At 50.2% G+C, this 242,133-nt stretch overlaps 18 protein-coding genes and 2 long non-coding RNA genes across 74 annotated transcripts; 15 read left to right on the top strand and 5 right to left on the bottom strand.

Annotated features, from left to right (window-relative positions):
• Positions 1–767: 767 nt before the first annotated feature.
• LOC121061197 (keratin, type II cytoskeletal 3-like) lies at positions 768–6,016 on the top strand. Its single transcript, XM_040539718.1, has 9 exons — positions 768–1,509; positions 2,187–2,401; positions 2,641–2,701; positions 2,949–3,044; positions 3,209–3,373; positions 3,835–3,960; positions 4,146–4,366; positions 4,690–4,724; positions 4,825–6,016. The coding sequence occupies exons 1-9, from the start codon at positions 874–876 to the stop codon at positions 5,202–5,204; spliced, it is 1,935 nt and encodes a 644-aa protein (XP_040395652.1). The 5' UTR covers positions 768–873; the 3' UTR covers positions 5,205–6,016.
• Positions 6,017–9,793: 3,777 nt separating this feature from the next.
• On the top strand, positions 9,794–14,715 carry LOC121061198 (keratin, type II cytoskeletal 3-like). Its single transcript, XM_040539720.1, has 9 exons — positions 9,794–10,525; positions 11,328–11,542; positions 11,731–11,791; positions 11,949–12,044; positions 12,209–12,373; positions 12,492–12,617; positions 12,844–13,064; positions 13,389–13,423; positions 13,524–14,715. Exons 1-9 carry the CDS (start codon positions 9,905–9,907, stop codon positions 13,901–13,903), a joined length of 1,920 nt encoding a protein of 639 aa, XP_040395654.1. The 5' UTR covers positions 9,794–9,904; the 3' UTR covers positions 13,904–14,715.
• A 4,373-nt stretch (positions 14,716–19,088) lies between these two features.
• Positions 19,089–23,726, top strand: LOC121061201 (keratin, type II cytoskeletal 6C-like). The gene is made up of 9 exons (XM_040539727.1): positions 19,089–19,703; positions 20,585–20,799; positions 20,988–21,048; positions 21,206–21,301; positions 21,466–21,630; positions 21,749–21,874; positions 22,101–22,321; positions 22,619–22,653; positions 22,762–23,726. Exons 1-9 carry the CDS (start codon positions 19,194–19,196, stop codon positions 23,031–23,033), a joined length of 1,701 nt encoding a protein of 566 aa, XP_040395661.1. The 5' UTR covers positions 19,089–19,193; the 3' UTR covers positions 23,034–23,726.
• A 9,341-nt stretch (positions 23,727–33,067) lies between these two features.
• On the top strand, positions 33,068–37,344 carry LOC121061217 (keratin, type II cytoskeletal 1-like). The gene is made up of 7 exons (XM_040539773.1): positions 33,068–33,699; positions 34,740–34,957; positions 35,620–35,680; positions 35,986–36,081; positions 36,428–36,592; positions 36,693–36,818; positions 37,120–37,344. The coding sequence occupies exons 1-7, from the start codon at positions 33,148–33,150 to the stop codon at positions 37,342–37,344; spliced, it is 1,443 nt and encodes a 480-aa protein (XP_040395707.1). The 5' UTR covers positions 33,068–33,147.
• A 1,123-nt stretch (positions 37,345–38,467) lies between these two features.
• Positions 38,468–46,056, top strand: LOC121061185. Of its 50 annotated transcripts, XM_040539661.1 has the most exons (15): positions 38,963–39,223; positions 39,344–39,508; positions 39,629–39,697; positions 40,070–40,726; positions 40,958–41,185; positions 41,303–41,548; positions 41,780–41,845; positions 41,963–42,134; positions 42,363–43,012; positions 43,475–43,645; positions 43,979–44,149; positions 44,276–44,458; positions 44,936–44,974; positions 45,089–45,175; positions 45,299–46,056. In XM_040539661.1, the coding sequence occupies exons 1-15, from the start codon at positions 39,107–39,109 to the stop codon at positions 45,947–45,949; spliced, it is 3,672 nt and encodes a 1,223-aa protein (XP_040395595.1). In that variant the 5' UTR covers positions 38,963–39,106; the 3' UTR covers positions 45,950–46,056. The 50 variants fall into 50 exon arrangements, 34 of the variants coding, with proteins under 34 accessions (XP_040395582.1, XP_040395595.1, XP_040395593.1 ...); XM_040539648.1 differs by lacking the exons at positions 38,963–39,223; positions 39,629–39,697 and adding an exon at positions 38,468–38,494 and having other exon boundaries at positions 39,224–39,448; positions 39,935–40,726; XR_005814984.1 differs by lacking the exon at positions 39,629–39,697 and adding an exon at positions 44,570–44,800 and having other exon boundaries at positions 38,963–39,448; positions 39,935–40,726; positions 44,933–45,004; positions 45,119–45,157; positions 45,290–45,332.
• A 3,096-nt stretch (positions 46,057–49,152) lies between these two features.
• Positions 49,153–65,627, top strand: LOC121061034. The gene is made up of 18 exons (XM_040539323.1): positions 49,153–49,599; positions 50,242–50,453; positions 50,633–50,693; positions 50,974–51,069; positions 51,356–51,520; positions 51,797–51,922; positions 52,603–52,823; positions 52,953–52,981; positions 53,119–53,540; positions 59,215–59,763; positions 60,582–60,796; positions 61,101–61,161; positions 61,820–61,915; positions 62,510–62,674; positions 62,760–62,885; positions 63,274–63,494; positions 63,820–63,848; positions 64,367–65,627. The coding sequence occupies exons 1-18, from the start codon at positions 49,168–49,170 to the stop codon at positions 64,843–64,845; spliced, it is 3,705 nt and encodes a 1,234-aa protein (XP_040395257.1). The 5' UTR covers positions 49,153–49,167; the 3' UTR covers positions 64,846–65,627.
• Positions 65,628–78,769: 13,142 nt separating this feature from the next.
• Positions 78,770–86,149, top strand: LOC121061195 (keratin, type II cytoskeletal 4-like). Its single transcript, XM_040539714.1, has 9 exons — positions 78,770–79,408; positions 80,569–80,783; positions 81,916–81,976; positions 82,301–82,396; positions 83,109–83,273; positions 83,715–83,840; positions 84,254–84,474; positions 84,918–84,946; positions 85,055–86,149. The coding sequence occupies exons 1-9, from the start codon at positions 78,857–78,859 to the stop codon at positions 85,447–85,449; spliced, it is 1,860 nt and encodes a 619-aa protein (XP_040395648.1). The 5' UTR covers positions 78,770–78,856; the 3' UTR covers positions 85,450–86,149.
• A 1,968-nt stretch (positions 86,150–88,117) lies between these two features.
• Positions 88,118–91,351, top strand: LOC121061239 (keratin, type II cytoskeletal 2 epidermal-like). The gene has a single exon (XM_040539808.1). It carries the CDS (start codon positions 89,910–89,912, stop codon positions 90,618–90,620), a length of 711 nt encoding a protein of 236 aa, XP_040395742.1. The 5' UTR covers positions 88,118–89,909; the 3' UTR covers positions 90,621–91,351.
• Positions 91,352–93,558: 2,207 nt separating this feature from the next.
• Positions 93,559–103,227, bottom strand: LOC121061250. The gene is made up of 4 exons (XR_005815005.1): positions 102,793–103,227; positions 100,694–100,811; positions 96,000–96,023; positions 93,559–94,432 (listed from the first exon to the last, which is right to left on the bottom strand). It is a non-coding gene; the product is annotated as an uncharacterized LOC121061250 (long non-coding RNA).
• On the top strand, positions 99,047–106,134 carry LOC121061203 (keratin, type II cytoskeletal 6C-like). Its single transcript, XM_040539737.1, has 9 exons — positions 99,047–99,753; positions 100,338–100,552; positions 102,282–102,342; positions 102,873–102,968; positions 103,263–103,427; positions 103,868–103,993; positions 104,428–104,648; positions 105,006–105,040; positions 105,166–106,134. Exons 1-9 carry the CDS (start codon positions 99,169–99,171, stop codon positions 105,459–105,461), a joined length of 1,800 nt encoding a protein of 599 aa, XP_040395671.1. The 5' UTR covers positions 99,047–99,168; the 3' UTR covers positions 105,462–106,134.
• LOC121061249 lies at positions 105,677–124,164 on the bottom strand. Its single transcript, XR_005815004.1, has 4 exons — positions 124,052–124,164; positions 115,783–116,173; positions 110,493–110,537; positions 105,677–110,083 (listed from the first exon to the last, which is right to left on the bottom strand). It is a non-coding gene; the product is annotated as an uncharacterized LOC121061249 (long non-coding RNA).
• On the top strand, positions 112,791–117,737 carry LOC121061208 (keratin, type II cytoskeletal 5-like). The gene is made up of 9 exons (XM_040539750.1): positions 112,791–113,419; positions 114,430–114,644; positions 115,207–115,267; positions 115,462–115,557; positions 115,805–115,969; positions 116,204–116,329; positions 116,568–116,788; positions 117,071–117,102; positions 117,211–117,737. Exons 1-9 carry the CDS (start codon positions 112,910–112,912, stop codon positions 117,405–117,407), a joined length of 1,623 nt encoding a protein of 540 aa, XP_040395684.1. The 5' UTR covers positions 112,791–112,909; the 3' UTR covers positions 117,408–117,737.
• Positions 121,540–125,638, top strand: LOC121061207 (keratin, type II cytoskeletal 5-like). The gene is made up of 9 exons (XM_040539749.1): positions 121,540–122,183; positions 122,645–122,859; positions 123,163–123,223; positions 123,347–123,442; positions 123,715–123,879; positions 124,082–124,207; positions 124,585–124,805; positions 125,078–125,112; positions 125,218–125,638. Exons 1-9 carry the CDS (start codon positions 121,689–121,691, stop codon positions 125,433–125,435), a joined length of 1,632 nt encoding a protein of 543 aa, XP_040395683.1. The 5' UTR covers positions 121,540–121,688; the 3' UTR covers positions 125,436–125,638.
• A 606-nt stretch (positions 125,639–126,244) lies between these two features.
• Positions 126,245–135,250, top strand: LOC121061035 (keratin, type II cytoskeletal cochleal-like). The gene is made up of 10 exons (XM_040539324.1): positions 126,245–126,262; positions 127,308–127,874; positions 128,288–128,496; positions 131,034–131,094; positions 131,696–131,791; positions 131,983–132,147; positions 132,497–132,622; positions 132,748–132,968; positions 133,561–133,595; positions 134,023–135,250. Exons 1-10 carry the CDS (start codon positions 126,245–126,247, stop codon positions 134,220–134,222), a joined length of 1,698 nt encoding a protein of 565 aa, XP_040395258.1. The 3' UTR covers positions 134,223–135,250.
• Positions 135,251–138,390: 3,140 nt separating this feature from the next.
• LOC121061036 (keratin, type II cytoskeletal cochleal-like) lies at positions 138,391–139,661 on the top strand. The gene is made up of 3 exons (XM_040539325.1): positions 138,391–138,504; positions 138,844–138,969; positions 139,356–139,661. The coding sequence occupies exons 1-3, from the start codon at positions 138,391–138,393 to the stop codon at positions 139,623–139,625; spliced, it is 510 nt and encodes a 169-aa protein (XP_040395259.1). The 3' UTR covers positions 139,626–139,661.
• Positions 139,662–141,433: 1,772 nt separating this feature from the next.
• On the top strand, positions 141,434–146,554 carry LOC121061210 (keratin, type II cytoskeletal cochleal-like). The gene is made up of 9 exons (XM_040539757.1): positions 141,434–142,027; positions 142,544–142,752; positions 143,244–143,304; positions 143,569–143,664; positions 143,933–144,097; positions 144,243–144,368; positions 144,770–144,990; positions 145,297–145,331; positions 145,411–146,554. Exons 1-9 carry the CDS (start codon positions 141,575–141,577, stop codon positions 145,632–145,634), a joined length of 1,590 nt encoding a protein of 529 aa, XP_040395691.1. The 5' UTR covers positions 141,434–141,574; the 3' UTR covers positions 145,635–146,554.
• A 4,472-nt stretch (positions 146,555–151,026) lies between these two features.
• On the bottom strand, positions 151,027–160,640 carry LOC121061218 (keratin, type II cytoskeletal cochleal-like). Its single transcript, XM_040539774.1, is given in 10 exon segments — positions 151,027–152,306; positions 152,814–152,848; positions 153,369–153,589; positions 154,842–154,967; positions 155,110–155,274; positions 156,054–156,149; positions 156,558–156,618; positions 159,197–159,405; positions 160,175–160,320; positions 160,323–160,640. Coding segments are annotated over 10 exon segments (1,413 nt in total). The 5' UTR covers positions 160,492–160,640; the 3' UTR covers positions 151,027–152,121.
• A 481-nt stretch (positions 160,641–161,121) lies between these two features.
• LOC121061215 (keratin, type II cytoskeletal 80-like) lies at positions 161,122–207,895 on the top strand. Of its 3 annotated transcripts, none has more exons than XM_040539769.1 (9): positions 161,122–174,600; positions 178,150–178,364; positions 183,616–183,676; positions 184,660–184,755; positions 186,994–187,158; positions 187,675–187,800; positions 187,898–188,118; positions 188,467–188,522; positions 188,611–190,029. In XM_040539769.1, exons 1-9 carry the CDS (start codon positions 174,280–174,282, stop codon positions 188,814–188,816), a joined length of 1,467 nt encoding a protein of 488 aa, XP_040395703.1. In that variant the 5' UTR covers positions 161,122–174,279; the 3' UTR covers positions 188,817–190,029. The 3 variants fall into 3 exon arrangements, with proteins under 3 accessions (XP_040395703.1, XP_040395704.1, XP_040395705.1); XM_040539770.1 differs by having other exon boundaries at positions 188,614–190,029; XM_040539771.1 differs by lacking the exons at positions 188,467–188,522; positions 188,611–190,029 and adding an exon at positions 207,785–207,895 and having other exon boundaries at positions 187,898–188,167.
• On the bottom strand, positions 174,600–213,561 carry BCDIN3D (BCDIN3 domain containing RNA methyltransferase). Of its 3 annotated transcripts, XR_005815002.1 has the most exons (8): positions 213,341–213,475; positions 207,787–207,894; positions 188,024–188,169; positions 184,677–184,800; positions 182,970–183,149; positions 181,647–182,006; positions 178,035–178,158; positions 174,600–175,263 (listed from the first exon to the last, which is right to left on the bottom strand). XR_005815002.1 is itself a non-coding variant. In XM_040539803.1 (2 exons), the coding sequence occupies exons 1-2, from the start codon at positions 213,530–213,532 to the stop codon at positions 210,525–210,527; spliced, it is 798 nt and encodes a 265-aa protein (XP_040395737.1). In that variant the 5' UTR covers positions 213,533–213,561; the 3' UTR covers positions 209,885–210,524. The 3 variants fall into 3 exon arrangements, 2 of the variants coding, with proteins under 2 accessions (XP_040395737.1, XP_040395738.1); XM_040539803.1 differs by lacking the exons at positions 174,600–175,263; positions 178,035–178,158; positions 181,647–182,006; ... (2 more) ...; positions 188,024–188,169; positions 207,787–207,894 and adding an exon at positions 209,885–211,130 and having other exon boundaries at positions 213,341–213,561; XM_040539804.1 differs by lacking the exons at positions 174,600–175,263; positions 178,035–178,158; positions 181,647–182,006; ... (2 more) ...; positions 188,024–188,169; positions 207,787–207,894 and adding an exon at positions 209,885–211,380 and having other exon boundaries at positions 213,341–213,464.
• Positions 213,562–216,618: 3,057 nt separating this feature from the next.
• Positions 216,619–233,268, bottom strand: FAIM2 (Fas apoptotic inhibitory molecule 2). Of its 2 annotated transcripts, none has more exons than XM_040539787.1 (12): positions 232,890–233,268; positions 231,115–231,295; positions 228,822–228,925; positions 228,575–228,639; positions 227,797–227,871; positions 225,377–225,427; positions 224,800–224,839; positions 224,047–224,084; positions 222,769–222,856; positions 222,143–222,238; positions 220,232–220,285; positions 216,619–218,395 (listed from the first exon to the last, which is right to left on the bottom strand). In XM_040539787.1, the coding sequence occupies exons 1-12, from the start codon at positions 232,902–232,904 to the stop codon at positions 218,246–218,248; spliced, it is 957 nt and encodes a 318-aa protein (XP_040395721.1). In that variant the 5' UTR covers positions 232,905–233,268; the 3' UTR covers positions 216,619–218,245. The 2 variants fall into 2 exon arrangements, with proteins under 2 accessions (XP_040395721.1, XP_040395723.1); XM_040539789.1 differs by having other exon boundaries at positions 227,797–227,850; positions 232,890–233,243.
• Between the last annotated feature and the right edge of the window lie 8,865 nt (positions 233,269–242,133).

Genomic DNA, 242,133 nt, shown 5'->3' on the forward strand with positions numbered 1-242,133 from the left:
CCTGATGTGTTCCCTGGCTCTTCTCATGGCCAGTCCCTTCTTGAAACCCTCAGGAAATCCCCAAGGGATTTCCCATCTGTGATGGTCGTGGCACTTCTCCACTGTTGCAGAGACCCTCTTGGCATGAAGACACCGGGGCTCATGTTCAATGAGTTTGGTCCAAAAATGAAAGAATTTCCAGCACCAGCCATTGCCACGGCATCTCTTCTCCGGTAAGGTTTAATTTATCGAAAAGATACAAAGCCTCATCAAAATGCAATTTGCTGAGCCGTGGCTCTGGGTTGAGAAACTACTTCTCTAAGCCAAATGCAATTTTCCATGTAAAAAGAAGGCTAAGGGCGTAACATAGGTGTGTTTTGGGAATTGTGTAAGCCATGCTACAATTTGGCATGAGCCACAGTGCTTGCCTGCCATAGGGCTTTGGAGTGGAAGATCAAAATAGAGATAAACATAAGCAGGGAAACAACCACAATGGATGAAAGGTGAAAAAAAGACTAGTCTAACATAGGGAGACTGTTACCGTGCCACAGAAGTACAAGACTTCTTAGTCATTGAGTGCTACCCTTTGGTAGACACGGTTGCATCTTTGTTAATTTTCTTCTGCATTATAGGGCGTGTTTCTGGGTAGGGTCAATGTTTGGCAAATTGAAGATGAAAATCTGTAAACCACGCCAAGCTGATGAAGACAGTAACTGTCTCCTCCTTCACGCCCATGCAAACCCAGCCCACCTCCAGAAACAGATAAAAGAGAGCATCTGCTGCCCTCGAGTCAGAGGGACTTACTTCCCTTCTCTTTGCACTCACCTCCTCGCAGCCCAACCCCATTGATCTTTCTTCTCTTCTTGACTTTGACACCACTTGGAAGAAGCAGCCATGTCTCGGCAGTCTGTCTGCAGAAGCTTTGGAGGAGGGAGTAGAAGGGGCTACAGCTCTTGCTCTGCCATCGGTGGTGGCTTTGGAGGAGGTGGTGGCAGAAGCAGGAGCAGCTACAGCTCATTCTCTATGTCCAGGGGATACGGAGGTGGTGGACGTTGTGGAGGGTTTGGCAGCAGGAGCCTCCACAACATGGGTGGCAGCGGAAGGATTGCCATGGGAGGATGCTACGGTGGCGGAGGCTATGGAGGCAGAATGGGCGGCTTTGGTGGAGGCTATGGAGGAGGACTAGGCAGCTATGGAGGAGGAATGGGTGGCTTCGGAGGAATGGGTGGTGGAGGAATGGGTGGTGGTGGAATGGGCGGTGGAGGAATGGGCGGCTTTGGTGGAGGCATGGGTGGTTATGGTGGAGGAATGGGTGGCGGAGGAATGGGTGGCTTTGGTGGCCCAGGCTTCGGCATGCACGGCTTCGGTGGCCCTGGCAGAGGCGGGCCTGGCATCCAGCCGGTGCAGGTCGACTCAAGTCTCCTGCAGCCAGTCCATGTTGAGATTGACCCCCAGATCCAGCAAGTCAAAAACCAGGAGAAGGAGCAGATCAAGACTCTTAATAATCAGTTTGCCTCCTTCATTGACAAGGTGAGAGGGTGGGATTGTGACTAATAAGGGTCAACTTTTGGAGGAGCTGTCAAGTTCTGCAGAGATTTTCTCCTTTTTGAGCTAAGCATCAGTAGGCTGAGAAGTTTGAGAAGAGCCTTGCTCTTAAGTACTGCTAGGGAAAAGATGAGAATCTCTCTTCCACATAAGATCAAAGCTATATCTTCAGGGCTTTACTCCAGCCTGTTGCACCAGGTTCAGCTAATAGGTTATTCCTGCAAACAAGATAAACGCCTCCAAACATTTTCTGGTTTCATGCACAAATTTTCACTTCTGCACCTTTCCCTTTCCAAATACCTTCCAGTTCATATATTCACCAATGTAGTTTTTTTTTTCTTTCTTTTTTCTTTTTTTTTTCCAAGTATCCAGGGTTTTAGTTTAGACTAGAAATCTAAACTTTGTAGGCTACCTGCCATGGGAGAGTATTGCAGCTAGTGCTACATTTAAAAGCTCCTTTGATTTGAATATGACTTAGAACTTTCCTCCCTTTCTTGACCTCACAATGTAGTCAAAAATGGAGCTTTTAAACAAAATGTTAGCTAGCTCTCGTGTCATCATGCCAAGAAGAACTGGTGCCCTTTTCACAAAGTGGATGGGGTGCCCTGTCTGCTGCTGCTTCTCCACGTCTGACGGTGGATGCTCCATGTGTTGGCTTTCAGGTGCGCTTCCTGGAGCAACAGAACAAGGTGCTCTCCACCAAGTGGGAGCTCCTGCAGCAGCAAGGGCCCTCAGGGCCGAGGAAGAACCTGGATGTCCTCTTTGAGAATTACATCCAGAACCTGAAAAGGCAGCTGGACTCGATCCTGGCACAGAGGGGGCAGCTGGAATCAGAGCTGCAGAACATGCAGCAGTACGTTGAGGATTACAAAACCAAGTAAGTGTAGTGCTGGAGTAACACAGAAAGCAGCTCAAGCAGCTGACAGTGATGGTAATCTTTATTTCACAGGTCATCTTTCTTTACATGTGTACTTTTTATAGCAATTATGGACAAAGTTAGGTCAATTTAAATATTTATTCTGTTTGTATGTGTGTGTGTGTATGTGTTTGTTTTGTTTAGCGTTGCCTTAGGCAGGAAAATTCAGGAAACTCAGCTTATATTTTTACTCTCCATAGGTATGAGGAAGAGATCAACAGGCGCACAGCAGCCGAGAATGAGTTTGTGGTGCTCAAGAAGGTGAGTCACAGGCACTACAAAATGATTGCTCAAATATCAGGCTTTGTCTGTGCTTTGAGGGGATTCCCTCTTGGATCAGAAAACCAACGGAGATTGTAGGATCTGAGGGCGGCTCCTGGAAGCCTCTTACTTTTTCCTGCATGGCTGAACAGCACTGTCACAGCTGTTGCCTTCAGCACTGACCAACTTCTGTGGTCCTGAAGGATTTCCAAGAGAAAATGAAACCACTCTGTGATCTCTCCTGCAGGATGTGGACACTGCCTACATGACCAAAGTGGAGCTGGAAGCCAAGGTGGGAGCTCTGACCGACGAGATCAACTTCCTGAGGTGCATCTACGAGGAGGTAAGAGCCTGCCTGAGCTGCAGCGAGGTGCGGGGTGAGTCCAGGCACCGAGGGCAGGCGGGGTGCCCGTGGGGCCCGGGAGAATCTCTGGGGCTGCCGGAACGGCTGCTCTGCGCTGCACTCCTCTCCTGCCACGCCAAGGCTGACTCCTGTGCTGGTTGCAGGAGCTGGCTCAGATGCAGACGATCAGCCGGGACTTGTCTGTGGTGGTGTCGATGGACAACAACCGCCACTTGGACCTGGACAGCATCATCGAGGAGGTCAGGCGCCAGTACGAGCAGATTGCTCAGAGCAGCAGAGCGGAAGCTGAGGCTTGGTACCAGAGCCAGGTGAGCTGGGAAGCACTTGAAGGAGCTGGGGTGGTGGTTTGAGTTTGCAGATGAATTGTGACAAAGTGACAGATGTCTTTAAGCTAACAGTACTGGAAGAAGTCTCAAAAGGAAGGGTGTTGCAGCCGAGGGGTCTGGCTCCCTCTTTCCAACAAGTCCAGAATCTCACTCTAGCATGTTGTCTGAATAAACAACATCCATTAGCTAGAAACTACCAGGACAAAGTAGCTTTACAGAAACCAAAGGACACTTGTTTGTCTAAGATCTTTCTCCAAATTCAGCAATGTAGGAAACAATGATAATTGTGTCTTAGAACCATCTTTCACATGGAGCTGGGCATCTGCCTTCTAGGTACCACTGTGATGGGTGCTCTTAGCAGCACGTGAGCTAGGGAAGTTGAAAATCTAGTCTAGGCATCAGGAATGTTTCACTGAAGGGCTGCTTTGTCTCCCTGCCATCAGTACGAACAGCTGCAGAGCACTGCTGGAATGCACGGGGACAGCCTGCGCAACACCAAGATCGAGATCCAGGAGCTGACCAGGAACATTCAGAGGCTGCGGGCTGAAATTGAGAACGTGAAGAAGCAGGTAGGGGTTGTTTGGTGTCTCGCTGGATACCGTCTGGGTCACAAATGGTATTGTGTGGGGCAAAAACATTTTCTTCCACTACTGCTGTTGCCTTCATGGTGTTGCCTTTTTTCCTCCGCTTGGAGCTTGGGGGCAGATGTAGGTGACAAAATATGACCTGAGAATTTGCTCTTCTTCTTGATCAGAACCAGCAGCTGCAGGCAGCTATTGCTGAGGCCGAGGAGCGGGGTGAGATGGCTCTGAAGGATGCCAGGTTGAAACTGGAGGAGCTGGAAAGTGCCCTGAGCAAAGACAAGGAGGAGCTGGCTCGCCTGTTGAAGGAGTACCAGGAGCTGCTGAACATCAAGATTGCCCTGGATGTGGAGATTGCCATGTACAGGAAGCTGCTGGAGGGAGAGGAGAACAGGTACCATTCTTTCTTTTTGTCTATTTGACTGAACCATTCTTGATAGACTATTCTATGTGTGGGTCGGGTCTTCTCATAACCCACTGGAGATTAAAGTCATATTTTAAACATGCTTTAATTCTTAGCCCTAATCAGAAATGTTTTGCATATTTCTTATAAGAAGTTTTACTTAGTGTTGCTTATTTATGTTAAGAAACAATTGGAAAAATCAAAAAGAATTTGGAAAATACATACAGTAAATAAAAAAGGAAATTCTCAGCTGAAGAAGCTTGCGCTTCCAAGTGCAAGCTAGTAAGACTAACTGGTACTGTTTCCTTTTTCAGGCTTTGCAATGATGGCATGTCCAACGTGAATGTCTGTAAGTATCCTCAGGTGTTTCCTTGTGGAGTAGCAGTGGGCTGTGTATTTTGGAGAGGCAACCTGCCACGGCCCATGCATAACCTGTGCTTGTCTTCCAGCTGTGGTAGGCAGGACCACCATCTCTGGAGGCCGAGGAGGCATGGGAGGAGGCTTCGGCGGCAGCGGCATGGGAGGAGGCTTTGGCGGCAGCAGCATGGGAGGAGGCTTTGGCGGCAGCGGCATGGGAGGAGGCTTCGGCGGCAGCGGCATGGGAGGAGGAATGGGAGGAGGTGTATGTGGAGTAGGAGGAGGCTTTGGAGGTGGAAGCTCTGGAGGCAGCTGTGGCATGGGAGGAGGAATGTACAGTGGAGGCTTCTCTTCTGGAAGTGGAAGGATGTGCGTGTCTGGAGGTGGCAACTTCAGCTCCGGTGGGGGATCCTCCTCCGTCCGGAGATGTGTCACAACCACCTCCGTCAAGTCTTCAGGAGTAAGGTTCTGAGCCACGAAGCCAGATCGAGAAACAAAAGAAGCTTCTCCTCCCCTCTCCTGGCAGCAGCCCAGCCTCCTTAAATCCGACTCCGGTATCCCGCAAGGAAACGAACTGTGTCCCTCTCGGCCCACCACGTACCCGCTGCTCCTCCGGGCTCCTTCGCAGGAAGGGAGCCTCGTGGCCGTGCCACGCTGCTCGCTAGCCCCATGCCCAGCGATGAATAACTGAGCAAAGAAAAGTCTCTCGTGTGGATACCCAGTGCGGAGAGCTGATTTAAAGGAGGGAAATGCTCTGCCTTTCTTGCTGCCTTGTACATTTCTGGCTGCCTTGTGGCAAACGTGTATAAAAGCACTCTCTGTGCCTATTCCGTCAGGTTGCTTCCTAGATGGCCGTATCCCCGGGGTGCTTCTGCATGCAGTACATCCTGCTGCTTCCATTCACTTGTGCTGCGGGGCATGGCAGGCAGGGGCAAGTGGACTCCTCCCTTGGCAGAGCCGGGGAGCGAGCAGCCTCTCTGCAGGCGACCAGAGGGACAAATCGTCCCGGGGCGAAGCACCTGGGCAGCTTTAGGTGCCCGTTGTCCCCTGCTAGACGCAGGAGCACTCTCTCGAGCTGTGGCTTCGGGCTCCACTTGCCCTTGCTCCATGGTACCTGCTGACACCTCCTGCCCGCGTGGACTCTTTGCAAAGAGAACCAAGCTTGCTTTTCTGTGCTAGGCCCGCTGTGACATGGAACCAGATGTACTGTGCCCCCCTCCTTTCCTTTCTGTGTGTGATATGTCCTTGGGATGTTGCCATTCTCAATAAATTGCAGAGAACATTCACGGTGTCTGCTCGTTACTGCTTTAGAAGTCTCTTCTCCGTAGGATTGCTGCTGGGGAAGCGACATGGTGGGAACCTGGGTTGTGCTCAGCACGTCATGGCCGTGCCGTGAGGGCCTGGCACGTGTCCAGGCATGGGGGACTCTGCCCTGCGCTGCTGTGGCCTCACCTTGAGCACTGGGCGCAGGTGCCACAGTATGAGAGGGCCCTAAAACTATCAGGAAGCCTCCAAAGGAGGGCGATAAAGAAGGTGAAGGGTCTGGAGGGGAGGGTGTGTGAGGAATGGCTCAGGTCCCTGTGTTTGTTTGGCCCAGAGCAGAGCAGGCTGAGGGAAGGCCTCCTCTTCTCTAGGCTAAACAACCCCAGCAGCTCCCCATAAAGCTTGAGGTCCAGATGATCCTTATGGGTCTCTTCCAACTCAGAATATGCAATCTCTCTTGATATCTTGATAAAGTCTCATGACTCTTCTTTGAAAACATGAGCCCACACATAGGATGCTCTGATCAAATGTTATGCAGGCAGACAGCTCAGACAAAAGCATTTTTCTAGTATTCATGGCTCAGCCATGTTAAGAACCAAGGGATTTGAAGGACCGTCTCACAGCATCCCCTTTGGATCGCCCCACAGACCAGTAGGCCACTGTGTTAGGTGAGGAGGGTGGCAGTGGTCTTGAGGGGGGAGGCCACCTCTCCAGCTGCCTGGGATCATGATATGGACGCTGGCCAAGCAGCTGGCCTGAGGCCTACAAGGCGGCGGTGGCCAGGCGGGCTGCACAACTCGGCGGCCTGCGGGCACCAAGGGATAATCCTGCCGACTCATGGCCATCACGTTCACACTGGCTGTCTGAAAAGTCAGCCGAGTCTTTTGGTGCCTCGTCTCTGCATTGAGAGTGAGTGGGAGAGATTTGGTGTGGTGTGAGGGGGAGGCCGGGGAGCAGGAGGTGGGCAGAATGCTGATGTGTTTGACCTGCGCTGTGCTTCAGTGCCTCCACCGCAAGAAGAGATCAAAGAGCCAGAAACCACTCTCAGTAGTGGTTTGGGAGTCCCACAACAATCTGCTGTGAGCGGCCAGTGTCCCTGCAGCAGGTCAGGAGGGGCCGACCTCGGGAGAGGGCCACTCGAGGCAATGGGGAATGGTTAGAGGGGTCTCGGAAGAGGGCCTTGTGCTCCCTCTGGGGAGCGGCAGAGCAGCGGTAGAGCTGGCAAAGGTGGCCTTGTTTGGCACCCAAGTGAGAGGATGGAACGGCAACGCCTCTGAGGAGCTGAGCCTCTGCCAAGAGCATTTTGGGTTTGGCCTGGGGCAGAGTCAACTGCTTTGGTGCTTAATTGGAGCGCTCGGTTTCCTTTCAGCCTTAGTACGGGAACGCAGCATTGTGGGCATTGCTGTGAGGAGTGATGGTGGCATTCTTGTCTATGCCACCACTTGAGTTTCATGCCAGAATGTCTTTGCTGTGCATGGGCTGAAGGTGCAGCTTGGCTTGGTCCACAGCCTGGCACTGCATCTACTTTTTCTGCAGAGTTTATGTTTTGCCTAGTGTTGATGATTTTGCTGCATATAACTTCTTGTGTAAGAGATCAGAAGGGATTGCTGGAGCCCAGGCTGCCTATCGAGTTTCACCTGGAGGAGGCTGATGCGACTCCAGGTCTGGAATAATCTACACATCTTGTCTGGAGACGTCAGAGTGACTCAATCTGGGCGTCTTATCTGTATGTGCCGAATGTGGTCAGCATCCAGGCATTCAGCTGACTTGACAGATTTTGCCCCTGGTTGTGGAACCGCCATGTGGGATGTTACAAGCACCTTGTGCTGCCTACTGAGAAAAGTGTCTCCCGTGTGTGTGGTAATCTGGAGGAAGGCCATGAGAAGATATGACCTGTTTTTTCCTGATGAAAAACTGAGCTACCTTACGTTTCTCTGGAACTGCACCCAATGGACAGGAGTAATGGATTGCAGCATGAGGTGGAGTGTTTATTTATCTGTCCTGGAGTAATGACCAAGGAATTAGATCCTTCTTTTGAAAGAAGTGTCCCTTCTCTGCTGCGTGGATGGCTTCCAATCCTACAGCGGCAGCTTGTGGCTGAGCCAAGCTGCAGCCATCCGGATAGCCCTTGGCCAAGTGTTCTTTGAGTCCCTCAAGGGTAACGTTCTCCACGCTGCTATGCCCTGCTGCATTAAGAGGCTGTGGAGCCAAGCATCCTCCATCTCGGTGGCATTCAGTGGCATTTATGGTTTGGATTCCTCTAGCTATTCTGTGAGCCAGTTTTCCTAGGGCTTTCAAGTGTCTGTGGCTGAAGGCTGATACCCTGTGATATTTTCAAACAACGCTTCATTGCGCAAGTCTTATGGGACATCATGAATGTAAATTTAATTCTTAGATCTTTTGAATAGCCTTAAATTCATATTCCTTATTGTTTTAAATCTTTTGAAGGTCTGTAATGTTTATTTTCACTTCTTATTTTTAGATTACTTGTGCTGGCTACATACCAGAGGAAATGTAAAAATTTAGTGCTTTATTTCACACATTAACTGAAATGCATTTTTGATTTCTTATTTCCAGGCTGATAATGCCTACGGAATGCTTTTTAAATGCTATTTACACAACTCCGCCGCCTTGTAACCTGCACCTGTAATCTAGGTTCTTCAGGATACTGTGCATCTGTATCATTTTATATTTTATGCCTTAACCTGGATCTTTATGCATAATTACTTCAAATTTCTTTCACATGCAATTCAGTAATTGGCATCTTTATTTCAAAGACACCCTGCAGAATAAATTTCTTACCTTTCCCAATGGAAAAATTGAAAATAAGAGTATATACTATGCCTTAGAAGTTGAAGTAGTTCCATTTCTTAACATTTTTCCACTTGAGTTGTCTCATCTTTGTACATAACCAGGTAAAGAAGAGGTCAGCAGCATTCCTCTAAGCAGCAGGAACCCCTCACTGTCTCAAATTATTCGTCTGTCTTTCCATTTCTGTGGTGCTTTTCTCTCTCCCCAGTCATCATCGCTGTAGCAGCTGCTGAAGTGTCCCTCCCTCTGTTCTTTCCCAGGCAGTCATTCCCCATCGCCGCCCGAAGAGCGCAGGGAAGCAGCGTGGCGATTCACTCTGTGTTCTTCTCTCTGCTCCAGCCTTGTCCCAGTTGGTTTTAGCAGATCTGAGGAGATACGGTTGGAGGGAATTTAATCCGCAGGGAGAAGACACTCCCATCCAAAGTGACACCACGCACACTCCAAAGAGATGTAATTCCTTCCTAGCAGGAGAATATGCTGAGTCTCTTCAAACTTTGGTGCCACGAATTCCCATTGAAGATTGGGAAACTTCTAAAATGCCAAAGGCAATTTCACATATAAAAAGGAGATTTAGGGTGTGTTTAAGGAATTGTGAAAGCTGTATTATAGGTTGTATTTCATCAAAAGTTCTCCTTTCAGTGAAGCTTTGATTGGAAAGATCTATATCTGGAATTGTTCGGAGCCATTAAAGAAGGTTGGGAATCCAATGAGGGGCTGCAGAAAAGTGCATTATCGTGCAAGGTGTTTTCCAACATGTCATAAAATTATGAGAGGCCACTTAGTCACTGAGACCTGTTTCGATGTTCTTGTGCTTTTATTCACTTCTATATTGCAGGGTGTGTTTCTAGGCAGGCCAAATATGGTAAAGCTACACTGAGAAGCTGTCAACAACACCATGCTGATGAAAATAATAAATTGGTTTCCACCTTCACACCCAAGCCGCTCCAGCCCACCTCCAGAAGCGGATAAAAGGGAGTGCCTGGAGTCGTGGAGCCAGAGAAGACTGCGCGCACTTCTCTCTGCATTCATTCCTCAGCAGCACAGCTCTGTTGTTCTATCTGCCCATCTTGACTTTGACACTACTTGGAAGAAGCAGCCATGTCTCGGCAGTCTGTCTGCAGAAGCTTTGGAGGAGGGAGTAGAAGGGGCTACAGCTCTTGCTCTGCCATCGGTGGTGGCTTTGGAGGAGGCAGCAGCAGGAACAGAATCAGCTACAGCTCATATTCCTCAGCCAGGGGATTTGGAGGTGGTGGACAGTGTGGAGGGTTTGGCAGCAGGAGCCTCCATAACATGGGTGGCAGCAGAAGAATTGCCATAGGTGGATGCTACGGTGGCGGAGGCTATGGAGGCAGAATGGGCGGCTTCGGTGGAGGCTATGGAGGAGGAATGGGTGGCTTTGGTGGAGGAATGAGTTGTGGAGGAATGGGTGGCTTTGGTGGAGGAATGGGTGGTGGTGGAATGGGCGGTGGAGGAATGGGTGGCTTTGGTGGAGGAATGGGTGGTGGAGGAATGGGTGGCTTTGGTGGAGGAATGGGTGGCCCAGGAATGGGCGGCTTTGGTGGTCCCGGCTTCCCTGGAGGCATCCAGCCAGTGCAGGTTGACTCAAGTCTCCTGCGGCCAGTCCATGTTGAGATTGACCCCCAGATCCAGCAGGTCAAAAACCAGGAGAAGGAGCAGATCAAGACTCTTAACAATCAGTTTGCCTCCTTCATCGACAAGGTGAGAACTTAGGACCATCCTTGTGTGGACGTGGGCTTTTTGAACAACTTTCCCATGATATGGAAAGGGAATTTTTTTCTTACCATCGAGTTTGATGGTACGTTTGATAGTACTTGATAACGTTGCAAGAATGATGCCATTGCAGTAAGTTGTAATTAAGGTCTTATTAAGTAATACCGAACAATAGACAAGATTTTCATGCTAATGGAAGATTAAAGACGGTATCATCAGGACATTCTGTAGATTCTCTTGTCCAGTAATTTCTTCAGCTTAATTTATAGTGATTCAGGGTAAACTCGTCATCATGTACTTAGCTGTTCTAAGAGTTCTCATTACTGTAATTCAATACGATGAAGCTTTTTTTTCAAGGAACTCATCCTTTTAACATATGAGTGTTAAATACCATTCAAGTGAACTTGGATTAATATAATTACAAATAGAAACCAAAGACAGAATCACTTGTAGAAGAATATATCAGCAGTTAGATGAATCAGTAATTGCTTTCTTGACTTCACAATTGCTGAGATGACAGTAATGTCCAAACCGGATGTCTTAGAGAGAGTGCAACTTATTTTCCAATTGGCAACAACTATTTATCCCAAAGTGAAAACTTCAGAAAGGCTCACAATTTAAAAATGCCTGTGAAACATCAGGCACTTTAGAAGCTCGGAGCTTTGAGTTGGCCACAGTTCATTTGAGAAATGATTCTGTTGGCCTCCCAAAGAAGCGGGAGGTTTGAGGAGTGTGCTGCCTCCCAGGATCGCAGGGTGCATAACTTACACAAGCCTCCGTGGGCTTTCAGGTGCGCTTCCTGGAGCAACAGAACAAGGTGCTCTCCACCAAGTGGGAGCTCCTGCAGCAGCAAGGGCCCTCAGGGCCGAGGAAGAACCTGGATGTCCTCTTTGAGAATTACATCCAGAACCTGAGGAGGAGGCTCGAGTCTCTAGTGGGACAGAGGGGAGAGCTGGAGTCGGAACTGCAGAACATGCGGCAATACGTCGAGGAGTACAAAACCAAGTAAGTGCCGAGACAGAGCGAGGAGGAAGCAGCAAGGCAGGAGAGCAGGGCCAGCCTGCGGGTGCCTGCAGTGTCTTCCCTCTGCTTGGGAGCTCTCCAGAAGGGGATCGGAGGGTTCTGCGCAAGGAAGGGGGGTTCTGCTGGTTGAGCATTGCAGGAGCCACAGCTTGCCTGGTCTCCTTCCACAGGTATGAAGAAGAAATCAACAGGCGCACGGCTGCTGAGAACGAGTTTGTGGTGCTGAAGAAGGTGAGTGCCAGAGGCAGGAGAAGGGCGGTGAGCTGGAGGCAGGAGGCTGTCAGGAGGCAGCACTGGGATGGGCAGCTGCCAGTAGCAGGCCCTGGCTGCCGGTGGCCCCTGGGTGATGGGGAGAGGCCGGTGCCCATCTGCGTGATCTCTCCTGCAGGATGTGGACTGTGCCTACATGACCAAAGTGGAGCTGGAAGCCAAGGTGGGAGCTCTGACCGACGAGATCAACTTCCTGAGGTGCATCTATGAGGAGGTAAGAACCTGCCTGAGCTGCAGCGAGGTGCGGGGTGAGTCCAGGCACCGAGGGCAGGCGGGGTGCCCGTGGGGCCCGGGAGAATCTCTGGGGCTGCCGGAACGGCTGCTCTGCGCTGCACTCCTCTCCTGCCACGCCAAGGCTGACTCCTGTGCTGGTTGCAGGAGCTGGCTCAGATGCAGACGATCAGCCGGGACTTGTCTGTGGTGGTGTCGATGGACAACAACCGCCACTTGGACCTGGACAGCATCATCGAGGAGGTCAGGCGCCAGTACGAGCAGATCGCTCAGAACAGCCGGGCTGAAGCTGAGGCTTGGTACCAGAGCCGGGTGAGTTGGCAAGAGCCAAGGCAGCTGGGGCAGTCTCTGCCCCTCCATGGAGCACGGGGGATGGCTCAGTGCTTGTGAGGTTGTCTCATTGATGGGTTGTTTGTCTCGGTGCTGTCAGTATGAAGAGCTGCAGAGCACAGCTGGCAGGCATGGGGACAGCCTGCGCAACACCAAGATCGAGATCCAGGAGCTGACCAGGAATGTCCAGAGGCTGCGGGCTGAAATTGAGAGCGTGAAGAAGCAGGTGGGTGTTGCTGAGCATCTCCTTGGGTTCTGCCATCAGTCTGGGTTGTGGGTGAGCTGGCTGGTGTGCTCAGGGCTGCAGGAGGGAAGTGCAGCCACTGAAATGCAGCATCTGTGGAGGAGACTGCTTGCTCCTCCACAGTTTGTGCCCTCCAGCTTGCCTTTCGGGCTACTAGGGTGGAGGGTGTGCAGAAGGGGACTGAGGAAGTGCTCTTGTCCTTGCTCAGAACCAGCAGCTGCAGGCAGCTATTGCTGAGGCCGAGGAGCGGGGTGAGATGGCTCTGAAGGATGCCAGGTTGAAACTGGAGGAGCTGGAATGTGCCCTGAGCAAAGACAAGGAGGAGCTGGCTCGCCTGTTGAAGGAGTACCAGGAGCTGCTGAACATCAAGATTGCCCTGGATGTGGAGATTGCCATGTACAGGAAGCTGCTGGAGGGAGAGGAGAACAGGTACCATTCTTTCTTTTTGTCTATTTGACTGAACCATTCTTGATAGACTATTCTATGTGTGGGTCGGGTCTTCTCATAACCCACTGGAGATTAAAGTCATATTTTAAACATGCTTTAATTCTTAGCCCTAATCAGAAATGTTTTGCATATTTCTTATAAGAAGTTTTACTTTAGTGTTGCTTATTTATGTTAAGAAACAATTGGAAAAATCAAAAAGAATTTGGAAAATACATACAGTAAATAAAAAAGGAAATTCTCAGCTGAAGAAGCATGCGCTTCCAAGTGCAAGCTAGTAAGACTAACTGGTACTGTTTCCTTTTTCAGGCTTTGCAATGATGGCATGTCCAACGTGAATGTCTGTAAGTATCCTCAGGTGTTTCCTTGTGGAGTAGCAGTGGGCTGTGTATTTTGGAGAGGCAACCTGCCACGGCCCATGCATAACCTGTGCTTGTCTTCCAGCTGTGGTAGGCAGGACCACCATCTCTGGAGGCCGAGGAGGCATGGGAGGAGGCTTCGGCGGCAGCGGCATGGGAGGAGGCTTTGGCGGCAGCAGCATGGGAGGAGGCTTTGGCGGCAGCGGCATGGGAGGAGGCTTCGGCGGCAGCGGCATGGGAGGAGGAATGGGAGGAGGTGTATGTGGAGTAGGAGGAGGCTTTGGAGGTGGAAGCTCTGGAGGCAGCTGTGGCATGGGAGGAGGAATGTACAGTGGAGGCTTCTCTTCTGGAAGTGGAAGGATGTGCGTGTCTGGAGGTGGCAACTTCAGCTCCGGTGGGGGATCCTCCTCCGTCCGGAGATGTGTCACAACCACCTCCGTCAAGTCTTCAGGAGTAAGGTTCTGAGCCACGAAGCCAGATCGAGAAACAAAAGAAGCTTCTCCTCCCCTCTCCTGGCAGCAGCCCAGCCTCCTTAAATCCGACTCCGGTATCCCGCAAGGAAACGAACTGTGTCCCTCTCGGCCCACCACGTACCCGCTGCTCCTCCGGGCTCCTTCGCAGGAAGGGAGCCTCGTGGCCGTGCCACGCTGCTCGCTAGCCCCATGCCCAGCGATGAATAACTGAGCAAAGAAAAGTCTCTCGTGTGGATACCCAGTGCGGAGAGCTGATTTAAAGGAGGGAAATGCTCTGCCTTTCTTGCTGCCTTGTACATTTCTGGCTGCCTTGTGGCAAACGTGTATAAAAGCACTCTCTGTGCCTATTCCGTCAGGTTGCTTCCTAGATGGCCGTATCCCCGGGGTGCTTCTGCATGCAGTACATCCTGCTGCTTCCATTCACTTGTGCTGCGGGGCATGGCAGGCAGGGGCAAGTGGACTCCTCCCTTGGCAGAGCCGGGGAGCGAGCAGCCTCTCTGCAGGCGACCAGAGGGACAAATCGTCCCGGGGCGAAGCACCTGGGCAGCTTTAGGTGCCCGTTGTCCCCTGCTAGACGCAGGAGCACTCTCTCGAGCTGTGGCTTCGGGCTCCACTTGCCCTTGCTCCATGGTACCTGCTGACACCTCCTGCCCGCGTGGACTCTTTGCAAAGAGAACCAAGCTTGCTTTTCTGTGCTAGGCCCGCTGTGACATGGAACCAGATGTACTGTGCCCCCCTCCTTTCCTTTCTGTGTGTGATATGTCCTTGGGATGTTGCCATTCTCAATAAATTGCAGAGAACATTCACGGTGTCTGCTCGTTACTGCTTTAGAAGTCTCTTCTCCGTAGGATTGCTGCTGGGGAAGCGACATGGTGGGAACCTGGGTTGTGCTCAGCACGTCATGGCCGTGCCGTGAGGGCCTGGCACGTGTCCAGGCATGGGGGACTCTGCCCTGCGCTGCTGTGGCCTCACCTTGAGCACTGGGCGCAGGTGCCACAGTATGAGAGGGCCCTAAAACTATCAGGAAGCCTCCAAAGGAGGGCGATAAAGAAGGTGAAGGGTCTGGAGGGGAGGGTGTGTGAGGAATGGCTCAGGTCCCTGTGTTTGTTTGGCCCAGAGCAGAGCAGGCTGAGGGGAGGCCTCATGGCGGCCTGCAGCTCCCTCATGAGGGGAACTGAGGGGCAGGCGCTGAGCTCTGCTCTCTGGGGACGGTGACAGGACCTGAGGGAACGGCATGGAGCTGGGACAGGGGAGGGTCAGGCTGGGTGTTAGGGAAAGGTTCTGCACCCAGAGGTGGTCGGGCACTGGGATGGGCTCCCCAGGGATGGCACCGAGCTGCAGGAGTTCAGGAAGTGTTTGGAGAATGCTCTCAGACGTAGGATCTGATGTTTGGGTGCTCTTGTGTGGAACCAGGAATTAGACTAAATTATCCTTGTGGTTCTATTGCAGCTTGGGATATTCTATGCTATCTCTGGATATATATTGATAAAAGCTTATTGACTTTTATCAGTCGTAGCATTGCCTGAAAATGCAAGTCCACAGCTACCGTGGAGGGGGGTTTGGAAGCTCAATTCAGAAACCATGCAGTAAATGGGAACAGGCAGGAGCGCTGTTCCTTGTAGCCCGATAATGGAGGAGTGCAGGAGGCTGGAAAGGTTTGGTTAGATCCTGATGTAGCCTCATCCTGTGAATCATGTACTGTCAACTCCACAGTGCAGATGCGCACCTTCCAAAACAGTGCAGATGTGCGCCTTCCAAAACAGTGCAGAAACAACAGGCTAGCCCTTGCCTGTTGGGTTCAGCAAACTAAGGCACTCGGTACCCTGCTAGCCACGTCACAGGTCACCCGTGTTCTGCTGATATACAAACTGAGACTGACCTACAAAGGGAGTTTGTCTCTTAGATGTCAGATTCTCAGAGGATGTACAAAAGAAGCCATACTCAGGGTATGCCGAAATCAGGAACAGAAAATTATGGGCTTTGTGCAGCAACACTGGCTGAGCATAATGGCTAAACCAGTGGAGATTCAAACACATTGACACATGATGGAAACAGGCAGTGGCAGGGAGGAGCAGACATCAGATCAGTCTGTTGTTGAGACTTCATTTGAGTTTCCTGCCTTGGAGTGGACTTTGCTATGTGGTAGAGGAACGTGTCAATGATAGAAGACTTGTGGTCAGAGGGGGGAGGCCACCTCTCCAGCTGCCTGGGATCATGGATATGGACGCTGGCCAAGCAGCTGGCCTGAGGCCTAGAAGGTGGCAGTGGCCAGGTGGGCTGCACAGCTCGGTGGCCTGTGGGCACCAAGGGATAATCCTGCCAACTCGTGGCCATCACGTTCACACTGGCTGTCTGAAAAGTCAGCCGAGTCTTTTGGTGCCTCGTCTCTGCATTGAGAGTGAGTGGGAGAGATTTGGTGTGGTGTGAGGGGGAGGCCGGGGAGCAGGAGGTGGGCAGAATGCTGATGTGTTTGACCTGCGCTGTGCTTCAGTGCCTCCACCGCAAGAAGAGATCAAAGAGCCAGAAACCACTCTCAGTAGTGGTTTGGGAGTCCCACAACAATCTGCTGTGAGCGGCCAGTGTCCCTGCAGCAGGTCAGGAGGGGCCGACCTCGGGAGAGGGCCACTCGAGGCAATGGGGAATGGTTAGAGGGGTCTCGGAAGAGGGCCTTGTGCTCCCTCTGGGGAGCGGCAGAGCAGCGGTAGAGCTGGCAAAGGTGGCCTTGTTTGGCACCCAAGTGAGAGGATGGAACGGCAACGCCTCTGAGGAGCTGAGCCTCTGCCAAGAGCATTTTGGGTTTGGCCTGGGGCAGAGTCAACTGCTTTGGTGCTTAATTGGAGCGCTCGGTTTCCTTTCAGCCTTAGTACGGGAACGCAGCATTGTGGGCATTGCTGTGAGGAGTGATGGTGGCATTCTTGTCTATGCCACCGCTTGAGTTTCATGCCAGAATGTCTTTGCTGTGCATGGGCTGAAGGTGCAGCTTGGCTTGGTCCACAGCCTGGCACTGCATCTACTTTTTCTGCAGAGTTTATGTTTTGCCTAGTGTTGACGACTTTTGCTGTGCACAGCTCCTTGCGTAAGAGATCAGAAGGGATTGCTGGAGCCCAGGCTGCCTATCGAGTTTCACCTGGAGGAGGCTGATGCGACTCCAGGTCTGGAATAATCTACACATCTTGTCTGAAGACGTCAGAGTGACTCAATCTGGGCGTCTTATCTGTATGTGCCGAATGTGGTCAGCATCCAGGCATTCGGCTGACTTGACAGATTTTGCCCCTGGTTGTGGAACCGCCATGTGGGATGTTACAAGCACCTTGTGCTGCCTACTGAGAAAAGCGTCTCCCGTGTGTGTGGTAATCTGGAGGAAGGCCATGAGAAGATATGACCTGTTTTTTCCTGATGAAAAACTGAGCTACCTTACGTTTCTCTGGAACTGCACCCAATGGACAGGAGTGATGAGGTGGAGGGCTTAATTATCTGTCCTGGAGTAACGACCAAGGAATGCATTCATTTCATTCAAGCTGCTTTTGAAAGAGGAGGTGTCTCCTCTCTGATGGCTGCCCTTGGCCAAGTGTTCCTTGTGTCCCTCAAGGGTAACGTTCTCCACGCTGCTATGCCCTGCTGCATTAAGAGGCTGTGGAGCCAAGCATCCTCCATCTCGGTGGCATTCAGTGGCATTTATGGTTTGGATTCCTCTAGCTATTCTGTGAGCCAGTTTTCCTAGGGCTTTCAAGTGTCTGTGGCTGAAGGCTGATACCCTGTGATATTTTCAAACAACATTTTGTTGTTGCACAAGTCCTATAGAAGATTCTGAAAACTCAAACACACAAGGTGTATATTCCACCTTGGGAGGTTAAACATAGTATAATGTTGGACTGCTGAAATGTTTAGGGGGCTATAAAGTATATTTCCTTTGACATTTTTGATGATTTTTGGAGTTAAGCACTAGGAAGAGATACATGTATATATTTTTCTTAAGGTTTATACACATAACTAAAAAGTGTATTTGATTAATAAGACTCAGAAAGTATCTCCAAAATGTCTTTCAGGTGAATTTCCTACCTCATAGCTGGATAATTTGTAGCAGCAGCTGGTTTCTTAAAAATACAGTTTTCTAAAATGAATTTATTCAGCGCCTCCTCTCCCCCAGAAAAGTTCCTCTGGTCTCATGTGTCCTTGCCATAGGTCTTAGAATACACTTCATATTTTCAGCAAAGAAAATATTGCACCTCTGGCATCAAAGCTTCTTCAAACTTTTACGTGCCCCTTATTTAGAAATGATCAAATATGATGAACTCAACCTGATCCTTTATCTACCAACTTAAGTAAAAAATATTATTTTCACAAGTCATTGTTATCCCTGCCTGCGTTTCTCTGCTATATTTCTGTCTTCATTCATCATTACCACTTCTAGCGTTGAGTGTCCTTCCTCTCCTCTGCAGGTTCAGCAGACCCTGTGCCCGTCAGAAAAGCACAAGGAAGGAGCGTGGCCATCCATGTTCTCTACTTCATTGTGCTCTGGTGCTTGGAGTCTGGTTCTCGGTTATCGCAGGCTCCGGGAGACACATTCTGCGGGAGTTTGCCCTTGAAGCAGGCACTCCCATCCCAACCGATGGTGAGCGTGCTCTTAGGAGAGGAACTAAGCCCCTCCTTTCTGGATAAAAAAGAAATGCTGACTGTTGTTAAATGTTAATGTGTGGTATTCTTGCTTTACACTGGGAAACTGCTTTTTGGAAAGCCATCAGCAATTTTCCATATAAGAAGGAGATTCAGGGTATGCTTGGGGGGATTGTGAAAGTCTCATTCTAGCTGATTTTCACCAGAATGCTTGTTTGACACTGAGCTTCCATGCAGCAGATCCAGATCCAGATAATCTGAAAAAATTGCTAAGAATGGATAGAAAGGTAGGAGGAGGGAAGAACATGACTACATCACTATAAAACATATTTTTCCAGATGCCGCAAAGATATGAGAGTCCACTTACTCATTGAGACCTGTTTCAATGCTCTTGCTCTTTTATTCTCTTCTGCATTGCAAAGCGTATTTCTGGGTGGAGTCAACAATTTGGCAAAAATCTGTTAACCGCACCAAGCTGATGAAGACAGTAAATTTGTTTCCTCTTCACGCCCATGTAGACCCAGCCCACCTCCAGAAACAGATAAAAGGGAATGCCTGAAGCTGTGGAGCCAGAGAAGACTGCACACACTTCTCTCCACATCCATCCCTCAGCAGCACAGCTCCGTTGGTCTCTCTCCTCTCCTCGACTCCACTTGGAAGAAGCAGCCATGTCTCGGCAGTCAATCTGCAGAAGCTTTGGAGGCGGAAGCAGAAGGGGATACAGCTCTTGCTCTGCCATCGGTGGTGGCTTTGGAGGAAGTGGGGGCAGAAGCAGGATCAGCTATAGCTCGTTCTCCACATCCAGGGGAACTGGAGGCGCCGGACGTTGTGGAGGTTTTAGCAGCAGGAGCCTCCACAACATGGGTGGCAGCGGAAGGATTTCCATGGGTGGCTCTTATGGCAGTGGATACGGATGTAGAATTGTTGGCTTTGGTGGAGGCTATGGAGGAGGATTTGGCAGCATTGGAGGAGGTGTCATTGGTGGAGGAATAGGCAGCTTTGGTGGCCCTGTGAGAGGTGGTCCTGGGTTCCCCGGAGGCATCCAGCCGGTGCAGGTTGACACAACCCTCCTGCGGCCAGTCCATGTTGATATTGATCCTCAGATCCAGCAAGTGAAGTGCCAGGAGAAGGAGCAGATCAAGACTCTTAACAATCAGTTTGCTTCCTTCATTGACAAGGTGAGAGGCTGGAACTACGTCTGCTTGGGATTGGGGTCTCTGAGGAACTTTTCTGTGCTGCAGAGGAGGGACCTGCTCAGTGTTGGCAGGTCTGAAAGGCTGGCAGTGTTCTCACTGAGTCCTGCTAAGGAAATGTGAAAATTTTACATCTGCAGTGAGGCCAAAGGACTTTCTCTAGGGTTGCTTGACCCAAATTCTTTCTTACCTTTTGTCTCTAGCCTTCTCTGGGGAGTCAGGCCAAAGGGATCATGGCATACCTGGTTATCCTAAGTGGTATTTAAGCCCGTCCTTTTTCAAAGGTAGTTTCTTCTCAAGAAACTTAGAGAGTAGGAATGAAATTTCAGTTAATTCCTTGCAGTTCCTTAATTTGGTTCACACACTGATCAATGTCCTTTAGATTGTCTGTACTGGGAGAATATTGCTTGTCACTGTGCTTCATAGTCTGTTTTAATATAGGTCATATGTATTGAATGCTTTTTGTGCCTTCTATGATGAATGTTCTCCGATACAGAGATACATGGGATTTCATTCATTATAATGCAGACAAGAAAGGATCTAATGCTTCTGCAAATTAATGTGTCAAAATTTGCAATTGGAGCTGTTAATATGGAATCTAAACATTTTTATAGACATTCAAAAAACAATAAATATAGGAGCTGAAAAGAGAATAAATTCAAGAATAATAGAAAGAGAAGTGGAGGAAAAAGGGAGGAAATTTCCTCCTGGAAAAATGGTTTTCAACCAGCCATTTTTTCAGCCAGCCATTTCGTCATTTGAGAAATGATTCTGTTGGCCTCCCAAAGAAGCGGGAGGTTTGAGGAGTGTGCTGCCTCCCAGGATCGCAGGGTGCATAACTTACACAAGCCTCCGTGGGCTTTCAGGTGCGCTTCCTGGAGCAACAGAACAAGGTGCTCTCCACCAAGTGGGAGCTCCTGCAGCAGCAAGGGCCCTCAGGGCCGAGGAAGAACCTGGATGTCCTCTTTGAGAATTACATCCAGAACCTGAGGAGGAGGCTCGAGTCTCTAGTGGGACAGAGGGGAGAGCTGGAGTCGGAACTGCAGAACATGCGGCAATACGTCGAGGAGTACAAAACCAAGTAAGTGCCGAGACAGAGCGAGGAGGAAGCAGCAAGGCAGGAGAGCAGGGCCAGCCTGCGGGTGCCTGCAGTGTCTTCCGTCTGCTTGGGAGCTCTCCAGAAGGGGATCGGAGGGTTCTGCGCAAGGAAGGGGGGTTCTGCTGGTTGAGCATTGCAGGAGCCTCAGCTTGCCTGGTCTCCTTCCACAGGTATGAAGAAGAAATCAACAGGCGCACGGCTGCTGAGAACGAGTTTGTGGTGCTGAAGAAGGTGAGTGCCAGAGGCAGGAGAAGGGCGGTGAGCTGGAGGCAGGAGGCTGTCAGGAGGCAGCACTGGGATGGGCAGCTGCCAGTAGCAGGCCCTGGCTGCCGGTGGCCCCTGGGTGATGGGGAGAGGCCGGTGCCCATCTGCGTGATCTCTCCTGCAGGATGTGGACTGTGCCTACATGACCAAAGTGGAGCTGGAAGCCAAGGTGGGAGCTCTGACCGACGAGATCAACTTCCTGAGGTGCATCTATGAGGAGGTAAGAACCTGCCTGAGCTGCAGCGAGGTGCGGGGTGAGTCCAGGCACCGAGGGCAGGCGGGGTGCCCGTGGGGCCCGGGAGAATCTCTGGGGCTGCCGGAACGGCTGCTCTGCGCTGCCCTCCTCTCCTGCCACGCCAAGGCTGACTCCTGTGCTGGTTGCAGGAGCTGGCTCAGATGCAGACGATCAGCCGGGACTTGTCTGTGGTGGTGTCGATGGACAACAACCGCCACTTGGACCTGGACAGCATCATCGAGGAGGTCAGGCGCCAGTACGAGCAGATCGCTCAGAACAGCCGGGCTGAAGCTGAGGCTTGGTACCAGAGCCGGGTGAGTTGGCAAGAGCCAAGGCAGCTGGGGCAGTCTCTGCCCCTCCATGGAGCACGGGGGATGGCTCAGTGCTTGTGAGGTTGTCTCATTGATGGGTTGTTTGTCTCGGTGCTGTCAGTATGAAGAGCTGCAGAGCACAGCTGGCAGGCATGGGGACAGCCTGCGCAACACCAAGATCGAGATCCAGGAGCTGACCAGGAATGTCCAGAGGCTGCGGGCTGAAATTGAGAGCGTGAAGAAGCAGGTGGGTGTTGCTGAGCATCTCCTTGGGTTCTGCCATCAGTCTGGGTTGTGGGTGAGCTGGCTGGTGTGCTCAGGGCTGCAGGAGGGAAGTGCAGCCACTGAAATGCAGCATCTGTGGAGGAGACTGCTTGCTCCTCCACAGTTTGTGCCCTCCAGCTTGCCTTTCGGGCTACTAGGGTGGAGGGTGTGCAGAAGGGGACTGAGGAAGTGCTCTTGTCCTTGCTCAGAACCAGCAGCTGCAGGCAGCTATTGCTGAGGCCGAGGAGCGGGGTGAGATGGCTCTGAAGGATGCCAGGAGGAAACTGGAGGAGCTGGAATGTGCCCTGAGCAAAGACAAGGAGGAGCTGGCTCGCCTGTTGAAGGAGTACCAGGAGCTGCTGAACATCAAGATTGCCCTGGATGTGGAGATTGCCATGTACAGGAAGCTGCTGGAGGGAGAGGAGAACAGGTGAGACATGCTGTTATCTCAGCCTGACCAAGGTACTGCCTCTCCTTGGGGCAGACTGAGGCTTCATCATCTCTCTCAACCCATATAAACTTGGTTTCTGAATTACTCTGTTTTTCCCAAAGTTTTTTTTTGGCAAAAAAAAAAAAAAGAAAGAAAAACACCACAGGGACAATATCCTACTCTTATTGACTGTCTTTAGAAGAAGCAGGAAATAAATGAGGTACCTGGGAAACTGCACTGAGCTAAAGTGCTCTGTGTCGTGTCAGATTGACATCTTGCATTCCTTTCCCTACACAGGCTGTGTGGAGACAATCCAGCCAACGTGAACGTCTGTAAGTACCAGCGCATCCTCTTCTTTGCAGAATGGCTTTTATCCTGGGTCTTGTGAGGATTCCCAGGCTGTCACTTCGTGCACAGTGACACCTGTCCTTCTCTTGCAGCTGTGGTAGGCAGAACCACCATTGCTGGAGGCAGAGTTGGTGGCTTTGGTGCCGGCAGTGGCATGGGAGGAGGAGTATGTGCGGTTGGAGGAGGAAGCATCGTCGGAGGCAGCTGTGGAGTGGGAGGAGGGATGTACAGCGGTGGCTTCTCCTCTGGCAGTGGAAGAATGTGCAGCTCTGGAGGTGGCAGCTTCATTACTGGAGGTGGATCCTCCTCAGTACGGAGATGTGTCACAACCACAACGGTCAAATCTTCAGGTGTAAAATACTGAGTCCCGACCTCAGTCCCTCAAAGGAAAGAAGCATCTCCCATCCTCAGCCAGTGGCACAGCCCCTTGCATCCAGAACCGGTATCCAGCAAAGAAATGAACTGTTTCCCTCATAACTTCCTTAAACCATTCTGCCTCCTCCCCAGAGGGAGATTTGCAGCAAAACACCACCCTGTTGGCACTGCCTGCCTCCTCTCTGTGCTCCACCACTCTGCAGGGATGAAACATTTACAGCCCCATTAGGAAATATTTTCCTTGCGGATACCCGTCACCGGAGAGTTCATCCAAGGGCCCTACCTCCCTTGCTGTGCTCTGCTGGCTGAGCAGGAGTGTGTATGAATCTGCTCTTTCCTTTCACTTCTCAAGGTCTCTTTTTCAATGGCCTTGTTCTCCTTGTGCCTTCTGTGTCCTGCATGTTGCCCACATGCTTGTTTCAGCTGTATCGGGAATTCATGTAAGCAGAAGAAATGTGATAATGTCTCGTAGTCAGATTTAGGAGTGAGAAGCAGCTCCCTGGAGCATTTGGCAGCTTTAATATTTTATAGATTCTTTTCCCTCTTCTCCTTCACAGCTGACGTATGCAAGGCCTTATTGCAAATCTTCTGTTACGTGAATTTGAATGCGTTGTTGCTTTCTACCAATACCCCCTTTCCCTGAGTTCTTTCATTACCAATAAACTGCAGACAGGTGAAAAGATGTCTTTGTGTTGTGTTATCATTAAGCATTCCCGAGGGGAGGGTCCTGAGGAGCAAGAGATGTTGTTCTTTGCTATAGGAATGGCAATGCAACAGTGCAGTGTGGGGTCTGTCCTACGGAGCAAATGCGGAGCACACTGTCCTGCACAACATCAGGGGGGCTTGCAGGAGGTGGCCTGTCCCCAGGAGCTGGGGCACCCCATGGCCCATGTCTCGCAGAACCCCTGGGCCCCCAGGCCGTGAAGTTCCCTGCCAAAGGCAGAGGGAGGAAGCTGGACCTTCTCCTCACAGAGAGCCATGCGGCAGCATCCTGCTCTTCCCCAGCAGACTGTGTCTCTGCAGGGCAGGAGAGCCATGGGTGTAACACGAGGAGGGGACACGTGGATTGAGCACGGCCTTTGGGATGTTGTGGTTGGGATGTGGCGGTTTGAACGTGGCAGTTGGATTGGGGTGGTTTGCACATGGCCGTTGCGATGTAGGCATTGGAGAGGGGACATTTGAACAGGGCCACTGGGATGCGGCAGTTGGACTTTGATAGTTTGAACACGGTCTTTGGGATGTGCCAGTTTGAACATGGCCATTGGGACAAAAGAGGGCCAACTAAAAGAGGGTAGATTTAGATGAGATATAAGGAAGAAATTCATCACTCAGAGGGTGCTGAGGCACTGGAACAGGTTGCCCAGAGGAGCTGTGGATGCCCCATCCCTGGAGGTGTTCAAGCCCAAGTTGGGTGGGGCTTGGGGCAACCTGGTCTGGTGGGAGGTGTCCCTGCCCATGTCAGGGGGTTGGGATTAGATGATCTTTAAGGTCCCTTCCAACTCAAACCATTCCATGATGCCATGATCCTTTGGTGGTGCCTGGAACTCCCACCGCATACACTGGAGGCCTCGATGGGGGAGGACACAAGAAGGAGACCAGTGGCGGGTTGCCAACGCCCCAGTGAAGGCTGGCTGTCCTCCACCCCCAGGACAGGTCGGATCCCCTGGGGAAGCAGCACCATCTGCCTGACGAGTGGGGCTCTGACACGGCCACCGACACCTCCTACGTGAGTGGTGGGAATGCCCAAAGGTGGTGTGCAGACACGAATTACTCATGAAGAAAAGCAATGTGAAAGGATGAGACACAGCCCCAAACCTGCTATTATAGCTCCAGATTGCCCAGCCGGGTTAGTCATTAGCCCTCCGTAAATTGCATCCCATTGCACCCGAATTAATTTGATTAATGCTTCGCTGTATTCTTCTCCGGCATTGGGAGGAGCAAGCGCTGGACCAGTCGGTGAATCAGCCTTGACTGTGCTGCTGTGTGTGCGTTGTCCTGCTGCAGGATGGTGTCTGGCAGACAAAAGTACAGAAGTGGAGCGGAGCTTTAATCTGGAGTCCTTGCCATCCAAATAAGAAAAGGAAATGAGGAAGAAAGAATAGCTCTCATCTGAACTCTTGTTTGTATAACCAGTGACATTTCTGATTCTGAAAATTTGTAGGTTGGGGTGGGAAAGATCAAGAAGACATCTCCTGCTTCCCCGCCCTGGTGAAAAGCCCAAGGACAGGTACGGGCCAAGACGGCACAAAGCCCTTCAGTGTTCTTGGGGACTTCTTTCAGAGAGAGCGAAGGTCTCCAACATGCTGAAACAGGGGAGCCCATGGCTTGGCTGTGCCCCAGACCTGCCGGCTCCACGCGCTGTGGCTCCAGCTGCAGGCTCGGTCCCGCGGGAAGCCGCAGGCTCCTGCGAGTTCCCTGAGTTCTTCCTGGAGAGGGGCCAGGCTCAAATGTGGAGGTGCCGGAGTTTATCGTTCCCATCTGCTGGGCTTGTAAAAAAGGGAGTCGAGCTAATTGCTCAAGTACATCCTGCTTGAAAGAAGGATGGTGACAGCCTGGTGACTGGGCTTCCCTGCGTTTGCTCCGTGGGGCACTGTGATTGCCGCGGGCTCCAGTTTAAGAACAGATCCGTATTTGCAGTGAAGGGGGTTGTTTGGTTTGAGAGAAGTGAACCCACTTGCGAAACAGCCTCAACCTCACCAAGCAATGGTTTTGCTTCAATTATTATCATATTTTTATTTTTTTTTTCTGCAGACAAGGTGTTGCCATTTTGGGAAAAGAGGACAAAAGTATCCAGAATTGTTTGGGGGAGGGTTATTTGTAAGGTTTTCTGCAAGAAGGACATGTGCTTCTGTGCCCCCAGGAACATCCTGTGGTCTCTGCCTAGGTGCTCACAAGAACCCGCCTGCATTTTCGGGTCATTTTGCACTTGCAAAGACTGGTGTTTAATGCGAGATGGCAAATGCCCCACTCCTAGGGTTTCCTACTGAGTCTCCATCACCCAGTCTGGGTAACCTGGGGCTGGCAGACACAAGTTGCTGGCCCTCCCAGTATCCATCTGGCCACTGGTGGTGGGCGCCTTGTGGCTCAGGGGACAACTGGATGTGGGTTGTGGGACCCTGAGCCCTCCTCCAATGCAGGGGTATCAGGGGTATCAGGGGTGTCGGGACCTGCTGAGTGTGAAGACAGCCCCGGATGTTGGGACGGCCGCATGCAGGGGAAGGGAACCAGCATGGGTCAGTGTCTGTTGTGTTACCCAGCCCAGGGTGTGAGTTCCTTGCATTGGGATTTGGAAAGAAATACAATAGATGCCATGTTTTATGAGTTAATTGAGGAATGAATTCGAGTGGCATTATATTGGCTGTAATTAGAGCTGTAATGAGATTTTAATTGTTGCTAATCGTGTTTATGATGGGAGGGCCTCAGGAGCTACCAGGGCTGCTTCCCTTGGGTTGGTCACTGAACAAATACGGGGAAGACTCACGCACTTTGCATTGGATGGGACAGCGAACAGCTGGTGAGCAGGCAGCATTTGCTTTTATGAGGGACTCTGTGAGAAGGATGGGATCATTGTCTCCCGGGGTAATCTGCCTCCTCATCCTTGATGCTGTATTTACGTGGCTCATGTCTCCTGAGCAGCAGGAGTCTCTCAGAGTCCTGGAGGATGAGATGTTCAGGGCAGAGCTGAAGCGCAGGGAGGTTATATGTGGCTGAAGCAGAAGCCAGCATCCTTTGGTCCCTTATCTCCTCTTGGAACAGGAATGGCAGCACCCCCAGCTCACTTGCCTTCAACTCTACTTGTCCAAGTTTGAAAGTCGCTCAAATACTTAGCAGAAAACCTCAGCTGACCTCTGTACGTGCTCCATCATCCATCAAGTATCTGGCCTTGGGAGAAGACAGGAGGGAATTTTGATTTACTGAACTTCTGGCAACCGCATCACCTGTGCCCGGTGCTGCCAGCAACCCTTCCTCCTCTTCTTCCTTATACCCACTGCCTTGGATTCTGGTGCTTCTGTGCCCTTTGCCTTGCTCCCATGCTCACCCGCTCCACCCTGGGGGCTGGCTGATGTTCCTTTAGGTTTACGCTCATGACCCCACAACCCACATTTTCTGACCATCTCTATTGCTACTTGAGCACCCAGGCATGCCGCGGCACAATGATGCCCGCTGTTAACCACGGGCTGAAGCCAACCCATGCCTCCCGTGGCACGGCGTGCTGATGAAGACAGCGGGGACATGGTCACCAGGTGCCAGCAGAGGGCTCGCAGCCTGCTCAGGGACACGGCCCTGTGCTTGCACACCCGAGCTCGCTCTTGTCCTCCGGGTTGATGACAAATTGACTGCCCTGCAAATTATGGGCCAGGCTGAGATGCAAACTTCAGGTCGTTTAGAAAAACACTACCTAAAGGGAGCACTGGCTTCATGGTGCTTTGCTCCCGGCTGACAGATGGATGAAAGGACAAGTGAGGCATTGCATCGCCAATAAATAACCACGTTTGTGACAGGTCTGTCTGAGCTGCTGGTCCTCGGGCTTGCCTCATCTTTAGAGGGCTTGACATGTGTCCAGATTCAGCTGAAGCTGGAGCTGGTCTTCGTTCCAGGCACAGACCTTGTGCTGGTCCTGGGGGTCCCCAGAACAGTCCGCCTCCCTCCTCCCTCAAAAAGCACTCTCTGAAGTCCCTCCAGTAAGGCATTTGTGTTGTCTGTGCCTCCGCAGGTGCTGGAAACCTGCTGGAGCAGAGGCTGGGCTGGCAGCCAAGGAGCCAAGCCCGTCAGCTGGCCTGGGTTGCTCCTTTCTTGCCTCTCCAGTCAAGCCCAGTTCCTTGCAGACACAGAAAAGGGAATGAAGGGGCCCCCCGTGGCAGGTATTTCTCCCGTGATGGGGGGACGGCAGTGTTAGAGGTTCTCAGCTGGGAGGGTGCTTTGGTTGTATGGCAAATTTCTGGTGAAAATGTTGTTTGTTGGGAAAAGAGAGGCCAGATCCCCTCCGCCACCTCTGCTGCCGTGCACAAAGTCACCATGGTCCAAGGTTTCCTGGCATCCCGCAGCCTCGGTGTCAAACCCAGGGCTCAGAAGGTGCCGATGCTGGAGAAGGAGCAAATCGAGACCTCAGCAAAACCCTTGCCTCTTGTTGGCAAGGTGGGAGCCGTGACTTTTCCCTTGTGAAGACTCGTGGTGGGCTGTGGCAGCCTGCGGCAGGTCGCCAGGTCCTTTTTCTGGGCAGGGGGGGTATTTTGTGGTGGGGCTGTGATGGGTGGTAGCACCAGGCTAGCAGAGCATCGGCAGTAAGTGCAGTGGGGTGCTTCAGGTCTGGGGCATCCTGTGGCCATGCTGAGGACTCGGTGAATTGCACTGAGCTGTGCGATTCATGGCTCTGAGAGGATTTCAAAGCAGAGACTGTGGCAGGTGCCACTAGAGGGCTCAGAAAAGACATTAAGTACATTGTAGAAAACATATATACACACACATCTCAGTTACTCCTTACTGCCCAGAGTTAGCTGCCCATCTCCCTGCAACGTGCAGCAGGAGAGAGCCAAAATGGCTGGGGCTCGGGAGGTGAGCCGTTCAGTGACAACGTGTGAATTGAGAAGAAAGCAGGATAGGATGCTTCCTGGGAAGCTCCTCTTGATAAAGGACAGCTCTGAGCAGCAGCTCAGCATGGCAAGATTAGACAAAATAGGGACAAAGCAGACAAAATGCCTTTAGAGTTGGGCATCACAAGGTGCTTACACTACGTGACCTTTTGATGGAGCTTTCCCTTGCTGGGCTTAGGTCTAGTCTAAGAAGAACCAAAATTCTGGTGCTTGGTGTTGGTTCACCTGTTCTCCACCTGTGTTGTTGTCCTGTGGGTGCTGTTATTGCTCCTGCAGAGCTAATGACAGCAATTGAGGTTCCAATAACTCAAAAGAGTGATTTACTCAATTGATCAAAGTCTGACCTTGATTAGACTAATTATCAGCTCTAACCACTCGGGAGGCCAGCCCAGGTGGGACGTAGGCATGATGGTGTGGGTGTGGTGACCTTCCCAGCTGTAATGACACTCCGCACAACGACGGCAACACTGGGACCCACTTCTTTTACCGGCTGCTAATCACATTGTTTACTGGATTCTGAACATCTGCCAGAATTATTTCCAGCTGTTTCAACTTCCTACTGGGGTGGGAAGTATGTTATTAAAATTGCTCCCATCACAAGCAGCCCTTTTGGGTGCTCGCTGTGAGTCTTTCAGCATGTTCTCTTCCTCTGCTCTCTGACCAGGAGAACTGGTGATCCCCCACCCAGCTGGGCAGGACAGGTCCACTGAGCAGGTTTCCAGCATTTCCTGGGTTTCCGTGGATTTTGTGAGAGTCCTGCCAGGCACGGCATGGGGTCATGGCTCAGACTGGGCTCGCTTTGGCTGCTCACCCTGGGGAGCTGCTGGAAGCCAGCCCCAAGACTGGGGGGCTCTGGGGGACTGTGACTTCTGGGGGGCTGCTCCTGTGTGTGCTGAGCACTGGTGTTAGCTCCAGCAGCTCCCTGTCCTTATTCCTATTGTGGATTCAGACTATGAAGCCGCCCTTATTTTTTTCCTTTATTTGTGTCATGGATGCCTTTTACATTGATATTTTCCTACTGAGGAGCAGCTGCACACAGAAAGAAGTCATGTTTTCTCATGGCACCTGGCATGTTTAACCTAGAGTTCAACCCAAGTTTCCTTCTCATGCTCATTTTTCCTTTTATTTTTTTATTCTGCAGCTCATCTATATTTCTCCTGAAACCCTTTGGAGATTTCATCTCTGCATGACTCCAGCACAGCACGCCCCAGCTCCAGGGCATCAGAGTGGCCCTGTGCTACCTCCTCATGAGTGCAGCTGCATAAAATAAAGTAAGGAAAGCAACAAACCTCTGCCTCATCCACTCACTGCAGTTAGTAACAGCAATAGAAAAACTGCTTCATTATTTTCACACATTGTGTTAAATTAGTACTTTCACATTCCTTGTAGGGGAAGTAAGAGATTAAGAGATATTATAATTATGATTAGTATTTTCTGAATAGATCATTTAATATTATAGGTGGTTAAAATTAAGTTATAGACTTGTTTACCTTCCTGTTACCCTGGAATAATTAGTCATTAGTCACTTGTTAACGGGTCTGCAAGGCAAAGTGATGCTGCACGTGTACCAGAAGAATACCTGCTGGTCCAGACCTGAGGCTAAAAGGGAGCCCTAGCGCTGCCCACCCCATGCAAAGTGGCTCCTGCAGGTGAGAGGAGGCAGGGAAGTGACACAGAGAGGCTCCATCCCGCAGAGCTTTGGCTTTTTTGGAGCCGAGCACCCATTCTGAAGCCATGGGGAGGGATGATGCTCCTGGAGCCCTTGGCCTGGCTGGCGCTGTCCTTGTGAGCCGAACGTTGGTTCCAGCCTCCTACAGGCTGGTCCCCTGGTGTCTTGGTCTCCACCCAATCCCATTTTCTGGCCTTCTTCAGCCCAAAAGGCGACCGCCCACGTGCCAGTGGAGATGCAGGGCTGTCCCTGAGCTGTCGTGGTCCTCAGGTTGCTTCTGTGCATTCGCACCACAGAGCAGCTCCCGGTGGGGAGGCTGACGGCAGGCACGGTGCCTGGTTCCTGCCCATCTGCCCACTGAGCTCGCACTGTTGGGCTCCATCGTCTCCCACCCTGGTTCTGCACAATGGAACCGGTGTGTTTCCACAAAGCGCTTCTGTTTACTGAGGCAAATGAGCGTTTTCCCCCCAGAAAAACATTCCTGGCCTGCAGGACCGGGTGCCAGCCTCCGTCAGTCTCAAAGCCCTTCCACCTTAGGGGGCACCCAGACCTCTCCAACTTTCCTCTCCAGGAAGCTTCGCAACCTTGGTGTGCTGGGCTGGCAATTTGCCTGGCTCTGCGCATGCCCTGATGTGGGGCCCTCTTGCTTCTCCTCCTCCTCTTCCTCCCTTCCAGTCTCTTTGTGGCTGTCATTGGTGCTGACAATGGAAGGTGGGGGAAAACGAAAGTCTGTGGGATGAGAGGCATTTTTATAGGTGTGCCTATGCGACCCCAGTCCCATTTCCTGGGTGTCTGAGGGCCCTACTTACACAGGTATTTAGGCAATCAGTGATCAAGATCTGCAATTTCAGTCCTGTGTATGCATGTCTATCTCTTCCATCTGCACCGCTATTAAATTTAAGTACTGTATTTATTAATGGACTACTGTACCACGCTGCTGTGTGTCCAGTGGCTGCCAATTTCCTTGCAGTGCTCATTGGACATGGCTTGTAAAGGGCATTGGTTTGTGTCCCCAGGTGACCAGAAGAAGATTTTGCACGTTTTTCTTCCCTGCCCTATTTTAGCCATTTAAGCTTTCTATTTTGGGTGGATTAGACGGTCCTGTGCAAGTGTAGATCCATTTCCTTGAGCGCAAGAAGCAGCCTAGGCAGTAAATTGGATGCCTTTTGGATACCATTTTAATTTGCTTCAACCCCCCACCCAAAGAACCAGGGAGACTTGCGTGGCCCCTGAAGGACCCCACTCCCCGACAGACTTAATGATGGCCACCACCATGGGACGGACGTGTTGGGCCTGTGGTCCTTGTGGTGCACGTGTGGTGGGACATCTCCTGCTGTTTCTTTCTGGTCTATGCATGTTGGGACCTCTCTTGTTGTTTCTTTTTGGTCCACGTGTGTGTGTCTTGCTGTTCCCTGTGAAGTGTCGGAGCTACTCGGAGGCGTCTGAGAGCGATGCCAACTGGCTGCGCGGCAGCAGGAGGCATCTCCTTCCTCCGCAGGATGCACGAGCATCTCTGAGCCCGGATGCGTCGCTGCTTCTGCAGCCAGCTCAGCAGGTCCAGGTGTGGCTGGGGCCACTATGCCAAGGTTGATTCGTGCCAAGGCTGATTTGTGTTGAGGCTGAGCCATGCCGAGGCTGAGCTGTTTTGAGGCCGTGCAGTGCTGGGGCTGGGCCATACCAGCGCTGGTCCCAGCAGCAGCCCAGTTTACGTGGCATACGGGGCAGGATGGCTGCTACTTCAGTGGGGTTTGCAGGATGCTGGTGCCTCGTAGAGCAGTGCAGAGCTTCTGCATGCTCCAGCAGCCATGTGGTTTGCTTTGTGCGGGGAACTGGTGCATGAGTTTAGGGCACTGGTTTTGTGTGGGCACTGGTTTTTGTGCAGCACTTCCTTGTGAGGTGCCTGCGGTGGCTTGGTGCAGCTGGCAGCAAATCTGGCGTTGTGCTAATCCCCTCCTGAGCCTAACGATGCCCTGAGATCTCAGCCCACCCACTCATAGGTACATCAGCTCTCCCTACAAGCCTCCCATTCAGGGGATTCTGAGTCTCTTCCAAAGGGACCTAGGGTGAGGGCTGCGAAGCCCTGGCCATGTAACCCACGCACCTGGGGGGATCGGCCCAGCACCCTTGGGAAGAAGCGCATCCTCTCAAGGCGCAGCCCAGTGCATCTGAAAGCTGTGCGAGGGACCAGGGAGAGGACCTTGCCCCATGGAAATTGTTCCACCAGTGGTTCTGGGGATGCTGGATTGGATTTTGGTTGCTTTTCTGAGATATTAGTCAAAGCTGGAGGCTTTCAGTGGTGTCAGCAGCAGGACGCAGCCTGCTTTGTGTAGCACATGCTTTGGGTGATGGCACGAATCAAGGTGGGTCGCCCCCAGCCCAAGTCACTATGAGGACAATACCAAGACATCACATCTCATAAAATGAAGTGCCCAAAGCGGTGGGGAAATTCAAGAGAGGACAAACCATGGTAATGCATATGGATAACTGTGCGAGTTGTAATTAATGATGGAGGGCAGGCTAATGAGATAAGGAAATCTCACCTGAGCAAAGCTCATGAGTCAAGCAGGATTTGGAGAGTTTCACAATTCCTCCACTGGTGTGTGGTGTTTACTCTGTCCCCTGTTCAAGCACCCATTAATTGCTGCCTGATGAACCAATCCAATAACAATATTAACAGACCTGCTAATTACCACGGAATGGAGGCTAACTCCTCCAGATCATATAAAGGAGAACTTCTGTCACCCCCAGCAGAGGAGCTGAGGATCCTTCACTCGTTTCTCCTCCCGTTTTGCACTGTCCCCACCTGCTCTCTCGTCTTGTCCTAACACTCCGAAAGCAACGACATGAGCCACCAGTTCTCCAGATTTGGGGACGGGTACTTCAGCTCTTCTTCTGCTCACTGCGGCACATTGGGGAGCGGGAGGAGTGCGGCTGCCATGAGCCATTGGGAAGGCGACAGAGAAGAGAGATGGGGTGGTTATGGGTATGGCAGCAGGAGCCTCGGAGGGTTTAGGAACGTTTCTCCCAGTGGAGGCTATGGAGAAGAAGGAGGATATGGCAGGTGCCTGGGGTTCGGTGGTGGGGGATATCTTGATAGGGGCTTTGGAAGAAGAGGGTATTTTGTGGGAGATTTTCACGGTGGTGGTAGCGTGTACAGAGGAGGACCAGGCGGAGGGGCACGTGGTGGATATCTTGGCCTTGCCTTTAGCGAGCAAGGGGCTGGACGGAGCTTTGGGCACGCTGGTGTCAGCAGAGGCATCGAGGAGGTCCGCATCAACACCAGCCTGCTGAGGCCGATACAAATACAAGTTGACCCCCAGTTCCAGAGGATGCGGTCAGATGAGAAAGAGCAGATTAAGACTCTCAACAACAAATTTGCATCATTCATCGATAAGGTAAGTCCCTGTTCTTTTTGGACTTCTTATCCAGGATAGAGGGAATGGCAGGGGTGCTTCAGTGCCCACGAGACATGGGGACACGCCTGATTCGGGCATCTGATCCCCCTTTACATTGCATCCTCTGCCCCAAAAATCTCAGCATTGGCTGGATTCCCTTACGCTGGTGTGAAGTTGTTAATAGCTTGCTATAAATGCTGCTGCATGAATCACATTTAGCCCTGGGATAAGTATCTCTGAGTCGTCTTTTGTGGCAAGACAATAACAAACTGCTGGTATGTCACTGACATCATAACTCTTCCTTTTAGAGGAAAAGGGTATGTGCATGGCTAGTCATGTCCTGGGGCTTGAGAATTGTTTGTGCTAGCAAGAGAAATGGGTGGTGGACTTGGACATCCTTGGTATGTTCTGTTTCTTTTCCCTAAGCAAAGCAAAAGTCCCATTTCTACCAACCACGAAGCAGAAAGTGACTCCTTTGCTTGGAGACCTGAGACTCTTCCCAGTGGCCAGTGGCTCCCACGTTGTTCTTTACCTTTTTTTGTGTTATGCCCAATGCTTCTGCCTCTATGTGCAGTCTTATCTTCCCAGCCATTCCTACTCACAGGCACGGGAGAAAAACATCCAGAAAAACACTTCCACCCACACAGACCTGGCATGTGCCTCTGTTTGGGTGTTCACATGTGTCTCTGCACGGGGTGGAAGCTGGTGTTATTTGTCCCACGTGAAGACATAAGGGCTTCTTGTATCACCTTACAGAAACTCGTTGGTTACGCCCAGCTATTTTAAGCATGCTTAGTGCTGAAAAAATGGGAGCACCTTTGACTCTTTTTTTTGGAACCTTCTGGATGTCAGCTCCCAGCTCACAACCTTTTTTGCTGTCCCTTTAGTTTTCCAAAAATGCCAGCTCTGCACGGTGTAGGTCTTTCTGACCTCCTTCTCTAAGGCGAGAGAGATTTATGGAGAGGTCCTGTGTGGTCTGGGAAGGGGCTGGCTCTTCTCACCCATATGTTGCTGCCAAGCTCCTCTGCTTTGCCTTCCAGGTTCAATGTCTTGAGCGGCAGAACCAGGCCCTGATGACCAAGTGGGAACTTCTGCAGCAGCAGAGCTCCAACCCAGAGGAGAGCAGGAACATCGCCACGTTCTTCCAGTCGTACATCAGCAACCTGCAGAGGCAGCTGGAGATGCTCCAGAGCCAGAAGGAGCAGCTGGATCCAGAAGCCTATAATATGCTTCAGCTTGTTGAAGACTACAAAAAGAGGTGAATAGTCTCAAGACTGGGAAAAGGCAGATTGTAGAGCTGGGATTTTCCAAAGTGGTGATAATTGTGCTCTGGGAATGCACAGCTTAGCTTCTTGCCTTCAAGCGGTTTGTAGCCATTGTAGCACTACTCTGCGGCAGGTTCACTGTGGGACGCTGAAGCTGGAAGAGCAAACCAGATCCAGTGGGGGTAGAACCCAGCGCAGTGACAGGAAAAATCTGTGGATTTATCGTTTTGGTACTCCTTCATGCCCTGCCTCCCCCAGGCAGCGAGCAGCCCTGGATTCCTCACCCCTGCTTCCCTGGCAGGGGTTTGGTAAACCTGGAGGCAGGAGGAGGAGGGACAGAGCTGAGACGGGGCCAGTCGAGAAGAGTCACTTCTTCTGGCTCAGCGGCATCCAAGAGACGTAACACTTTTCTACATGAAACGAGTTCAGAGTCACAAGGGCATTGTAGCTGATCTATAGCATGTTCTGTCTGCTGATGTAGCTTATGCCTTTGCAGAGGGTTTGCCATTGGTTTTGCAGCTGCTAGAAATTAAATGAAGTTAAATGAAAGCTTCACACATTCACTGTTTGGGCGATTCCCTTTGCTTTCTGAGCCACTTGACTGAAAAATTAAGACAAGCGATGAGCTACACATTTCTTTTCTCTGCTGCGACAGATTCGAGGATGAAATCAACAAGCGCACGTCCAAGGAAGAGGAGTTTGTGGAGCTTAAAAAGGTGAAGTAATGCGTGATGTTGAGTTAACTTAAAGCTTCAGAAATAAAACAGCAACTGGATGGTTGCTGAGGTTTGCAAAAGTGGGGGTTTTGCCTAACTGAACTCCTCTAACTGGAGTAATCTAAAACCTGATCTTTTCACTGCAAGCAGGGAGAGAAATTTTCAAATGAAAGCTGAGATTCTTAGGCCATTATCTGACTCCGGGAATGAGGGCTTAATTAAATATTATCAAGTCTTGTAAGAATTGCATTTCGGTGGAGAGTTTGCCATCAAAGACACATAAGGGTCTGTGGATTTCCTTGCAGGAGCTGGACAGTGCCTACATGGGGAAGATGGAGTTTGAAGTTCGGGTGGAAATACTGAAGCAGGAGCTTGAGTTCCTCAGATGCTTGCATGATGCTGTGAGTATGCCTCTGGTTAAAAACTTCCCCTCAGGTCAGGAAGCACACACATCTTTGGAGGCTCCAGGAAAATTCCCATTTGTGTGTAGGGAGGTGTTGCAGAGTGGGTCATCCTTGGCCTTGCATCTAATAAAATTGGTTTTTATCTGTGAGTGAGGAAGGGGGCTGGTGTGTCATGAAGGCTGGAAGAGACACTTGACAATTACAGCTGGTGGTGGAGCGATAGGACCTGGGGTGTGCAGGGGAACTCTGGTGGTAGCTGTCCTGAGGTCCCGTTTCATTCCTCCTAACAGGGCCTGAACTGCTCAGTTGGCTGTTGAAATCCTAAATCTTGTTTTCCTCGCAGGAGCTGTCCCAGCTGCAAACAGTAGCTGGCAACACCAACGTTGTTCTGTCCATGGACAACAACAGGGAGCTGAACATGGATGGCGTCGTTGAGGAAGTCAGGCAGGAGTACGAGGCAATTGCTCAGAAAAGCAAAGCTGAAGTAGATGCCATGTACCGAGGCAGGGTGAGTAGGTATCACCGAGGCAGAGAGATAAGTCTGTGCCTGGCTTGGGGTTCATTGGCCCAGAAACCAAAAATTCTGTTCTCTTCTTGCTGCACATCAGTACCAGGACCTTCAGAACATGTGGGTAAATCAACGGGAGCAACTGAGGAACAGTTACCAGGAAATCCAGGAACTTACCAGGCAGATCCAAAGACTCCAACCAGAAATTGAAATCGTAAGGAAAAAGGTAAAGCTGATACTTTCCAACAAGACTAAACCATTCAGGTCGTTCTTACACGGGGGACTAAGCGCAGCCTGCCCTGCACTCAGCCCAGTGCAGCCTGTCCTTTGGAGGCAAACCTAGAGATGATATTTGCTCTTCAAACTGAAGCAGATTTAGATTTTGGGTGTCTACACTGGGTTGTAATTTGAGTTGATTAACCCAGTCAGGTGTTGTATTGTTTGAGTTCTGTCATTGAGGCGGGAGAGCTGGAAAATCCCTGTTCTGTTGGAGGGCTACAGATGCATTCTGTCTGTGCCCTCCACAGAATGCTGGACACGAAGAAGCCATTAAGGATGCTGAGCAGCATGGGAGCTCTGCTGTCAGAGACGGCCAGAAAAAGCTTCAGGATCTGGAGAACGCCCTGCAGCAGGCCAAAGATGACCTGGCTCGAATTCTTCATGATTATCAGGAGCTCCTGAATGTGAAATTGGCCCTAGATATTGAAATTGCTATGTACAGGTCACTGCTTGAGGAGGAGGAGACCAGGTAGGTACAGGCTATTCCCCCTGGGTGGGAGCAGCCGTGCTGTGCACTGTCCCATCCTCTCACCCATCACTTAGAAGAATTGTTGCCTTGAAGGGGTGAGATTTTTCAGCCTAGTGATAGAGGCTAGGCTTACTTTTATATTTATTGGCTGCATCGTCTCAATGCTGCTTTTCATCCACAGGATACAAGAAGGCGCACCAGCCACGATCTGTAAGTATCTTGAGGTTTTGCTTTTTCTTAAGGGCACTGTTATCATTCTGCTGTCAGCAGCACCTAACACCTAGCACCAGAACAACCGCATGTGCTTCTAGATTAGTTTCCTAGGGAAACAAAGTAAATGGTACTCCCTTCTGAGAGGGTATGTGTATACGCATTTATATGCTAATGTATGTGTCAATCTTGATCTACTAAATTTTGAACTTAACAGTTAAATTGAACCAAATCTCTAGGAAGCAGGAAATATATCACTTAGTCAGAATGTCCATATGGTGCCTGTCAGAACTAAATGGAAAAAAAAAAGTCCTCAAACCTATGGAAATAGGAGCTAAGGGAGAGACTGACGAGTGCTTTCCTTCCTAAAAGAAAAGGCTGCACTGTATGTTCACCTGCAGTGTAAGGCACAGATCACGTAAAACATAAGCTGGTCAAGCCATAAGACCCAGAACCAGATGAGGCAAAATTTCATTACTATATTGATAAATGAAGAACCTTGCTGACAATACGAACTGATACCATTATGAGTACTAGAGAAGCTCTGGTGACAGCCATAAAAAAAAATGTATATATATATGCACATTATATATACATATATGTATATTAATTTTGCTTATAATAGTTACCACTAAAAAATAAGGTGGATATGCTTTCATTCCTTGCAGGTATTGTTAAACACACCGCGAGTTCTGCTGGTGGCTTTGGAAGAGACTCTGGGGATGTGAAAACAGGGAAGGGAGGGATGAACACTGGTGGTAGAACAAACTCTGGAAGGAAAGGGTCAATGTCAGAAAAGAGAGGAGCGGGTGCAAGCTCAGGACCTGGGGGTGTAAACTATGGCAGTGGAGGGTCCATCTGTGGAGGAGGAGGGGGAGGAGGCTCTGCCTCTGGAGGGAGCTCTGGAGGTGGTGGGTCGAAGTATGGAGGCTCTGGAAGCTCAGGTCATGGTGGGTCAAGCTATGGCAGTGGAGGGCCCATCTGTAAAGGAGGAGGGTCTGGGTCTGGAGTAGGGGGAAGCTCCGGAGGTGGTGGATCCAAGTACGGGAGCTCGGGAAGCTCAGGACATGGTGGATCGAGCTATGGCAGTGGAGGGCCCACCTGTAAAGGAGGAGGGTCTGGGTCTGGAGTAGGGGGAAGCTCCGGAGGTGGTGGATCCAAGTACGGGAGCTCGGGAAGCTCAGGACATGGTGGATCGAGCTATGGCAGTGGAGGGCCCACCTGTAAAGGAGGAGGGTCTGGGTCTGGAGTAGGGGGAAGCTCCGGAGGTGGTGGATCCAAGTACGGGAGCTCGGGAAGCTCAGGACATGGTGGATCGAGCTATGGCAGTGGAGGGTCCATCTGTGGAGGAGGAGGAGGCTCTGGCTCTGGAGGCAGCAGTGGCAGGAGAGGGTCTGTTTCTGGAGGCTCTGGAAGCTCAGGGCATGGTGGGTCGAGCTATGGCAGTGGAGGGTCCATCTGTGGAGGAGGAGGAGGAGGCTCTGGCTCTGGGTCTGGCATAGGAGGAAGTTACGGAGGTGGTGGGTCTATGTCTGGAGGCTCTGGAAGCTCAGGTCATGGTGGATCGAGCTATGGCAGTGGAGGGTCCATCTGTGGAGGAGGAGGAGGCAGCTCTGGCTCTGGAGGCAGCAGTGGCAGGAGAGGGTCCATGTCGGGCGAAGGTGGAAGCTCAGGTCATGGTGGATCGAGCTATGGCAGTGGAGGGTCCATCTGTGGAGGAGGAGGAGGAGGCTCTGGCTCTGGAGGCAGCAGTGGCAGGAGAGGTTCGATTTCTGGAGGTTCTGGAAGCTCAGGTCATGGTGGATCAAGCTATGGCAGTGGAGGGTCCATCTGTGGAGGAGGAGGAGGAGGCTCTGGCTCTGGAGGCAGCAGTGGCAGGAGAGGCTCCATTTCTGGAGGCTCTGGAAGCTCAGGGCATGGTGGATCGAGCTATGGCAGTGGAGGGTCCATCTGTGGAGGAGGAGGAGGCTCTGGCTCTGGAGACAGCAGTTGTACGAGTGGGTCTGTTTCTGGAGGCTCTGGAAGCTCAGGTCATGGTGGATCGAGCTATGGCAGTGGAGGGTCCATCTGTGGGGGAGGAGGAGGCTCTGGCTCTGGAGGCAGCACTGGCAGGAGAGGCTCCATTTCTGGAGGCTCTGGAAGCACAGGTCATGGTGGATCGAGCTATGGCAGTGGAGGGTCCATCTGTGGAGGAGGAGGAGGCGGCTCTGGCTCTGGAGGCAGCAGTGGCAGGAGAGGGTCTGTTTCTGGAGGCTCTGGAAGCTCAGGGCATGGTGGGTCGAGCTATGGCAGTGGAGGGTCCATCTGTGGAGGAGGAGGAGGAGGCTCTGGCTCTGGGTCTGGCATAGGAGGAAGTTACGGAGGTGGTGGGTCTATGTCTGGAGGCTCTGGAAGCTCAGGTCATGGTGGATCGAGCTATGGCAGTGGAGGGTCCATCTGTGGAGGAGGAGGAGGCAGCTCTGGCTCTGGAGGCAGCAGTGGCAGGAGAGGGTCCATGTCGGGCGAAGGTGGAAGCTCAGGTCATGGTGGATCGAGCTATGGCAGTGGAGGGTCCATCTGTGGAGGAGGAGGAGGAGGAGGCTCTGGCTCTGGAGGCAGCAGTGGCAGGAGAGGTTCGATTTCTGGAGGTTCTGGAAGCTCAGGTCATGGTGGATCGAGCTATGGCAGTGGAGGGTCCATCTGTGGAGGAGGAGGAGGAGGAGGCTCTGGCTCTGGAGGCAGCAGTGGCAGGAGAGGTTCCATTTCTGGAGGCTCTGGAAGCTCAGGTCATGGTGGATCGAGCTATGGCAGTGGAGGGTCCATCTGTGGAGGAGGAGGAGGCTCTGGCTCTGGAGGGAGCAGTGGCAGGAGAGGTTCCATTTCTGGAGGCTCTGGAAGCTCAGGTCATGGTGGATCGAGCTATGGCAGTGGAGGGTCCATCTGTGGAGAAGGAGGAGGCTCTGGCTCTGGAGGCAGCAGTGGCAGGAGAGGCTCCATTTCTGGAGGCTCTGGAAGCTCAGGGCATGGTGGATCGAGCTATGGCAGTGGAGGGTCCATCTGTGGAGGAGGAGGAGGAGGCTCTGGCTCTGGAGGCAGCAGTGGCAGGAGAGGTTCGATTTCTGGAGGTTCTGGAAGCTCAGGTCATGGTGGATCAAGCTATGGCAGTGGAGGGTCCATCTGTGGAGGAGGAGGAGGAGGCTCTGGAGGCAGCAGTAACAGGAGAGGTTCCATTTCTGGAGGCTCTGGAAGCTCAGGGCATGGTGGATCAAGCTATGGCAGTGGAGGGTCCATCTGTGGAGGAGGAGGAGGCTCTGGCTCTGGAGACAGCAGTTGTACGAGTGGGTCTGTTTCTGGAGGCTCTGGAAGCACAGGTCATGGTGGATCGAGCTATGGCAGTGGAGGGTCCATCTGTGGAGGAGGAGGAGGAGGCTCTGGCTCTGGAGGCAGCAGTGGCAGGAGAGGTTCGATTTCTGGAGGTTCTGGAAGCTCAGGTCATGGTGGATCAAGCTATGGCAGTGGAGGGTCCATCTGTGGAGGAGGAGGAGGAGGAGGCTCTGGCTCTGGAGGCAGCAGTGGCAGGAGAGGCTCCATTTCTGGAGGCTCTGGAAGCTCAGGGCATGGTGGATCGAGCTGTGGCAGTGGAGGGTCCATCTGTGGAGGAGGAGGAGGAGGCTCTGGAGGCAGCAGTAACAGGAGAGGTTCCATTTCTGGAGGCTCTGGAAGCTCAGGGCATGGTGGATCAAGCTATGGCAGTGGAGGGTCCATCTGCGGAGGAGGAGGAGGCTCTGGCTCTGGAGGCAGCAGTGGCAGGAGAGGGTCCATTTCTGGAGGCTCTGGAAGCACAGGTCATGGTGGATCAAGCTATGGCAGTGGAGGGTCCATCTGTGGAGGAGGAGGAGGCGGCTCTGGCTCTGGAGGCAGCAGTGGCAGGAGAGGTTCCATTTCTGGAGGCTCTGGAAGCTCAGGTCATGGTGGATCGAGCTATGGCAGTGGAGGGTCCATCTGTGGAGGAGGAGGAGGCTCTGGCTCTGGAGGGAGCAGTGGCAGGAGAGGTTCCATTTCTGGAGGCTCTGGAAGCACAGGTCATGGTGGATCGAGCTATGGCAGTGGAGGGTCCATCTGTGGAGAAGGAGGAGGCTCTGGCTCTGGAGGCAGCAGTGGCAGGAGAGGCTCCATTTCTGGAGGCTCTGGAAGCTCAGGGCATGGTGGATCGAGCTATGGCAGTGGAGGGCCCATCTGTGGGGGAGGAGGAGGCTCTGGCTCTGGAGGCAGCAGTGGCAGGAGAGGGTCCATGTCGGGCGAAGGTGGAAGCTCAGGTCATGGTGGATCGAGCTATGGCAGTGGAGGGTCCATCTGTGGAGGAGGAGGCGGCGGCGGCTCTGGAGGCAGCAGTTGTAGGAGTGGTTCCATTTCTGGAGGCTCTGGAAGCACAGGTCATGGTGGATCGAGCTATGGCAGTGGAGGGTCCATCTGTGGAGGAGGAGGAGGAGGCTCTGGCTCTGGAGGGAGCAGTGGCAGGAGGGGGTCCATTTCTGCAGGCTCTGGAAGCTCAGGTCATGGTGGATCGAGCTATGGCAGTGGAGGGTCCATCTGTGGAGGAGGAGGGTTTGGCTCTGGAGGCAGCAGTGGCAGGAGAGGTTCCATTTCTGGAGGCACTGGAAGCTCAGGGCACGGTGGATCGAGCTATGGCAGTGGAGGGTCCATCTGTGGAGGAGGAGGAGGCTCTGGGTCTGGAGGCAGCAGTTGTACGAGTGGGTCTGTTTCTGGAGGCTCTGGAAGCTCAGGTCATGGTGGATCGAGCTATGGCAGTGGAGGGTCCATCTGCGGAGGAAGAGGAGGCTCTGGCTCTGGAGGCAGCACTGTCAGGAGAGGCTCCATTTCTGGAGGCTCTGGAAGCACAGGTCATGGTGGATCGAGCTATGGCAGTGGAGGGTCCATCTGTGGAGGAGGAGGAGGCTCTGGCTCTGGAGGCAGCAGTGGCAGGAGAGGTTCCATTTCTGGAGGCTCTGGAAGCTCAGGGCATGGTGGATCGAGCTATGGCAGTGGAGGGTCCATCTGTGGGGGAGGAGGCTCTGGCTCTGGAGGCAGCAGTGGCAGGAGAGGGTCTATGTCTGGAGGCTCTGGAAGCTCAGGTCATGATGGATCGAGCTATGGCAGTGGAGGGTCCATCTGTGGAGGAGGAGGCTCTGGGTCTGGCACAGGAGGAAGTTATGGAGGTGGTGGGTCTATGTCTGGAGGCTCTGGAAGCACAGGTCATGGTGGATCGAGCTATGGCAGTGGAGGGTCCATCTGCGGAGGAGGAGGAGGCTCTGGCTCTGGAGGCAGCAGTGGCAGGAGAGGGTCCATGTCGGGCGAAGGTGGAAGCTCAGGTCATGGTGGATCGAGCTATGGCAGTGGAGGGTCCATCTGTGGAGGAGGAGGAGGAGGCTCTGGAGGGAGCAGTGGCAGGAGAGGTTCCATTTCTGGAGGCTCTGGAAGCTCATGTCATGGTGGACTGAGCTATGGCAGTGGAGGGTCCATCTGTGGAGGAGGAGGAGGAGGCTCTGGCTCTGGAGGCAGCAGTGGCAGGAGAGGGTCTATGTCTGGAGGCTCTGGAAGCTCAGGGCATGGTGGATCGAGCTATGGCAGTGGAGGGTCCATCTGTGGAGGAGGAGGAGGAGGCTCTGGGTCTGGCATAGGAGGAAGTTATGGAGGTGGTGGGTCTATGTCTGGAAGCTCTGGAAGCTCAGGTCATGGTGGATCGAGCTGTGGTGGTGGAGGAGGAGGCTCTGGCTCTGGAGACAGCTGTGGCAGGAGAGGGTCCATTTCTGGAGGCACTGGAAGCTCAGGGCATGGTGGATCAAGCTATGGCAGTGGAGGGTCCATATGTGGAGGAGGAGGAGGCTCTGGCATAGGAGGAAGTTATGGAGGTGGTGGGTCTATGTCTGGAGACTCTGGAAGCTCAGGTCATGGTGGATCAAGCTATGGCAGTGGAGGGTCCATCTGTGGAGGAGGCGGCTCTGGCTCTGGAGACAGCTGTGGCAGGAGGGGGTCCACTTCTGGAGGCTCTGGAAGCACAGGTCATGGTGGATCAAGCTATGGCAGTGGAGGGTCCATCTGTGGAGGAGGAGGAGGAGGCTCTGGGTCTGGCATAGGAGGAAGCTATGGAGGTGGTGGGTCTATGTCTGGAGGCTCTGGAAGCTCAGGTCATGGTGGATCGAGCTATGGCGGTGGAGGAGGAGGCTCTGGGTCTGGAGGGAGCAGTGGCAGGAGAGGCTCCATTTCTGGAGGCTCTGGAAGCTCAGGTCATGGTGGATTGAGCTATGGCAGCGGTGGGTCCATCTGTGGAGGAGGAGGCTCTGGCTCCGGAGAAAGCTGTGGCAGGAGAGGTTCCATTTCTGGAGGCACTGGAAGCTCAGGGCATGGTGGATCGAGCTATGGCAGTGGAGGGTCCATCTGCGGAGGAGGAGGAGGAGGCTCTGGAGGCAGCAGTGGCAGGAGAGGGTCCATGTCGGGCGAAGGTGGAAGCTCAGGTCATGGTGGATCGAGCTATGGCAGTGGAGGGTCCATCTGTGGAGGAGGAGGAGGCGGCGGCTCTGGCTCTGGAGGCAGCAGTGGCAGGAGAGGGTCTATGTCTGGAGGTTCTGGAAGCTCAGTTCATGGTGGATCGAGCTATGGCAGTGGAGGGTCCATCTGTGGAGGAGGAGGAGGAGGCTCTGGGTCTGGCATAGGAGGAAGTTATGGAGGTGGTGGGTCTATGTCTGGAGGCTCTGGTAGCTCAGGTCATGGTGGATCAAGCTATGGCAGTGGAGGGTCCATCTGTGGAGGAGGAGGAGGCTCTGGCTCTGGAGGGAGCAGTGGCAGGAGAGGCTCCATTTCTGGAGGCTCTGGAAGCTCAGGTCATGGTGGATCGAGCTATGGCAGTGGAGGGTCCATCTGTGGAGGAGGAGGCTCTGGCTCCGGAGAAAGCTGTGGCAGGAGAGGTTCCATTTCTGGAGGCTCTGGAAGCTCAGGTCATGGTGGATCAAGCTATGGCAGTGGAGGGTCCATCTGTGGAGGAGGAGGAGGAGGCTCTGGGTCTGGCATAGGAGGAAGTTATGGAGGTGGTGGGTCTATGTCTGGAGGCTCTGGAAGCTCAGGTCATGGTGGATCAAGCTATGGCAGTGGAGGGTCCATCTGTGGAGGAGGCGGCTCTGGCTCTGGAGACAGCTGTGGCAGGAGGGGGTCCATTTCTGGAGGCTCTGGAAGCACAGGTCATGGTGGATCAAGCTATGGCAGTGGAGGGTCCATCTGTGGAGGAGGAGGAGGAGGCTCTGGGTCTGGCATAGGAGGAAGTTATGGAGGTGGTGGGTCTATGTCTGGAGGCTCTGGAAGCTCAGGGCATGGTGGATCGAGCTATGGCAGTGGAGGGTCCATCTGTGGAGGAGGAGGAGGCTCTGGCTCTGGAGGCAGCAGTGGCAGGAGAGGCTCCATTTCTGGAGGCTCTGGAAGCTCAGGTCATGGTGGATCAAGCTATGGCGGAGGAGGGTCCATCTGTGGAGGAGGAGGCTCTGGCTCTGGAGAAAGCTGTGGCAGGAGAGGCTCCATTTCTGGAGGCTCTGGAAGCTCAGGTCATGGTGGATCGAGCTATGGCAGTGGAGGGTCCATCTGTGGAGGAGGAGGAGGAGGCTCTGGGTCTGGCATAGGAGGAAGTTATGGAGGTGGTGGGTCTATGTCTGGAGGCTCTGGAAGCTCAGGTCATGGTGGATCAAGCTATGGCAGTGGAGGGTCCATCTGTGGAGGAGGAGGAGGCTCTGGCTCTGGAGGCAGCAGTGGCAGGAGAGGCTCCATTTCTGGAGGCTCTGGAAGCTCAGGTCATGGTGGATCGAGCTATGGCAGTGGAGGGTCCATCTGCGGAGGAGGAGGAGGCAGCTCTGGAGGCAGCAGTGGCAGGAGAGGGTCCATGTTGGGCGAAGGTGGAAGCTCAGGTCATGGTGGATCGAGCTATGGCAGTGGAGGGTCCATCTGTGGACGAGGAGAAGTCTCTGGCTGTGGTTCTGGAGGAAGTATTGGTAGGAGAGGTTCCATGTCTGAAGGTTGTGGAAGCTCAGCCCCTGGTTCCTGTACGTTTGATGTTGGGGAAGGGTCTCCTTGTGAGGGATCCGGCTCTGGGGGTTCCTTCAGTTCTGTCTTTGAAGGGCACAGCTCTGTTGCTTTGGGGTCAAGGTCCGCGGGCATCTCTGATTCTGGCCGAGTTGGGGATGGCTTTGGATGTGGGAGCAGCTCTGGGGAGGAGGAATACCAGTGAGGCATTTTGGGTTGTGGCGGACTTGAACCGTTTGGTCTTGAGGATGGGGCTGGGAATGGGACTGATGGAGGGTGTGCTCGCAGGGGGGAATGCTTGTCTGCCTGGGGATGTGGTCAGGGACCCACCCTTCTTCCAGAGATCCCTACCACAATAACATCTGCATGCAAAAATCTGCAATGGCATTGCCTCTGTTTTGGAGGCAATGGTGCCTTTCCTGCCTGGCACCCCATCACCGCTGGTCTAGTCACGTCACCCGCAGCCCTGGGCACTCTTCTCCCTGCACCCCCATGTGCTGAGTGCTCCAAGCTGCCCGCCATGCATGGGCTCACCTCTGTTTTACGACTGCATTGTGATGGTTGCTATTGTTTCTGTAGACTTTCTTTGTATTGCTCTGAGCCCTTCCACTGAGGCCGTTTGGGACCTTTTTCTTTGGCAACTAAAAGCTTGAAACCCTCCCTGGTGTGTGTGTGTTGGTCTATTCAGGGCATACCCTGACGTGCGTGAGAGGTGCAAACCTGGGGGTACAAACCCGTAGGAAATCTCACCTTCTGGCATGGCTCAGGACCTTGTTGTCGCCATGCCTTCTAAATATTGCCCTCTACAGGTGCGAGCCAGCTCCTGCTAGCTGGGAGCATTGGACTGGGTGCGAACGGGCTCACGCCACCAGGAGCATCACCACGGCCGGGTGGAGATGCTCAGGGTGCGCTCGATGCCACCACCTGGTGGGAGAAAGGAGCTGGCCCTCGGGCGCCATCCTGGGTGAGGGAGCTTCGGGCTCCAGCCCTCTGCCGTGCAGAGGTGGCAGGAACAAAAAGTTCCCTCCCTTGCTTTACTTTGGCAAAAAGCTGTGAAGTTAGGCATGGCACCATTGTAGCACTACAAGAATTATGGGCCTCCTGTTCTCACTGCTGGGCCTCTTTCCAAAATTCCTGGCGGTTAGAGGATTGATGAGCTGTGATTGCCCTGGTAGCTGTTCCCCTTGCTACTTCCTCAGTGCTCACAAACACGTACGGCCCCCTCTGCTCGGAGGCACACGAAGTGCCACCAGCCAGATGGAAGTGGGCAGATCTGGTGGGTCTTAAACCCAGAGTGCCCCCACAAGCAGATGGTGTGCACAAGTACTGCCTCTGGTGGCATCTTCTGCTGTCTGGGGACCCAGGGCCATCGGGGACACCAGGACTGGGGGTCAAAGATGAGGCTGGTCCAGACAGAAGAACCTTTTCCTACATCTGGGAGTACACAAAAACCCAAGTTTGTGAGTTTTGCTCATCAAAGCATATGCAGGGAAAGAAAACTTTCCAAAGCAGGAGCCATAACTGCGTAGGCTCCAAACACAGCGAGGGAGCAGGACCCAGCACCCACCCTGCCTGCCTGGAAGGCTCAGCCTTTCTTTGCTGGGTGCAGCGGGCGAGCTTGCTACCCGGGAGGTGTGGGAGGACACGGGTGTCCCAATGCCCACCCGTGGGTGCAGCAATGGGGTTCGGTGGGAAACTGGGGAGGGCCAGGCTGGAAGCACAAAATGGGAGCAGAGCACTCGGTGCAGCTCCGGGCCAAGTGTCCTCCTTGTGGGCTACGATCCTGCTCTTCCAGCTGGGGTTGCCACAGACTCTGTCTGCATTTAAGTGGGCGGTGAGGCACCCCGGGCTTCAATCACTGCTGCTCCTTGGTGTGTGGGTGTAATTGATAGTGCTGTCAAGAACCTGCAGTTAAGCTGGTTGTCTTTCCAGCTACTGCATACCATCGATTGTCTCTCTTGCTGGGCTAAGGGCAAACTGTTCCAGCGCAGAGCATTTGCAAATAATGAGGTACGAGAAAACCTTGGGCACCAGCTGCTCCTGGAGCCAGAATACCAGCAAGGTTTCTGGTAACCCGTTTTGCTTTTCATCAGCCTTCTTGCGAAAGATGGTGAAAAAGCCCTCCAATGAAACCAGGAAGTGAGAAAATAATTAAAAAAAAAAAAAAATCCCTGCAAAGCCCAGGGAAGAAATGAGCAATTGAAATGCTTTTTTTTTTTTTTTTTTTTCAATTGAAACATAAACATTTAATTGCCAAAAAAAGGCCAACTAAAAGTTACGGATTAAGATGGCATAATAGCAGGGGAAAACCTTTTCTTTCAAGCCCTCTGAAATGAAACCATTTGCCTTTCTGTTTTGAAAGAGGCTTTGGAAAGGAGCCACCAGGACAGAGATGTAATCCTGGCCCCACCTCTGAGGCATTGTGAGGCTCTCAGCAAATATATTAAACGTATCAGCCTTTTCTTCCCCAGCTGTCAAGCAACTCTAATAAATCATTTTTATTTGCCTTGAGGTATCCCGAGAGTTTTAATTACAAGCTCAAGTATAAAGGATAGTAACAGAGAGCAGCCATACAGCAGCCCTATTAATAAGGTGCATGTTTTTGCCTGGTACTGGTTGCTGGTGCATTCATAGTCTTCCCATCAGGGCTAAGCCTACCGCTGTTCCCAATTAAATGGTTAACGAGCATCCAGTTAACAGCTTTGTGGCTAAGCCTCCTATCTAGGGTCTTTGTCATCTTCAAGGAAGTCTCGTTTTTTGGTGTCTTTCATAAAATCCAGGCTGAAAACTTAATGAGAAGATAGAGCTGCTCTAATTTATGCTTCCAAAAGCTGGGCGTCTAAGCCTGAGCTTGTCAGCTTAGACTTTTGTTGGAGTCGATGAAGAAGAGAGAGGCTGCTGGTGAGCAGCCTCAGCACAGGGATGGTGTCCGGAGGGCTGTTTGTAAAAAGAAATATTTCACCCTTCTGTACCAATTGGTGCGTCCCATCCACACTGTGTTTCCCAGCTTCCAGGTGCGGGGCTGCCTGTGGCTGTGGCTGGTGGACACGTGCTGTCTTTGCTCTTGGGTGAGAAGCCTCGGAGACTCCCGAGGGAGTGACTGGGGAAAGAATAGATAATGCAAGAATCAGTTTTAATTTGCTGTTCAACAGAACATTCCTCTACAGAGTTTCTTTGACAGAGTGGGAGATACTCGTAAGGGTACGTCCCTCTTGCTAAGCTGTAATTAATGGAAGGAAGGAGGACAAGCTGAAAAAAGAATCCTTACAAAACCCAACACACAGTGTCCTCCAAGCTTGGAATGCAAGCAAAGCAATTCAAAAACAGCAAAATTCCATAGGATTTCACAAACGTTCAGTGTTATGCATTGTTTTGCATATTTAAACCTACGAATTGCTGCCAGGCAAGGCAAACCCCATGAAAACCCCAAATTATTCATCTGCATCAACCAAGCCCCGCTTCTGGGATGTGTATAAAGGAGGCTCTCAGGGGTGTCAGAGCAGAGGGGCCCCTTTTTGAGCTGCTCTCTTCCAGCAGCCCCACATCCCTGATCCTGTCCCTGGTCACATCTGCCAGCATGAGCCAGCAGCTGTCAGCTGGGAGGTGTCGTCATGGGAGGAATTTCTCAGCATCTTCTGCTGTGAGCGGTGTGAGCCGCTGCCAGAGCAGCACCTTCCCCTCTGCTGCACCACTGGGCAGAGGGCACGGAGCCTGGAGCAGCCAAAGCCTCTCTGACATGGGGGGCTGGAAGTGGATTTCTGCTGGCCACAGCCTGGCACGGGCAGGCTGTGGAGGGTGGGGACGCAGGGGTGTACGCGCCTGCAGTGAAAGGGGGGGTCAGGGGAGAGCCTTCATCTGCAGAAATGAAGGTATTCATGTGGTGCACGTCAACGAGAGTCTGCTGCAGCCTCTTGATGTGAAGATCGACCCTGAAATGCAGCACATCCGAAGGCAGGAGCGAGAGCAGCTGAAGAGCCTCAACAACCAGTTTGCCTGCTTGATTGACAAGGTGAGAGCTGAGGCAAGATTAAAGGAATGATGGGCTTTAAGTATAAAGGAACCCTTTTTTGTGCTCAGGTCTTTGATTCCTCTCCTTTTTCTGTCCCATTACATGGCCCTGATGCTGGTTTAACATGCATGGCTCCAGCACCGTGAGATGCAAGTGCAGATCTAGCTGATAATGTTATTTTAACCTGATTGTTTATGCGCTGACAAGCTGCAGCTGTATGCATTATTAATAGCTGAAGGGAGCTGTTGTTCCAAGGTACCTTGCTGCGCTTCTGCGCTCTTGCCCTCTCTGTGCAGGTAGACCTTGTAAAGTTGCGTTGTTGACAGCCAAAGGATGGTTTCTGCTACCAGCCAGTTGGCCTGCAGAGGTGTTTAAATAGCCCATGGTTTCTGTAGCAGCCACAAAGGCTGCGGGGCTTCCTTGGAGACTGGGAGAGCAGCACGCCCCGTTTGCTCTCGGATTCTTGGGTTATGAAGGTTGCAATGCTCCCCTTTTGTCCTCTTGTCCCCTTTGAACCATAATGAGCCCCTGGAGCATTAACTTGAAAGAGAAGCTGCCTTGTTCCCCCCCACCTTCATCAGGTCCCTGTATGATGCACCAAAGTAGGTGCCCAGCGAGGGTGGCTTTGCCTTCTGAATGCAGGTGCAGCGTCTGGAGCAGCGGAACAGGCTGCTGGCCACCAAATGGGACCTCCTCCAAAAGCAGGTCCTGCCATCCCAGAAGAACTTCAGGCAGGTCTTCGACAACTTCATCTGCAGCCTGCAGAGGCGGCTGGACTCGCTGCTGCATGAGAGGGAGAGGATGGAGCCTGAGCTGAACAACACGGAGAAGCTTGTTGAAGAGTTCAAATGCAAGTAAGTTCACAGGGCAGGGAGCTAGACGGATTTTCTAATGGACTTTTACTTTTGTACATATCGACAGACTTCTCTCTAACAAAAGGCTGAGGTCCAAAGGCACCCTGAGCCCTAAATACCCAGGAAAGATCTCCAGCATCTGCATGACCCAGCAACCAGTCCCTTCTCTTCCCCAACAGATACGAGCAGGAAGCAAGCAGACGCACAGCTGCTGAGAATGAGTTCGTGTTACTGAAGAAGGTAAGGAATTGGGATGAATGGAAGCATTGGATTCAGACATCTGAGAAGTTTCCTCTGCTCTGGCATAATATTTTGAGGATAAGTCATTGGACAGTTATGGCTGCAGAGTATTGCCAGGGAGCATAAGAACTCAGCAATATTCTATAAGCCTCTGGCACCCCTCAGAGGTGAACAATTACATCTCCTAAACAAAATTCCCTATGCTAAAAACTCAGTGAAGTTACCTTAGGTCTCCACGTAGCCACCATTTTTACTTCTAAATGGCTGGGAACTCTTTTAGGATGCGGACTGTGTCTATCTGACCAAGGCAAAGCTGGAAGCAAAGCTGGAAACCCTAAAGCAGGAGAGAGAGTTCCTGAAGTGTGTGTCGGCTCAGGTATGGATGCTCCTCTCCCATTCTTGTTGATGGCAGCTATTCTTACCAGCCTCTCCTTGTCTACACTGATTTAGTCCCGATTAAATCAATCCATCATGGTCACTCTGAGAGGCAGTGGGAATAGGGAAGATCTCCAAAAGCCCCAAATCCTCAAGCTGCATGCATGACCAACTCTAGCCACAACTCACGGGCTGTGGCTCAAGACAAACTCTCAGGGGTGGTGGTATGGCCACTGGGCTGCGAGATAGGAAACCCAGTGCTGACAGCCACTTCATATGGCTTCTAGGAAATTGCTGAGCTGGAGACAAGCCTCTGTGATAACTCCATTGTTGTGAAAATGGACTACAGCCGAGGTCTGGACATGGAAGGCATCCTCAGGAGCATTGATTGCTGGTATGAGGATGCAGCTCAGAAAAGCAAGACAGAGTTGGATGCATTGTACAGAACAAGGGTAAGTTGCAGCAAACAGTAACATATCCTTCATGTAGCTGCCAGAAGGCAGCAGTTCAGATGCAAGGACTTCTTTCATTCTGTCTTGACTATGTAACTTATGGACCTACTTTTCTGTTCTGCTAAACTTGGTGGAGTCTCCAAGTCGGGAGAACATCCCCAAAGAAATAGCATGAGGACTTCTCTAAAGTTAGTTTACTTTGGAAACAGAGGCAAGGCTCCTATGTTGCCTACGCTACCAGTATTGATTGCCAGCTCTGTCTTTTCTTCCTGTCAGTACCAAGAGCTTGAGGAGGCAAAGAGGAGTCATTGCAATCAACTCAAGTCCCACCAGCAACAGATTGAAGAGCTGAGTTTTGTGATCCAGAGATGGCAGTGTGACCTTGAAAACGTGAAGAAGCAGGTATCATGGGCCATATTTACTCACTGAATCTCCTAGATGGGAGATCCCAAGTCTGGTATTCTACATCTCTTGCATTTATTTTGTCTTTACCAAAGAGCAGTGCCTCACACTGGTGCCACTGCTCTAGAGAAGATCTTACCCCTGTGGAGCAGGGAAAAAGGGTTATCTGCTGTGCTGCCCTGTTTTCTGCTGGATCATTTTGATTATTGAAAAAAAAATTGTGCCATATTAGATCATTGGATTTACTACGGCACACAGACAATTGCTCCAGCAAGAATTCTGGCAGGAGACAATGCTTCTGACACAGGTTCAAAGCATCCAGTAAGTAGGGTAGAATTATGAGTCACCAGTAATTCACCACCCATAGGAACTGGTATAATTTTCAGACCATCTGATTCATTATATATTTTATAACGGGGAGTAATGGAAAACCTTAATTATCAGTTCCAATTAGAACTATTAGAAGTAGTAGTATCCTCAAAACAAGGCTTAACACAGCCTCACAGTACAGAGATATACTCTGTAGTGTTTCAGAACTGAGATTTGATTTTGGAAATATTTGCCTTTCCTAAAAGCAACATTGATACTTCCTTTCAAAAGAAGACAGAATTTCTCTTTTAAAGGAAAATATGGAAAAAGATTGGGCAGGGAAAGTGAGGAATTCTGTGCCTCCAATACAGGTGTTCTCTCTGCAAACATCAGTTAGGGATACTGAGCAGCGCGGGGACTGTGCCCTGAAGGATGCGCAGAAGAAACACACGGAGCTGCAGAACGCCCTCCAGAAGGCCAAGAACGAGCTGGCTTCCATGCTGCGGGGTTACCAGGAGCTGCTGAACGTCAAGCTGGCCCTGGACATTGAGATTGCAACCTATAAGACTTTACTGGAGGGTGAAGAGAGCAGGTGGGTACCTCTGCAACAGTATGCGTGTAGTGCTCAGTCTCGGGACACTTCAGCAGAGACACGGAGACTGGAAAATGCTAGAAATGCTAGTTATATGATGGATAACCTTATGACTTTCTTCCCCTTCAGAATATGCATTTGGAGCCCCGTGAGAGTGTGTAAGTAAGCTTGAAGTTTTCTGTTTTCCTTATGACATTAAAAAAGCCAGTGGTGGTTTGCAGGGGGAGCAGGGAGGCTGCACTATCCCCATGGGAATTGCTCCCCGAGTGATTCAGCCTGTGTTTTCCCACAACAGTGATCACCACACCTTGCAACAGCTCCTCTGGCTGCAAAGCCAGCCTGGGCTGTGGACCTGGTCTGCAGTGCAGAAGACGCGGGTCCTTCTGTGGTGCCAGGAGGGCATCCCAGCTGGGAGATGCTGCAGCCTGCCATGGGGGGTTCACCTCGAGAAGCGCCGCCAGCTCAGCAGGGAGGTGCTGGGTCCCTGGTGCTCCCAGCTGTGGCTGCTTCCCCAGGAGTAGCTCTGGATGTGGGGGCCATTCGTGCCAGAGCTCAGCCCCCATGGGTGCTGGTGGGCTCTGCAAAGGGGCTGGCAGACAGTGTGGGGAGAGCTGTGGAGCTGTGCAGAGCTTGGGAAACCCAACTTGCTCACGAGTGGTGCACTGGCCAGGGAAGGGGATCCCAGCTGGGCCTCTGTGCCCCGGGAATACCTGCATCTGAGCACCCACTCTGCCAGGCAGGATAAACAGGAGGCAAGAGCTAAAGCAGAAAAACGCAGCCATGCTCCACCCGCAGCAGCAAAATGTCCCCCACCCCACCCTACACGAGGGGAAGAGGCATCCTGGGTAGAAGAACATCAGGAAACCGCATCAGAGGAACTCCACCAGGATCGCATCAAAAAAGAGATGCTTAACACATATTCTTCTTGCTTTATGCTGCTTCTTTAAAGGTCTGGAGGTTGGGTTGGGGCACTTGTCATGTTATCACTCAATTCCCACTTCCCACCAGCCTTATCTTCCCTTTTTTTCCTGATTAAGCCTTTGCTTTCTATGAAACAAGTTGAGATATTTAATTCCAAACCCTTTCCCTAACGTGCCTCTGGAAGTTTTCCTGGAAATGAGCCCGTAGGACTCTCCTTTTCATCAAAGTCTGCCCGACGTAATTTTAGGCGAGTTGGCGGAGTTGTGCTGGTGGCACGGGGTCATGGAGAGGAGAGGCAGGACTCCAGGGGCAATTTGTTCGCTGTCTTGGAGCTGCTGGGTCATCCATATGCAGGCAGGCAAGTCATAAAGGAAATCTGAATTAAAAAAAAAGGATACATTTCACCTTCTGTAGTCAGCAAAGAGTAATTGCATTGCTTGTGCTTCTATTAGCTTCCTTCCTTAGCGTCCTGACAGGCGGTCTGCGCTTTGACATCTGCATGAATTACAGCAGCCTCACTTGTGTCTTGGTGACTACAGAGCTCTGCACTTTTTGCTCTTTTTTTCCAATAAAGTGCATGGAGATGAATGTGTTGCTGCTTGGGTTTTAGCATTTCTGAAGACTACAGAAAAGCCCAGTTCAGGCATATCTGTTGATGAGAAGCCTTAACAGCTAAGCCGAGGTAGCAGGGCTGCACAGAGAGTGTTGTGCAGCACCAAATTTGCTTGGTGTAATATATGGAAACCTTTTAAAGTCAGCTTATTTATGCCAATTTGCAGCAAATTTGGCTCCTGCCCAATACTATTCAATGGGTGTTACAAGATTCACAGAGAACTCATCTCAGTTGCTTTGCATTTTTATAGCGTGTCTACTACAGAGGTGTGATGATAAAACACTTTTTATAGCTGTTCAAAAGCTTCTGCAATACGGTCATTATAGGAAAGAACTCAGGAATATGCTTGGTTGCTTTTTTTCAGCATCATTTTGAAAATCCTATGACTACCAGTTTAGGATTTCAGAACTGATCAGAGGGAGATATTTTATTGTTCGCTTGAGCAGATTAAAAAAAGAAGCCATCAAATTAGTGCCATAAACCAACCACAAAGGACTAAACTGTTTTGCGATTGAACTGATGAAAGCTAACTAGCAGAGCAAAGAAACGAACCATGTGGGTGCCAGCCAGGCAGATACGTGTTTTACAAAAGGGGGAATCCAGAGGGAAGTTCTTTCCTATCGGAAGCGATTATCGTGATTCAGAACCGGAAGAGCTTTCTCTCCCTCCGTAATTCCCGTGTGATAAGATGCCCTTTCCCAATCATATACAAAGAGAACAATCAGGAGCACAAAAGAAATCAGTCACAATCTTTAATGAAGAAAACCACAGGAAAGATTTGACAACAAAAGAAAATTGAGCAGCTGTAAATATTCATAAGAGGGGTTTAAGTATCTCAAAAAGGTTATGGTGTTTCCACTGAAAATAGATGATTCTGCCACAAGAGAAGAATAAGTCAGGGAGATGACACAGAATTAGTGTTGCTTTCTCACCTCCAGCCTCCCCCCTCACCATTTCAAGATGCTGGCTGATCTGATAAGTTAATTTAGGAAGTGCTTTTCTTTAAAGCTGTGACCAGCCTCTCTGAACATCAGTGCTTCATGAATCAGCCGGGCACTTCATCAGGAATTCAGCAGCACATCACAAAGCTACATGAATCAAGTCGAACAAGGGCTTGGGCACTGGTGCCTTAGCATAACAAAAGGCAGAGGTATCTCCTGCCCCGTGAACACACTTCCCAGGAGGACCTGGCCCAGCTTCTGTGGGCAATTCCTTCCTCTGCAGGGCTCACGGAATCCCTTCCGCCCAAGCAAACAGCTTCAATGGTAAGGGAGAAGAGTTCCTCCAGCTTTACAGGGAGGCTGCCATAGCCTAGTAGTAGCCACAATGTTTTCCTTTCCTTTTCTGATCTTATTGCTTTAACAGGCAGTGTGATTCCGTCCCATTCAAGGGCCTGGGTTCCCATACATCCCACACTTATTTCCGCTGTGCAGTTCTGTGGGAGGAAGACATCAGTGTGGAAAAAGATCAAACCAATCCTTTGCTTTGTTGCGAGCCTCAGATTTACAGGTGCTAATCACCACGCGGAGATACGACATACGCGTACAGCAGGAACCGAGCAGATCTAGAGAGCGTGTGATGTTGTGTACTCTCATTAAGACTTCAAAGGTGCTGAAGAAATTCCGCGCCCAAAGGGTGGGACTAATTTTACCTAACTTTAACCATCCAGAAGTTGGGCGCCTGGTCTGGTTGTCTGGTTGTCTAGACTGCCTCTGGTAGTCAATAAAGAGCGAGGCAAGTGCCTCCAGAGGCTGCTTCCTCCCACCTATCCTAGCTGCCTATTTTAGGATGTGATGAATCACTGTCTGGAGATGCCTATCTCCTTACATTAGCCATAGAGGGAGTCTCAAAGATGAAATTAGAATACACGGCCAGTTTGATGGCTGAAGCTGGGAGGGAGGCAAATCCAGGCCCAGTGTTTGATGAATTTTATGAGGAACATCCTTTGAAAATCCCAGCCTTGGCTTCTAACATAGAGCAGACAGAGGCTAATGAGAGGAAAAAATACATTACCACACAGAATTCTCATGGATGACCTTGGCTTTAGGATACAAGAGAATGAGGATGCACTAACCAAGTCAATTCTTTAACACCTTGTGAATGTAGTGGACAGGAGTCTATATAGTCCATGAAGCTGTGCATGTGTAAAAATGCATATTATGACCAAATCTGATGCCTATCAAATGCTGTTATTGCCATTGTCCTATCTGAATGCAAGGAGTTTTCTATGGCTGTCTAATTACAGAGATGGTGCATGGTTCTTTGAGACTATCGCATAAAATATATTTTAAGAGCTAGTTGAGATTCATCTCCAGAGGCAACAAACAAATTAGTGAACTTCACATGTTCTCATAATGAATTCCATTTTCAGCAGCACATACAGGGAGAAGAACGCTGACAAAGGGAGAGATTGCAAGTTGTTAAAATGATTCATTCAAGCCCTCATCAAAATATTTTTCTTCTTTCCTTCCTCTGTCCCCCCCTCTCCCTCAAAAAAGATGTAAGTATGATGAATTACCTTTTTTAAAAAAATGAAGTTTTTGCTTCTCCCATTTCCCATGTCCTTACAACAAATTGTTGGTTCCTGAGATCTTATGTGCCAATAGATGAAACACTCGGTGTTCCTTGGAAAGACCTAGAAGACATTAAGTGAATCTCCTGCAATGCTGCCTTCTCACCGTGGTTCATGAGGGTTCATGAGCAACAGCAAGAGTTTGGCTAACACAGAAATTTTGCCCAATTCTGGACAACTTATGGCCAAAATCTCTTACCTTGCATGAAGCCGGCGGCTCTGGTGAGACGTTTGGAAGTGGGGCTGATGCAGTGCGGTTGGTTTGCAGACGTTTAATTGCAGTCTGTGATATGTTCCAGGTGTCTCTCACACAGCCGACGTGTATAATGGGGTGCAGAAAGGGAGCGGTGGCACGGCAGCTCCCAGCCCGACTTCTGATTCAGGATGCAGCCTTCCCATGTAGAATGTGTGGTAGCTTTAGCTGAGTGAAAGAGCTGAAACAATTGCCTTTTGTACTGTTCTTTGGATTCAGATGTGCATTTCAGTTCCGATCAACCTTTGTTTAGAATTTAAAGGATCATGGAAGTTGCAAGCTTTAGCTTGAAGTCTCTCGTATTTGCCAGTGGTATGTTTTAACTGATATTGCCAATTGTGCTGGCAACCCAGCATGAACTGTGAGCCTAAAATATTACAGACAAAGGTGTAATCTGAAAGTCATGCTATAAATATGTTGAATTATTCCAGTTGTATAAGGCAAGAGCATCAGTTTACGCAACTAATTTATACCACCAGACCCTCAAACTCATGTAAGTTGCAATTACGCATTCAATTAATAGCCTCGTGAATCTCAGCATTGTAGTCACGTCCTATGGCTTTCTGAGTTTCGATGCGTGTATCCTTTTCAGAGGGCTTGATGTTAGAAGGCTTAACATTTTAAGGAGGTTTAGCGTTGGTTTTGTGATTTGCAATGAAAATGCCTTCAAAGACGGGTTAAAGAGGGTGAGGGAACATGGCTACTGGCTGCCTCCAGATACCGTCACGTCTATAGGCAGCAGCAGGCTTCTTGGAGCACAGATCCCCTTCAGTGAGGAAGGGCTGAGGGCTTTCAGTTGCATGCATGGTAATGTCTTGTCTCCCAAGGGCTTTATGCCCAAAGAGCTGGAAAAGCCCGATTGCTCTGACTTTCTGAGGTTCATTTTGTTGAAGGCCCAGAGATGGTTGTTTCAGTGTCTCACCTCCCTGGGCTGGTGATTAGGAGAGAGGGATTCTCTGGCCAATGTGAGTCAAAGCCATCTCAGGTGTCCGTCTAATCTACTCATTAAGGCTTCCTCTGTTGATGGAGAAAGACCAATGCCTGTGGAGAGTGAATCACCCTGGTTCCCCCAGACACCAGCCCAGGGGCTGTTGTCTCTCTCTGAGTGCATCCCCATTGAGTCAAGGACGTGCCTGGCAAAGTCACCCAACCTTCAGCTGTTGCTTCTTGAATGTGGTGGATCTCACCAGCCTGAAACATGCAGCCAATCCTTTTTTTGCTACCTGCAGGGACTGCCAGAAGATGAAGCAAAAGGTCTGTGACGGCCAGATGGGTAGGAACTTCTATATAGCGAGGGACAAAGTTTTAACCGTGTCAAATGGACCTCGGGTTAAGAATTTGCAGCACTGCTTGAGTGAAAAACGTCACTGGGCTGTCACAGAACATAAATCTAGTGACCAACTGAAAGGTGCCTCAGTTTCTGGATGAATCTGCTCTGTTTTGATGGTGTTTTGTGATGGTAAGTGAAGGTTGGTGTGAAACGCTGCAAGGGAAGGTTTTTGGGGGGCACTCTGAGTCATTGCATATGAATCCAGACCCATAACTCGGTAAATTTATCAGTGTTTCAGGCATCATAGCACAACTTCCATCGTTTTTCCACAGCTGCTTTCTTTTTTGTTGTTATTACTTTTCTGCACCTAAAATGAGCCTGGTGAGAGAAAAAAGGAGAGATTGTGAAATTAACCCCCCCAAACTGCAAGTCTGCAAAATATGCCATCATACACAAAACCCCATGAGACACAAAACCCCAAACGACACACTGCAAACAAATCACAAAGAGTTTCTTCAAAAATGTTTGCTAAACTATAATTAGCGTAAGTTAGGGGAGCACTTCAAACCGTAATGTATTCTAAGCCAACTTGCAAACAGAGCACTTTAGATTCCTTTTTATTTCCTCAGTAGTTAGTATTTGCTGGGCTGTTTTGCATTTTGAGGAGCATTCATTGCTGCTAGGCAAACCAAACCCTTAAGCGCTTTAAATTAATGTCCTGATCCTATCAAGGCCAGCTTCCCAAATATATATAAGGGGTAGCGTCAAGGTGTCACTGCAGCGGGATCTCCGTTCCTCTCCTGCAGCAGAGCTTCCCCCGAACCTCCACATTCTGCCTCCACGGGAGCCACGATGAGCAGACAGGCGCCCACGGTGAGGTCCGTGCTGGGACGGAGAGGTTTCAGCTCAGCCTCGGAGATCTGCGGCCGAAGCTTCGCCGCCTCCGCCTGCCAGCCCGCCCGCTGCGGGGCTGGCGCCTACAGCAGCAGGAGCGTCTGCAACCTGGGTGGAAGCAGGAGAATTTCCTACGTGAACGGGGTCTGTGGTACTGGATGTTTCGGAGACTTCGGCTTTGGAGGTGTAGGCTACGGTGGTGTCGGAGGAAGGGTCGGCCTTTGCGGCCCCAGGGGATACAGCATCATCAGAGGCTACCCCGATCGCAAGGCTGACGGCATCCAAGGCATCTGCATCGACGAGCGGCTTCTGAAGCCCCTCTGCGTTGGGGTCGACCCACTGGAGCATGAAATACGCTGCCAGGAGAAGGAGCAGATAAAGACCCTCAACACCCAGTTTGCCTGCTTCATCGACAAGGTGAGTGCAAGGCTGCTCCCTACTCATGTTTCTCAGTGAAAAAAAGGGGAAACAACCCAACCCCTCCCCAAAACACAAGTCCTGCCTGTGCCCTGTGCTGCTGAGCTGGGTCCATGCAAGGGTCCAGACCCCACTGAGCTGTGTTTGTTCAGACCGGGATCTCCACTGCTGGAGAAGGGCTCACTGCAGCCTGAGTATTTGCTGGGGTCTGCCCCCTGTCTGTGGCAGCACTGGACTTCCCTGCAGTTGTCCCCTCTCTGGATGGCCTCAGTCCAAGGCTGATTTCTTGTTGCAGCCTTGTTCTGTCTCAGAAGTTAGAGCTCAGATGGGCTCATCTTTCTGCCCCATGTTAGACTTTCTTTTCCCCTTTTGTCTTTACATGGAGTGTCTGTTCCAAAACCGTTCCTGAAGGTAGAGAAAGCTGATCTCGATTCAGGCACCCAAATGTTAGATGTTTAAGGCTGAGTTGCCACGGTAGGATCCCTCTGTAGGGGGGACAAACAGGTCCCTCCAGCTGGGGACGTTGTCTCGTCCTATGGCACATCAGAGGCAGCTTCTGGAGGAGCTTCATTGGCAGTCATCGGTGAGAAATGGAGTTAGCAGAGATTCAGACATGTGACTTCTAGATTCCTAAATAGGGGCTGGATTTCATGATAATTTCATGAATATTATGGCGCATTGCCCCACGCTTTCCTGAAGTCCTATTCGTATGCCTGCAGGACCAGCTCTGGTTTCAAAGTGGGAGCAGACAGCTAAATCAGGTGTCGGTTATTGCCTTCCCTTCTTTCTTTGAAGAACTGCTACTTTTTGGCCCTCAGGTCCGCTTCCTGGAGCAGCAGAACAAGGTGCTGGAGACCAAATGGGGCCTCCTGCAGCAGTACGTGCTACCGAAGAAAGGGAAGAACCTCGAGCTGTACTTTGAGAACTACATCTGTGACCTGCGGAAGCGCCTGGACTGCTTGCTGTGCGAAAAGCAAAAGCTGGGCAGTGAAGAGTGTGCCACGAGCCAGCTGGTAGAGGAGTTCAAGTGCAAGTAAGGGCCCTCGGGTCTCCTGCTGCTGCTGGCACTGCTCTCCTGCAGGCAACCGCTCCCAGCCCAGCAGCGCAGCCCCTTCAGGGATGGCGCATTCTTCTGCCTCGCTTGCAGGCTCTTTGCATTGGTAATGTCATGACAAGGCTTCCGATCTCTGGTTGGTCTAATGTTCGGTTTCCAGACACTGCTCTTACAGTGCCTGATGGCAGTCTCTGGGCAAGTGAAGGCTGTTATTGCTCGTGATGGCTGCTGTCTGTGTTTGAGTGTTGCTTGCCTCAGCCTTTTCCTTCTCCTTTTCCAACAGATATGAAGAGGAAATCAACAGGCGTACAACTGTAGAGAACGAGTTCGTAGCACTCAAAAAGGTGAGAAGCTCAAAATAAATGGAACGTTATACCTCTAACAGGCTTATTTGGTGTAAAGCTTGGCTGAAATAGTGCACTGCTAGCAAACGCCTGGCAGGAGTGAGCAGGAAGAGGGAGGCCTGTAAAGAAGCACAGTCAGAAACAGAGACAATGGGAGTAGAAAGCAAGAATAATATACCCTCAAAGTCCACGTCATCAGCACTACTGCAATAGTTTTCTTAGCCCAAACATATTCTTAAGTTGTCACGGGAGGGTGTATTCATGGAAGGGGTCAGAGTGGGAGAGGCCGCACTGGCACACTTGATGTTGAGGAGGCTGGTTATTTCCTGACAGTCTCTTCACATCCTTTATACTTGGACATCAGAAAAGGAGAAATCATTTGAACAATATTAAAAATTATGTTTATGTACTCATTAGTCAATTCTGAGTTTGTAGCTAAGACCTAAGTAATAAATAAACTAATCCCTGTAAGTCATGTTGGAATGGCTTTGTTTTCCTTGAGGGAGACACTGGGGCATCTTGACTCATCCTCTCACACCTTTCTGCTCTTGAGATCTTGTTGAAACATGCATCTGTTTTATTGGCGCTGCCTCTGTCTTCTCTGAGCTTCCCCAATGTTTCAGCGAGATCGGGCTGGAGCACATCTCATCTCTTTCAGGACGCAGACTGTATCTTCTTGAACAAGGAAGAGCTGGAGGTGAAGGTGGATCTGCTAAGAAGGCAATTGGAGTTGCTGAAATGTGTGTTTGAGGAGGTGAGTTCCTCTGGTCTGTCCCCAGAGATGGTGCTGTCTCACCCTTTGGGTACCCCTGACTTCTACAGCTTCCAGTCCCTCTTGGACTGCTCTCGTCCCAAGCCCTGAATACTTGAAACACGGAACTACAAGGTCGATGTAATATTAGCATGATTATGTTGGAGGTAGGGTGGTTCCCCTCTCTTAATGCAGCTCCAGGTATGAATTGGCTGTCCTAACTCTACCTCTGAGAAAAGAGATGCGTCTGTCTCGTTACTCCGGATTGCAGCTGGCTGATTAGAGCTCAAGAAACTCCCAGCTTAATCCTGTCATTAACATCACTAAAGCAGCCAAAGATGACAGGATACCAGGGGTTAAGTCACCTGCATTCCTTGCCCTTGATGTGGACAGAATTACTGCAGGTCAGCACGTAGGTCAGCAGCTGACGTGCTCATCCAGCAGGGAGGATTTTCTGCTGAGCCAACTGGAGGGACATTTCTTGACTCGTGCCCGTAGCTGGGCAGTGTGGCTCTTTGTTCCAGCCCTCCCTCACTCCAAAGTCTGAGTACTGCCAACAGCTAACATTGCTAACAGCTGCCATTCCCCACCGTGTAGGAACGAGCTCAGGTAGATCGCCAGTTATGCGACACCTCGGTCATTGTGAAAATGGACAACAACCGAGACCTGGACATGGAAAGTATCATTAAGAACGTGGAGTGCTGGTACCAAGAAATAGCCCAGAAGAGTAAAGAAGAAGTGGATGCCTTCTACCAAACCAGGGTGAGCACGAAGCAACCTGGGTGTCTGACAGCAACTCAGGGGGCTGCAGGTCAGAAATGGCAACTGTCCTGGTTTTGGTTTCCAGTTTCAGGAGCTTCAGGATAAAAGGGGCAAGTATTGCGATGATCTGCAGAGCAACAAGTGTGAGATTTCGGAACTAACCCGGATGATACAGAAGTTGCAGTGTGAGCTGGAGAATGTGAAGAAGCAGGTAGGTGAGGCCCGGAGGTGCCGTTGGCAGGAAGGGCAAAGCCTTGGAGGACAGATGAGACACGGGGGAAGATGATGCATTGGCCTTCAGTAGTCTTAAGACCTGCTCTAGGCTAAGTCCCAAATCCAGCCTTCAGTGGTGACCAGCACTGAAATGAAACAGTGAGAAATTTGGGAGCCAAGCAGTCTTTTTAAAGAGGGAGTTGTTTTAGTCATGCATTGTACAATGTAGTATAAAAATAGACTAAGAGAAGAACCCCCCCCCCCAGGGAAGCTGGCGTCTTTCCCTGTTTGCAATTGGAAGAGCTGATTAATCCAAATGCAGATTACCCAAGGATTAGGAAGCACAGCCCCAAACACACCTGCACTGTCATCCTCTCCTCTGACAGGTCTCCTGCCTGCAAACTTCCATCTGTGATGTTGAGCAGCGCGGGGACTGTGCCCTGAAAGATGCACGGGAGAAGCACGTTGAGCTGCAGAACGCCCTCCAGAAGGCCAAGGATGAGCTGGCTTGCATGCTGCGGGATTACCAGGAGCTGCTGAACGTCAAGCTGGCCCTGGACATTGAGATTGCAACCTATAAGACTTTACTGGAGGGTGAAGAGAGCAGGTGGGTGGCCGAGGGTTTGTCCTTTTCCTCCTGGATATTGGAGCTACAGGCCAGATGATTCCAGCTTCTAAGTGAAGTTAGCAGCTCCAGAATCCTCCCAGCTCACAGAAACTGGGGGCTGGAGAGATGGCTGGAGGCCATACAGGCCACCCTTGTGCCAGCAAAAACAGTTCCTGTCCTAGGGATAGTCAGACGTGTTGCAACAAGGGATTAGGAGACAAGTGGGCTGGATGTGTGGTTGGAAGTTATGAGTAATGTCAAGTTTCTAGATGTGCATGCAACTGGTTAATGGGATAACATGCATTTCTCTTCTTTCCCCTAACAGGATATGTGTGGGGAACCCAGTGAGCGTGTGTAAGTAACCTGAAGATTTACAGCCTTGAGGGTTTCTCACGGTAGGAAGGGCGCTTTATGGAACAGCAATGTCTGTCTGTCCTGGCTCCCTCCTCCTTTGTCTCCCTTTTCCAGTCCAGCCCAGGCTGTCAGGGAAAAGCTTTTGTCCCAGAAACCTCAAATGCCTCTGAATTTCCAGAAAATCATCATTTGGACGGAGGGGGGGGAAGGTCAAATTCATGCCCCTTTTCTACTCTTGGAGGTGACAGCAAGCTGTCCTGGCCAGCCCAGCAGGCAACGGGCTGGCATGTGTTGGGTCTGGGTGAGAACAAGCCTCCAGCCTGGAAAGAAGCGTGGGAGGCAGGAGGATCTGCGAGGGTTGTGCGGGGACCTGGGGGAGGAGGAGGAAGGAGCAGGGGCTCAGGCTGGTCGGATCAGTGCAGCAGCAATCAGGTTTGGTCGGTTCTGTCCCTCACGAAGTGACTTGCCTGTGAGCGTCTTCCAGCTCCAAATAATTAATCCCACGGGCTGTCTTGCAGCTGTGGTCAGCAGCGGCTACAATATCCCTGAAGACTGCGGGATGCTGGCTGCGAACGCAGCCGCGTGTGGCTACGGCTCCCTGGGGAGGCGGTCCGGACGCCACAGCTCCCAGAATGGAGGGTTCAGCTCCCGGAGCGCCGGGATCCATCCCAAGAGAGTCATGAGCTCGGTGGCGAAGCAGTGCGTCCCAGAGGTGTACTGCCAAGCCGGGGGCGTCAGCTGCAAAAACGGGGGATTCAGCTCCCGGAGCGGCGGGTACCCAGCCCGCACTGTCATCAGCACGGGAAGCCCGGCCTTGAATGCCAGGATCGGGGCTTGCCAAGCTGGTGGCGTGGTCAGCTTTGGAAACCAAGGCTGCGTCATCAGGCAGCTGGGGGGCTCCCCGGTCGTTGTTGCAAATGGCCCCGAAGTTGTGGGGTGCAACAATGGTGTGGTGGGGAATTTCGGGGTTGTCAGAGACCCCTGTGTTGTTCCATAGGGACATCCACAGGGGTGGCGCAGCCAGGACCATCAGAGCACAGTTCCTATCACTGAGATGATGCAGAATTGTTTCTCTGCCCACAAATAGCACCATTGTCACCAAGTCCATTCCCAAACTCATTAGCATCAGACATATACCCCATCAGGTAACGTTTTCAAAGTCCCCAACCCTAAAGTCACATCTAGCAAGCTTCTCCAGCAGGTGTTCAACATGGTGTTGTTTCCCTGAGTTTATACTGCCTAGGTTAGTGCAGCTTTTAGGTTTTGTTTGTTCCACTGCCTTCCCTCCCTGGCTTTCCCATAACGAGCAGATTCATTAGTGATGTTCTTCCTTACAAGACACCTCTTCTTCTTACAGCACCTCCCAAAGCATTTCAGAAAAGAGCATGATGGTTTAACTTTCCCAGGAGGCACTGCAAAGCGCACGTTCCTTTTCTTGTCAAAAAATAAACCCTGAGCTGCAAATCTGAGCTTAAATTTTAAACAGGGCAATTGCAACTTTCAAAGCACCTGCTATTTACACTGCAGCCATAGGCTTTTTGTGGAATTTGCTTACAGATGAATACGTAGTACTTTCATTTGCTTCTGCATGTTAGGGGTGGCTAGTTCAAAGCGTGCTGATTTTTAGAAGAGCTCACCCCCATCCCCACCCCTGAAACACCAAGGAAGTTCCAAGGCTCTGAGTCTGACATCTTTTACTCATGTAAACTGAGCTTCCTTCATTGACTGCTTGAAATTCCCAGCTTTCCACTGTGCCTTCAATAAACTGCATTGAAAGTACATGTTTGTCCCTGAATTTTTCCATGGCTGGTGTTTAATGAAAGTATGAAGTGGGGGAAGAAGTGCTCTTTTGCTGCCTATGTGTCCATGGGCAGAGAAAGGGCCAAACAGATCTTTGGATTCTCTGCAGAGAGCTTGGGGTGTGGTGGGACTCAGATGCCAGGAGTCTAGTGGTGTTTATTCTATTTACCCTCCTTAATGACATCGCCCTTAGGTATTTTATAGCCCAAGGTGCCCTTTGCTTAAGTACCAACTGATCTCAAAGCTCACCAGAATCCCCCCAAATGCTTCTGAGCATTGCACAGCCTCCTGCATGAAAAGGGTGCCAGCCCGAAGCTTCACTCCCCACCGTGACCTCCTCTTGCTTGGTCCTCCCAGGTCACCGCAAGGAACGAGGACAGATGCCCATGCTGACCTTGTCCTACGTGGGCTCAGTGGGACTGCAATCAGGGCTGTCTTCTGCCAGATCCATATCTATTCCAGATATAAACTACCTCTGCTCCGATGGCACTAGGGCTGGCAAAGGGTGATGCTGCCCCATATGGTTCAGAGGCAAAGGGATGAGTTCTAAACTCTCTTGGCCATAACGGGGTGGATCGACTTTGTCTCAGTTCTGAAGTCTCCCACGCAGAGCTCATGTGAGCTGGTTGCTGGGGGCTCATTTCATGGAAAGAAACCAACATTTCCATTGGGTGATTCATCTGACCAAACACAGACGCCTAATTTAGCATGAAATGCATCAAGCGCTAGACTCTACTGACTGCATCAATTAGCTCTCTCCTGGCTCTACAGGCAGCCCGGGGCAGGGGTATTAGCGCAAATGGAGACATCGCCATGCAAGACGCCTGCATACACTCAGACGAATACACCCTGCCTGTCATCTCCCCGGGATTTGCAGACACTATTATCACACTGAATTTCTTCCTGTCTCCAGCACATGAAGAATTACAGGTCACACAGCGCCACTGATCTCTGCGCTCTCGTGGGGCACAATTCTAATAGCAACCTAAAAAAAAAAAAAAAAAAAAAGCAAATATTAAAGACTGATGCAAAGAAAAAAGATAAGTGCCTTTGGGGAAGGGCATGAGCTGTCATCTCCTTGCTAAAAGTGGAAAACGTCTCATCTAAGCTTGGCCACCTGTCAGACCCAGGTTAGGTGGGATGGACAGTCCTCCATCCGAGCCCCAATCTCTAGCGAGGAAACCCAGTTTGGTGGTTTATCTGAAGTGGCTAAAATTAGATGAGACAGAGCCCACCTCATCAGCTAGTTTTGCATCTGAGCATAATGCATTCACCACTGCGTGCCTGTAAATGCAATTTGGAAGGAAGGCCTGCCCAACGCCTTGAGCCCCTGCCGAGATGCGAGGCAGCTCCAGGGTCCTCCCTGGGGCGCTTGCGATCCACAGCCAGAGCAACTCTGCTCAGCCTTCTTTTGGAGGCTGAGTGGAGGCCACCACGTTGTCCAGGGCTTTCCCTCCTGGCCATGACAGTGATGAGACCAAGGTTTGGTATCCCCTGATAGCAAGGCCAAGGAAGAGGCAAGAGCCTGGGATATGGGGGAGCAAAGGGAAGCACCCCCCCTCCCCCCCACCCCCCCCACACCCCCCCGCTGCACCTCTCTCTGGCTTCAGGGGTGAACAGGAGCCTAAACCTGTTCAAAACCCTGACGTCAGCCAGGGTGACTTCTCCCACCTCAACCAAGGAAGCAGTAGGCGACTGCCTAATTGCAACAGGAGAATAATTACCTTTTAGTGGACTGAATAATAGCGAGAAGAAAGGAAGGTGATACTGCCTCTTCCAGAAGTCGGGCAGCACCGCTCCCCCTCGCGTTTGAGCCAACACCCAGGTGTTCTCAGCTATAATTTTAGAAAACCAAAGAGGAAAATGAAGGCTGCATTTATTTTTTTTCTGTGTGGCTATGGCTGAATGGGTTAGCTGTAAAGATTTTGTCACAGTAACAAAGGGGAAAGGTTCATCTCAAATGGTTTGCAAACTATTCATTAAGCCTTATATTACAAGCTTTGAGAGGCTGGGAACATTTCCAGATAAGTGATTACTATTTTTCCTTCCTACTCTTTCTTGTGACTGTTTGTTTAAGAATTGAAAAAAACGTTCCCATTTTGAATCATGGCAAAATAGCAAAACCCACATTATTATATTTGTGAACTTTTGCCAGCTATACAGTTTCATTGCAAAAATTTCAAAGGACTGTTTTGACTATTTTTCAAAAAAAGATTTTTGCTCTTTTTTCTAATTGCAGTTATCTAAAACAAACTGCTGTTTCAGGCTGGGCATCTGGATTTTCTGTCACGTAAATATACCCAGAGAAGGCATTCTAATAACTGGAAAAAGCTTCTGTTCAGTTCTTTCAGCAGTTAATAACTTAAAAATGCCATTCCATAAATTTCATCGTGTGAAATGTTTTGGTTCTGGTGTTTTGCCTGACCAATAAAAGCACTCTAACCCAAAGCCTACCACACTCAAGGAGACGAAGAAGAAAGTGGGAAGAAGCAAAGCCTCTGGGCTAAGAGCATGGTCCAGGTCCCCTCCAACACCCACGGGAACAGACAGGCAGCATGGAGGGTGTTGTGCCCCCTCCAAAAAATGATCATGGCCTTGGCCTACAGCAATTTGAAGGCAGGGTTGACTCCATTCTTGCATCACGCAAACTCCTTCAAATGTCTCATCCCACTTTATAACCAGCATTTTCCATTTCTACTAACCTGGGCAGGGTGGACCTCTTCTGACATAAATTAATCTTCAAAAAAGACGGCCCTACCCCACTGACCTGCTCACCCTGAACCTCATTCATAGCCCCGGAAGGGTGACCCACGCCTCCCAGGGCAGCTCTGCGATAAATACATCCAGATAAGTACGTGGGAAGAGGAGGAAGAGGTGGGTCTGTTACGGGAACAGACCAAGGGAGAAAGTCATCCCCACGGTGCCCGTGTCGGGCTGCACAGCCCCGCAGCACCAGGCGGACGAGGTGGCACAACCACAGCAGACAACTCAGAAAACACACTTTGCAGCAAATATTTGAGCAGGCAAACTGAGCGCCAGGCGTTACACAAGGAAGTCCTTCAGACCAAGCTTGTGAGTCAAGCATTTTCACTTGCTTACTAGTCTCCATGTGCATGTGATAGCAACTGTAATGTTTTTTCATGTCATAACCAAACATCGCTTACCTCTAGCCAAACCAAACCACGCAGGTTCAAAGCCATTTATCTCGTCCAACTGTGCCCAATGTAAGGGCTGTTTTCAAAGCATGCCACAGGCTGGGCTCTTTCCCTTCCTGCTCTGCCCTTTGCCCACAAGCAAGATGCCGTTTTCTTCTCTCCTTGCCTGGAACAAGCTGAAGATGCAGCCCTGGAGGTCCAGCACTGAACAAAGGGTCTTTGTTTCTGCCTTTTCTGCTGCTGGTGAGATAAGGGACTTCAAACTCATGCAGCATCAGTAGCAACAGCAACAAGTATATAAGTGAAAGATATAAAATAAAATAAAATAAAATAAAATATAAAATTAAAATCATAAAATAAAATAAAATAAAATCATAAAATAAAATAAAATAAAATAAATAAAAAATTCAATAGCTTTTCTGAAATAAGAGCTCTCCTTTGGTCTCCGTTCAAGTCTATGGAGGTCTCAGTGGTGGACAACACATGGGCTGCAGAAGGTGTGGGAGCATCACAGGATTGGCTTTAAAGATCCCAGAGATTGTAGGGACCCTGGTGAGTGCAGAAAATTTGGATTTTATAGCTGTGGAGGAGCCTGCAGGGTGAGTCACAGTGAGGGTGGTCCTGTAGGTCCCATGAGAACAGCCAATGCACCAGTGTAGATGAAAGTTCCCAATATTGGAGAAGCTTCAGTGCCGAATGAGAGGACTATGAAACACGCAGCTAAAGAAACCTCAGCAGCCAATCTGCCTGCTACGCTGATAAGGTGGGAGCAGGAATTTTGCTTTATTCTGTTGTGAATACCTTACACAGCCGAACTGGGAAGTCCCCAGCCACATCAGAAAGAAATGGTTTGAAATATCTCACTTCAAAAAAACCAGTTGACTTGTGTAATTTCACTTTTTTATCCCAGGTGTGAAAAAAACAATGATGTTTACACAGCTCAGAAATTCCTTGGGGGATAGAAGTTGCGTTTTTGTGGTCTGACAAAGCAGACGCAGATTTATTGCATTTTTTAACCATTACTGAGGGAATCATTATCAGGGATCATTTGCATTTTTTTTTTATTTTTTTTATTTTTTTGCTTCAGTTACCCAATTTTCACACAAGAGGTTTCCTTTCCCTTTTCTGCACCAAATGGGATGGTCTAGCTGTCTTCCTGATACGTTGCTTTCTCTTCTTTAATGAACACGCCACTGCCTATAATTATTACTACGTTATTATTACTGCTAGCACACGGGGCTGGCAGCCATGGGGTGCCTCGTGGCTGCACACACGGGAAATCCAAGGCTGTGCTTTCAGCCCCAGGAAGTGGATAGACACTTTGCACAGCAAGTGGGAACAAACGATACCCAAAGAGCCTGCCACAAAGCAGATTGTGGATAAATACAGGTAAGAAATTAGCCAGTAATTAGTCCCTCCTGTGAACACTTGTTCCTCGCAGCCAGACGGCTCCACAATCCACACTATATTCAAAAGCAAGTTGTTTCTTGTGATGTGGTCAGTGTTACTAACAGGAGGGAGAGGAAGCTGGAAGTCAGAGATGTCGCTTGGAAAGGGATGGCTCAGGGTGGCAGCGAGATGTCCTGGCCCACGCTCAGCCTGGGGCTGGAGGATCCCCCAGCTCCGTGGGTGCAAGCAGCGCAGGGCCCTGCCGGGCTTTTTCCTGCCTCTGCTTAATCAAACTGCTTTCCTTTTAAGCTGCTGTTGATAGAAAAGAGTTCATTTTCTTTTACTTCAGCTCAGCAGTACCAGAGCAATGTGAATGGTGACCCTTTCTGCTTGGTGGCTGAACCAAACTCCCAGGTGTGTTTTCACCTGGCTGCCCGCAACTGTGTTTTGCTGCCTTTGGTCAGGATTTCTCTTCTACCGCCCATGAGACACAAACAGCAAATGAGGAAATTCTCAGAAGCAGGGACTGTTTGTGGTGGAGCAGTGTGAGGAAGGAGAAGACGCAGACATGTACGAGGCTGTTCCTTTTTCCTCCTGAAGTGTATTCAGGCCAGAGCAGCACAATAATATCTCCTTGCTATCAGTGCACCAGCATTGCTCTCGTTATTAATTTATCTTATTAGGAGGCCAGATAATGCTTAAAAATTACTGCAGTCTCTTCAGGAGGTCTGCTCATCTCCAAACACAGGCCAACAAGAGGCTGAGCTTTCCTTCTCCACTTTTTTGGTGTCACTGAGGCAGCCGGAGGAAGCTCCTAACCTCAGGCATCTCCGCCTGCGAGCCCAATTAAAGGAAGCACAGGGAAATGAAGGTTTCATCCATCCTGGAAACATCCTCATCTTCAGCATGGCCCGGTTTGCCATAGATAGAATTGGGTTTCAGAGCTGGAACGGCTACATATCCAAACTAGGCACTCACAGGGCTTGTGTTGCATGTGGGAACCAAAATCCCACAGACGTTCTCCAGGGCTCGGGTGGGTCGAGGCGCTGCCCACGCGCTGCGGTGGGGAATCCTCTGTCTCCACCCAGCGCTCGCTGGCTGTGCTCCAGTTCAGCAGGTTGGTTTTTATCCTTTTTCTGGATTAAAGGCAGCTCGGTCTGTTCCTCAGCAGTGAGTCACTCCAAGTCGGACTTCAGCTGCAGGAAGAGGACTCACATTATACAATTAGTTCTGCATTTCCCCAAAAGTGATGCAAATGAAGGGGAATCGCTCTGGACTGCAACTTTTTGCAACCTTTGGGCACAAGCTTCGCAACACCTCCATCACTGTGGAAATGGACACGCGATGGGAGATGGGCACCATCAGAAACCCCAGCACTGAGCAGGGCTCAGAGCAGAGAGGACAAAAGGCTTTGCACCATGCACGAAGGACACACCAGATACCAAATATCAGCATACAAGCATGACTGACAGCACTGGAGGAGCCCAGATGTTGACCTTGGATAGGTCCTTAAATCCTGCCAGATTTCTTGAAATGAGCTATTTTGCACAGCAGAAGACAAATTAGCACTGCTATTATTCCTGGGTAGTGACAGGTTGAAAATGCAAAGACAGCAGATAGGTGGAAGGGTAAAGCATGGAAATATTTTGCATTCAAGGGTGCTTTTTCAGCTCTGGGGTGAAGGCAAAGGGACTCGGCGTACCTGAGGAACAGGGCCTGACCACTCAGCACCTGAGACCTCCGGCGCTGGAGACGAGCCCATGCAGTGCCCTGCAGCGCTTGGCTGGTGGCAGTGATGAAGGGCGCGGGTGGGAAGGAGGTGCTGAAGCTCAGCAGAGCAACAGGCAATTATGCCAAACCCAGTAGCCATCTCATAAGCAACTGCTTCTCTTTATCATATACTCTTGGAATAACTTGAAAGAAAGCCACTGGGAAGGGGGATGACGTTTTGGGGACAGTCCGCCTCTGGTGTTTGTCAATCCATAATTGAAACGAGGACAAGGAAGCCACAGTTGTCACGCTCAGTAATTAGAGGGAAAGTTGAGCCACCCGTCCATCCTCTGCCAGGTGGCCTGTCTGCAGACAGGTATTTGCGATGCTGAGCAGCATGGTGACAGTGCTTGCAAAACTGCCCAGGGGAGAAACACCAACTGCTCTCTGCAGGAAGCCAAGGAGGAGCTGGGAGGCCAGGTGTGCAATTACTGGGATGTCTTGAGCACCAAGCTAGCTTCTGGTCATTGAGATTTCCACACACAAGCCATTTCTGGATGGAGAACAAGAGAGACAGGTGCTAAACACTCCCTGGTATCACACACAGCGCCCAGCAGGTGGATTACCCCATAGGATATTCAAGGAGAAAAAGCAACCACATAATAACAAGAACAAAGAGGATAACAAGGCAACACACCAATGTGTGGACGTGGCTTCAAGAAATTACACTGGAGTTCCCCAAATGAATCTTCCTCAGTGTGTGCAACCCCACTGAGCTCAGGAGGAGCCTGGGTGCCTGATTCATGCAGTATTGTGGGGCACAGAGTCAGCCTGGCTGTGAAATGCGACTTGAACGTCTCAGGTCCCACTCCGTGCAGCTTCTTCTGAAAGCAGCAGGTTTGCCTTAATAATGTGTTTCCTTTTATCCTCCAACAGAGAATGGCCAGGGTGTCCTTTTGGCACAGCCAAATAAAACGTGATTCACAGCAAGGCTTGCTCTTTTCCATTTTTCTCTGCTTTTTCTAGCTTTCTTTTCCAGTTACTTAATGCTGGGTTTTCTTGCAGCGCAGGTTCCCAAGTGCAGGGCAGTGGTCGGTGACAGATGCCCAGCTGGATTTCCAACTCAGTATGGACACGTGGAAGAAACTGCTTCCTAGAGCAGGAGATTTCAGTGAAGAGGTTTAGGAACCCATCCCAGAAGCAGACTGAATCAAAGCATGGCTTTGCCTCTCCGAAGGCATGGTGACCTGGCTCACCGAGGACGTAGCTGCGAGCTCAGCTTTGGCAGGAGGGGATTGCCAGTCCGGAGCGATAATCACTACCGTTGCTTGTCTTTATCTCCCTGGATGTGTGGTTTGCTAGCAATTCAGAGTGCTCATCTCTGGAAATGGAGGTTATGAGCCCGTAGGCTGCTCAGTGGGGAAATGAAGGCTGTGGTGCCCGATGCTGCAGCTGGCTGCTCTGCGGGGCAGAGCGCTGCAGCTTCAGGTACCCCTGGAGCAGGTGATGCTGAGCATTAGGGCAGTGATGAATAGAAGCTGGCTGCAGATTCCTCTAGGACAAATACTTCTCTTTATCATGCTTAGCCCAGTGGAGACAACCATAATACAGAGCTTATGCACCCAGCCACCACCTCTGGAATGACACATTGTGAGTTTTTTGCGTGCTGGTGGCAAAATGAATCACAAAAGTGACTCTAACCATTCATTAAGATAATAGGTACATCTTCTAGAAACTATACCTTCTGTAATCTCCTTAATCTGAGTGTCCATCTGGAAGTCTTTATGAATAGCTGGGTGCTTGTAAACACAGCATTGTTGTTCCTCCTGGTTCATATTTCTCCTTTTATTCTGCTGAGGCTGGCAGCCACGCAGGAACACAACCTCTGCTCCCAGATCATGCCCCCGTGGCCCTGCAAAGCGTGACTCCAAGTTTTTGTGCTGGTGACTTTAGAAAACAATCTTTTGCTTGATAATACCAAGCTCTCTCATTGACTATTCATGGGGTCCATGCCTCTAGCTCCAGCTCGGTGACTTGTGAGTTCAGGTAAGAGGTCTCCATGCCAAAAGTGTGTTGCTTCTTCCACGTTATCTCACCAGCCACATCATTCTTACCAGGCCATCGAGGGGATTTGCTCTCTGCTGAACATGCTCCATGTCCCTCCCTATAGAGTGATGCCTCCTGATTTGACACAGCACACACAGATCGCACTGCTGATAAAAGCCTCGTCTTTTCTGCTGTGCTGCCAGTAAGCTGCATGCAATGTTTCTGTATCGGCTGTATTTCATTTTTCTGAAGAAACCTGTCTGTAAGTTTGCAAAATTAACTCTATTACATTAACCACACACACTGAACAGCTACCTTCTATGGTCATTATGGTCTATGTACGCACACAGATTTACAGAGCTATCGATGGAACTAGTTGAAATTCCGTGGCTGGATTTCCCTCCTCCCACACCCTCCCCTTTCACTCAGCTGCTGGAGGGCATCTCTGGAGTCCCTGGTTGGCTCCGTGCGTGAAGGAACATGCTTTCTGGTTAGAAAAGTTGGTATCGTAGAAGAGACAACTGTCCCATGACACAGCATGGCAGCATTTCCAACCCCAGCACAGCTGGTTTTCACCAGGAAGGCCCACCTTTCCCCAGAAGAACACTTTTGGTGCCAAACTCACGCCCTGCTCTTGGCATGTGGTTGCTCTCCCTCTGCAGGGGCAATTCCCAATGCTACTCCTGGCTGGTGCGCTTTCATCATGACCCTGCCATACCAATTCCACCCCATTACTCAGAGCCCTAATGATCCACCGGGCCCCGAGTGTTAGCACAAGGTTGGTTAGATGATGCAAAAGGGCCTCACGAATTCCTATGCAAAAGAGGAAAGTTACAAAGGAAGAGGGTGGACACCCGTGGTGTTTGGTACAAAACCTATTTGTCTCTTACAAAATTAGATGGTAAATAAGAACTATGAAGGAGAGTTTCTTAGCTTAGGTCACCCAGTAGCACCATCAAAATGGAGATTTTCAAAATCCAAACAGGCTGCCGTGTGCTGCTGCTGGCTGGCTGTTGAGTCGCTGCTGCAACATTTCCAGCAAACATCCAGAAGTCACACAAGCCGTGTCTGACAACTGCATCCTGTGCCCAGGTTTCCCACCACGTGAACAAAAACTTGCCTAGCACGTGCCAAAGTTGGCCCGAACCAGCCACCTGCTCTGCCCAGCAGGTTGCTCTCCATGGGGTCAGACATCACCCTTGGGAGCAATGCTCTCTTTTGCTTTGCTTGCTGCCACAAGACCCCAGCATCTTCTGAGCAACACCAGTGACACAGGTGTTTATCACTGCTCACGTCCTCTTTCCAGCAGAAAGGCTGCAGAAGGAAGGTAAAGGTTTTGGCAAGTTTCTGTTTGGCAGCATGGCAAATAAAGAAGGTGCACATGGACAATGACTACCGTTGGCCTGCAAAGTATCCCAGGAATTACCTTGTCCATCTTTTTGCAGCAAAAATGCTATGCAATGGCCAGGGAAAAGCCAGGCTGAGGTCAAATAGCTGTTGCGGAGCAAGGTCAGGAGGATTGCTCCGATGCCCGCTGGCGATGGAAGATGCTCAGACCATTGCCTCTACCTGGGTCCCCACAAATCCACTGCCTGCTTTGATGTGGGAGCAGAATCAAGCTGCAGTTAAGCGAATGGGAACAGCCATCTTCGGAGGGCTGGACCCATGAAACCAGAGGGAGATGTCCCAGGGGCCTCATTAGCCACCTTAATGGTGACTTCAATGTCCCTTTTGCAGGGAGCCACAAAAACTGCCCAGCTTGAAGGCAGGGAGGGAGGGCACCAGCTGACAACACTGAGAGCATGGCGCAGTCCTGCCAGCCCCATTTTATCGGGAAAGGGTCTTAAAAAAAATTTGTTTTCTCACTGGGGTAAAGCAAGCTTGGATGGCTGGGTCGTTACAGCTGGAATCACACCAGGAGGTTGGAAAACCTCTTAGGCTCTCCTTACCCACATGGGTGGCTTAACAGATCCCAATTTAGCAAGGCACTTAAACAGAACTAATTTATCCTAATGCTGGGTACATGTAAATCTCAAAGCCTTCAGTCTTATGGAAGCCACCACAGTTCAAGGCATGTTTAGGGCCAAGGACCTCAGGGGTTTCCCCTGTGTAAATTTAGGTGTAAGCTGCTGCTTTAAAGCTTTGCTGAATCCCATCAGCCTGAAAACTGTGGTTTCATCTCTGCCTTGTATCTTCACATGCATCTTTTTTTGTTTAGGCGGGTTAGTCCCTCCCTGCAGCCCCTCCAATGTCACCAGACCCACACTCAGCCAGGACAAAGCATGGAGACGAGGGGAAAAAAAGTCTCTGTGAAGACAGCATTTGCATCCGATTTCAGCTAGTGCTTGTGCGTGTGTGTGGCTGATGGAATGAAGGCGATTGCAATCCTGCTCTTCAGAAGACCAAATCACATCAGAGCGCTTCCTCCTTTGAAGTTTATGTAACCGGTGCTCAGGGCTTCCACCATGTGACTGCGCAGCAGCTTTGTGAAAGCTCAGCAGCTGCAAACCACAAGCACTGCCCTGAACCATCTCTCTCTGATGTGCAAGGCTGGGCACCTGGAAGCAGCCACTTCTTAGGGTGCGAGGAGGAGCCGAGGGTTGGAGCGCAGGTTTGGTGCTTTCCATCCATGGGGAAGCAGCCTGGCAGCTCCTCGTGTGCAGGGAAGGATCTCAGGGCTGGCAGCTGGGGGAGGAAGGTGGATGGTTGTCCCACGAGTGGCATTTTCCCTGCTTTCCAACAAGACCGGGAACACCGAGGGTCCATAGCCCTCAAACAGCGCGCACATCTCCATGCAGCACAATGCGCCCTGCGGAGGATCCGAACCGGATCCAAGTTTCTCACAGCTGGAAAAACTGGCAAGTCACTGCCCTCTGGGATTAAGGGCCCCGTCTTTCTTGCCGTGCAAAGAAGCCGGAGGCTCCCTCTGCACTCCTGCTGGATGGAGAGCTCCAAGCAGTGGCGGCACCCCGGTACCCCCGTCAGCACCTCAATGCCCCACCTCTGCCCCGCTGCAGCATCACCCAGCCAGCGTTCGGGGCACGCAGGAAGCAAACCCCTTGTGCCAGGGGCTTGATGGCCCGACTTCTGCCTATTTTGCAGCTTGCCCATGGTTATGCCCACCTAAGGTCACTTTGCATAGACCTACCTATGGCCAAGTGATGCTTTAGCCCAGCCACGGGTGCCCTGTTTCCAGGCAGTGCTACAGGTTTGGCTTCAGACCACACACCCAGTTCCCTCCACAATGCTTGCACCAAAACTTCAGCACAAAATATGTTTGTGAAATAATTCCCCCTTTCACTTACTAGCAAGAGTTTCAGGTGCTTGGATTACCTTGGGCTGAATGACATGAAGACTGCAGTGCCCAAAAAGCTCATCTGCTTTCTCCAACTCATTCAATCTCATGAATGAAATTACATCTCATTGCAAGACTTGAATCCTAGTATACTCAGACCAATGCAGCAACAACGGAACTAGTACATGATTAAAAGTGTATGGTATTTTATAGTTCATTTCAACACCCCCAAGACCTGTAAAAAAAATAGGAAGACCTTTACCTGGGGAGACCCCACAAATATTATAAAACCAACCTACTGCCTTTGCGCTATTTTTCATTCAAGAAAATCCGCTTCAAGTTTCCAATACCATTGCCTAGGAATCCTCCCAGAACCAGATAACTTTGTCCTAGCAAAGGTGCAAACCTTCTGAAGGCAAGCTATGCAATCACTTGTGATTCTGTGATTAGACCCCTTTGTTAAGGCAAAAAAAGCACTTTATTTGTTTCCAAGCGAATTCAAAAATCTTTTAAAGAATTTTAATTAAGAAGGTATGGTGCCTTCTCATTAACAGATATTACTAGAATAATTTAACGTCAAATAGGTGTGTCACAGGAATAAGAGGAAAAAAGTTCACTCCGGCTAACATTTCTCAACCTGTTTGTAACACTTCGCTTCACTTCTTTGTTGCATCTCCAGCTATCGCTTGCGTGAATTCGCCGCGCGCACCACTCACATCACACCCAGATACTAAACACAATTATCCCCGTCCCTACGCACATAATTAGGCAATAAACACTCTGCATCTGCAGCGAAGCATTTCCCAGAAATGCCGTATTTCTGTTCCATGTATTCTAAGGGGCACATCCCAGCCCAGCCGGACCAGTGCCCCAACTTCATGAACCCCATTCCCCGGAGCATCCCCCCCGAATTCAGCCTTGGCACCATCCCACGCGTGCTCCACCAGTATGGCCACCGCCGGCCCCACGCAGCTCCGCTCCTCTTATTTGGTTGCCAGCACACGGGGCTTCAACCGAGCCATCTGCGAGAGCCACAGCCATACCCACGGGAGGAAGAAACAAATGCTTACACGAATGCTCCCAACAGCGTCAGCGCCGCGCTGGGACAGATCCGCCTTCCTGCTCCCCGCCGTTGCTCAAGAGCCTGCCCTGAGCTGGCGAGAGACCCTGGAAGAGGCGGCATCGCAGCGACATTTTGCAGGAGGTCCCGAAACATAATTAAACGCTGTGGTGAAACCGAACCGTAAACAAGCCATGAATAAAAACTCCTTGAATTATTTTGCTAAACTATAATTACACAATAAGGAAGCAGATTAATTAAGTAAAATATAAGTCCTGAAACTGAAGCTTGCAAGCAAAGCAGTTTATTTTAATTTCCACATTATTTCATATGAGATAGAAGTGTTTGCTGTGGGTTTAAAATGTTGGAAGCCATTCCTTGCTGCCAGGCAGACCAAACCCAGTGGATAAATTAAATTTTTGCATCTCAGGCACCTCCTGAAATGTATATAAGGAGACGGGCCATGCCTCAGAGAAGCCAAAGGAGAGCTCCTTCCTGCACCCTCCGCTCCTCTCTTGCTCTGCTGCATCGCTGTGTCTGCTCCCCGGCCGCCATGAGTCGGCAGTGCTACACCTCCAGCTCCCTCCTGGGCAGACGGGGCTTCTCCTCCGCCTCCGCTGTCTGCGGCCTCGGCAGGGCCAACAGCAGCTCGGCCTCCGTCTGCCAGCCGGCGGGACGGCGGTGCGGGATCGGTGGCTTCAGCAGCCGGAGCGTCTGCGACTTGGGGAGAGGGCAAAGGATTTCCTTCGGTGGCAGCTGCCGCAGCGGGGTCTACGGCGGCGCCGGCGTGGGACGTTGCGGCGTGGCTTATGGCGGAGGCCGCTTTGGCGTGGGCACGGTCGTGGGGTTTGGTAACTGCGGAGGCTACGGGGGCCTGGGCAGCTTCAGAGGCCTTGGGGACGGCGTGGCGATCGGAGGCTATGGTGGTGGCATCAGCATCGGCCTCGGCGGAGGCCGCTCGGAGGGGATTCGGGGCGTCAGCATCCACCCGGAGCTCCTCAAGCCCCTCTGCGTGGGGGTCGACCCCGAGGAGTGCCAAGTGCGGACCCACGAGAAGGAGCAGATCAAGAACCTCAACAACCAGTTCGCCTGCTTCATCGACAAGGTGAGCCCCCGCTCTCCGGGCTGTCTCTAGGGACAAGCCAGCGCCTGCTTTGCCCGGCGCCCCCGTGTCTTGCAATGGCTCTGGTAGACCATACTCCCGATGCGGAGACTGCTTGGATGTAAGCCTTGCCCCAAGGCAACTGCAGAGGTATCTGACCTCCCGATGGTCACCAGCCTGCTAAATAGCTAGAGCAGGAGCAGCTCCTACAGTAAGCCAAAGCCTGGGAGAGGAGGGACGGAGACGCTGAAATGGTCTTGACGGTTGTTTCCAGCCAATATGATGCTGTGCTTCTAGGACATGTGTCATCTTCCGTTCCTATCCTACTTCTATAAACTCCAGGGGACTTGTATTTTTTTACAGTTCACTTCATTTCACAGAAGTAGAAAGATAGATATCTGGCTAAAATGAGAGGAACAACTTTATTTTTTCTGTCCCTCCACTCTGTGGACAAAAGAGTTTGGCGATTTCCTAAACAAATGTAATTTCTTGTTGTTACCTTAGCTAAGCCTAAGGGTTTTTCATTGCTGTTTAGAGATGCATTATAGAAAATGATTTTTCAAAGAGCAGAGGAACCTTTGCTCCATCTGATCTTGATTTTCTTTGTGAGCTGTTCTGCAGCTGAAACAACCAAGCCCATGTAAGAGGAGCCACCCTACTTCCTCCCATTGAAAATGACTTATTCATGATACATAAAGGTTCCCAAGTACTAGAGAGCTCTTTAATCTAGAAGTGAAAGGCATGATAAGTATCCGCGGTTAGAGCTTAAATCAGATACATTCAAATGAGCTCCTGGATGGTGCTTTTAGCACCAGGAAAGACTCATTACTGTAATCAGCCCATCAGAGGAGGCAGATGATCCTCCTCCAGCCAGTTGTCACAGGAAGGAGGCAGAGTTTGGCTGAAGCTTGCTTTTGTCAAAGAGATGATCGGGCTCAACACAGAGCAAACGCATGGATGTCGTTCAGCCTCAGGAGTCCTGGGTGGCACCGGGCTTAGCTGGGAGAAGATGCTCTTCTCACTCAGGCTGCTGAGAAATCAGCGCTTAACCTTTGGCATTTCTGATTTTATTTTTATTTTTTCCTCCTGGAGGTGGAGGGACCTGAAGTGCCTTTGCCCAGGACGAGAGGGGTGGATGACCCTTGCATCTCTTCCTTCCCCAGGTCCGGCTTCTGGAGCAGCAGAACAAAGTGCTGACCACCAAGTGGGAGCTGCTGCAGCAGTATGTCCTGCCGGCCTCCAGGAGAAACCTGGAGCCTGTTTTTGAGAATTTCATCTGCAACCTGAGGAAGCAGCTGGAGTGTGTGCTGGGGGAGCGAGAGAGGCTGGAAAACGAGGAGCGGTGCCTGAGGGACCTGGTGCAAGAGTACAAGTGCAAGTAAGTAGCATGCAGAGAGAAGATGGAGGCTGGGGCGTTGGCTGGACTGAAGCAGACTTTTGGAGCGTGAAGCCAATGCAGCAGCAGCAGCCAGCTCAAAAACTGGAGCACAGGGAGGGAGCAGGGCAGGGCACACCAGCACTGGGCTGGATTCTGTGCTGGGGTCCCACTGCTGCATCTCAGGTGCAGTTGATGCACTGGGAGAGCCCCCCCTGCAGTATTTCCTTAGGGTGAGGGACAGGGAACCTCTTTTCCTCTCCCTAGCACTCCTGCACGCCCCTGTGGTTTACTGTATCAAATCTCCCACGTCATCTGTGGCTCCCTCAAATCTCCTGCCCCTGGTGCCATCCATTCCCACAGATCCTCAGCCCATTTGTCTTCACCCCACACTTTATCCACATCGTCTCCACTGGGGTTCATTCCCTCTTCCCAGAGGAAATGTGGGAATTGTTTTTTTAATCTAAGATGCAGATGTTCCTTAATAGTTCCCTGTGTGCTATGCTAAGCCGTGAACCAGGACGTACAGTGGCTGGTGATGCACAACAAGCATATAAGAGTAGTCTTCTCCAAAGACCTTACAGACAAGTGTCTCAGACGTTTCTCTCACTGAGCCACCACCAAGGAGGTCAGACTCATCTTGTGAAAGTTCTTCCAGGTCCCAATTACTTAGTCATTATACACCGGCTTTCCTTTTCATGGCACCTAGGAGTTTCACAGGTTGCTCAAGCTCCTGACCTCCCTTGGGGCATTTTGGCCGCAGTCTCCCCATAAAGCTCAGAGCAGAGTCCTGGATGCTTCCAAAACACCTCACATGGAGCAGCAGGGCTAGAAACAGCAAAGCAAGCCTTCAGCTTGGTACACAGTTTGGCATTTCTAGTGGTTTGGCCTGATTTACTGCCATCTCACACCAGCCACCGATACTGCCGGTGTGGGCTATTTAAAACTGCTGAACAAAGCTCAGCACAGAGGAAAAAAAAAATAACAACAAAGCAAAACTCTAATAGGAGGTACAAAGCAAATAGGGAGAGGCCCTGGTTTCAGTCATGCTTCCCATGCTCTGTGCTGGCTGCTTGGGTGGTGGGGATGGGACCACCAGGACTCAGCAGCCCACCCCTCTCCTTTCCTCCTGCAGATATGAAGATGAGATCAACAAGCGCACAGCTGCGGAGAACGAATTTGTGGTGCTGAAGAAGGTGAGCTGTGCTATGGACAACACCAGCAAGCTCAGCTGAGGGTGGCTGGTGTGTATGCAGAACCCGGGTGTGGGACCAAGCAGTGAAATGGAAAGCCACGGCACCATGGCACTGCCTGAACCCTCGCTGTGTAGCCCCAAAATTGAGGCGACCCACCTGGGTCACCTGAAGAACCCTGCCAGCTTGTAAGCACACATGAAACAAAGCCAGGCAGCCTCAGGGGCTGGCCGTGGGGAGGCTTCTCCAAATCTAACAGAGAAAAGGGGCTTTGCCACAGCTGTTTTTCTTTCACCTCTTTTCACCAAATCCGTGGTGTCTCTCCAGGACGTGGACTGTCTCTACCTGACCAAGGAGGAGCTGGAGGTGAGGGTGGGTCTCCTGCGGCAGCAGCTGGAGTTCCTGAAGTGCATCTATGCCGAGGTAAGAGCACGCTCATTTGCTGCAGCAGACTCAACACAGGGAAAGGTGTCTTTTCTGAAAATCCTACAGGTGCATCCAAAAAATCTATATCTATTTATGTGTTTGGTAGCAATGCTGTTACATACGCTTTGGGCAGGCACAGGGTGGATTTGGTGGTCTCCTGACTGCAAAGGGAGGACTTTTGCATGAAAAAAGCCCCTAAAATTCTCATCCAAACCATGCCTGGAGCCATGGAAACATCTCACTCTTGAAAACACAGATATTTTTAGCATTTAACTTTTTCAGCTTCTTAAGTCAAAAGATATTGGTGAAAGTAACCCTTTTGTCTAAAACATTCCTAACAGAGCACACGGGGACACCGTGTTTGCTTTCCACCTTTTCTAACCAAACACTTCCCGGGAGTCTGCAGTGCCCAAAGCACTCACCCGGAGGGATGCACAGCCCGCAGAACTGCTGACGCAGCCGGCAACACCGGGCTGCATCCAAGCGAGTTGCTCCACCAGGACTCCCCACTCTCCTTGGGGAATTACATGCAGCAATCCCATATTGTGCCAACAACAGGTCCCAGCTGCCAGCTCTTGCTGGAAACCAGCCAGCCGTCTGGAGGACCCCATGCCCCAGCTGGGTATTCATGGGACAACCTTCCCCAGCCATACATTTTCTCTCCAGACCCCCCCTTTGCTGGGTCACTGACCTGTGATGGATCTTGCAGGAGAGAGCTCAGTTGGATTGCCAGCTGTGTGACACCTCGGTCATCGTGCAAATGGACAACAGCCGCGACCTGGACATGGAGGGCATCATCAAAAGTGTTGAGTGCTGCTATGAGGAGATTGCCCAGAAGAGCAAGGCTGAAGTGGAGGCTTTCTACCAAACCAGAGTGAGTATCCACACCACCGGCACAGATGGCAATGAAATCCCCTGGCCAACAAAACCCCGAGGACCGTTTCTGTCCTCCGTGAACCAACTTAAACCCACCCCACGGTGTGTGAGCACTGTAGTTTGCTCAAGAGAATCATGCCAAAAGAAAACCCCCCAAACCACCTAAAAAATGTGTTTTACGAATTCTCCATCAAAACAGAACCTAGCAGATCATGATGCTGCTTCAGAGAGGTCTCCTCTGTGCACACCCATCAGGAACACCATCCCCTTCCCAAAGAGCAAGTGCTCGGGGCCCATATGAGGCTGTCACCTTGTCCAGGCTGAGGTCACATCTGGGTGTTTCCCTGGAGCACCAGCGTTGGTGCAGCTCCGGAGCATCCTCATCTTCCCTGGAAGGGGCGATTTGGGCGCTTAACATCACCTTCTTCCCGCGCAATAGCTGGAGGAGCTCCACAGCAGCCGCGGCAAGTTCTGTGATGACCTGAGAAACAACCAGAGTGAGATAGCCGAGCTGAACAGGATGATCCAGAAGCTGCAGTGCGAGTCGGATAACGTGAAGAAACAGGTAGGACAAAGGGCTGAATGTTGCATGGGCGGCAAGGTGTGCATCAAAGGGCTTTGTCCTCACCAGCTCCTAGCCTGCAAGGCTGCACAGAACCCCCTGCCCCCGCCAGAGTTTGCATTCGTAGCTTCTCATCTCGAGGCTGAAGATAGGCAAGGAGGCGGATTTATTTCCACCTAGCAGAAGCCACTTATCTTGGCTACAGCAGAAATGATGTTGGCTGCATGCTTCCTACAGGGTGCAGCCAATGCATCCCTTCCCTGTCACCGCAAAGAGCTTGGCCATAGCAGGGGTCCAGCCAAAATCTAGGCTCTCTGGCAGTTCCTAACTGAGAAACAAAGGGGATCAATGTGCAACCCTGTGGAGATGCTCTCCATGTCACAGCCAAGCACCCTCTCATCTGTCACTGTTCACAGATCGCAGCGCTGCAGACAGCCATCTGCGACGCTGAGCAGCGGGGCGACTGCGCCCTCAAGGATGCCCGGCAGAAGCTGATCGACCTGCAGACTGCACTGCAGCAGGCCAAGGACAAGATGGCATGCTTGCTGAGGGACTACCAGGAGCTGCTGAACGTCAAGCTGGCCCTGGACATTGAGATTGCCACTTACAGGACACTGCTGGAAGGAGAAGAGAGCAGGTAGGCGCCTCCTCAGCTGCAGCTTGCAGCGATGCCTGGCGAAACCCAGCAGGGGAGGAATGAGAAATGCTGGGTGGCTGCGGCTCCCCATGGGTGCAGAGCAGAACAACGTCCCTTTTCTCTCCCCATGGGTGCAGAGGGGAGCATTGCTCCTGTTCCCTCCTCATCCTCCCAAGGCAGCTGGATCACAGCACACCAGGCATGCCATTCAGGTCCCCCTTTTGCAGGACAAATGGATAGGGATGGGATATTCAGACATCCATGGGATTTAGGGGTCCAACCCCACAGTCGTTCAGCGGGCAATAGGGACACCTGGGTGCACAGAAAAGCTGAAAGACTTGCAGGGTTTCTAAGAAGGCAATAACTGGGTGGTATCTCCATTTGCTCATGTGTTTGGGGAGCGTTTCCCTAAGCACATCTTTGAGACATTTCTTTTCTGACAGGATATGCACTGGCAACCCGGTGAGCGTAGGTAAGCCAACAAAGCATCCCCTGCCTTCCCCTTTGAGCTTGTAAATTTCCTTACGAGCCGGGCTTGAGCTGCTCCGGGAGTGACACGGGACCTGTTTTTCTCTCGCAGCCGTGGTCAGCGGCGGTGGCACGGTCGGGGAGTGCCGATCCCTATCTGGAATCGGAGGCAAATGCGCCGTCAAGACGGGAGGAGCCGGCGCGGGCTTGGGGGTGGTCTCCTCCTTCGGCGTCAGCAACGCCGGCTTTAGCACCCGCAGCGTGGACTGTCTCCCTCGGGTGGGGGGCGGCTTCGGGGCCAGGAGCGCGGTCAGCTGCGTGGGGCGGGAGGTGATCACCGGTGCCGAGGGGGTGCAGTGCGCCCCCGGCGTGGCCAGCCTGGGGAACGTGGTGTGTGCCGGCGTGGAGCAGTGCAGCCCGGGAGCCGTCATCATCCCCGGCCCGGGGGTGTGCGGCGCCGGGAGCAGGTACAGCACAGCCGTGCGCGTGGTCAGAACGACCCGGTAGAGGTCCGGAAGGGCGACGCCGCAGCGCATTTTAAAATAATCAGCATTTCTGCAATAAAACAGTATTCCCCTTCCTTCTGACAGCTGAAGCACACAACCACACACTGCCCACACACACGCAATTAGGCTGGTAGCTCTGCCGAAAACGGTTTGCATGATCACAACCCACCTTCTCTTTCACGGTCCTCCGGGGGGGAACCGACCCCCCGAGGCCTCAGCCAGGTGAGATTTTCATTTCAGACGGGCTAGAGCTGTCTGCTTGCATTGTCCTGGCTCTTCTCTGCTCGACCCCTTTTCCACAGGGATTTTCTTTCCCTAAGTCAGCTATTGCAAAAGGATTAAAAATTTGGTCATCCTGATTTCAGAAAGAGAAGCCACATCTTAAATTGTCCGAGATGGAGCTGCAGCTATTATTTTAGCTTCTTTAATGACACCAGAAAATCCAATTTTTCCTGTTTACGAGAGGGTTGGTAATGGTTATGTAAATTGGTCCAAGTTGCTACACCAGGTTTGGTAGAACAGATTTTAATTACACACCGACGAGCACCTTATATTTCTGTAGTTAAATGCATGCGTTGTTTTTCCTGTGTGTGTACTAGATAGACGGATTTAACGCTTTTAATGTGTAAGTGAACAGTTGATTATCCTTCGCTTACTCCAAACTTTCAGCTGTACCTTCAATAAACTACATGCATAATTCATGCTCTGCTTCATGGGTTTTATTTCCCCTCCCTGCCCTTATAAAAGCAGGGATGTTTTCTCAAACATGAACCTCCACATGGGTGGGGATTGTAGCTCGCAAGACGTGGAGCTTTAACAAAGTTTTCAGAGAGTTTGTCTGCTCTCCTTCCTGATGCACTTTTGCATACCTTTATTCCATCCAGAGACGAGCGTGGTCACAGGGAAGTCTGGAAAGCTCAGCATTAACCAGGGAATGTAACCTCTCATGGGATATGCAGCTCCCTTGGAATCTCTGGAGGCAGAACAAAAAGCAGCCAGGCCCTCATTTAAAGCAATCAGTGAGAACCAGCTCAGGTGGAAGCAAAAAAAATAAATAAATAAATAAAAAAATCCCTCTCGCAAGAGTAGGTTAATTGTCAAATGAAAGAAAACTCTGCCTTTCCAAAATACAACACCAGGCCCTCTCTCCTTGAACACCCACCTTCTCACAAACACCCAAGCCTTTACAAACATCAGGGGCCCTGGGCTGTAGACAGGTGTCACCCACTGACACCAAGGAGGGCAGAGCCCTCGCCCACCCTTAGGTGAGGTCAGGTTGCCCCACCCTTTTTCTGCATGAGGGTCCACAGTTTCCAAGGTGTGGGGACCCACAGGAAGGTCTCCGCATCATGGCTGGAAAGGGTTCACTGTGGTGGCTCTCACCACAGCTGGATGCACAGCTGCATGCCAAGAAAACCATCCGTCCCCGATGGCTGCTTCCCTCCCACGGCTCACCTGGGCACCACCAAAAGCCTCTGAGACATCTTCGCTCTGAATTGCCCTTTGGAGAAATCTGTCTCTCCTCTCCCAGTCTGGAAGCAGTGCAGGGTGTGGGCAGGTTAATTTACCCCCGAAACATGGACTGAGGAGTGGGTGTTGCAATTTATTTCCAGACTTCCTGCTCCACTTCCTAGACTTTGCTGCTGACTCACGGCTCGTCTGCCCCATCCGACCACGTCTCGCTCCCTGATGGAGGAGCTCAGCCATCCTGCTGGGCTCAGCCTGCCCGTGCCAGCGCGATGGGGATGCACCCACCGCCGGTTCCTACCAGCTAAGCATCCACCTCTGCTGCTCTCGTGGTGGGTTCGGGCTCCCTGCGTCTGCAGGGCTTCTCGGACAGAAAGCACAAAGCTTTATGGGATGTGGTCACCTTGGAGCAGATTGCTAATTATGTTTTAACAAACAACATGGCTTAGCAGCACTGTCTGGGTTGGTGGGTGGTGAAATCCAAATAGACCATCCCTTGCCGAGAAGGCAAAACCCACCCACCTAACAAGGATGTCTTCCGAAACGGTTATCTTCAGCTTTTCTCTCTCATTATATATGACTCGGACTTCATCTCATTTGTATGTAAATAACAAGCTGAAACACCCAACAAGAAGCTGCCAGTGCCCTAACAGTTCATAATTTATTCTGATCACCTCCCTGCAAAACAGTGAGTGCACACCAATAACCAGACGGCTCCCCAGGGTACCAAAGTGGCCCAGCAGCTCTTGCATTTCTGGGAGAATACCTTTAATCGTCCCTGCCCTTCTCAACCCCCCAGAATTGCAAAACTCATGATTTTTGCCGCCTGCCTGGAGACATTCAAGTAGAACAGGTTGTTTTGGAGAAAAAAAAAAGGCCAGCAGTCCAGATTGAGGACATTTTGGGGGTGGTTGGGGCTAAATCCTGCTCAGTGTCATTCGGGATGTGCACCTCTGCCGTTTGGTGGAGACTCGCAGAGCTGATCCAAATGGACAGATGTGAAAAGCCACATCTGTCCCTGGGTACGGAGCCCACAAACGCCAGCTCCTGCACACAATAAACAAGCCCAGTAAAGAACTGGTGCATCTCCCCCAGCCTCGCATACCTTGTGGACAGCAGGCTGAAGGAAGACAAGTGTGGGAGCCTAAATTGACAATTCCCTCTTTCTTCTGGCAGCCCCACCCTTAATGCCATTATATTCATTCACCTCTAATATCTGATCAGAACCCGTTTGTCAGCTTCAGGACAATCTGCCCTTACTGGGGTCAAGAAAGCATGAAGACAATCTCATTTTCCCATCGCACCCGGGCTTTGAATTTTACGCAAATAATGAAGACGTTCATGAATTTCAGGTAACATCCCAGGTAGCTTCAGCCCAACATTTTCCCAGAGAGAAGCGAGACGATGTGCACCAACCAGGAATTTCACACTGCAATGGGAAATTCAGTTTGTGACCCAACTCTCCTGGTTTGAGCCTGACTGGCAGCATTTCTCCAGGGATCATCAGATATTTGATCTTCTGTAGTCGGTAGGACACGAAGCACCTGCTTAATTTTTCTTCCAGAGATGCCAGTGGGACTTTAGCTCATACTTAATGGTTTTGTGCCACTGGGGCACATGAGTGTATTTCACAGGGCATGCGGAGTCCTGTCCTGCAAACACGGAGACAGATGTCTAAGTCCCAGTCATGCGCACAGCACGGGCAATGCCAGCAGGAGAACAACATGCTGAAAATGAACAGAATTCTTAAACACAAAGAATAAAATACTGTAAACATTGCTGTTCCACACAGACTGAGAGGCCAGAAAATGCCACCACACCCTATTGACTTTGCTCTTTTTCCCAAGGATTTCAGGAAGTAAAATCAACAGAATTTGTGGGAGTATTTTTCATGCTGGTTAAATCTTTGCTTTTGGCTGCATTTTGAATGGAAAGGTTCAAAGATTTCAAAAAGAAATTGCACCTGTAAAGAGCTAGAAATTCAAGACTGATTGCACCCTAATGTTAAACATGCAAATAATACAATTCCACAAAGCTGGGCAAAATATTTTTTCAGAAAATCTGTCTCTTTCATTGAAATGTTTTTTAGATCAAGATGGAAATGTATCAGCCACATCATCAGATGACTGGAGGCAGTGCAAGGGCCACCTCTGGGTGGGATGGAGTTGTCCTCTGGAGATGCCAATATGTCTAGAAAGGCAGCCTAGACAACCTGCCATAGACTAAACACCTAATATTAAATAGTCAAAATTCGAGATGACACCTAAATATAGTGTCTCAGAGGCAAATCATGGATCAGGGCCTCTTTGTGATTGGTACTGAGTCAGCTCAAAAGATGGTCTCTGCCCAACAAGTGTGAACAGTCAAGGGCAACTGGATAAATTAGAGCCCTGAGCAAGATGTCAGGCTTCGTGAACATCACACCTGCACTTTGCCTTTGGGCAAAGAAATGAAATATTTCCATTCTGATGAAATCTTTTTGTTCAGTTTTAGCCATTTTAGTTTTACTACGTTTCATTCAAGTTACTTCAGAGGAGCCTGCACTAAGCTCCACGCTGATCTACTACATCTTGTAAGTATGGTAGGAGTATCAGGGTAGCTATTTCTCTTCTTCACCCTTTTTTGTTTCATTTATTTTGCTTTGCAGAAAGGAAATTAAATAATGCATCTCTGCAAGCATACAGCAGCTTTGCACTAGGGCTGAGCAATTCCTGCCAGAAATCACAGTTAGATAACTCTTCTAGCTGAGCAGATTCAAGCTGGCTCCAAGAGGTGTGTTTGAGTGCAATCACTGTTTAACAAGTTTCAAGAAGACAGCTGGCTGCTTGGCACGTCAAAACCATGAAGGCACTAAATTGATCTCTGGACTTCCATGCAACCAAGCCCAGATCCCCAGAGGGATAAAAAGGGCATCCCGCACCCTCTTCCATCAGAAAGCTGCACTCTCCCAGCTTGCTGCTTTGTGCCTGTGCCAGGCCGTGATCTCCTGCTGTGATGAACCGGCAGACGTACAGCATGAGAGCCGGCAGTGGAGGCAGATCTTACAGCGCTGCCTCAGCTGTCATTCCCAGTGGCAACAGGGCTTGCTTCAGTTCGATGTCTGTTGCACGATCTGGAGGAGGTGGAGGAGGTTTTGGAAGGCTCATTGGAGGAGGTGGCGGTGGCTTCGGCAGCAGGAGCCTCTACAACCTTGGTGGTACCAAGAGGATATCCATCGGGGTTGGAAGCAGCTACAGGACTGTTTTCGGGGGTGGAGCCGGTGGCGGCGGTGGATTTGGTGGCGGCGGAGCTGGTGGTGGTTTTGGACTTGGTCTCGGTGGTGGAGGTGGTGGATATAGCTTGGGTGGAGGTGCTGGTGGGCTTGGCTTTGGTGGGGGACAGGGAGGTGGTGGAGGGTTTGGCTTTGGTGGAGCAGGGGGCCTGGGAGGACTTGGCGGAGGGCTGGGTGGCAGCAGGAGTCCGGCAGGATTTGGTGGTGGCCCACCGGGAGTCGGTACCATCCAAGAAGTGACGGTCAACCAGAGTCTCCTGGCACCCCTGAACCTGGAGATCGATCCAAACATCCAGCAGGTGCGGAAAGATGAGAAGGAGCAAATCAAGACCCTCAACAACAAATTTGCTTCTTTCATTGACAAGGTGAGATTTCATCAAGCACTGTGGAACTGTGCTAGGGAGCAAGACAGTCTTGTATCTACAAAAATATAGCTTCAGAAATCTTCAGTCTATTGCATATTTCCTATCTGCATGTTTTTAATAAAGTAATCAAAAAAGAACCTACTTCTAAACAGTTACAAGGCAGAAAGCTAGACATTGAAAACTAGTAACGAGGATTCAGGTTTTGTGCCTGAGAAATAAGATATATTATCTCAAATTAGAGTAAGCCAGTTGCTTAACCTAGCTGTCTTTGCGAGGTATCACAGCAGAGGTGCTGCTTCTTTTGTCCAGCTTTATTGTCTGAAAGCTAAGGTCCTTCTTATATAGACTCAACGCAAGTCCTTTCTCAGCTTTTCTTTCTCTAAATACCTTATATGTAGTACACATGAGCAAGAGAAGAGGCAATTAAGTACCTGTCTTTTAACCTGTAGTACTCAGATATTAGCGTTAATTAAGGAAGATAAATATCACTTGCAAAGAAGGAAAAAAACGAAGGATGTTAAAGAAAGCAAGTGATGAAAGAGCTGAACCCACATTTTCTAATGATTACTCATTGGCTTCCTGAATTAAATTGTCTCTAATTAGAATTGTCCACCAGTGGCAAATTTGCTTAGCTACTGGATGGGCAAACATAGCGCTGGATAATCTGGATGATATTCACAGCTGGATTTAACACTCCTGGTTTGGGATTCACTTGGTTTGTGCTATTCATCAGTCCCAGTTACTGTCCCTTGGCCATCAGCACATTCACAGGCTTCTTATGCTAACCTTCTTCTGCCTCCCAATGCTCAGGTCCGCTTCCTGGAGCAGCAGAACAAGGTGCTTGAGACCAAATGGACCCTCCTGCAGGACCAAGGTCAAAAAAACAGTGCAGGCAAAAACAACCTGGACCCACTCTTCGAGGCTTACATCAACAACCTGAAAAAGCAGCTGGCCAACCTGCTCAACGAGAGAGGACGCATGGATGGGGAGCTGAAGAACATGCAAGACCTTGTTGAGGATTTCAAGAACAAGTGAGTGCCTGTTCAGTGGCACATCCAGGCAGCCTGGGGTGAAATGGGATGCAAATGGTTCAGTTTAGCATTAGGCGGTAGGATTCGTCTCACTTAAACCTAGCTTTCTCAAGGACAAACACCTAGCTTGAGATATTCATCAAATTTTCTATGAGAAAGGGAGAAAAAGGATCTCCAGTCTGTGCTCTAGTCCATAACACGGCACCTGATGAATCTCCCTCTAATAAACAGCTCTCATGAGGGACCTCTCCCTGCAAAGCCCCTGCCTTCTGGCACAACAGGAGAAAAATGGTCCATCAATTTTTTCCAATCAGAAAATGCAGGCTCAGCCAGGACATGACAACTTGTGATGAGACTTGCAAAGGAAAATCCTCTGTAACTGCTTTACTTAAAATGTCATACCCAGCCCAAATAATCTTGCAGTCCTCCCTGTACAACTTTTCTGCTTATTGAGACATGATCCAGCACATCTTTCCCTTTACCCCTCTAGATATGAAGAGGAAATCAACCGACGCACAGCAGCAGAGAATGAATTTGTGGTGCTGAAGAAGGTGGGTGAGACAGGAGTTTTAACGGATGCTGAGCATTGCGTAGGCTGGGAGAGCTCTAAAGGGTAGGAGATCTCATGGAGCTGCATCCTTGTCCTTTAAAAGCTGACAGTTGGGTTATGGTTTTGGGGGAAAGGAATGAAGGGGGTTGAAAGAGGATGGAAGTAAATTCTTGTCCCACAACATACACACACTCGCCTGGGCTGAACAGACCACGTAGAAATAAAGATGCTTGGCAGTGCCAGGAATCCCAGGTCCCAAGCCCATCTCTGGGCTTGGTCAGTCCTTGGCTGAGCTAAAGAAGAGGTACCAGGTGCTGCAGATGGGCCCATAGTTGTTCTTTTCCAGGATGTGGATGCTGCTTACATGAATAAGGTGGAGCTGGAGGCCAAGGTGGATGCGCTGACCGATGAACTCAACTTCCTTCGAGCCCTCTATGATGCGGTACAAACACCCCCCTCCCCTGATTTCTGTCCTGCTGCCACCCTGGGCAGTGAACGCCATTCTGTGGCACGTGAAGAGGTAAGTACAGCTGCCACGGGACCCTGTGTGCTTCCCCACAGGAGCTGGCTCAGCTCAGCGCACAAGTGTCCGACACCGCTGTCATTCTGTCAATGGACAACAACCGGGACCTGGACCTCAGCAGCATCATAGCCGAAGTCAAATCTCAGTACGAAGACATTGCCAACAGGAGCCGGGCTGAGGCAGAGGCTTGGTACCAAACCAAGGTGAGCAGAACCATGGATGCCGTGGATGTATTTCTGGGAAAAGTCACTGCTGTCCCTGTGTGAGGCTGTTTAAGACACATCTTGCCCACTTGGAGGGCTCAGACTGTTCACTCTTCCTCCTGAACCTCAGTACGAAGAGCTGCAGGCCACAGCTGGGAAGCATGGGGATGATCTGCGCAACACCAAGGGGGAAATCTCTGAGCTCAACCGGCTGATCCAGAGGATCCGGGCAGAGATAGAGAACACGAGGAACCAGGTAGGAATGGAAAAGATGCTCATGGAGCCCTGTTCTGTGGTCCCTTAGCAGCTCTCTGCTGTCTGTCACTATACTGCTGATTGGAGAGACATCAGCAGCCACAGAGCATGATGTACCAGAAAGGGTACTGCACCACACCACACACAAAATCATCCTTGTAGGCTGGCATTTCAACTCCAGCAATGTTAGCTATGGTAGAATGACCTCAGTCTTAACCATTGCTCATAAACACCCTGGCCAGAACGGTTTTCTTCCTTGGCTAAGTCTTACCCAAAGAGACAAGCAGCACTCAGGAGTTCCAATCCCTCCCCTTGCAGTGTGCCACGCTGCAAACGGCCATCGGAGACTCTGAGGAGCGTGGGGAGCTGGCCATCAAGGATGCCAAGGCAAAGATGACAGAGCTGGAAGATGCCCTACAGAAAGCCAAAGCCGACATGGCCCGGCAGCTGCGCGAGTACCAGGAGCTGATGAACGTCAAGCTGGCCCTGGACATCGAGATCGCGACCTACAGGAAGCTGCTGGAGGGCGAGGAGAGCAGGTGGGAACAAAATCCCTGCAGAAGGAATAGTGAATGTCACTGTTCCCCTGCCAGCAGGTTGGTTCCCCCACCTGCCTCTGTACTTTGTCTCTGACCTCCCCTTTGTCTGCCCTCCAACAGGCTGAGCGGCGAGGGACTCAACCCCATCAGCTACTGTAAGTATCACTGTGCTCGTTTTCCCTTGGGCCCATTGGGAGCAGAGCCTTTGAGCAACCCTGGGAAAAGGGAGGTTTTACCCAATTGCTCCATGTAAGACATTCAGAGCCTACCGGAACCATTAGCATGTGGGGACAGAAGTTGGGTTCAAGTCCCATGGGTCCAAGTCCCGATGATGGTGCTTTCTGCAACTGGGAGGTTGCCAGAGCAGATGTTCAATCCTCTGGTTGTATTTTCCTGCAGCGGTGATCAGCTCCAGCTCTGGACCAGCTGGTGGAGGTGGCCTGGGAGGAGGATTTGGTGGACTGAGCCTAAGCGGAGGAGGCGGTGGAAGCGGTTTTGGTCTTGGAGGAGGCGGTGGAAGCGGCTTTGGTCTTGGAGGAGGTGGTGGAAGCGGCTTTGGCCTTGGAGGAGGTGGTGGAAGCAGTTTTGGTCTTGGAGGAGGTGGTGGCCGTGGAGGCTACAGCTTTGGAAATGGAGGAGGACTTGGACTCAGCAGTGGTGGTGGTCTCGGAGGTGGATTTGGAGGAGGCAGCAGTCTCGGCATCTCTAGCGGTCTTGGCTACGGAGGAGGTGGCAGCGGCGGCAGCAGTGGGCTGAGCACTGGAGGGGGGAATTTCAGCTCTGGAAGTGCAAAAGGCACCAACCCAGGTGTGAAAATCGTCTCCAAAACCTCCTCCAGCAAAAAGAGCATAAAAAGCCAAAGCCTGAAGAATGTTACGCAGCCTGAGTAAAACCAACACCGGACCCTCCCCGAAACCATCACTTCTGCCTTGCTCCCGCATCGCCCCTGCACACCACCACCCCTCCATCTGCTCTGCCCCGGCTCCTCGCACCATAGTTCTTAAGCATTTGGGTCCCATCTCAAGAAAAACAGCAGAGCACGAGCTAACCAGATCTCTCAAAATACCTGGAACAGGTTTAAAAGGCAAACATGGGTCTAAGTGATTTTCTGAATTGGGAATTGTCTTTTGGGGGTTTGGTTTGTTTTTTAATGAGTCCGAGCAGTTTGTAATTGCAGCTAGCTGACAGCCATCAGCCAACACAGATCAAAAAGCAGTGCAGATGCAATAACTGGGGTTTTTAGCTTGGTTTTGCATTCACGGTTCTGGCCTGCAGAAGACCAGGGACAGGCTGGGACCTTGGCTTCAATCCAGCCTGCTTTGCCCTCCCTGCTGGGATGAACCAAACTCACCCCTTCAAGTTAAGCAACTTGTTTTCATACACACGTGAGGGATGTTTTTTCTGCTATGTAGAAATACCTAGGAGGTTACTGAAAGACCCCAGGCAGTGATTTGCAAGCTTGTTGCCCCTCTTAAAATATCTCTTATTATGGGAGCACAGAGCATATTAGGTGTGATTTCTGAGTCACTGCAAAACCAGCCTGAAGGGCCATGTCCATGCTGCTCCTTGGGGTATTTCGGCTATTCACTGTGTGTGGGTTTCTCTGCCAAAAGAGATGCGTTTGGGAAACCAAAAAGTGAAGTCAGGTCTCAGCCCAGCACATGGGAAACATGGCAATTGGGAGCAGGCACCCAAAGTGACACCAGTGCCCCCCTTCTGATAGAATTTGCCCCTCTAGGACTCCACTCTGTCTGTTTTTATTTTTGTGAAAATACCATAAAAAAGAAAATTGCAGCTTTTTATACTTCAGTGATAGTGAAATGATGCTGTGTTTTCCTTCCCTTCTCTTTTGGGAACATGTCCAATAAAACTTGATTGTAATTTATTTGTTCCTACATGTTTTTGCTCTAAAGCACAACCAGCAGCATGAAATACTTCCAACCTTCAGCGGAGTGAACGGGAGGAGGCTTTTGTTTCACTTTTGGGGAAAAAGTTTCAAAATTCTGATTAAAATAAATACTGAAAAGCTTGAAATGAGGTGCATGCTGTCACGAAACAAAACGAAGAATGTGGAAAAAGAGGAGGAGGGGGGTGGTTTATCCATCAAGCAACAAAAAAATTAGTCACCATTCATTTCTTAGCCCATTACTGTTGTTAATCCAAAAGCCTTTCTTTTTGGCAGGGAGGTTTTTGCACGGCTCTACTAGCTCAGACAGAAAAAAAAAAAAAAAGCATTCAATTTTTGCTTTCTCAAAAGACACAGCAAAACCTAGCATCTGGGGGAGGATTTTATCAGGACAATCTAGACTGAGGATGGGTTTCGGTGAGCTGGAACAGAGCAACTTACCACATGATGCAGGTGTTTTGGTCACTGCAAAAGGAGAAAAAAAAAAAGAAAAGGGAAAAAAAAGAAAACCTCAGACAAACACTCATGCCTTATTGCATTTCAAAGAGTCAGACGCTTTGCTCTCCTCTGACCTCTCAACATCCCAGCTTTTCATAACCCTGCACAGCAAATGGGCAGGAGCGAGTGAGCACACACCAGCCCCGCGGGTTTGCAGCAGACGCTCACAAGCTCCCCAGCAAAACCTCGCTGAAACCCAAATGCACCCAAACACAGAAGCACCCAGTTTCCCTTCACTCAGAAAATCAAGGGAGCCGCAGTAAAAGAGACCAAAGTCTGGGGACAAAACCCCTCAGCCCCTGCTGCCACAGAGGATGCTAATTTTTGGACAGATTGGTCAGAAATTAGCAAAGGTTAAAAATAAACTGTGAGTCATCTTGATTTCTGTACTTGCCTGTGCTAATGCTGACTTACACAGCACGGCATGAATCAATGCAGCTAAAGACAACCTAACCTTAACTAACCCTACCAGTTCTGAATGTCTTTCTTCCCAGTTTGGGGTGAAAAAAAAAAGCAAATAACAGCCCAAAAGAGAGGCGGTGATGCTGAAAGGCAGCCAGACTCCTGCAAACATCTCAAACCTCTCAGCTGGCCCCATTCCCCCTCCCCAGGACATGATTCCTCCAGCGGTGCCCTCCCCCAGCAGGCAACCCCTGCCTCCAACAAATCCTGCCTCCCAAACCGGCACCCGCTGTGCGAGCAGCCTTCCCTTCCGAGGGGGCAAATTCGAGGAGGACAGTGCATGTGAGTGACAAAACCACGCAAGGGGATTTTGTGGGACTGAGAGATACTGCAAGAATTTTCCGTGTTTTTTTTTTTTTTGTGCCTAAACCATCATTTGCTTTGCCCTTTGTAATATTCCACTTAATTACCGTTGTCTGCAGCAACAGGCTTTCCTAGAAGAGCTGGGGAGGTAATGACTACCTTAAACATGAATCCTTTCTCTTTTCTTTAATTAAAGCATTTGCAGCCTGTGCTCTGGTTCCCAGGTGTGACTTTGCATAGCTCTTTGGAAGTCAAAGGCAGGCTCCCGGCCTCTGCTGCCTGGCCCCCTTCCACCGGATCCAGCTCACATGTGCCAACTCCCATCTGCAGGCTTAGGAAACCAAACCTCCGTACATCTGCCACGTTTCCAACACAATTTATTTAGTTTCAATACCAGTATAAGCCTGGTAACATTCCTGGGATTGCTGCTGATCCAAACCAGCAGCAGTTACTGGGGTTACCTGCATCACCCATGAAATCAGGGCTCAGGGCTGGCTACAGCAGCTTCAGGATGTGCGAGCGTGAGTGCAGGTTTCCTGGGAATTTTGGCATTTCCAGCACATTGCACAGCACCCAGCGGGTTCCTGGTCTCCACTCCCGAGGCGAGAGCACCCCCTTGCTACCGCCCAGCTTGCTCCCGTGCAGCACGCCCGGTGATCGGCTCCCCGATAGCTCGCCCGAACGCGCTTCGGGTGCTCGTGACTCACGCTATTGGCAATAGGCGGTGACAGGAGCGCTTGCAGGAGATGATAGTTGTGAGCGCCGGCTTTTATGATTGCAATGAGGAAAACAAAAAAAAAAATCCCTTCTGCTCAGGTTCTTTCAAGTTCCCAGACAGAGAAAACGGCAGTTGGAAGCACATCAACAGAAACAAGCTATGAGATGCTGCAGATACCCTTAAGCAACTCATTTTGGATTAAGTTCCCGTACTTATTGCTCACGTAGCCAATTTCAAAAAATCTTTTTGATTCAGTTTTATCTCTCCACTGTGCACTATTAGTTCATCTGACACACAACCCGATGGAGGTCGGTGGCCCTTGCAGCACAAGGATGTGGCTGGGCTGAGTTCGCTTTGCAGACTTGCTTTGGGTGGGAAGGAGGGGATATTTCTTGTAACCCACATCCAGCTCTTTGTGGGCACGAGGGAAGAGGTCCTGGCTTTCCTGTCTTTGCATCATCCCAAAACACGACCCAGCCCCATCGCAGCTCCTGGGTTCACCTGAGAGTTCAAGATTGAGGGGACAAAGATGTTTTAGAATATCATCTGACTGCATGATCTCAGCAGAGTGAAGGAGGGGTAGGAGGAAGCTGGAAGGAAAGTGTGTGAATTCCCCTACAGAGAACGTCTTGAGGAGCCAGCAGTGACGTGGAAACTGCTGGTTAGAGGGTAAATATGGGGGGGGAGTGATAAAAATACCACTTCACAGAGAGCTTTTGAACCCTCTGCCTGACGAGAAGACTCAAAACAAATGCAACCCTTTCAATCATCTCTTTAATATCTATTTTAGAAGTGCCAGAGTACTATTTAACGCAGTTTCACATTATTTTGGAAGGGCGATTCCCTTGCTGTCTTTGAAAGCCACGATAACTAATTTCTCAGTTCCTCCTGCAAAGAGGAGAGGCAACTTTTTGGTAAGATCCCAGAAAATACTACCAGGAGACAACTTCCACCCAGCTCTTCTCCACTAGCCTGCAATCCTTTAGAGCCCTTTTCTAAAAGAAATCAAAATAGCAGTGCTGAGAAGTAAAATCACCTCCAGCCTCAGCTTTCCCAAGCCAACAACAGGGCATGCACACCGTGACAGGGCAGTCTTGGAAAGATCAGCCCCTGTCTGTGCTGCCCTGTTCGCCGTGTGAAGTGTTGAACCCTAAACTGCACCGCACCTTGCAAAGGCTTCAGCTCAAGGAAGCTCACTGCAATGGGTGAGCCCTGGCTGGCATAAGGAAAACTGGCTCCCAGGGTCTCGGGAGAATCATGTTGCGTCCTGCTCGTGAGCGCAGACCTCGGCGAGTCGTCCCATTCAATTCTCATTTCATGACTCAGAGCGCCAGGCTTTGGGGGTGGGGGGAGCTCCCTCACTCCGTTACTTTCTTGCCTGCAAACAATGCATTTTTCAGCGCCTCGCTGTAGCCTAGGTGTGTTTGACAAGGCAAGTTGCTGCAAGGCACGTCAAGTTCTGAATTCCCGTGCCAAGTTTTCCAAGCAGATAAAAGAGGAGGCTCCCGAGCTCTCCCATCACAGGGGTTTCTGTCTCCGTTGCCCTCTGCTCCTTTCCTGCTGCTCAGCTTTTATTCACCAGCTTTTTTTTCCGTCCTGCTCTTTGCATTTCCAATTGAACAAGCCACCATGAGTCGGATCTCTTACAGATCATCAACTGGAGGGGGCATGAGGGGCTTTAGCTCAGGCTCTGCTATCGTAGGAGGTGGCAGTGGTACCAGAAGCAGTTTTAGCTCCGTCTCTGTCTCCAGAGTTGGAGGAGGAAGAGCTGGAGGTGGAGGAGGCTTCGGAGCTGGTGGTGGCTTTGGCAGCAGAAGTCTCTATAACTTAGGTGGAAGTAAAAGAATTTCCTACAGCTCGGTCGGCGGAGGTCTACGGAGCGGAGCTGGTGGTGGATACGGCTTTGGTGGAGGAGCTGGCTTTGGTCTTGGCTATGGTGGTGGAGCAGGCGCTGGTTTTGGCTTAGGAGGAGCTGGTGGTGGTGGCGGCTATGGGATGGGTGGTGGATTTGGACTGGGAGGTCCTGGATTTGGTGGTCGAGGTGGCCCCGGGTTCCCTGTTTGCCCACCCGGTGGCATCCACGAAGTGACCGTCAACCAGAGCCTCCTGGCACCCCTCAAGCTGGATATTGACCCAGAAATCCAGAAGGTGCGAACACACGAGCGGGAGCAGATCAAGACCCTCAACAACAAATTTGCCTCCTTCATCGACAAGGTGAGAGTTCGGTCTTAAACACCAGCCCGTGCATATTCTCAGTTGCCTCGGGAAAGAAGAACAGGAAGAAACTTCTTTTGGAGTTGGGGGCTTGCCTGAACTAATCCCAGCCAACAAACAGCACAGGTTTGGCTGAAAACTAAGAACTGTCTTATGCTCTTTGCAAGGATGAGTTTTTCAGCACCTCATTTTGCTAAATTGGAAATCCCCCCTTCCACATAAAAAATTTACTGGGCACTGGATGGATCTTGCACTGGTTGTAAAACTGCAAAGCTCCACACCTCTCAATGGGATACTCCCAGTTTAAACCAGTAAGGTGGGCTGAGCATGCAGTGGGGGGAGATACAGCTAAAGTTGCAATTACAGGTGCTTGGCCTGCTTAATGGCTCTTGAAAATTCTCCCCAAGCATATCAGCTTCTTGTGCTACTTTGCAGAATTTGGTGCCCTAAATTCCTGTGGGAAGATCCTAATTCCAATCTCTTTGCCATCTCTTTCCCTGTTGAACGATCCCTCCTTTCCCTGGCAGGGGACTTTGTGCGCCGTTCGGATGGGTTTCAGCGCGTGCCTGCTTTTGTTTTCTCAGGTGCGATTTTTGGAGCAGCAGAACAAAGTGCTGGAGACCAAATGGAGCCTCCTGCAAGAGCAGGGCCACACGGTCACCAGGAAGTCCCTGGAGCCCCTTTTCGAAGCCTACATCAACAACCTCAGGCGGCAGCTAGACAGTCTTATGGGAGAGAGGGGACGGTTGGACTCTGAGCTGAGGAACATGCAGGACATGGTGGAAGACTTTAAGAACAAGTAAGAGATTGCGCTCTGTAGATTAATAGATGTGAAAATCAGGGCAGGCGGTTCGCGCTCCCTGGCGCATGCCTTGCATTTGCACTGGGTTCCTCTTCCCAGCAAAATGAACATACAAAACCGAAATTTGGTCGCAGTTACCTCTAGCTATGTCGGTTGCATGCAGGCTCAGAATTTAGGACAGGATTCATTCACCCACAGAAGCAGCTCCATTGTATGGAGGTCCTGGTCAGATCCCTCGGGCTTCCCAAAACAATACCTGAAAATAGCAAAATGTGTAGCTTGTGAGTATGAATGACATGCAAAAGGGGATGAAACATAGCCATAAACAGCCAGCTCCAAAAATCCCCAATTTTTTCGTTTTGCAAAGGAAGTTCCTAGCTTCCAGAGGGGCCCAGGCAACCCGCATGTGCTCGGCCTCACTCACCTCTGATCACGTGGAAGATGCTCAGCTCTTTTTTTTTGCCCATTGCCTCAGCTCCCCCTCAAGTAAACCAGAGAAAAGAATTTTCCTGGGGTGGCAATTAGTCCCAGCCTGAGATAAGGCATCCAGCAAAGGCGGGATGAATCATTTTAAGGGCATGCCAGCTGGTGTCTGCTGACTATGAGGGACATTTAGGTGGTTTTTTTAGGTGAAGCAGTTCAATTTTCTTTGGCTGGAGTCTGAAGAGAACAATATCTTCCTTATGCAACCAGATGGCCAAGTGCAAACTTGAGAAAAACACCCTGGAGGACTGAGATATGTTTATGCTAGAGAGCTAAGCATGTGAATAGATTTTTGGGGTGGGGGATATGTATCGGCATTTAGAGCTGACAGGATGGGCTGACATGAATTAGCTTCTGTTATGTTGTCCTTGGGTACATTTCAGGTCTTGGTATGCATTATAGGCTTTTAGAAACCCTGATTAGTAGAAAAATGACAAATTATATTGTCTGGATTTTGGAGCTACTACCTGGGCAAGAAAATGCTTTTTGTTTCAAGTCTGGAGCTAGATTCCAGTCCACGGGCTCATGTTCACTTCGTTTCCTGTCCACCCAGAGATCCAGGTGCAGGGATATCTCTGCCAGTGGAAGTGAAAAGACTGGCATAAACCTGCCTTTCAAATCCAGGTCTTAGCCGCAACAGCCTCCACATTCTGTCTACTTTCTAGCTAAGCCCTGCCCTGATTATCTGATGAGAGGATGTTGCTCAGAGCCATAAAAAGTTCCCCAGAAACATAATCTGAGGCTTACTTAATGATCTGCTCTTGCACAACCATGGTTAAAGAATCACAGAACTTTTTTTTTTAATTAAATGCTGCAGCAGGTTATTCAGAGCCATTAGCATTATTAAAATATCAAATATCAAACTATTACATTATTAGCTATTGCAGTCCAGGCTGAAAGCTTTTGCATAACTTTGCTTTGGTCAAAGGTCACCACGAATACTTGCTGCTGCTTCTTACTGCAAAGGGCTCTGATCCTGCTCACATCTACGCATGAGCTTGACTTTAAGGGCAGTGATTGGATTCTTTTAATTTTAGCTGGGACTACTCACACCATGGAGTCCCTGCAGGTTCAGAGTAACTGACCATTTGCTCTGCATCTGCTCTGGACTGTAAACAGCTGGGAATAAGGAATATATCTGTGAGCCAGAATTAATGATTTAGGACTGGAGTGGTCCCACCTCTGCTTCTCTGCCTCGGCTCTTCATTTCCACCCGAACTCTCTCCCTTTTTTATCCTTACAGATATGAAGATGAGATTAACCGCCGCACCGGTGCAGAGAACGAGTTCGTGGTTCTCAAGAAGGTGAGTGAAGTGGGAGCCAGGGGGAGGGCAATGAAATGAGCTCAGTACACAGAGCCAAAGCAAAGCTGATGGGAGCTGGGGGGTCTTCCAACCCCATGGTTGGGTCAGGCATTAGGATACGGTGTTGGCACGGCTAGGACTAGGTACTGGGCTGGGTACTCCTCTGTATACCCCTACAAATGGGCACAACCTGCTCCAAGCCAAGGGTGCAGCACCTTTTGGCACAGTCGGAGGAGCTGCCCTGCTTTCTGGAGGTAGCTCCTCCGGCTGCAGCGCCAAACTGTTCGGCTGCCTGCTGTTCAGTCCCACTCTAACTCCAGTCACATCCCCATGAGTCTGAGCTTTGCCCTCTGCCCAAAACCTCACTGTGGCTCACAACCAGTGTCTGGCGTTATGTCAGAAAATGCCTTGATCATAGCGATATAAAAACAAGCCTAAAGATTAACGAACCTGGAAGCAGAGAGTGGGTCCTCCTGGTGTCCTTTTGTTTTGTGGTTTCACCCCGAAGTCTTTGGTTTTCTCTTCTTTAGGATGTGGATGGAGCTTACATGAACAAGGTTGAGCTGCAGGCCAAAGCAGATGCACTGGCAGACGAAATTAACTTCCTGAGAGCTCTCTACGAAGCGGTAAGCGGTCAGCCCTCCCTACGATAACATCCTCCACAGCTCCATGCCGTACAGTTTCCTGTGTCCTGGAGCTCCGTCCATCACACTCGGTGCTGTACAGCAGTAAAAGAAGAAGCAGTCACCACCTTTTTGAAATTATAACGTAGCCATAAGATAGAAATGATAGACAAGGAGAGGCAGAGTACAGAGAAATGCAAGAAAATGGCTTGGCAGAGAGGGCTCCAAAGCCATCTCGCATCGACATGGTTTCCACCCCTGAGACCAGACAACTCAGTTTTTTTGCATCTTCTGCAGGAATTGTCCCAGATGCAGCAGCAAGTGTCTGACACCTCCGTGGTCCTGTCCATGGACAACAACCGCAACTTGGACCTCAACAGCATCATCGCAGAGGTCAAGGCGCAGTACGAGGACATCGCCAACCGGAGCCGGGCAGAGGCTGAGGCTTGGTACCAAAACAAGGTGGGTAAGCGGAATAACAGACTGATTTCTGTGCATGTTGCAACGGGCTCTTGCATACAGATGATTGCCGTTCTTTGCTTGTTAACCACTACGCTGGACCCACCTTACTTTCCCTGCTGTGAAACCGGAGGACAAGACGCTTAAATGCCTTGATCCTGGGCTCACACTGAGTCACTGGTGGATCTGGCCTTAGACGCAGAGCATTCCTCTTTTCCTTTCAGGTTCCTAATATTAGGTGACAACCCGTAGCAATGCAATAGCTGACTTTGTGGTGTATTTTAGCAACTATGGGCTGAGCTGCTATTCCATGGGCAGGTTGCTCCGAGGGCTGTAGTCCCCCTAGACCTGCACTTCATGCCCTGAAGGCCCCTCACCCTTCCCAGCCCCACTCAGCCTCCCCACGGCTCCTAACCAGCACTCTCCTCCTTTCTGCATCTCAGTACGAGGAGCTTCAGGTCTCCGCCGGGCGACACGGTGACGACCTGCGTAACACCAAGATAGAAATTTCAGAGATCAACCGGATGGTCCAGAGGCTGCGGAATGAGATTGAGAGCGTGAAGAAGCAGGTAAGGTGGGGATGCTCCTGCATGGTGGATGGCAGACTCCAGACATGGAAGGAGCCAGCTCCTAGCTTCACAGCAGGGCTGGAAGGCCAGGGGTCCCCCCTGCACTGAAGAGGGCAGGGCCATCTCTGTCTCTCCCTACTGGAGAAGGTCCCGTAATGTGAGGATGTGCTGTGATAGCTCCTTTCTTGCTGGGGAAGTGAGTTGTGAGCTTTCAGGTCACCCCAGCAAAGCAAAGAGCTGCAGATGTTTCTCCTTTTCGTGGGAAACTGGACTATGGCTGCAGCTCCCCCCAGCTACCCCGTGACACCTTTCTGACAGTCCCAAGGACTTCTCAGTGCCATGCTGGGAGCCACCGGCCAGTATCCACAATACCACAGCAATACTCAGCTTTGGGTAGGCCAAGATAAACCATTATTGGCTTCCCTTTCTTTTAGTGTGCCAGCCTCCAAGCAGCCATCGCCGAAGCGGAGGAGCGTGGGGAGATGGCCCTCAAGGATGCCAAAGCCAAACTGGCCGAGCTGGAGGATGCTCTGCAGAAAGCCAAGGCAGACCTGGCCCGGCAGCTGCGCGAGTACCAGGAGCTGATGAACGTCAAGCTGGCCCTGGACATCGAGATTGCGACCTACAGGAAGCTGCTGGAGGGCGAGGAGAGCAGGTGAGGACAAACACGGGGTCCCATTGCGTGCTGCTCTTCAGAGTAGAGCGCGTTTCTTTGGGTCCAAAGACAGAGCTCACCCCAAGGGCCTGAAGCATCAAGAGACTTAAAAAGAGGGTAGAGAGAGGGGATATTTTAAAATGTGAGGTTTCTTGGAAAAGCTGGGTTTCTCCAGCTCTTGGCACCTGATGCACTAAGAAAAGTGAGCATTGTCACCTTTCACCTGTGATGCAGCCATACCCCACCAGAGGACCCTCCCTGCTGAAGGCCACAAAGTCTAATTAGCTGGTCCCAGTGGCCAGCGCTGTATCTTGCCTGTGCTTTCGCATTCTCACTTACGTCCCCCTTCCCCAACAGGCTTGCCGGAGAGGGAGTCGGAGCTGTGAGCGTCTGTGAGTACCTTCCCCCCTTCCAGCCCTAGTCACCCATTCCCCTGCCGTGGGGGCGATGGGCCAGGTACCCCCGCCTCGGGGACCTGCGGGTCCCTAAGGTGGGCACGCACCGTGTTCCCCTGCAGCCGTGGTGAGCAGCTCCAGCGGGATGGGCTACGGCGGCGGCGGCGGCAGCTGCCTGGGCATGGGCGGAGGTCTTGGCATGGGCGGAGGTCTCGGCATGGGCGGCGGCGGCGGCAGCTACAGCATGAGCAGCAGCGGCGGAGGCTTCGGAGGTGGAAGCGGAGGCTTCGGCGGGGGGCTCAGCTACGGCGGAGGCAGCAGCTTCAGCTCCAACAGCAGCCGAGGCGTCAGCTCCAGCACGGGAGGCAGCGTGCGGATCGTTTCCAAGACCACCACCAGCAAAAAGACCATCAGATAAGGATGGTGAGCCTGGCATTCCCTGTGCAGACGACGGTGTGTTTCCTGCCTTCTGAAAGCAAGTGCTGCCCTACAAATCAATGGAGTATATAGCTGAGCTGCACCCTCTCCTCCCTCTGGCCTCATCCACTGGGGCAGTGGTGGGAGGCTAGGACCCCACTGCCAGAATATGAAGCACTTTTGGCTAAAGCATAGGTTGTAACAGGTCACCAACAGGGCTTTGGAGAGCCGTCACGGTCCCCAGCGTTGGCCCTCTTCCAGCACAGTCCTCACTACTCTCTTGTTCTCCCCACGAAGTCACAAATTTAAAGCAAAGTGGAAGCACTTTGCTGAATGGGGAAAGCCACGCTTGGTCACACGCATTTGTTTCATTCACCCTAAAACGACGGGACAGCCTTGTGAAACCACTGTCCTGGATCTTCAGCAAGGAAAAGAGCTCCAAGATGCTCTAAAAGCCTCTGCCCACAACACGTGTTACAACCTCCAAATGTTTCATCTGCAACTAAAGATTTTTCCAGCCCCTTCTGTTTTCTCAGGCACCTGTGGGAAAGGTTACTGCTTTCTGTGTATATGAATTGCCACACTGATTTCTAACTCCTTGTGCCCATGGCTATAGCCTCTTCGTTTCCTACCATACTGTATTGTCCAATAAAGAGCATCTGTCATTTTTAAAATTTGCTGCTTCATTCTATTCTCTGCTGGGAATTGGGTATTGATGCGTGCTGTGCCCCAGCTGCAGAAAGGACTCTCTGCAGGCACTTCATGAGAAAGGACCTTGAGGAGATTGAGCTCAGGTTTAGGACCCAGACTCCCACATGGCTCTGGGAAGGATGGAGAGGAGGGTGGGATGGATGGTCAGCCTGGCCACAGGTTCACACCGCAAACAGGAGCAAACCTCCAGAACTGCAGCAAGGACATGGTGAGAACAGCATCAAACGGTGGTGAGGGGTGGGAAGTTCTGCATTTGAGCCCCCAGGAGGGGAATGGAGCAGTCAGACATCACCATAACTGCGAAGGGAGGGAGGGCAGCACTAGCAAAGAGGGGTAGACACAGGGCGAAGCGCCCAATATCCCACCACGTGCAGTCTTTGGGCATCAAGGTTTCCCTTGCACCCATGAGCATCTTGCTAAATGTTCCTTTGCAAGAGCTGTTTCGGGGCCTCAGATTCGTTTTTGACTGAACCTGAGGTCTTCCAAGCTGCCTGTAGCACCCAGCTGCCCAATTCCCAGCCACCCCCCAGGGGGTTTCTGAGACCTGCTGGGACGAGGGTTTCAGCCAGGCTCCCGCGCTGTTCCTGGGCTCCCCCCTGTGGCTCCGAGGGCATCTCCTGGCTCTTGCTGCCTGCGAGGCTGCAAGGCCAGGCACCAATCCGGGCAGCTGGGGAAGCACGGGGTGAGCTGGGAACCTAGCCCGAAAGGACCGAGAAGCTGGAGCATGAAGCGAGGGGAGCAAAGGAGGGGTCTGCAGCCCTTTGGGGATGTCGTGCCCAAAGGACGAGCATCCCACCTTGCTCCCTGGCGTCCATCAACCCACCCCTCATCCCCTGTAAAATCCAACTGGGGGAACCCCCAGGGAGGTCCCCAGGGAGGGAGAGGAGAAGGGGCAGCACTCATGGCTGCAAGGCAAAAACATCTCGTGCACAGTGTGCCTGAGCGCTCACCGCAGGGAAACACTTCCGAGCTCCTGAGCCCCCCGGACCCCAGGCACCCACTGTGCCACGCAGAGGTGTGTGAGCACCAGACAAGCCAGCCTGGTGTCTCCAGCAGGTGGGGACCCAGAGCAAGAGAAAGGCAGGGAGCTGCCCTGCAAGGGCTGGAAGCTGTGACAGGTCCTACACTATGGGGCTTGGGGCTCGCACCCATGGGCATCCCCTCCAGGACACAGGAAGGGGAAACAGCACCTTTGGAAAGCTGGGGCAGCCCGTTTGCACCCGGGGAGGCTTTGTAGAAAGGTGGGTGGTTGGGCTTCATCCGTTTAACTGTCTGCATCAGTCTGCAAGCATCTGACCACATTTCTTAGACTTAAGGAAATAGAGTGAAGCTAGCAAAGCAGTCTTCTTTGTAACAGGCAGGGCATCCCAACTGGGCTTTTATTATCAAACCACATATATATAGATAAATAATTGAAAATTTCAAAAATCTCTTTTGTGTTTTACAGAAGCATACATAACACTTTGCTGTGCCATCAGCTGCATCGACATGTAGGCCACAACCAACACCACACCTGAATCTTGGTCGTGAGCCACTCTGCCAAGCCCTTCCCCGTCCCCACGGTACCTGGGCATCTCTGCAGCCTCCATCAGTCTGCTGCCGCAGGCTGTTGTTGGCTCCTTCTCCTGCAATCCGAGCATTGAAGATGCTACCAAGGGAAAAAAAAAAAAAAAAAAAAAATGCAGCAAGCAACTATCAGTCACTCTTTTGTCTCCATGGGGCGGGTTTTGTAGCCCCCCCCCCCCCCCCCCCCAGCACTTCTCCAAGAAAGCAGATGCTTTCTAGTCATCTAGTTGCTATCTTCTAGTTTGCAGAGACCTGGAGAACACACAAATTCAAGTTAAACTTGACAAGTAATTTGAGCTGGCAACTTAAATATTGGGGGAAAAAAATAAACTAACATCTAATTTTAATATTTCTTATGGGAACGATTCTGTTTGTGGAATGCTGAAATATCTCCCCTTAACATTTCCCAAATGAAACACTGCAGCTTTTTGACTCAAAAGGAGATTTTCCATCCAAAAAAATTATTTTTTTTTTAATTTGCAAATGGTTTACATGGCTTAGAAACAAAGTACAACGTGAAATGGCTGCAGGGAAGGTAACGAAGGATGCAGCAAAACCAGCAGCGGAGCAATATCCCCAGCTCCCGTCTGAGAGGCACGTTCAGCCTGAGCGTCATTGTTTAACCAGGGCAGCGACATCCCGGCCGGAGGTTGGAGTCCGGCAGGCGAGCCGGGCTGCAGGCGATGCCACGTGCCGCAGGACAGCACCAGGGACCTCGGGGCTCACACGCTCACAATGCAGCACTGCACCGTGAATAAACATAAGGCCCCAGCAACTCGGCGCACTGGGACTGGGTGCGCTTTCCAGGACATGTGAATAATGCTTGTTTATCTTACCAGGTCTGAGAATGGTGCTGTTTGTTTTAATTGGGAGAAATTAAACTTCACACGAGCGCTATGGCTTTCTGCAAGGAACCTTGACCAGGAGCAGTCTCAGTGCAGGACAGAGCTGGGGGGCGCAGGACAGAGCTAGGGGGCGTGCCACGTGCCTGCACAGAGCTGATCCGAAATAACGGGGCTTTCCAGCAGCAGTACTTCAGTGCATGGGCTTCTTTATCAGGAGAAAATTTACACCCTAGGGCGACAAGAAAAGAGGAGATGTTACAATACTGCTGTGATAACCTCCAACACATGGAGCTTGGTGGAGATCAGAGCCCCAGCAGCCCTACTCAGGGATTAAAATTACTCAGCAAGCGTTACAACACAACTTGGGATGTTTAGGATTCTTCAGGTACCACCATGTAAGCACCAGCGTTGCACGCAGAGCAGGAGAAAGGAGGTATCAGCTAATACCAACCTAAGGTCAGAGGCTCTTTTAAGTGCAACAAAGCATGGGGTGAAACAAGACTTCCCTGGTCTGCATAAAGCACCTGGCAACAACAACAATAATGAAGGCGAAGTTATTCCAAAACCCTGGGCTGCATCGGAGTCTCTGCGCTAGCACAGAAAACAATTATCTGGGGAAAGCAGGTCACACCTACACTTCAAAGTCATGTAGTTACAGCTGACTGGCCTCCAGATACTGCTGGGAACAGGCTCAAAGGACTGCAACGCCCATCACGGGGCAACACCTATGGGAAAGCTTCTGAGGAGTTCATCCTAATTCATCCCTTGGGGAAATGAGATTCACGGACACTTGCCTCCTGCTCAGGAGCTCTCAGAGGTTCCTGTCCCCACAGCGCAGGGACCCTGCAAGTCGTGTGGTCCACTGTGGAAAAAGCTCAGGGCAACCAGTGGGACTTCATTAAGTCAGGATGATATAGTAAATTATGGTCAAAATGAGTAGGGTTTGAATTTAGGTTAGCAGCCCAAGTTTAACCCAAAGGCTTTAATTTAAGCAATTAACGTAAATTACAGCCTTGACTTTACTGATAATTAAACTGAGATTAGGTAGCACAGGTGAACCAACACAAGTTAGTAAGACACACTGATTTTATAAATGCGTGTGTTTTTGCAAAGAAGACACGGAGGCATTCCGAAGGATTTATTTCAGCCTCGTCTGAGAAAGGGCATCCATCACCAGACCAAGGCTTCCAGGGCAGATACTGGAGAGAGGCAGAGATGGACAGGAGCTGATGAAAAACTGCTGGAGATACCTGCTTCTTGCTGGCTGGGTACATGGAAAACAGTTCAAATTTCTCACTAGAGGGGCCTGAGTTGCATTTATTGCCCTGATGTAGCCAGAATGCACTTTTCTACCCTCAAAGGAGTGTTATTACCTTGCTGTCAGCATGATGCCAGAACCAAACTCGGCCAAGACTTCACTCCCAGGTTTACAGCATGGCATAAAGGGATCTCCCGCCTCTGGGTTGGAGACTCGCACTGCTGCCTGCCCCCTCTGCTCAGCCTGGGAGGAAGAAACAAGGAGGGGAAGGGATGGAAAAGGCTTTGGAGCCTGCTCAGCCTCGCAGCGTGCCTCCGCCACGTCATGGGGGCTCTCAGCCGGCAGGACCTGCCCAAACACAGCTCCCTTTGTTTGATTAGGAGGAAGAACTACAGAACAGCTTGAGTGAGAGCGAGCGTTATGCTCTGGTGGATGAGGAAAAGTCCATATCAGGGCAAGCTATCTTCATCGGAGCAGCAAATTCATTTACATGCCCGGAGCTGCAGTGTGCACGGGAGACACTCCCCCAGGAGCTACCTGGAAACCCAGTGTTTCATCAACAGAGAAGGGTGGGGGCCCCCTTGCCATCACCCCATACCCCAAACCTGTAGCTACAGCTCCTTGTGCTCACAGTTCTGCCTTTTGTAATTACCTCTCAAATTCCTTCCAGATGAGTGACGACCGCATCACCTCCACCCTAGTGCAAATGTGAAATGGAAAGAAATTAATTTCTTTTTATTTGGTTGGAGGAGCTGTATTATTACTATTATTAACAATGGACTCCAACGCAGTTGGAGTATTCTTTAGCCAAAAAAGACAAGTTTCATATGTAAAGGGAGCCTGAGGGGAAAAAGGAAAGTACTGACGCATCATGCTGTTAGTAACCAAGGGTGGGTTTCAGCCTGGCTAACTCTGCACACCCTGAGTCAGCCTCCTGGTCTCCCCACATGGTGCTGGGGAAGGTGGAAAGCCATCTCCAGGGGCCTCTCCTTCCATCCACCTTCGGATGGGAGAATCTGCCATTTGGCAGTGATCTCCCCTGACTACACAAGAATAAAAAGAAAAGCTTTTAGATAGAGTTACGTGGGATGGATAGCACCCCAGACGGCGATTCCCAAAGGAGTCTTAGGCATTTAAGGTCTCTGGCAACCTGCATCTGCCTTCAAGTATCTTGTGCCTCATATGAACCAAGCACACCACGGGGGATCAACCTCACGCTTGTACGTCATGACATTCACCAACTGGTGGGCAAAGCCCCAAGGCGGATCAATCATCCACAGCCTTTAGGGTGTAGATTTGCTGCTCGCGATCCATTTACTCCAGTTCCCATGTGTGCAAAGTGTGCCAACAGTCAGACCCAAGGAACAGACCCGCTGGGCAAAATTTACAAGATCGAGCTCTTGCTTACAATAAAAGCTCAGTCTTGCAATAGGCGCCAAAATAAAATAATTGCTACTTCTTCCCCTCCACCATTTCAAAACACCAATGTAAATGCAAGCTATTTTGAAGGCAAGTTGTTGTGGAAGCAACAGGGACCCAATGCACTCGTGGGGGTTTCCTTTGCCTCGCAAGGCGGGGGCGGCTCACAGCACACCCCCTGCTCGGCGATGATTCCTCAGCGTTACGTTATTCCTGCTCTGCAGCCAGCAGCTGCTCAGCCTCACAGACGACACAAGAAGAAGCTGTTCGGGGGGATGTGGTTGCAAGTTCACTTTCTTGTATAAATAAATTACATATGAATCATCTTTTCCTGAACTACCTGAAACAAAGCGAGGGCCAGAAACACTCGCCGTGCCTCAGAATGAAGTTATTTTTCACATTTTCTCTTCAACTTGTTACTCAAGCTGCCCACAGTGCTACAGGCAAAGCAAAGACCTGCACTGGTACCTGTGGCTGAGAAAGGCCAGGTCCAGGATGTCTTTGTGTGCAGACTGCTGTGGATCTGGGCAGAGGGAATCCTGTGGAGCACTCTTCTAGTGGATTCATGCAGGCAGGGTCACACTTTCAGATGTGCAGTGCTGAAAGAGCTGATTAAATCTTTGGGAATCTACTTCGTGTTTATAAATGAGGAGTTGGGAACAAGCCCAGAGCACTCCATTTCCATTGAGCCAGTGGATTCAAAGCAGCTCCCATTCCTACACTCTCTCCTCCTCCTCGAAAATTTTGTTTTGTTCCTTTGTTTCCATCCTCCTAAAACACCAAAATTGAAATAGAAGACTAGAACAGCTATTTGTGCTAGAGCTCAATGGCAGCTGTGAATATCACTGTCAAAATACACTTGTGAACAAAAGACCCTAACAAAATGTTTCATTTTCATTCCTACGTTAATTTTATTTTATTCCTTTTAAGAGTGACGGAAGAATTAGTCCACAGGAGCAGGAGTTTCAGAAGAGATCAGCCCTGGGAGCTGAGCCTACATAGAGACAGAAGCAGAAGCATTTCTGCAGATATATTGCAGAAGGGGACCATGCAGTATGTATCACAAAATAAAACATAAAACAATATACTGCAGGGCATGCTGTAAAGCACTGCTCTGCCTGACACAGATTCCTTTCCCTAAAACACACGGGACTGTAATTTTTAAAAACTCTACTCATGAACAGAAAAGGGGCAAAAGCAATCCTGAGGGATGAAATTTTCAAGCAAGAGGTGTTGAGTGACATGCATTTTGAACGGTGTTTTCCTCCCTGTGCCCAAAGTGACTCAACTGCAAGTTTCAAATGCTTTGATATGGCGAAGAGTCTGGCTGTCTACAAAGACAGCAGAAGGCGACAGTTATTCCCAAACAATACCACTGTTGCTCAGAACCTGGCTATATTATTTCAGAAGGGCGTGTGTGCGGAGTGAGTTCTTTCTCCAGAATGCTGTTGGACATGCCAAGCCTAATTAATCAGAAAGATGATCCACCTCATCAAACCCATCCCAGTCTCATAAATGCATAAAAGGGCTCTCCTGAGCTCGTGAAAAGCACAGGTTCATCTTTCTTCTTTTCCTCCTACTCCTTGCTCCAGGCCAGCACCTTTGCTCCTTTGCTCTTGCTGTAGCATCCATCCCAACCCAAAGCCAACAATGTCTCGCCAGTCCACCGTGAGGATTCAGAGGGGAAGAAGTGGCTTCAGCGCTGCTTCAGCCATCGTCCCAAACACCTGCCGCACCAGCTTCAGTTCACGCTCCGTCACCCGGGTTGGAAGCTGCAATGCTGGCAGTGGGTTTTCTAGGGTCGGTGGTGGCTTTGGAAGCAAAAGCCTCTACAATGTTGGAGGATGCAAGAGGATCTCCATGGCTGGAAGGGGTGGTGGCTTCTACGGACCTGCAGGTTTTGGTGGTGGCGCTGGTAGCGTGTATGGTTGTGGTGGTGGCTTTGGCATGCCAGCTAACCTTGGCTATGGATATGGTGCCTTTGGTGGTGGCATGGGTGGCCCTGGATTCCCTGCTGGGGGCATCCACGAAGTCTCCGTCAACCAGAGCCTTCTGAAACCTCTCAACCTGGAGATTGACCCCAGCATCCAGAGGATCCGAAAGGAGGAGAAGGAACAAATCAAAACCCTCAACAACAAATTTGCCTCCTTCATTGACAAGGTGAGACATGAGCTTCCCTAAATATCTTGCCCTCATTTTTTGATGGGGACTCTTAGCTGCGTTATGAGCACATAAGCTGATCAAGAAGGAATGAAAATCAGGAATGAGACTGAAAGATGCCTCAGTCCCTGGAAATTCCAGGCAATGGTACCTGCTGCATAGTGGTTGCTATGAATTAATCATCCAGTATTCGAGGTCCTCCTTGTTTGCTGCTTAACATCTCATAGGCAGTGGAGAAATAAAGCTCTTAGAGACAACCTCATCCTTGTGGAGGTGTTGAGCTCTCTGCACTGAGCACTGCAAGAGCCTTGATAACAGGTTTTTAGATGGTTCAAGTGAAATGAGAGCAACCCATCCAAAACAATCAAGAAAGGAAGCGCATAATTGGCCCTAGGGAGAAGTAAGCTTCTCGCTCATTGAATTTTCCTCAAAGGCATTTAAAGCTCTGAGTGAAACAGTACCAGCATGTTTGGACTGTTAGTTCAAAAGAGCAAAATCTGATCCGACTCTGTCTGAATCACTTCATTTCCTTGTTAACTGTATTAGACGCACAAGAGCACCTGCTCGATTTCTCTTGGTTGAGCAGCTCCTCTTTGATTTCAAGGAAAATGCAACATTATTTTGGAGATTTTGTGGGGTGTAGGAGCTATGCTGAAGGGAGGGGAAACTGACACTTCATTATTCTTTTCTTAATAAGTGTGCAAACCGTTTTATTCCTTATCTGTTTTTGCATGCACTGTTCACACAAGGTGTATGCACCTTGCATGCTTTATCAAAGGAAAGAAGGGGAAGCACGTGCAAAGAAATCCATGGTTGTTCCAGAGTTTTTTTGCAATATTGACCAGGGTCCCTGCAGTCAAATAACAAATTCCTGCTTCTATCAGAGGAGAATTTGGCTATGACAACCAGTTGGAAAGGGTACTTCACCCACTGAGATCCCACATTTGTAAGGGAAGCTCTCTTAGAATCTCTGCTCTTTCAGAACATCTTCAGCGTATTTCTGCTTGCAGGTCCGATTCCTTGAGCAACAAAACAAAGTGCTGGAAACCAAGTGGAGCCTGCTTCAGGAGCAGGGGATGAAAACAGTTAAAAACAACTTGGAGCCGCTGTTTGAGACTTACATCAACAACCTCAGGATGCAGCTGAACAGTTTGCTGAGTGACAAGGGAAGGCTGGAGGGAGAGCTCGTCAACACTCAGTACCTGGTTGAGGACTTCAAGAAGAAGTAAGTGTATCGAGCGAGCGCTCTACCTACCTAGGTAGGTGCAGCCTTTCTCCATTTGACATCCTTAAGCCAAGCGGGGGATCCAGACAAGTCCTCTAACAAATAGACCGGGACACAGGAATTCCCGACAGCGAAGGCTGTGCCATTTTCTCAAGATAAACGGTAATGGAGCAACAGATCCAAATACACAAACATTTTGGGAATAATTTAGAATATGATCAAAGACTTATTAACTAAATTACCTACTGAGGAAAAAAAATTACATGGTAGGTCTGAAAGTTTCAGGACAGCATGCTTAATTTGCTTAAGACAAGCAGGAGGAGTATGACTAAGGGCCAGAAAGAGGGAAAAAGGAACAGCAGAGATTCTTTAAAAAAATTTAGATGTACTTGTTTTAACTAGTTTAGCCTAGGAACATGCTCATGGTCTCTTATTCAGATGCTCTGCAAAAGAAAAGAACATTGTATGCAAAATGTTCTTAAGGAAGTTCATTCCAGCAAACTAAAATCACCTCTGTCTGTTACTTGCCTAAACAAATGCTTCTTCTGCCTCCCTCCATTAGGTATGAAGATGAAATCAACAGGCGTACAGTTGCAGAGAATGAATTTGTGACACTTAAGAAGGTGAGAGCAAATTGCAGAACACCGTCTGATGATTACTTGTAGAGCTCTAATCACCTATTCAATCACAAATCCATCCATTCTTATTCTAATTTTTATTAATGCCTCCTTCCCTGGCCTGTTATTGCGGAGATAAGCACATCCCTGACTTGCGAACAAGAGCGTAAAATGTATTACCTAATTCTCTCGTCCTCCAGGATGTAGATGCTTCCTATATGAACAAGGTTGAACTACAAGCCAAGGTAGATGCGCTGACTGAAGAAATTAATTTCCTGAGAGCCCTCTACGAAGCAGTGAGTACAATCACCTCCCAAGACATTTCAGTCCTCAGTTCGGAGCTTTCCTCCCTCCGTTCCTCTGAAAGCCTTTAATTTCTCCCCCCAGGAGATGCTAAATCCTTTACCTCTTTAGAGTTACACCAACTGTCTTAGCTCCTTAGATAACAATCTGTAGCCTCTCCCAGGTCTGCATGCTCATCTGTAAGGATGAAAAGGCATCTCCCAAGTGAGTGAGCTCACCTAGTCACTGCGCACTTTGCAGGAGCTGTCTCAGATGCAGACCCAGATCTCCGACACGTCCGTCGTTCTCACCATGGACAACAACCGAAACCTGGACCTAGACAGCATCATCTCGGAGGTCAAAGCTCAGTACGAGGACATCGCCAACAGGAGCCGGGCTGAAGCCGAGTCCTGGTACCAAACCAAGGTGAAGGAATTGGGGTTTTCCGTGCTGTTATCTTCATGTCTTGTCTTGAACAGAAAAGGACTGACTCTTCCAAGAAAACTTTATCCAGTACTGCACATTGCACAGCAGCAACTCAGCTGCTAGTGTGGGCTTGGGGAGGCACCCAATGCTTTCAAGCACCCACCTTGCCACACACTGTGTTACTGAAAAAACGATGGATTTTACCTTGACTGGTTGTTTCTCTCTCCACGACAGTACGAGGAGCTGCAGGCTACCGCAGGCAGGCACGGGGACGACCTCCGCAACACCAAGCAGGAGATCTCCGAGCTCAACCGCCACGTCCAGAGGCTGCGGTCTGAAATCGACAGCGTGAAGAAACAGGTAAAAAGCAGGAAACCCCATCCTTTTAACCAATTTACCTCCCAGATTGGCAGAGAGGAAGGAAAACATCAAAAGCAACCTAAGCGAGTTCTGATCAGCTTGACCCTTTTTCTCTCAAAAACAGAATTGCTGCTAAAACTGCTTAAATTGGTGGTACTGTAGTAAGACCTTGTGGTTTCAGGGTAGAACAAGCCAAGGGCCCATACGAGCAATTTGACCAGAGCTTTCTCCTTCCTAGTGTGCAAACCTGAAAGCAGCCATCGCAGATGCTGAGGAGCGCGGGGAGCTGGCCCTCAAGGATGCCAAAGCCAAACTGGCCGAGCTGGAGGATGCTCTGCAACAGGCCAAGGCAGACCTGGCCCGGCAGCTGCGCGAGTACCAGGAGCTGATGAACGTCAAGCTGGCCCTGGACATCGAGATCGCGACCTACAGGAAGCTGCTGGAGGGAGAGGAGTGCAGGTGGGTGGGAAACACGACCCTTCTAGTCCTGGTGTTGGAGGATGCAACACAAGTGCTGGTGATGCTCGGCATTTCTGAAATGCACATGCTCAATGGGGTATCCAAGGGCAGAGGGAAAGGTTGTCTGGTTAATTCTGTAAGGTTGTGAGAAGCATCCACAAATTATGCGACATATTCATTTTTCTCCCCAGGGGTCTCTAAAAAAAGTCCCATGTATTTTCTTATGCTATCACCTGGCTTCTTTCTTATGGTCTTACATTGCCGTGTTCTGTTCCCTAACAGGCTGGCCGGAGATGGCGTCCCAGTGAATATCTGTAAGTCTCTAAAATATACGCAATTACCCGATTTGAGCATTATTGTGTTTCCGTACTGAGAAGCCAATACCCAGAGAGACTGAAAGCTTTTCCTTCTCCTTCTTGCAGCTGTGACCAGAACAACTGTGGGAACAGGATATGGAGGAGGAAGCAACCTCAGCATGGGAGGGGGAATCTGTAACATGGGGAACAGCTTCAGCTGCGGGAGTGGTCCTGGGGTGAGCAGCACCACCTTCGGAGGTGGCAGCAGCTCCAGCGTGAAGTTTGTCTCGACCTCCTCCACCAGAAGAAGTTACAGAAGCTAAAGGTTTCCTTTCAGACGCCTTCACTCGCCAGAAAACACCTTAACACTGGTCCTTTATTAAAGCATAGTTGGGGTGAATGGAACGAGGGCCACCTAAACCCTATGTCTTGTCGCACAGGAGCCCTCACTTTAGGAACCCTCTCTCAGCCATGTTGTCTAGCACGTCGTGTAGGGCTCTGCTATTGAACATGAGTCCAATTGTTTTAAATTTGCAACTTGCTTGTTACAGCTCAGCATTGTTGGCCGGATTTTGTATATAAAATGTGTCCCATGACTGTTTGTCTCTCTTCACTTTCTGGTGTTTGTCTAATAAAAATGCATATGTAATTTATTCTATTGTGTGGACCTTTTAATTAAAGACGTGGAACAGCAAATGCAAATGCAGATAACAAGCACTTCTCCTAGGGCCTTGCCCAGTTAAAGGCACAGATTTTTACTCCTCATCCACATTTTCTGCATCTCCCCAGCAGCAGCCAAAACACAGGTACAGCGTAGCACCAAGGGGAGGTCTGCTGTTGGCTTCAATGCACTAGTTCTCCCCATCGTGCACGTAAAACACCTGGAAGCTAAACACAGGGCACGCCAAGGCAAGAGTGGGGCACAGGGGAAAAGGTCTAAGATTCATTTGCTATGCAGCTCCCAGCCAGTACAACAGCCAACAGCCTGGCTCCCAGGGGGTGCAAAGGGCAGTGCCAAGTGTGTGATGTACCTGCATAAACTTCTAACAATAGGGAACTAATTACCAGGGGAGTCAGAGCAACCACCCGACTTGTTCAAGAATATCAGTCCATCTCAGAACCCCATTTACTGTGAGCTGTCTCATCTAAGTGTAAGTGCCAGCGTGCAAACACCTGAGAGCTCTCCCCTCCTGTTCCGAACACTGGCCACCCTGTCTGAGGAGTTCATCTCAGGCCTTGGGTGCTCTCGTTCCGTCTCCTTCGACCATAAGTGGAGAGTCCAGTCTACAAATATTCATATGCTACTCTGAAGGGAGTTGTCTCCCGTTCAATAGCCAAAAACAAACTGAAAAAGAACAGGATACCTGTCAGAAGTAGCAAGTCACAGAATCATAGAATCGTTAAGGTTGGAAAAGACCTCCAAGATCATCTGGTCCAACCATCCCCCTACCACCAATGCCACCCACCAAACCATGTCCCTAAGCACCATGTCCAACCTTTCCTTGAACACCCCCAGGGACAGTGACTCCACCACCTCCCTGGGCAACCCGTCCCAATGCCTGACCACTGTTTCTGAGAAGAAACGTCTCCTAATTTCCAACTTGAACCTTCCCTGGCACAACTTGAGGCCATTCCCTCTAGTCCTCTCTCTAGTTATCTGCGAGAAGGGGCCGACCCTCAGCTCCCCACAGCTTCCTTTCAGGGAGCTGTAGGGAGCAATAAGGTCTCCCCCGAGCCTCCTCTTCTCCAGACCAAACAACCCTTCAAGATCCAATTTAGATGTGGTTCTGTGACTAGTCAGGAGAGATTAACTGAGCAGTAAAAGCAGGGCATTATCTGGCTGAAAGCTACAAAGGAGTGACAGATCTACTGCTGGAAGATGAGTTGAAAAAAATGTGTGACAAAAAAAGAGTCCCAACCCCCTGTGTATTTCAGTAAGATCAGGAAACGTGCAGAGGTGTATTAGGAAAATACTCAGTGATGGGTTAATAGAGGAGAACCAGCAGTCCCTGAATGACAGACTGTATTCTGGTTTTCCTTCAAGACCAGCAGTTTCCCATAATTTTCTAGGATGCTCTGAACTCAGCATGTTCCTCTCCATATCCCCCAGGAAATCTTCCCAACAACTTGCGGGTTGGTTATGGGTCCGCTGCAGCTCTCTGCTCCTGCTCCACCACCTCTCCAGGCATTTCTTCCCGCTAAATACTCCTTCCTGGGAAGGAGCAACCTCCTCCCTCCAAACAGCAGCCGGGGCAAGGCTTAGTAATGGTCTTCCTCACTGCTGCCCAAACACTCTCCCTAACCGAACAGGATGCAATGTATATAGCCAACAGGCACATCAGATGGATGCCATCCATTGCATCATCGCCTGGGTCATAACATAGAGATTACAAAGCTCTTCACCTAGCATGGGAAAGGCTGGGGCCAGGATTCATTCTCCCCAGGCACCCCTTTTTGAGCAAGATACCTCTCCCCCCCCCCCAAAAAAAAAAAAGAAAAGAAAAAAAAAGACAAAGGTTCTCATTTCTGGGTACATGGCCAAGCTGTCCTGGCCAGGGACAGCTGGCTCTGCCAGGGCTCTGATCTCCATATACATAACCTCCTGTTTCCCCTCCAGCGGGACCTGTCAAATAGATGCAGAGATGACCTGGGACTGTATTCCAGCAGGGGAGGACAGCCCTCATTAATATGAGCGCAACCCAGATTAAAACCTTAGTCATAACGCAAGGAATGGTGCTTGCACTCAGGGGCTCGAATTTGCAATGCGCGGATGGAACTCTGCCTCCAAATACCCTGATTGCTAATTGCTACCCATAATGTTTTGACAGAGTTCTTCAGGACAGACGTGATCGGTGGCTTAGTCACAGAAGCTCCTCTGTGACTGTCTTAAAAAGTGCTGCGTGTTGTAATTCACAGTAGCCAAAACACTCCCAGGACAGTTATTTTAGCTTCATTCCAGGGTGTGTAAGGGAAACATTAGAAGAACAGGGAGGAAAAATGTGGAAAAAAAAAAAAGAAAAGAAAAGCATGGCTGAAAGGCAAAAAGAGATGACAGGCATCCACAAATCACCCTCAGTGGACCTTCTGGCCAAACTCACTTGACTGCCCAGCCTCCAAGTGTGAAATGGCAAGCACGAACGTGCGCTTGAAAGATGCATCTGAGAACACCTGCTCCTATCCCAGAGCCTGCATGTGTCTTTTTAATGGCTGGGAAAGGCTACGGCTTCCCAGCAATGCTCTGCAGGTGTGCTGCTCCTCTGATGTTCAGCTTGGGCATGGGCACCCACAAGAGAGACGTACCTTGGCAAACTCCCGGGGCCGCAGGGTTCAAGAGAAGCATGTCCATCCCTGGAAAGTTATGGGCATCCAGACAAGATACTGGGAGTGACTTCTGAGCATCCCATCTTCTTCCAGGACAACTTTCCATGCGTACAGTGCTACAACACAGCATGCATGGGGCAAGTCAAGACAGCTTGTGCATCTCTCTCTGGAGAAATGCACCACTTGACATCTCCTGGGAGATATGCGGCATAAGAGTAGAGGGAGTTGACTGTGAACAATGCTACAAGCCCAAATCCTAGGCACTCAACTTCCTTGTGAGTAAGAGTTATTGAAAAAGGAAGACAACAGATGTGGGGAGAGAAGCCTGTTCCCAGGCTTCCCACTGGGTCACCCTGTGAGTCAGGAAACGGCACACAATCCGCAAAGGTGAAGCCCTGAGAAATCGCCAGCTCAGGTTTTGTGCTGTCACAGCCAGCGGTAACTCCCTCCCAAGTCATATTCTGATATTTCATCACTTGTTGTCAGTCTGAATCAGGATGAAACGTAGACACTTTTCACAGAAAGAAAAGGTCTGAAAATACCATTCACGAAACTACCTTTCATGTCTTTCCCATTGTCCGGCTGCTTTTTGATAGCTGATGGTCTAAGACTTCCATTAATGCCCCATCACTCCCCTGGCTTCCCTCCATCACCTCTTTCTCCCTCTTGTATCCGCTCTGGTTTAAATGCCTCGTTTGGGCATGTGAACAGGAGTCCAGAATTTCCAACAAGTTGGGGCCTGAGGTGCTGATGCCCTGCTGGGGTTTACTCAGAACCACAGCAACAGGAAACACGGACCCACAATAACAGATTTCTCAGACCTCGGACCACTGTAAATTGATAAAATGTGCTTTTACGCAAGAAAGGGAACGATTCATCTGTGAAATACAGATGAGTGAGCGCTTGCCCAATCTACTGCAGAGGTGAAAGGAGGGAGTGGGAAATGGATGGCCACGAACAAAAGTTGAGCAGGCAGCATTTAGCATTTTCACAGATATTTCAACAGCCAGACCATGACTGTCACAAAAAAATGCAACTCCTGCAACTTTCCAAGTGATTCGTAGGTGCGTGTGCTCACAATGAACTCACCGTTCGCACTGCTGCTAGGCGTGCCGAGCCCGGTTAATCAGTAAGATGAGCACCACACCAGACCCATCCCCAGCTTGTAAGGGTATAAAAGGGCCAGCCTGAGCCTGGGGAGCACAACTTCATCTTCCTTCCCTCATCCACTTCCTCACTGCTTTATTCTCCCTATTGCTCTCGCCCTGTTCACATCAGCTGCCATGTCTCGCCAGTGTGTTGCAAGGAACCAGTGCAAAACTGGGTTCAGTGCCGCTTCTGCCTTCATCCCAAATGCCTGCAGCACCAGCTTCATCTCACGTTCAACTTCCCAAGGTGGAAGCTGCGGCACCACTGCTGGGTATGGAAGATTTGGTGGAGGTTTTGGAAGCAGGAGCCTCTACAATGTCGGTGGATGCAATAGGATCTCCGTAGCTGGAAGGGGTGGTGGCTTCTATGGACCTGCAGGTTTTGGTGCTGGCACTGGAATTTCCTATGGTTTTGGTGGTGCATCTGGTGGTGCCTTTGGGTTTGGTGGTGGCATGGGTGGCCCTGGATTCCCTGCTGTTCCGACTGGGGGCATCCACGAAGTCTCCGTCAACCAGAGCCTTCTGAAACCTCTCAACCTGGAGATTGACCCCAACATCCAGAATATCCGTAAGGGTGAGAAGGAACAGATCCAAACCCTCAACAACAAATTCGCCTCCTTCATCGACAAGGTGAGACATGAGATTTATTGGATATGCTGTGCTGATTCTTCAGTGGAGAAGCACAAATAAGGGCAAGTTCTATCTTTATCAGCAATTTTACTCTTCATGTGCTGCCATATCTAACAGCAGCAGCCAGGGAATAAAAAATGAGGGGTGCTGGGGTTTGAGACCATTCGTCCCACACATTCATGCTGAGAGAGGACCATCCAGCAGAGGGAAAATGGTGATACAGGTTGTAAGGAAGCAGAACTTGCCATATAGTCAGGAATGTTAACATCAGATTTGTAATGCTTGCTTCCGTCTATTTGTCTTTCAGCAATCTGTGCTATTGCCCAATCTTTGAGTATGAAGTGACAGCTCTTTCCCACAGGCTGAGAGCTTCCCCCCCTTTCAGCAGGATGGTACCTGGCCTCTCTTAGGGAAACCATCCTGAAGCCACTGTTTCTGAAATATCTGTTTTCTCTTTTCAGGTCCGATTCCTTGAGCAACAAAACAAGGTCTTGGAGACCAAGTGGGCCATTCTGCAAGAACAGGGGAACAAAACCGTTAGAAACAACATTGAGCCCCTCTTCGAGACCTACATCAGCAACCTCAGGAGACAGCTGAACAGCTTGCTGGCGGACAGGGAGAACCTGGGAGGTGAACTGAACAAGGTGCAAAGCCTTGCTGAGGACTTCAAGAACAAGTAAGTCTGTTCATTTGTGGTCTGTCTGGCAAGCAAGTGGGCTGCAATAGATGACAGCTCTGTTGCACCGGTGCAGTCAGACAAGGAAAGAAGGCCTTTTTTGCTAATATAATCTTCTGAAAAAGGCCCAGGATTAAGTTTGCGTATGTGACATAGAGAGCCTCAGTGCCTTGTGGCTGAAAGTCACAGGCAGAAAGCCAAAGAGTTAAGAGACCAAGGTACAAAACTGCACATATAAAAACAAGTTATTAACAAAACGACTTCTGCATAAGCCTAGACCAACCCTCCATTTCCATCCTGCAGATATGAAGAAGAGATCAACAAACGCACAGCTGTCGAGAACGAATTTGTGATCCTGAAGAAGGTGGGTGCATGCATGCTGCACCTCCCAGGCCTGCGAGCTGTCTGCATGACCACAGCAAGAAACACATCCTGCAGCTTCTCCTCTGAAAACTGCTTCATTTTTGTGATGTGTTTCCTCTTCTAGGAGGTGGATGCTGCCTACATGAACAAGACCGAGCTGCAAGCCAGGCTGGACTCCCTCATGGAGGAGATAAATTTCCTCAGAGCCCTTTATGAAGCAGTAAGCACCTGTGTTCATGCCCTTCTAGTTCCTAACGCCCTTGCTTCCCTTTCCCACCTCAGAAGCTCAGGACAGATTATTTTTTTTACTCTGTTGCACTAAAAAGTCAATGCTTTTCCCATTTTACCTGCTGTATTAACCCTTCCTGAAAGTTTCTTGGAAAAATCCCTTTGGACACCCAGCTCTACCCTCTACTTGGAGCACTTCTGCCCCTTGAGCAAGAGGGGAAGTCTCATGCCTGCAACTCACCCAAATGCCCACTGCCTCTGCAGGAATTGTCTCAGATGCAGACCCAGATCTCTGACACCTCTGTCATCCTGACCATGGACAACAACCGCAGCCTGGACATGGACAGCATCATTGCAGAGGTCAAAGCTCAGTACGAGGAGATCGCCAACAGGAGCCGAGAGGAGGCCGAGTCTTGGTACCAGTCCAGGGTGAGTGCCCAGGAAGGCTTCTGGGCAAACCATGCCCCCTGCCCCAGATCCTTCAGATTTAAAAATCCTACAAAGCTCTAAGTGCTTATTTGGGATTGAGAACAGATGCATGCTTTGAGCACAAACACCCACATTCCCCCATGCTGCTTCGCACTAAACCGATGGACTTTACCTTGACCGGTTGTTCCTCTCTCCACGACAGTACGAGGAGCTGCAGGCTACCGCAGGCAGGCACGGGGACGACCTCCGCAACACCAAGCAGGAGATCTCCGAGCTCAACCGCCACGTCCAGAGGCTGCGGTCTGAAATCGACAGCGTGAAGAAACAGGTAAAGGGAGAGGAGATGCAAAGACTTGACTTTCACTGTGGCCTAACCTTGGCTGCCCAGCCAAATCCAGAGAATAAAAATAAATGCATCTCAGTGAGTTCTGCTGGATCGGGAGTGAATGACAGCATTTATCTCAGTGCAGTAACTTCACAAAGAGTGACAATATTAATAAACCTGAAGAGATACAAAGGGGTGTGGAATTAGATTAAATCCAGGCTGTGACCTGGCCCAGAACATGGATCAAGTTAGTGATCGTTAAGAAGCCTTATGTCATAATTCAGCATCTTCTGCATCTAGGCCAGCCATCATGAGTCCAGGGTACAAAGAACTGGTCTATGCTCTGGATGGGGAATTCAACCACTGTTTGTCCCCCACAGTGCGCCAGTCTGCAGACAGCCATCGCGGATGCTGAGCAGCGTGGGGAGATGGCCGTCAAGGATGCCAAAGCCAAACTGGCCGAGCTGGAGGATGCTCTGCAGAAAGCCAAGGCAGACCTGGCCCGGCAGCTGCGCGAGTACCAGGAGCTGATGAACGTCAAGCTGGCCCTGGACATTGAGATCGCGACCTACAGGAAGCTGCTGGAGGGCGAGGAGTGCAGGTGGGTGCAGTTTTTTCCAGTTTCCAGCAGTGCAATGGGGTCACAGACCCTTGTCAGGTTTAGAAAAGGCCCCTGGGCTTCCCACATTCAGAGGGCTCAGAACCTGTTTAGAGACAAGCAATTGCTCAAGAAAATGAGCTGTTCAGGATTATGGCAGCTTTTTGTGCAAACTTCCACCAAAAACATTTCAAAGAAGTTCCGCTGCTTTTTCAACCAGCTCCTGTTCATGGGCTCCCCTTAAATGCTTACTGTCTCCTTTTGCTCCCTAACAGGCTCTCTGGAGAAGGTGCTGGTGCAGTGAATATCTGTAAGTAACTTTTAAAGACGGTTTTGTGACTTTTACATTGGTCTGCCAGCCACTCAGGGGTCACTGTTTGTGGATGCCTCTAACAAGGGTGCTTTCCTCTTGCAGCTGTGACCAGAACCACTGTAGGATCAGGATATGGAAGTGGAAACTCTCACAGCTTTGGGGGTAGCAGCGGTATTGGAGGTGGGGTCTGTGCTGGAGGAATGGGCTTTGGCTCGTTCGGCTCAAGCGGACAAGGCATGGCCGGGTCATGCGTGGTTGGTGGAAGCAGTTCCAGCATGAAGTACGTCTCCACCACCTCTTCAAGCAAGAGATGCTACTAAAGTCAGACATCAGCACTGCTAGCCCGTGTGTGCCAAGCTTCCTCTCCTGTTGTGTGCAATCTTTACTCTGTTACTTGCAAAAGGTTTGGAAGTCAAAGCTGTCTGTCCTTATTTATATAAACATGTCATGCTCCTGTTTGTTCTTTGACTCTCTGAAAGCCTCATTTCCCAGAATTTGTCTAATAAAAGGCACGTGAAATTCATTCTGTTGCATTCTCCTTTCAATTTCAATTACTTCATAGTGCCACAGGGGAAAAAGCACCTGACAGAGCAGAGCAGAGCTGAAGGGAAACACAAGTCACGCACACAACAGTTGAGACCTTTCCTTCCTCTGCCCTCACTGTAACTCCACAGGTACCACTTAGAGGAACAAGGAATGTGATGTTCCATTGCCATTTGCATGAACAAGATTTTTGGCATCAGTACCCACCATGGAAAAGGAAAATATCTATTTTCCTTACCAGGCATTAGCGAAGATGTCCTTCTGTCTTCATTTCTCCATTACAGCATCTCAGCAGTTTCAGGCCACCTTGATCACACCCAAACCCCTGTAATCTTTCAAGGTTTTATGTTATGAGTCATGTAGGGATATAAAGCCATTTTTTCCCCAACAAGCAAGTAGTTCAGCTCTTGCGTTCTGTACACACAATAGCTGTAGGATTTAATAAAATGCCATCATTGACATTACCATAATTTGAAATGGAAAAGACACTTCAAACCCCAAAACTCAACCTCTTGAGGAAGGGAAGAAGATTCTTGGGGATTCTTGATTCTTGGGGAAGAATCAAGTTCTTAGACATAGGCTGAAGATGTGTTGGACCCTGAGAGTAAGGAAGGTTTAGTTCCCCTCTCCTGAACAGCAGAAATGAGAGGCTAACTACAAAAGCACCGAAGCCCATATTAAGAAACAACCCCTGTGCTGAGGTTACCGCAGCAGATTGTGCTGGTTCAGTCTCTGACACAACCCTGCTGAGTGACTAAAGCGCTAGAGGTAAACGTGACGCACATTAAGGGCACGCCAACTCCTAGCCTAAAGAGAAGGTGATACAATAAACCCCTGATTTTCATTAATCCTCCAGATCTAAGCACAATAACAAACTACCTGAAAGGAAATAGCTTGTCCTTGTTAACACCTGCCCGTCTTTCTTTGGCATCTCTGGACCATATTTCTCCTGACACCAGCAGAACAGGTTTGCTGGAGGCTATTCCAACGCTATCCAACAACAAACAGGTATCTGTTGGCCTGGAGTTTCACATGGCAACCTGTTCTCTCTCTGGGGGAACATCTGCTTTCAGCTATGTCATCATTCAGCCTTTTAGCTAAGCAAAGCATCCAGGCTCCCCCTGTAGCAATCAGAAAGGCACAGATGCCTCCCAAATTATCTTTATCAGAAGTACCAGTGTGCAGATGAAGTCTCGCTTGCACAGCTGAGGAGCACAGACCGAGACATCTAACTTCTCCTTGCCTAGGTCAAGACAGGTCACTCCTACCCCAGGAGCACTTGAGGGGCAAATTCAGATTTTTCTTTAGTGAAGCACATCAAATTGACATTTTCAACATCTCTAAATTCCCTCTTGTGGAAAATTCAGTCCCGTCAGCTTTAAACTAAATGGGCACTGACACCAAGCTAAAAGCAAGCTCAAAGGGAACTTTCAGACACACAGATATATTTTATATATATATACACATATATATATTCCCACCAGTAAAGTAATCACCACTCTGAAAAACACAGGTTAGAAACTTCAGTTAGTTTTATGAGCCTGAAGGTTGCCAACCTGTTGCATTAGTGAGCCAGGTGATTAACGGGCTGGGAAAGGTGGCCACGTGCCAGCATACCAAGCTGATTAGCTCAGTCAACTGGGCTGCAGCCCTCTCCAAAAGGATATAAGGCAGGGGGGTACTCCAGCTCCCAACTCTGGAAGATCTCTGCCCATCTGCCATCTCACCTCATCATCCTCTGCTCTTGCCACCAGCAAACAATCGCACAGAAGTCCGTTGGCACTAGGTCAGGAGGACTCGCTAAGGGTGTTAGTGCTGCTTCTGCCACTATGCCTGTAAACCGAAGCAGCTTCAGCTCCATGTCCATGTCCTGCAGCAGTGGTGGAGGCATAGGACAGATTAGCGGTGGTTTTGGCAGCAGGAGCCTTCACAACCTAAGGAGAAGCAAGAGGATTTCCATGAGCGGAGGGTATTGCTCTGCTAGACCAGGATACAGTTATGGGTTAGGTCATGGTGGGTTTGCTTACAGGGCTGGTGGAGCTGGGTTTGGGTTTGGAGGAGGATGCGGCCCTGGAGGTATTCAAGGGGTCACAGTCAACCAAAACCTCCTGGCACCTCTTAACTTGGAGATTGACACCAACATGCAGAAAGTGCGTCAGGAGGAGAAGGACCAGATCAAATCCCTCAACAACAAATTTGCCTCCTTCATTGACAAGGTAAGACGTGTTTCTCTTCATCCAGCCTGGCATGTTTGTCACTGCAAGTACAGTGGGATCAGGATTGCTCTCGATGTTATAAGCTAGCTTCTAAAACCTCAGTTCTAAATCTTAATGCTCAGGAATTTGTTTGGCTCACTACCTCCGTAAACATAACGTCACTCTGTCAGAGCTTGTAGATGGTCTGGATATAGAGCACACTATATTTGCAGGTTTCTTTGCAGTTGAATACTGTTCCTGGTTTCCAAATTTTCCTATCAGTGATATCACTATCTAAAGCCCACTTTATATTACATGAAATAGAACGAAAACAACAACAAAACCCCTCGCATTAAAGCTCATTTCTCATGAAAAGTGAGGCAGTTTTTAAGCTGATGGTTCTGAATGCTTTAAACTGCTCTGATGGGTTTCAGGTGCGGTTCCTGGAGCAACAAAACAAGGTACTGGAAACCAAATGGAGCCTCCTGAAAGACCAAAAAGTTGTCAAAAATAACATTGAGCCTATGTTTGAAGTGTACATCAGCAACATGAGGAGACAGCTTGAGGCTCTAGGAGGGGACAGGCTGCAGCTCAGCTCTGAGCTGAAGGCTATGCAGGATGCTGTTGAAGACTTCAAGATCAGGTAAGCAACACACACAAAAGAAAGAAAGAAACCCATCCAGTTTTTCTTCATTCTGTCCTCCTTCTGGATGAGCTAAAAGACCCAAGGCAACCAAAAACTGTGAAACCTCAGAAAGGACTAACATGACTTGGTTCCCCTCACTTTAGCTGCATATAAATAGCAGCAGCAGCAGCACTCTACACATTACATGACATACGCTTTTTTTTTTTTTTTTTTTGAATATCCAAGCACTCTGAACACTCACATTTCTTATTGATGTGAGTTCCTTTCCAGGAGAGAAAATCTTCCTAAAAAGAAAGATCAATTTTAAGTGTGTGCTTAATTGTTTCTTTGTCTCTCTTTTATTAAAAAAAATAATAATAATGCTAATTAATATGGATGTACTGGGTAGTTCTAGCACTCCTGAAAGCCAGGAGTTAATTTCCATCCCGTGGAAAGTCACTGAAGTCTCTGCCGAGGGATTCAGCTCAGCTCAGTAACTCTTTAGGCTGTTAGGAGGAGGTGTTCCCTCTCATCCACTCTTTGCACTTTGGAAAAACATCTATCAAGCCTTAGTGTCTGCTACCATGCCCACGAGGGATACACTGCTTAATGGATGTGAATAAGTAAGGAGCTTAAATTGTCAATCTAGAACCAGAAAAACGAGAGGCAGAGCTAGGAGCAGGCTGCAATTCAAAACAAGGACGCATATTCTGCCAAAAACCCTCTGCTCTGCCCTTCTTGGGAGATCACGCGTCTGACACTTTCTGCCACCTTTACCAACACTGCCTCTAGCCTAAAACAAGCATTGGAACAGAAACGACTGCCTTGGGGCAGAGAAATCATCCGGCACGGTCTACTTTCAGGCCCCTTTTATGGTTCCCTGTGACTTCAGAAATGAAATGCTTAGCAGAGAAAAATTCTGTCCTATGTCAGTTTGGCCATTCTAGACCTCAGAGTCTGCTAGAAATTAGCCAGCTGGAATACATTTTAGGATGGGATAAGTATCTTTTTCCATCAGCTACAGAAGGAAAACCCAAAACATCCAATTTCCAGGTAGCTGAGCAGGGATGAATCCCTGCCATAAGCACAATAATGCTGTTGATTACATGGGTCAGAGTTTCCTCCTTCCATTCTCCTCTCAGGACCACAGTGAAAGCAATGTTAAACTTTGAAAAGCAATGCCTAACATTAGCACAGTCTGCAGCAGCAGAGATTGCTCAGATGAGAGAAGATCTTTGTGCTCACCATGGCTTCAGACAAGAAATCCTTTGAAAAGTAAAGGTCACGTCTTGGAAGAGGCTCAGGCTTTCATGTTCTACCTGCATCTGACATAAAGTGGCAAGTATTCCTTCTGGCTCCAGATCAGGGAATCTCTGGGCAAAAGCTCAATTACATCACACACCTCAGCACTTAGCTGAGGTCATCATCACCTTGCATTGTGGCAACAACACCTGCACCTACCAGGGGGATGTCACTGCTTCTGTCCCCTAGCAAAAAAACAAATTTGCTAGGAATTTGTTCTCCTTGCCTGTAAATTTTATTTTATTTTTTTACACTTTGTGGATCCTAAATTATTCTTTCTAATGCTTTACTCTTCAGAGTCAAATATTAATCAATTCAGTAATTAGAAATTAGACATATGCCAAATTAATTTTCTTCTTCTACATGGCTAAGAGCTTAGAGACCCACAAATCTATACAGAGGCTAGCACTTAATTGCAATGATTTTAAGGGTTGGACATTCCTGAGAAGAAATCTGAAGCCCTTCCCCCACAAAAGGGTCATGAAAGGCTAATGTTTTTATGAGCTGCACAGACTCCTTTCTTTGAACTCTTGCCTTTCATCTCCCGCACCTAATTCACTTTGTTTGAGCCGGGCACCACTCCACGGCCAGCGCCAGTTCTCGTCCTTCCCCAGGAGCAGGATGCATGGCGCTGCCGAGCCCAACCTCGGCTCTCAGCTGTCCCCAGCCCTCCCGAAGCTACCACGGGAGCTGGCGTCGGAGATCCCCCGATCCCGATCTCAGCTCTCCGCACTCCGGCCATCCCCGGCCCTCCCGAAGCCACCACGGGAGCTGGCGTCGGAGATCCCGGCTCTTCTGACTAAGGCAGGCGCGGCGGCGGCGAGCTCAGCTCCGGCTCCACCCAGCCCTCCCGGCCTGAGAAAATTTGGGGAGTACAAGGCTCCCATTCACAGCGAAAACGTCGGGGAGGATAAAACGTGCCTTTAATGAAGGCCTGCAGCTTTTCTAGATGGCCTCCTTCCACCACCTAGCCCAAGGATGCTGTCTTTCTATCACAATCTGTGATATATACATATATATATTATAATAGACATAATATATGCACTGACATAGCAAGGACAGATGTGCATTACCAGGTAGCTATTTATGTTGTTTTCTCCCGACATCTACGCACGGGCTCTAAAAGCCCCTGGGAACAGACTCTTCTCTCCACCAGCGCCCTACATGAACGGGTGGAGGAGGGATTTCCATACCCCCCTGGCAGACAGGGAGGTTGGGAGCTGTAAAGCAATGCTCGTCTCCCCTTCCAACAGGTACGAGGAGGAGGTCAACAAGCGCACGACTGCAGAGAACGACTTCATGTTACTCAAGAAGGTGAGGCCAACAACAAAGAAGGGACACAATTTTTAAAGACAAAATGCATTTGAATGCAAATGACCCTTTTAGCCAGCAATGCCAAGCTGGGCAAAGCACTTAGCAAATGTGTAGTCATCCCTCCTTGAAGATGAAACACCAAATTGTGCCAGTGTGTCAGTCTTTGGCAATAGCTCATTCTTGTTTCAGGCCCCTCATCCAAAATCCATGTGAGCTGTGATCCCCAAGATACAAGATCAAAGCTGGGTCATCCATACCTTGCAGTCACTCTGCTGGATGCTCTGCCCCTTTGCACAGGCAAAGTATGAGAAATCCAGTGGCTTCTGATATGTCAAAAACTGCTTAGGTCTATGGATATCCCCACTCGCTTAGGTCTATGGATATCCCCACTCTCAGAGGAAATGTAGAATGCAAGAAAAAAAAAACGGGGGGAAGAAATCAATTTGATCAGTTTGCTCTTGGCTCTGTTTAAAGGCACAGAGGTCAAGAAACTCCCAGTCCTGGTTTGTCCCCTGAGGTTTGCATGAAATGACAACCGGTCTTTGTGCAAGGGAGCAGGTAGGCAAGGTGTGGTTTTCCATCTCCATTGTTATGGTTCCAGGATGCAGACGCTGCCTACATGAGCAAGGTGGACCTGGGAACCAGGGTGGATGCACTGACGGATGAGATTAACTTCCTGCGAGCTCTCTATGAAGCAGTAAGACTTTGTCAGATTTCCTTTTTCTGCTATTTCCCCATTTTCCTGCTACCAACAGCATCAAACAGGTCCAAAAGAGATATTCAGAGCTGCAGTTCCCTCCCACCCCTACCACTGTACTATGCATAATCTCTAGGACAAGCACTGGGGTCAATATTTGGGCCTGAGCGCAGATGTTGTTGGACTTACAGGAGCTGTCTCAGACGCAGTCACAAATCTCCGACACCTCCGTGGTCCTGTCCATGGACAACAACCGGAGCCTGGACCTGGACAGCATCATCACAGAGGTCAAGGCGCAGTACGAGGACATCGCCAACCGGAGCCGGGCAGAGGCCGAATCCTGGTACCAGAGCAAGGTGAGGATGTGAAAATTAATCAGGTGAGCTAGAAAAGTATTGCTTAGCATTTCCCAAAGGCTATTTTATACGGAAGAGTGCAAGCAGGTAGAACTGTGGAGTAGGGTGCAAAATCAAGTCGATTTGGATAAGATTTTGAGTTTTTTGTATATGCCATTTTGAGGAGAGGTAGAGGAGAACAAGGAGAGATGGAGGGAGGAAGGCAATATGCTGAAGTTCATGAGGACGAGCTTTTACTGAGTACAGAAAGAGACAGAAGACCCAGTCGAGAGAGGATCAGAGCAGGGTCAGCCCCTACCAATGAGTTCAATGACTTTTTGTTGGTGTCTCATGTCCCTGCCCTTCTCAGTACGAAGAACTGCAGCTCACTGCTGGCCAGCACGGGGCTGACCTGCACAACACCAAGGTGGAGATCTCAGAGATGAAACGCGTGGTCCAGCAGCTCCACTCGGAAATTGACAGTGTGAGGAAACAGGTACAGTGCGCAGCACCCCTCTAAACGTGGGAGCACCTCCACCACCTTGTGTTCTTGTGAGGATGCCTGGACATTGGGGTCCAAACCCACCGAGGGGTCACCAGACACACTTCTACTTCTTGCAGTGTGCCAGTCTGCAGACAGCCATCGCCGAAGCGGAGGAGCGTGGGGAGCTGGCCCTCAAGGATGCCAAAGCCAAACTGGCCGAGCTGGAGGATGCTCTGCAGAAAGCCAAGGCAGACCTGGCCCGGCAGCTGCGCGAGTACCAGGAGCTGATGAACGTCAAGCTGGCCCTGGACATCGAGATCGCGACCTACAGGAAGCTGCTGGAGGGCGAGGAGTGCAGGTGGGTGGCTCCTCGTGCCCCTGCAAACCAAATAACGTCTAAACCCATAGATATTTTTACATTTATCTGCAACAAGAAAGGGAAGGGCTACAAAACTCCAGGAGCAGTGAGCTTTAGGGAGGGCTGCACACCCACACATTGCAGCTTTCCCAGCAGAAGACATAAGCAAAGTCAAACACCTTTATTTATACCAGCTGGTTCCACAGAAGAGGGATGGGAAAATCCCATCCTTGGAAGCTCAGTATTTTGCACTGAGCAATTTTTGCTTCCTTTCTGCAGCAGCTGCAGCTTAATGCACTGCAAGCATATCTCAACTGATTTAATTACTACTGGACATTCATTAGTCTGCGTTTGATACCTTAAGCGGTGGTTAAACTTTAACTCTCGCTGCTTCCTAAGAAGTGAGTATTACCCTCAGGGTTTGATCACTGAAAGGAGTAAATATTGCTTCAGCTCCACGAGCAGGTTTGTGCCATTTTGCATCAATGAGAATGAATCCCAGACCGCTCCGCTATTTAACAGCACTGATGCCAAACTGTTGTTTGAACCTGTCCTAAATAACGAGCCCTTTCTTCTCTGTCCTCTCTTCCAGGCTGGCTGGAGAAGGCGTTGGTGCAGTGAATATTTGTAAGTAATCTGGCTCTTAATAGATTGGACAGATAGAGTATTCATCGAGTTGTGCCTTAGATGTACCTGGGCCTGGCAATAACACAATGAGAATAAGTTACGCAGCTATTAGCTACCAGCACAAAAATGGAGTATATGGGTTTTGCAACTCTTTGCAAGACTGAGGTGGCCAAGGAGCCTGATGTATCTTTTCTCTGGCCAACTCTGAACTTGAAGGGTTTTATACGTTAAGACTGCTCCAGGACACTCCAGAGTCTAAGGCCATCTCTGCTAAAGGATAGAAAGAAAAGCTAAAGAATAAGATATGTGAAATACAGGCAGTGGTAGACTGTGCAAGGAAAACCATCCATACGTCACTCCAGACGTTGAAGTTCCCTCGTACTATCCCAAACAAACTAACCTTCTACCCTGTGGTTTCCCATCACAGCTGTGGTCTCATCCGGGAGCAGCTACGGAGGTGGGACCACACTGGGGCCAGGCTTCAACAGCAGGCTTGGCCTGGGGGTCGGCAGTGCCAGCTCCGGCAGCAGGAGCTGCCTGGCTGCAGGATTCAGCTCTGGTGCTGGAAGCAGCTCTAGCATGAGGTTTGTGTCGAAAACCACCACCAAGAAGAGCTATCGGAGCTAAGTCACAGCAGCAACCAGCTCCCCTGGAGCAGAAGAGGTTGAGCACCACCTCCCGCTGCCAGCACAGAGCTATTAACAGCATCCAAAGAGCCGTGCTTATCGCGTTCCCACAAGGGGAAACCATGCTCCCAGCGCTACTTCCTGGATCGGCAGAGAGACATCTCCAAGTCCACTTAATTCCTTCGCAGAAACTCTCCCCCAGCTGACCAGAAGCCCAGCACTGCTTGGCAATGAGTAATCAGCCTTCCTATTAATGGGTGCCATCGTTAGAGCTCAGCTTGCAGCGTCCCTCGGGTCCCCTTGGCTCTGGTGCCCTGGTGTAAATCCAGAGTAGATGAAGGACTTGGATTTACACCAGTGTACATGAAAGCAGAACCGGTCTCTTCACCTGCTCACGACAGAAACCAGGAGGTGTTCCGAGACCACAGTCTCTTATGTTCCCTCCTGATCAACCCTGCTCCCTGCTGTTGGGCTTGCTCTCCCCAGGGGCTTGCAGAACTGAGAACAAAGCACCTTTCAGCAAGAAGCAGTTGCTCCATTTCCCAACTTTCTTGCTCTGCTGTCACTCCTCTATCTGCTCCAGGGCTCTCCAGCTCTACCCACATCCAACAACACAACCTTCATTTTCCAGAGGTGAAAGGGCTCTTTATAGTAATTCCTCACCCACCCAGTACGTGTAACTCGAGCCAGAAGAGCACATAACCCACAGGCTGCTATATGCTGCACATAACCCACTTGTCTCAGCAGCAAATCAACCCCTCCACCAGCCAGGGAACTCAGCCTAGAGACAATAACAGCACAAGGGTTAAAAACGCAAGAAAACATCTGTTGTAGCGCCTTTGTTCTTAGCTTCCCCCCCACCTTTTTATGGAAGGGGGAGGGAGGCAAAGAAGAGGGTTAGAGAATTACATGCCAAAATGTAACCAGCCAGTTTCCTCTCAGCTTCTGCTCCTGTTGAACTGTTTTGAGTTTTATGAAATTTCTCCAATAAACTGCAATCAGCCTTACTGTGAACAGTGTGGGTTTTATCTGTCCTTGTAAAATTCACTTAAAAGTACAGTTTTAAAATAAGGTTTAAAGACTCGCCATAGGCACCCTCTGCCTCTCAGAGCCTTCCCTTATCCTGCTCCCTGGTTCATTCCTGGGGCGGGGGGGACAGGGACGGGATGCTAAGTGCATTGGAGAGGGGTCACAGAGCAGCAATACCCAAGTGCTTTGGGAGGTTTTCCAAGCTGCACAGCCAAACAGAGCAAGACCAGAAGGTGGGGCTGGTTTCGCCTGGCTGTAAATACCTACATCAGATCCAATCAAAGGACAGAAACAGACACTTTGGGGTCAGATGAATCGTCCCCCAACACCTCCTTCCATAGGACCGAAAGGGCTCTAGGCGGTTGGCTGAAGATGCCGTTGCAGGAACGCTCCAAAGAGCTGTTTTAAAGTTGGTAAAGATGGATCCCACGCACACGAGCTAAACTTCTGGAAAGGCTGGTTCCACACCTGCAGCTTGTGCTGTGTGTTAGCATCGCTGCGTGCTCCCACAGCCAGAGCTGTGCCTTTGCCCAGCTACACTGACCTGCAAAACACAGGCAATGCAGAGCTCCTGCTGCTCATTCCTAGTGCCCTGCATGGAAAACAGGAGGGATTTAGCTCCAACCCCTCTCTGGAATGGCCAAAAGAGTTGCCAGGCCATGGGCTAAATGAGAATGCTATCCCAGGACAGTGCGATGCTCTGGAGCTGAGGTTTCTGTTGGGTCAGCAGATCGAAGCTGGGCTGGCTCTGACAAGCTAGTGGTTCTGAGCTCAGGTCTGTAATTAAAAACCTGAGAGAGAAAGCAAGAAAAGAAGCCAACATCACTTCTTCCATTTCCTGGTAGATGCCAACTATCACATACAGCAGCTGTTCTCCTGCATCCAGGGCCCAATCATGAGAGATGCTGAGCTCTCTCAACCCCTTTTAGGCTGACACCCAAGGAGTGCTTAGCACATACAACTCCCACACAGCTTTACCCTAAAATGTTGCCCAGCTAAATAAGGCAGGCCAGCTTTCAGGCTTGCATGCATGAACTTCTCTCTGATCCTCTCCATGGAGCAGAACATGTTCTCAGGCCATGATGAATGCCAAGAAAATCAGATAAAAGCAAACGCACCTTTAGAAAAGGCTGAGAAATTCAGGGCTAAGCCCTCACTGTTATCCTACTAGAGGCAAAAGAATTAAGAAGGTTCCCACCCATGGCACACAGCCCTTCAATATTTCGGGGAAGATGGGACTGAAAATACCCTATTTCATTTTATAGAAGAGACTTGCATGCTTTTCTTTTGTCCTCATCACTCTGCACTGCACCCACCTCCTTTGCTAATATATGTATATTCCAAAATTATATTCACAGGGATTTGCCAAGCAAATTCACAAGAAAGCAGTAGCCAAACACAGTTCTGCTGTAGGCTAATCCGTACATAGGACACTTCTCTTGGCGGGATCACTCCACCACCATCTCTATGTATTCAGCCTTTGTCTTTGGTTTTCCCTGGCTGGTACAAAGGTCTGAGCTGGAAATTTTTTCATCCATGGCTCTCTCCTGCTCTCACACCCATCTTTGCTGCAGCTACTTTCCCCTTGTAGTCACAGGCCAGCAGAACCCTAGCACAGGTCCATCTCCTGTCCCAAGGGAATTAAAAGATTGTTCTTGAGGCTAACAAAATCACAGAGGTCAAAGGATAGAAATAGAAGCGTAAATTATAGAATTAGGTTCAAAAAAGGAGCAACTCTGGCTAAAGGTTGGTGTAATAGCAAACTGAGTTGGCCCGTCTTTAGATACCTACGACATTCCCAAGAGTTCAACTCAAATTCTTCTTTTCCCCTGATGTAAAACAAAGCAGTGCTCCTTTTTGTACTCCTAGTGCCCTGCACGCATCAAATGATTGGTTAAGCTTCTCTCTTTCATGCTTACTATAAAAAAAGAGGTTTGCAAATGCAGTTTTTATGGGATCAAGGATTCCCTCCCATTCAAATTAGAAACACAGCCTATAACCGAACAATAGACGTGCGTTTAAAAGCAGCTCAAGTCACTAGTCTGCAAAACTATGACTTGTGTCAACAGTTGGTTTCCATGGGGAGGTTGAGCATTTGGAGGTGGTGGAGGAGGATTAGATCCATATTCTTGCTTAGGCTGAATAACCAGGAGCAAAACTATTGGTTTTCTTCCCCTTGAAAGTATGAAGAGGAAACTAATAGGCAAACGTGTGCAGGGAATGAGTTTGTTATGCTCAAAAAGGTAAGAGCATTTCAGACCAACTCAAACTCTTCTTCCAGGCTTTTGGTATGAACAGCAGCCAATATTGCTGGAAAGACAGCAGGTGAGAGACTGCCTCTCCCTCTCCAGAGACTCTAGAGGGACCTAAAGGCCAACTTTTGCGAAGATTCAATTAGAAGAGTTGAATCCCACCTTAAGTGAGTCAGTTCCAGTTCAGCATGGTCTTCTGGGATGTTTGTATACCCCAGCTGGTCAAGACCTTTCCTTTTCTTCTCTGTCTAGCATTTTTTATCTTGTGCCTATGACGATGAGAGAAGCAATCAATTTAATAACATGGTAAAACTTATGTCCTTGAAAAGAACAGCACTAGGAGTTTGTAATGCCATTGCATGCTGGCATTAAAGAGAATGCTCTTTCAATTCATAAAACCTTCTCTGACGTGCTTCAGGACATGGATTGTGCCTACATGAACAAAGTTGAGCTGGAAGCCAAGGTGGAGTCCCTCTTCCAAGCAGTAACGGCTTTACTTTTTCCTTTTCCTCCACCTCATGTCTCTTGAGGAGGATCACGGAGTTCGGCTCCCACAACCCATCACTTAAGTTCAGGGAGATTTTTGGTGTTTCATGTTTCAAACTAACACTCCGGATTTCAAAGGCATTACTGTTGCATTGGGCAAAATCCTAAGGAATCTGTTTCAACTTGATGGCAGAGGCAGAGAACAGAGAGCTTAAAGCAGAAAATCCTTCTTTGGGTTTCTTCAGTGAGCCTCAAGTCAGGGTACACAGAGTAGACATCTTGTATCCGTTCCATGGAAATATACTGGGAAAGCACTTGTGGTGCAGACAATTGGTAATCCTCCTGTTGCCCCTAGGACACTGCTCAGGTTGTGCCATTCCAGATACCTCTGTTATTGTGCAAATGGACAACAGCCGAGGCCTGGACATGGGTAACATCAATGATGATGCCAAAGATCAATACATGGACATTGCCAAAAGGAGCTGGGCTGACACAGAGTCCTGGTCATACAGCAAGGCAAGTTGTGATGGACACTCACAGAAGTATTTATGCCCCACTTCTGCTAAGAGCCATGCTTCTTCAGATTTCCTAATTTGGGTTGAACGGGATTTTTAAAGGTCTGTTTGTTTTCTTAGCCACCTGCTATGTTTCCTAATGTGTGATACATCGTCTGCTAACGCCTTCACACACAGAGTTGCTACTGGGTAAATGAGTCATTTGTGTCCACCAGTGACAAAAGTTTTGGCCTTAAAGCTCAAGATCCGGGACCGCGGTCCCAGAATCACATAGCAGTTTCATCTCTGACTCATCTCCCTACTCTGGTATTTATTTTCATTGCATTTTCTCTCTCCTCAGTATGAGGAACTGAGAGAAGCCACCGGCAAACATGACAACAGCTTGCGTAACTCAAAAAATGAAATTATGGAGCCGAATTGGGTGATTCAGAGACTAACTGGAGAATGTGAAAACACCAAAGCCCAGGTAAGGATGACTCAGGGACAATAATGTGCCAATCACAATTCCCAGGCTGTGGATTTCCAAAACTCCTCCGCTAGAGAAAGGGAGTAATTAACCCAGTTTTGATGAAATACATGTCAGCTGCTTGACTCTCAGACTTGCTGATAATACAGAGTACAGAACAAAACAGTCTATTACTGCTACTAATAATTGAACTACCATCTGTATGGACCTGCAGCAAGAAGACAACACACAAGCCAGAGAGAATTGTCCTAGAGTTGGAGGTTTGTCTATAGAGTCTGAAAATATGACAAAGTGCAGGTGGATGAATGCACAGGCAGATTCAACATCTCTGAACTATTCAAGGCACATGCAAGTAAGTTGTAATAATGAAAATCTCCTACCTGCAGAGATGCAAACTGGAAGGAGCCATTGCTGAAGCTGAGGAGCAGGGGAAAGTGGCCTTCAAGGATACAGAATGCAAACTATCCGAGCTGGAGGCAGTGCTGCAGAAGGCAAAGCAGGGCACAGCCCGGCAGCTGTGCGAGTACCAGGAGCTGATGAACGTCAAGCTGGCCCTGGGCATTGAGATCGCGACCTACAGGAAGCTGCTGGAGGGCAAGGAGAGCAGGTGGGTGCTGGCACAGCCCTGCAAGAGGCTTACAAGGAAGAAACAGTAATGCACCTAAGTCCACCAGTCCACCACCACCTTTCACAGTCTGCTTGAAGAGCTGCCACCATCTCTGTAATTGCAGCAAACCCCCCTGAGACCCAATGTCCCTGGAGGTGACACTTTCCAAAGTACTTTGCAGCCTTTATGGGCCCAAATGCCTTGCAAAGTCAAAAGCTCCCAAAGCACTCAGGCACTCAGCTTTGCCCTCAAGACCTTGTGTGAATAAGGATGATAACATCATATCCCTGACCTAATCCCATAAAAAACAGGAAGAAAGAGAAGACAAAAACCTGTAGATTTGTTTCCCCAGGGAATCACCCAAACATCTAATTCTAAACCTGCTCAAGCCAATTTGCACTACTTGGTTTAATTGAGCTAGCTCAAAACATCTTGGGTTTGTTGTTGTTTTGTTCTTGTTTTTGAGTAAATTCAACAACATTTCAATTGCTTTTTCCTTTTGTACTGGAGAATCTGTAACTTTATCCAGTGCCCCTCTCTCCTTTTGGGATGGGCAGCCTGTGAGGCCAGCCCTCCCACAACCCCTGTCCTCAGATTTCTGACCAAAAGTGCTCTAAGTTGCATTCAGTGCTACTTGTCTCACTAAAATGAGAAAGTGTTTCCTGGGATGAGGGAAAAAGTGGTATTCAGACAATGGAGAGAGAAGAGATGCCACCACGGAGCCATTAAATACATCCACAGTCCAAACTGGCAATCCAAACAGGAGCAACGAGGTCTGGCACAGGAGGATTGAGGACAGCCTAGAATCGTAAGATTCCCTCTAGATCTCCTCATGCACCATCCTTGTAAAGACCTCTCTGGGCTCTGGAGTCGAGCTGTCCAGCAAGGATAGTAATTTTGGCTTGCAATTGCAACCAACCACTGAATAGGGAAGGGGAAAAATGCAGTAAACAAAACTAAACCATTCGTTTGAAACTTCCACCCTGCCCCTACCAAACACGCCGCCCTCCCACACGGTGACGCCGGCCCTGACGCTATCCCCGTCCTTCCAAGGCCTTGGACACGATGCACACGCGTGTGAGCAGCAAAACCAGGAAGAATCTGAGCCCTGACGCCACAATGAGGGCGCTCGCCCAACGTAGGAGGCAAAGGACCAAGCCTGGCCCTGCCCCAAAGCAGGTGGGAACCCAACCTCAAAGCTGAGCAACGAGGGGAGGAGAGGTCGGGTTGCTGAGGATTTGGCCAACAAGAGCATCTGCTAAAGCTACCACGTTCCAAACACAGGTCTCAGTTTCAACTGATCAACAATCCCCCCCCCCCAATAAATCACCATGTTGGATGATTTGCAGCAACACGCAGGAAAGTCACCTCTTCTGAGAAATACAGTTCGTCCCAAAGATCTTTGTCTGGCATTGCGTTACCTTTTTATAGGCAAACCCAACAAAACACAGTTGTTTACCACTAACCTGCCTGCAAGATTTTGTTCATTAATTCTCAATGAATTCAAATTTATTACTGATATTATTTAGTAAACATCTGGTTGAATCACATTCTCCTTCAAAGCTCTTACCTGCAAGCTGAGGTACCAGCAAAATGTAAATATCTCCTTTGACAGGGAAGCACTTTACATTTTGAAAGGTACATTTTAAACCTATAAAAAGGCGAAGGCGGAATTTTTACACCTCCAGGAAACATCCAGCAGAACTTGCCTGCTTTCTACTGCTCTTACACAAGACCTAAATATGGCCCCTCTGACTTAACACCACTCTTCAGACCTCGATGGGGCAAATATGCTGCTTTCTCTGCTGGTAAGCACAACGTATGCTAAGTAGCTCAAACTCATTGCATCGTAAACATTTTGTGGAAGTTTCATGTAGCCTCGCCCCATTTTCCGCCCAAATAAAAGGAAGAAGGTGCTCTGCTGCGGTCAGAGGGAACTGCACCTGGGAATCTGCTGCCAGCACATCGCCTGCACCCATCCCTCTCCCACCAGTGACCATGTCCTGCCGCTCCTACGGCATCAACTCTGGCCACACCGCTCGGAATTTCAGCTCGTCCTCCACCACTCTGCCCCGGCCTCGACGTGGCTTCAGCAGTGCCTCGTGGCACTGGGGTGGTGGCGCGGACCCCCGCGGGCTAGGTTACTTCAGCACCAGGAGTCTCAACGGCGCGGCATCCTCCAGACCCAGGATAGCTGTTGGAAGATGTCCTCCTCCAAGATGTGGATATGGCTTTGGTGCAGCCAGCGTGGGATTTGGCTACCGAGGTGCTGGCTTTGGCTACAAGGTCAGTGGAGTCTCCAGGCCGCGCTCCATCACACCCATCACCATTAATGAGCAACTGCTGCAGCCACTCAAATTGGAATTTGATCCCAACATGCAAACAGTGAAGTATCAAGAGAAGGAGCAGATCAAGACCCTCAACAACAAATTTGCTTCTTTCATTGACAAGGTGAGCAGAGAAACCCTCCCCAGCTCCAGTTTGCAGGCGCAACGGTCCAAGGGAAGTGTCTAGCATGTAACGGGCAAGAAATCTTTGTAACACAACTCTTTATAGACATTGAGGGCAACTTTCAAAGTTGAACACCAAGGCATTCAACAAGCCATATAGTCTTACCGCCATCAGGGAAGCTTTGATGTACTGGCACTGTTGATCTGATCTCTAGGCCTGACTGCAGGGAGGGAACAAGCTGAGAATGGCTTCATCAGCCTTCCAATTCCTTCCCATTTGCCTCCACATTTTCCTAATCCGTTGCAAATTTTCCCTTTCTGGAAGCATTTAGGTTTTTGTGCATCTCCACATCAGTTACCCAGAAAAAGCATATGCACAAAAGAACATTGGAGCAGGAAACACTGCATTCAAGCGTACCAGGAGCAGGACCATGCATTTCATGGCTGTTGCGTGGACACTGGCTCTCGCAAGCACTTAACCCTCATCTCATTTCCTATTTTGCTTTCTGGGATTCAGGTTCGATTACTGGAGCAACAGAATGAGGTGCTGGAGACCAAGTGGAGCTTTCTGCAGGGTCAAAAACAATGCAGGAATATCATCATGCCCATGCTTGAGGCTTATATTGGTAACTCAAGGAAGCAGTTGGAAGCACTGGGGTGCAACCGAGTCCTGTTAGAAACAGAGCTGAAAGCAGCGCAAGAGGCTTTGGAAACCAACAAGAAAATGTAAGTGAAAAACAGAAATGTGAGTGTAAGGCTCAAAATGTTATTCTAGGTTCATAAGCAGGCAGAGATCATGAACTTTTCATGATAGTACATAGTTCCCAGAGAACCTGTAGGTAGGCGGAGAGATCTGACAGCATCCTAGTATATAAAACAAAGTCCCAGTTTATGGAGATGGAGGAAAACAGAATGTGTCTCTTCCAGGTTCTCTGTCTCTTTCCTAATTCAAGGAATTAACATGTAGAATAGTTAAGCAACCATTTTCTGGTGCAGAAGTTGAACCAAAACAGTTCTGCTGCAAATCTGTAAAAACACTGAAACCTCTCTGAAAACGTTTGCTTTCCCATGGGCTACGAAACAAGAACAAAGCATCCCAAATCATCTAGGGAAAAGTTTAAAAAAATAGGAGGAGTTTCATTTCTTGAAATAAGGCCTGCAGAATCCCAAACAAGGATGTAATTGCACTGAACTCAATCTCCCATTTTCCCACGCAGGTATGAAGATGAATGCAGCCAGCGGATCTGCGATGAGAAAGAGTTTATTGCCCTGAAGAAGGTGAGCAAGGGGCCATTTGAACCTTCCTCCCCAGGTTTGGGTCTTTGGGATGCACGCAGGGATTTATTTCCCAAAAACAGCACACAAAACAAGTACAAACAGGAGCTGGTGCTCAGGTTTGCTTGAACTCAAATCAGCAGCAACTGTGTAATTGGGAGCTGGCGCACCGTCATGGTACCGGCACCATGGTCCCTTACCCCAAGGGTAGCCCTGAGTCTGCTCTCACTAACGAACTTCCTTCTTCTCTCCCCAACACAACTTCAGGACGCGGACTGTTTTTTCTTAAACAAAGCAGAGCTGGAGGCCAAGGTGGAAAGCCTGAAAGAAGAGGCTGACTTTCTGAGAATGCTCTACGAAGAGGTAAGAAGCCTCCCTACCGCTGCCGTTGTTTGCCAAGAAGCCATTGCTTGCATTTCACAGTCCAATCTTGAAGCTGTTTGTCCCATCAGAAAGGGGAAGAAAGGGTAACGCAGGGCAGAGGTCATTCCTCGCAGTGAACGGGGAGACCCAGAAATTCATCTCTGCTTTGTCACCACAAAGGGGGTGCAAGTTGCATGATGTGCATGACACACCAGTGAGGGGCTGGACTGGGAGCACAGCAGAACCAGCATCTCACTGTCACCACCAGGAAACCCACCAGCTGCAGACTCAGATCTCAGATACTCAGGTGGTTGTACAGATGGACAACAGCCGAGATCTCAACCTGGACAGCATCATTGCTGATGTCAAGGCTCAGTACGAGGACACTGCCTGCAGGAGCCGGGCAGAAGCAGAAGCCTGGTACAAAAGCAAGGTGAGAAAAACTGCCAGAGGGAGGGTTCGGATGCAATTTCTCTCTTAAAAACCAGAGAAACGCCCCCAGGCTCCTAATATGCTCTGATTTAACTCAAAGTATGTGTTTTCTGAGACACACAACAATGTCTTTGGGACTTTTTTAGTTTGAGGAGCTCCGAGTCACTGCAGGCAGAAATGCTGATAGCCTGCGAGAGACGAAAAAAGAAATAACTGAGCTGACACGGATAATCCAGAAAATGAACGGAGAAGTCAGGAGTGCCAAGGACCAGGTGAGCACACCCAGGTCTGTTTGTTTCACCAGGGCAGAGCTTAGTGATGACGAATTGCTGTTCCAAGTAGGCTCCTGGCACAAAATTAAATGGTGCTGTAACACCCTGCAAAGGATGCTCAGTAGCCAGGACTTCACTGTTCTGGCTGGGGCTGCATTAAAGCCCAACTCAGGCACTGCCTGAAGGCAGCTACGGTTACAGCATCCCATCCCCTGCGAGCAGCACAAGGAAGCATTGAAACTGCACATCCAGCTCCCTCAAGCCTCTGCTGGGGAGGACTGCATGTCCATCTTACTGCTGGGCTGAATGCACAACCAGACTTTAAATACACCTCTAGATAATGCATGATGTTTGAAAATACCAAGAGACATTGAAGACTGACCGTGTCTCGCTCCTTGCAGCGCTGCAAACTGGAAACTGCCGTGGCCAATGCTGAGCAGTGTGGGGAAACATCCATCAAGGATGCAAAGTGCAAACTCTCTGAGCTGGAGATAGCTCTGCAGCAAACCAAGGCAGACCTGGCCCGGCAGCTGCGCGAGTACCAGGAGCTGATGAACGTCAAGCTGGCCCTGGACATCGAGATCACGACCTACAGGAAGCTGCTGGAGGGAGAGGAGAGCAGGTGAGTGACAGACACCAGCAGGGCTGGACAAGCTTCTTTAGACCCATGTGTCAAAAGGGGAAAAGAAAAAAAAAGCAATGGTCAGAGCTATTTTGCTATTTCATAGCTGCCGTGCTGCAAGTCAGCCTCGCAGCCCCAGTGCAGCTCTTCCCATCAGTCCTACCGCACCTCCACTGGTGCACAGAGAGTCCTGCTGCCTCCGCACCGCAGGAGAGGATAAGGAGGGTCAGGCTCACAGGTGAGGCTAACAGGGCTTTGCATCTGAAGACAGGTCAATAATGGATAACCTTTTCCCACTCTCTACAGGCTTCGTGCAGAAGAAGGCCTCCCCGTCAACATCTGTAAGTTGGAGCATTCAACTTCTGCCTTTCCTCCAGGAATCCCCTAGGCTGAAATTCAGTTTTGCTTTGCCTTTTGCAGCTGTCTGCCATTCCCAGGGAGGTCTCGCCTACAGCCCAGAACCCAGTTTTGCCAGCACCCAAGTGTCTGCCAAGAGAAGCTCGTGCAGGAACGGCAGCGCGAGCCGCAGTGCAGGGGTCTGTGGTGCAGTGGCGGGCTGCGGTGAAGCTGTTCGGAGTGGGAGCACGAGGAGCTCCCACGTGAAGCTCGTGTCCATGACCAAGTCAGCCAAGAGCAACATGTAAAGAGCTGCAGATGAATGGCAAGGCTGGAAACAAAGCGACATGCACGGCAAGAGCCGGCCAGTGCCGGAGCACGTGCACCCAGCTCCCCCACCCCGCACACCCATTTTCTATGCATGATACAAAAGGCAAAGAGGGCTTTTCTGTGCTCAGGAATCATTCCCATTACGCAGTTCAAACACGATGCCTTTGGGGTAGTTCCCTGGTCTTCCCACAGATTCCAGGATCAAAATGAAGTGTGAGACAGGACAGCTTCTACCTATGAGCATTTTCATTAGGGCTTTACTCAGCTTTATTCACTTGTTTTAGCAGCTCCCACCCTAGATCAACCTAGTTATATCAGCTGGCCTTTTAGCTTACAGATACACCCCTGGCATCAGCAGAACTCACCCAAAACTGCCTGGCTTGCATGTTCCCTACACATTGTACCAATCCCACTGAACATTTGCCCCAGAGGATAGATTTCAGTGGCTGCTGCTGTTTGGAGGCAGTTTGCTTCATACTCACATTACATATTTTGAAACTAATCCTCAACTTTCCTTTTCCTTCTGTTTTTCTAAATGGTATGGCTCATCTGATGCCATAAATACCATCTTAACTGAAGGGCCTGGGCACCAGAGTCCGCTACCAGGTATGAAAGGGGCTGATCCATCACAAGGTCTGGCCCTCCTCTGTGATCTTGATCGTGGGATTCAGACCCAGTCTCAAACACATCAGACCAGTTTCAATCACCTTTCCAATCTTTCAATACGTAGCAAAGGAAACTGCCTGTGTTAAGTATATTTACCCCGTTTTAGATTTGGGAAAGAAAGAGGATGCAGTGAATTATTTCTAATACCATGCATTTAGTCAGCAATGCTCGTTAATGGCTTTTATCCTAGTTTTAGTCTCGCATCTCCAATAAATTGACATAGCAACAACCAGCACGTGACTGCTTCTTTTTGGGGAGAAGAAGGGTTAGTTTTGTCTCTACTCCAAGTTCTCAAGTGAAGGATGTTGATCTGTTAGCATGGGTCCAGAGGAGGGCCGTGAAGATGATCAGAGGGCTGGAGCACCTCTCCTATGAAGTAAGGCTGAGAGAGCTGGGGCTATTCAGCCTCCAGAAGAGGAGGCTCCGGGGTGACCTCCTTGCAGCTTCTCAGTACTTAAAGGAGGCTTATGAAAAGGACTGGGAGCAACTCTGCTCAATCAGATAATGACAGGACAAGGGGGAATGGTTTTAAACTAAAAAAGGGGAGATTTAGATTAGAGGTTAGGAGGAAATTCTTCACTCAGAGGGAGGTGAGGCACTGGAACACGTTGCCCAGAGAGGCTGTGGATGCCCCATCCCTGGAGGTGTTCAAGGCCAGGCTGGATGAGGCCCTGGGCAACCTAATTTAGTGGGTGGCATCCCTACCTAGGGCAGGGGGATTGGAACCAGATGATCCTTGAGGTCCCTTCCAACCCGAGCCATTCTATAACTCTATGAAATGTCAAAACTTAGAAGGGTCTCAAGCAGACAGAGGTCAAGCCCTCCGTCCTCTGGTAAAACCCTCCTTCCTTCCAAATCCAGGGACTGCACATCGCTGCTCTCCCGTAACCCTCAATGCGTCAATTCTCCACGCACAGCTGCAGCTACGCAGGGAGGAGGCTTAGAAACCTCTCTCCAAAGCACCACTGAGAGAAAGGCAGAGCTCTCTTCTTCCCTGTGCCCACATGCAAGGAGCAGGAGCCATTCCACCCAATGCTGAGTGTTTACGACCCAGCTGGCTACCAGCAAGGCACAAGACACGGGCGCTTCCTGGGTTAGATGTCTTCATTAAGGCAGGGTGGAGCACCAAGCAATTTTCCTCCCAGGAACTCCCCAGGTGAAAATAAAACAAAAACACCACCGTTTAGAGGGCACTGACTAAGCAAAGACGCTCTAGCAGTTTGTATAAAGCTAATTGAAAACTTTTCATTACTACTATCGGTTCCTAAATCCCCTTAAACCCATCACTGATTGCCCCGAGGTACCCAGGAACACTTCAAAGCTGGACACCAGCAGCTGCTGGGTGGTTTTACACCTCCTTGTCCTCCCTCTCCTCCTGGGAGCAGTCCAGGCCCTGCTCAGCTCTCCATCAGCGCACAGCATCATTGCAGCAACCCCCAAGCTGAGCAGAAACAGCTCCCAGGCCACACTACATACATCTCCCCAGGCTGCAGATGCTACAGTGCTAGAGCACAGAGCCCCCACCACCTCCAGGGAGAGCCTGGAAAGCCTCTTAGCCTCGCTGCTGTGTGGGGGGTTGACCTTTATAACCTCATTAAGCCATTTAGCCTCCCAGTCAATCCAACGAGGCTTCCCAGGTGCACCAAAGTCTCCCCGGGATGAGAGCCCCCACCTCGCCCCTCCATGCCTGGTGGAGCTACAGACTCAGCCCAGCCCATAATGATTTTGTGCCATTTAATTCCCTTTAAACACGAGGTAAAAATTTCAATCAACCTCAGAGCAGGGTTTTAGCTTTTGTAGTTGCTGAAAAGCTGATGGAAAATAGGAAGCAAATACAGCTTAAATGCTGGGGAACTTGAGAAAGCTCCCCACCACCCGCAGACTTCTTCCCAAGCCCTGTTGCATCCAAATCCTCACCCTCCCCCTGCTTCAGTTTCCATAAAGACAATAACAGAACTTACCTCCTCTGTAAAACCCCCGACACCTGTGGACAGACCGCATCACTGACGATCTCAGTCCCGTTATTGCAGCGACACATCCACAATCACATCCCGGTGGTGCAGCAGCACTGCAGGGGTTAGGCGGACGGTGGGAGGCTGTGTCCTGCAACACAGCCCCGAAGGAAACCCCCGGATGGGGGAAACACGGCGTTCAGCTGGGCCTCTGAACTGAAGAGGGAACATCAGGGCAGCTCACTAGGAGGGGAGAAATGCAGAGGCTGAGAGCAAGCAGAGGTGGCAGAAGCACTCAAAGGAGCATTTGCATAAAGTATTAGATAAAAAAAGGATAAAGTATGCTTAAATATCGTAAATATATTTAAATATTATGCATTTTGCCCTGCAGAGAGCAAGAGACAGAGGCTGAAGCACTCTCAGCTATAGCAGAGATAGCTGGGCGTTATAACTGCACAGAAACCAGCAACACTGTAAGAAGGAAAAAAGCCATTTCACTGCTTTTGTGAGCTCAGAAAGCTGGCAGATGCTGTTGTACAACTGGAAAGAGAAACTACAACTGACTGCCCACATGAAATTAGCTGGGCATCTTTCAGATCAGTGAGTAAAGCGCATGCATGGAGCAATCTCCCCAGCTGTTAATGTGCTTGCAGCAGGGCAGAGCTTTTAATCACAGAATCATAAAATATCCCGAGTTGGAAGGGACCCGTAAGGATTATCGAGTCTAACTCCCAGATGTTTAACAGACAGAACAATCACTGCAAAGGGCTTTGAGGTGTTTCAGCTACAGAGCTGTACTGTGGAAATCACACAGCCGAGTATAAAAAGGCAGATGTGATCCTTGATCGTGTTGCATTACCTGCCCTAATCACAACAGCAGGGAAAGCAGGCGAGGAGGGAAGTCTTGGCTGTACCCTACCCCAGGGCACGAGCAGAATGCCCTGAAATGGCACCTCGATGGTAGGAGGACTCGCTCATTTGAGGAGGACTTTTGCCCTCTGCAGTTGTCTTTTGCACTCTGTTGGGCCCCATCTTTGCCTTGACTCATCTATTTGCAAAGTTAAACAAACTTTAGCTTTTCCTGAGTTCCCCGAGCCCCGATTCACAGCACCTCTGTGAACCACAGCAGCTTGCTGGGGCCACTCCAACATCCGGACCAGGCACGTTCCCAACCTCACAGCCCCACACCGACAGGAACGCCCTTTGTGCATGATTTTATGCACATTTCAGGTGCTCATTATCCTTCTTAATCACTGCTGCAAAACAGCGAGGCCAAAAAAGTCCTTCTTTGTGGGTCATGTGTTGCTCAGCCTGGCAGCGGCAGCGCTGCTACTGGCTCCTTGGCAGAGGGCTCTGCCGTGGGGGGGTGCCAGCAGTTCATGGGTCACCTCTATCTCCTTCTGGAAGTGCAGAAAACCTCACTTGTTGCAAAGCTGCTTCTCAAGCAGAATTATTTCTTCTGAATCCAACAAGAGACTCAGGAGACACCAGGTTTTGCACTAACTCGCGGCATGCCAGCATCCCCTCTGAATAAGGGATTAAATTTGGACCAGCTCCTCTTTCGACCCCAGACTGAGCCAAGGCCAGACCCACAGAACGAGCAAAAAGCACAATGTGCATCCATCTCCACAAACTCACACTTCACCGCATTTCCTTGAGCGTGCAGATGCCCTTTCCCCCAGCACTACTGTGCAGCAGATGTCGTTCTGCAACAGAGATGGAGCCCTGCTAATCTCCTGTAATGCTGAGAGAGACCCTCGATTCCCCACTAAGTATCACAGAGCCTTGCAAAAGGCAGCACACAGTGTCATCTCCTGCCAAAAACATCAGGGCAACATCTTTCTTTGAGCTCTTTGTTTCAATTAACTTCAGGGGATTTTATTTTCTTTTGCTTTTTTTTGCTGCAACACGAAAGCCGTGAGCTGGGTGTGCTGGGCTGCTGATAGCACGGCTCTGCTGGGCACACCGGATTCCTCCCTCCCTGCTCTTAGTGCCACGTGTGTAGTAAAACCAGACGCAGGCTGAGCACCGCACAAGGTGCAGAGCTGTGCTGGGCACTGGGGCAGGGGTAGTGCCCGGGTCTGTCCCAGGCAAAGCATCCTACAGGCCTTAGCAGTCTCACAGCCATCCTCACACTGGAGGAAACAGTTTTTCCCAGTGACTACAAAATCTCTGCCTGGTCCTCTTCCCACTGGGGTGATACCTTCAGCAACAGCAGCTACAACAAGCGCTCGCCCCACATCTGCACAGTGGCCCTGCAAGAGGGGTGGGGGTAAGCACAAGCCACCCTGGGGTGACCGCTTCTCACCCATGCTGCCCAAAAGGAGCAGAGCAGGAAGGAGTTGACCTCAGGCAGCAATCACATCCAGATTCACTTCTCCGAGCTTTGGCTGCCTGCAAGTGAAGCATCTCTTCCAATGTTTAGCTCCTCTCCACTGAGCACATGGTGCTCAGGAAGAGCACGGTCCCAGCTAGGCTCAGCTCGGAGCAGGGCCCAACTGCTCGAACAAAACCAGTCCCATCATCCTAACGCCCGGACTCGGTGCAACGCAGACAAATGAAATTTACCCAGGAGTGAAAGCTAGCAGGCAACAAACCCTAAATGCTGATCCCGACCACAGTGTGGCGCTGCTCCAAGGGACATGGCTAGGAGCAGGCTCTGGAGACAGGAGGAAGGTGAGAACATTGGAGGTTTATCCAAGCTCCTGAGCATCCAGGGCAGCACACAGGAGGAACTCAGCTGGGACTGAAGAAGCATGCAATAGGGAAACTTTATTAACGACCTCATGACAAACTCCCAGACCACAAAGGCATAAAATGTCAACCAAAGATACGCTGCTAGGACATGGCAGAGCATGCAATACAACAGTTTCTTTGACTTATTTATTTAAAAATTCTTCCTACTGAAGTAACAACCTATTTATCTGGCACGTTTATGTTGAAGACACATTTTGGCAGGAACAAATAGTCATTGTAATGATACATCAACAAAACGTTTTTTCCCTAGCTGTAGTAGAGACACCACATATCACTAGTTTTGCTTTGAAATATCGGGTAGTAAACAGAGGCACCCAAGAATGGGGAGTATTATCCCCCATTTTAGTGTGCTAATTATAAGTTTCAAGCAATTTCATACCCCTTAAGCTCTGGGTTTCTTTTAGGGAGATGAAATGTGTAGGGGAGCTCGTTTATGAGTTATTTTGTTACATGAAGGCTGAAAGTTAATGTCTGCATTGCCTTCGGTAAGAAATTAGCTTCATTCAGATAAGAATTGCTGAATTCCATTTCTGAGCCAATTACGCCAAAATATAAGGAGAAACCCAAAACAGTTTCAACTGTTTTCTTCCTGGTATATTTTAAGAAAACAATCCCAGGCTGAAATCTCAACAAGGGTTGGCATTTTCTGAGGAGCCCAAGGGAATAAAGTCTTCCAAATCATATTCAGAGGGAGATAATCTTCTGGTCTCTTTTGTAAACCACAGCAGAAATGTGGAAAAGCTTGCTGCTCAAATGATTGCTTTGCCCTTCAAAGGGTGAAATCCAGCCCTGAGCAGGGGGGTACCATGCACACAAGTAACAAAAAGCATTACCCTGCCTGCTTCCCTGGATAAATTTCACCCTACAGGCTTGAACTTGCTCTCAGTGGAATGGTTCCTGCTGAGTTCAACAGTGCAGGTTCAAGCCTTAGGCGTGATGTGGCAGGGTCAGGTACTCTGGTATATCTTATTCCAATTCATTCATCACTGCAGAAATTTTGCAGCCAATTTGTCCTATAAAAGGCAACACAACTTTTCTATGTTTTCCCTCCTCCCGTGTAGTGGGAAACCGCCGATTTCCGTTCCTGTGGTTACTTCCTGAAGCTTCTGGTGGACGAGGTTGTGGTGACAGTGTAGGATTTGGTAGCACCCCCAGAGGAGAAGCCGAGCGCCCCACTGCCCATGCCTGCTCCCAGGCTAAGGCCTCCTCTGACTCCTCCTCCCAGAAATCCACTGGAGCTGCCGTAGCCACCTCCACCGCTGGAGCTGACCACAGCTGAAGCACAGAGAGAAGCAAACCAAACGTCAGTATGAGAGAACCCCAAACCCACTTTGGCACCCTCATGCAAAGGGCATCTTTAAATTTCAGCAAGCAGATGAAAATTTTCTATGACTTTCTGCAAAACATGAGGCTGAGGATACAGCTTCCTTGCTGCAGTCTGGCCATAGCATTTAGCTCTGTGCTAAACTAGAGGCATGCAAAGGCTGGCTCAAGACCTCTTGTAGCACGGGGAAGCCCAGATCATAAACACATTCAGCTCATCTCTTGGTGCACCAGGGAGGCCGTGGGCACATTCACCAGCTATGCAGATGAGTTAAAGCTGAAATCTGCCACTATCAAATTCTGTCCTGGTGGGCTCCCATTTAAGAAGGGGTTAACTTGGTTGCAGAAATTAAGGCAGGGCACTACCATGCTCCTGCATGCAGCCCCAGCTGGTCCCCCCTGCACTTTCTATAGGCATATGGCTATGTGTAACTATTACAAGTCATAAAATCAACTCACAGATATTGACGCTGCCAACTCCATCACCAGCCAACCTGTTGGAGCAGAAAAACACAAAGGCAAAAAGGAAGAGGATGGGTTAGACTCTGCATTACTCAGTGTTCCCCCAGGGCCTCAGCGCTGAGGATGAAGACAATGGCAATGAGTTATTACTGCTGTTGTAAATAATTCAGACAAGATAAGTGTGCCATCCAGCGCTTTGTTCTGGCCCTACATTTACAAGCTCTGTTATCACCTGGGGGGGACAGAAAGAGCACAAAAGCTCTCTCCTAATTCCATGGGGATTTAAACCACTTGGAAATTTTCTGCCATAGCATCAAATGTACAATGGAAAACGAGTCTTATTTCTTTGTATGTTTTCACCAAAAGTATTAATTTTTCCCTACAGCTTGCCAATTTGGCAAGCCAGAATACTATCAGGACCAAAAATCAGTTTAAAATGCAAGGTTTTCTCTTCCATATCTCCTTCCAGAAACTGGAATTGGACTCTCATGTTGTCATCATGATACAAAGGGCTGGACTCTTCATCACGTAAAATCCACGGACTGCACCCACCTGCTCTCTTCTCCCTCCAGCAGCTTCCTGTAGGTCGCGATCTCGATGTCCAGGGCCAGCTTGACGTTCATCAGCTCCTGGTACTCGCGCAGCTGCCGGGCCATGTCCTGCTTCGCCTTCTGCAGAGCTGCCTCAAGCTCCTCCAGCTTTGCCTTGGCATCTCTGACAGCCATCTCACCACGCTCCTCAGCTTCAGCAATGGCAGCCTCCAGCTTGGCACGCTGCAGTGACAAAGAGCATGTCGGTGGACATCCTGTCTCCTTGGTAGGACACTACCACCCATGGACTTCTGACACCTACACACCCGCCCACCTCTGTGACTGTAAGAGCACTGGAGCCATCTGTTCAAATTAGACCCAAAGAAATTCATGCCTACACATTTTTGCGGGGCACTGGAGGGAGATCAGCCTGCAAAGGAAGCTCACCTTGTTCCAATAAATGTTCTTCTAAAAGGCAATTCATCTGACCTGTTTCTCTCTCCACTAGCTACATTTTCATAAGACTTTCAGGTGACCCTCGCTTTCTCAGCCCACCCACACTGCACACAATTGCACAACACTTGGGGTTAATGCAAACTCAGATTTTCTCTCCTGTTATGCCCCAGAGCTTGTTCACAGCCAGTTGGTCTCCAGCAAGCTTTGATGTGAGGCAAGCATGGACTCGAGCAGGACCTGCAGTTAACAAACAACACACATACCCCAAAAGCATCCCTGTGGGGCCACATCAAGCTGGCAGCCTAATGCGCCCTCAGCAGTGCCCCTTGTACCTCCAGAAAGCTCCATGTTTGGCAGGAAGGGCTCACAATGAACATGTGCTTTACACTCTCATTCATTATTAAGAGAGCTGCACTGGGTCAGCTCTTTACTTGTAAATGTGTGCTGAAACATCCCTGCCCTGAAACCAAATAAACACAAATGGATGAATCACAATGGCTTATCTCCAGCTTATGCACTCTGGTTATTTGCAGCCTGTATTCAGCCCCGAACATGGTTTGAACCACTCACTGGTCTGGCTTTCACCAGGCGTTTTGATAAAGTGATAACCCACCCCTGGAGAAAGCAAACAGAACTCCTATACAGCTGAAAAATTCTTTTGTGTGCCCAAACATGGTGTTCCCTACTGCAGAAAGGGAGTGGACAAAGATCCCAGCAGCGAGAAGGCACAAGGACTGTGCGTGGCTGGGAGGGTTGCTACATTCAGCCTTACCCTTTGGAAAGGGCTCTGCATCACTCCCCTCCTGTGCTCACGGGTCCCTTTGCAGACTTATTCTCCCCTATAGTTCAGCTCCCTCTCAGCATTACTTAGCTCATGACACAGTTTCTCCCTCCTGCAGAACTGACATCTTTCAGTGCGATCGTTGCAACTATCTGCAAACTGTTTCTAGCAGATGCTGTGTTACAAGCCCTGCTCCCGGTAAGCCTGTTGCTGCTAAATCCGCTGCTCTGCAGCAGGAAAACAAAGGCAGCTCCTCACCTGGGCCTTCGCATTTTCAATTTCACCCTGCAGCCTCTGGATCATGCGGTTTATCTCTGAGATCTCATTCTTCGTGTTGCGCAGGTCATCTCCGTGTTTCCCAGCAGTGACCTGCAGTGCCTCATACTGTGACACAAAACAGCAGCACAAGAAAGGATGGAGTCAGGCAGGCAGCCCGTTAGATGTTACTACATCTCCCCCCAGTCATCACAACCAGGAAGATGTAGTAACAGAAGCTGTTACTGCCCTTATCTCTCCCATAACTCACCTTGCTCTGGTACCAGGACTCAGCCTCTGCCCGACTCCTGTTGGCAATATCCTCATATTGTGCTTTGACCTCTGCAATGATGCTGTCCAGGTCCAGGTTTCGACTGTTATCCATGGACAGCACCACAGATGTGTCAGAGATCTGGGACTGCAGCTCACGAAGTTCCTGGCAGTTGCATTAAAAACATACTATTAATCACTGACTTTTAAGGGCCTCTCTTTGGTAGCCAATTAAAGAGAGAATATCAGAAGGAAAGGAAAAGGAGGCAGATAAAATTCGTCAAAACGATCACTAATTAAAAGTAAATTGACTGAATCACATCAACCTGAAAAGCACAAAGTAACAAACAGCAGCAGAAATGCCTCTGCTTATCACCTACAGCTTAAGAGCAAGGTTAGTTTACTACTTTCCTGAGATAAGACCTCAGCATGAAATGCTAGTCTGAGAAGTTTGAGCATCAGCTTCACCACAAAGCAGGGCCCTACTTCCACCATATCACACAAGGGTGCAATGTGCATAGTTGCATCAGTGTCGTATCTTGTAAATAGAAGGTATCAGAAGATAAGGAGACCTGGGACAAGGAGCTTTCCTCTCTCTCTCTCTCAGACAGCACAGAAACACATAAACACACACCAGCACTACAGCATTGGGTATAATGCATTGTTTTTCTTGTTTTCATACTAACTGCATTCAAAAAGATATATGTCCCAGCCATCCTTTGCAATAAATCCATCTCACATCACAGACAGGGAAAAACTACTGTGAGAATTCACAGAACCTGTACTTGCAGACTTGTTTTTGCTTAGGGAAGGGAAGACTCAATCTCTCCATCACCATTCTCATCTCTAGAAACAGCATAATAATTTTCCCAGTCACCATCCACAGTTCTTCACCTACTTGCGGTACTATATTGCAGCACCCACAAGAAGCAGAAGGGACCTTACCGCTTCATAAAGAGATCTCAGGAAGTTAATCTCATCCGTCAGTGCATCCACCTTGGCCTCCAGCTCCACTTTGTTCATGTAGGCGGCATCCACATCCTTAAAAAAGAGTGATAATCCTCTGAGATTGCTGTAGCTTTGATGACTAAGTCCACCCAACCTTTGGTGCCTTCAATAGCAGCCATGTGCCCACTGTCAGTTTGGACAACACAGACTGTGAAAGCCTCAGGATCCCTCTGACTTTGGGAATTTTAAAAGAATAGAGGCCTTAGGAAAAGACATCACATCCCCAAAGATACAGCCATCATTCGTGAGATCGGAAAAATCTGGCACTCCTTCCTAGGTTCCTATAGGGACCTTGGTGCCCACACTGAGGCAGAAATGAGATCTACAGTTCTTCACCTGTGGGTCTCCAGGCAGAGCCGTAGCAAAAGTGATTGTGGGACAAGACAGGGAGAAGGGCTGCAAACATATTGATCGGGCCCAGCTAATACCCATGGCACGCACCTTCTTGAGCACCACAAACTCATTCTCTGCTGCTGTGCGCTTGTTGATTTCATCTTCGTATCTGCCAGAAGAAACGGGATTGTTGTTAAGTTAGAGCCTGGGTCACAGTGAAGCATTACCCCAATTCCTTTCCTCTCTCTCCCCATTTGTGAACCACCTCATCAGTCTATGACTACCCCAAGCAAGCCAACCATGGGCAGAGGTTTGCTGCACCACTGAGGCACGTGTATTTTTCGCACAGGCGGTGCCAGCTGTCTGCCACAGCTTTATGGTACTGTTTGAATAAGCTGATGCCTGAAAACTGCTGTGGTCCCCAGCACCGTTACTGCTAAGCTGGAAAGAATTTCTCACCAAGTTCTCCCACATTCATTAAAATTCACTATGCTTAGGAAGATAGATTTCTGCTCATTATTCTCACTCACAGACAGCCCAGCGATTGTCCTGCCTGTGGGGTTGTAGTCTGTGTCCTGAGGCTCTCAGTTTTTTTCACTTGACCATTGACAGAGCACATACAAATGCAGAAGAGATGCAAGCAGATGAACAAATTCCTCCGTGCTGATGAAGAGGTTTTTAAAGCTACATTCACTCTGCACTTCCTTATTCCAGACACCTGAGAATATGCTGCAGGTGTCGATCACGTGTAAGACCTAAGTGCAATTATTCTTGTACTGCACGGAGTGGCTATGCTTTAAAGCCCCACAAACTTCCAATACCGGCACCATCACTTCTTTAGGTGTTTGGCTTCACCTGTAATCAGCTAGATCCTCAGCAGATATAAGCCATGCTCCACTGACTTGTACCACTTGCAAGCCTGGATCTCAGAGCCTGCTTTTCAGCATTCTGCATACAGCCAACCTGCTGAACCAAACAGCAAGAACCTGCTGTATGGATTCTCTAAGCCATCCAAAGGAACAGAGCAGGAACCGCTTTCACCAGCTGTTTTGGAGTTGCTGTTGGCAAAGTAAGAACACTGCTCTGTTTATTTACACAGTCATTGTATGGCTAACACTGTAATTTGCCTTCCAAAGCGTGAGCTATTTCAGTTTTGAGAGTCTTTATGTAACTCCCCTTCTGCTCTGCACTGGAAGCCTGCCCATCCACACTGGTATAAACGAGCGTTATCCCTTTCAAGGTCAATGAACTGCATCCGTTGCTATTGCAAACTAATATATGGCATGGTCGTTACATGCATGTGTTGTGTGTGCACAGCCTGCAGTGCAAATGGAAGAGAATCAGAGCCTAGCCTCCAGCAGAGATGATCAGAAATTGGTTTAAAACAAAACAGAAAAAACCCTACCACCTGAATTTTTCTAGGATGGTTTGTCGAGTTCCATTTCCAGGGCAAACTCCACTAAGCTGGTCAATGAATCACCAACAAATCATTCAAGGTTCTCCACTAACTCCCAAGGAAGCCCAGCACCCTATCACACCTTGGCGCGCCCCTGCACCGAGCCAGACAGCACGGATCCAGCCCATTCCTACCCCTGCTTACTTTGAACCACACCCTTAGTCAGGGCAGTGGGCAAATAAGGGACCGAATCTCATCCCCTGGAACCTCGTGCATATAAATCTCCGCCCCTACCCCAGAACACAAATGGTGAATTGCTCTGTAAATTGGATGTAGGAAAATGAGGTGATAGATACATACAGGGCTAGTTACGTTTTAGGTATTTTGACTTAGAAGTTGAAATTTTCTTCATATAACGGGGAGGAGCAGGTTATGAACTTCAGTTACTAAGTCCTCGCTCCTGTTGCAGCACTAGCATCTTACACTCCTAACTCCTGCTCCCCTTCCCCTACAGGGTTAGCTTCCCAGCAGGGACCCCCAAGCTGGAAGGATGAATATGCACCTGTGCACCTTATATTCATGTGACACACAATTAAATTCAGGGCTACAACATCTCTGGGTACAAACCAGCTCCTTGCTGTTGCCTTGTGGAGAAGCAAGGTGCAACTGTGGATGAGCACAGAACAGAAGTAACTGAGCAGGGCTGGGGGAAAACGTAATTCCCATGCACCTCCTTGGGAATTACTGGGTATTGACTTTCCCTAAACACACCCTGGGGATTATCAGATCTGTATGCTTTTTCAGTTCCTGCTTGATCCAGTTTGCCAGCTCCCTCTTTTCTTTCTTTCTTTTTTTTTTTTTTTTTTTAAAAAGGCATTCCCCTGTATAGCTGGGTTGGGCACAGGCTGGGACAAAGGCTACTTTCTTCATGGGACTCCTCCCAGACAGCATTTGGACAGAAAAATTGCTTAAAAATTGCAAGTCACTGCTCCATTACCTCCCTACAGAACAAGCAGTAGTTCACCTACTGCCTGCCAAACTGCAGAGCTCTGATGGGGTTCCTACAGACCCAAACAAGCCTGTCCAACCCAAAAGTATGAAGCCATCCCTGAGGAGGCTCCAGGCAGAGTCAAGAGGATGGAGCCACTGAGGCCATGTGGGAACAAGGTGCCAGGGACACCAAGCAATCCAGGCAGCTTTCCTGGACTAGACACCTAGCTCATGGTTGAAACAAAACAATACAAAACTCCCTCCCTAGCAGAAAAACTGGGACACCTCTGTCAATCTCCCAACAACCTGTTAGCTGTTGTCAATTTCAACTGTACCGTTAGAAGGTTAAATTATACATTACTTGGCCTTGAAATCCTCAACAAGATCCTGCATGTTCTTCAGTTCACCCTCCAAGCGCCCTTTGTCATTCAACAAACCCATCCAGCTGACGTCTCAGGTTGTGATGTATGCCTCAAACATGGGAGCGATGTTACTCCGGGCAGTCTTTTGGTCCTGGAGAAGGCTCCATTTGGTCTCCAGCATTTTGTTTTGCTGCTCCAGGAACCGGACCTGAAAGGCAACCAAGAGGTCATTTGTAAAAGCATGAGGAAGGGGAGAGCTGACAATGCTGAGTTTGGATCTTGGGGTGAGGATGGGCTGTGGATGGTATCTGAAGAATTCACAATGCTCACAGGAAGCACCTGAATTATGAAGGGTGATAAAAACCAGAGGGAGCATTGCTGCTCTGGGGCTTGCCTTATGACATTACGGCTTTGTTTGAATTAAAGATAAGCAGATTCTGCTTGCCTGACACATGAAAGAAGCCGTCCAGAAACCTCAAAGTCAGCCAATTACCAAACTCCAGGTCTGGATTCCTAACATTTTGAGGATGCCTGAGCCGAACTTTACAACACGGGACATACAATCAATTGGTGGGAGATAGCAAAGCTGCAGGGGTACAGGGCAGTTCAAACAAACACAGTAAGCCCATCAAGGTCTGTTCCACTGAGTCAGCTCCTCTCCAGGAGGCCCCCTCCTCCCTGAATTTGGTGGTGTGCAGATTGGCTCGGGTGCAGATTGATCTTTAAAGCCTGCATCCATTTTATGGGCCATGTAAAGGAGGCATAAAGCTGGCCTAAGCAGGGCAAAATCCATTGCTGACAGCAATGAAAGCAGGGCTTTAGTAAGTTATTGGATTGTAACAGGCAAATCACACCATGGTGCTGAAGATGTGACCCCCAAGCCATTTTGTGAACCCCCCACCACGAGCTAAGCGAGCTTTGGGTAAGGCCTACTTTAAGCAGCATCCCCAGAGCGCTCAGTCTTTCCGACACCTCACCTTGTCGATGAAGGAGGCGAACCTGTTGTTGAGTGTCTTGATCTGCTCCTTCTCCTCCTTCCGCACCCGCTGGATATTGGGGTCGATCTCCAGGTTGAGGGGTGTCAGGAGGCTCTGGTTAATGGTGACCTCCTGAATGCCCCCGGGGACTCCCCACCAAATCCCATGCCACCGTAGCCATATCCAGACCGAACGCTGTAGGAGCTGCCACCTCCAAGGGAGATCCGCTTGTTGGTGGAGCCGAGGTTGTAGAGGCTGGAGCTGCCAAAGCCGGCACCCACTCCTCCACGGGTGGAGGAGACGGTGCTGACCCGCATTTGGCTGACCCCTGGGACTGCCACAGAGCGAGAGCTGAAACTCACAGACCGGACATGGCTGCTCAGAGGGTGCCTTCAGTATCCCCCACCCTTCAAAAGCTCAGGAAAGCTGTACTGGAGACCAGGGAGGCAAGTGAGCTCTCCTGACTCGCTTCTCCTTTTATCCGTTAGAAGAGCTGGGCTTGGCTCGAGGGCAAAAGAGGGATCGTTTTACTGCCTTCCGAACTGGGTGTGCCTGGCAGCCTTCCCACCCTCTGTCAACCTGCTGAACTCGAAGGGAAGGGCCAGGGAAGGGGGACAGGACACACCTGGCGCCGTATCCCGGCGCTCAGACCTGGCTTTGTTCCGTGCCTCCCTTTGCCTCTGCCACATGTGCAGCCAAGGGATAGGAAGCACGGGCTCTTCCGAGCGACCTGGGCAGAGAATTAGAACAGGACAGGTCCAATCCCCACGTCCTCAAGGGTTCTCTGTTCCTCCCTCCTTGCATAAAGGGATGCTGAAATGAGGAAAGGGGGAATGTACATTGATTTTTTGACATCTACCACGGAGCAGGCAGCTCCCCCTGTGCAACAGCAGGGAGGGAGATAAGGTGCAGCTGAGTTTAATATCAACCAAAGCCAGCTGCAGCCTCGGACACCACACACACACACCATACTCTGCCAGCAGCGCCCAGCGAGTCTACTCTGCGCAGGAAAATGCGGTAGCAGGAGAGAGATGCTGCAGGCTGACCCTGGACACATTTTCATCGTCTCTCTCCTGCTAGCTCTAAAATAAAGGTGGTTTAAGTGGGTTGCACCCTGCGTGCGGAAATGCCCAACATGCCAGTCCAGACTCAAAAGGAGAGAGGATTTCTGCTTTAACTTCAGCGTTGCTATGCAGAAGCAGCAGAGACATTAAAAAAAACGGTTTTACAGGCTTTATGCATTTTTAATAGCCTTGACGGGATAGATCTCTTTGCTATCAGGTCATAAATCCTCCGGGAGATTTCAAAGGCTAGCCTGAATGTGTCACCCTTCAGATCTTCCTCTCATCAGGACAGTAAGATAGTGCTGGCTATATTTTCTGGCCACAGCCCATTCAAACTATGTACTTCCTTCTTTGCGGGGAGAATAGAAATTGAATGGAGATCCCAGCTTTGAAACAGAGAATTTCCTTTTCGTAAAGGGAAAGGGGGAGACTGAGCCCGACAGAGACATATGAGGCAAGATTCCTCCCTGCCCTGAAAGTTGGCTCAGCTTCCATCATCAAAAAAAAGATTCACTGAGCATAAAGCAAACTTCCATGTTACACATACCCAGCTATACTTGACCTGATAGCTGCTGCAGACCAGCTATGGTTCATTTCATCCGTATGCAGACAGCAACAAGGCAGAGGTCTCCAGCTATGTTACTTGGCTCAAGGTACTTCTGAGTTCACAGAGACAGGCTGCTTTCCTGCAACTCCTCTGGGTTGTCTTGAGAGGACGGGAATTGAATCTGAAAGTACCATTTAAGAGTTCTACAGTTAGGCAAGAACAACTCCCACCAAGGCAAATTCTAGCTGCTGGATTTTATCAGGCTGCTTTCCAGCCTCAACTCCCCTACATCAGCAGACAGGACTTTTGCACAACACGACATGCAAACCAGAAAGCAATCCAGCCAGGTAAAATACAACCCTGCTGTCAGATAACCTATCATAAAGGCAAAGCTGTTCCCAGCAGCCTCAACGGAAACACCCGTTCAGCAGTAAGAGAGCTGAACTTCACCCTGCTTTGTGCTATCAAGGGCCAGATCCATGAAAAGTCATTTTTTCTAATCATAATTACCACCGTGCAACACTACTGGTTTTAGGCGAGGATGAGTCTATCTTCCATTCGAAGTTCAAGCTCTCTGTTCTGTACCATTTGCAGCCCAGGCAGTGCACAAGTGAAGCAGGAAAGCCTCACGTACCACGCTTGTGTACGCTCCCCAGCTCCCAGCTCTGCAGCTAGCCCGTTTAGATCCCCCCTCCTTATCACAACCCAACTTGCAATGCGAACGTTACCCATTTAAATCCAGTTTCAAGCCAGGTTAAGTCAAAGCAGGATCCTGTGATCCTGGCTGTCACAGGCAGAGTTTCTTTGTGTTGCTGAGATGCCATGACAACACCGCATTCTTTCACAACCACAGGGACCAGTAAATGCTTCCAAGCCCATTCGAATGACCCCTGGGGATTCTGGTTGGGTAACACTGAAGACACTGTATGGACCGGTTAAACACCCTTTTGGGGAAGTGAATGCTTTGACACTGTGACTGTTCTGCTTGGTGTGACAACAAGCCAGCCCCTGCACACCCAAGCCAGGAACACCCTGTCGCTGTGCACCAGCGCTCACAAAGCTCACCAGAGTCACAAGTGACAAAACCCTCCGAAAATCCTTCGTTAAGCATACCGAGCTTAAAATTCCAGCCCTGAAAGGGGGCGTGGGGGGAATCAAATGTGGCCACATCCTACAGGAAGAGGAAGAAGTCTTTACAAATGAGTAAAATTGTTTTAAGAACACGTTATTATGCCGCTCAGTGTCTGTCTGTTGTTTCCTCACCCTCAGTCGATATCCGTGGGCTATCTCTTGCTGTGTGCTTAGATTGCAATGTTTGGTTTGAAAGCTTTCTGGAGCAGGGAGTGCCCTTAGGTTTTGTGTTTGCACAGTGCAGTCCTAGTTTGTGATTACTGCTCCAAAGTGCTTCAGCACTGAGTCATAAATTAGTTAGTGTCTTAACGACCAGCAGTGTTTTGGTGGTCTGATGACTGGGGTATCAGAAGAGAATGACAAGGCACTCATGGTGCCATCAGAGAACGACACTGTCAAGCTGTTATTCTTGATAACAACACCCAAATGCAATGCCAATAAAGCTGCCACGCTGAAGATCTCCCCCGCTGCAGTCACAGCTCCCCCTTTCAGGAGCTGGCTCCTAGAGTAGCATCAGTGATAAAAGTCTCCAGGTCATCAACAACTCATAGGAATATCGAGAGATTGCTCCAGAGGGAACTTGTTCTCTTACTGCCCCAACTGCAGGCACTGTATGTGATGTACAGATGCCCAGACACGAGTCATGTCAAGACAAGGTGCTTATTGAACCCGAAGGATTAGATTTGTACTTCCTGTGTCACTCAGGTGATAAAGCTCACTAACGCCACAGCTCATCCACCTGCTAGCTTGAAAGCAACTTTTCCAAAAGGCGACGGCTGGTGATTTGAAGGATTCATTTGTTACAGAGGCTGGTACCTTGGTACAGTTCATTACCCTGCAGCAGGAACCCTCCTGCTATAACTCAGTGCATTGTGCCTAATTTGAGGTTGTTTAATTGATGTCTTTAATTTTCTGCCACTGCCCACTTCCGAAGCACTGGAACAGCTCCCTTGAACCTGGTAGGATTTTCCTGTTAATGTTAAGTCACCACCCTCTTCGCCTTATGTTGGATAAAATGAATCCTCAGACTCTTCATAATCAAGTGGCTTTTCTGGACGCCTTGAACCACTCCTGTGGCCTCACTCTGCTCCAATGCCCTCAGCAAATCGCAGAGGTCATGCACTGGCACCATTCGCACTGCAAAGTCACGTCTCCATCAGAGCTGGAAGCTGCTGTGATGGGTCTCACCTGAACTACACAGCTACACCTCTCCTTCCTGCAACGACGCTGAGCAGTCTTAGTATTGAGGGGAGCACCACAGGACCCGCAGGAACAGCCGGAGGCTGCTTGCCCAGGGGGACAGAGCCAGCTCTGTGTTAACAACGAGGCTCCCAGCAAGCTCCTGCCCTGCCTCCAGGAGCTGCACCTCACCACCTCACCGTTCCTCCTCACCCTGCCTGGCTGGGAAGCCCTCGGCTCGGCCCCTCGCTGCTCCTGGAGCGCTGCCTGCTGCTGGCCACGTAATCCACTGCTGGGAAGCAGCTCCTCGAGCCCGGAACAGGCCGTGCCAGTCCTGCTACCTGAAACGCACAAAAGGCACCGGTCTAAACCCAGAGGTTTTTAGATAACGGCACAAAACCAGCTGCCAGCGGAGCTCCTTGCACCCCCAAAGGAGCTGCTGTCACTGGATCCTCCCTGCTTTATTTTCCACCTGCTCAGCACAGCAATGGGGCTCCCCGGCCCCCGGCTTGAGCCCCGTGTGCCTCCTGCCCCATTTGCACAAGGAGCGTTCACACCCTGTGCTGCGGCTGCTGCTATGGGAACTGCTGCCCGTTGCCACGAGCTCCTGGACAAACAAGCACACCCAGCCCATGCAGGCGGGCTGCACGGATCCTGCCTGGGAAGGCATCAGCAAAAGCTCTCCGTGCCTGACGCATGGGGGAGGCATTCAAGCTATGGACTTTCTCCCCTCTCCAGCCTCCTTTACATGCATTTAAAGCTGCTTTTTCCCTCTCCCCCAAATTACAAGATCTGATGATTACAAGAAATCATGAAGGAATAACTATAAATATAGCTATAATTATGTATAATCATAATTACATGGCTAATTTTTACATGAAAGTCAAGAGTCGCTCCTGCACCTAAAGCCTCAAGGAAAACAAACAAACAAACAAAAATATTGCAATTCTCAGAGCCAAGGTGAAACTGCCAGTCCCTGCCAATGCTGGGCTCTGCTTTTCTGGAAATGGTGTCTCTCAGAAGAGAACGGGAAAACCCAAGTTTTGTCCCCACAGAGTGACACACGACAACATTTTGAGCCTGGCCTGTTGCATCTGTTGGTCAGTTCCAGCTGCTAACAGCTGGTCCGATCTGAGCTCTGCAGGTACACACATGGCACAGAGCGGGCACGCTGGGGCAGAGCAGAATCCATCCACCTCAAGCCAGCAATACACGCTGACCAGCACAAAAATACAGGGTAATTACATAGTGGTCCTTCCTCCGGCCATACTTCTTCAGCCTCCAGCCAGCCGTCAGCTGTTTAACCCTTCCCATGGAGGCTGCACCTCGACCAGCACGTTGAGCCGCTGGAGAGGGACGTTTCTCCCTGCTATCCCTGCTTGCTACAGCCTGTGGCGATGAGATTGCACGTGGCGTGAGATCTTCCTGTGTTCCTGTTCAATTAACTCAATTGCAAACTAACAGATGCCGTTCAGAGCGGGTATCAGCAGCGCAGCGGTACTCTGCATTGCTACAGGAGGCTGTGGGCCTGATCCATGCCTCGGTTAAAGGATAACGCCATTGTAATCTGAGCAAAGCGAATGGAGCAGGGAAGGAGAGAAATGGTCTTGCACAGTCATCAGGAAGAAATGCTCTTATCAAAATTTTGCCTCATCTGACACAGCTTGGGCAGAGTCAGCGGCACAATGCCAGCTTACACCAAATGATGCTCCGTCTCCACAGTCAGGAAGGATTAAGGACCGACTTCTCCCAAAATACGAAGCTTCCAACATGACAGCCATCCTCAATCACCCTTGTTTGTACAGCCCTTGGCACAACCTAATTAGGGACAACAACTGGGTGTCTTAATAGCTACCACAATACAAATAACCATCTTCACCCCAGTGACTAGGCGGGAACAAAGCTGCTCTGCAGCCTCTGGCCCCAGTTACAAATTCCAAGATCTTTCGCAAAATCAAGCTGTCCAAACAGATCTGTTGCCTAATACAGGCTCCTAAGGAAGAAAAACAACAAAGAATAACATGGAGCTGTACGCAGTATTGAGAGATAAACTGTCCTGCAGACAGGAAGTCCGTGGGAGAGGCAGGAATAAAACCCATATTGCCTCCCTCCGCTCCCTGAGCACATAGCTACGCCTTAGCAGACAAGCGGTTGTCAATATTTATTTGAATCTTCGGCACGTTAGATTGCAAAAACTCCAGCAGATTTGGTGCACGCTGCTCTCCTGCTACAGAGGGTGGTTTGTACCACCAGAGGCAGCTTCTCCTGGCCGAGCACTGGGGCCATGCGCAGCAGGGACGTTTCCCGCGTGGACCTGCAGGCATTTTACGTGCTCAGTGCACAAAAATGGAAGTTGCAGCTCAGCCTGCGAACGCCCAAACGGTTTTGTGAAAGGCTGAGAAGCAGAAAAGAGTCACCAAAGGCAAGGGGGTAAAGCCAGGGAGGGGAAGGATCTCCCCATGGATGAGTCACAGCTGAAAAACAAAGGTAAATAACATTCAAATGATTAATTCGTTATGAGTATTTTATTACAGCTATAATCATGAAGATTAAATGATAACCTTTGCCTCCAGAGGGGCCATTTCGGCTCTCAGGGGGATGTAAGTGCTTTGTCCTAGGACCATAAAACAGAAAATCCCTTCCCCTGACTTGGGCTCCAGTACTTCCCAGCTGCCTGCTGCCACACTGGCCCCGTATTTTATCACGGTATTTATACCTTGACCAGCAGAACATCTGCCTCATGAAAACTTTCCAGCACTCACCTTTTAACCTAAATATAACAAACCTGATGACTTCCAAATGAAAGCCAAAGGAAGGTGCAAAGCCCCTTTTCCTCTAGTCCTTTCCCAGCTAAGGGCCTGGTATCAGGTTTCACAGTAAGAGCAAAGGGCAAGACTGCAGCCTTGGACCCGATGGGGAGCCAAGCCCTGGGTGCTGATGGCAGCAGAGGGTGTGGCAGGTCTGTGTCATGTATCGCCATAATCAATAAATTTTACATCTAATTATTATTGTCATCACTGAGTGATCTCACCCAAGTGAGCCTCTCCAGGTATGTGGGAGGGGAGGGATGATCAGCCCCAGCGCTGCGTGGAGCTGGGGCTACCCAGGGCCATGCCAGCTGCTCACAGAAACCTCCAGCACCCAGCCAGGCTCCTCCCGACACCCACCAGCAACCCCAAAACCACCCACCAGCCACCAGCTCAGCCTGTGGCAGGCTTCCACGTTATGCGAGGACAGCGAGGGAGGAGAGAGGTTTGGCAGAAGTGGGAGAAAAGGCAAAACAGCACTGCTTGTGCTAGGATTGGGAGCAGCTCTCCGCGATGCTGAGGATGCTTTGTTCCCACATACTGCAGGATGCACGGCCCTTTGCCTGCAGCGAGAGGGTTGAGCAGAGCTTTACCTGGTATAGAAAAGCTTTTTAAGGGCCATTCAAGGCAGGACTGAGCTCCCAGTTTACTGCATTCACCAGGCATGCACCAGGCATGAATCAGTCGCGTAGAATTTGACCCCAGGAATTAGAATCAGGGTGAATCAGATCAGGTACCAGATTTAACATGGATTACAGGCTTCCTCCTGGGCTTAGCACCAGCCTGATCCTGACACACACATGCACGTGCAGATGCATGGGGCCTTTGCACGTGCACACACAGCCCAGCCGTACCACACCGTAACTGCCCTCCAAAGCCAAGACGGAGCGAGAGAAGTGGGCGATTCCTCTCTCTGCCTCGAGGTGCTGACTTGGGCCCGTGCCTGCGCAGCATGCGTGGTACGAACCCGCTGAGCTACGCTACAGGGCACGCCATTTGGTGCCAAAGCTTCCCTTGCAGACATGTCGGGACAGCAAGCAGCTCCCGACCACATGCTGAGCTGCGAATAGGAAGGTCCGGGAGCTAACTGGCCCCAGAGGTAACACAGCACCAAAACCACGCACGCAGCAACTGCCCCTCTGCAGCCAAGCAAGCAGTGAGCAGGAGCTGCCGTGCCGTGCCCAGGGCCTCTGCCCGTGCCGAGGAGCGCTGGGTGGCATCACTTACAAAGCGTGCAGCGCAACAAAGCGCCCCGAGGAGAGCTGTGGAAAGGTGTGGGCATGGCTGGATGACTTCTTTGCCTTCATTCCAGAAAGGTGTTGGTGGCACAAGGTGGAAAGTAAGGGAGACTGAGATGCAGTTAATGTAAGCAGCTGGAAAAAAAAAGTAAAAGAGATCTTTTGCCTGATGGTTTGGGCACATGGCCTCTGAAAAGAGCAGGCACAAAGCAGGTGCAAGTGAGGGGCATAGAGGCACTGGAGAAGGCAGCTTAAGCAGCTCCCACATCTCCTTGTTCCCAGCCTGTGCTACCACAGCTGCCTCATCAAGCAGTGACACCGTCCCCTTCTTTTCCCACTCTCATCATGCCTTGATCCCAGCCCATGGCTCCCACCTGAGGACACAAGTAGCAGGAGCCCCAGTCGTCGCAGAGAGACAAGATACCCCCAAAGACACCTTGCCTTGTGTGCCCTCATCAGGGTTTTTTGGCTTCCTTTAAATTTCTGCAGTACTGATTTTATGAGAGGAGATGCTGCACGCTGGGATTGCTCTGATCAGAGCCAACTATCCCCACCTCGGGGCAAAATTACAGGTTTCTGCAATTCCCAAGGCAGATGCCCACCTACCAACTATCACCTTGGTGTCTTAGGTCTTCTCTCTCTCCACAGAAAGATCCCAGCGTGTTTTAGCCTTGCAACCTGCATGTTGCAAAACAGGTACATGGCTTCATAAATATCCATGCAACCTCATTAAGAGCTAAAGGCTCGCAGTACCCACTGAAACACAATGCATCATTATTTATGCTGCAAACCATGTGAGAATGACACACAATGCAGAAACAAAATGCCTAATTAAAAGTGACACAAGAGCACAGAGCCAGATTGTAATCAGAGTGGTGGATACTGGGTGCTGTCTAAAGGAATGAAGTCATTTGCCCAAGTGTGGATTGAGAAACACGAAGCAGTAAATCCTCACACTGTCTCGTTTATGCCTTTTTTACAAGCAGGGACAAGGAGAAAGGAGAAGCCATTTGCCAAAGTAACAGGTCAGGTTATTAGAAAGGAGCCAGGCAACCTCCAGGCTCCTGACAGAGCTCTGAAGAGTGGGCTCAAAGAGCCCACTGGTTGGCACTGGGACCAGTGACGATGGACAGCTGAGGACACGTGGAGATTCACAGATTCTGGAACAGTCTTCAGCAGACTGAAAAAGCAGCGGTTTCTGAGATGAAACCACATCCCTTTATTCTGGAGATGACAGGATGCTGTTGCCCAGGGGAGAGCCCTAGGCACGGACAGTATCACCCAGCCACTCTGCACGGTGGGAAGGGAAGAGGCTGCAGCATCGGAGCAGAAACGAGTGATGTCACCACCACTTAATTAGCCCGACTTTTTTTTTTTTCCTTCTTCTTTCAAAACTTGACATTTCCTGGAAACTACGTGAGCAAAAGTGCAGCAGATGGGTTGGAAACCTGAGTGCAAAGCAGATGTGGGCACGTCCTGTCCTGCCTTCCAAGCCCTTCTATAAATTCTTTGCAAGTGACGTCTGTTTTGGGGAAGTGATTTAGATGGCAGTTAGAGCTACTCAATGTTGCACCCAGAAATCAGAGAGGAGGGAAGGGGGCAGCAAGCTGGAAGGAGGAAGGGGATGTGCATGGGTTTGGGCAAGCACATAAAGGAATGAAAGGAGGAGGAAAGAATGAAAATGTGACACCAGAAGTTTGGATGGGCACGGAAAGAAAAGAGAGGGGAAGAGCAAGGATGAAGCGGAGCTGGGGAAAGCTGGAGAACGATCCCCAGCCAGCCCCCCGAGCAGCATCCCCGAAGCCCCACAGCCTGGGTGCAGCTCTCTGCCCAGCCACGCTGTCCCCATTCAGCATGGGTAAGGCAGCTGCAGCGCTTCCCTCAGTGCCCATCACCGTCCCCCCAGGGCTAGGCAGCAGCAGACAAGGAAAGCAATGGCAAACCACACGTGGGCCCAAATTAACACGCAGCCGTGTGGTCACTGGCATGTCCCCAGCTCTCCTGCCACAGCACTGCTCTGGCCGTGCCTTCAGCCCAGCCCGGCACCTTCCCTTCTCCACCAGGCACCGCAGAGCTGGGCTGAGAAACAGCTGAACTAAGGCATCCCTGCGATCAAAGCCCCTCGCCACAAAGCCAGCTCTGCTGGCCTGCAGCCCCACGGCTGTCTCCAGAACCTATCTCCAGCCTACGAGCAGGTAAATGCCTTTGCTGTCGCAGGATGAGAGCCAGCGGCCAAATTTAACAAAAGCAATCAGGGACCTTCTTCTATGTTTTTTTGTTTGTTTGGTTGGTTTGGTTTGGTTTTAAACCTGAAGCTTTGGGGACCAAACTTGGCTCTCTGGAACTGGGAACCTGCAGCTGCTCTGCCTTGTCCTACCTGTGGCCACGGTATCAGCCATTCCCCTGCGATGTGTCATTTGCCTCAATACAGACAGCTCCCACTCCAGATGCTCCTCGCGTGCCTGACAAGGCTTAAACAAGTCCTGCTGACCTACTCATTACCTCCGTGGCTCTCTGCACCCCTTGGCCCTGTCTCTGTCTTGCTTAACCTTAATCATTCTGATTCCTTGGGGCAAATGCTGATTCGCCATTCATGCTTCATATGTTACCCATACTTAATAAACAGCAATTACTTATGGAATCTTGATATATAAATTATTTCACTAAGCATACATATATTGAGCCAATAACCCTACAAGGTGCTTTTCCAGATGGCTGGGATAAATCTCCATGTACCAAGGGAAAGGTGACAGGACTCTAGGTTTGTCTGCACAGAGAGCACCCACAAGTGACCCCATGGTGGTTTCAGCTGCCCCGTGCCCACCCCCAGACCTCAACCTACCGAACAACCACACTGCAAGCTCGAAGCAATGCGTTGCCTTGCTGCAGACATCTCCAAAATGGGAGACCCTCAGATGACGCAACGTCTTTGGGTGGTAGCTCCTTCATCTGAATGGATCAGGATCAAGCCAGACCAGGCTGCACAGACACGGGCAGTGACACCACGGGAGAAGGACACAGCAGTTGGCTGGAGGTGGTTGAACCCTTTATCATATTCTCCACCTCATCTTCATCACATCTCCACCTCTCCTATTCACAGAATGGTTGAGGTTGGAAGGGACCTCTGAAGATCATCCAGTCCAACCCCCTTGCTTCACATCCTTTTTCAGCTTGTTTTGCCGGGCAGTCAACATGGCTGGCACCAAATCTCAAAGCCAGATTTTGGAGAACAGCCATTTCCAAACTGAACCAAATACCTGGCTGAGGAGGAGCATCGAGAACATCAGCAGGAAGAGAAAAACACCCTGACTCAGCACTGCCTCTCCCACAGGGCAGGGAAGACAGCAAGGGAGAGAAACACGCAGAGAGGCTTTGGCTGCACACCATGTGAAGCAGCCCTCCCTTCTCCATCCCAGGAACAGGGTCACAGGCTTCCGCATTTAAGTGCGCCTAAAAGACCAAAGAGCAGTATCAATCTCAGGATCAGGATTGGGCTGTTGTAGCACTGCCGAGGAGTAATGCCCTTAACTAGACTGAATCAGGGTTCCCTAGGACCTAGCGCCAGCAGCAGCACTGTCTTCCCATAAAGGGACAAGCTTGGGTCCCCATCTCACCCCACTGCCTAGCAGGTGGGAGCACAGGAGCTTCAGCTTGGTGCCTAGAAAGGAGAGGTTAGAAGGCAAGTTAATCCTCTCTTTGCAAGCTCTTCCCACATATCCTCGCATCACCTGCCAGCAGAGATGACCACTTGCAAACACTTTCCTTAGAGGGTTATGGCAAATTTTACCCGTCCTGGAAGGAGGCAGAGCTTTGAAAAACCTTGCTCATCTCAGGGTAGAGAGGCCCCGTTGCTACTACTGGAAAATAGCTTTCCTTCCTGCCTTTCCCAAGCATGAAAGTGAGCTTTAATCCTAAGTCATCTTCCTCCAGCATCTTTCTGTGGCAGAATGATCCTACCTCCCTCTCCAGCACCTGAGCAGCACCTAGCAGAGAGGACATGGGATATGGTACATGACCCTATACAGGAACCAGGACTCCAAAACCAGAATGTTACAACTAGATCTGGACAAAAGTTCATTATTGTTTTAAGCCCTGACATTCTGCACTGCGCGATGCCATTTCAGCCAGACTGGATGATCTTACAGGCTGGAGCCAGCGTTAGAAGTTTCATTTCAAGAAAGAGATAACAGGGAAACAAAGGATCGATACTTGCAGGAGAAAGGAGTAGGGACTGATGCTCAGGGAGATGTGGTTGCCAACGCAGTGACCAGCAGCGCTTTCTCTGCAGCAGCACTCCCTGGGATATTGCAAAACACCATCGTGCTAGTACCCAGCCTAGCTCCGTGCAGAATACAGCTCCCAGCTGCTATTAAATTGAACTAGCTTAATTTCACCTCTATCTCCTTCCCTTGGAGGGATCATTCCTAGGGAGCCATCACAACTGCCCTCAGTACAAGATGAAGCAAAAAACCTGCCACGTGGCCCCGTGACCTGATGCTAATCAGCAACACTGATGTGCCTGCAACCGCAAAGCCACAAACGAGCAGCCCACGATGAGATAATCTCACCTCACCTTGCGAGAGCCATGAGCTTTGTCATCTCTCAACCATATATTTTGTTTTAATCCTCAAAATAAAGCATCGGGATTAAGGTGGAAAATTTGACATGGATCCATTCAGTGAGGGACTCGGTATTCAAATGGATTATCACAGGAAACACGTGAGGCGAGATGGACGTGCCGCTGGGAAAGCACACTGTTCTTGGCAAAACACTGAAACTACGCTTGAAGAAAAGGATAACCCTACCAGAATGGGTCAGCTTCCCTGTGAAGCCTTTCTAAAGCCAAAAACTCCTACTATCATCAGACACGTTTCTTGTTGAAGCAGGTCTGCGACAGACCCAAGCTTTCTCCCACTTCATTCGGCAGGGAAATTCCCAGCTTGCCTTCCAACGCGGGGCAGAAGCAGCCCGTAAAACAGCAGCTTTCCCACAAAATGGAAATTGCAGATTTTGGGCAGAGAAGACCATCCCCTTTCCTGAGAACACTGCAATGCTAATAAAGCAAAGGAGGCAGAAGTGGGTGTTCTCCTGTCCTGCTTTTTCACATGAGAAACTGAGTTAAAGCAGGAAAATGCTTTCAAGAGAGCCGTGTCCAACGTTGGTTTATACCTAGGTCCAAACAAGTATTTAAGGGCGTGCCACCTCAGCAGGCTAGAATTTATTAAAAGAGTGGTTTTTGGTGTCTCCAAAGTTAGCTTTTACACAGCTTTCAGGGAGGGGGAACGCAGGTGTCAAAGATGGACATGGGCACTTTTAAGATCCAGCTTGGTGTCTAGAGGTTTTGAAGGCCCCTGTTGCTGCCAAGGCAGATGACCAAATGACCTCAAGGACTCTTGGCCCACACACCTGGGGTCTCCAGACCAGACCTATCATCCCTAAAACACTCAGACCATCAGAAGCTTGTGTGATGCACCTGCATGGTCAACAGAAGACCATGAGCAAGTCTAATTATGACGAGTTTGAGACACGTTTCCAAACTCCTGCCCTTAGCAAATTCTGACTCCTTCTTTATGATTTCCTCAGCCAAACACTCCCCACTCCCAAAAAAATCACCATCCCTTTGGCTGGAGACCAGCCATGGGCTGAACCCGGGCTCCGTGAGCCAAGCACGACGGCAGCAGCCAGGCTCAGAGCCGTCCTCCCCGAGCCTGCAGCAGCCCAGCTCCTTTGACTGCTTTCTTCACCATTTAAGGATGAGGAAAGCAGCCGCTTGGGGCCCGGCGAATTACCTGTGAGTGATTTGTTTTTGCTGTGAGTGCCTATGCCCTCACCACACAAACAAGCTCCTGAAGAAAGGAGGGTACAGAGAGAGGAGGAAAAAAAAAAGAGAAGCCAACAGGTTGATCTGGATTACATCAACGGTTACACCCTCCTCCGTTTAATGAACATAGGAGAACAGGTGCTTGTAATTTATTAGCCAACCCACGAGCTGAGGAGACAGGAATTAGCCGACCAAGCTCCTCAGCGTGCCACTACTCTCCTTCCCTTTGAGGCAGCAGCAGCAAGAAAACTTCATCTTTTTTTTTTTTTCCCTTCCCTCCTTTCTCCTCCCCTAGAGCTGCAGAGCCACAAGCTGAGCATGACTAACCCTTGCAAAGCCTTCACTAGTGGCTCCCTCTCCTCCTGGGAGGTGTCAGGGAAGATGAGCAGAGGAAAAGCAGCCAGCACGTCCCCAGATCGCCTGGGCCGCTGCAGCCCCAACGGCGTGGCCAGCAATGGCTACAGCTCCCTCAGCCTCCACGGAGATGGCGGATACCAGTGCTCCTCTTACTTCTCCATCGACGGGAGGCTCCTGGCTCCCGTGCACCTTGATATCGACACTGACTTCCAAGCCATGCGGCAGCAGGAGACAGAGGACATCAAGTTGCTCAACAACCAGTTTGTGACCCTAATCGAGAAGGTAAGGTGAGCTGCTGAGGACCACGGTGCGGTGTGGGGATGAGGATGGTGGTGGGGAAGCAAACACTAACCAGTCTGGCAGGGGACTTCTGGAGGCCTTCAGCTAGCCACTGCCAGGCTCTGAATATCAGGCTAATTACCCAATTAGTTATTTCTTCGGTGCTATCTCTTTTAACAAGGGCTAGCATCATCTCTAGGTAAAGCTGGCCCACATCTGTGGTCAGCAGCATCGGGCAGCCTGTGTATCTCCTTTGCTGTGCCTGTCACCCCCCTGGGCCCCTGGGGAGGCCGCGCAGCTCCACCATCGGGGACCTGGCCCTCCCTGAGCACAGGCAGGGCAGCGGAGGCACGGCGCCGGACGGAGCAGGCCTTGGCTCCCATAGTGGACAGACAGCCGCAAGCAGTGACGCTGACTAAGGTGGCTGCTCAAATTCTTCTCTGGCTGCTGAAAGACAGCTGGAAATTCATCCCCGTAGGTGCACAGTGGGCAAGGGAGACCCCCCCCCCCAACACCTCCCTCCTCTGTGGTTTTTACCGTGAGGGGTTGCACACTCAGCCAAGAAAGTGTCGCTTTCATCTCTTAAGATCCATGAGAAGGCAGAAGATTTTCTCAAAGGAAAACAACTCATCCAGCCGAGGCAGGTTTCTGCAAAGCCCTGGTGCTCTGTAAACAGATGGTAATCTCCTAGGAGGATTGCTTCACTGCAGTCTACAATACAGGCTCTCAATGCCAAGCTACTACAGCTTGGGATTTTATTTATTTATTATTATTTTCTTTAAGTCTACCTCGAAGAGGACCTGAGTTCACACTGGGAAGGAGAAGGGCGGGGGGGGGACCATCTCCCGTAGCATCTATCCCAACTGAATAGTTGTGTACCCACCACACCTACATGTGCAAACAGGAGGGTGGTGGTGCCAAGGGGCTGACCCTGCATGGAGGAGCAAGGCAGCCTCTGCATCTGTGCTTTTCTAAGCACTGATTTTGGCAATGCGAAGCTAGAAAACAACTGCTTTGGAAATTACCTGGATAGGTTTTGTTGCATGTGCAGCTGGCCTGGTCCTCTGACTATCCAGAAGAAGAGGGATGTGCGCATATACATCCAGCCCTGCTCAGAAACCAGACCTCAGGAGAAAGGATGGGAGTAGGGGAGATGGGGCAAGACCACACAGTGACAATACGTACCTAAGCCAGACCACAGGCACCAGCTTGTTCCGTGCAAACAGAGATGGAAGAAGTGACAGAGGCTCCAGATTTCACGATAAGCCCAACCTGGTGGCCTGCCGATAAGCATGGGCCTGATGGACAGAAGATACAAATGCTCCACCTTAGTTAGGTGGCTTTGTCTTCAGCACTTGCAGCTTCTGCATTTAGCTTTGAAGGCTGCAGCTTCAAGTGGCACGTAAGTGGTAAACTTCAACCATCTGCCTCAGGCTCTCATTCCAGAAGAAAGTAATGACACTTCCTTGTCACAGAGAACTTGTCTTTTTAATCGGGAATTCAGATGGTCTCAAGCCTGAGCAGCTAATTCCTCAGATAATTGACAACAATAACTTCAGGAGCTTGCTGCTGATGGGTTTCCAGCAGGCTGTTCCAGATCTGCTAGTATTTCCTTTCCATTTGATCCAGGTATGTCCAGGCGAAAGACAAGGAATAGCCGAGGAACAAAGTCCATATTTGAGGCCCTGCCTTTACCCTGAGCAGCTCAGATGCAGAGACCTCCAAGGACTATGCTTTGGTCACTTCTGCGCACAGTCATGGTCTTCCAGGAAACGAGGCCAGATTTGGGTGATTATTCTGCTGCAAAGCTCACGTTAAAAGACTTTGCAGGAAAGGATGTTACATGAGAAGTCAAGATGAAAGCAGTTCAGCCCAGCGGATGTGTATGGTTTGAGAACAGGAAAGAAATTGAAAAGTTAAGGGGGAAAAAGAGCAACAAACCATTAGGAGCAAGGTCAGGAACTGAGACTTGATTTGAGGGTCAGAGATAGATGTAGAACAGCAACCAATGCAACTATTCACTATTCTAGTAGCAAATGGGGAAGCTGCCTTAAAATGAGAAGTTGTTCTCTACAGCCAATCCCGCAGCTTGATCCCGGCCCTGCTGACCACAGTCTTACTGAGGGATGCCCTACTGCAATCCCTAAGATGCCTCAGATGGAGAGAACAAATGGCCCAATTGTCAACAGGTAGCCCTGGAGGCCACTTCCTCATGCCACCTGCAATGCCCCTTTCTGGCTCCGCCACAGCATCACCCTGAAGGTACACAGCCTCGCGCATGCACACAATGTGACACTGTTTTGAGCCAGGACAGAGCAGACAGTCACCAGACTGGACTACCGGCTTGATGTCTACAGACATGTACTATGTTATCAGGAAAAAAGGATTAGGTCTCTAACAGCGAGACCTGGCAGATCTTAAAGCTCCTACCCCTTCTGCTAATAACAGACTGCAAACATCTGAGAACTGCTTTGCTTGGCTACACTATGCTCCCACTTCTCTCTGTTCAGATAAGCAGCTCTTTGGGAAAGATGCTGCCTCTCACCATGTGCATCTGTGAAGTGCTCAGCAGCAGGGAACTCTGTCTCTTCAATTCATTGATGCTGCTTGTGGCCACAAAAACTTACACAGCCTCCTGCACTCCACTGCTCTCTCATTGCACAAGACATCGCTGAAGCTGTACCTTCTTTGTAGCGCAGATGCACTTATATCAGCATTGCATCATCTCCATGACAGAAGGTTTTTGGAGGCAACTGACAGCTCAGAAATCACCAGCCAAAATGCAACTGAAGGAGTTTGGTTTTGTTCACAGAGCAATGAGACAGAAGTAACAATTAAATAATTAATTAAAGTTAGTCAAGAGCTTTGAAGATGACAACTGTTGAACACTGAGCATTACTGTCCAGATTGTGAGTATTAGGAAAGACGAGTGCCAGATTGGAATAGTGGGTGGATGAGAATGCAATGTATCCTCTCTCAAGCAGACAGGCACACAGAGACCTCACATGGAGCCTAATTATTTCACTTACCCTCTAGAGTTCCCATAGTTCTTGTCTGTGCTGCTTTGCTTTGCAATACAACCCAGGACTCTGATTCACCGCTCAGGCTTTGCCATGGTGTAATCCTACAGATTTGAAAGGCGTTATCTTTCCTGATGTTTTGAATTTGTGCCACTCTGAGGTAGTAAAATCAGAATTCCACTACATCTGTGCATGATCAGTAGTGGATTTTCAGATTTTACTTCAATATGTTTGGAGGTAAAGGGGACTGGCACTGAACAGTTGTTATTTTTCAATGACTTAATAAGAGATGCTCTTTCATTTTGATGTGACCATGATTTATCAAGAAATTAAGTAGCATGTAATGTGTAAAACCTCTGCAAGTCCCTATAGCCCTTCATCCTCAGGCCTGATCTTTACAGGGTTTCTTGTTCTCACCTGGAGATCTCAGCTAGGTCCAGCAGCTACTCCAGAGGTCTCCAGACCAGAGGCACTCGGTCAGCTTTGCTATCAGCTGTTGGTGTTGCTGAAGTCTCTGAAATTTCTTCGGCAGGTCCAGTGCCTAGAGCAACAGAACAAGATCCTGACGACACGGTGGAATTTCCTGAAGGATCAAGACAATTCCCACTCCGAATCAGACATCAAGGCCATCTACGATCAGTACATGAGCAAAATGAATCAAGAGATGAAGGCACTCAACTATGAGCAGGAAAATCTCGAGTCGGAGCTGACAAAGGTCCTGAGCAGCATGGATAACTTTCGAAGCAAGTAGGTATATCCTGGTATATCCTTGCACATCCTTGGATGTGCAAGAGGGAATGGGTTTGCAAGGTACCAGTCAAACTGCGTGGACAAGGAGTAGCACGGCACTGATTTAGCATAGCCTGCCTGTTATTCCGACGAACAAACAGAACTGTGCATTTGAGAAGTTAGCTTCCTAGCCTCTTCCTAACTAGAGATGGAAGTAACCCATAGAAAGCAAATCATCAGGGCATCTGAGAAATACCTCAGACCAGAGTACGTCTCTGGGGAACAATATTACCAGGAATGACAGCCAATAAAACAAAATTATTTATTCTCCAGACTGTTATCACAAACCAAAACTTCCTCCCAAAACTGTTTTACGGACTAGGCTACTTAGCATTAACATCCCCTCCTTTCCCTCTTCTCCCCACAAAATTTAAAGCAAAGTTCTGTTTTGACCAAGGAGTCAAATTCTTACCCAGAAAACCCCTGGACAGAAAATATGAAGGCAGCTGAAAGTTTAAGAGAGGACCAGCTGCAGAGCACTTATCGCTGCTTTTGTCAAGAGCTTCAAGATCTTCTGATAACATTTGAGATGCTCCGTGGCTCATTTAGGAAGACAATGCTTTCCTTATTATCGGTGTCATTTGCATACCGCACAGATGAATCCACAATTAGATACTTTCCCTTACAGTTACACCCATCTGCCTACACAAGCTCTCCGGAGCCTTCCGTGCTGATTTGTAGCGACGACCCACCTATGGGCACTGTCAAAACAGAACAACAATGCTAAGGGCCTACCCCTCTGCTGGCACTGATAGACATCGCTGTAATAATAGCCCAAACCTGTTCCTGATGAACAAAGTGATGCATAAATAATAACAGTGCCCTTCTCCAGAGGGTTTAGCCCAAGGATCTCAAAGCTCTTTGCAGACTTTGATCAAACCAGCTACTCAACATGTCTGCAAATTAGGGGAAGGACTGATACCTCCACTTTACGGACAGGGTAACGGGGAGACAGCAGTTACATGGGGCAAGCTGGTGACAGAGCAGGAAGAGGAGCTAAGAGTTTGGTTCTTGACCTTATGCTGAAATCATTATGCTCAGCATCTTTCCAGAACTGATGCACTTATGTACAGATGCCTACAAATCCCTGAATTCCTCGTGGTGGGTGCCCATACTTCATTTGGATGTTGCTTTCACTAAAAGACTTGGAATCACTGATGCTTGCTTTGCTGACAGGTAGCCACCCTGAACTTGGATTTAAGCCATAAGAGGGATTGTGCCATTTAAACATTTTAGGAAAGGGAATAAGACCTCAAGACCTCTCTGGGGCACTTGTTCTTCCTTGTACATCCCCTGGGAAGCAACGGCTCCGTAGCCCTGCAGTTACGAGAGAGACTCCTTGTTTTATTCTGTGACAGTCAGGAAAACACAGATAGGAAAATGGTCAGGCTGCTAGAAAAACATCAGATCAGTCACATCTGCTCTCTCAGTTTGTACTCTCATTTGTACTCAGTAATTACCTCATTAATTGCCCATGTCTGGCAATTTATTTTTATGAATTTATTTAAATGAATGTCTTCATTTATTTCTCAGCCCAGTTTCTTAAGGATAAGGGTGCTTAGGCAAACTGGCTGGCTGTGTGTTTCCCTCCCCGTTTCTGACCTTGGACAGTTTCAATCTAGTTGGACAAACAGGTAGACAAGACAGGTACGCTATATTGCGAGAAATTCAAAACCCATGACCGACAAGAAGAACAGGAGCACCCCCCCACCCCACACACACGGGGGATAAGGACATAGCATGCAGCCATGCACAGGATCAGACAGCAGAGAATCCACACTGGGCACCAGTTTATGACTAGCACAACTATCGATCTTGGGAAAAGTTCCTGCTTTGTGGGACTACATAGCGACAGGAAAATAGCCTTCGGAAATGACACTGCTCCTCCAAGCACTCTTCCTTCATTTACAAAGCCCTCCCGTTCCGCTTTCTATTTGTGAGCTGCAAGGCACAAGCCCTGCCAGGGTGGCCTAAGCAGCAAATAAGCAAAACCCACCCTGTCATTGGGTGCTGCTAACACCCAAAGCCAGCACCGGTGGATTTCTGCGACAGTGACAATCCGCTGAACTGCTCCTGGCCACTGGTGATTCACAGGGAGAGAACTGCTGCTTCTGCTGAGCTTTCTCCAGGCAGCGATCCAACCCCATCCTAACCCACACTGGCTCTGCTGAGTCCTGCAAGACAACTGCCTCAGCCCAGTTGTTCTTCTGGAGCAAATGGTCTACTTAAACCATGCAAACTTTGGAGGCTTCCAGCTCCTGTGGAGGTTTCTTTTCCCAAGGGAAATATTTTTGGGGAAGCAGAAGGTAGTAACTCCACTAGCAATTTTAATTGGGCATCTGCTTGTCCCTGCTGTGACACTCCAGACATAGCCATGCACACAGTGGTGCCCAGGCCGGCTGCTGTCCAAGAGATCATAAGTGAATCTGCCTGTCAGTGCTCTTCGGGAAGGCCTAGATTTGTCTGTCTCTTCTGTTAAGGGATTGCTTTCCAAAAGACACATAGGAGACTTAGCTAGCTGGTATGTTTCCACCTCCTCCAACTTCCTCAGGGTGCCATTCACCAGTGTCAATTCTCCACTGTCACTGTTCCAAAGACAGATGAGGATGGAGAAGGGACAAGGGAATAAGTTGAAGGCTGACACAGGGTCTCAAACCCTGCTTCTTTAGGAAATCAAGCACCAAAACATATTCAAGCAGGGGTAACTGCCCAGGAGTGAAGCCTTTGCTTCAGTTCCCCACGCGTGATTTGCACATGCAAAGACCCATTTGAATGAGAAGGCAGGGAATTTTTGCATGTGCTGAGCAACTCTGGGGTGGGACTAGGAGAACACTGCAGGAAAATATGGGGTTGACAGCCTTTGGAGGTGCCACTACTGAGACCCAGGGATTATGATAGTCAAGCCTTCCCCCTGAAGATTGGTCGGTCTACGTACCTCTACCTTTGCAGTTGGTTTTCAGTGGCTCCCTCCCCCCTTTCCTTGCTCCACAAGAGAGACTGACTTAATGCCGTGCCACTAGGCTCAGATCTATCCCACCACTATATCATCACCCTAAGGTAGGCTTGGAGGTGTGTCCAGAGAGGAACGCAGCCTGCCTGAAATGCAACTCAGCTCTGATTTTGCTTCACTGATTATGGAAGGAGCCCAAGGCGACCAGACGCCTGTCTCAAGTGCGGCTTAAGTGCATGAAGTGAGATAGGATGGATTTGTGCCTTAATGCATGATTGCTTGAGGATTACCTTAAAGGAGATAAATGCTGTAATGTGTTTGTGGAAGGCTCCATCCCCTTATGAGTCACCTCCCGGCCGCCACGTCCCTCCGGAGCCGTGTGGTGAGCATGTTTGGCTTGCTTGGCCTGCTCCCTTTCAGTCAGGAGCGTTGTTTGTTCCACACGCAGGATTATGTCAGCGCCTGGCAATGTGCAAAGCTGCTTCAGCAGGCTGGGACAGACTGGGATTGGGCTGAGATGCCATGAGGATGAAGGAAGAGTGGCAGGCTGTAATTAAGCTCAGTACATAGTTGCTGGCAGCATGGCTAACATTCCAGCTGAAGAGCAGAAAAAACAGACAGGTAAATCTTGTTAACCACGCTGCCTGGCCCTGTAAAAGCAGTCAAGGAAAGGGTGAGTTTAACACCATGGGGATACCAAAGGAGAACCTTAGAAGTGCCTAACTGTAGAGCCTGTGACAATCAGATCCCTCCTGTGCCCTCGCTATCTCCTCTGTGGAGGAAGCGATGGCTCCAGGGAACTGTTTTCAATATTCCAGGTCAGCTCCCAGACATGACCTACCCCCTTGCCCTGCAAAGCAGTCCCCTGTGCTGCACTCCCAGTGCTTTTTCCTCTTTCTGGTAAAAGTTTGTTCAGCAGCAGAGAAGGCTCCCTCCCGCTTGTAGCCAAAGTGACGATGCACCCGACCGTCAAACAACAGAGTATGTCTGTCATTCCTGATTTTATCATCATCGCTCTGTTAGGAGATGCCATTTTACCTCATTTGCAAAGATCTTAGCCCTCCAATTTGGTGACATCTGTAAGTAGCACTCAAAAGGTTTAATTCCCAGCCTGGAAATGCTATGAGCACATTAGAATAAGAGGAGCCTGAGGTGTCATGGAAGTGCAGGGAAGCCAGGGCCTCCCTGACAGCATGACCTGCTCCAGTCTCAACAGAAGAGCCAACGCTCCCATAGCGTGTCCTGCAGCACAGCAGGAGATACCAGACACCCATCACATAGTGCTTCTGGCCTCATGCACTGCAAACAAACCACCTAGTGCTGGTCACAGATCAGACCCAAAAGAGACCCTGTGGTTTCCTGCTCAGATTGCTGCTTTCAGCAGCATCAGGGCAAGCCACACACTTGCCACAAGAGCCAATGAGGACTGGTGTGTTCCCTAAACTAGCTCTCGTGCCTGTTGCCAGCCTTCAGGAAATGTGTTTGCTCCAGACTAAGTCTTTGCCATCCTGGTCCTGCCATATCAAACCTGTTTTTAAGCACCTGCAGGGTTGGTTCCCTTGCTGGATGTTTAGCCATTAGGACTCCACCCTGTCCCATACGGTTTTTGTTACCTTCTGGTCTGTGGGCACTGTTTTCCAAAAATTGCTTTGCCAGGTCTTCTGTTTCTTCACTAATCATGCTTACACTTAAGATAAGTTCTGATGCCAGTCCAGTTTTCTCTGATTTTACACAAGCAAAGCTTTCTCCCTCGAGAAGCCTCTCAGATTCTGAAAATTAACTGCTGAGGATACCTGAAAGAAACAGAAGAGAAAGGCTTAGGGTAAAAATCTGCGACACTTTGGGCATGCACCTGGCTTTCACAGAGAACAACAACTCACCACACCTCACTCTGCAGTGCCTGCTCTCTCTCTCTGTGGCAAATGTGAGGTAACCTGAGGTTGCTTAGCCCTCAAATTAAATTAGAGTTAAAGTTACCTCCTCTTACTCTGCTTTTTTTTTTTTCAGTCTGAAAGTGCTAATGGTGTTACTATAGAGCAGCTGGCATGTGGCAGCTTGTTACCCTCTCTCTTGTCCAGATGCCCATACCTAAGAGATTTCTCTCCTCCTGTTATTTAGGGGCAGAGGACATCAAGTAGGTGGGACATCGTAGCAAAAGCAGAAAGCCTAGATGTCAGCATTTTGGGGGACAGCAAGACAATGTTAAGCATCCCAGAGGCTCACGTGCAATTTCTGACGGCTTTTTTCCACTCTCTTTAGATATGAGGATGAAATTCGCCTCTGTAGTGGCATGGAATACACCTTCATGGAGCTCAAAAAGGTCAGTGGCAAGAGGAGTTTTTCATCTACATGGTCTGTACACCAGCTAGCCAGGAGCATAACAGCCCTTGTACCACTGAGGTTTCACAGGGTAATAAGGTCTCAAGACAACAGCGGAGTGGTGAACATGGTCACAATTTCAATAGGAAAAGTATAAGCAAGTCTGGGCCACTTGTGGTTACAGAAAAGCCCCGTGGCTCTTGGCAGAAGCACCTGGGGGTCAGGCAGTGCCTGTGTCCAACCACACTGCAACTGCACTGGCCAGACCTGGCCTGGAGAGGTTTGTACCCCAGACCCTCCGAGACAATACCTCTGTTCCCTGGCACGTTTTCTCACAGAATGACAGCACAGGTTGGAAAAGGCTGGAAATTGATAAAAGTGTTTGCTTTTGCTACCTGTTGTATGGCCACACCCTGCTTAAACATCCTGTCCCAGAAGTAGCTGCATTTGAATATCAGCTCAAATGGAAGGCGCTGTGCACAGTCTTTACATTAAAAAAAATCCAAGGTGCAGGAATGCAGGATATTATTAGACAGAGGAAATGTTCTCTGCAAATTATCATTATGGCTAATTGCATGTTTTCCCTGACACAGTCATCAGCCAGGAAGGGCAGTTCTGGTAACTTCTGTGGACAGCATCAGTTTTCAATAACCCCTGCTTTTTATGGTGAACAAAAGATGAGTGGGTACGGACCAGCCCTGCCTGCTTCCTTCTCCACCCTACCTATTTGAAACTTCTACCAAAGCTCTCACCCAAAAAAACAAAAAACAGAACAAAAAAAACAACTGCAGAGTTGAAGTCTCCACAAAGAAGCCTCCCTGCTTGTAGAGCATGAGAGCAATTTCACAAGTACCAGGTCATAAACAGCAAGCAACACTTGCTGGGGACATGGGGGCAACACAAAAGACTGCGAACCCAAAGACAAACTACTCATTAATTCACTTCAAACAAACTATTCATTAATACACTTTCCACCTCCTGCAGGATTTAGACGCGAGTACCTTGCACAGAACTGAGCTGGAGGTAAAACTCAATGGGCTTCAGGAGCTGATGAATTTGAAGAAAGCCGTCTATGAACAGGTAAAAACGCAATTGAGAGAGCAGCCTTGGCACATGTGCAAGCTTCTGTGGAAAAAAAAAAAGCCTTTTTGCAGACATTTCCCATACAGAGAGGTCATTGTTCCCAATTTGCACCAAAATGAGAGCTTGCCTGGTAGAGCTGCATGGTGTTGCAGCCAACTACTAGATAAATGGCATAAAGCAGCGTCTAATCAGCTAATCCCCTTCCCTTAAGGGAGCCAGCTCCATAAGAAGTTTGATCAGGATATTCCTTGTGCCCTACAGCTCTTGCAGGGAGGCTGCTCCAGCAGCCCTCCATCAGTCCCAAACCCCCCACCTAACCCCCCGCTGGGCTGCATTTAGCCTCAGCTCCTAACCCCCACTGCCAGAGTTTGCCTCCAGACCTGGGGCAGGTGATGAGCGAGCCGAATGTTATTTTATTCGGATCCAGAGGAAAGGCTCACAACAAAACAGGACAAGCCACTGTGAACCTGGGTGAGGTGCTGAATGCTGTCGTAACACAACCCAACGTACTCCATTTCCACTGGAAGGAGTATGCAGTCGGATATGATTTCACCACGGGGGGGAAGGATACAGCGTCTGCAGGCCTTTGAACAAACCAAAAGGGCGCAGTGTGCCTGCATCTGCTCAAACGCGGTGATGTGATTTCAGGCACTTACTCAGAGCCTGTAAAATGTTACCGAGCAGGCTCAGCAGTGTTTGGGGAATATTAATGATTTGTCTGAATTCCACCAATACAGACAATTAAAGTGCTTGACAGAGGAATGTTATTACCCTTTGTGGGGAAACTGAGGCACAGAGAAGCAGAATGCCCTGCATAATGTCAGAAATGCATTAGAACTCATGGCCTGCCTGCGTCCAACCGTGAGGCCTTACTTCTCTAAAATTACTCCTGTTGCAAGGCAATTACAGGGGTAGTCTGAAATCAGCTCCTGCTGTGAATCCATGCACAACACCTCCTGTCCGGGCCCCCACTGAAGGCAACCCTTCCCCCCCAACCAGGGAGGCTGCTGTCTTCCTTTTGAGCTGATTTCTCCTAGGTCCCACACTGTTGTCCTCAGCAGCAGTCTACACTTCTTTTACAACTCACCCTTTACGCACAGAAATTACCCTCCACCTCTCTTTCTCTGCTTTCTCCTCTCCACAGTTGGTTTTCAGGTTAGTCATTTTCTCGCCCATGCCTGTTGCTTTGACTGACATCAATGTACAGGCACATATACCCAGCAGAGAAGTAAATGTGGGTGGGTAACTGCTTGACATCTTTGCTCGCAGTATGTTAGAGTGACTCAGAAGAGAACCCCAGCCTCGATCCTCATTAATAAATCACTACTTTGGGGGTGGGTTTTTGTTTGGTTTGGGTTTCGTTTTCTTGTTGGCAGAGGATGCTCAAGTCCTTGCAATACACATGCATTTTCTCATATAGGCATTAAAGTGCTCAAAGATTAACAAAGAAGCTCAAAGACTGGACAACAGTAAGGAAAAAATGCACCGATAATCCTGTTCTCTGTAAGAGTGGTGGGGTACTTCTCTATTATTCATGAATCTCTGCATCAGGGCGCCCTTTGTTTCCCCAGTCAGAGGCAGACAAGGCAAACAAGGTATACAGCTGCTTCTCTAAGAGATTAGAGGCTGCTGCACAAAAGGGAAGAACAAAAACATCAAGATGAAAGCTAAGAGATGGGGAGAGACGTATGGAGAGACGTATGCAGGTCTCTCTCACACTGGTGTAAATAAGAGGCAGCTACAGAGATGCTGATAAGAGGGAACCCTTGCAGGAGCAGACCGAGGCTGGGGGGAGCTGCCAAGTGAACGGGTACACCACCTGCTTGGCACCAAGGCAGCAAGCCCTGTCTTGTCTGCACACAAACCACCCAGGAGCGCAGTTTACAGGCATGGATTAAGGATCCTTTTTAGGTTTGCTGAGGGGAGTCTGCATACATCATTGTTTGACTTCTTTTTTGTAGAACTGTGACAAAGTCAGCCATCGAGAGCAAATACCCCAGTCAGTGATACTGCAGCTTGTGTGCGCATTTTTCTGACTCCCCAGGGCTGGTGTGAGTTTCTCCAGCATATGAGAGCAGCTCTGGGGAGTGGAATAGGTCTGCCAGCGATAGATGTGTTCAGAGAAGCGGCCTCTTTCTCCCTTCTCTTATTAGAGAACACTTGCTGTATTCTCTTACAGCAAGTAGCTTTGCTGAATACTTGGTATCTCAGTCCTGTTCTCTCTTTGCCATTCAGGAACTCGAGGAGCTGCTGACAGAAATTAAGGACATTTCTGTTGTACTGGGAATTGACAACACATGCAAGCTCGATCTGAGCAGAATTGTGGAAGAAGTGAGGGCTCAGTATGAAGCCCTGGCTCTTCGGAGCTGGGAGGAGGCTGAAACCCTTACCAGGAGAAAGGTATTTGTCTCCTTATCTGATTGATACTGGGGAGAGGCAGGGAAAGAAGGAGAGAGATCAGCCTAGAAACTACAGGAATCAGCAAGATGTGGAGGGACAGACTACACCTGAGAATGGAGGGAGGGACAGTGCTAACCCAGATCAGCTCCTCCTAATTCACATGTGTAAATTAGGAGTTGAGTTTCATTGCCCAAGACTCTCCACACCATCAGTGGAGAAAGGCAAGGACATCTCCCAGTGGCAACCTGGCCCACCTAAGATGCAGCAAATGATCTTCCACTGGTGCCCCCTCCAAAGAGAGGGAGCAAGAACACGGTTAACAACAACGGACAGTGTGCTCTGTGCCTGGCGCAGCTACAGCCAGAAGACAATATGAGAATGAGCCCTAAATCCTTCCACACACCTGGTATTTTTCCCCAGTTAGGCGTTTCTCCCCAGGGGCAGTGAGAATCCTCCCAGATTCCTTTGCTACAGCAGAGGAAGAACAAATAACCCACTCTTCCATCTCCCCTGCAGCTGAACGAAGGAAACACCCAGTCAGCCACCTATGGAGGTCACCTCCTTGATAGCCGACGAGAGATTGCAGACCTAAACATACAAATCCAGAAGCTGAGGTCCTGCATCGTGTCCCAGAAAAGCCAGGTGTGTCCTGGGGTGGGTGACAAAACTCTAATATGCAGGTCTGAAACTACAACACACCTAACACCTCCAACCACCTTCCTTCCCTTTGCAACACCAGTGCCTGTACTTAGAGGAGAATATCAAAGAAGCAGGAGAGCACGGTGAGACGGCCCTCAAGGATGCCAAAGCCAAACTGGTCAAGCTAGAAGAGGCCCTCCAAAAGAGCAAGGAGGATATGGCTCACCTGGTGAAGGAGTACCAGGAGCTAATGAACATCAAGCTGGCCCTGGACTTGGAGATCCTCACTTACAGGAAGCTCGTGGAAGGGGAGGAAAGCAGGTGAGCTGGGCTTCTTTGTGCTTGAACAGTGGGAGAGATGCACACAAACACCTAGGGAGAAAGCAGACATCCCAAGCTTTGAGGCTGGTTTAAGTTTGATGAAAGACAGAGCAAACCCCAGCTGTCCCCATACAGTTCAGCCCTGCTTCTTGCTCCGAAGTTTTCCTTAAACTCTTGGAAGGCACCAGCACTTCTCTAGATGATGTTTGGCCCAGATGCTATTGAGTTAGCCTTCACAACCCTACCATGCCCTTGGCTCTACCCACATAGCCCAGCTCCCTCCCTCTACGTCTCTCTGGAATTGCAGGTGGTAACACCCATCTTCACGCTCTCTCCTTATGTCCACAGCATGGAGTCACCAATACCCACAGTCATCAGTGCCGTGCACTCCAGACCAAAGCACCGTAAGTGGTTTTATTTGTACAGCTTGGTGAAGCAGAATGTAAATCAAACAATTCTAAGCTCGCCCCCTCTCATATTCCCCTCCCCCAGCAGTTTCTGCCAGCACCTTAAGGAACTCCAAGCTGTTTGCAAGAGGAACAGGCAGCACCAACGGGGAGATGAAGCTGAACGGAGGCAGCACAAAGACCCTGCCCTCTAGAAGCCTCAGCAGCGGCTCAGCAACACCTGAAGCAGATGCTTCCATCTGTGGTGCCCGGCCAAAGTTCAGCTCCCTGTCCTCTGAAGAATGCTCCTAGGAGAAACGGAGCCCCGCAGCACAACCACAAGACTCGTTGGCATCTGCAGCCAAACGAGGCCAGAGTACTTTCTCCTGAACTCAAGCCAACGTCCAAGGGATGAAGGATGAAAATCCATTCCAGGCTGTCTCTTTTGTCTTTACAACATCCCAGTTAACATCTGTTACCAGTTACAAGCAGAAACCAACCCAGGCTTTTAGAGCCTCTCCTACTCTGATACCCATACTGACATCTTCCTCTCTAGGTCTGCTTCCCGAGAGGATTTGCATTCATAACCTTTGAGATCTATCTATAGGAAACTTGGCAGGAGGGGAAAGTATTATTACACAAGCTTTCAACACACTAGCCATCAGCCCAGCCATTTTACCAGTATTACAAAAATCATTCTCTGCTCTGTGTGTGCCTGAGAGGTGTTCGCTGATGCGGCTTTCAAAGGAAGGCAGCGCCAAGGTTTCCAAACGGAGCTGGTGGAGAGATGCAGACAATCAGCCTGAGCCAGGTGAATTTGCAACATCTGGATTTGCATGTCTGGTGACAAACATGCTGGCTGTGCTTGGGAATCCTTGCCTACTTCAGAGTATTTAACCAATTCTACTGCCTTTTGGGTGGCCCCCCATTCCTTCCATGCCACCAAAACTAAAACTCCTTACACTTTTGATAAGCCACCTTTCTAACAGAGAACATCTCCACTCGTCTCACCTAAAGGCACTCCAGACTCCACATGCAGTGGTGCTAGGTCCTAGAAATGGGATTTTCTCTCCTTCCCATTTAAGTAAAACAAGCAGGACTTGTCTTTGTATTTATTGAACTTCTGTAGTGGCTTTCACCTTACCCAGCTGACACCAGCTAATGCACGGCAGCCACACTGCACCAAAGCTCCTAGAGCCAGCTCTGCAGATGCCAGCTGCAGTCCCGGCCTCAGCACAGGCATTTCTGGGTCCCTCTTGCACAAACTACCACAGGCAGTGCCCTGCAGTATTCTCCTTTATGAGGCCAGGCTCTGACCTCAGTCACTGCCACGCAGCCCAACTCGAGTTCACGGATTTTGAGTTCACAGGAGGTGTTAATAGTCTCTTGGTATATTTCCGTTGAGTGCATCACAGCATTTCCATGTTTCTGTAGGATAGACAGCTACTGTAGCATCTCTGTAACCAGAACACCTGCTCTCCGGGGTTATGGCTGTTATAATAAAGTATTGAGTGACACGTGGAAAGCATTGCATTGCTGGTTTGGTCTGAACTTCTTACCTCAACCCACCTGAAATGGCAATTCCTTCCCCAGTTGCTGGCAGGCCAGGGCTGAGGACCCTGGCTAACTTCTGGCAGCAGAATGAAGCTGAAGTTACTTCCCAGGCAATTTGCTTGATGCGGATCCCTAGGGAGATGAACAGGCGCTGGAGGGGCAGATATGGAGCCAGCAGCCAAGGCTTTGGGGAGCTCATCACTGCCCGGCCACCAGGGGACCCCCAACAGACAAGCCCCCAGAGGTGCCAGAGGAGCCAAGATGGGGAATGCCTCTGCCCTTTGCTGCCCACCTAAGAGAAATGCTGAGCTTCCAGGGTCAGCATAGCAGTGGAGGGGAGGATGCTCCAGGCCAGCAGCTACAGCCCCCAGTCGCTAAACCTGCCGGTGGCACAGCCCAAGGCTCTTGGTTTCCCCAAACGATAGGGATGGGAAAGGGGGGAGACGTGGGTGAGCTCCCAGGCGCAGGAGCCACTGCCAGCTCAGGAAGAGAGGGAGCTTTAGCACAGAGCTTCCCCCTGGAGGCAGGGCCCAGCACAGCCCTTCGACAAAAGCCCTTCCAGGTGGAGGAACAAAGCTGCGTTTGTGCAAGGCTGCGCGCCACCAAAGGTGCGCGGAGCCCAGAGGATGAACGATGGCTCTGAACAGCCCCAGCACCCCTGGGTGGCAGGCTGGGGCGCTGAGACACGGAGCCCGCGTTGTCCAGGGTGAAGCCTGAACGCGAAGGGAGGGCTTGGGAACGCTCAACCCGGGGGAACTGGAGGTTGGGGAGCTTGGAGACTGTGCTCACGGCCAGGCTGCGGAGGGCTGGGGCTCGGCAGCAGCCCAGCCCTGCGAGAGGAGCGCTTCTGGCTGGTGCCTCTCCCTCCCACACGTTCTTCGGCTGCTTCTGAGCCCTCCACCGCTCAGGGAACTGGGAAGCAGGGCTCTCAGATTCAGTTCGCTGCTCTGGGACCCAGGAAAGATGGGCCTGCTGCTAGGACAAACCAATTTACTATTTCACTGTCTCAGTTACTACACTGCTCCTTGCCTCGGCTTCCCCACTGACAAGGGGAAAAAATGGTATCAAGCCATATTGTACTGGACAGTGATTTTAGGCAACAGAATGATTCCACTGATGGAAGCTGAGCTATGCCTAAAACGGTCGCATGCCTTTGGGATGCCCTATCTGCCCACACACCTGTCCTCCCCCCCGCCATAATACCCCTTAAGCACCGAATTCATCTAAAGGACCTGCCCCTTCCTTAGGGCTAATTCCTGCAGTTATCCTGACAGCAGAGGAATGGCCAGCCCCAAACCCAGCTGTTAAGTTACATGGGGATGTTCCGTACTTTTTTTTCTCCTTATCCAGCAAAGGGCATCACAACCCTTGAGTGCTGCTGGAATACCAGGCAGTACCATCATCTCAGGATCTCAGAATTCCCTTTGGGCTGGTGGGGGCAGTCCTACAAGGGCAAGGATGCTGAGCCAGCACAGTAATGAACAGCGTGGCCATCAGATTTAGCTGCTGCTAAGGGAATCCGTGAAAAAGAGGCAAGCTCACCCATGTTATCTGGCAAGCTACGTGTGCAATCCAAAGCACAGCCATATCCTGGTAAAGCCGTATCAGTTTCAACTGCAAGCAGCTTCCCAGAGATGATCTCAAACCCTGTCTGGAGCCAAAGATCGAAGCGTCTACCCCAGCATGGGGAAAGGAGACATCAGATGGCCAGGACACGGCCCAGCTGCAAGACAAGGCCCAGGGCAAAACGCAGGGACAGATAATGCTGTGCTGAGAGCAAGGGGCAGAGCAGATTTTGGTGGCGCAGACGCTGGCAGGGAAGATCATCGGGCAAACATTCGCTTCTGCACAACAGCAACTGGGCTGGAGTCCAGCAGACAAGCCAGAGCAGACGGAGGGAAGCGGCAGGGCTCCGCTGCTGTTTTCCAAGCGGGGAGAGTCTGAGCCCAGACCACATCTGAGGGCACCGCATTCCTGGGCCGCTGTCTCCCGGGGTGGGGAGCACCCAAGTGTGGGCTCCTGGCTCCCTCTGCTGGGCAGGTGCCACCACAGCCGGATCCCACAGCCGCCACGTCCCGAACCACCCCGTCCTGCCTGCCAGCAAGCCCAGCCTCCCAGCAGAAAGGGAGAACAGCTCCCAGGCAGCAAAATCAGCGCTCAAAGCACGGTCGAGATCTCTCCCCGGACACTTTGTGAGGGTGTGACAGCGGCTACGAAGGGACACTGAGCCACTGAGGTCTGCCCGACCCCAAAACGTGTTCCTCACCCACCAAGAACTCGTGTCCTGGTGGAAAGCGCGCCTGTAACCCAGCCTGGCTGGCCCTGTTCATTTCATCGCTCACACACGCAGAGATCTCACTCCTTCGTAGCCCACGCACGCTTTGAACCAGCCTGGGGAAGGTAAATCGGTTCCCAGCAGAGTAACCAACAGCTCGAAATGCCTCTCGACCAGATCCCATCGGTCCAGTGACCGAACCAGGCACGTTCCCCTCCTTGCTGTTAGGCGTTGGTGATTAACACCAAAAGCTCTACCTGGGGGTCGTGCTTGTGAAAGAGGCCACGAGCCCTTTATGGCCTGTAGAAAAAAAATCGTCTTTGTTATTTTCAAGCTAAATCCTGCCAAAGGCTACAGATAGCTTTAGAAAGAAGCAAACGAAGCTGTCTTCTGGAAATGCAACCTCCAGTCCATCCGCTCCCCAGGGAACAGCCGCCCAGCTGCCCATGGGAGCATTTCTGGTTCTTCTCGCACCTCCTGCCCCTCCAGATGCAGCAACAGAGCCCACCAGGCTCCCTTTTAAACAGGTCACGGACTGGGCTCGATGCAGACAGCTCGGTGTCCTCCCTGTGGCACCGAGCAACCAGGCTCAGAGCTGCAGGCAAACCTAAACGGGGGGAAATCTGTGCCAGAGAGCAACAGCAAATCCCTCCACACACTCCATGTCGCTAAATGTGGGGGAAGTGAGATGGAAACGTGTTCCTGGGGTCAGAAAGGATGGCCCAGAGCTCCAGAGACTTTGCACCTTGTTCCACTGAGAGCAATGGCGCTCCCCCGAAAACGCCCCCAAGCCCCCTCGCTCTCCAGCCCACCCCAACCTGCCGGTCCCACTTCACCCCCAGCTGCTCCACCTGGTTCCAGCTCCCATCTGGAGCAGCTCCAAGAGACAGAGGGAGAAAGATGGATCCCCCAGGCTCACCTCGAGGCCTGCCACCCTGTACACTCATTTCCAGGGCCTGAAGTGTCTCACCTCAGGAAATCAGCCACTGGGAATAGGAATTCCCCCAGTCCTGGGCAAAGAGAAGAGCTGTCTCCCTGCTGCCTGTACGATCTTGGACAAAACTGTGCCTCAGTTTCTCCCATGTGTACACAACCTAAGGCAGGATCAAGGTCTTTTTGTTGTTGTTTTTGTTTTTTTTTCAGGGGTGGAGGGGTTGTAGGTAAGGGGGCCGTGTTATAATTTAGTTTTCCTAACCAAACGCTCAGCCCAGGGCACAGAGCAGGCAGTTTAACAGGCAGGAAAGAGGCTTAACCAGCAGGCAGGCTGTGATCTGTACCATCACCACTACCTTCCTAGGCACCTCAGCTGGCAAGATTTCCAGCCCTGACCACGGGCAGCCCTTTGGCGCCCACCCATCACCTCCCTGGCTCTCGGGGGACACGAACCAGCCGCACTGGCTGTGGCAATCAGCCTCACTGCAAGCTCCAGCAATCAGCCACGCTGGCTGCAAAGCGACAATTGTCTCCGGGGCACCTGGAAAAGGGAGGGGAGAGCAGAGAAGGTGGAGGAAAACACACCCAACCCCATCAGCCCATCCACACCTCTCCACGCGTCCCTTCGCAGGGAGGAGCGGCCGCCGGCGCTGGCTTTTTTGACCGTATAAGGCCAAGTTTTGCTCTCCGTGGCCAATCCGGGGAGGAATGCGAACACCCGAGCCGTGCCCAGGTTGCCAAGGCCCATCCTCCCCTGCCCACGCCCTGCCTCCTCGGGCGGGTGTGCTGAGCCCAACCTGCAGCAGGGGAGGGCAGGCCCCATCCCCACGGCCAGCACGAGACAGGGGGAAATTCTGCCCTGTGTGAATGCACGAATGCATCGCTGGGGACAGGGGCCCGGTTGGGGCTGTCCCCTCCTGCAGCCCTTCAAACTCCCCAGGACACCCGAGCCAAGCTCAGGCTGCCTGCTGCAAGGTGGGGTTGCCCGCAGTGCAGCCCCTGCATCTCAACAGCCTCGCTTTTCTTTCAACTATTTCCAATCGTTCACCATCCCAGACACGGGAAAAAGCTCCTCTTCTGTCCCGCAGCCATCCTGGTTGCTTGGACTCCATCTCCACCCGTGTCTCGTTAGCTCAGGGCAGCCCTAGGGTCTCTACCTCCCAGCCAATTACTGGGAGATGGCAGCCTGCATGAGCCTGCTAAGGGAGCTTCAGCTTTGGGACGTCCTCAGCCTGTCTTTGGATCAGGGGAGTAGGGGACTTCCACAGATCACCCCATCACAGCTGGGATTCCCAGCGCTACCAAAACCAGCGAGTGACAGGGCTGGCAGCCTTCTAGCCCAGCAGCTCCCAGTCCTGGTACTGCAGTTCACTGCCTCAGCCCTGCAAGGAATGAAGGAGAAGGTTTGCCCATCACTTAGAGCCCTCAGATTAGTGAAGAGGAAAAAAAAACAAAACAAACACTCAGACCCAACCTGCTACCAGCCAGGAGGGATGCAGGAGAGACCCTGAGCTGCCAGCCCTGAGCCCTGCAGTCCCGTCTCCAGGCCCCAGCGCCCACCTCTGCCGCAGCAGCACACGTGCCAACTCTGCTTTGACTCCGCATGCCAGCGCCCTGACCAAACGAGCCCAGGAATTTGGAGAAATCAGCGTTCCCTTGTTGTGCTGCCAAGGTTCGGTACCCGCCTGCCAACAATCCTGGTTAGAGAGGGAGAGATTCCAGGAGAGTTGTGTCAGCTCGCTGCCCTTGGGCTTATGGGGTGGGAGTGCCAACAGGTCCCACACCTCCACCTCCAGGCATGCCAGGGACTCACAGCAGCTGCTGCTTCAGTGCTCTCCCCACCCAGCCCAAATACCTGCATTTCCACAAGGCCGTCATGGGCCTGGAGGAAGCCTTACCTGAAACAAAATGGCAGCAGGGCTGGCCATTTGATGTTTGCCCATATTTCATGCTGCGCAGCCCTCCAGGAGAGCAGAGCCCCAGTGTGGGGGCAGAGAGGGTGCGGACCAGCTCGTGTGGGAGGGCAACGTTTTGTTCCCTGGAAGGCATGAGTCCAAGCGATGGTGCTGCTTAGTTCCCAGCACCTCCTGACCTACCCTCCCCACTCTGCGCACACCATTTATGCTACAGAGCAACATCAGCCAGTGGCAGGGGGAGTCTGGGGGAGCCCAGAGCAAGAAGCAAAAGGGCACTGGGAAAGGCAGCAGCTCTGCCCATGGCTGGCAACATGAACAAGACTATCCTGGCCTGGTGGGAGAGGAACATGGATTGGGGTCTATGCCCGTGCTAAGCTCCAACCTCCATTGAAGCTTGGCAAGGTAAGCCTGTCCAGAGTGCAGTCGTGAGGCCAGAGGCAGATTTGTGCGAGCTGGTGGCCATTTTGCTGAGCAAACAAGGGAAAACAGAAAGAAGGTCACATCAGTGATCAGGGATGAGACTGCAGCTCAGATCGGGGCCTGTTTGTACCACGTTTTGTATGCTCCAAGCTCAGCATGCCCCAGGGCCTATTTACAACCTCAGACCCATCGTCTTCGCCCTGCAGAGATGTTAGCCAGGTCTATGGGACAGCTTTCAACTGTGGAGCCCAGCAGCACATCATCGTGTGGACTGCACACCTTCACTAGTGGCTTACCTGGCTAGCAGGCACCATTAGCAGGGAAGACCAGGTGCCTTCTGCCTCTGCAGACATCAGTGACCAGAAGTTCTATCTGGGGTTCAGAGCTTGTTCTCTGCATGCTGAAGTCTCAGCTACTGCCTCTTATCTACTAACTTTAAGCACGGCGACTCCAGCACCTCACATCCCTCAAAATCCTCACCAGGAACACCCAGGCACTCATGAGGAGTTTCAGTAGGTGGAAGGAGCCGAACACCCAGCACACGTCCGCCCTCGGGAAGCGCTGGCGGTTCGGGCCCAGAGCGCCCAGCTGCGCTCCCTTCGCAGCCCGAGGGATCTCTGCAACGCACAGCTCCGCCAGGCAGCCTCCAAACCCGAGGCAGCAGATTGAGCCGAGATGAACGGAGGGGCCTGGGTGAGCTGGGGCAGTGCCCAGCGCGTAGGGCAGGGTAACAGAAAATATTTGAGATTGCAAGCTGGACGAGGTGAGTCACACACAAGGACAGGCGGTCCGGCTGCCGGAGCTGCCTGCTCGACTCTCCACCCCTACCAGCACGGTACCCTGGGAAGGAGCTAACCGTGGGAACTGGGCTATCACAGCAGGCCAAGCGAGTACAAAAACATCATGGCTGTTGCTGAGAAGAGATTAAAACTGTCCATCTCTGCAAAGCAGCGACTTAGTGAGAGGAGCGAAACCCCCGAGCTCAGCAGGTCTAGGTGCTCGAGATTGGCTGCTCAGCCTGGCAGGATCCCCGTGGCGATCAGCCAGGTATTCATAACATAATGGGAACGGTGCTCACCCGTTCCTGCTGGGGCCTGCGTGTGTTTGCGAGATCTCGCTGACACACCCTTCAGTTCAAGGCTTTGGAAAAAAAGCTCAGCACCTGGGGAGGAGGGGGAAAAAGAAAAGAAGGAACCACTTCAGAGCTGAGGAATCCCGGCTGTGACTCACTGCGGGGCGGGCGGCGGGGGCTCTGACGCAGGAAGCAAACAGGGCTGGGAACGCCGGGGAGAGGGTCAGGGCAGGCTGCCTGCAGCGCTGCGAGGGGGTGCCGTGGGGCAGGGCAGCCCCCTCTGCTGAAGGACACCTCCGCTGGACCCCCTCAGCACCCAGCCTCGCATGCAAAGGGCAGCTGGTGCCACAGGGACTGACTCCAGCTCATGGAAATAGCCCTGAGCATTTTTCAGAGTTAGCAAGCCTGGTCTGCATGCTGCCCACGTGCCCGGCTCTCCCACCTGCATGGCACAGAGATCGACACCAAGAGTGCCCAGAGCTTCCTTCTTCTCAAAGATTTCCCACTCTGGCAGTGTCCCAGTGCAACACCGAGACCATCTGTGGCCAGCGATCTCTCTGCCACCCAGCAAACGTGTGCCCCTGTGAGGTGTCCCAGCCAACACACACAGGAAGAAAGCTCACACTTACAGGGAGTATCAAACATCTGGGGCTCGGTTTCCAGCTTTCAGTGTACCCAAGTTCACCCACCGTGATCTGTCAGCTCCCGTGTGCAGGGTGAGCACCGAGGGCTGAAGGACACCACAAGCAATGCAAGATGAATCACAGAATAACCTGTGTTGGAAGGGACCCCCAGGGCTCACTGAGCCTGACTCCACCAAGGGCTCCATACAGGACCACTCCAAAATCAGACCCTACGTCTGAGAGCGTTCTCCAAACACTTCCTGAACTCCTGCAGCTCGGTGCCATCCCTGGGGAGCCCATCCCAGTGCCCGACCACCTCTGGGTGCAGAACCTTTCCCTAACACCCAGCCTGACCCTCCCCTGTCCCAGCTCCATGCCGTTCCCTCGGGTCCTGTCACTGTCCCCAGAGAGCAGAGCTCAGCGCCTGCCCCTCAGCTCCCCTCGTGAGGGAGCTGCAGGCCGCCATGAGGCCTCCCCTCAGCCTGCTCTGGGCCAAACAAACCCAGGGACCTCAGCCATTCCTCACACACCCTCCCCTCCAGACCCTTCACCTTCTTTGTTGCCCTCCTTTGAAGGCCCCCTGATAGTTTTAGGGCCCTCTCATACTGTGGCACCTGCGCCCAGCGCTCGAGGTGAGGCCGCAGCAGCGCAGGGCAGAACACTGCTTTGGAGCTTTTTGTGTACGTTACAGGGGTTAGAAATACAAGACAAGGAGCCAGGTAACACCAGATCAATCCAGTGCTCCAGATCTACTCTAGATTTACACCTGCCTGGTCCCACTGGCCTCAGGAAGGTGTAAATCTGCATTCCCTTTGCGCTTCACTGGTTAGAAACCTGCTTAGCTTCACTGAAGCTGGTGTTGCTGCACCAGTTTATCCCCCAGTGCCAGGTCTCCCACTAGGTGGAATTGTTTCAAGTCCTGGCTCTTGATATCAGGGGAGCATGGAAGAACAGTTGCTCTTCTCCTAGCTTAATCTGAAGCTTTAGCCTACCACCAACAGAAAACACTCAAAAACTGAAACCCCAGAAGACTTGTAAATCAGACAATGAGGTACAGTGCCAAATACGTTTTTCTTTAAGAACTGTGGACCACAAGGCACTAAAAAACCTCAAGTTCATTTAGCCTTGGACTTGCTCAGAAACCTGAACCCCTGTGGCATGCAACACATTTTCCCCTCTCAGGAACTAGACCTGAGCTAGCACCACACAAGCCCTTTGCTCCCACAAATGGACTCTCTTCATCCTCCATGCCAGTGCTTTCTGCTTTCCCCAATCCAGTCTCGAGCACACCAAGGTGCTGTGGAGTCCTTGGCCCCTCTTGACTCTGGATGGAACAGAAAGACTCCATCCATGCCACGCTGGCAGCTTCCCGGACAGCCAGCTCATACTTATGACAACAAACGCTTACGGGACATGTTCTGACCTGAGTGCTGAATTCAGTTCTCCCTGGAGGATTCGCCCACGTATGTATCTGGAGCGTGCTCTGCAGATTATACAACATGTTATCTAGGGCAGCAATGCCAACAGGACCCAGAGAAAAGCCCTCGACCTTGCACAGTCCAGTTGGACCAAGGTAGAGGATTCAGTGGCTGGCAACACTGAAGTTTCACATAAAATGCCTGATTGTAACCCAGGAACATGAACTTCAAACTTTCTGGAAGCTTCTTAGTCCTTGATGAGACCTTAAGCAGAGTTAAGAAACTCAGGGCCATAGTTTTGAATGAATAAACCAGACCTTGACTACAGCAAAGCCCCAGCCCTCTGTACTGGGAAAAAGCCTGGTTCCCAACTGGAATTGCCTCTTGGCTGCATCTCCTTTTCACCGCTTGGTTCTGGGAAAGGTCAGCATTTTAATCATCCCTTCCTATAGCAGGCTGATCTGTTCCAATCTGGCAAGACCCCCAATTCTTCACTCATGAAAGGAAAACAGCTCATGGCAGCCTGGCTGTGCTTGTCCATCCAGGTCCTCCAGCTGCACAAGGAAGAGGCAGCGTCAGCACAGGAAGACCCATGCCGCTCCTGAGCTTTCTAAAACCCCCTTATCGTCATAGCTCCTGAGAGCTCAATCCTGAGATTAACCTGGAGCAGGTCATTGACAGCACCAGCAGAACAGTTGTTGGGACCAGCATGCAGCAGTATTGAAGATGCTACTGTCCACAAGCAGCAGAGGTAGCAGACAAACTAACTCCAGTGTGACTGTTCTCAGCACTATGCCACCACCTTGTTCCTGATTTATGCTGCTAATAATAGGCATTGGCATGTCCTTTCTCTGCCAGCTTAAACCCAAGAGGAAGTAAAATTTCACTGAACCTTGACTACAGCAGCGCAGTGGGCCTAGAGTCCCTGGGGAGTTCATGGGAGATGGACTAGGCCCCTTTGGGAGTTACTTTTGTGCCAATTTCTCTGCAATTTACTGAGAAGTCTGAGCTTTCTGCAAACCATCCCAGCCATGCAAAGAATGGGGTGGGAATGTTTTGACAGTCTTGGATCAGTTACAGATCCCACCCAGCTGTGTCCAGGCTCACCTTCTAGTGCTCTCTGCCCTCTTGTTTCCCAGCAACATTAAGCAGAGGGCAATTCAGATAGCCTAATGTTGCTCAGAAGAGACGTGGGGAGCTGCTACAGAAACACTGACTACCACTATAGAATTGCCAAACTAAAAAAAAAAAAAAAGAAGAAACCGCCTAGCAATTGCCGCTTGGAAAGGAGGGAGGACAAAGCCCATAGGGGTTCTTCCTTCTTCAGCACTTTGGAATTTAATAGATAACACTGCAAGGAACAAACACGGTACAGATCAGAGTGAATATGCACGGCTGTCAGGCCCAGACACAATTGGTGCATGTGAATGAGCATCTGAGGCTACACCTGCGTCTGTTAGTGTGTGCACAAACACACCTATGTGCACAGATGCATGTGGAAGCACCTCTAAACCCCAGCACTTGTCTGCATGGGCTGCCAAGCTCACCCCTGGGCAATGCCACCAGTTAACTGGAAAGCTGAGGAGAGACTTGGCCTGGCAGCAAGGAAAGGGGAATGCTTGGGGCAGGTCCTGGCTGTTGGTTAGAGGTGAAAGAAGGACAGAAAGGCCCCAGATTAGCCTGGAGTGAATTCCCTTCCACAGTATTAAGTGTACTTTGCACCTCTAGCTGCTAAGCAGAAGGGACGAAAACATTCCCCCCTCACCAAAAACAAAACCCAAAAAACCCTAACAGATGCAGAATTTGTGCCATCTGACCAGAGGTATTCAGCAGTAGATTCTCCATAGGTAAGCTAATCCTTGCGTACATCCCTAACTTCACTAAAGCAGATTCTCACCTTCCTGGGGTAGCTCAGCCCCAACTCCTGTTACTCCCATTACTTCCTCTGCTTCACATTTGCTGCAGCTGAGGTCAGAACCAAAGCTGACACATTCCCTTATTCTTTGGTGAATCCTACACTGTAAAAAAAAAAAAAAATCAAGATCTTTCTACACTTTCAGAGCAAACAGCTGCTTTTTGCAGAGCAGAACAGACATGTCTAATGCATATGTAGACAACTGCCCCTGTTCTTGGTGTTTATCATCTAAGAAGCCTTGCAGAATCACATTTGTTTAGTCTGGGGTGAGATCCAAGTCCAGCTTCAGATGTGGATCTAGATTTCACAACTGGCCTCTGTTCCTCTAATGCACAATACCAGCCTTTCTACCTGAACAAAAAACCTGCAAGGTTTAATGGACCTTTGGACCCAGAGCTCATCTGCTGAGCTAAGGGGGTTGCACGGATACAAAACCTGGTGAAGGTGTCTGAAGCAGCCCTACAGAGCTCCTTTCAGCTCTCAGACACAGGTGAGAGCTTTCCTGAATGCACAGGACTGTATTACAGTTAGCAACAGCGACCAAATACACCTGATGAACCACGACAGGCAAGACAGAAAGACCAGGAGCGACTTCGGTACTCCTAACAGCAACAATGAGTATAGCTGGGGATGTTTGGGAATAAGCAGCCCCCTGCACACCCCCACACGCTCCCCAGCCCAGGCAAATCCTGCTCTGAAGCCAGGAGAGCAATCGGGGCAGGCAGACAGCCCTTGGGCTGGGAAACCTCAGGAGATGCAGCCAGCTCAGGCTTCTCTTTCCACCTCGCTGGGAAAGGACAATGCAGAGGCTGGGCCGCCCAGCCCCAGAGGGCTTTGTCAGCATTGTTCGCAGCACCGACCAGCCTGCCGGCCCCACCTGGCGCTTCCCTTTGTGCATTTGCTGAGCTCTGATCTTACAGCGTCCATTGCCGTGGGGAGGGAACTGCTTGCAACCAGGGCAGACGGCTCCAACCTACTTTCGCAGGTTTTGCGCAGAAGGCGAATCTCATAGGCTTCAAAGCTCCCACATCAGCAAATTGCCTGACGAGCATCTTCCCTGACGTCTTGTCAAAGAAATGCCACAGTGAGGGAAGTGGGGAGGTGTTCTCTCATACACGGGGGTGCCCAGCCTCTGGGCTACGTTCAGGAACGGCTCTGCTGCTGCTCCTTTCCTTTCCCCAAGCCACTCAGGCACAGATCAGTCTGCTCATTGCCATCTTCACTGCCCCCCATCCCTGTTTTGCCATCATGCAACCACAGTGCAGGTGCCTCTGCCCCACAGCAGGTGCAAATGCAAAGCAGTTCCTGCGATGGGGTGAAATGGGTCATTCTCCTGCCTTATCACACAGCCAAATTTGTATTTCTGTTACGTGATATCCATAGACATATCACAGGGAGAGGAATCAGAACGAGCTCTCCATTACCTCTCTCAAGGGATCTGATGGCCTGAAGTTGAGCATCAGTGGGACTTGATGGTCTTAGGTCTTTTCCAACCTAATTCTGTGGTTTTACCTCTGCTCTTTAAGAGCCAAAGGCTGTGAGACTGCCCTGAGATGATATTGCACCAGGGGCTGCAGCAGCAGCTGATGGGCTCAGGGCACCCGCCTGCCCTGTGCCCTGAAATCAGGGCAGGGAGTTGATGGGAACCAGGTTCTGCATCAGCTAGCTGCTCTGCTGAGGACAGCTGTGACCGCCACCAGCCTAATTCCACAGGGAACATGAGGCCCTCCGTAAATCCCCACGTACCCTCCTGGTATGCGTCTTCTCTCCTCCCTACTTCTGCACACACACACCCGCACATACACAACATTAACAGGTTTACTAGCGGTTTTACGAGCATTTACACACTCCATAAAGCATTCTCTTTGCCTTGCAGTTGTGCCAGCTCTTTGTAAATCCTTAATACTCCTCCTTTTGAACCTGGAAGAGAACCAGGCCGCTTCTACCAATACTCTTCATGGTAGCTTATAGTTTGCAGCTCCTTAAAAAGACTTTCCTCCCTTTCCCCAAACCTCTACCCTTCTGAGTCATGCTCCGCACAATGCCTGAAGTCAGCACTTCACATAAACCAGCTGAAGCTGGTCTTTGGAAAAAACGCAGACACATACATACACAGCACAGAACAGCTACCAGCCAGGACCTGCAGCCTTGGCAAAGAGCAGAGCGAGTTTGCTGGTGACAGCACCAGCTAGAAACGCAGATCAAGAGAGAACACGGAGAAGCAGAGCAGCTCTCCGCTCCCCACCTCCCCCCAAGGCAAAGATCAGTGTTTGGGACACCAACCAGTCACCTGGGAAACTGGCAATGGGGGAGAGAAAGACCTCGCACAGGCCTGCTTTCCCTTTGCATTACTCTTCAACCTACAGCTCAGGTAAATGGGTCCTTTAACGATCCGGGGCTGGGAATCCCCCCAGATGAGTTCTGCCCTGATGTTATTCAAGGTCAGATGAGACTGAGCCACCAACCTTCCTACTTCCAGCACCGATAGTACCATCCGCAGGAGAAAAGAGCTCATAAATGCAGGGCCAGGAGGGGCCCCCGGGAATATCTAATTTGATTCCCAAGTCTCCTCCGCCTTTACTCTCCTTTTCTTCCTCCCATCTTCAAAGCAGCTCCAAGTCTCACCACTCCTGTGAGGTCCCTGATTCCTCTCACTAAGCAGAGCCTTTCAGACAGTATCTCTTCTACTCGAGGCCGAATACTTTATTGCACATTTCAATGCGATCAGGTTCAACCACTCTGCTCCCAGATGGCTTTGCTGTGAAGGCAAAGTTTGCCTTGAGCGCTGCCACAGGACGTCACAGAAGAAGCCAGACCATTCTGGAAAGTCCCGCAGAAAGGTCTGAGAAGCAGGGGTTGTTTGAGGCACAGCAGAAAAAGTGTTTTCACAGGTCAGCAGGACTGTCCTGATCCAAGGACAAGGCTGTGCATGGAGGTGATCTGCAGTGGCCTCAAAAGATCTAGGGCAAACAGAAGGCAATTCTCTTCTCCAGCATTTGTCCTGTGTACCAACAGTTGGTACTCTGAGGAAAAGACTAAGCAGCATCTGCTCAAGCGATGGTCAAGAAAAACGTAGAGTTAAAACTCAACCTGAGTCAGTAAGGAATGCACGGCAGGTCCCGCTCTAGGGGCTGGAGGACAAAAATAATTCAGCATCTGCCCTACTTAGCCTCCCCGGACAAGGAGTCAGCACTGGTCAGGCTGGGAATGTCCAGAACGCAGCGGTTACTCCAGCATATCAGTCCCAGGAGATCCAAGAGCCCGGATAATTGTCCCCACACACATTCCTGAAAAGCCCTGGCTACTTTCAAATAGTGCCCCGCTAATTCACTTGCTCTGTGAGCCGGCAGCAATTAGCGTAACGCAGCGGCAGCCGCGCAGAGCAGACCTCCTGCCCCGGTACCATGGCTGCAGAAGGGGACTGATGTTCTCAGGGGGCGATCAACCCCAGGTCCCACACAGGGGAACACCCATCCAGTTCCCCTGCACCTTTTTATGCACGTCTCTTGCTCCGGTGGGACACAAAGATGATGGCTGCACTAGGAGGGCACGTCAAAACCTTCGCTCTCCCATCAGCGTTACTCACAGAGGATACGGGAACTCCTCACGTGCAACCAGGGGTCACTGCCCTCACACCTACCACCTCAGAGATGGGCCTTTCCCACCACCATCTCCCATGCCTGAAACATGGATCTTCTAGGAGGCAATGCAGATTAAAGGGACACTGAGAAAGAGTTGAGCAGTCTCAAGGGGCAGCCAGGAGAGGAGCCGCCCTGCTTACTTCCTTTTGATCTCCCCGGAGAACACCAGGAGCTGCCCTTCTCTTTTGATGTGTCACCCTGCAGCTTGTTCTCTCGCAGGAGGGCAGGCCTGTTGCAGCATGACTGCTTCCGGATTTCAGCTGCTGGGGTAACAAAGCTGCATTTCAGCAGCTTCTGTACATTTCACAGACTTCAGGCTCTGGGTTGACCCCAGGGGTGGAGGGAAACTGAGAAGGCCGAGGAGGGACACCACCCTCAAACTCAGCTCTAAACCCTTATCACTCACATGGAAGACGCATAACTTGCTACTGCAACAATAAAATAGAATGACTTAACCTGGCATCACGAAGCGCTCCATGCCAGAACACAGGGTAGATGATCTGCAGTGCCATGCCTAGTCTTTGGCCCACCACATACAACTTAGATGAAGGAGGTTAAATAAGTGCCTTTGCAACTGATTGAAAATGCATTCTGCTGTGGAAGCATGAGTAAGATCCCTCCTTACCTTCCCTGCTTCACAGGAGTTCAGAAAACTGCGCTGCTCTGAAAACATTATCCCTCAAAATAAAACCTTCTGCCCAGAGTCAGGCTGCCTCGTTAAAGACCCAAGGATGAAGCAGTTTTATTGCAACTCAGAATAAAAATCCAGCCAGCTGATAACATACACATTGTAAGCTAGATCTACAACTGCTCAAACTCTGATTGTCAGGTCGACACAGACCATGTCTGCACATCACTTGACATTCAGAGCTCAGGAGCTTAGCACACAGATCTCAGGTTATCCCTCCCTGTGAAATAAAGGGCGCAAGATGACAAGTCCAAGGAAAGAAGCAGCTCACCAAAGTCCTGCAGCCAGCTGGTGGCAAGGCCAAGAAAGGAACCCACATTTCCCACCCTAGAGCGAAGATCTTTTAGACCCGACCGCCTTCAGTACTTGTCAAAGCATTATAAGCATATTCTGAGCCCAGACCATGACCCCAAGCTTTCTCCTTCAAACTCAGGACCCCTTTGGACTCCAGGCCTAGTGGGTGACCCAGCTCCAGCAGGACACCGGCACAGAATTAACTCCAAGAAACTTCAGCGTGAGCTGATAAGAGGTTTGTTGGGAAGCCAAACCTCCTGCCCATGTTAGCACAAGTGAATCTAATGAAAAAGCTGAGGTGTCTGGAATGAAACCCCAAAGACTCAGGCGTGAGCCCAGTGGCAGGACAGACCTCCCACACACCACTTATCTGCCTGTAAACTTCTCCATTAGGTCCAAAGAGACTGCATCTAAGCCTCTGAGACTCGAAGAGTCCATTCTCGCCTAGTCATCAGACTTGAGTGTACGTGGCTAAGCCGCATCGTTCCCCTCTGACCTCCCAAGTGCTCCTCATTTGCAACTAGGCCAAACAAGAACAGCCCTCAGCACAAGTCCAGGGTCCAGACTCACTCCTTGGATTTGCAGCTGGTCTCTCCTGCAAGACCCTTCCAACTCTGCCAAAGGGGATCTGTTTCCTCACACCACCAGCTCACCTAGCAAATCAAAACAAAAAGCAAGGGAACTGGCTCACACCTGGTAGAGAAAAGGTATTGTGTTTGTTTCATGGCTGCTATTTCTCAGGCTTACAACGTGCCAGGAACTGATGCCCATGCTTCATGGGGTTTACACCTCTCACTTTTCTCCTTTAATTCACAGGCAACAAAGTTCCAGGAAGAACAAGAACAAACTTGCTCTCAGCTGAGCAAAGGAAATCCGAAAATCTGCAGCTTCTGCCACACAAGCCTGTAGTGACAAGTCGCTGGGTTTCCAGCTAGAGGAAGCTGCTTATGGGAGCAGACACACTGCTGCCAGCTCTCAGTTCCTAAACTTGGTTCCTCCACTCCTGGGCTGGTCACACATTCTGGGGAAAGTTGAATTAGACCATTTTTAAACCCTGTCACCATTTAGAAATGCTGATGAACAGCACTTGCAAGGCTGTCAACATCTACGTGCGCAAGAATGGAAGCAGGCTGCAGGGAGATAGGTGTTTACAACAGTCATTTGATCTGGCAGCTGTTAACGTTAAACTGATAAAGTTGCTGCTATTGCACCACATTTAAGCACTAAATTCTTCCCCACTCAGTGAATCCCTTGTTCTCATCCAGCACAAGAATCTAGGAGACAGAAAACTGTCCCAGCATGAAAGTTAAAAAATAAGAACTAATTTAAAAAAGGCCCTCTCATTTACTCCATCGAAGTCTTACTTCCTACAAAGGCTGGAAGCCACAGCAGAATCACCCAGAAACTGGCACCTCTGTGTTCCCAGCCCAACTTTCATGCTGGCCTGCTCAGGACTCAACGCCTTACCTCTACTGTCTAGATTGTTCCATCCAAGGAAATAGGATAATTAAATGTGACTTGCTACACAGCAGTGGTGTGAGACTTAATTAGTCAGAACACTTTGAACGTACAGTACCTAATTAATATCTGAAGTGGCTGCAATGATTATTATGAACAATGGCATAGCTCACAGCTGATGGTACAGCTCAGCTCATCAGTATTTTTCATTCTCAAAAGTGCTGTGCAAACACCCAGCCAATTCTCCCCATCAGGAATCTCCACAGCGGTGGGTGGATATCGAGCTCATGTCAGGGACGGGAAAACTGAGGCGAGGTCTGATGGTGCCCAGCAACAAACCTCAGAGCCTGGGAACCTGACAAAGCACTTGCGTGGGAAATCCCGGCTTGCTGCTGAGGAGGAACAGGGCACCATCCTGACAGTCCCACCCCAGTGCCACGCACCATTTTGCACCTGCCTGGAAATGCTCACCCACATGTGCTCCGTGCAAGGGGCAACCATTGTGCTGGAGCCATGGGGTAGGAGGCAGCAAGCAGGAGCTCCTCGTTACCCTTCCAGTGTGCAAGCACACGTACATACACACACACACCCCATGACACGAAATGAGCGAGCCGAATGGCAAAGGGACCTAGATGTCAGCACTGTCTGACGCCATAAGCTCCCGGCTGAGAAATGAAAGCACATTTGCATCTCCCTCGTATTAGCAGCAGCAGCAGCCACCACCAGGCTGGCCCCATCCTCGTGTCACAGAGATGAGCGAGCAGGACTTTCAGCACAGAGGCCTCTGTGCCAGCTGTGCCGTCCCTTACCCCAAATACCCTGGGCTCTACATGGCTAGCCACCCCCACAGCCTCAACCAAGCAAGGGACACCTCCATTTCCCCATCTGTACGAAGAACTACCGCCACCCAACTCTGCAAAGTGCTCTGAGCAATATGGAGCAGGAGTGTTGGTCTTAACCCTCACCTTTACCTTCCTTACGTTCTACCTTCAGGAGGCCTGTGAACACCTTTTAAGCACACTGCAAAATGCAGAGAGTATCGTATATAAAAAATATAAATCATCCAGAGCCTTACATAAGTTCTGCAGCTGAGATCCACAGCCTTTCTTCTGCTGCTGTGTCATGGAGCTGGGTCCCACCTGTCTCATCTTGTGACAGCTTCCTGCAGAGCAGAAGCAGCAAGCTGAAAAGAAAATAGAGATGATTTTATTTTTTTTTTTGAATACTGTTTGCTAAAGGACTGACTCTAGTCTAAGCTACTCAGTATCTCAAGAAATACAGAGAGATTCATGTTGACATTATTTTGAGCTGTATTTGTGGCAATATCCAAAGAACAGAAACAAAACATACTGCTGTGCCGAAGTCAAACAGAGCTGCTTTTGGAGCTCAGCCATTTCTGAGACAGTTGGACATATTGATATGAGCAATTTAATAGTCCAGACTTGAGACAGATAAGAAGTCATCACACTTATATACACACTAGGCTGGTCTGCATGTCTGTACACAGCCAGCATAGAAAGGCTGCAAAAAAAAGAAAAAAAACACCATTATGTTAACAATGAGCAGCCCACAGGGATCACCCAGGCAGATACTGATCTATCGCTCAGCGCAGAAGGAACATAAAACAGGCTCTCTTTGAAGAGGAAGGTCATTCCAGACGGTGCAAGGAAAGTCTCCTGTGTGTAATTCTTTGGGTTGTCTACCTTCCTAGCAACTCCTTATCCAATTTTTCACAGACAACTGTGTAAATCCCCATGCAGAAACGAAGAGCAGAAAACCCTGCTCACCCCTTTAAATTTGAGGGCTGAACAGATATAGTCCAGGTCTATTTTCTAAATATTTCAAACTTCACAGAGAACCACAACGGGTATTGACACAACCTAACAAAAACATCTCAAGGGCTGGGGCCACGGGATGCGTGATGCTCCAGTGCCACCAGCTGCACAGCGCAGGGAACAGCACCTAAGCAGAACGAAGGGGAGGCTGAGCTGCCTCCGTGCTGGGTGAGCCAACACCCCTCGAGTCAGCAGAGCTTACCCGTAGGTTAGCGAGTGGCAGATGAGGTGCTTAATTACCAAAGTGATAAATGATATTTATATGTAACGTGAGAGAGAGAGCAGGCACTTGGGTGAACCCCCAGGGAAATACATGAGGAATTGATTTTCCCTCCCCTCCCACGAGGGTAGTAAAAGCAGCGCAGACTTTAAAGTCGTTTTTAAGAAAATTAACAACCACCACCAGGATAGACGCATTTGTTTGCAGCTGAGTGGGCTGAGGAACCCTCAACAGAAGAGCCTTCCTGACTCCTGGTGGGAGTCCGAAGTATTTTCCTAGAGAAGTAGAGCACTGTGGAAATTGCATTTATAAGAGCCTCAAAGCCTTTCTGTGACCCTGCTCAGTCCCTTTAAACACATGCACACACCCACACGAGCATTTTTTCACAAATCCATTCATGGATCCCAGCAGCTTCTCATCCAGAAGTCTGTGTGCAGCCAGGGAGAGCACTCACATGCTTTGCTCTTTAATCTGAGATCATTATGGAGGAAATCAAACTGTGAGAGTAAACAACCGGGAAGTCCCCGCCAGGACATAAACTGAAGTGACCGGAGTTTCCCTGCCCTATGCACGGGCTCACCTGGGCACGAGAACTGCTAGACAAGAGCACCTCCTGCAGGAGATGTCCCCCTCTCCAGCTTCCCGTGCCACAACGCTCCGGGCACATAGCTGGGCTTCCCTCTCACTTCACGGCAAGGAAGCTGCGGAACTCAGAAATTCGCAGGAGTCATCGGTTATCTATTTCTGCGTGTCATAGTACACTCATGGAAAGTTTGTAATCTGTTTAAACACCACCACAGAAGCATGACTCCTACTTACTACAAAAGCTAACAAAACCACTAACTAGGTGTGAACAAAAGCCAGTCGGGAGATTAAGTGAAATTAAGTTAAATTAAGACATTTTGCTTAGGTGTTTTTTTATTCTCCTTTCTAGATCTTACTGAATGATAGGAAACAACCCGAAGGTGTCATGGTTCAACCTTAGCCAAACACAGTATCTGAGCTTCAGGCTTACCAAAGCGTCACTTACACCTGCAAATACAATGTAAACTCAGTTACCTGAGACTGCGTAGGTTAGAAAATAATGGGAACAGAAAGATTAAAAAGCAAACAGCTTACTGATAAAATTAATTTTTATTTTAAGGATATAATTACAAAGAGCTCTTACTTTGTTACACACTTGAATGAATACATGCCCTACCATGGAAATCCTTCACTCCTGAGAGATCACGCCACTGACAGCTGCCAAAGCAGACTCCAGGCAGAGGTGCATGGGCTGCAGCCTGACCAAAATGTCAGCCAGACACGCTCTGAAGTGATCCAACTTGCTCACGGCTGGTAAACCAGGTTACACGCTTTCCCAAATTGTTTTATAGAGAAAATAAGACAAAAAGCAGGACGAACAGCACCTCACACACATCGGTAGAATTGTTTTTGCCTTCCCTTTCCTCAGAAAGTTACGTGGACAAAAAAAAAAAAAACGTGTCTCCTTTCATCCAGGGCATATTCTTGGCATACATAGAAAGCACGTATGGAGCAACTCTGATTTCAAGAGCACTTTCTAGGAACAGCAACCTCAGAACCCACAAGGTCACTGCATCATTACAGATGGAAAAGAACCACACACTTGCCTCAAACTCCCTGGGGAGGTCAAGGTCTGACCCCGATCGGGATATAGGAATTCCTGCCCCTGTCTCTAACCAGTGCACAGCTCCTGGCCTGGGAATTCAGGAACACGAGAGGCCATTTGTCAGTCACTTACGACTCCGAGGGCTCCCTGCCCTCTTGATTTGAGCCATTTGATTTAAAAAGCAAGAGGCTTCTGTCCCAGCTGGTGCTCCCAAAGCAACACACCAGCTCCATCGCACACTCCTTCGTTAAGATCTGCGTTATCCTCTCCACCATGTCCCCGTTGATAGCAAGAGATCGGAAGTGATCAAAATCGTTCCTGCCCAGCTTCCGCAGGCGGCGGGCAGCGGCCCTGTAGCACTTCCACGGCTGCGGCTCAATCAGCAGGTACTTGCACAGAGAGGAGAGGAAGGCCAGGAACTCCCTCAGGCCGCTATCCCCGTGATTCAGGTGGATCCACATGGTCACAGACATGCAAAAGCCAATGTCAAAGGTGGAACGGCCAAAACGGCCCAGGTAGGAGCTGAGGAACAGCTCCCTGGAAGTGGAGTCCATGATGTCCAGGTTGGCAAAGGATATGGAGGCAGGGAAGGGGCTGCTCCGCTGAGCCCTCTCAATCAACGCTGCATCAATGTCACAGCACAGAAGGTGCAGATCCTTTCCAGCTGCAGGCTGGTCCGGGCTGCTTTTGTCCTGAAGGCCAAGCAGATGCCTGTACAGAGCCACGCTTAGCTCCTGCAGAAAGGAAAACAACAGGAGTTCACAGGGCCTGCACTGCCTCGGTAACATCGCCAAGCACATCGGATCCCACTCTCAGCAGCAAGGTGCAAGCACCAACTCAGAGCCTTCTCTCGATGAAGTTCAGAACAATAAGCTCACTGACAATCTTCCTTTCTGAAGGGAAAAGCAGCACAGCAGCCCTGACTACCAGGAAGCCAGCCAGAAATTGGAGCTAAACCCCCATCTCCCCTCACGGGGGGGTTTGCTGGAAAAAAAAATTGAGTAAGGTGAATGAGTTGTACTGACACGTCTTGCTGAATATCCCCATCCAATATCAAGGTGAAGACATCACTGGTTTCCCTAGGTGAGCTTCAGAGCTCCCTAGCGAGACTTAGAGCTATTTATAGTGCCTAGTTTAGAATAAATGCATTTCTTACTCTCATGCTAAAGGAAAAGGCATTTCTTGACCATGAGACTGCAGCATCTGAGAATTAATGAGATTTTTCTTCTGAATTTCCTATTGCAGAGTGCGCCACTCAGTGGCGAGCACATTTATCTTTCATTAAAGGAGATCTGATGAAGAAGTTCCTGAATGACATCAAGGAAAACTGTACGTGCACCTAGCTCACACAGGCAGGCAGACAGTGTCCTCTAGTGGTGAGAGAGTCTGTGTATTTCAAAAGAACTGGACTGGGAACACTTTTACCTGACCTGTTCTACAGGTTCGTCTGAAACAGGACCCAGGATTGTCCTTTAGATAAGGCCTTAGGCAGGCCTTCAAACAGCCTGGCAGGGGGCTGGGGAAAGGAGCCTGGGAGAGAAGAGCACGCACGTCCCCAGACAGAATGTAGCTTCATCCTGAATGAATGATTATTTCTAAGTTAACAAGTTTATAAAGTTCTGACCAGGAAAACAAATAACTTTAAAACAGTTATATTAAACATTGCGTCAGCGTTCACCTGAACAACAACACTGCACAGCTGCACACCAAGAAAAGTCACGAGAAAAAAGAAGCGGAAGAAGGCGAAGAAAGACAACGAACTGCCAAAAGAAGGGAAGTTCTAAGTATTCACTAGCTTTGTCACAAAATCCTCACAACCACGTGACCAGGATATCAGCTTCAAGCCCTGTCTGACAGGCAAACAAGGTGATACTATCATACGGAACACATTACGGTGTCTAGTTTCAGGCTTACCCAGCTCCCCTGCTCTTAGGGCAGTCCCACTGCAGCTCTCTGGTGCTCAGGACACCCGCTGCAGGTGACGGGAAGGAGAACAGACCCAGCACAGCCTTTTAAACCGTCTCTCAGCCTCAGTGCTCAGAACAAATGCAGCTCCACCCCTACCTTCACCTTCTCTCACAGGGTGATGGCATCCTGGTCGCCAACAGCCTCACACTGCACTCAGGGGGTCTCTGCCTCAGTCTCTGCTCACCCCTGTCCCAGGCTGCTGCCCACCCCACATCCCCCGGCCCTTCCAGGCTGCTTCATTCCTCTCCAGCTCCCCGGTTCATTTTCCCCCAGCCCTCCTCACTGCGCCCCAACAGCACAGGCCCCTGCACTGCCCTGCTTTCATCGGCCTGCCCTTCCCAACATCCCACGGCAATGCCTCCCACAGTCTTTCCTCCAACACCCCACCACTGCCCACCCCAGCCTTCCCAGTCTGCCCTGCCAACCCCAGCGCCCCAGGCCCCTGCCTCCACCGCTCTGCTCCATCAGCCAGCCCACCACAGCTCGCTGCCTTTTCCTGACTTACAGGTCAGACCCGCTGCCCCACACAGCCCCCAGCTCCCTCACCCTCGCCTGTCTTCTCAGTCTGCCCCATTGCCCCAGAGCGCCGCCTCCCCCCAACTCCTCTCCATGTGCCAATGTCCCCCAGTGCCTCACGCCACCAGCTCCCTCCGCTCTGTCGCTCAGCACCCCAGGGCCCCACACCACCGTCCCCTTTCGCTCTCCCCAGGCCCCCCCCGTGCCCCCCCCCCCCCCCCCATCCCTCACCAGTCTTTCCCTCACCACCCCCCAGCCCCCCTCACGACCGTTCCCCTCCAGTCTTTCCCTCACCCCCTAAGCCCCACCACCACCAGCCCCCGCCCCCCACACCACACCACCCCCAGCCCCCCGACGCCCCCCCCCCCCCCCCCACCTTTCCCCCAGCCCAGGCCGCCACCCCACCTCCTCCACCTCAGGACCCCCCCGTGCCCGCTTCCCCCCTCTCCCGCCCCCTTACCCCCGAATTGCAGCCCACGTCGATGCCCAGCAGCGGGCGAGCTGCCGCGGGGAAGAGCCGCCGCAAGAGGCCGCCGGGCAGGAGGCTGACGCGGCCCTCGGGTGGGTGGAAGCGGGAGTAGTTGGGGAAGTTACCGTAGGGAGCGGCGCCGGGCTCCGAGCAGGGAAGCCCCGCGCTGCTGGGCGCCGCCATTTTGTCTTCCTCCCACGCGAGCGCCGGGCGCGGACCGAGCGGGCGCAGAAAGGTTCCGGGGAAGAAAGGTTCCGGGGGGTCGCGCACGCGCACACCTGGAGTGGAGATGGGGGACGAGGGACAAGGCCTCTGTTGTTATTATTAGTCCTCCTAGCCCAGACTTTGCAGGTCCATTTGTGTGAAAAGAAGAATTTGTAGGATTTTTGCTTAAAAAAAAAATAAAGTGTCCAGTCCCTGTCACACCGGAGCAGGCCAAGGAAGGGCAGCTTCCACCCCCGGGTGTCACCTTTGGCCCTGCCATCTTTGCCCTTTGCCCCGGCGTTGCCATGGTGATGCTGAGGCCTGGTGCAGGAGCACAGGCCCTGGGGGGGCCTGGGGGGGCCTGGGGGTCCCCCAGCCTGGGGCACCCTGGTGGCAGGGCCCTGCAGGAGCCACCAGCTCCAACAGACCACCCGCAGCTGGGCCAAATAAACCATAAAGTTCATTTCGGCTTCCCCCAGCGCCAGCATAGAAACCTGCCTGTGTGTGCACAAACCGATCTCGGGGGCGGCCAGCTCTCTTCTGGTTTATAGAAGCTTTCACAAAATGTTATAAATGTTATTTAAAAACAAAACAAAACAAAGCAAAAACAAAAACAACAACAGAAACATGATCATCCTGGTATTGCTCATCTCCGTAGATAGGTAGCTAGTGGGAGATTTTATAGCAGACAAAAAAAAGAAAGCCTGTAGTTAAAAAGAGGGGTAAAAGACTCCATCGGGGGAAGGTTTTAGGGGAACCTCGGTTCATTTTATGCACCGATGCTGGCTTTTGTTACAGCATGAAGAGCAAGGCAGAGGGCGCCAGGAGCTCAGAAATGGAGGCAAATGCCAGAGTGAAGGTCAGGCCCTTGTGTTTGGCTCTTGCCATGGGAAAAACAAGCAGAGATCTGCAGAAAGTCCCTCCATCCTCGATGCACCTCAGTTATGAAAGGGAAAGAAGACAGCAAGAAGGAAAAAAATACATATATTATATATTTTCCCCTCCTCCTGCGCAAGAGGATTTTATTATTATTTTTTTTTTAAGGTTTCCCCTGAATCTCTCTGGCTGCAATTAGGGCCCCTTAATTCTTGTCCTCTTTGCTATAGGCATAGGAAGCAGCTTGATAACCTTCCTCTTTCTGACCTCCATCACACACTGACGAATCTCTCTATCTCCTCCTTTCTTCCGCATCCCACCTCAAAGTGGTCCCATTACACTTACAACTTTAGGCCAAATTAATGTTTGCCCTATTCCTCAAGAGTCAAGTGTTGAAATTGGACTGAATCATTAGCCTTTTATTCCATTTTTGTTAATTACAGGAGCAGCTGAGCTTAAGTTATCCAACACAACAACACAAAATATTTTCTTGCTGCAGAAAAATGCATCTATGGGCTGGAAAGCCTATATGGGCTGTACCTCACCCTTTAGCCATGCTTCTTAGGAGACAAAATCTCACACCTGCCTTTTGGGCATAGCTCCTTCTAAGGAGCAGAGATCTGTTGCAACAAGATGCTGCAGTTGGTATTGCTCTCCTCTGACAGCTCTGACAGCCTGGGCTAATCAGCCCTCCATGGCTGATGGAGAGAGAGAGGAGATTTCACTGCCCAGTGTAGGCATTGATTTACATCATGTGAATAGCTCTCTGGAGGCTTTTATTTTTTCCCACTCTCTCTAGAGAAAGCTTAGTGCGTCAGGTTGCTCTCCAGAAGCAGTTGGAAATGCTCTTTTAGCAGATACCTTGCTTACAACACTTGCTGGTCTCTACTTAGTTGGTTTTGAATCCTACACTCACTTAAACCAAGTCTGAGCAAGAGCAGATGTTGTACCAAAGGAGACCTTTGGCCCTCAATTCTCAAATACTTTACATATGATGCCTGTGCTGGAGCCATAAGCATTTTATTGCTTCATGTAGGATGTGCGCCTTAGTCATAAACAGAGAAGAGCCAGCCTGGTCTCCACTAAAACTTTAGGCTGTGCCACATCATGCTATAATCTTGTTTATATTTTCTATTTCAGGGGGATGAAGCACCAGCTGTGCAAACAGACCTTCCTTCAGTAAGGAGACCTCACAACAGCACTAACAGTTTTGCAACTATTTATTAGCAATGTTCAGAGAAAATACAAAATCCTATTTACAATGAAATCATAAGAATGGCTGGACAAAAGGATCACAGGGCTACAGAGCTGGGGTCTGGAAGATGCAGACATCAGATAAGGGTCATCCACATGGAGGAAGTGAAGCAGCCCTGCACCTCCCCTGCACAGCGGGTCAGGGAACCCAGGAGAAACCTGCCTATGGCTATGTCTCACCCCTAATCCTGCATTAGCCCCATGGGGACTTCCACCTTCAATCCGAGTGCTCTCAGTGGGCCTGGCATGGGTGGGCTGTGAGCCACGGGGTCAGGACACATGCAAGAAGGGAGCCCTGCAGAGGGTCTCATGAGGGCAACAAGCCATCCCTGCTTGGGTGGCCTGGAGATGCAGCAGGTGCCATGCAAGCTTTTCCCATGTGGAAGCAGAAAGCCAGGAGGTAGCAGCAGCTCAGGCAGCAGCAGAGTTTACTCCACACCAAAAAGAAAAAGAGTAAGAGATCCAGAGTGGGCTGCAGATCTGTGTTCTCATGCAGAAGTCCAAGGTGTTCTGGGCCAGTTTGGAGAAGTCCCAGTGCAGAAAGGGGTCTGCAGAGCTCTGGCCTGGATTATTCTCCTTTGGAGGAGTTTTAGGAATACTTCCGTCAGAACTCTTCACATAATGCCATAATCCTTCCTCAAAAGCTGGAAAGCAGAAATACCTACAGACCTTTTGCTGAGAGCAAAAGAGGCTGCATAGCCAGTCTGCTAAGGTATTTTGGAAGTGCCTACATGGGTTCAAGTGAGAAAAAACCCTCTCTAAACTCAAATTTTGTAAATTTTTAGTGCATCTCCCATACTGCCCTAATCCCAATTCTGCCTGCCCAGCAACCCAAAGCATTTATTTTGTCTCCATGCTGCACTGCAGAAAACAGGGCGTCGTGAACTTAATGATATCCTAGTAGTCTTCTTTATCCCTAAAATTTTTATTTTTTCTTTTTAAGTGGGGAGGTGGAAGGCATCAGTTCTGCTCCTGTGTCACAGACAAGGTCAGTGTAGCCGCTGAGGGATTGAAGCATGTTTTATTTATTCTTTGCACAGTAACTTTCCTTTTCCTCTGCCCAGCTCAGGGCATTGAGCACGTGCAGCGGGAGGATGCAACATGTGAGGGGTAACAGCCAGGGCAGCAGCAGAGGAGGAATGTGCAGTACGGAGCATTTTGGCATAGCCTTTCTCTAACACGCGGGGATTGCTAGGGGCAGCTCAGTGACGCACTTGCACCAGCATTCCAGGGAGATTGAAGATACGGGTTTCTATCAGCAGGAAGGATCGCTTTCTAAATAAGAGCAAAAGGCCTCTTATCTCCACCTGGAGCTTTACAGTTAGAAATTAGCCAGCTAATCCCCAAACAGGGGAATGTGAGCAAGGGGAAGATGGAAAGTTACCTGCACGCTCTGAGGCATCCACTGCCTTCCTTGACATCCCTGTTTGGGGGAGCAAAGCCAGAAAATGGCTAGAGCAAGAGGAAGAGGTGACATTGGTGTTTGCTACAAAGACGTGCCCATTTTGAGCAACCGGCACGCACCCTGGCCTCAGTCTCTGGGTAATAACCACTTAAGACCATTAATCTCTAGCAACCAAGACGCTTGTGAAAGCATCAGATCCTTAGGATGGATCACAGGATCTCAGCCACCCATTTCCCACATCAGGATGTGCCTAGCCCTGCATGGGCTCTGACACTCAGCCTCTTTCCTCTGTTCTCTGCCATTCCCCGCCAATAATCCTCACGTGGGATCCCAACCCTCCCAGGTGAAGAGCCACAATTCAGGACAAGGACATACACATCTCCTGGGCTGGGGAGGTGAGCCCACAGCCAATGATCCTGCTGACCCACTCCGGGAAGGAGAGAAAGTGCAACCTCAGCCCCACAGCCAGCCGCAAAGGATGCAGAAGAATTATTTCTGCAGGACATTAGGGATGTCCTCAAAAAGGCTGAACATCCTGAACAACAGGTTCCCTTGCGCCTGAAGGACTGATTGCTGGGACACCCAGACTATGTGCTCCCATGCACTGCCTTTCTAAAAGCAGGCACTATTTGGAACATTTTTGTGCAAAGGCCGTGAGGCTCTGAATGAATGCAGGTGAGAAACAGGGGTCCCCTAGCTTTTTCCCTTCCTTCAGGTGGTTTTCCTGCCAGCATCCTAGCAAAATTCCCCGCCTCTCCTCCCTCAATATTATTTTCCCTTTGCAGAGCTGTTCACAGCAATTCAGCATCCCATGATGTGCAGGACACAGGCAACTCTGACAGCCTCTGGGGAAGAGAAGATCCTGGTCTCATGCCTCCCAGTCTCTGGTCTGGTTTGATCTCAGTAGGAGTGGAGGGAGCAGGACAGACATAACACTTAAGCCCTGCTTTGCTGTCTGGGTCACAAAGGCTTAACAGCATATATACAAGCTGCATAAAGGAACCCAGGGGCTTTGCTCGGCTGATAGAATGGAGCCTGCTAGTGTGCCAGAAAGGGTGGTTTGTTGTTGGTTTTGTTTTTAAACCCTCTTTTGCTTTTAATATTTTTTTTAAACATCTGCATCTTGCCAGCAAAGAGAAGATACTGCCTTGCTGCACTCACTCCTGGCTGGAGCCAAAGAACTGGAGGAAGAAGGAGAAGATGTAGATGATGTCCAGGTAGATATTGAGAGCTCCAAAGATGTATTCTTCTGGACTTAGTGAGTACCGACGATTCCCCATCAGCATCTGGGTATCAAAAGCCAGGAACTGTGAAGAAAGAGGAGAAAACCAAGTGACAGTCAGAAGCAGATTTGGCACAGGGAAGCAAAAAGTGCTTTGCTGTAAGGAGTTCTCCCAGTTGCTTCACTGTACCCTCAACGAGAGCACTGCCACTCTTTATGGGACATAACTGCTGTTCAAAAGCTCTGAACAATGCACTGATTTAGTTGCAACTTTCCCTTTCTTTCATTTCACTCTGACAGTCAAACCCTGAGCTTAACTATTATTCCAGGCCTGCTTCCTTCAAGGTGATTCCCAAGACTTTGCTTCATCCATGCCAACTGTGTCCCCAAGGTCAGCTCAGGAGCAGTCCTGCCTGTTCCACCTCAGCCAGTCCCTAGGACTTGCTATTCCCAGCGTTTCCCCGGCTCACAAACACCTGCCAGGTAATGATATTTCCGGAGCCCAACATGACATTGCAGCAGCACCACCGGAGCAATAAAGAGAGCAGGAAACCCCAGGTCCTGGGCAGCACTAAGGCTCTGCAGAGCCACCAGCAGAGATAGCCAGACCCAGAGGGGAACTAACACCTCCCTGAGCTGCAGTCACACCTGAGTACAGGGCAGATTGTACCCATGAAGCCTGCCTGAGGGACACAGCACTTGGAGGAGGGAACACGGGCTGTGAAACAAGGTGGTGGTCCAGCTGCAAGAAAACCTGGACCTTGCTGCATGACTTCAAACACATCATCATCTCCAACTCACCTCTACTCTGTGGTCAACCCAGCCTGCGATGGATGCCTTGTCACGGAGCTCTTCAGGGCTGTGGCAGGGCATCTCTGCCACAGCTGGGGGTCAGCTGGCACCCCTGCCCTCCCCAGCCACAACCAACAACTGATCTCCCAAGACATGGTCAGGCTGAGCTGAAGCCTGGCACAGTTCACTCCACCAGCTGTGTTTCTGACAGAAGTTTATAGGGTAATAAGATGTTTAGCCTCCTTGTGTTTTACAGAAGAGTCTTTAATCATGAATCACGGAAGAAATACCCAAGCTCACTTGAAATGACTTTATTAGCTAATAAATAAAATTGCTCAACTGTTCTTATTCACCGCATGCCCAATGTGCGCCGCCTTGAACCCCAAGGCAGCCCTTCTCCTGACCCCCACCTCAAGGCAATGCCAAGCATCTTCCCAAACAATGCCCACACCCGAATGGCAAGCACAGCACTGCTGGGACATGCTCCGGGAAAAGGCTCACAGGAGGGAGAGCCAGGGAGCAGATGAAAGAATGAATGAAACCTTTTCAACTTCAGTTCAAGGAGCTGCCCTGTTTCAGGGCTTTTCCTGCCTGCAGTGAACCTTCCTAATGCCCCTTAATCCCAGACCGTGGTCTCTGACTGTTGTCCAATACCTCCATTTGTTATGGAAGTTCATACCCACTGCCACCCAGCCAGCCCTGCCTTGACTTTGCCCACTTTTGCTGCCTCATTTAATCCTTGAGCTCCCTTTGAGCACTGCAGTCTGGCTCCTATTGCTGTGTCAGAGCTTAGTCTCTGCTCCCACTGTGGAACTGCCTTTTGCCCTGCCCCTACAATACTTTCTGCTGCTCACACCTAGTATTGCGCTTACAGCATGGGTTTGCCAATCGCACCATGCTCAGCACCAGCACCGTCACGTACACCAGCACCTTCCCAGGACAAGGCTGAGGTCACTGCAGTAATTGCTATTCATGAGCCACTGGAGGATGTGGAGCTCTCTGCAATCCTGAAACTCACTCTTCTCCCTTCCCTAGGCACCCTTCAAGGCAAGAAGCATTTATTCCACATTTACTTGCTTATTTTTCCTTCCAGTACATTCCCAGGCCCTGTGACCAGCACCACACTTACCATAGTAAAGATAATGGCACCAAGCAGAGCATAGATCGCGTGGAGCCAGGGGACCTAGAGAAACAAATCCATCGGTCAGTGCCTGCAAGTGTACTAGTTAGTTAGGACTTGACACAGAAGAGAGCTTAGCTCTCACGTGGAGGATACAAGTTAGGAAAAGTGTTCTAATAGCCCGGAATTTGCATCACTTCCGGTTCCAACCCAGTTTCTATTGTTGTCCTTTTTGTGGCAAAGATAGGTTGCTGTGCCTCAGTTTCCTCTCTCACTTTGGTCTTTGTGTCTATTTGGCTCATAAGCTTCCAGACCAGGTGCTCGTGTTTCTGAATAGCCTACTTCAACACAGCTGCAGTCTCTGTGGAAACCTCTCAGCACAGCCCTGATGGAAATGCATTTTGCAGCAGCCCTAGAAGGTGTTTATTTATCCAGCCAAGCTGATCCCACTGGAAGAAACACCAATTGCTTCCAAGAGCCAGACGAAGTTTTGCATGTTAATTAAAGCTGAAGTGTGTTCATCTGTTGGAGTCACAGCAGGAAATTCACTGAAATTAAGACCAAATCCCAGCCCTTGCTTGCTGTGGCACAGTAACCTACAGCGCTAACGGAGATGTTGGTTACATTCCAAGAGAAGTTGCCCACATGGATGGCTGATTCAGCCCCGAGATCGCAGCCTGCCTCCCGAGATAGACAAGCTCATTACAAGCTGCCTCAAGCTATGCTTATCTTGACAGACTGCAAGATAAAGAGGAGTTGTCTCAACAGTTTAATGGCAGTGGCTTGGCACCGCCACCTGGTTTACGCGCACGTCTGCAGAAGAGGGGAGATGGATGCCAACCCAAGCCAACCCAAAACCAAGCTTCTGGTTTTGGAAGCACCAGCTCATGTATTTGTGCATCATCAGGTCGACTCCAGGGCTGGTACCAGCGGGAGCATCTCCTGCAGGTCTGGCCCACTGATTATGACTCAAGTCCCCAGAGGAGCCAGGTGAGGTGTGAAGGGTTTGGAGGGCACTTAAAGGTTGCCGTGATCAAAGCCAGGTGCTGCTGTCACCAGTACAAGCAGGCATTCAGGGTGATTAATGGCGGCCCCACAGCCCCACACACCTTCCCTCTTTCATCAGGATCTCTTCCAGAGTCTGTCAGGCTCTTGCCTGAATGACGACTCACCTAATGAGACTCTTGGATGGAGACCAGATGCTCCATGCTGCCACACCAAACCCTCTATCAGGCGTGGTCACAAGTAGCTCCAGGGTTTCGCTTGGACACAGACAACACTGGGTTCAAGCCAAGAGCAGGGATGCAGAGGGCTGGCATGGGAGGCCAAAGGAAGGGGCTGGACCCATGCAAGAGGGACTGGCAGCAGCTGGAGGAGCAACAAGGTGGTTGTCATGGTCTGGACTTCTTCCTGGGGTCTCAGTTACCCCCCAGAAAGGCTTATTTCTGTCAGAAAAATTTGAGCCTCAAGATTTAAACATCGCAGAACTGTGCCCCACGGTAGCGTGGCTACAGCCAAGCCTGGCCAGACAGGCTCACTGCTGCACTCGTCCAGAGGCCAAGGCCTGCCCCAAACAAAGCAGGGCTCTTAGCCCAAATTCAGGGCAGGACAACACTTCAGCCAGCTCACCACCCTGGTTTTAGTGGAGGGGAAACTGAGGCACAAGCAGGTGGTGCAACCTGCTTTGGGGTCACTCCACAGCTTCAGGAACAGAAGCAAACTTCCTCAAGCCCCAGGCCAGTGCTGTCCTACAGCCTGATATCTGATTGTACAACGGGCAGGCAACAGCCACCTGGCTTTTCATTTCTGCTGGTGTTTCTGCACATTTCAGGATGCCCCTCTGAAGACGAGCCCTGGAGCTTGCCTGCTTTGTGCTGATGGGGACTGGGTGAGGAAGGAGGGACGCGGGTTGTTACTCACGTATTGGTAGGGCAGTATCACAGCCAGAATGATGCCACCGAAGAAGAGCACCATGAGCATCACAAAGAGGACACCCTGGTAGGAGGTGAAGTCAAACTGCAGAGGCAAAGAGCACTGTTACAAGGGCAGGGGGCCCTGCAGAGGCAGTGAGGGGGAGCCCCCCCACACCTGCAGGGAGGGACTCCCCAGCATTGCACCCATCTTGTTGTCAGATGGCAATTCTTCCATCTGCATCTCAGGTCCTGTAGCCCAGCTCCCATCCCTGTGGCAGAGCCAAACACTCACCATACCCCCTTGATTGCCGTGGGCACAAATTCTGTACCCATCTCATCCCTGATATCCAAAAGCCCTTCATGCACATTTATGTTAGTGCCTTCATGTATCCTAGCCTACTCCTAAAAAAAAACCAAAAAACCCACCCACTCTCAACTTACCCCATACATTAGCATCTTCTCACCCCATCTATACCCCAATATATCCCTCGCTCTGGCATCTGCATAACCTTCACTTCGCACCCCAGCATCCCTCAGATCACTCCTGCATCCAGAGCCCCACAGATGTGCCCCTTCGCACTGCCTGACCCCATTTACTGCCTCTCCCAGAGGGACTGAGCGGCACAGACTGACCTTGGTCTGGAAGCTGAAGATGGTGACAGACAGACACACCAGGGCTGTGATCCCCAGACACAGAAGGACCGACTTGGTATTGTAATAACTGCAAAATTAACAGCAGAGCCACTTTTCTAGGGTTTCCAAGGGATGGATGGGAGGAGAGATCAAGACAGGCAGAAGCTCAGTGGGGGTGTACAGGAAAAGCGTGAGTCCTTGGGGCAGAAGCAGCACTGACCTTATCAACGATCATTCTAAGTGTCAAAAGGGAAGGAAAGATAGAAAACACCCAAAAAACACTAGATGGGTTTTCCTCCTGCTTTAAATAGAATAGGGTAGGCAGGAGGGCACCTCAGTTCCTCCTGGGAACTCATGAGCAGCTAAGATGAGGACTTGCTATAAAAATCTCTCTGTCCATGGACAGATGGAGAAGGGGAGGATTCAAACTGGGAGGTAATAAAAATAGTGTGACAAATGTCATTGCAGCACAATGAGAAATCAGAAGGCTGTAGCCAGTGTTACTCTGTGGCTATGCTTGTAACAGGGAGGGGTTGAGTTTTGGAAATCTGCAGGGCAGGATTTGAACAGGCAGAAAGATGACAAGCTTACGTATACAAATATTTGTATGTCTGCCCGCTGACTTTGGTTACAGCACTAGGCTCAGCCCCAAGAGCCAGCCCCCCACTCTTCCCTTTGGTTTGACTGGAGAGCGATATCACTGGTATTTTCCCTGAGCTGCTGAAGCCACCACTTTCTTTGTGCCCTGCACACATCCATCAACACCCACTGGCTCGTCTGCTTCATCACCAGGGATCCACGTGAACCAGGGCTGATCTTGTGAGCAGATTGTAACAGTAAAAACAAGCAAAAGGGAGCAAGCTGTAGACTACAAAATAGAATGAAACTGCTGGAAAATAAGCTCCTTGTGTCACTCCGGCCCCAGCTGGTAGGGTGCTGCTTGTCGGGAGGGGTGAGATCAGTCTATGGCAGTCCCCTACAGCCATCTGTGCAGGCACTGCCTTGTCCCTGGCTCTCTAGTGCTCTCGTACAAGGCTCAGCACAGCCAAGAACTACCCTGTTCTGCTCCAGTGGTGACAGACAAGGGGTGGCACCATGCCTCTCAGAGAGCTTCTTTAAAAAGTGTTTTTAAAAGGGAAGGTGGTTACTTTAAGTGGCTACCAGAACAGCTCCAAAGAAATCAAGTGGTCCTTTTATTTCAGAAACCAGGCGGTTTTCCCATAGAAAAGCCCAGGACATAGGACCAGAAAACCTCCAGAGACCATGTGCTCAGCCTACCTGGAAAGCATCCCAGTGAGATAAGCCATGGAGAGGGTCTGGGGGGGAAAGAGAACCACGTTATTCTTGCGTTCATGTCCCAGGAAGAGAGACTGAGCAGATAAAACATCTCAATTGCAGGAACAATGATAACTACAAGGGTAGTGAAACCTCAAACTGATGCCCAGGAGAAGCAATTGTCGCATAGTTTCTAATACTCCAGTGATGAATGTCCACAGGACAGGTTAAAATGAGGGCAGCTTCTCAGCACTGGGAGCAGTCCCTCCTTCCCCATCCTTCCACCCTCCTGCACAGGCCTCCAGCACCCTACCCCAGCTCCCACAGCCTCTGCAGGCCTTTTGTTTTATCATAGAATATCCTGAGTTGGAAGGGACCCGTAAGGATCATCGAGTCCAACTCCTGGCACCACACAGGTCTACCCCAAAATTCAGACCATGTGACTAAGGGCACAGTCCAAACGCTTCTTTAACTCCGACAGGCTTGGTGCAGTGACTACTTCCCTGGGGAGCCTGTTCCAGTGTGCGACCACCCTCTCAGTGAAGAAGGGTTTAAACAGAGGCTCCTTTCTTTCCTGCTTATCACATTTTAGTTCAGTTACAGCTCCTCAGCCCAAGTGCAGGGCAATCGGAGGATTAAATTCCTGCTTTCTGCAGGAATTCAGAGCCCAGATTCTTTTCTCTCCTGCCTAAAGCCATTGTGAAACCCGCACTGGTTGGAGGGGCAGGGCCGACACTGTCCAGATGTGCTACTTACAAAGATGCTCAGCAGGATCAGATTCCATGGGAAATACCTCCTGCAAGTGAATAAACAGGGGCTGGTCAGCCCTGCGATGCAGAGGGCAGCGGTAGTCAGCAGCGCTCCACAACAGGTTGCATAAGATGTGCCACGTAATTAATGGCCTGTGCAGCAAATGGCAGGGATGGTGCAAGGGGACAGTCATTCCGCTGGGAATGAGAGAGCATTCGGGGTGCTCTGAGGCCAAGAGGGCAAATGCCCCCATGAGATTGCAGCAAAGCAGCCAGCAAAAGCAAAGACGACCATTCCCTGCGGTATTTAAAAACGAACGTTTGGAGCAATGCAGCAGTGCAGTTTGGGCTGCAACACATCTACCTTTCCATCTTCAATTTGACTTCAGCTTTTAGTGCAGCGTTGCAGCAACTCCCAACTGCATCAGGCCTGGAAGTACAGCTGCCACCTCCGGCCCTGCATCATTGCCCCAGCACAACCCCATCCCGTCTCTGCAATGATGTTGGTCATGTTTGCCACAAGACGAGAGCATTCATCCTTCACTTCATTGGGCTGTTTTAAATCCAAAAAGAAAATATTTTACCTGGGTCCAGAGCAGCAAGCAAGAATCAAGTAGGTCACAAAGAAAACAGCACTGCAAAGAGAAAAAAAAAGCAGATTAGGGATGAAGACATAAGCATTGTGTATTGAAGCAGGAGAGAAGTCTCCAGGTGACAAGTCTTAGTGCTCTGTTGAACTGCCTAAATGCAAGCACTGTGCCAGAAGTCAAGGCTGGGTAGGAATCGAGGCAGCAACTGCCTCTTGCTGAATTCATTTTCTGCCCAAAGCTGCCTGCTGTGCTTATGGCAGTCCCTAAGGTGGGACAGTACAACCACCCTTGGAGAACCTGAAGGACAGTTTTGGAGCAGAGCAAGGGTAGCATTCAGGGCCAGGGTAGATGGAACACCCAAAGGCATTTGTTGTTGACGACTCCTCGCTGCGTGAGTCCCTTGACTGGAGGTAGCTCGGCTCTGCCCCTCTTTGTCATCACTGGCATCCCACCTGGCTTGGTGGGCTTGAGGAATCCTGCTGGGATTTCAGCAGCCCTTCCACCAGCCCCATGAATCTTTGTTTAAGTGGCTTGCCTAAGGTCAGGGGGAAGGTCAGGTTGGAGAAGGGAATTGTTCCGTGCCACCGCACCAGCCCTGGAGGAAGAGCTCACCAGAAGGATCCTCTGAGGACACCGAAGCTCACAGACCCAAGCCTAACGTGCTGTTGCACATGCCATCCCCAGGTCACCTACGAGTTATTTATCTCACATGACTTGACCCTTCAGCAAAGCAAAAATCCCAGAGCTGAGGGATGGTCTCCCCCTGCCCCAGCCGTCACGCAGCCCGGGTGTTTTTCCACACTGTTGATGGGGTTCGGCGCAGTGGGAACCTGCTCACCTACTTTCACCCTTGTGCCTGGGGGGGGAGAGCAGCTTCCAAGCATGCCGATGGCAGCACGATAGCCAGTCACCTTAGGTCTAATAAATGAACATGACGGCAAAACCCACGGGCCATGATAAATGCACCAAAGATAAACCTGAGCATTGCTCTCCCACAGGGAAACCAGGAAAGCTGGAGTGGGCACAGCTCAACAGATGGAAAGCAAGCAAGTAGGGAGCAAAGAGAGCTGCTGCAGTTATCCATCTCCTTTGCACTCACTACGAACATCTGCTCTTGCTTTATTCTCCCTGAGCCATCACCGAGCAGCCCTAAGGCACCCACTTTTAATTCAGAGGTGTAGACAGAGAGGTCAGGTCTCTGCACAAAGGAGACCCAGACCCAGACCAGGGAGAGCAACTGGAGACACTGGGGACGGAGGGAAGGGTTGACTTGCTGAAAGGGACAGACAGAATTTAAGTCCCTCAAGTACAGAACCTGTCCCCAGCTGGACCAAGACAATATTGCTCCTGCTGAAGGATAGGAAGAAGTAAATGCTAACTGGCCAGAAAGCAGCAAGAGATGAGCCCAAAGGTAAAAGCATAGACCTTGGTCTTGTCTCCCTGCAAGGCAGCACTGCTTCTCCAATCTACCAATTGGCCAAGGATGAGCAAATTATTTTCTTTTAAGGTCAAAGAAGCATGCTGGTGCCAGTTGCCTTCTATTATTGCTATTTTAAGTCTTTTTTTCTAAGTTATATAAGCTGGTGTCTCATCTCCGGGCCTGGACACATTTCGTGATTTGGGTGTGAACTAATTAAAGCCAGGTTCGCAGAACCTCATTCACAAGCAATTGCATCGTGCTCTCTGCCTGCTTAATTAGCAGCACTAACCCAAGCAGCATCCAGAAAACAGCACAACTGCAAATATATTAGCACACGGAGGTGCAGCCTAGCTACCTCCTCTCTGACCTTTCAGACCAGGCTGGTGTAATGAATGGAATCCCAAATTCTGGGCACCAAAGGCTGCTCCCCGACGATGAGCCTGGCGTGACAGCCCCGATGGAGACAGGGCCAGAGTCACCCTGATATCTCCAAATGCACCCATCCCAACACTGCCCACATCCTTCTTCATCTGTTGCTTATCAAGACATGGGATACAAACCCAGGCAACCTCCTTGCTTTCCACGGGAGCATGCAAAATTAAGCCTTGAAGGTACCCACTGTGTATTTTCAGCTCTCGCATCTGGGTTTCTGCAGAGCTTACCTGGAAGCTCCTCCATTTTACCCAGTTTGCTCTGCAAGCAATACTCATACATTTATTTTGACCCTGGTTCGTAGAGCAACAAGCGCTCTTATGGGAATTATTTGGAGGTATCCAGCGCACGTCATGTCTCAGACTCTTTTAAGTGAAGTTTTCTTTTTCTGTTCTCACCTCAAAAATATCCATGAATTTCCCTGGCTTCCCCTGCACACATATTGGAGCAACTCCTCAAATGCAAGACACAAAAGTGTTTGGAAAGTGTTTCTGCATCACAACAGCCACATCCAGAGTTGTTCAGAGCATGCATGGCCAGAGGAGAAGACAGAGATACTCACTAGGAAGCCCAGTACCAAGCAGAATGTGTCTGAATGTACCCCTTGACCGGTTCACTGCAAGACAGAAAAGGGACACTGAGCAGAGCATAAAAATGCCAATCACTTTACAGGTTGCTGCTAAATTAAACCTGGGAATGTGCACGGGGTGACACAGAGTGGGAATATGTGCAAAAACACAGCGGACTCTACCCAGCAGACCGGCCAGCTGGAAAAAAATTCCAGCTGTCAAGTCAGCAGGACAGCCCTGTTGTTATCGGTGACACCGTTGGACTTGCTCGCGGCGTGGCTGCTGCTTTCTCCAAGAAGCGACTAAAGAGGTCAGCTCCTCGGGCTGACAGTGATTCATTATTTATTCCGGAGGCAACGTGAGCTGTACATGCCCAAAATGCTCAGCCACCTGAGCTAGCTGCGCAAACGTGGGGTATCTGCTTCTGCGAGGGCAGGTAACCCAGTCCCTATAGCTGGGGCTCTGATGGCATCGATAACTCCCGAAAGAAAAAAAGATACAGGGCACGGCTGAAGCAGCAGTTAAATGCAAGGGTGAGCAGCTCGGGTCTCTCTGCTGGGGATGGCACCCAGAAGGGATGATGCACTGTTCAGGGGACATTCAGAGGAGATAGCAGAAGGACCTCCCAGGGACCCCTCAGTCTTGTTTTTATGTTGAAGTACCTGAATTAATTCACGTACCTACAGAACAGAAAATACCCCTGTGTAATGGGTTGTACAGGAGCAGATCATGCATAGGACAAAGCAAGCATTACGGCTACGGGAGACTTACCAGAAGGTGAAGAAAGCCACAATAACAAGAGTCACCAAGAGCTGGACCATCAGGATGGCATAAACCTGGAACGAGAGGCAGCCCATGGGCGAGCCGCAGGCTCCCCACTGCCCACCCAACTCAGAGCAGCTCCGTGGTCCAGGGGAGCCCAAGCCAGGGCAGCCAGGTTCCTCTGGGAGGCCGGTGCTGCTCTCCTGCCTTTGCAGGAGGAGGTTGAGCCTGGAGAGACACGGCTTTTGCCCCTTACCTTCCTGATGAACACCCTGCGCACATTCCTGTCATCCCAGCTGAAGGTCGTGAGCATCTCTGTGTCCCCGGGGTACCCACCGCTGCCATAGCTGGGGCTTGTGCCTGAAGCAGAAGCCAGAGGTCAGCTCCCATCGCCTGGCTCCCTCCCAAGCCACAATAATTTGACCCCAGTGATCAATTACAGTTCAGGAGGCCCAAATTTTAGTTTTTTCTTATTGCACCACGAAAATGAGGTGTGCTGGGATGTGCTCCACTCCCTTCTTATTCCTGTATCGTACTAGGAGCATCTTCAAGAACAAAAAGGGGAAAAATACTTCTGCAAGCCCCAACACAACAAGGATGCCAGGGTTTATTCCTGTCTACAATAACAGCAATTCTTTAATGACAATTAGAGGTCTCGTACCATCTCCTCATTCACCTTTCACAGAACATTAAAACATCCCCAAGAGGAGCTGTGACTCAGCACCACAGCCATTCCCATCAGGAGCTCCGGAGCAGGAGGATTCCCTCGCTGCTCCGTAATTGCCTGAGCTTAGGTTGTGTCTGCATCATTTTTAATGTCAAGAGCGTGTCCTCTTCTCTGGGAGAAGCTCATTTCAGCCAGCTTTTTCAGAAGGGCCATCCCTGAATCCAGTTTCTATGCACGCAGTCAGACCAGTTTGTGAGCAAGCCTAAGCAAGGGGAAAGAACTCCAATGCAGCTGCTGGGGGTACCTTCCCCCGAAACCGCTGCACCACACAGCCCATCTCTGCTTTGCTGAGGGCTCTGTGATACAAGCTCTTGTTGCTGGAGTTTCTTGCAGCCTTCTCCCACTCCTGAACCTCATGCTTAAGAAAAAAAATAAAATACTGAAACCACATCTGATGGTAAGATCTGAATGATCTTAGCACATCGTTCCTCTGCGTTACTTCTCTTGCAAATCACCCCACCTGTGTTACTAAGTCTTCTAGCTGGGTTTCCTATAGAAACAAGGCTTATGTGATTACACCAGCTATACATTCATGTCCCTGCCTGTTTGACAGATGTCTCTCCGCCTCAAAGCTTTATAGCTCAGTGATACTCGGATCCTTTGGGCAGATGGAGGCAAAGCCCACGCAAACCAAAGACAGGCTTGCAGACACCAGCATAGCCAAATTCAAGGCCCTGGTCCTAAATTTCTTCTATTTTACAGGTCAAAGGCTGCTTGCTCTTATTGTAGAAGCTGGATCTAAGGATGCCACTGGCAGGAAATGAATCCTTCATGCTCCTTTTGTGCCTAATAAATCTCTCATGCCGTCTTCTATGCCCCAGCAGAGATGCACTCCTGCCATGCATCCTCATTTCTGCAAGATCTGTCATCGTCTGCGTGGCCAAGAGCACCTGAGGCCCATGTCCCCAGGGCACTTCAGTGCCTCCTGCTTCAAAGCAATCAAGGCACCTAAACACCAAATTAAGGATCTAAATGCCTGAGAGAAATGGATGGGCAGCTGCCAAAGCAAAGCAGAGGAAGAGGATGGAGCAGAGCAAAAGGACTTGGGAGTCCTTAAATCCAGTGCTCTCTGCAGCTAAAACCGTGCTGACAGAGCAGTTGCCCCCAGCAGCCCTGCGTGCTCGTTCCCTCCAGCCAGCCGCCACAACCTGCGTCCCCTGGCTCCCCTGCATCGGGCACAGCCGGACCTTTGTCCGCTTGTCACAGCCCCGAACGGAGGCTGCACGTGGCAGCCGGGAAGAAAAGCTTCTTGTTTGCCCAGGGGTCACACTCGTGGCCATGCAAACCGATGCTGGAACAGAACAATTCAGCCTTCGAGTCCAGCAGGGTTTTAACCTCCACTGGCTCTGAACACCCGCCCGCAGCAGCCAGACATCACTGATGCCACAATGTCAATTCTGCCGGTTCAGCAGCTCCTGTGAAAGCAGGAGCTGGAAGGAGGGGGGGTGGACTGCAGCCTGCAGCGCTGGGAGCACCACACCAGGACGCTCCCCAGCCCTGGGAGCTGGCACTGCCCAGTGCAGCAAGCTGGGAGCCAAGATTTCACCATCCCCATACTGGAAAGGGACAAAGCACAGGGGTTTAGTCCCATATCTGGAAGGCAGCATGGTTTAGTGCTTTGGCAATCTGGCCTTTTTTATTATTATTATTTAATTATATATATATAGCTAACAGACATAACTCTACAGTGAGCTCTACCATGGCTCACAGTGGGTGCCACATCCCTGGCTCCTCTCTCCTTTACAAGCCCCAGGGCAATCTCTGCATCCCTCTCCCCCCTTTGCAAGGGGCTCACCCTGGGTACAGCCACAGGAGGACTTACTGGGGTCGACGTAAGCCCAGCTGGGGTGGAGCGGGACCGATGGGGGAGGAGGGTAGGCGCTGGCCTTCATCCCCTCTCCTGCTGTCGCCTCCTCGTAGGTTGGAGGGGCTGGTGGAGCCGTGGCATTGTCCTTCTTCTCCCCTTGCCCCTCAGGGTTGGGGGGCTTGTTGTTCACAGACAGCTGCACAGAAATTTGGGGAAAAAAAAAAAAAAAAAAGAGAGAGAGAGATTAGACTATAAAATGGCACAGAAACAGTCCTGCAATGGGAACCCAGAAGAAAGGCATGGGCAGAGGTCTGGGGCTCCTCCATTTGGTCCCAGGAACCAGAGAGAGGAGACCCAGCAGCTCCTGGTGCTGGACCCATCTACGCACCCCCAGGAACAAGCATCCCCTGATTGACTGAGGAAGAGATGAGAAAACATTCAGCATGACAAAGAGGATGAAAAACTGTAGCTAACCAAGCAAGTCTGAGGGTAGAAGCAGCCTTGCCCAGAGCCCTCCATATGCCTCAGGCTCAAGTGTAACACTGGAAAGCATCCAACTCATTTTTTGCATTTCAGCCTACTTGTTTCTGAATTTCCCCTCAAAATAAAGACTTTCAGTTTCTAGACAAAATGCACGCACACGCACCACCTCAGCTCCTTCAGTTTCACGTACAACCACATTTTGGGGAGTTTCTCCAAGACCCCAGAAAGTGCCAACCAAGTTTTTCCTCTCTGCCCATCTAGAAGCTCAGCCACTCTGCCTTCCACAATTTGAAGATGCAGCTAAGGGATTTGGGACCCCACATTGTCAAACTATGAAGTCCCAGCAAAGAGAAATGGCCACAGCTCCCATGGCAGGGTTGAACTCCATATCAGGACATCTGACAACTTTCTTCTCTGTGGAACATTATCTCTTTAACAGTCTAGCAGTATCTTTGTTGTCCCAGGATAAGCTATGAGCCTGGTACCCTGTCCGTGCTGCCAAGGCAGGTACCAGCTCAGCATCAGGGACAGCATCCCCCTGGGTCACAGGACCCAAAAAGTGCAAAATGAAGTAGACAGACTAACAAGCCCTGGGGCAGACAGCACAGTCCCTGCACAAAGGTCTTAATTTAAAAGGTGCAACAAGCCCTTCAGAGTATCCCAGGACACACACATGAGCTGACCCAGCTGCTTCGGGATAGCTGTGCCACCTCCTCTGCCCTCAGGGACGTGGTGGCCAAGAGCACGCGAGACCCTGGAGATGAGCAAAGAGATGCAGGAGGGCCAGGGCTGCCTGCATCCGGGCAGCCTCCAGCCTCGTTGTCATGGCAATGGTGCACTGTGCTGGCAGAGGATGCATTGCCCCCCCTCTCCCAGGAAGCAGAGCACTGGGGCACCCCAAAACCCAGAGCTCCCCGGATCAGGAGGTGCTAAAGGCAGGTACCAAGTGCTGGAGCATGGATGGAAAAGCACAAGAACCCCGCAGAGGTCCCCAACATCCAGGATGGGTGGAAGAAACAGCCACAGCTCCCATGGCAGGGTTGAGCTCCACATCCAGCAGCGGAAAAAACAGCCCCCAACCCCATAATCACCTCCATCCCCTTCCTCTGCCAAAACGCTCACCACCACAGGGACCAGTGCACCCCAAACCAGGCTTTTCACTGGTACCCAGCCCCCCCCACATAGCAATTGTTTTATCCCTTAAACCCCCTCACTCCAACCCATTCACCCCCCCCCCCCCCCCCCCAGCCATGCAACAATTATGCATGCATGACGACCCATCAGCCCAGCACTGGCCTCCCACCTACCTTGCCCTGGGTCATGGTGCCTCACTAAGATTGCAGGCAGCCCCTGTGTGAGGCTGGCAGAAGAAGGCCGTAGCTGAGCACAAGCCTCCACACCGAGTCCCTTCTGCCTCCTCTCCCGGGTGTCTCGGGGCTGGCTGCAGCCGCTGCAGCCTCCGCAGCGTGCACCGATGCCTTCACCTTCTAGCAATATCCACGGAGCAACGGGAGCTGGAGGCAGGACCGTACCATTCCCAGCCTGCAGCACAGGGGGAAGCCGGGAAAGAAACAGCTAAAAATGACAAAACCAGAGGCAAGCAGCCACCGGCAGCAAAGGGGAGAATGCACGCTGGGGAAGATGCACACCGCAGCACTGGGGAGGCAGCTGCAGGGTGGGAAGCAGCTGCCCCAGAGATGCTGAATTTGGGGCTGGGATTGCAAAGGGGAGGGAGATGCAGAGGATGCTTTGCTGCAGCATCTCTCCACCACTGCATCTCAGAGCTGACCATGGTTTGGGGAGCAGCAGCATCAACCATTGGGCCCTGCTGCAGCTGGGCACAGAACAATGAGGGCTATTGCAGGGGGCTGGATGCTTCACCAGGACAGAGAGGCTTGAGCCGAGCTCTGTAACACAAGAGCAGGAGGGAGGAATCGTGCACGACCCTGGTTTCCTTCCCAAACTTTTCCAGGCTTTGAACAGAGCAGGATAGAGAGGACGAGGCTTGTTTGCCCCACGTGCGTTGTCCTCCCCAGGCAGCCCCAGCTGGGGGTCACAGGGAGGGTTTGGAGGTGTTCTGGGGGGGGGGGCGGGGAGCAGACCTCCAGCACCACACAGCCCCCATCACAGAAGCAATATTGTTGCTGTACTGAATCCTCAAAGGAGGGAGCTGAATGGGGAGTCTCCACGTCAAAAGTAAGGGGCACCAAGTGAATGGGGGTTTGCCCCCCATGACAGTACCTGGAAGGGGTGGGGAGGGGGATTACAGCCTGGAGGGCATGGGCAGATGGAGACACCCCCACTTTGCTCCCCCCAGCCTCAGGAGAGAACAAAATCCCCCCTTTACTTAGTGAAGTGCTTCACACGGACAGAAGGTTCACCTGGGGCAGATGGCACACGCAGAGCACACCCTGTCTGAACACATGGGCAGATGCAGACAGGCTTGCCATGGGTGAGAGATGCTGGCAGAACGGGCTTGCACCACGTTCCCACAAAATGAAAGCACACTTTGGGGCAGTACTGAGATTCCGCCAGACCAGGAGCTGTGCCAGGAGCTGTATCCTCCCCTGGTCCTTCCCCAGCCCCTCCAAGTCATTTGCATGTCCCTCCCAAGTGAACTATGCTATTTTACTGCTTTTCATTCCATGAACAGGCATCACATCTGGCATTTGTTGGCCAAATCTATAAAGCAGGCACAAAAATTGGGTTACCCTTGTACCCTGCCACACACACAGACATATTTCAGGCTCCCTAAAAAGCACTCCTAGAGAAGATGAATAATAGGCTGCCTACAAGGAGGTTCAAAAATAATATATATTTGTATATATCATAATTTACAGCCTGTGCAAAGAAAGAGGCAATGGAAGGGTTAAAAGAAAAGCATGAGCTGGAAATGAAAGAATGCAGCCAAGCAATGTACAGCTGGCATCCATACAGACCTAGCCCAAGCTATTCAATCAGAAAGAGAGCCGATTACCACAAGGGCTGCAAAAACTTGTCAGGATTATTCAGAATCAATTAGGTGCCTGTTAACCACAAGCTCCTCAAGGGCTTTCATTCTCCTTGAGGTTGAGCAGAGGCATAAAACTGGGCAGGTCTGAAGCGAGGGAGAGAAACTCAAGCCAGCAGGTCAGGTTCTTGCTGATGCAGCCGAGCACAAGGAAGCAGCGCGATGCTCAGCTCACAGTGCCGTTGCCGTTGGTCGCCATCCCGCTTGGGATGAGCCAAGGGGTCAAGGGCTTGGGAGCAGAAACTCCATGTGACGCATGGCATCACGGTGAGAAAGGAGACACCCATTTTCCTACAAACCCCAGAGGGATTCACTCCAGCCACAGTCCCCAGTCTAGCCAGATTCCTTGGTGGGATAACGCAGGACCCCCCAGGCTCCAGCCCAGGCTGAAGATGCTTCAAAGAGCAAAAATACTGTGTCTGGAAGAGGAAAAACCCTCAGCAAAGAAAAACAGCTGGCACTGCCTACCACAACAGCCTCCTCTAAATTAAAAGCAGCAGGGAAATAAAACCAGCTCCCCTTCCCACCCCCTCCCCCAGCACCCTGTTGTCTATCAGGGCCATTCCCGCTCCTGAGCTTCCACAGGGTATCTTGGTCTTCCCTCACTGCCCAGCCCCAGATAAAATCCAGCACCAACAGGGACTGCTTTCACGGGGCTCTCGGAACCAGCATGCCTTTTCCCAGCCAGGAAAATAAGCTGGGAGAGCTGTGGGCTGCAAGGTTTGAACCATCTCATCTCTGCCATGGAGAAAGCAGAGGCAACTGCCCAGCTGAGAACAACAAAATCAAAGTCCTTCAGCATCGTCCTCCATCAAAAAAGCTGATCCAAGCTTGGTTCCTTGCTTTCCTGCTGATGCTGGAAGCTCTTAAACATGCCGGAGTCCTACCATGGTCATTTTCTCTAGGTCACCTTCCTTTCCCAATCTCATAGACACATTAGGAGGGAAAGTACAGGCAAGAGCCACAGGTGCTCGAGCACAGCATCGCTGCAACCATCCGGTGTCCTCAGCATCGCCGTGCAGCTCCCCAACCATCCATTGGTCAGGCTCAGCATTGGGCCGCGCAAGGCGGCTGTTTGCCTGCACACATGCACCCTTAATACTCAATAATAACAATAAAAGTACATCTGTCAAGGCCACACCCTGTCAAATCCACAAGGGATTTCACAGGGATTAAAACAACTTTGCTGAACACTCAATCACATCAAAAACAAGGTAAAGAAAGCCTAATGAGATAATTAAGGGGTCTGCTGCAACAGCATACACAACTGCACATCCAGGAGCTCTCTGCAAATAAGTTTACCACACTCCCCAAGGGGGAATATGCCCCACTGGCAATGAATGTTCTGCCATAAACTTCAAAAAGACCCAGAAAAACAGGAATTTACTCCACGCTTTCAAGACTACTGAATTATACACAGATTATTAATGCTAAATCCTGCCACCAGGTCTGGTCCCTGGATGGGAGACTAACAGGCATGCATGAAAAGTGCAGCTAAAAAAAAATTATTAAAAATAATAAAAAACAGCTCTCCATCATTCACTTTCTGCCATCAGTTTTCCATTGCCTGGAAGGAAATCCCTGCCAGCTGAGCTGTCGTACCTGATCACAGGCATCCAACCTGCTGTGTAAAATGTGTTAAATTAAGCCCTGGTGAGAAGTCCAGCAAGTAGGGCACTGAGCACAGGTGGAAATAAGGTCACTACAGAGCTCTCTGGTCACTGCCCACTTCTGTGAAAAGATCCTTAACCCCGGAGCATCCTCATTTTATCTGCGGCCAATCTATTAATGAACTGCATTTGTCTTCATCGAGCTTTTCTTCCATTTTTGCTAAAGCCAAGCAGGTCAATGAATCCACTCAGTTGTTCAGGAGGGCTGTGGGGTCATTATTGCTTTGATGGGCTACTACCCATCCCTCAAAAATGAATTTATGTTTTGCAATTGCCAATATTTCTTTCCCTTTGTTTGCCTGCCATACAGGAATCCTGTTTTCTTCCCACTGATTCTGCTCCCAGAATAATCCCAAGATAATCGACTGTCAGTCGCCACTTTCCATTTGGTTTATTCACAGGCCAGATGGATGGATTATGTGGCGAATGAGTGGGGACAATTATCCCTTGGCTTTTAAGCTCAGCAGTACTGGGGTGATCCCCTCTCATGCTCCCAAAGGTATTGGGTGAGGTTTTACATTCACCACCCTTAAAGGTGGGAGTCTTGGAGCAGTTTGAAGTACTCATTATTAACTGCAGAGGGAGACCAAATTTCCATTCTCTTCCTTTCAAGCTGACCACTCCTTCCCTTTCAGGACATGAGGTTAAGACAACAAAAACTGCATTGGGGTTGCTTGGGGGAGCTGGACTCCACACCTCGAAAGGGCATTTCAATTAGAGCAGGCTCAAAACGCAGTGGTGGGCAGTAGCTGCATGTCAGCTGGGGGCCATTATCTGATCAAGATTCTCAGTTGCCTGCAATTGTTTGCACATGCCGTGGGGCTAAGACAGTGCCAGGATCTGGGTGCTTGGAGAAACCTTGCCCTATTTTTTTTTAAAACGCCTTCAGAGCTGGTGTGTGATTTCATTGAATTATGGGGAACAGTGGTGAGGTTAAAAAATAAACGGAAACAAAATCTGTGATACCCAGAAACCACGTCAGAGAGTAACAACAACACACGCGCATACACCGACCAACCAAATAGATAAACATAAAGATGAGGCACTCCCTGGGATTAAATCGTTCAGCTGTTCAGGAGTGCATCTCACTCATCACTCCCAGAAGAACATGTTCTTACCACCATCATGTGCGTTAAATGCTTTTAAACGAAAGCAATTGCACAAGTATGCCCTTGCTGGGAGTGGGGGAAGAGAACAGGTTTGGGTGATGTGTGGAGTGACACCTTCACGCCACAGTGCATTTTCTTCTTTAAAATATTATGAAGGTACTTTATATAACACAATCCAGGGGTGTGCACAGGATTTAATTATTTATTTAAATTCTTAAGAGCCCACACAACAAACAATCCATGCTATTGTGGTGATGCAGTAGCCTGACACCCGGGACCCAAGCAATTAGCAGGGAGAAGAAATGGAGAAAAAGGGAAGTTTTGATGGCTTTGCTGCATCTCAGATGTGCACTGTTGATTTCTTCTGTATTTGCACAGTCTTATACCAGGCTGTCCTCGCCCATGACCAGGGCTCCTGCTCTCTGCAGTGACCTAAATTAGAATATTTGCAGTCTTGGTGTGTGTTCTTTGCATGGGCTTTTCACAATTGCTGGTGTATGACAATGATTCCCCCAGCGAGACCCAACTCCTCCTGGATTTGCACTGTAGCAAATTTACAAGCTCCATTGGACCAGCAAAAAGAAACGCCAAGCTCCCCAGGCAGCTCAGTCCCACCCGGGAGAGAGCAATGCATTCCACATGCTGGACTTTTCCGAAAGGGTTGTTAGGCATTGGAATGGTCTGCCCAGGGAAGTGGTTGAGTCACCATCCCTGGAGGTCTTTAAAAGACGTTTAGATGTTGAGCTTAGTGATATGGTTTAGCAAAGGACTTGTTAGTGTTAGGTCAGAGGTCAGACTAGGTGATCTTGGAGGTTTCTTCCAACCTAGACGATTCTGTGATTCTGTGACTTCTCCAGCTACGTCCTGGAGGAGCTGCCAATGCTCCTCTCCAGTTCATATGCTTCAAGGATCTGACACCCCAGATCCCATTCACTATTCCCTTTACCTGGCTGTACAACGAGGACCACGGCACTGATCTTGGTTCTCAGATGACAGATGCTGTTTTCACAAGCCAAGCACTCTTTTCTTTCCCCATCAATCCCATCTGGTTGTTAGAGGGATTTTACAGTAACCAGTTTACATCCGTGTGCTGTTCACTCACCTGGCGACACACCAGCCAAGCAGTCCCGCAGGAAAGATGCTGAGATAACAGCCTCTTCTCAGAGGTTGTGTTGCCAGACACACTCCTGCTTCCCTGCCAGCAAAGATCAGGAGATAGCAGCCAAAACATCCTGCAGCACAGGTAAGCAGTCAGTGCATAAATTCATACCCACAGCACTGACAGTGAGATAACACACATGTTGCAACAGCCCGGCCTCTGCATCCTTTGCAGCGATGGGCTCCAGAGCACAGGACGAGAGGGGACAGAGAACATCACCTCTAGAGCCACTGGTAGGACAACTCCTGGCAGCATCTAGCCTAGCACTTAGGAAAAGAAAATAAAAATAGAGAGAGCGAGAATTATCTAAAGACTTCTGAATCAAGTGCATTCACTTCTCCTTCATGGACTTCAGCTTGATTACTTCTGATTTACCAAGTGAGGAAAACTGTGCAAAGGCCAGGAATTGGATGCTCTCGGTCAGTGTCACTGATGTCAAATCTACATCCCCCATTTACACCCTCTGGGAGTTTAGCTCGTTAGATGTGATTTGTTTTGCAAACATGACACAGAGGGTGAAGCTGAGGTCTCTTGCTCACACCTGGGGACAATGCTGTAATCCGATTGATTTTAGCTAATGTAATATTCATACCTGGGTGAGTAGCAAAGAGCACAAACTCCTTACAAGATCTGGTAAAGCCAAAGGGGTCTGTCTCAGTTCAAAACCTGCTGGCTACATGGATATCCTGGTCTCTGGCTTTGCTCATTTCATGGATTCAAGGGAAAAAGTATGGATTATATTCCTATAAATGTTTATGCAAAACACTCTATACCCTGGCCTTGAACTTCACCACTGAAACAAGGGAAAAGTGTTCTCCTTCCTTCACCCCTTAAGGCATGATTGAAGGGAGGTCAGCACCTAACTCAGCCCTGTCTCTGCCCTTTCAGTATTTTGGGGTTGGCCACATCTTGTCTGTTCCTTCTTGCCTCGTCCTTTGCAGAGACAGAAACAATGGTTTCTCCGTCTCCCCATTTCTGTATGTTGTAGATCTCATTAACATGTTGTTAGTGAAACGAAAATGACTTTTCCCTGCAGATCACATGAGGAAAAAATTAAATCCCTGCCTAGGTGGTATACAGAGATCAGATCATGCTGGGATGGAAGGCTTCATGGCCTTCATGGATGTCAGGATTTTATAAGGGCATCAGAGGAGTGCACTAATCCTGACGTGATCCATACTCAGCTCCACCAGAACCAGAGTCTCATCATCTGCCTGGACTGAGGCCCTGGGCAAGCAATCAGGACTGAACTTGCAAGGCCTTGAGATAGGCCTCGAACATATAGAAAATAAAATGAAGCCTTCTCCTAACACCAGGCCCGGTTCCTGGCCCACACTCAAGCTCAATTCATTGAAGTCAGCGAAGGAAATCAAGGCTGCATTAATCCCTCTGCTTCAATTAAAACAAGAACAATAAACACTGCGAGAGCCAGCAGAAGTTTTGCATGAATAGGGATTTAGGATTTGGCACGAAATTCCGGAAAAGGTGTTGATTTTCCTCCATTTTGCTCCTCTGGGTGAATGTCCTTTTGAGGCAATATGACAATGGGAGAATATAACTTTTCCTGATGGTCACCTGTCTTTGGGGAATACAGACTTTTATCTTCTGCTCTGCCTGTTCTCCAGCCAAGAGTGCGGAAGAGGTAAGACTTCCCTGGTTCTTTTGGGAGGTGCAATTAAAAACGTGCCTTGGTCTGCATCGCAACAAGAGCAAAAGCTGCCGCAACCCATCACCAAACAGCCCAGAGGTAACTAAAAGGGGTCTTAACCTGCTCCCTCGTGCTTTTCAGCTCCCTGTGAGCAGCCACCTCTGTACAGGCACCCACACCCTCATCCTCATCGCTTCACCTCTCAAGATGTCCTGGCAGGCTGCTGTTCCTGCACCGGGCTATGTGCATGAGGCCAAATGTACTGGCGCATCCCTTTATCCGTGCAGCAGGCAGAAATCCTCGACCAAGAAACTAGATTAGTCACCATACTAGAATTAAAATGTTTCCTCCTTTGGCTTCTCCTAGTGAGCAATTAGAGGTTGCATATTCAGTCTTATACCCCCATTCTTGGAAATAAAACATCTATTTCCACCAACAGCAGAACTCATCATATCTGGGTTTCTAGAAAATTTTCCCAAGATGTAGTCCGGTTGTGGATTCTCCAGTGTCTAATAAACAGGGCATTTCCTACCATGTGAAGCACGGGTCGGGGTTCATTTGTTGGAGAGGAGGGGGAGTTGCCTGCAGTCACTTTCTACCTGTAGAAAAGAGAAAAAAAAAAAAAAAAAAGGCGCTTCAAGCAAGGGCTGGGCAACACATGCACCTCCTGCAACAAATCACATCCGAGCAGGAAAACTCACACAATTATTTATGCAATAAATCTTTTATTCTCTGTGGCTTGGAGGTATTTTAGATGGAATGGAGATACCTTAAAGATGTTTATATTTTCCTGAAAGCCAGGGAAGCAGAGATATCTGAGCCATCTAAGTCACTCAAGAAGTACATTGTTGTGCAAGCACAGCTCCCTTGCTTGCAAAATATTCTTCAAAAACATGTTACCAGGCCATTTTCTGCCATCGGGAGGAAGCAGAGCATTATCACCCCTCCACAGACACCAACATGCTCTTGATGAGCATTCACGTTTGGTCCCAGGGGAGGGCTGATAGTGCCATTACATGCCATGGGCTGTGGATTAAACGGCAAAATAACACACGTTCCCATCGCACTCGACTTCACTACAGAACTGCAGAGCTCTTCGCTGCTCCCAAAGCTGCAGCACACTTGATGGTAACATGGCTTTGCTCCATACACCAACACCAGCAGCTCCAGAAACCTTTCTTAGACACCAGCAGAGCTCCAGCAGGCCCATATCAAGCTCTCCATGTTCCTCCATCTCCCGTGTTCTCCGTTTCACGGGCACAGAGCAGGAGCACGGCTGCGGCACTGCGCAGCCAGGCAGAAAACCTTGGCTCTGCCCAACTCACTGCCTGGCAGCAGCAAAGCCTGGCATTGTGCCTCAGGCTCTCTTGTCGCAAAAGCATAAGGATTACAGTCCCTGCAGTGCTAGAGGTCCCTGGAGGAAAGCCAGAACACATTATTCTTTCTGGAAAGCAGCATCTTGCAGAGAAAGGTTGCTCAGCCCTACAGCAAAGCCCATGACAGCAAAGCTCCCTTGCAGCCTGTGCAGACAGCTTGTGATGCAACGTCAGCTCCCTCATCATGGCATGTTGCAGAAAGCCCCCGTCCTTAGAACAAACATCCCAAAACACCAGGTAAACAAAAGCTGCAACAAACACTCACACCACCAGCTAAAAGTAAGGACCATGAGTCTGCATCAGGTTTTTAAGTTGCTCAGAGCTAATCCTGCTTGCCTCTCTTTCCTTTTAATTAGTCTTCATTAAGCACTGATACATCACACCTAGCTCACCATGAACAACTATTAATCAAAGAGGGTATCAGCTCTGGTTAATTGCCCACATTAGTTATCTGTCATTCCCTACGCTGGTGACAGCCTGCACCTGCAATCAGTCCCTGCCATAATTCATTCCTGAGCAATGCAAAGCTTGCAGACCTGTCCCAGGCAGGGAGGAACACAAGCCTACAGCCTGGATGTG

Source organism: Cygnus olor, chromosome 29 (genome assembly GCF_009769625.2).
Source record: "Cygnus olor isolate bCygOlo1 chromosome 29, bCygOlo1.pri.v2, whole genome shotgun sequence".
Taxonomy (NCBI): Eukaryota; Metazoa; Chordata; class Aves; order Anseriformes; family Anatidae; genus Cygnus; species Cygnus olor.

What these genes read in the sequence shown, in the direction of transcription:
- LOC121061197 (XM_040539718.1), top strand. Translation starts at nt 874, where the DNA reads ATGTCTCGGCAGTCTGTCTGCAGAAGCTTTGGAGGAGGGAGTAGAAGG. An exon ending in TGAGGTGCATCTACGAGGAG is followed by an intron (nt 3,045 to 3,208) that starts GTAAGAGCCTGC and finishes TGCTGGTTGCAG; the next exon opens with GAGCTGGCTCAGATGCAGAC. An exon ending in AGGCTTGGTACCAGAGCCAG is followed by an intron (nt 3,374 to 3,834) that starts GTGAGCTGGGAA and finishes CCCTGCCATCAG; the next exon opens with TACGAACAGCTGCAGAGCAC.
- LOC121061198 (XM_040539720.1), top strand. Translation starts at nt 9,905, where the DNA reads ATGTCTCGGCAGTCTGTCTGCAGAAGCTTTGGAGGAGGGAGTAGAAGG. An exon ending in TGAGGTGCATCTATGAGGAG is followed by an intron (nt 12,045 to 12,208) that starts GTAAGAACCTGC and finishes TGCTGGTTGCAG; the next exon opens with GAGCTGGCTCAGATGCAGAC. An exon ending in CATGTCCAACGTGAATGTCT is followed by an intron (nt 13,424 to 13,523) that starts GTAAGTATCCTC and finishes CTTGTCTTCCAG; the next exon opens with CTGTGGTAGGCAGGACCACC.
- LOC121061201 (XM_040539727.1), top strand. Translation starts at nt 19,194, where the DNA reads ATGTCTCGGCAGTCAATCTGCAGAAGCTTTGGAGGCGGAAGCAGAAGG. An exon ending in AGTTTGTGGTGCTGAAGAAG is followed by an intron (nt 21,049 to 21,205) that starts GTGAGTGCCAGA and finishes TCTCTCCTGCAG; the next exon opens with GATGTGGACTGTGCCTACAT. An exon ending in AGGCTTGGTACCAGAGCCGG is followed by an intron (nt 21,631 to 21,748) that starts GTGAGTTGGCAA and finishes CGGTGCTGTCAG; the next exon opens with TATGAAGAGCTGCAGAGCAC.
- LOC121061217 (XM_040539773.1), top strand. Translation starts at nt 33,148, where the DNA reads ATGAGCCACCAGTTCTCCAGATTTGGGGACGGGTACTTCAGCTCTTCT. An exon ending in TCAGATGCTTGCATGATGCT is followed by an intron (nt 36,082 to 36,427) that starts GTGAGTATGCCT and finishes TTTTCCTCGCAG; the next exon opens with GAGCTGTCCCAGCTGCAAAC. An exon ending in TTGAAATCGTAAGGAAAAAG is followed by an intron (nt 36,819 to 37,119) that starts GTAAAGCTGATA and finishes TGCCCTCCACAG; the next exon opens with AATGCTGGACACGAAGAAGC.
- LOC121061185 (XM_040539646.1), top strand. Translation starts at nt 39,107, where the DNA reads ATGGTGGATCGAGCTATGGCAGTGGAGGGTCCATCTGTGGAGGAGGAG. An exon ending in GAGAGGGTCTATGTCTGGAG is followed by an intron (nt 44,150 to 44,275) that starts GTTCTGGAAGCT and finishes CTATGTCTGGAG; the next exon opens with GCTCTGGTAGCTCAGGTCAT. An exon ending in CTGTGGAGGAGGAGGAGGAG is followed by an intron (nt 45,176 to 45,298) that starts GCTCTGGGTCTG and finishes GAGGAGGAGGAG; the next exon opens with GCTCTGGCTCTGGAGGCAGC.
- LOC121061034 (XM_040539323.1), top strand. Translation starts at nt 49,168, where the DNA reads ATGAGCCAGCAGCTGTCAGCTGGGAGGTGTCGTCATGGGAGGAATTTC. An exon ending in AGTTCGTGTTACTGAAGAAG is followed by an intron (nt 50,694 to 50,973) that starts GTAAGGAATTGG and finishes GAACTCTTTTAG; the next exon opens with GATGCGGACTGTGTCTATCT. An exon ending in TTGCCTGCTTCATCGACAAG is followed by an intron (nt 59,764 to 60,581) that starts GTGAGTGCAAGG and finishes TTTGGCCCTCAG; the next exon opens with GTCCGCTTCCTGGAGCAGCA.
- LOC121061195 (XM_040539714.1), top strand. Translation starts at nt 78,857, where the DNA reads ATGAGTCGGCAGTGCTACACCTCCAGCTCCCTCCTGGGCAGACGGGGC. An exon ending in TGAAGTGCATCTATGCCGAG is followed by an intron (nt 82,397 to 83,108) that starts GTAAGAGCACGC and finishes TGGATCTTGCAG; the next exon opens with GAGAGAGCTCAGTTGGATTG. An exon ending in CGGATAACGTGAAGAAACAG is followed by an intron (nt 83,841 to 84,253) that starts GTAGGACAAAGG and finishes CACTGTTCACAG; the next exon opens with ATCGCAGCGCTGCAGACAGC.
- LOC121061239 (XM_040539808.1), top strand. Translation starts at nt 89,910, where the DNA reads ATGAACCGGCAGACGTACAGCATGAGAGCCGGCAGTGGAGGCAGATCT.
- LOC121061203 (XM_040539737.1), top strand. Translation starts at nt 99,169, where the DNA reads ATGAGTCGGATCTCTTACAGATCATCAACTGGAGGGGGCATGAGGGGC. An exon ending in TTGCCTCCTTCATCGACAAG is followed by an intron (nt 99,754 to 100,337) that starts GTGAGAGTTCGG and finishes TTGTTTTCTCAG; the next exon opens with GTGCGATTTTTGGAGCAGCA. An exon ending in AGTCGGAGCTGTGAGCGTCT is followed by an intron (nt 105,041 to 105,165) that starts GTGAGTACCTTC and finishes GTTCCCCTGCAG; the next exon opens with CCGTGGTGAGCAGCTCCAGC.
- LOC121061208 (XM_040539750.1), top strand. Translation starts at nt 112,910, where the DNA reads ATGTCTCGCCAGTCCACCGTGAGGATTCAGAGGGGAAGAAGTGGCTTC. An exon ending in GTTGAGGACTTCAAGAAGAA is followed by an intron (nt 114,645 to 115,206) that starts GTAAGTGTATCG and finishes TCCCTCCATTAG; the next exon opens with GTATGAAGATGAAATCAACA. An exon ending in TCGACAGCGTGAAGAAACAG is followed by an intron (nt 116,330 to 116,567) that starts GTAAAAAGCAGG and finishes TCTCCTTCCTAG; the next exon opens with TGTGCAAACCTGAAAGCAGC.
- LOC121061207 (XM_040539749.1), top strand. Translation starts at nt 121,689, where the DNA reads ATGTCTCGCCAGTGTGTTGCAAGGAACCAGTGCAAAACTGGGTTCAGT. An exon ending in GCTGAGGACTTCAAGAACAA is followed by an intron (nt 122,860 to 123,162) that starts GTAAGTCTGTTC and finishes TCCATCCTGCAG; the next exon opens with ATATGAAGAAGAGATCAACA. An exon ending in TGCTGGTGCAGTGAATATCT is followed by an intron (nt 125,113 to 125,217) that starts GTAAGTAACTTT and finishes TTCCTCTTGCAG; the next exon opens with CTGTGACCAGAACCACTGTA.
- LOC121061035 (XM_040539324.1), top strand. An exon ending in AATCCTGGTACCAGAGCAAG is followed by an intron (nt 132,148 to 132,496) that starts GTGAGGATGTGA and finishes TGCCCTTCTCAG; the next exon opens with TACGAAGAACTGCAGCTCAC. An exon ending in CTGGAGGGCGAGGAGTGCAG is followed by an intron (nt 132,969 to 133,560) that starts GTGGGTGGCTCC and finishes CCTCTCTTCCAG; the next exon opens with GCTGGCTGGAGAAGGCGTTG.
- LOC121061036 (XM_040539325.1), top strand. Translation starts at nt 138,391, where the DNA reads ATGGACAACAGCCGAGGCCTGGACATGGGTAACATCAATGATGATGCC. An exon ending in AGTCCTGGTCATACAGCAAG is followed by an intron (nt 138,505 to 138,843) that starts GCAAGTTGTGAT and finishes CTCTCTCCTCAG; the next exon opens with TATGAGGAACTGAGAGAAGC. An exon ending in GTGAAAACACCAAAGCCCAG is followed by an intron (nt 138,970 to 139,355) that starts GTAAGGATGACT and finishes TCCTACCTGCAG; the next exon opens with AGATGCAAACTGGAAGGAGC.
- LOC121061210 (XM_040539757.1), top strand. Translation starts at nt 141,575, where the DNA reads ATGTCCTGCCGCTCCTACGGCATCAACTCTGGCCACACCGCTCGGAAT. An exon ending in TTGGAAACCAACAAGAAAAT is followed by an intron (nt 142,753 to 143,243) that starts GTAAGTGAAAAA and finishes TTTCCCACGCAG; the next exon opens with GTATGAAGATGAATGCAGCC. An exon ending in TCAGGAGTGCCAAGGACCAG is followed by an intron (nt 144,369 to 144,769) that starts GTGAGCACACCC and finishes CGCTCCTTGCAG; the next exon opens with CGCTGCAAACTGGAAACTGC.
- LOC121061215 (XM_040539769.1), top strand. Translation starts at nt 174,280, where the DNA reads ATGACTAACCCTTGCAAAGCCTTCACTAGTGGCTCCCTCTCCTCCTGG. An exon ending in CCTTCATGGAGCTCAAAAAG is followed by an intron (nt 183,677 to 184,659) that starts GTCAGTGGCAAG and finishes CACCTCCTGCAG; the next exon opens with GATTTAGACGCGAGTACCTT. An exon ending in GTGGAAGGGGAGGAAAGCAG is followed by an intron (nt 188,119 to 188,466) that starts GTGAGCTGGGCT and finishes TTATGTCCACAG; the next exon opens with CATGGAGTCACCAATACCCA.
- BCDIN3D (XM_040539803.1), bottom strand. Translation starts at nt 213,532, where the DNA reads ATGGCGGCGCCCAGCAGCGCGGGGCTTCCCTGCTCGGAGCCCGGCGCC. An exon ending in ACGTGGGCTGCAATTCGGGG is followed by an intron (nt 211,131 to 213,340) that starts GTAAGGGGGCGG and finishes TCCTTTCTGCAG; the next exon opens with GAGCTAAGCGTGGCTCTGTA.
- FAIM2 (XM_040539787.1), bottom strand. An exon ending in CTGGGCTTACGTCGACCCCA is followed by an intron (nt 228,926 to 231,114) that starts GTAAGTCCTCCT and finishes CTTCTGCTTCAG; the next exon opens with GCACAAGCCCCAGCTATGGC. An exon ending in GTGCCATTATCTTTACTATG is followed by an intron (nt 218,396 to 220,231) that starts GTAAGTGTGGTG and finishes CTTTCTTCACAG; the next exon opens with TTCCTGGCTTTTGATACCCA.